Source organism: Wyeomyia smithii, chromosome 2 (genome assembly GCF_029784165.1).
Source record: "Wyeomyia smithii strain HCP4-BCI-WySm-NY-G18 chromosome 2, ASM2978416v1, whole genome shotgun sequence".
In the NCBI taxonomy this organism is placed as follows: Eukaryota; Metazoa; Arthropoda; class Insecta; order Diptera; family Culicidae; genus Wyeomyia; species Wyeomyia smithii.
Window position 1 is genome coordinate 23,299,507 of NC_073695.1, and position 273,049 is coordinate 23,572,555.

At 38.7% G+C, this 273,049-nt stretch overlaps 10 protein-coding genes across 12 annotated transcripts; 4 read left to right on the forward strand and 6 right to left on the reverse strand.

Moving 5' to 3' along the window:
• Positions 1-51,119: 51,119 nt before the first annotated feature.
• LOC129724710 (solute carrier family 28 member 3) lies at positions 51,120-84,897 on the forward strand. Of its 3 annotated transcripts, none has more exons than XM_055679838.1 (9): positions 51,120-52,009; positions 71,333-71,472; positions 71,639-71,689; positions 72,143-72,326; positions 82,888-83,074; positions 83,142-83,295; positions 83,357-83,970; positions 84,030-84,538; positions 84,599-84,897. In XM_055679838.1, the coding sequence occupies exons 2-9, from the start codon at positions 71,434-71,436 to the stop codon at positions 84,679-84,681; spliced, it is 1,821 nt and encodes a 606-aa protein (XP_055535813.1). In that variant the 5' UTR covers positions 51,120-52,009; positions 71,333-71,433; the 3' UTR covers positions 84,682-84,897. The 3 variants fall into 3 exon arrangements, with proteins under 3 accessions (XP_055535813.1, XP_055535812.1, XP_055535811.1); XM_055679837.1 differs by lacking the exon at positions 51,120-52,009 and adding an exon at positions 60,314-60,436; XM_055679836.1 differs by lacking the exon at positions 51,120-52,009 and adding an exon at positions 60,367-60,867 and having other exon boundaries at positions 84,599-84,895.
• LOC129724711 (ceramide-1-phosphate transfer protein) lies at positions 84,764-86,715 on the reverse strand. Its single transcript, XM_055679839.1, has 3 exons — positions 86,383-86,715; positions 86,101-86,315; positions 84,764-85,844 (listed from the first exon to the last, which is right to left on the reverse strand). The coding sequence occupies exons 1-3, from the start codon at positions 86,496-86,498 to the stop codon at positions 85,546-85,548; spliced, it is 630 nt and encodes a 209-aa protein (XP_055535814.1). The 5' UTR covers positions 86,499-86,715; the 3' UTR covers positions 84,764-85,545.
• A 7,329-nt stretch (positions 86,716-94,044) lies between these two features.
• Positions 94,045-96,134, forward strand: LOC129719521 (60S ribosomal protein L14). The gene is made up of 4 exons (XM_055670914.1): positions 94,045-94,131; positions 95,105-95,206; positions 95,403-95,597; positions 95,799-96,134. The coding sequence occupies exons 1-4, from the start codon at positions 94,045-94,047 to the stop codon at positions 96,036-96,038; spliced, it is 624 nt and encodes a 207-aa protein (XP_055526889.1). The 3' UTR covers positions 96,039-96,134.
• A 125-nt stretch (positions 96,135-96,259) lies between these two features.
• LOC129724399 (cytochrome P450 302a1, mitochondrial) lies at positions 96,260-98,697 on the reverse strand. Its single transcript, XM_055679279.1, has 7 exons — positions 98,287-98,697; positions 98,144-98,226; positions 97,843-98,086; positions 97,592-97,779; positions 97,022-97,531; positions 96,640-96,962; positions 96,260-96,582 (listed from the first exon to the last, which is right to left on the reverse strand). The coding sequence occupies exons 1-7, from the start codon at positions 98,382-98,384 to the stop codon at positions 96,466-96,468; spliced, it is 1,563 nt and encodes a 520-aa protein (XP_055535254.1). The 5' UTR covers positions 98,385-98,697; the 3' UTR covers positions 96,260-96,465.
• An 11,797-nt stretch (positions 98,698-110,494) lies between these two features.
• On the reverse strand, positions 110,495-120,616 carry LOC129723852 (mucin-2-like). The gene is made up of 2 exons (XM_055678312.1): positions 112,135-120,616; positions 110,495-112,071 (listed from the first exon to the last, which is right to left on the reverse strand). Exons 1-2 carry the CDS (start codon positions 112,135-112,137, stop codon positions 110,584-110,586), a joined length of 1,491 nt encoding a protein of 496 aa, XP_055534287.1. The 5' UTR covers positions 112,138-120,616; the 3' UTR covers positions 110,495-110,583.
• Positions 120,617-120,791: 175 nt separating this feature from the next.
• Positions 120,792-178,226, reverse strand: LOC129724092 (uncharacterized). Its single transcript, XM_055678715.1, has 4 exons — positions 177,507-178,226; positions 124,816-124,969; positions 124,638-124,759; positions 120,792-124,577 (listed from the first exon to the last, which is right to left on the reverse strand). The coding sequence occupies exons 1-4, from the start codon at positions 177,543-177,545 to the stop codon at positions 123,552-123,554; spliced, it is 1,341 nt and encodes a 446-aa protein (XP_055534690.1). The 5' UTR covers positions 177,546-178,226; the 3' UTR covers positions 120,792-123,551.
• LOC129724093 (uncharacterized) lies at positions 157,879-159,418 on the forward strand. Its single transcript, XM_055678716.1, has 3 exons — positions 157,879-158,826; positions 158,890-159,055; positions 159,120-159,418. The coding sequence occupies exons 1-3, from the start codon at positions 158,410-158,412 to the stop codon at positions 159,365-159,367; spliced, it is 831 nt and encodes a 276-aa protein (XP_055534691.1). The 5' UTR covers positions 157,879-158,409; the 3' UTR covers positions 159,368-159,418.
• A 17,989-nt stretch (positions 178,227-196,215) lies between the features above and the next one.
• Positions 196,216-232,175, reverse strand: LOC129722876 (protein lethal(3)malignant blood neoplasm 1). The gene is made up of 3 exons (XM_055676685.1): positions 231,712-232,175; positions 210,683-210,800; positions 196,216-197,634 (listed from the first exon to the last, which is right to left on the reverse strand). Exons 1-3 carry the CDS (start codon positions 231,727-231,729, stop codon positions 196,517-196,519), a joined length of 1,254 nt encoding a protein of 417 aa, XP_055532660.1. The 5' UTR covers positions 231,730-232,175; the 3' UTR covers positions 196,216-196,516.
• A 21,931-nt stretch (positions 232,176-254,106) lies between these two features.
• On the forward strand, positions 254,107-257,946 carry LOC129719522 (uncharacterized). Its single transcript, XM_055670915.1, has 4 exons — positions 254,107-254,769; positions 254,935-255,606; positions 255,688-256,637; positions 256,824-257,946. The coding sequence occupies exons 1-4, from the start codon at positions 254,107-254,109 to the stop codon at positions 257,944-257,946; spliced, it is 3,408 nt and encodes a 1,135-aa protein (XP_055526890.1).
• A 10,596-nt stretch (positions 257,947-268,542) lies between these two features.
• LOC129722369 (flexible cuticle protein 12-like) lies at positions 268,543-269,783 on the reverse strand. The gene is made up of 2 exons (XM_055675762.1): positions 269,571-269,783; positions 268,543-269,118 (listed from the first exon to the last, which is right to left on the reverse strand). The coding sequence occupies exons 1-2, from the start codon at positions 269,696-269,698 to the stop codon at positions 268,929-268,931; spliced, it is 318 nt and encodes a 105-aa protein (XP_055531737.1). The 5' UTR covers positions 269,699-269,783; the 3' UTR covers positions 268,543-268,928.
• Between the last annotated feature and the right edge of the window lie 3,266 nt (positions 269,784-273,049).

Genomic DNA, 273,049 nt, shown 5'->3' on the forward strand with positions numbered 1-273,049 from the left:
ATATTTTTCACTCATATTATTGCGGGCGCGTTAGGCAATCCAATTTTACCATTTTACTATTTTACGAACCGCTAAGGTAGGATACACGGTATTTGCTGTTCCATATTTTCTGTCAAAATATTATTCGTGAATTGAGATCTGAGACGTCTCGTAAAATGGTTTCTGTTTCGCTCAACCTGTGAATCGTCGATGCTCCGATTTTTCCACTATTTGCCGATAACGTTCGTCGTGGTTGTGGTAGATGCGTGAACGTGTGGATGATCTGTTTAGATGACTTTATGCGATGAATAGTCGTAGAAAAGAACGACACGTCTGTGCAAGCGCTGCAATGTTTTTGTAATAACCTATTTCAATTCATGTTTTCAGCCGCTGAAAGGAGCACAACAACAACCATTGATATGTTATGAATTAATCTAAAAAAGATCAACAATTCTTTTGGAAACACAATATAACGGGCACTCTATGTATGTTTTTCGAATTCGTTTTTATTATTTTTTTGCGTTTTCCACGTTAAAAATTTGAAAATTTCGGCTATGAAAGGCAGTCAACCGAGATCTTCATTGCATACCACTTGTTGTATTTTATAATTCAATTTTATTAATCTCACATTATACATGATCATATTTATAATGTTTGGATGACTTTATGCGGTCAATGGTTGCGCTGCAAGGTCGTTGTAATAACTTATTTCAATAATTGTTTTCAGCCGCCGAAAGCAGAACAATAACTACTATTGGAATGTCTAATATAAGTTCATTTATTGTATTTTAGCACAACATGACGGATAATTAACATAGTTTTTCGAATCTATTTTTTTTTCGAATTTATTTTTTATATATCTTTTGCGTTTTCTGCGTTAAAAATTCAAATATTTCAGCAATTGAAGGCAGCCAACCGAGATCTTTTTTATATGCCATAGTACTTCTTATTGTATTTAAGAATTCATCTTTATTAATCTCACATTATATGTAGGTACATGATCATATCTATATTGTTATATTAATCCAATTAAATTATGGTCATATCACTTATCAAAGTGAATCCTGATCAAAAACCTACCCCACTAACAAAAATTCCTTTCCGTGGTCATTGTAGGGCTGCAGAGGTATACTCGGTCTACATTCTAACATTCCTTCCTTATTATAGGCATAGTCACTGGCACAGCTCAAAATTCCTAGCTCCAAGAGAAACGGGATTGAAAAGTTGGAGTTTAAAATTAACCATCAGCAAGTTCAAATTTCTTTTTTACTATCTTTGGAGCATGTTTTTGATCTGAAATATAAAGACGCATCAGCTTATAACTCAGTTTTTTTTTGTAAATTTTGAACCAAGTCTTTGTGGAATAAAACTCAATCATATTTGGAATCATTTGACTGCAAAATGAAAATATTTTTAATTATGCCGGTGTTGTACGAAACCGACGATATCCCCATCTGACTGTAAGGACTTGGCCGGCGCCGTTGTTGGTCTATAATATATCGGGTCATTGAATGATGCACAGTGAGAAGGAATTACCACTCCCAGTTTTTCTTTCAGTTGATTCATTGTGCATCTTGAGTGGCTAAGACCCATCACGGAGTAGCAACCATTGATATGTACAGTCAGAATTAGGCTAGGCTTGATATGTTTCAAATCTATGACGCGAAATTATTTTCTTGATCGTGTTATAATTGAAACTCGATTATATACTTACTTTACTTACTTTACTTTTTTGGCTAACGGACCGTTCACCGGTCTAGGGCCGAATGAATTAGAGATGTCCAGCTTCTTCTGTCTTGGGCAGCCGTTCTCCAGTCTCCCCGTACACCAGCAGATCGTGCATCTTCTTCCACCGCGCACATCCACCGCGTGCGAGGCCTACCACGGAGTCGTCGGCCTCTTCCTGGTTCTCTACTGAAGATAGTTTTGGCGGCTCTCTCGTCAGGCATCCTGGCTACATGTCCAGCCCACTGAAGCCTGCCCCGCTGTATTATCTTCACTATATCAGCATGTTTGTATACCTGGTACAACTCGTGACTCATGCGTCTGCGTCACACTCCATCTTCCAGTTTACCGCCAAGTATCGATCGCAGAACTTTACGCCCAAAAACTCCGAGCACTCGTCGATCAGCTTCCTTCAGCGTCCATGCTTCATGTCCGTGAAGGGCCACCGGGAATATCAGCGTCCTATACAGCGCTAGTTTTGTGCGAGTTTGCAAACTACGGGACTTTAGCTGGTTACGTAGTCCGTAGAAGGTCCTGTTCGCAGCTGCAACTCGTCGTTTCACTTCACGGCTCATATCGTTGTCACATGTCACAAGCGTACCAAGATAAACGAATTCGTCAACCACTTCAAACGCTCCCTGCCAGCTACCATGTACATCGTTTTGGCAAAGTTAATGACAAGTCCCAATCTCGCTGCTTCTCTCTTAAAAGGTACGGAGGCCTCCTCCACGGCCTTACGGTTGATACCGATGATATCGATGTCGTCCGCAAAGCCAAGAAGCATGTGAGATTTCGTGATGATCGTACCGTTTCTTTCGACGTTTGCTCTTCGTACTGCACCCTCAAGAGCGATGTTAAACAGTAGGTTGGAGAGCGCATCCCCCTGCTTCAGTCCATCCAACGTTACGAACGCGGCTGATGTCGCGCCAGCCATCCGCACGCACGATTTTGATCCCTCCAGTGTCATACGACTCAGCTTTATTAGTTTCGTAGGGAAACCGTGTTCCAGCATGATCTGCCACAGCTCGTTTCTTTTCACTGAGTCGTATGCCGCCCTGAAGTCCACAAACAGATGGTGAGTCGGTAAGTTGTACTCCCGGAACTTATCGAGGATCTGTCGCAGGGTGAAGATTTGATCCGTCGTGGAACGCCCTTGTCGAAAACCAGTCTGGTATTCGCCAACAAAGGATTCCGTTAACGGTCTCAATCTGAAGAACAGGATACGGGAGAGCACTTTATATGCGGAGATGAGCAACGTTATCCCTCGATAGTTGCCACAATCCAATCGATGGCCCCTCTTATAGATAGGGCATATGAGGCCTTCCAACCAGTCGTTCGGCATTTGTTCAACCGCCAAGATTCTTAGTATTATCTAGTGGATCGCATAGTACAGCCGCTCGCTTCCCGCTTTTAGAAGTTCGGCCGGGATACCGTCCTTCCCAGCGGCCTTGCCGTTTTTCAGCTCACTAATCGCCTTTTTCACCTCCTCCTGTGTTAGTGGCTCCACAGCTTGTTCGTCACTCATAATCGTCATCCTGTTCCTGCTCTGCTCATCCGGCTCCTCACCGTTCAATAGCGCCTGAAAATGCTCCTTCCACCTGGCTGCAACCGTCAGTTTATCAGTAAGCAGGATGTCGTCCTTGGCATTACACATGACCGGCACAGGGAAATTCCTGCTTCTGACTCTGTTGACAGTTCTATAGAATCTCCGCACGTCGTTTTGAGCATAGCTGTCCTCTGCGCTGGCGAGCACCTGCTCCTCGTACTCGCGCTTTTTCCGACGGTGGGTTCTATTTTCGGCAGCTCTTGCCACCGTGTACCTCTCTCTGTTCTGACGCATAGCCGCAGTGAGCATGCGGCTCCTGGCACGGTTCTTCTCATCTGTCGCTCTCTGGCACTCGGCATCGAACCAGCCGTTAGGCTGTCTTCCACGCGTCGTACCAACCACCTCTCTCGCAGCCGTTTCGATGGCGCCGTGAATACTGCTCCACAGCCCATTTATGTCTTCGACTCCTTCCTTCTGCTGTTCTGCGATCCGTTGATTCAGCTCTCTGGCGTATTCTGCTGCCACGCCATCAGCTTTTAACCGCTGAATGTTGAAACGCGTCGTCCTCTCTGTGCGAGATTTCAGCACGTTCGACAACCGTGCGCGGATCTTACAAACGACGAGATAATGGTCAGAGTCAATGTTTGGTCCCCGAAAAGACCTAACATCAGTAACATCCGAAAAGTGCCGACCGTCAATCAGTACGTGTTTCCGAATATCCAAACGTGGAAAATAGGAGCTACATATGGCCATTCCTCTGGCCGCGGCAAAGTTTATCAGCCTCAGGCCGTTTTCATTGGTTGACGAGTGGAGGCTATGCCTTTCAGTAACCGGACGGAAGAATTCCTCCCTCCCAACCTGTGCGTTTGCGTCTCCGATGACGACTTTTACGTCGTGTTTTGGGCACTTGTCATAGCCGCCCCTATGGAGATACAGCCGCGTACGACTCGATTATATATCATTTTAAATTCCTCTATTAATAGTTGTGTAGTTTCTGAGATAATAAAGTTTCGTGATTTTTACATTTTGACACATTACACACACATTTACAGTCCGATTACAATGAAATTCAATAGGGTGTTATGAGGTAGCTAGACCTTTCATTTGACACTAATTTTGTGGAAATCGGTTCAACCATCTTTGAGAAAAGTGAGTTAGTAGTCTTCGGAACATTGCTCTTTTCATTGCTGGATTTCCCATTTTTAAACATAACAGGCAAAGTATGAGTCCGATTGCAGTAGTCACCGACAAATCAATAGGGTCTTATGGGGCAACTAGACCTTCCATGTGACACTGATTTTGTGAAAATCGGGGTTCATCATCTCTGAGAAACATGACACACACACATACACACACATACATCACACATCACACACACACCACACACTACACACACACCACACACACACATACACACACATACACATACACACATACACACACATACACATACACACATACACATACACACACATACACATACACACACATACACATACACATACACACACATACACATACACACACATACACATACACACACATACACATACACACATACACACACACACACATACACATACACACACATACACATACACACACATACACACACACATACACACACACACACATACAAAAAATGCTCAGCTCGTCGAACTTAGTCGAGTGATATACGACATTCGGTCCTCTTGAGTACGTTTATACCTTTAGTTTTTGCAGTGATCAGGCCCGGATTCGGGGAGGGCAAAGGGGGCAAATGCCCTGGGCCTCCCGATTCAAGGGGCTTCTAGTCCTGGGGTGACCTTTTTTTTTGCTCGTCACCTTCCAGAAAGTTACCTCTATATGTTTTAAGAAAAGAGGGCCTCACAAACAAATTTACCCCGGGCCCCCCAGCGCCTAAATCCGGCCAAGTGTTTGCTATACCTTTCTAGGAGAAAGTCAAAAATCCCAGGCGTCGGGATGGATGTGATATGAAGGTACAAAATAATAACAGGGCCTCAAAATGAGAGCATTTTCAGGGTACAATTGATTTGGAAAATATCACCAAAAAGTACGCGGACAAAAAAGGTAGAGAACCGCTGCCTTATAGGCATCCCAGTTGGACGTGATTTTAGCCCCGTTGTAAAGGCATCTAACTTATAGACGTTCCATTCCACCAGCGTTCATAATGGCAAACTGTCCGTTTTACTAACGAACAGTTTTAAGTAAAAGCTTCCATGATCCTGTGTTGTAGGTCACTTGCTGCAATGTCCAGTTCAACTATAGTTCATGAAATTTGATAACAAGGTTTTCTCAATTTGACCAAATATTCCTTAGCCCATTATGGACTCCAGATAGATTCTAATTTTTTTCCAACCTGATTTTCATGAAGCGAGCGGGATTTTTTTTCGACATTTCACAACCGAGTTTTTTACTGAGTCCAAGTGCGAAAAAAAATCTTACAGAACATTGATAAATGGCACAAAAACAATGTCATTTGTGAGCTACTAGAATATATTATTATTAATAGTTTCTACTATTTTTTCAACTTTACCAAATAAAAAAAAGTGCGTTTATTACCCCTTCTTACGAGACGGAAGAAGAGTAGTACCCAGTATATTGCCAGCTATCATATACAGAAAACGGAATGTATATTTTATTTCTGTTATACGTCTACTGGGAGGCGCAGAGGGTGCGGAGCGCATCCGGGCACACTGCAGAATGATCCAAGAAAATTAGTTAAAGTTTCTGCCGAACCCTCATATTACTAAGTACATAACCATTCGGCCTATACAATCTGCTTATTTTCTAGGTACACTAACATCCAATCTGCTAACCTTTCCATTGAATACTTCGATTTCTGTTTTAGCGGGTAAATTTTCTTTTTTTCTTACTCTCGCTTAGTCTGAGATTACACAGGAAGAGAATTTTGTCATTAAAACTGGTTTACGTCAAAAATTTACACGGTTTCCTACCGCGCAGTTTAAAGGGTGCAAAGATAACTCTTTTAACCCGCTAGTGCCCAAGTTAATTTTCAGACGGATTTCGAAAAAATCATTATGAAATTATATGACCATTATTTAAGTATTTATTGAAGCTCTTTAGAGGTTCAACTGAAGACCGTCTAAAGGCGGTACTGGGCACTAGAGGGTTAAGGTGTCTCGAAGTCGGCCATTCGTGGCTTTAACACAGTTTCACCTTAATCTATGTGGACAGCATTTTCAGGCGATTATTACGCGATGCGTAAAGTTTTATGGAACTCTTGAAGTAGTGTACGCGTTTTTTGCAGGTTCGACACAACGATTGGAAGTAAGTATTATTCCTAAAATGGTTATCGACTACGCGTTGCAGTAGTCACCGAGCTGTCAAACCATTTCAAGACAATTTCGATGGCATCATTGGAGTTTTACAGCGTAGATCCAACGGGAAATATGAACACGATAAGTACCGCGCAAGTGGTCTTCCATAGTATGTGCCGAAAATCACATTAGATTCAATAGAACTGCTTGATACCCGGCAAAAAAACTCGTACAGTTCCTCGAACGTTGCAGGAGAAAGCACAGGCGATGTGATGTACAAATGTTCGGACAAAATTTCAACAAGAACTCATCGATCGTAGGAAAGGTATAAATCTTGTTCTTGCGAATAAACAATACTTTGAAAAAAATGTTCCAGAGCTGTCGATCTCGTCTGTTGAAAACGAATTAATCAAGACGATCGGTTTTAAAGAAGTTTTTGATAATTTTACTTTAATCAAGGCCCCCAAATTGTCACTGTCATTGATTTGAATAAAGTGGTTTTTTGTATCCTGCATTAATATCAAAATCCTTAGAACATGGTTGATTTTTATTTTGGATAACATAACGGGTGACAACTAAAAAATCTGGAATTTTTTTGAGGCTCTTTCACTCCACAACAAACATGCTCAGAGAGGAATGAGAATATGTATATGAAAGCTCTCTTTAGATCAGTATTTTTGGTTTTGTTTATGCATGCTCAGTTCGGTTTAAAATGGCGTTCAAGCAACGAGTATTCCGCAAGTGCATTGTACAGTTCGCTATGAACTGCACAACAATTTCACAACACAACACAACAAGTTCATGGTAAACCATGTTGAAAGCGAAAATCTTCCGGCTTCTATTATGTATAGCTTCCTGAGAACCTCAACTATAATCCACCAGGATGGTAGTGAAAGATAAGCCAGAGTAGTGGACAGAAAAGGACTTTTTCCTTTTCGTCAAATCATGCTTCCAGCCTAGTGGTTTGGCTCTCAATCAAAATATATACCAGAGCGAATGTTTGAACAACATTATAATTCCATTTCTTCCAAAACACCATACAGATGAAAAGTAGGTATGTGTTTGGCCAGAGAAAATATCATCACAACACGTTAAAAAACACAAACGTGTCTGAACAACCACTCGACTTCATTTGTACCCCAAATACGCAATCCAACAAGTTCACCTCAATGTCGTCCAATCAAAGATTTCTTTGTGATTTTGAGTTCCTTTGATGCGAAAATACCTTTGATGCGAAAATCAACTGCGAACAGTTGATCGGTAGAATCAAGAGATGTATTCGAAAAGCGAACTTGAAGGCCGTACAACACTCTTGTTTTGGCATTTTTTTTTTAAGGGGGGATTTGTTAGTAGCTTAAGTATTTATGATAAATATTAGTAGATAATGAGTATGTGTGTCCAATCACAAATGGTGACTTCTCAACACTGTTAGAAATTTGTAATTTTAATTGTTACGATTTGTTTGCTTTCGCAATTAGGGCTTATCATTCGTAGGGATTTAAACCTAATTGTCAGAAAAGGGGAAGAAAACTTACAACTAACTTAATTGCTAACTTATTGGCTATAAAGAGAGCCTATGTAAGTCTATGTAATTCGAGTGTACCAAACCAAGGAGGACGCTTCAAAATCATTTTCAGAATTTTATTCTGAATCCTTTGGAGCATTTTCTTCCTTGTTGAACAGCAACTTGGCCAGATCGGTACAGCATAAAGCATTGCTGGTCTAAAAATTTGTTTGTAAATCAAAAGTTTGTTCTTTGAAAAAAGTTTAGAATTCCTGTTAATGAGAGGATATAAACATCTCGTATATTTGATGCACTTTGCTTGTATACTCTCAATGTGCTCTTTGAAAATAAGTTTTTTTATCATAAATTAGTCCCAAGTACTTAACCTTGTCAGACCAACGTAAAATAACCCCATTCATCTTGACAACGTGATTATTGTTTGGCTTGAGGAAAGAAGCCCTAGGATTATGCGGAAAAAATTATCATTTGAGTTTTAGAAGCATTGGGAGAGATTTTCCACTTTTGCAAGTAGGAAGAAAAAATATCTAAACTTTTCTGCAATCGACTGCATATGACACGAAGACTTTTTCCTTTTACGGAAATGCTTGTGTCATCGCAGAACAATGACTTTGTGCATCCTGGAGGCAAATCAGGAAGATCTGAAGTGAATATGTTGTACAGGACTGGACCCAAGACTGAACCTTGAGGTACACCTGCTCTGACAGGAAATCTATCAGATTTTGAATTCTGATAGACAACCTGCAGAGTTCGATCAGTAAGATAATTTTTTAAAATTTTGATTAGGAAAATTGGAAAATTAAAAGTTTGCAATTTCGCAATCAAACCTTTATGCCAAACACTGTCGAATGCTTTTTCTATGTCTAAAAGAGCAGCTCCAGTGGAATAACCTTCAGATTTGTTAGCTCGTATCATATTAGTAACTCTGAGCAATTGATGAGTTGTGGAATGCCCATGGCGAAATCCAAACTGTTCATTTGCAAAAATTGAATTTTCGTTGATGTGTGACATCATTCGGTTAAGAATACTTCTCTCAAACAGTTTACTTATTGAAGAAAGCAAACTGATTGGTCGGTAACTTGAAACTTCAGCTGGATTCTTATCCGGCTTTAAAATTGGAGTAATTTTTGCATTTTTCCATAATTTGGGAAAATATGCAATTTTGAAGCAGCAATTGAAAATTTTCACTAAAAAATCCATTGTGCTCTCAGGAAGATGTTTGATTAGTATATTAAAGATTCCATCGTCACCAGGTGCTTTCATATTTTTGAAATTTTTAATAATTGATTTAATCTCATTCAAGTTAGTTTCAATTATTTCTACAGGTAAAAAATTCTGGGAAGAAATTTAATCAAATTGACGTGTGACTTCATTTTCAATTGGACTCACAAAATTCAAATTTGAGTTATGAACACTATCAAACTGCTGAGCAAGTCTTTGAGCCTTTTGTTCATTGGATACAAGAAAACGTTCACCATCTTCTAAAACTGGAATAGGCTTTGAAGGTTTCTTAAGAATCTTCGACAGCTTCCAAAAAGGTTTTGAATATGGTTTCAATTTTTCAACTTTAGTCTCAAAATTTTGATTTCTCAGAAGAGTAAATCTATGTTTAATCTCTTTCTGTAAATCTTTATAAATAGTTTTAAAAACAGGGTCACGAGAACGCTGATATTGACGTCTGCGGACATTTTTTAAACGAATTAGAAGTTGAAGATTTTCGTCAATTATTGATGAATCAAATTTCACTTGAGCCTTTGGAACAGAATGATTCCTGGCATCAACAATTGCACATTTTAATGCTTCCAAAGCGGAATCAATATTCACTTCGTTTTGCAAATCAAGCTCATTATTGAAATTTCTCTCAATATGAGTTTTGAATCTTTCCCAATTAGCCTTGTTATAATTAAAAACAGAGCTCATAGGGTTTAAAACTAATTCATGTGATAAAGAAAAAGTTATTGGAAGATGGTCAGAATCAAACTTTGATCTGTAAGCACCAAATCAATTGTTGAAGGGTTTCTTACAGAAGAAAAGCATGTAAGACTATTCGGAGACAAAATAGAATAGTATCCTGAAGAACAATCATTGAATAAAATTTTGCCATTGGAATTACTTTGAGAATTATTCCATGAACGATGTTTAGCGTTAAAATCGCCGATTATGAAAAATTTCGAACGATTTCTGGTGAGTTTTTGTAAATCACCTTTAAAATAATTTTTGAGCTCGCGTGTGCATTGAAATGGTAAATATGCTGCGGCAATAAATAAAATCTCAAGTTCAGTTTGAACTTCAATTCCCAAAGTTTCAATAACTTTCGTCTCAAGATGGGGAAGAGCACGATGTTTGATTCGGCGATGAATAACAATTGCAACTCCACCGCCGGAACCCTGAATCCTATCATATCTATGAACCACGTAATTGGGATCATATTTTAATTTTATGTTAGGTTTCAAAAATGTTTCAGTAATAATTGCAATATGCACATTATTTACTGTTAAAAAATTAAAAAGCTCATTCTCATTGGCCTTCAATGAGCGAGCATTCCAATTTAATATTTTAATTGTTTTATTTAAAATCATTGCTAAATTTTAAATTAGAAACAATTTTAATAGTAAAATTTGTGCCTATTTGAATGGCTTCAAACATTGATTTTGCATGCAACATGGCGAACATTGCCTGTTGCAAAAAAGAAAGTTTACCTGTTGTAATAGGCCCCAGGCAGTTGACATTAGAAAAAATATTTTCGGCAGCAATATTAGCTGGAGTAATAGGTGTACAATTATTTTCTAGCGTGTTTTGCTTACCCATATTAACGGTCATTTTCGAACTACCAACACTAGGCGGTATAATGTTCGAACTACTTGTAACCTGTGCATAAGTTAAACGGGTATGCAAAGGAGTAGGTAAACTATGCGACACTGGTACGCTTGGAGAATTTTGTTTTGAATTTTGTTTACCTTGCCTTGCCTTAACAATTGCTAAACGGGCTGGGCATTGATAAAAATTCGACATATGGTTGCCGTTACAATTCGCACAGCGAAAATTTTTACCTTCTTTCACAGGACATGTGTCCTTTTTGTGAGAAGAGTCTCCACAAATGAGGCATTTTTGGTCCATGTTACAAAACTTTGAACCATGGCCATAACGTTGGCAAACACGGCATTGGGTGATATGCTTTTCACCTCCGCCAAACTTTCGATATAATTCCCACTTTACACGCACGTTATATAAAGCATGTGCTTTTTCAAAAAAATTTAAGTAATTAACCTCACTGCGGTTAAAATGAATTAAATAATTTACAAGGAAAATTCCAGTTCGCTGACTGTTTTCGCCTCGTGATTTTTGTTTCATCAGAATTACTTGGGTAGGGGCTATACCAAGTAATTCTGTCAAAGTAATTTTGATCTCATCAACGGTTTGATCGTTGGTGAGACCTTTCAATACGACCTTGAACGGCTTGGCGCTCTTCGTATCATATGTAAAAAATTTATACATCTTTTTTTTAGTTAAATACTGAATAAAACGATTCCAAACTTTCAATGTTTGGGCCAGTAAACGGCATTCGCCTCTTCGGCCAATTTGATAGGTAACTTTGACGTCGGAGAGAAACGTAGAAAGTTCTCTTTTAAAAATATTAAATTCAGAAGCAATAGTTACCACAATAGGTGGCACTTTCTCCTTTTTTACAGAAATTTCACTTTGAATAGTTTTACTTTCGAACATTTCAATTTCGCCGGCATCTTGCTCAGGCAGAATATCATATAAATTTTCACTGCATAAGCTAGTTTCAGAAAGAGATGCCTCTCTTTTCCTCCCCGTAGCGATGCGTGGTTTCTTTTTTCTTCCTGCCATTTCAGGTGATACGAAAATAGTTCAAAAATAATATCAAATTGCAAGTATTGAGAAAGAAAGAAATAGGTAGTCTTGAGAAAGACTGATGTAAGTTAACTTCCAGGTAATCTTTAAAAGACACACTGACAAAACACAAACTTTGAAGCTATAGGCAGTCAAAGACCAGTCCACAAGCAACCGAAAATACGTCTGATCTGTCGGGCAGCTCAAGACGCACTGATGTTTTGGCATCATAAGAAAACTTCGTCAGGACCTTTCTCAAATGTTCAATATTTTCTGTTAGTTCACAATGAACGAAACTTCATAAGAAATAAATTAGTTTTTTTTAGATCTTCTACTTTTTTTTTTGACAGCTGTAGAAATTCCAGATTTTTAGTTGTAACCCGTTAGAATTTTGAATCCGTTTCCGGAGGGGCAAGGGTTTTGACTGTTATCCTCTAAAAGAAACAGCCCTGATGTCAAATCTAAGCTGGGTTAATCAGAGACATGCCATGACTATCGAAAAGCTACATGGAGTGAGATCTAAGACCTCTTGTCTAATATTATTCAGGGAAACTGGTTCGTTCCCTACAATGCATACAATTATGTTGTTAAAAGTGTATTCAACAGCAGGTACACACCTCATTTTTTGTTATCCGAACTGCTATTTATTGGATTGTAATGGGCAATTTAAAGATGTTTTTTTTTTCCAAAAACTGAAAGTCGTAAATTCGGGTTTCAAAATGAAGTATGGAGTTGAATCCCGGCCTCTAATGTTTGTCACTTTAGGACTTTTTTCCTGAAACTGGAAGCTACTGTCTAAAAATTAAAAATGGCGTTTAAAATTGATTTCTGGCCTCTGAGTATCATTCCCCTTTCCGCAAATATCTATATTGAATGGTATTTGGTCACTTTTGGCTGTTTGTTGTTCAGAAATTGAATGTCGCTATCTTCGCCATCGAGAAACCCAGATTAGGCAATAATTGGCCATTTAAGAATTTCGGGCAACTAGAAAGAGTCAGCTACATTCAAAATGGTGTTTGAGGTCGGATTCTGGCGTTAGGATTCTACAAATAGAAGGAGTATAGCACAAGCTCACTTTCTCTCATTCCCGGTGACAAAGAAAATCGAATATTGAAGAAAATAGAAACGGACCCACCGAGATGGAATTGTGGTTGCAACTTGTTGCAGTTAAATGTAAGAGCTTAGTTAAACTTTTTGTATTTTTTCTAAATGAAATTAAAGAATTTATCTTTCAGGCAGTATATGAAAAATGTACATCGTTATCACTTAAACTGTTCAGTTATCAGTTTCTCAAAAGTATACCCTTCAACAAATATTTTTTCTCTAACTTTCCATTTCTTCCGATTTATTTCTTAGTTCGCTTCGTCATAACAAAATTAAGATAAGGTATAAATTTAGATTAAAGAACATTAAACATTAATCTTACAGTACAACTACTGGAACTTGTTCTAGCGTCGCTACCACCAGCATAAAACGCGTTTCTCCCAACAACGACTGTAATAGAAGGGACGCCCTAATGCATCCGAGAATCCGCAACAGAACGAGAAAAAAGTCCAGTCACAATCGTTAGAAAAACTTAGCCGTAGAAGCACCTCGTTCGACAAGACGCTGAACCAGTCCGAGACCGGCTGATCGTGGCCTGCCTGTCCTGTGCGGCTCAAGAGACCTCTAGGATTGTGGCTGCGGTCCACACAAGTGCCAACTCTGTCTGGGTCGGCCGGCCGGCAAGCCAGTCTGGGTCTGGGTTATTAATCAACAGCTCTCAGTCTGGTTGTCTGGTCGGTTTATTGAGACGGGTATTACCGTGTGCCAGACAGACAGACCCGGTCGGCCGGCCGGGTGTGTGCGCTGACGGCGGTTCCGCAAGGTTTTGCGACCAGAATGCGCGAGTGGAAACCGTAGATAGAAGGCGGTGGAAAGCAGAAAATAGCTGGGAAGGTGGGATGCCTTCTAGAGCCGAACTTGACACGGCGAGGGAAACTGTGTAGGCATCGCCAGCCAGCGGCGCCGGGTGGGGACGCGAGAAAAGCAAAAACTACTTTACTAATCAATGAACGTACTTAGCCACGGAAAACGAACCACGAACGGAACTGCTGTTGATTTGTTTCTGTTCGCGCCTGAGAACCAATGTCTAGTTGGCGGTGATCCGTTGGTGGATGTTTTGATGAACAGTTTTGCTGGAAACTTATCTCCACTTGATACTAGCTATTCTAAAACGTTGAAATTTAGAAATCGAAGAACGACTATTAATATATCAGTTTTAAAAATATGCCAATTTAAATATATATAAAGATGCTAGAATATTCAGTATTTTTTACCGAACTGCACCAGACTTTAAACCTATCAATAGTCATTTTTGCTAGATCAATTTACCAACTCAACAACAGTGATTCAGCATTATTCAACGAAAACCTGCCAACCGCTGCACCGTGAGGTACAGGACGCTACCATCCAGACGCAGCGTAACAGCTCTCGTGCTCTCTGCCGGAGCGCTAACGAGAGACAGTATTCAGATCGCATGCCCCACGACAGATCGGACGTGTGTTGCGTTTTTGCAACATAATAATAAATATGATTTTATGCGTCTGAAAGTCTGGACGAAAATGAAACACATCGCGCGCCTTCGTTCCCCGCCCGGCCGGCGGATGTTTTCACTCGCGCGGGAGCGAGGTTAGCGCGAATAAGAAAACTTAATGGCTATGTATGGTGTGCCAATGTTATTGCAGTAGCAACTTCAGCAGCAGAACAGATGCACTAACACTCCCCGCGCATTGATTGGGGGGAGGGAAGAAGGAGGCCACGATGAGAATCCAGCATCTAACGCAATCGTGAGGAGGAAGGTGCAGCAGGTTTACCGCAGGAGAGGAAATGCAACAGATGATATAATGTTCGGGACACGTTTCGGACCTCGAGAACTGGAACAGCGTGTGGATAGGAAGGTGAGGACGAGTCATCGCGAAACTCGACCCGAAAAGGAAACAAGGAGAGCCGATTCGGTAGCTGTTTTAAAATGTGAAAATTATAGCTTGTTACCGAAAAGGCAGATTAAATTGCGCTGATAATGAATGACTTATTTTTATTATTACAATTATGTTGACGGCAGAGAAAGGTAGCTGCGAATGAAGATTTGTATGCGTACGAATGTTGGAAGTATGTTATACATGCAAAATTTGTTTGAATCCACCTATACGTGTGATAATGCATTCTGGAGATTCTCTGCATTCGCTTTCAAAATTTGACATTCTGTCCAGCTGCAGAAAACGAAAGCTGCTCCTCAAAGGTCCGTGTCGACTATAATGAAGAACAAGGATAAATTGCTTCAGAAGAAACGATACATGAGGGACCTGTTGAGAAGCAAAGTACTGAAAATATTACATCCTAAGCTAGAGCAGAGCATGGAGGTGTTCGTTAAGGAGTTCAAATCTTCCTGGTGTGTTATTTCAAGAAAAAATTCGTGAATTTACTCCAGAGCTTGGAGTCACAAAGTTTCAGAAAAATTCGGGATGGCTGAACAGGTCTACCAAAGGCCACAAACCTTCTTTCAAGCAGCTTTGCGGGGAACAAAGGAGTGTAGATACAGCGCAGACTGGAAGGAGACTCTATCTGGAACTATTGGAGAATATCTTATCCCCTGTTATTTATAAGGCAAACTCGCGAGCCGTAATGACGTTTTGTTTTTTAAGTGGATTTTGGTCAAACTAGGAAGAAACGTTTTAATGTATGGACTAACTCCGCCTGTGACGGTTCTCTTTAGTTTAGTGTAGCCTGTACGAATAGACTTAAATTATTGAGAACTGGCGCAGAGGGTCCAAAGCCCCTGGAAAGGAGGATGGTTGTAACAGCTCTTCACCATGGCTGTTACGTAAAATAATGGTTAAACCCCTAAGCTAAGGTGTGACGCGACCCGTGCCGAGAGATGAATGGTGGGGGGGGGGGGTTTAATAAATTCCCAGCCGCTAACGGAGCCTGTGGAATACCTGGCGCCCTTCCACAGTAACCTAGCCTTCTGCGTTAGGCTATCGTGACACGCAGATGACCCCTTCTTTCGTGGCAAACTCCTGGGACTAAAAACTGGAGTTAAACAAGTTTTCAAAAAAGGGCCCCGGCAACCTCAACCTGTCGGAACAAATGGAGTCAACACACTCCATGGCGTGCTGCCCCACAAGGCTGCACGCTACAGGCAGAACCGAGGAGATGGTACTGGAGATGGATTTCAACCTCGACAGCGAATCGCTGGACGGAGGACCTTCAGTTTCATCACTAATCCTCGGTTCGCCAAGCGGGAAAGAAGAGAGCCCGACGGACAGTCTTCCCGATCCGGAGACACAGCCGATTGACAAGGGGAAACCAAAGTCACCTCGTGCTGATGTCAAACGGCTCTCCCAATCGCAACGGCGGCGTCTTAAAAGACTGCTAAGCCTGGGTCACTCACGCGAGGAGGCCATAGGCATAGTTCGTCAACCAGTCGACCAAGCTGACCGCTCAGGTCAGGTCGCAACCAAGCGACAGCGGTCGACTGAGACAGCGTCGCCAAACACAAGCGCTAAGGGCCCGAGCAGCAAAAAGCCCCGGGACTTGGCTTGCGCGGAGCCCCCTGCACCGCGACAAACGTCAGGGGTAACATATAGGGAGATGCTGGAGGCCACGAGCCTGTCTATCACAACGATAGACTATCCAGCCTCCCTACTTACCCCTGAACAGTTAAAAACTGTTCGAGATGCCATTCTGGACTGCATTGCGGACCAGGAGTCGCCGGCCATCAGGCCCAAGTTTAGGAGCTGCCGCCTAAAAAACGGTACCCTACAACTTGACTGTGCCGACAACGACACAGTTAGATGGCTGGAGACCACGGCGTCTTCTCTCATACCGTGGGAGGGAGCACACCTTAGTGTTTTTCGCACGAAAAACGTGCCGAAGGTCCTAAAATTTGTAGGGTACTTCCAGGACAGTGTGGACACCACAAATGAAAGAATTCTCCGTCTTCTCCAAAATCAGAACGACGGTTTCTCCACACGTGCATGGCGAGTATGTCATCGCAACGTTACTGGAAAGACTGTCGAATTGATGGTGGAGCTGGACCAACAGTCTGCTAACCTCATAGCTTCACAGAGCTTCCTGCTGAACTACAAGTACGGCAAAGCACGCATGCGGCAGGTTGGCAGGAAGTCCTCAAACACAGGCACAAAAGGTTCTGGTGCGAAGGCAGGAACGGTACGTTCAGAGACTCCCTCAGGGAGTGTACCGCTACCACCTGCTCGACGCACTCCCGCGATAGCGAAGAAGGTTCCGCCGAAAAATCGAAAGAGGAGTAAGCGTGAGCATCTGAACAGTCGCGACCCTCAGAGCCAAATTCCGCCGCAATTCTGTCGCCCACCGTCTGCTGCAACGGGAGCCTGTTGCTGAGGGTATGCAGACTACCCATCCCAGCGTCACCGCTGATGGCAACCGTCCGCCAATCGGATCTCAACTAGATCCGACGAAGGACGCGCTGCCAACAAAATGAGCAGCATACGCTGCGTTCAGGTGAACTTCCATCACGCAAAGGGCGCCTCTGGTGTTCTTTGCCGGAGGTTCACCAAGGATCAGCTATCCGTGGCGCTGATCCAGGAACCATGGGTCCACGACACCATGATCCTTGGCTTAGCCAACACAAACAGTAAGTTGGTCTATTGTAATCAACAGTCAAATCCCAGGACTGCAATTCTGCTGAACAGAAACATTAAATTTGTTCCCATTACAGAGTTCATCCAACGGGATTTGGTTGCCATTGCGGTGGAAGTCCCGACAACCAACGGCACTCAAGAAGTGGTTGTTGCCTCCGCTTACTTCCCGGGAGACGAGGACGATATACCGCCATCCGAAGTCGCAGCACTTGTGCGATACTGCCGAAGCATCAACAAGCCACTCATCGTCGGCTGCGATGCCAACGCGCATCACACAGTCTGGGGCAGCTCGGATGTCAACACTCGAGGTGAGTACCTACTTGAATACCTTACTTCTAACAATGTTAATGTATGCAATGTGGGAAACGAGCCAACTTTCAGTAATGCTATTAGACAAGAGGTCCTAGATCTCACTCTATGTAGCGCCTCGATAACGGAGAAAGTCAAGAACTGGCATGTCTCTGATGAACCCAGTTTATCAGACCATAGACACATCAGATTTGACGTCGAGGCTACTCCTCTGAGAAGAGAACATTTCAGGAATCCCAGGAAAACCAACTGGAACTCTTTTAAGGAACATTTGGTCAATTCGAGAACATCCTGCCACCAAAATATTCGAACTCCAGGTGAACTGGACATCGCAGCAAGTGACCTGCAGCACAGGATCACGGAAGCTTTTATGTCAAACTGTCCGTTAACAAATCGAACAGTCTGCCGTGATGTGTCCTGGTGGAATGAAACTCTCAGCAACCTTCGTCGGGAAGCTAGACGCTTGTTCAACAGGGCTAAAATCACGTCCAACTGGGAAGCCTATAGAGCATCCCTTACAAAATACAACGCTGAGCTACGCAAAGCCAAAAGGAGGTCTAGAATTCGATTCTGTGAAGACATTCAGACTCTACCTGAGGCAACGCGACTGCAAAAAGCGATGTCCAAAGATCACACGAATGGTCTTGGGCAGTTGAAAAAAGAAGATGGTAGTCTGACTGTCACCACCAAGGAAACGCTGGATGTTCTTATGAACATTCACTTTCCTGGATCGACAGCAATCTCCGGTTCGAACGTCGAAGAGTTACAGAGCCTCGAATCCAGACGCATAACGTCACGTGACTCCGCAGCGCTCGCTCGTAGAATCTTCACGGAGACTTCTATCAACTGGGCACTAAGCTCTTTTGAGCCTATGAAGTCACCAGGACCGGATGGCATTCTACCAATCTTTCTACAAAAATCGGACGGAGTCGTTATGTCCGAACTCATCAGCCTCTTTCGAGCCAGCTTTACTATGGGACATATCGCGGTCAACTAGCGGAACGTTAAGGTGGTGTTTATACCAAAGCCGGGCAAAAAAGACAAAACATTGCCCAAAGCTTTCAGACCTATAAGTCTGACGTCAACTCTTCTCAAGTTGATGGAGAAAATTACGGACAACTACATCCGCAGTGAGTTTCTGAAGGAGTTACCCTTACACAAGCATCAATATGCTTATCAACAGGGTTAATCTACTGAAACCGCTTTGCATTGCCTAGTGACGAAGATCGAGAAGTCCTTGAAATATAAAGAGACAGCGGTCTGCGCTTTTCTTGATATTGAGGGAGCTTTCGATAACACGTCCTATGCATCAATTTACACGGCCCTACAAAATAAAAGAGTCGACGATACTACAATGAGCTGGATCCAAGCAATGCTTTCGAGCAGGAAGATCACAGCTGCATTGGGGGATACGTCTGTCACAGTAGGGGCAGTGAAAGGGTGTCCTCAAGGAGGAGTTCCCTCTCCACTGCTATGGTCACTGGTGGTAGACGTTCTCCTAACCAAGCTATCACAGCTGGGCTTCGAAGTCATTGGATATGTTGATGATATAATCCTTATTGTTCGGGGAAAATGTGATGCAACTCTACCTAGTCAAATGCAAACGGCACTTAACACCACCTCTCAGTGGTGCTCAGAAGAAGAGCTAAACATTAACCCCGCTAAAACGGTCATTATACCATTTACCAAGCGAAGAATGCACACAATCATTCCTCCGCTACTGAATGGGGTAAGACTATGTTTCAGTAATGAGACCAAATATCTTGGAATCATTCTGGATAAGAAGCTGAACTGAACTGCTCACCTAGACTACGCTATCAAGAAGGCAACTTCAGCTATCTGGGCTTACAGTACACTGTTTGGCAAGACCTGGGGGCTAAAACCACAATTAGCGCTCTGGTCTTACATCACCATTGCTCGGCCACGTATAACCTACGCAGCCCTCGCATGGTGGCCTAAAGTTAATGGAAAGACAGCTCAGGCGAAACTTACCAAAGTCCAACGATTGGCCTGTCTCTCAGTTACCAGTGCCCTGCGCACAACACCGACAGCAGCCTTGGAGGCCTTGCTTTGCTTACTTCCTCTACATCTCCATGTGAAGAAGGAAGCAGAGCTTGGCGCACTAAGGCTGCAAAGAAATACAACGATGCTCGAAGGTGACCTAACGGGTCACCTAAGCATCCTAAAGGAGTTTAAGCTGACACCTTTAGTAACAACAGTCTCGGACTGGATGGAAGCGAAGCCAAACATGGACGTTCCATATATAGTGATCGACACAGATCGCTCCATTTGGAACAATGGAGGGCCGAGTCTTCCAATCCGGGCACAATCCGCTTCTACACGGATGGCTCAAAAATCGGACCCCAGACTGGTTCAGGGATCTACGGACCAGGTATAAAGGCCACTATCTCAATGGGTAAGTGGCCAACCGTCTTTCAGGCGGAGGTATACGCAATATATATCTGTGCTATAACATGTCTACATCGCAAATATAGACATGCGAAAATCGGAATCTTTTCGGACAGTCAGGCGGCACTAAAGGCATTAAAGTCTGCTACATGTGTCTCCAGACTAGTCTGGGAGTGCATCGCAACACTCAGGGAACTCTCCCGCCTCAACAAAGTTATGCTACTTTGGGTACCCGGTCACTGCGGAATCGAGGGAAATGAACATGCCGACAGCCTCGCAAGACAAGGATCTGCTCAGCAATTCATTGGACCGGAACCGTTTTTGGGTACTTCCACATCCGCCATTAAAGGCGAACTAAGTACATGGGAAAAGCTAAAGATAGCATCTCAATGGCAACATGCGCAGGGTTGCAGGCAAGCTAAACAGTTTATCTACCCTAACCCTACGGTTACCAAACGGCTACTTAGTTTAACTCGTAGTGAACTACGCATCATCACGGGACTTCTCACTGGACACTGTCCTGCTCTTTATCATTTAAAGAAAATCGGCAAAGTCCTAACCGACTATTGTCGCTTTTGCAACGCTGAACCTGAGAGCTCAGCGCATTTGCTTTGCTTTTGCGGGGCTCTTGCTTCATCGAGGTTTAACTTCTTTGGAAGTTACCTCTCAACTCCATACCAGGTATGGAGCACCAATCCCAAAACGGTCACAGGTTTCATCGACCATGTAGTTCCGGATTGGTGCACAGGCTTACAACCAACTAGCTCAACTCCATCAATGAGTTCGAGCATCTTGTAATCTGTGTAAAGAAATCGGGACCAGCCACAAAAGACAAACATTCCTGTCGCAGTGGCGCTTTCTACCCTATGCCCTTCAGGCATACAAAAAAAAAAATGTATGGACTATTCCGAACGTCGGCATTGCAGCCGATGGATTTGACCATAACTAAAATTAGAAATAATATTATCGTAACGCTATGATAAAACAAAAGCTTGAAAATATGAACGACAATCGCATAAGATAATATGATTTTGAATTTTCGTCCAATCTCCTTTCACAATCATTTTCGATGTGCAACTCCTGTTAATCTAACCTTTTGCTAATCAATAGGAAAGCTGGCCACGCCTATGCAGATCAATTGAGGAAGAGCTTTTGGGAATGTTAGCTAGGTATTTATTACTACTAGAGAACGAAGAATCCCCGCATCATCCACGAGTATCAAAGGAAGGAGTTAGTATTAGTGGAACGGAATAGTTCAGGATCCACCGAGGTTGTTGGTGTGGTCTTTATTATACATCCATCCGGCCACCAGGAGACGACTAATATGGTATGTCTATTTTTAAGTACCGGTATATAAGAAGAACATAACGGAAAATTCAATTTAACTAATTACCATCATAATCATAGTTTATCCGTTCCGCGCAAAACAATTCGTTTGATGTTGAAAAAATCATCATTTGCACGTCCACAACGTAGAAAATTTTACGATTTAAGTAAAATAAAACATAATTTGAAACTTAAACCGCCATCACGAGCTGAACTCGAATATAGACCACATCAGAAAGTATGGGCACACTCCAAAATAAATGAATAAAGGATATTTTGATTTCTGAATTCAAATTTTATTATGCAGACATTTTCTCTAACATATTCACTAACAAATACTGTTTTATGCTGTTTCTCATCATTCACCGCATGGCGGAATCATAAAGTTCTGCACAGACGCCACTTTAGTCTAGTCTTTTTTGAATTTTTCCACTGTATCTGCTGCTCTGACATGTTTCCTAAGGTTTCCTCCACTAATGCCCAAATCTTCACAATTGAACGTATTTCTGGGTAATTTGGCGGATTCATGTGCTTTGGCACAAAAATGACCTCGTTGTCTTCAAACCACTTCTGAGTGGCTTTCGCATATTGGCAGGATGCCGAATCAGGCCAAAACACTACTGAGCCTGCATGTTGATGATTCATGGGTAGCAATTTCTTTTGAAAGCATTCTTCAATGTAATGTAATAAAGGGCTGGGAAAATTTACCACAATCACATATTGCTTGCCATACCATAGTCTTTCTCCCAATTTTTTCGATGTAAATAGACGTCTTCTTATTCTTAAAGGTTTCTCCACGTACCGTGTAGAGCTGTGGTCCTGTCAAAGTTTTATAGTCCAGTTTTACGTAGGTCTCATCAACCATCATAATACAGGCATCATTTTGCAAAAGATATTGTCGTACATTTTTCTGGCTCTCCGATGCTGCTTGTTTTGGACTTCTTTTCGGCATACGTTGCTTCTTGTATGTCTTCAGACCAAGTCTCTTCTTAGCACGTACAACTTTCGATACAGATATACCCACCTTTTTCGTCACATCACGTATAGACGCTAAGCTTTTACAATCAAACATTTCCTTGATTTTTTGGTCACTTTCCAGACATACTGAATCACGTTTTCGGCCACTTGTCGGTAAATCTTGTTCTACTCAGCACACTTGCGGAACGCTGCACGAACGGCTTTGACGGTTACTCCTTCATCTTTCACTAACTTTCTCAGCGACAGTCCTGGCACAGTACCCCATTTGTGCACGATTCTTTACGGCGTTCTGGCGAAAGTCCTCGCATTTTGAAACTAGACCGGAAAAAAACACTTTGTTCGCACGGAGATGACTGAACTAATGTAAACAAACGTACGCAGCCAATTCGAAGCACAGAGATCGACTCACGTTTGACACGCACCTTTTTTTTCAGTGTACTCATACTCTCTGGCGTGGTCTTTGACTGTCAATTTTCAGTACACAAATTGTTAAGCGTATACTTTTCGACAATAGAAAACCCTCTCCAGATTCCTTAGGGTATGCATCGTACATAATATACCCTTGTATGTATGTATTAGGGTGGGGAATCGTTATATGAAAAAAACGAAACTTGATAGCAGAAGGCAAGAACCAAGTTTTTTTGGTTCTTTTTGGGGCCCCTAACAATCCTAAATTTATCGGAAGTCGATTGGTTTTGTCTCCGCTTGGCGCATTGCATTTAAAATTTATATGGAGATTTGTTTGGAAAAACCAACTTTTTTGCATTTTCCATTCTGGAGAGCTCAAAATGGCTCAAACCAAAGGTTTCACTACTTCAAATGGTAGGTTTTTTGATGCCTAACAACTTGGCCGAAGACAAATCATATTTCTGCCAACACTGCCAGTGTACCGGCGTCAGTCAGATTTCCATCAGAAGTGACCTCAAAAACACGTTGTAGATTCTACCTACGCCTAGAATGTTGACCTAAATTTGTTTGCTTGATCCAGCTGAGTGTATAAACTCGTTACGACAGGTTACTTCTGATGGGAATCCTGCTGACACCGGTACATTAGTAACGTTGGCAGGAAACAAGATTTTCTGCATTTAAATCGACATACTCAACTTTGAACAGCTATAGCTCTTCTTATGGACATCCTAGCTCTTCCGTGTCTTCGGCAAAATTGTTGGGCATCTAAAATACCATACTTTAACATAATGTGGTGCATTATTAGAGTATTATTGAGCTCTCTAGAAAGGAAGATGCAAAAAAGTAGGTTTTCCCATGTAAATTTCCATACAAATTTGAAATGCAATGCCCCAAGCGGAAACAAAACCAATCGCCTTCTGGTAAGTTTAGGGTTGTTTGGGGCCCTTAAAGGAACCAAAAAAGCTTAGTTCTGGAAAATCGATTATTTTTCCCCACCCTAATATGTATTACCTCAGTTTGTTGATTGTTGTTCATAAGATGAAAATAACAGTATATAACAATACCAATAACAACATTATAATAGGGGTCTTCACATCGACCTCGTATACGAATACCCAGCCGTAAACTGTGTATCTCCCGTTACTCGTCAATGGAGGTTAGTATTTTTACGGCTGAATATTTGTTTACGAGTTCGACATGAATACCCATAATGTTTAATTTCTAAATACGAGAATGAGTATATTTCTATTTTAAATTGAATATTTTCGTCTCTGTGTGACAAGTATTTTTTTATAGTCAAAATTTTCTCAGAAACACAATGCAATTTTCAAGTTTGGAATCAAAATATACTCATTTGCCGAAAAATGTAATTGAATTTTTTAACTGTAAAATAATATATCTGGCAACGTTTCCTGTGAAAATTGTTTTATTTAGATTTCATGACTAATTCAAATCAAATTCAAATTGTTTCCTTTTAAATGTCCATAACGAAAAATCCAGGGATATTAGCAAAATAATAATGGAAAATAATCTTAAAAATGCTGTAACATGAGTTTTGCTCATAATACTACGGGGCGATGAGTGTTTTTTATTCAATTTTACTTTATTTTAACAATTCAAAAATACGATGCAAATATTCAATTTGAAATCAAAGTATAAAAACAAAATATCTGGCAACACTGCCACTTAAAATCGATTTTTTAAATCCTCAACTACCTTTTTTCAAAAACCATGTATCAGTTCATTACTAAACATCATGCTTTTGTTGACACAATTGAAAGAAAATGAGACTTTTTGACGAAAAATGGCAATTTTTCCGAAAAAGGGGAGGATCCCATCAAATATCTTATACCAATATAGTTCACTTACGTGAAATTATGAAGACAAATTGAAAATGACAGAAGCGTTAGTCACCTTTTCGACCGCTAGGTGCGCCACTTCTGATTTTGTTCTACACGGCATGCAAAAAGAGTAACTTTTGACAATAATATTACCCTAATGGGTACACTGAAAAAAATGCACATTTTATTGTGAAGTGGACTCGGCTGAATATTTTATAATAATAAAGTTCGCCTATGTATGAGGCAATCATTGGGTGGTGTTCCACGGTTTGTACGTTTGTCGACCTCAGACAACATTTTGAATTGTAAGATGGCGACTTCCAGTGACTGGTAAAGAGACGAAAATGACTAAACACCACCTAATATGGATGTTTTTTTTAACCAGAATGACGCTCAGAGGCCAGAAATTGTCTCTGAATACCATTTTGAAATCCAAGATGGCGACTTCCGGTTTCTGAGAAACAGCGAGATATGACCAAATATCACGCAATATGGGTATTTCCGAAATCGTGATGATGCACTGAAACCACAAATTGACCTCAGACAACATTTTGAGTTGTAAAACGGCGACTTTTGGTGACTGGAAAACTACCGAAAATGACCCAAAAACAACCAAATATGGATGTTTCTTTAACCAGAATGATGCTAAGAGGCCAGAAATTGTCTCCAAATGCCATTTTGAAATTCAATATGGCGACTTCCGGTTCCTTAACAACAGTGGCAAAAGACCAAATAACACTCATTATGGGTATTTCCGGGATTGTTATGATGCACTGAAGCTACAAAGCGACCTCAGACAACATTATGAATTGTGAGATGACGACTTCCGGTGAATGGGAAACTGCCGAGAATGACCAAATACCACCCAATATGGGTATTTCTTCAACCGATCGATTTCCATCTAATATGAGATGCTTCGATACCAGAATGATACACAGGAGCTAGAATCGACCACAGACACCATTTTTAATTCTAAGATGGTGACGTCCGATTCCTGGAAAACAGCCGAAATGACTCAATAACACCTATTATTGGTATTTCTTAAACCAGAATGACGATCAGGGGGCAGAAATTATCTCCAAATGCCATTTTAAAATCTAGGGTGGGGACTTCCGGTTTTTGGAAAATAGCCTAAAGTGACCAAATACCACCCAATATGAGTGTTTCTTTAACCAGAATGATGCATGAAGCTAAAAATTGACCTCAGACACCATTTTGAATTGTAAGATGGCAACTTCTGGAAAACAGCCGAATACTACTGCATATGAATATTTCCGTGATCGAAATAATGTATAGAAGCCAAGCATTGACCCTGGACACCATCTTGAATTCGAAGATGACCACTTTCAGTTTCTGGAAAACAACGAAAATAACTGAATACCACCCAATATGAGTGTTTTCGGAATAGAGGTGATGTACTAAAGGCAAAAGTCGAGGATGTTGTCATTCCGATAAAACCAATAATTTCAAACGATATAAACAAATCGCAAGAAATCAATAAATTTGGAATGTTGAAATTTATTAAATTAAACACAAAAATAGGCGGGACGAAGTTTGTCGGGTCAGCTAATAAATACATAAATATTCTGGTTAAAGCAAAGCTGCAAGTGATGAATACGAAGATTAGAACTGGAGAGCAAAAAATTCGGAGGGATAAAAAAAACAAAAAAATACTTTCAAAACGAAGAAAACTAAACATTAAATAATAGTTTTTGCATAACAGTTGTTATCACTAATTATGTTTGTTTTGTTGAATATCTTTTGTATATAATATAATAAAGCTTTTAAACCAATTACAACATTATATGTATCCATACTTAAATTGTTAAATTGATAGCTAAAAGTTGCACAACAACCATATACGACTATTGACAACCATTGTGCGGTTTCTTCTTTTATCTTTTCCACGAGGTAATTGAAACATTCATTTAATTGTACACTTCGTTGTCGATTATTGAGCTTGAGCTTGACGACCGCACATTTCGTAGTTGCTTCCCGTTATGGATCTGAGCTAGTGAAGTTACACATGGAACCACGTATATAGCAACTTGGAATTAGTTTAACATTTACACGTCGTGGCCTGATTATTTGAATATTTCTTCTTCGTGCCTCGATAAGCTACATCTATTATATTATCCATATTTAACTCCCGGAATGGTGTTAGTTTTACATACAAACAATATACGGACGGCGTCTGCAACATTTTTTTTTCTGTGAAAGTATAAATTGAGTCAACTAAATCTAAAATTGAGTAAATTCAGTTTCGTGTGTGAGAATGTCAACGCTCACAGAAATTCAACAACAATGCACAGTGGTACAGTAAGGCAATGTAGGCGGACATGAGTTTTTCGATGCGATTTTGTGGTTGTAGAGTAAAATTTTTTTCTAAGAACTTGTTTCTTATATCTAGTCTATTTTTATGTGCAAATGAAAATTAGGGTGGTCCTGAAATTGACTAAATAAAAAAACTAACTTTTTTATTTGCAGAAATAAATGTATACATTCATCGGTACAGTTGTGGATCAACTAATTTTAAGCAACTTTCGGTATTTCTTCACAATATTTAAACAATATTTCTCGCGTAATTTTTCAAAAGGACCTAAGTAACAATGAGAGATTCTCTCCTCTCTCACTTTGTTTCGTTATTTACGTCGTCATTATAAATATTTTCCAAGCTTTCTTCCCTTAATCGAGAGATTGTAATACTGTCTCGCTTACTTTGCATTGAGTGTCATGATATATGGGAAATATAACATAGTTATTGATCAAATAGAAAGTAAACAAAGAGAGTCTCTCAATGTAAGATAGGTCCTTTTAAAAAATTACGCGAGATTTGCTCTTTCAAATGATACCAAAAAATATTATTTATGTTTGCCCTAAACGGAGACATCAATATATCAAAAGGGCCTAAAATAGAAATAGTGAAAACTCTTCATCTGTACAATATATCGACAATGTTTTTTCGTCAAAATTGGCGTATTTTTGATTAAAGTTACCGAAGAAAACTTTGTTTTTATATTTGAATTGAAAAAATAGAGCGAAAAAAAAGTTTTTGGAAACCAAATTTGATGTCTACAAAAGTTTTTTTTACAAAGTTACTTAGAATAAGTTGGTCTACAAGTTTGCCAAAGAATGTTTACAATTATTTATGCAAATAAAAACAAGTTAGTTTGTTTTTATTTCGTTGATTTTAGGACCACCCTAATTTTCATTCGCACATAAATAGAGGACTAGGACTATGTATGAGAAAAAACTTTTTACAAAAACTATGGCTTTAAACCGCAAACCAAAATCGCAACGAAAAGCTTATGTCCGCCTAAATTGCCTTACTGTACCACTGTGCAATGAGTTTAGTTACCTTTTTCACCACAAGAGGGGGTGTTCCCTGTCTGTCTCCACGGGAATATATGGGAAATTCGAGAGTGAACTATATTGTTATTTTAAGATATTTGATCCCATGGAGTAAAGGGTCAAAGGGTGGACCGATCGGCACTAAAATTGGGATTTTCCGTGAAAATATTTTTTCATCGCACTTGTAGGGTGATTCATCACAGATTTATTAATGTCCAAAGAAGGGTCTTTTTTTATTTATTCTAAAACTTTCACGAAAATACCAGGACATACATGTATGTCAACTGCGACTACCTAAGAAGTCGCTGGTATCGCCCGAGTTCGACGTTTCTAATTTGCGAAACTGGGTCACCTTCCAATCTAATATTAAAACGTGCAATTGTGGATAAGCTGAATTTGTTCCTAGGATCAGGCTTTCGAATAAATTGCATTCGTCTGCAGTCGCAATCGTTTCTTGTTTGTTTCTAATTCAAATCAGTGCAAGAGGCGGCCAGACCCCGCGGGCAGCAATCCGTTGTAGATGTGCATGATGTCGCATAAGACATAGGACTTGTTTTGACCAAACTGTCTCGCATAAAGTCTCTTACTATTATCATCATTATCACCGTCTGCTGATTGTATAAAAAAGAGTGTCACCCAGCAGACTGCAGCCGGTTGTAGGTTTCATAAATACTAAATTGTTTTCGCTGGCTGTACCGGGCGACCAGCTTGCTCCGGATCGGATTGCGCTGGCCAGTGGAGCAGCCCGGTCCTTATTTCCTCATAAAATTTCCATCCGAAATGCCTTCTTCGCCGCGCCGGTACTCGCAGCGCCAAAATAGTCTGTCAGACGTTTCTGTTACTTGAACTAGATGGCCGTATTTATCTTATTGCGTAAAAGATAACCTGTAGGTCTTGAGTATCCGCTGGGAACCAGCTCGAACTGAAATTCAAATCGACCGAATGTGTACGCGTCGAATAGCGAAGTAGATTTGAATCTACATAAACTAATGCCTGAAACTATGTGCTTGGACCTTCAAAAGATGAAACTTTTATGAGCTCTTGAAAGTATTATTGTTGTATGATAAAATCGTCCGATCTTGTCCCTGACTAAATATGCAAGCCAAACAGTAGTAAAAACAACCGAAATTTTAATAACATTGTTATTTAAACGACACAAAAAAATCATTTCAAGCTTCCGATGACGTGCCTAGTTATATAATTTATTGGGTCAAGTGGCAGAAATGCACCACCATCATTGAGTGGCAGGATTTTTTTCGCGTCTGGAAATCAAATGCCGCCATAGAGCGCTCAGTGGGTTCGAATTGCGTTGCAGTCACCGAAAGCTCCTTCAGACGTCTTGCTATATATACCGGTCGCGCCGCAAACGCAATCCTCCATCGACGTAAAGAGCATTTTAATTCGCTGCTGCTACTAGATGCGGTAAACTACCCAATGTTAGAACCTAAATCGCTCATCAGTCGTGAATTCTTTTCCAAGTTTTGCAATAAGAATCACCTCAAGTCAGATCGAAGCACATTTTTTTTGAAAAAAAAAACGCAGATTTTAAATCGATTTTGATACCCTAGTCTCGAGATTGCATAATCACAAAGCATTCGTTTAGAATTGTATAATACTAACACACATTTCAGCAGACAGCAAATTGGTTCAAGTCGCTTATGCAGCCGGTGCCTGACGGTGGCGGTGGCGGAGACGGCCACTGAATGCTTCTCAAATGAATAATAAACGGGGATGCATTTTTGCTCGTATCTGGGTCCAGGCATTTCGGGAAGGCAGCTTCCCCATCGTCGATGTTTGTTGTTGTTTTACCACTATCAGTTGGGGACCTGGACGCATCTGTTCCATATCCGGGGGGGTTGGAATGGATCGAACGATTCGTTTCCTATTCGGAGACCTACATATGCAAATCTATTTGCACCGTCTCCGTTGCAGACAGCTGTATGCAAAAACCCGGAACACGGATGCATACGAATGTTATTGTATGAGCATCTGCAATTCTGTTCTTCGATGTCAGGTCGTTTTGCCAGAGCAGTGGACGCCGGGGATGATTCCAGCACAGTGTATATTGTGTATACGGCTGTTGGTTTGTATCGCTACACCTTATCTACGGTTTTCTAAATAACAGACTAACCCCCTTGATGCACGCGACATTCTTCTTGCGTCCGAGACATGACCGGAGATGGGGATAAAGTGCAAACTTTGTTTTGAACACAACACAAAATACACATGACTATATGAAATACTAGCTGTCCCGGCAAACTTCGTTCCGCCCATTTTTTATTTAAATTATTTCAAACACTTTCAACTGATTCCACCTGCATTCAAAGATTTAACTCCCGATTTGTTTATATTCTGCAAATGCATAACAAATCAGGCATTGGATACGTTCTAACTTAAAAGAAGAATCGAAATGATTGGTTTTATCGGAATGAGAACATCCTTGCCTTTCAGCTTTTGTACATCACCTCGATTCTAAAAATACCCATATTGGATGACATTCGGTCATTTACAGCTGATTTCCAGAAAAACTGGTCGTCAACTTGGATTTCAAAATGGCGTGTGGAATCAATTTCTGGCCTCTGGTCATCAATTTGGTACCGTAAATACCCATATTGGATGGTATTCAGTCAATTTTGGCTGTTTTCCAGAAACCAGAAGTCACCATTCTATCTGTCTGTCTGTCTCTCTGATCCTTATAGACGTGAAAACTACTGATCCAATTGGCGTGAAAATTTGTAAGTAGGGGTTTTCGGGGTCGGAAAAGGTGATTAGAACAGTTCGAGACCCCTACCTCTTTTTAAAACGAGGGTTTTAAAGATATAACACAAACAGACATATAACACAAACTTCTTCTTAATTGCTTAGGGGCCATCCACATACCACGTGGACAGCTTTGAGGGGGGAGGGGGGTTGGCTAACGTCCACGGTCCATACAAATTTTTTAGCATTATATGGACAGTTGTCCACGGAGGGGGAGGGGGGGGGTCAAAATCGCTTAAAATCTGTCCACGTGGTATGTGGATGGCCCCTTAACTAAGCAAGCAATTGTGACCAAATTTGACATTGTGAGGTTTTTGGGAGCAAGAAATGTGTCAATGATATCTTGACACCCCTCTCTCTCTCTCTCTCTCTCCTCTGGAAAGGAGGGTTTTCATATAAATGAAACACAGATTTCATTACTAGTTCGAGGGTTAGGTACTAGTGTTTGCATAAAGCTATGAAGTTGTGCTGTTAGCGTCATACATTTTTCAAGCAGCCTAAAAAGTAATTTTTCGTGATTTTCAGATATTTCCTAAGATAACGGAAGAGGGATCGGAAATGACTCTAAATGTGTATACGTGTTTACATACATTTCAAAATACATGATAATTGAGACTTTTTAACATTATCAAAGCAGAAAGAAGAAAAAAAAATCGATTAGTTGAAACAACACTGATGGATTTAGCTATCGTAAATGCAGTTTAGTGCATCCAGTACTTGTTTGAAAAAAAAAATACAAGCTAACGGTACTACTAAAAATTAATCGAGGATGCTGTCTACAACCTTTAAAAGACGAAAGTTTGTATCTTAATTGACAGTGGAACTGCCACTTGTGAAGAATTTGGAGATGGTTGACTTGCAACCCCTGATAATATTAAAATGTGGCAAATAGCTTGTTTATTTTAATACATACCTTCACATCCCGACGATTTACAAACGCCTCCGGCGTTCCTCAAGGGAGTAATCTTGGACTGCTTCCTTCCGTTTTGTTAATAAATGGTGTCACAGCCCGTCATGGAAGAGGATGTAAGCTGTTTTATTTTTATGGTCATTGACAATTTTTTGATTGCCAAAGCTGCAAGCACTGTTGGATATTTTTGAGGTTTGGTGTCAAAAAAAAAAACCTATGACTATTAGTGTCCTGAAATGTGCCGTAATTTCGTTTCATCGACGTAGTCATCCCATAAAAACCACTTATACAACCGGATACACACCTCTTGCTCGTGTCAATAAAATTAACGACCCTGGGGTACTACTTGATGGTAAATTGACTTTTGGGCCGCATCGAGCCAATATTATTGACTGTGCAAGTCGTCAGCTAGGATTTTTTATGAAGGTGTCTAAAGATTACAGTAATGTCCATTGCCTGATATCGTTATATTCGGTGTAAGATCGATTGTGTGGAGAGATAGGATTGAGAGACTGCATTAAGTTTTCTCTGAATGCTCCTGGTCGAATTCAACGGAGATCACTGGATGGAATGTTTTTAACGCCGTTCCATCGCTCTGTCTTCGGATATTTTGAACCAATCTCCAGAATAATCCGTACCTTTAACAAAACTAGTCAACTGTTTGATTTCAGCTCGTAGTCGGCAGCGAGAATAAAAAATTTGCTTTTAGTTATTTAGATACTTTAGAGAGTAAGTGGGAGCTTATGACCACTGCCACCATTAGTTGGATATATTGTGGTATGCACTTTAGAGAGTAAGACACCAGATATAATTGGCGCCGTTAAACATTAATTTGTATTTGTGCCGTATCGAATAAATCATACATGAAGGAACTGTTTGATTTTAATCATTGAAACTTTAACCCGTCAGATGAATTAAGAATAAGAAATAATGATAATAATAATTTTAATAGATAAAACGTAACAATTTTTTTGCAAAAACGTGGCTGATAACTTTGTAGAAGATTTAGAAACTCGAAAAAATGTGGGAAAAAGTTAGAACGAAAATTGTGATTATCAGTGACTTTTGAAAGAAAACCTAATATGGCTCGTAATATGTTAGAGATAGAAACATGAATTCTTCGGCTGAAGACACCATGCGTCGATCTCAATTTAACAAAAAAGTAAATTTTCCATCTAACTTTTAGGTTGATTGATTACCCACTATTCTATATCAATAGATGCGTTGTTTAATAGCTTAAAAATTCTATGAATATACATTATGGCTATAGTAAACATTTGAATCACTATTTAATTAATCGAACGAAAACGCCAAAATAAAACACGGGGAGGATCTCGCATAACGATCCAAAGTTGTAGCGCGTGAAAATTGCTCTTCCATTTTTTAGATTTATTAATGGTTTTCTCTGATAAATATTAAAGAATTTCTCATTAACAAATCGCTTTCTCAAGAACGTCGTAGGTAAAGCTTGAAAAATTGTGAATAATTTATCAATCAAAGTGCAAATTGGCCAAAAAGGCATTGTTTACTCGTGAATGATCCTGGCGGTGTTGAAGAAAATGGCGAGATATTTGTGTTGTGAAAATATATGCGTGCGAGGGAAAAAAATGGGATAGTGTTGTGTTATAATAGCCCTATTTGAACAGCGGTTTACTAATTGGAATGATATTAGAGAGTTTCATAATTGTGCAATAATGAGAAAGTGAATTAACGAAATGGTGTGAGACTACGCCACCAGCCATAGTGGTATGTGTGAATTTTGGTTTTTACTTTGACACGTTAGCACACGTTAGTATAAATGAGCTTCGCATGATCTATTTGAGAGACAGGAGGTTTGATTTAATATCCCGACAGTGCGGTGATTTCCTTTTACGGGAATCACCGTATTGAGCAACCAATTGGCCAGATAAGTACCAAAATTACCAAAAATATATTTGTCATAATATTTCTTTTATTGGTGATTAGTGCTTTCGTGTACATTTGTATTGGCTGCGTGTGGAGCGTGAAGAGAGATGATGGTTTCTTGTGTTGTTCCCGATTGAAGTTTGCTTGTGTATGTGTGTGTGTCGAAACGTGATGAAGTCTATGCGAAGTGTTGCTGTGTTTTCAATAATTTGCTCGGCGGCGGCATGTGTGCTCAGTAGGATTGTTCATTATTTTCAAGATTCATGAACCTGAAACTAAGATTCAATTTATGATTTCGTAGCTTTTGAACGAATAGTGTACTCTCTTGGATGATTATGTTCAATTCGTGTGAGTCGGGCTAACATGAGTCCACACTGACCACACCAACTAATTGTTATTAGTTTAACATTTTGTCAAAAAGCTTTGCTCAGTTCGGTCAAAAATATTCGTACATATGAACTTTTTTGAATAATCAAGTTGGAAACATACAATACGCTGTCCATGATAACCGCATTTCAATTGTGATCAGTTTGGCATTTTGCGAATAAACTTAGAACTTTGCTTTGTTCGCCTTTTTCTAAACTTGTAGTAATTAGTAGTAACGAGCATTGATCTAACATTTGCTTCCTTTAATTGACCGGCAGGTGTCAGTATTGATTAGCATGCAGGCGTGAATAAATTATTAACCGATGTACAATTCCGACTGATTCTGGTCAGTAGATCAAGCTCAAATGCAAGCTATCTGATTCATCTCAAATCTTTACGGGTATTTTATTCGATGGTACGCTCCAATTTTATAATTTCACTAGCTTTTGGACGAATGTCGCAAAACCTGAACAATATTTTTTTAAATCAATTTTGAAAATCTCGTTGGTCGGCATAACAATAGACCATGCGACTGAATGTTGATAGCGATTGTTTTGGCATTTTGTAAATGAACTTCGAACTCTGTTTTGTTTGATATGCATATTGGCATTTTTCTAAGTTTTTTTGCTTTGAAGGCATGCAACTTTGCCAGTTTTTATACTCAGTAGGTATTATAGTTTATAAAAAATTTTACTTAAATTTTTTAAGTTTTTTAAAAATCTATTGAATTACATTAGGCTTTGCGCGCGGTATTTTGACTGCGCTCAGTGTGACTATCCTCATACATCGGTTTCGAAGTTCAATAACCTAACATCGTATAATGCTCGGGTGTGCCTCGTATTGGCTCTTTGGTCAGAGACTTTTTCCCCCTTACTCGCTTTATCGGTTATTTGAGCGCTAATCCATCATGTAACGAAACATCGCGGTATGATATTTTCCAATGGTACCAGTAGTTTGCTTAGTTTGCGTTTGGCGTGCGGTTGTTGCGTTTTACGAAATCCATTCGTTTCAAGGTGAATTTAAAAAGTTCATGGGGGGGAACGCGAAGTTTAGTGTGATACAGACTGTTAACGATTGGTATGTTGCCGAAAATAACTAGAAACTTTAATTCTCCTGTATACCGATGCAGCGATCGTGGCGTGGTTCTATTTATAACGTCTCCAGGTGGCCGGTTGCCCAGAGATTGAGAAGTAACCATATCGTGCGCGAATTCGTGTAGGAAAGATCGCACCATCAACCATCCCTTCCTCTATTGATCTGCATTGGGCGTGGCCAGCTACGTTATTGACCAGTGAAAAGAAAGATCACCAGGAATTGTACACTGAAAATGGCTTGCTACTCCTAGGCACCATTTTGACAGTTCCTTGTGCAATTTCAGCTGACTCTGGTCAATCGCGGGCAACACACGGGCGATCAAATATGCTATGCTATGCTATGCTATGCTATGCTATACTATGCGAAAACGCCAAAATAAAACACTGTGCAATGGTTGTGTTTTCAATGTAAATTATATCCAGAATAATGTTATTCTACACAGAGTTGTGCAGTAATTTGTGTTTCATATGTATGGTACTTTTCTCTTTCTAAACAGGAAGAGGTGTCGAACCATCATGAAAGTATTTTTTGCTCCCAAAAAGCTTCTCATGCCAAATTTGGCTCAATTATCCAGATTAGTTCTTGAGTCATGCAAAAAGCGAGGTGAGGGAGGGTTGTCAAACCACCATAGAAACATTTCTTACCCCCAAAAACTTCCACATGCGAACTTTGGTTCCATTTATTTGATTATTTTAAGAGTTATGCAGAAATTTGTGTTTCACTTGTATGGGAGCCACTCTTTTTAGGAAAAAGACGGGTTTCCACATAAATATTTCTTGCTTACGAAAACCACCACACGTCAAATTTGGTTCTATTTTATAATCAAGATTAAATCTCGAGTTATGCAAATATTTGTGTTTCGTTTGTACTGCCACAGAAATATTTCTTGCTTTTTAATGCATCAACGTACCAAGTTTGGTTTCATTTTCTCGAGTTATGTAAAAATTCCAGAGGAGGGGGGGGTCTCAAACTCAAATTTTCATGTCAATCGGTTCAGTAGTTTTCAAATTTGTATGGATCAGACAGACAGTACTCCATTTTTATGTGTATAGATAGAACAACTGGCCAGAGCGAAATATTTTCTCCTAGACTTTATTCAAAGTAAATATTTTGTTATATTTGTTTGTTGACAAGAATATTTTATTTCTTTGGGTCATGTTTTCTTTTTGGTTCACATTATCACAAATAATCTAGGTTGTTCTGATTGGTTGATTTATTGATTGCAGGCTTTGCTTTGACATGAATCATTCAACCTTGTAACCTAATCAGATGAACAACATACACACACGCACACGCGTACACACGCACACGCATACACACGCACACGCACACACACACGCACAAATACGTATACATACTCACCTGCTCACATAAAATGATTTCAAAATAATCTTTTTTTTTACACAACATTTATTTGACACGGCACAATACAAATTAAAAAATAATCTTTTGAATAATAATCATTTGGTATCCGTGCGAAAGCGTACCATACAAGATATAGTGAATGAATTTGAATAATTTTTTTTATGATTGTTTTGTATTGTCATCATACCACGAAAATAACGAAAATCAACCGAAAAAGATGAAAAATCTTAAAAATCAATTTTCATGCTTTCCCGCCTTTTACTGCAAGACCAACGCCATCAGATTACTATGATTGTAGGTTCTGTGCGGTAGCCAACAAATTCAAACTTTTGTAGCGTCGTTATAAAGGCGGTTGTTGAGCAAACAATCACGTATTCATAACTCCATATATCGTGAACTTCGGTTTTACTACATAGGTACTACACAGAAAAATTGTAGTTCGTGTGTAGTTCGGAAGCCAGAAACGAATAATTCCGATGTAAGAGTGTTATAGCGTTGTACAGTACACACGAGACTTATGGAACGTCGTACAGGCAGCGTGAAATGCTATTCCAGCTTCTACTCGTGAAATCCTGGTGGTAAAAATATCACGAAGATATATGGTTTTACGAAGATATATGGTTTTTTTATATGGTATATGGTTTTTCAAAGCAAAGAAATAAAACTTATTTGAAATGTTATGTATATAAAGTTTGCCAGTGTATTTATTTTTTCCCCACCTTGAAAACATCAACTCACGCAAAAAACTTACGGAATCACCGACACAGAAGAAATTCAGTTGTTTCTCCGTTCCTCTTTAAAAAAACCTAAATTAATCCACCTAGTGGTGCAGAAACCTTTGTTATACTAACTATTACTTTATACATATTTAGCCAGTCACTTACAAATCGTATACCATCATAAGTCCAATTTCAATAATGAATGAAATGAATTTGAAAGATAGTTTTCAGAGAGTTAACCAAAGACGATCATTGAATTAAAGCTTGACGTGGTTTTTGCAAATAATATGAATGTTATCACTGGAGGACATGAGTCTTATTTTTTCGATCACAAACCAATTTTTAAATGCTGGCTAGAAGTAATTGAAGTTTTTTTTTGAGATAATCGAACGTGGGGAAACAGTAATAGATAACAATGATGCTGATTTCACACTAGAATAGCAAACATGTATGTTAGTTTAATCGCAGGACCTAGATTTATGAATCAGCATCAAGTTTTTTTTACGAATTGAAGCAAACTTCTTCAAACCTACTCTCGAAGTTTAGAATTATACAGGAAAAAAATATAGCTATTGATGAAAGTTGTCAATTTAATTCTATCTCCAATGCGTTATCTGAAAATGAAGGTTCTCCACGATCTTTGAGAATTTTGGATTTTCAGAGTGTAGGCGAGAACATTATTGTTTTTGAAGGCCTAGGCTGTATGAAAAAATCAGAAATAAAGACTTTTTTAATCTTGCTGCGATAACGGGAAGTGGAATAACATGGATACTCTGCTTGCACTTAGTCTTAAATTAGAAAGCAATATCTATATCTTAAATGAGCATATTGTATCATTCATAGAGATAAGTGACTTTTCACCTGCGCACACTAGTAAACGTGTATAGCCATGTAGAGTTGCTTCAACACTTTTTCCTAATTTTGCCGATTACGTTCACCAGCTACTTTAGAATCCTGGTCCAAATTTAATACATAAAATAAGTATTCAACTGAAAAACTTTCCAGCTGTTCAAAACGTAGCATTGCAAACAAAACAGCGATTTATTTGTGTTTTTCTCAACGGGTGGCACTAACACATTCGTACGTAAATAGGTATATACATCTTTGGTAAAGCTTTTCAAAATATCTGCATCGCTAATTGTGTTACATGTGCAAACTGTGGGATCAGATTTTGCTACAATGCTTGGCTTCCGAAAGCTGTAAATGTTTCTTACTCTTTGCAAATCTAGGTTCAACGTACAATTTAGTATATATTTAATGAGAAGTGAGGACGGAAGCTTCGGAAGAAAAGGAGCTAAGTAAGCATTGCAGTTTCTTCTAAAATCTGGTTCTAATTTTCAAGAAAAAGCTAAAGGGTAATTTATTTACACCAGTTAAGACACACTACGAAGAGTGTAAAGATTATGAAAAGTTGTCGATGATTGTTGATTTCCTTTGAGAAATAAATAACGATACGAAAAAAGAGGGATAGAGAAGAATAAAGAGCAGTGAGAGAGAAAAATTATCCAGAAAGTAAAATATCCCATGTCTAAAATATACTTTGGTCAAAACTCTACAGTTCAAGCAACCAATAAAAGATCGCACTCAGTATGATTTTCAAAGATCTCTGGGGCTTTCATTTGAGCATGCGAACATCAAAATCGGAATAAGCGTTCTGTAAAGAGAGTTTTTTTTTTTGTTATTTCTCTTTTTTGGGCCGATTTTGATATACTACACATATAAACAACATATTTACACATACATACGTACAGGCACACATACACAAACATACATAAATTGTTCAATTCGTCGATCTGAGTAAATTGGTATACAACACGTGGCTCTCCGTGCCATTAATTTTACCTTAAAAGTTAAATTTTTCTTATATAAAAAATACTCTTTGATCAATATTTTAAAATCTAAGCCACTAATCAAAAATCCACTCGGTAGCATTCTGGGGGAGCACAGTAGCTTTCGTTTGCGTATAACATCATTAAAATCGGATATTGCGTTCTGTGAGAAAGGTGCGTTAGTATTTTGCGGCACATACATACAGACAACATACATTCACACACACACAGATACACACGAACAGACATTGCTCAGTTTGTCGAGCTGAGTCGAATGGTATATACGATTCGGCCCTCCGGATCATGGATCTATTTTGCGTTTTTCGACCGATTTTATTACCTTTGTTTAGTATAACAAAGGTAATAGTATAACAAAGGTAAAAAGTTGTAACTAACTTTTATTCTACTGTCTGTATACCGGAAAAGCTCAGTAGCAAGAGACTCTGTGACTATGGTCCCAGGATCGGCTTACTACTGGGTAATCAGCGGGGCTTCGCGATCAACTGTGCGGACTACCTTCACCTTGCTATTTATTCGGACTATTGTAATATTTTGCTTGTATTTAAAATGCACTAATTGTGTAAAAGAAACTATTTTATTGAAACTATTTTCTTGTGAGTGTGAACGTGTGTGGGTGTGGGTTGGTGATCGGTACGTACCGCTGCTGCTGGTTGACGCTGCTGCCGTGGAGTACTGCTCGGTGTGGGCGACGCTGCTGCCGCTGCTGTGACGCGTGATGCTCTACTTCGTTGACGCTGTGGGTTGGTGCGACTGTGGTTAACGACGGAGGGTGAGCGGGGGTGAATACTCATACGCTGGCTGCTACGAATTCGGTCTGGTCTTCCCTCATTGATGTGAATCGACAGGCCCAGGACGATACCGGAATAACCATGCCGAGAGGGGTAAGTCCTCCTTTACAGCAATGGCTTCGAGCCAGAGGACGATCGCTGGTCCTTTACGTGTCAGACGTAGCGGGCATTCAGGGCTCGCTAGTAGTATACTACGGTCCACTCCAAGTTCCACTTGCCAACAAAGTTCCGGAACAACTCCTGGTGCAACTCAGTACTCGCGCGAAATTATGTTTTTTTTTTCACGATTACGACGTTTAGCACACGACTACCAGATACTTTTCGATGATGGCTGACATTTCGGGCCACCAAGAAGGCTTTTGGCGCTCTTTTTTTAGCAATATTTCTTGATGGATGTGCGATAGTTCGCGCCTTGTTCGATTTAACACCCATCGGTATAATAGATTTCCTCCCCCTCAACCAATCTGTCATACTGGATGGGTGCTGCCCACCACCCACTTGTACCCACTGTGTAACGTATATATTGTGGAAGTGTGTTTACAATTATTTTAATATTTATCTGACTAATCCTACTAATCTATTTTAACAAATAATCTCAACATACATTTATATTTAACTAACCCTACTTATTATAAGCCTAAAATAGAAACGTGCAAGTATGGTTACAACATTAAAGCACAAATAAAAACCATACCAGGTTCTGTAACCGACGGTTACAAAGTGTCTGCATATTGTAATGACGTAACACAACATCATATAACAACTAAAATCAGTGCGCAAATATGGGAAATTAACTGAAACTACAAGCGTATTTATTATTTTCGCCATGACTGTATTAACTTACATGTTATTATTTTTGATTGGATTTATTTATTGATTGAAGTTTTTTTCACGTATTTTTTTCGAATTACGCTGTTTTTGATACGCGGAGTTTTTCAACGCGGTATAATCAATCGCGTAAAAAAAGACCCCAGTGTACGTTTGTTCAGAAAAAAACGAAAAATCGTTGGCCATAAGATGTACTAGTAGAATAGTGGAGATGGAACAATAAGCGATCAGGCGGATCAAAATAGTATTGTCCAACTTACTGATTTAAGACAGAACGGCAATACTGGATTTTTGCACGAATCATTGTCATTGAGCATGACATCGTGCAACCCTCAAGCACTTCCACTATCTCATTTCGAGTAAATCACTAGCCATACATAATAAGACATTGGTTGGGCTGTACGCACTTGTAATGCATTCAAAAATTTGATAAAAATCATAATAATATTAAAATAACAATAATAGTAATAATAATAATAATGTCCGACTCATTATTGTATAGAAGAAGAGAAAAGAGAAAAAAGGATATAATAAATAATGGTACACTAAGGCCTCTGCCAGGCCGAACGCCAACGCGAGCGATCGGGCGAAACTCCCGCCATAGGCCAATGAACAGCTCTACTTACTGTTCATTTACCCACGGCAAGAATCCCGCCCGACCGCCCACGTCGGCATCCAGCATGACAGAGGCCTAATGTCTCCCCTTACGCAGTTTTTCTACGCTTTTTTACGCGGATTTCGGAATTTATGCGTATTTAGGCGCTATCCCCCGCATATAGAATGACTTCAGTGTATATTAATGTCAATATGAAATCAACAAAATATATTTTGAATATTTTTATGAACTCAACAATTCAAAACTCACAGTTTCGAGAAAACCGTTTTTGAAAATCAACGTCGAAAACTTTTTTCATTTCCGTGAGAACTTCAAATTTTAAGACTTCCTATTTCAATTGAACCTGTTCATATCGATAATGAGCAAGTTATGCGAGTTGTAATCTCATTTCTTGGTCTTTTTAGGACATTTTAAGTTTGAGCTATAAAGGCACATTTCCTTAAAACTCTGGATTTTTTGTGAATTTTGAAACGGGTCTTTGTGAGATAAAATTTAATCGTATTTGGCATCGTTTGCCATCAAAAACTCAAAATTGTAAAATTTTAAGCCGCGCCAACACCGAATCTAACCGACGATTTATTTCTAAGGAAAAGTAGAAGAAAAAAAGAAAGACAATATAGAAAGAAAAAAAGAAAGAAAAGAAAAGAAAAATAAGAAAGAAAAAAAAGCGAAACCAAAAACAACAAAACGGTGGTTTGGTCCACGTGTGAGATCCATTCTTCAAAACTAGCCTTTTGTAAAATTAGAGCATATTTTAATAAGTTGAAGAATTCTCCCACATAGGAGATAGCCAAGAGAAGTCATAATAGGAAAAAGGAAAAGTAACAGATGGCCAACTCTCTTCATCTCCCACTCCCATCCGCCACCCGGGAGTACGCGCCCTATAGGCTAACCACCAAGCCCAGGGGCCATAAGATGTTGCAATAATTTTCATAATTTGTAATAGTTAATGATAACCATTAAAACATCCATTTGGTTTACTACACGCAACCGCCGCTTTAGTTGAGTAACAGATTATTAGGGTTAGGTTCAACTGATATTCGTTTAATAATAGCTTTATAAGCTGTAAATAAACAAAATTTTTTGCAGGCCAATTTAAAGAAAGAAAAAAACCTTCATGCTGAAATAGTTAAGCCAACCATACGACGCGTTCAGGAGGATGTTTCACAAAACTGGTGATCTAGCGTTCTATAAAAGGTAAAAAATGGCTCCTTCACAACATCACGTGCAGAATAACAGTTACCGGGCCATTTGAAACGTTCAAATAGCTTTAATTCGGCGAGAACGCCGCTGATGAATGGAGACTTCTAAAGCGCATCAACGCAGCACGTATTTATTAGTATCGCTGGTAATCTCATGCAAACGTTTCAATAATTTTTGTTAATCTAGAGTTCAACTGTTGGACAAAAACATGAACAAAAAATGCTGCAACGTTTGTACAACAGATAAATTCAACGTTTCGATTATTCTGCTCCTACACTGCGTTTTTCCCTTTTACTTTTACAAAGGCTTTCGCTCTGCATAAGCTGCCAAAGTTGAAATCGGTTAATCCATTATAAAAATATTGAAACCATATAAAATATCAATATATACATTTAATTGTAAAGAAATACAAATCACAACGTTTCGTTCTGTCAATATAGCAATATTGCCACTTCGAAAGCCACAGCTTTCATTTAAAAGTTTGAAAGAACTTATACCCTACCCTTTACGTTGTTTATTGTCGAAAATCCTGAAACAGATTCGTTGGAAAAAAATTTGGTGATAAAAATCAATTTGCCTGCTTGACGATCGTCACACGACTTGCTTCTGAATAGCGCCTTAACAGCATATATAGAATAACAGAAATGAGTGTAACGCAACGAATCGCCCGTAAGATATGCAACAGTATAGCCAGAAATATTCACCTACCTTGTTAGTGGACTGTCCAATATTATTTTTTTTCATATTTCGTGTATTCAATTATTTTATATAAACCTTCAATATCATGCGCCTCTTATTTGAAGGGGCCAATACTTACAAATTTTTGATAAAACCTCTACTTGACAAACGAATGTACTACAGGTCGGACTCGATTACCGGAGTTTTAAAAAACATTTCGCTCCGGATAATCGAATCCTCCGGATAATCGAGCCATTTTTTATTTTTTAATTTTCAATATCTCTCATTTAGAACGGTGAGTTTTCTATTGTAGTGTGTTGTACACAATACATGTGCTGACGAAAGAAATTAAAAATTGTTTCTAGACTGTTTGTCAGCGTTTGTTAATCATATATACGGAATAATAAGTTATGTTATATTAATTATCTCGAAGATATTAAAACCAACCAAAAAATCAAAACTACCATTAGAGAGACAGCTTTTGCTTCGAGAGATTGAATGGAATTTGATTTGATTTAGGTATTTATTTGGTTTATTATCTTAAATATTAAGAAGAATTGAGGTGTTACATATACAGACCCTGTTCGATTTTGACAACACTCATGATTTTTTTTCTAGTTTCTAAGTGACCTATAACGACCTAGACGCTCGATATGGCCACTAATGGGCTACTTTGCGGATTTTAAATTGTTATTGATATCGCTTGATGAGTTTTGGTTCAATAATCCAGGAGTATCCGGAACTCCACCGAAACAGGCCAGCTTGTGGTTCTAAGCACTGCATTGATCATGGCCATTATATTACAGAAATATGTTCCGGCCATAAATTCGAAACCGGTTGACCAATAGTGGTTGTCCTCATAGGCAACTAAAAACCATAATACTTTGCTTTTGGAGGTTGTTGAGTAAGAATTGGTTGAAGGAACGACGAGAAAACTGCTTAAAACTAACTACCTAAACAGAACGGGGTATTGTTGTTACAATTTTAAACAACCCCGAAACTCCCAATGACCCGGAAGACAAAAGTACATTATAGAAATACATAAGAAAAAAAATACTCCGGATAATCGAGCCCCGGATAATCGGGCCCCCGGATAATCGAGTCCGACCTGTATTTTCCTAATCCATGTGCACTTATGAAGTGGCCAGTAGCTCTGCTTCATAGTACTTTTATACTTTGACATTCCGGTTCAGATTGTTGTCGTGTGGTTTCCGGCAGAAAAAAACTGGTATAGAAGAAGTACATACATTCAACATTGCGTGTTATCAGATCGATCTAATCAGTTGAGTGGGGTCACTTTTTTATTATGAACTACATATCTAAGCCTCTACCAATGCTTTATCACATTATCCACCTTGATTGAAGTGAATAAAAAAAACAGCCGAGCTGCATTCGTTATCGATACGGATACTAACCTTATCGACCGATTGCCCGTCAATCAAAGCTGGCTTTTGGTAAGCTGCGCGTACCGTAATCTACAGGATTATTATCCAGCATTGAAGGAAGGTGTATGTGTAGTCACTGATTTCATCGGACAATTATCAACACTTTCAATTTGATATTGCGATATAAGTTGTACTTTTATGGGACTCTGGTTAATATAAATACCAACTAGTTCACAACTTTTACCGGACGCGAAAGTGGTGTTGGACAATTCTGCTCCGGAGTATCGCATTCCTTAGAAAGTACTGTTCTTGCTTTTATAATAAATATGCAATAATCGATAATTAAGTCGGACCAGTAAAGACAATCGACTTTATACTGTCCCAAAAGAGGTAACAATAAGTGAAACAGTCTTCATTTAACTAATTTATCTCAATCCATATGAGTACCACTCGAAGTGCGCTCAACAGGCTTAATAATAGAAAAAAAAATCCAAAGTTCAAGTACAACATCTGAAGACTTCTATGTATATAATCTAAGTTTTCATTCATCTGATTACAACCGTCATTAGCTTATCTCTAATTTAGCTCTAAAAGCAGGGTAGGGAAATGTACTGGAACGCTACAGTATTCACACGACAGCAGCAAGATTTTTGTGATTACCTCTGTGGAATGAAACACTACGCGACAGTAGCCACTACCGAAGTTTCATACGATCTGCTTTATCTCTTGCTTTTTGTCACGAATTCAATATGAACAACAATTCTCTCGCTCACTTCTTTTTATATTGTTGTCATTGTATAGATCGTGTGTTATTGACTGTAGCTGTCTGTAGTATTTATTGCATTTATTACGAATTGAAGTGGAATCAATTTTTTTAGCGTCAATTTTTATTTGGGCACGAGAACGTTAATTGAATTTGTAAGAGTCATGCTTTTATTGTCCTGTTTATGATTAAATATGCAAAATTTGGATGAGACTTTCGCTACAGCGAACTATTTTCGAATGAAAAGGTTTAGAAGTTGAGATTCAAATTTTCCGGTGTACACGATTGATGATATTTTTCGGCAGCACATACATAGTAATTACTAACTTTCCATCTTTTTTTTTTTTTGTGTGTGGACCCCACTGCGACCAGTAGTTGTTTGATCTATTGTGGCATTGTTCGGACGTTTTTGCTGTTTGCACATTTCTGTTTTTTTTTTTACCATTTTGCAGTGCTACTTATTGAGAAGTAACCCGCTCCGTGTTATAGTGCTTTTTGTCTTCTCCTTCAGACTTAGTAACCTACTACCTTCCTTATCGACCTTATCATATCCTCCTGCAGGCTATCACTCTAAAAGCATATAACGTGCTATAGTCTATTATATTAATAACTATATAATAACTTTCCATCTTATTACTGTGCTAAACTGTCGCATGATTGCCAATTATTGTCATTCGCACAATGCAACAGTCGAGATATCGAAGCGGCTGGAGATCGGCACAAAAGAGAATCGTTAACCGTCCGTGTTGGCTTTAAGTCACACGATTCTCTCAAATAGAGAAGCGTACAGTTGAACGCTGCTGTCGCAGTCTGCAAGAGAGGCAACAGTATTTTTCGATACGGTGTCATGCAAAAATGTCAACTGTTCGACACACTGTCTAAAAGTATAGATGGTTAGCTCTAGAATGCATCCATTTACAATTTCTACAGATAAGCTTTCACGTTAGCAGGTCAACAACACTTTTGTTTAGTTATTCAAAAACTAGTAGTATTTTTTTAATGTATTGATGTATTTGTTCAAATTATTCATCAATTGTCTTATCGACCAGTGTTCCTCTTCTCTGTAGTGCACTCCGTCAGCTTTTTTGAATTTGAATACTAAGAGAAGCTGCTATCACGGTCATCATATGTGTTTTTTACGTGCAATATTTGTAAACATTGAACCAACGACAACGTATTTAGATGAACAGCATAGGGTATAACTGCCTTTAATGGACCACTTAGTAGCGTAGCTGCAAATTTTGCAAGAAAAAGTGTAAAGATCTAAACTGAATTAAGTATTTCATTATGTGTAAACATGAAGTAACATGTTTATCATCTTTTCTGCATGAAAAACAACTAGATAATACCTCTATTTTCTTATAATAAAAGAAATAAATCATCGTTTCAGTTTCCTTTAATGGGCCACCGTTTCCTTATTTGGACCACAACAATCCTCATTTGGGCCAGGTCTAAATAATACATCTCTTTTACCGTAGCTGCCGCTGATGAAACTAACTTTGGCTTACGCACTGAGAGTTCTGGATCTGGATCAACTGTAGACTGCACCCGTTCCTTTACGTGCCATCCGAGTTATCCAGCCAACAATTGAATCCTCTTCCGCGGCAGTCAATGCAGTTTGTTTACCTTTTCGTGGTTTTCCTGACCACTTGCTGCTTGCACGGAACATTACGGTGGATCGTGGAACATTGGAGCGCCTGCAAGCTTCTCTAGTCGAAACACCACTTTTTATTGCTTGAAGACACTCAGTAACAGCTGCTTCAGTATATTTTTCACCAATTTCCGGCGTTTTAGCAGCAATTTTATACAATAACACGATGATTATAAATTTATGGTAACTATGGTTACTATGATTCGCGAAATGAAGCATGCCGGAATAAGGAGAACAGTATTATTTTCACCCTTAATTGGGCCACTTTTTTTATATTTCAAGTGTTTTTCTAGTAAAATTTATTGCTTATCTTTTAAAGACACTATTATTCTACCCGTTCATCGAAAATCTGATTATTTTCGCTCGGAAAGTGTGATGTCAGTACAGTTTTTGTTAAAGCCATTTCCTAAGAAAACGTTAACGAACCATGGCAAACCAGGTAGCTGTTTTTAAAAGACATTTTTTGCAGCTTTGATGAAGTATATTATAGTAAACGTCTGTTGCGACATTTCTAATGAAGAACATTATTACAATTGTCAAAGCATGAATCAAAACTAATATATTTATAATGTGTCACTGGTGTAAGAAGTTCAGGTGGTCCACTAAAGGAAGTGGTCTATATTAAGCAGATCTACCCTACCATTTGTTGTAAGTTGAACAGATGAATGGTAGAACAACATTCTGCACCTACTGAGAATGGCTCGTCAATGCAGCGTGTTACGTGACAATGCCGGTGTCTTAAAACAGCAACGATTTATTAAAATTGGAAGAGTCATCCTATTGAAGATAACTAGGATGATATCTAGATTTATATACAATTTTTTCTTGTGTTTTGTTTATTTTGTAATTAGGATTCAACAGTGTTGTTGATTTGTTATAAAATATTAGGTTATTTTTCCTGTCAGGCTTTGCATAACATCTTAACCGATATCCTAGGCTTAATGGATAAATGCAATACTTTTTGAATTTTTATCTAAGCCCAAAATTTCTCAATGGGATTGTCAGGGTTAAATTGCTTTTCTATAAATCGATGCCAAATATTTTAAAATAAGAATGAAGTTATCGTTTGTATCATCATTATGACGCAACTAGTCGGATAAGACACTGTGACTAAAATAAAACAGACTAGCAAATGGGTATTCTCATTCTTTGACCATTCAAGAGTCCTCTACTAAAACAGAACTATATCAGTTTCATGTTCAAGAAATTTTTAGTAAAACGAACTTGAGAATGAAATGAGAATTCAGGCATTCACAGGATACCTTGCCAAAATTGCCCTTCAGTTTACATTGGACAAACTCGCCGTAAGGTTAAAGTGCGCTTGAAAGAACACAAAGCTGCCGTTGATAACGGAAAAATAAGCGAATTAAGTGTAGCCGCCCATGCAATCAGTTGTGACCACGTGATCAATTGGAAAGAAGCGAAATTAATTAAAAACGTTAGAAAAGCATCTCAATTGAATGCATGGGAGTCGTACTTCATTAGCAATTCACAGGAACGATTAATGAATGAAGACGATCCCCCTGTTACATCCTGCTTATTCGGACTGACGAAACTGAGAGTGCAGTAAATCTCTTCTCTCTTCGAACGCCCACAGCGTACGGAGAGAAAAAACAACTAGTCTGGACATAGTCCCGAAAATGGGCGGTAGCAGCCCGAAACCGGTCGACTAAAGGTAATTTTTAATGCGTTTTTTATGTTGTAAGAACAATAAGTGTTGTTTGTCTGGTCTCGCGTCGCGTCGCATAATGTGAAAACGAACTTTAACAAAATCAGTTTATTTTCATTGAAAATTTCAAAAGCACTGGCTAGTGAAGAATCTTAACAGCATGTGGAGTGGCACACTAGCACTAATTTACTGTAGTTGGTTCATGCTCAATTTGTGTATAAATAAAAAAATATCTAAGCAAAAATTGTAGATCTTCAGAGTACCACACTTTGCAGTGAAATTTCTTATAGTTATCTCGTCTTTTTTTTCTCTCAAACTAGGGTACGGAACGGCTTAATTGGTGGCGCTTATTTTGATCCGTCGAAGAAAACCGGCCTCAAGCTCTTGAATTTTGATCAATATTCAAAATTTAAATGACGGAAACGAAAACATTACTACTTACACATCTTTTCATCCTACTTCGGGTTAGACAGACCGGTGTTCAGATAACCGGGAAGATCCGGGCAGATCCTTAATTGCATTACATCGTAAACCGCTGCTTTCATCCACATTCCAGTTCCAGCATATCACTTGAAGCTCACCGTAGCACTTAAGAGAAAATTGTAACTTGGTCTGCGATAAACTGTTAACAAACTAAAGCAACACTGCAAAGCAGTAAAAAGCCAAGATCATACTACTGAAATATCGCTTGAACGGGGAATAACCAAAATCCGCTAAATATGATTGACGTGATTCATTACAGATGAGCTTGCGATGTTTAATGACATCTTGGCGTCAAATTGTGAACTACCAGACTAAAACTGAACCTTCCGAAACATCAATTTTATTTTGACAACGTGATAGGAGAAGAAAAAAATTCAATGATTTTCACTCAGTCTAAAAGGTCGTCTGTTTTCTTGACGATTGTAGTTACCTATTTGCTTACGAAAACTGCTGCCGAGATTTGGAGTTCAGTGAAGCGATTGTCGAGTAAGAAATTCCATTGATATCTCTTTCAACGATGATCAGAAACAACGAAAAACAAAAAATAGTTGTAATAATAACATTTTTGCGATAGTTTTTTATCTTTTAATAGGCTGTAACTTGAGAATTTTATCCAAGTTTTTAGTCAATTAGTTTCCTGTTACTAACCGCTCTTGATCTTATTAGACATATATGAATAAGTTCAAATTTAAAGACGACTGTAACATGAAATTTCAAGGGAAATACGGCTTTTTCAGTCTTAGGGGTGTATCAAAACGCTACTAGGTTTCATGTCCGTCGTTTCGGCCTTTGAACTTGGCCTTCCTCAGGGGATATAAAGTTGTACCGTTTTTCGTTCAGCGTACAAAGCTTTACGATAGGTTGTCATAGCTGTCTATAGGATCTCTTTCAAAGTACCACATCACAAAGCACGATGCGTTGGTGGATTTAATTTCTTTTTCTCGGGCTTTTTATCGCACCTCTGGTAACACCAAAATGGACTCTCACTCATACAGTAGGATCGTAGCGCTAGCCCCGCCATTGTCCTGTACACTAAACAGTCGGCTGCGAAGTCTGTGTATAGTAAAAAAGAAGGTCGAATTCCGATACGGAATGTAGCACCAAGGCTTTGCTTTGCTTGAGAATGAGCTTTAGAAGCTCTTGAAAAACTTGAAAAACCACATTGATACACGACATCGGTAGTTTTGTAATGTTATCACCTTCACCCTCGCATTCCATTAACAGTTGCAGATCGACTGCTATTTTGCAATTACTCGGGACTGCATGTGCTGTGTTAGCTATTATCCTCTCCACGATAAGTCTACATGTAACCTATTAACATTCATTATTTGTAAACCCAAGCTCTTCGCTCTTATTCAAATCATTTCACACTTCCAATCGAACATGAGTCTTAGTCATAAATTCCTTACAACATTTTCCAGACTTACAACATCTTTCCATACCACATTATCCACATCTCATAAATAACATGCACCGTGAGAAGCATGAGTCGATGCAACTCTTAAGCCGAACGTAAACATTGAGCAGGCCAAGAAGTGCAACGTCTCGCATTTCACATATCGTTACTAACCTATTCTTACAAGCAGCACTCACCACGCTCAGGAACTCAAGCGCTCCGCGTAGCGCGCAACTATATCTTTCTCAAATACAAATATATCTTTCTCTTTCCCTTAAGTAGACTAATTATAATCGATTCCTATCGGAACGAAAGCTTAAGCGCAATTAGAATAGAACCGATGTATGTTTAAGAAGATAAAGGAAAACCAACTGAAGGTTTCATTATTGTAAACTTAAAATGAAATAAACAGAATTGTTACAACCATCATTGGAGTTGAACTGATTCTCACAAATGCCGAAACCCATCATATGGCGACCGTGACAGTCTAAGTCAGTTTTAGGACTTAGAAAAATGTACTAGTGAAACAACAGTCCAAGGTAAGGACTTAGGAGTGCAAGTGCAAACCAATTTAATCAAAACATGTGCGCGAAAAGTACTCTGTGCAAAAATGACACACACCTGGCAAGAACTTAAAGAGCAAGTGCAAGCTCAAGTGGACGCAATCCAGTTTATGGACAAAGTGGGTAAAGAAATTTACCACCGAGTGAATAACACGCGTTTCCGAAACTTAAGAAATTTACGGTACGTGCCCCTCAACGGAGTGAGTATCGAGAGCTGCTGGGCATGTGCGGATGCTCAGATCGAGTGCGAAAAGAAAAAATCTGAACAAACAGTGAAACAGTGACATGGTACAACATGAGTAAATCGCAATCAAAGAACACGAACCAAAACGGCGATCCCCAGGTAACAGTTATCCAAAATCAAGAGCAACATAGCTCTGAGCATGGTATGCAAACTTTGCTACTGTGTTTAATTTTAGTTACTGATGTACTCCAGCTCGCTATTACGCTATACAAAACATATAAAAAGCGAGAAAAGAAAGTGGCATTAAAAGCTGCACGATCGATCGCAGCACTTAATGTGTAGAACAAATTGATGAACTAAAGAACTAAATAGCGATGATAAGTAGTGTCGTGAAAGATTGATGAACTAAAGAACTAAATAGTGATGATAAGTAGTGTCGTGAAAGATTGATGAATGAACTGTACCAGAAACAACCGGAACCAGGAATCGTGATCCCGCAGACACCCGTTTGCATCGGAAATATCATGATTGAGTCACCGATGACAAATGCCCGGGGCAAACAGCTCGGCGAGGCCAACCGTTTCCAACAACTGTGAGATGAGCTACCGGAACAAGAGGAACGCGAAAGGATGTTTTTGTGTGAGTACACAAATTTAGCTTAGATTATTAAAACTAAATGATTTATGTTCTATGTTCTAAATGAGGCAAAAATACGCGGAACTTAAAAAAATTTATAGTGATTTAAAACTAAAATTAAAAGTAAGATCATCTAATAGGATATTGACTAAGCAAATAAAACTAGCAACTAAATTGCTAAGCCAACTTAAAGAGATTGCTAAGATTGAAAATACTGCGGAAAACCAAATAATTTTAGATAAAGCCAGAGAATACTACCAAGCCATAGAACAGCTGGTAGAAGCGAAAAGAACAGCGGAAGTAATTTCATTCAAAGCAACTGCGACAGCAGTTATTTTTGCCAAGCGTTTGGAAAAAAGTGTAAAAATGGCACAAGTTTTAGAAATCGTAAAAACCATCCCTATACTAGTTCCGTCATACAATGGTGAAGGGGAAAAATTGAATAGCACAATAGCCGCTCTTAATGCGTGCAAATTGCTAATTAAAGAAGAAAACAGAGTAATTGCCATTCAGGTTATTCTTTCTCGCCTGGGTGGCAAAGCGAGATCAGCCGTGGGTGATAATCCTCAAAATGTGGACGAGATTATCCAAAAACTTAGCGATAAATGCAAAGTTACAATTGCGCCCGAAACAGTGGTTGCAAAGCTAAACGCCACGAAACAGACTGGCGAAATTGGAAAGTTCACCGAACAGATTGAAAAGCTTACGCTAGAGCTAGAAAGTGCGTACATTAATGAAGATGTTCCACTTGAGACAGCATCAAGAATGGCTGTCAAAGCAGGAGTGAAAGCTCTTGCCAATGGCGTAAAGAATAACGAAACCAGACTTTTGCTGAAGGCTGGACAGTTTTCTACTGTTTCATCGGCGGTAGAAAAACTGACTGAAAACGAACCAGCGAGCAACGGTTCAAATAGTGTACTACATTACCGTACACAAAATTCTAGGAATAATTATCACAATAACAGCCGGTTCTCAAATAATTACAACAGGAACCGAGGAAACGGAAATCGTCAAAATAATTACGGTCGAAACGAAAGATACCAGAGACAGTATCAAAATTCAAATTCAAATTACAAAAGAAATTATTCAAATAATTCTAATCGTTACCCTAGAAACGAGCAAAGGGGCTCAGGTTCCCGTGTCTATGTGGCACAATCGCGAAACCTGCCAGCCCCCCAACAAATAGTAGTTGGGGGTCAAAGACAAAATCAAGGCCAAAACCAAAATCAAACCCAGGAACAGGTCAGACCGCAACAGCAAGCGCAAGGCCAAGCGATGCACTATATACAAAGACACCAATAACTGAACGTTGTATGCAAGTTAATCCATCTTGCAGTAATTTTATTTATTTAAATTTAGAATTCTCATCACCTCCGTCTACCTTGTTAGTTGACTCCGGTGCTGAAATTTCTATTTTTAAAATAAACACAATCAAACCCACACAGGAGATAAACATAGCAGATAAATGTCGAATAACAGGTATTAATGACTTACACTTAGAAACCATTGGAACGTCATCAACAAAAATCATGCTTCTAAATGGGAAATCTATTGAACACAAGTTCCAACTCGTTGATAAAAATTTCCAAATTCCTACTGATGGAATTCTTGGAAGAGATTTCCTCACAAAATTTCATTGTTCAATTAGCTACGATACATGGTTCTAAACAGTAATTAGTATAGCGAAATATCTGAAATACCCATCGAAGATAATTTGAACGGAGAATTTAGTCTACCTCCAAGATGTGAAGTTTTCAAACAAATTTTTACAGAAGCATAATGATTTTAAATTTTTACAGAAGATAATGATTACGTTTTATTATCACAAGAAATCAAACCAGGATAGTTCTGCTCCAATACAATGATTAACTCTAAACATCATGTAATAAAATTAATCAATACAAACAGTGAACCCGTTCGAATAAACAAAAATTTTAAAAGAAGATACGTATCTCTTCAAGATTACGATATTTTCAAATTCGATAAAACCAACAAAAATAACCGAAACGAAAAACTTTTCAATGAATTAAATTTAGACAATACCCCGGAAATGCATAAACAAAAACTTTTGAGTTTATGTGCAAAATTTAATGACGTATTTTCGTTAGAAGGAGACAAGTTATCGAGCAACAATTTTTACAAGCAAAATATTTATTTATCTGACAACACACCAGTCTCTATTAAAAACTATCGCTCACCAGAAATTCACCGACAAGAAATTAATAGTCAAGTTGAAAAATTACTTAACGAAAAAAATATACAACCCTCTGTATCGCCCTATAACGCTCCAATACTATTAGTTCCAAAGAAGTCCACGACAGACATTAAAAAATGGCGTCTAGTCGTTGATTTCAGGCAATTGAATAAAAAGATAGTTGCCGATAAATTCCCTTTACCTAGGATAGACGATATCCTCGATCAACTAGGTAGAGCAAAATACTTTTCAACGTTAGACTTGATATCGGGTTTCCACCAAATCGAACTCGACGAGAAATCTAAACAATATACTGCCTTCTCCACACCAACAGGTCATTTTGAATTCAACCGATTACCGTTTGGTCTGAATATATCGCCAAACAGTTTTCAGAGAATGATGACCATTGCTTTGAGCGGATTGCCTCCAGAGAGTGCATTCCGATACATAGATGATTTAAATTATAGTTGGATGCTCAATTAATCATCATTTGTAAAACCTCGAAAAAGTTTTCGAGAAGTTACGAAAATTTAACTTGAAATTGAACCCTGCAAAATGTAATTTCTTTTGTGCTGATGTAACCTATTTAGGACATCATATTTCCGAACAGGGTATTCAACCAGATAAAAGCAAATATTCTTCTATATTGAATTATCCCGAGCCAAAATCAGCAGATGAAGTAAGAAGATTTGTCGCGTTTTGTAATTATTACAGACGGTTCATCCCTTATTTCGCTGATATTGCAGCTCCTCTAAATGCATTGTTGCGAAAAAATGCAAAATTCGTTTGGTGCGAAAATTGTAAACAAGCTTTCAAAACACTCAAAAATAAGCTTCTATCTCCTCAGATTTTGAAATTTCCAGATTTCAACAAAACATTTATTCTCAGCACAGACGCATCCAAAATAGCATGCGGTGTTGTATTGTCACAAAGGTATGGTGATATAGACTTACCAGTCGCATATGCCAGCCGATCGTTTACCAAAGGAGAAAGTAACAAGTCTACAATTGAGCAGGAACTTACTGCTATCCACTGGGCTATTATGTATTTTAGACCATACTTGTATGGTAGACAATTCGTGGTTAGAACTGACCACCGCCCACTGGTTTACCTATTCTCAATGACCAACCCCTCTTCGAAACTGACTCGAATGAGAGTAGATTTAGAAGAATTCACTTTCAATGTTGAATACGTGAAAGGAAAAGAAAATGTCGGGCCTGGCGCTTTATGACGTATCAATATAGACTCTGTAAAACTTAAAAATCTGCAAGTATTACCAGTACAAACCAGAGATATGACTAAAACACTCCAACAAACGACGAATAGAACTCAAACTGGTGATGAGATTGATCACCTCATGGCATATGATTCTATAAACAACATTGACGCATTTAATCTGCCGAAACTTATTTTTTCAGTCCAACAAAACGACCTATATGCGACAATTTATACCAAAAATGTGAAAAAGGTAATTGTTCAAGCACAATTTCCTTATGCATTGAAACAAATGAACATCAAAAGGTACCTTAACATTATAAATGATATGGCCAATGAATCACGAATTAAGCAAATAGCAATTGCAAAACAAGATATGATATTCTCATTAATTGATGCGCAACATTTTAAGAAAATATGCAATGAAGTGCTAACGAACGTTCAAATTATAATATACCAACCAGCACAAATAATTAAAGATGAGAATGAAATTTCAAGGATTATTGAAGAAAACCATGTGACACCCTTAGGAGGACACGTCGGTATAAATAAATTAATCCAAAGATTGAGAAGAAATTTTTATTGGACAAACATGAAGTCCATAATTTCCAAATTCGTAAAATCATGTGTATTCTGTAAGCAGAATAAACACACGATCAAGACCAAAGAACAATTTACCCATACATTTACACCAGAAAGAACATTTCAGACAATTTCAATGGATACAATCGGTCCATTTACTAGATCTATGAGAGGTAATCGATATGCATTGACGATTCAATGTGAATTATCTAAATACGTCATAGTAGCTCCAATAGTCGATAAACAGGCGAATACTCTAGCTAAAGCATTCGTCGAAAATTTAATCTTAAAATATGGTTGCCCTTCCACTATCAAAACGGATATGGAAACCGAATATAAAAACGAAGTATTTCAGCATATGTGCAATTTACTTCAAATAAAGCAAAGTTTTTCAACGGCATACCATCCCGAAACGATAGGTAGTTTAGAACGAAACCACAGATGCCGTAACGAATACTTGAGACATTTTATAAACGAACAACATGATGATTGGGATTCATGGTTGTCTTATTACACATTTTATTATAACACAACCCCACATTCGGAACATAAATATTCACCGTTTGAACTAGTTTACGGAAGACAGTTTCAATTTCCTACAAAAATTACAGATAGAATTGATCCTATATATAATACAGATTCATATATTACAAAATTAAAATATAGAATTCAAACAGCATGTGCAAAAGCAAAAACTTTATTGGACAAATCAAAAATAAGAAGAACAGAAAATCAATCGCAAACATTAAATCCTTTAAAAACAAAAAAAGGAGACATAGTTTGGTTAAAAATCGAAAATCGAAGAAAACTTGATCCCGTATATTCAGGACCATATAAAATCATAAATGTAGAACAACCAAATGTAACAATCGAACATATAATCTCAAAAGATCAACAAAAAGTACATAAGAATAGGCTAATAAAGTTAAAAAAAATATATACAATTAGATACTATATACATAAAAATAATAAGAATATACTAAATACTATTTTTTTAACCTAATATATACATTATTGAAGAACGGTTAACTACGTACACCATTCTTTCCAAAAGGGGGTAGGTGTGCTGTGTTAGCTATTATCCTTTCCCACGATAAGTCTACATGTAACCTATTAACATTCATTATTTGTAAACCCGAGCTCTTCGCTCTTATTCAAATCATTTCACACTTCCAATCGAACATGAGTCTGAATATATCGCCAAACAGTTTTCAGAGAATGATGACCATTGCTTTGAGCGGATTGCCTCCAGAGAGTGCATTCCTATACATAGATGATTTAAATTATAGTTGGATGCTCAATTAATCATCATTTGTCAAACCTCGAAAAAGTTTTCGAGAAGTTACGAAAATTTAACTTGAAATTGAACCCTGCAAAATGTAATTTCTTTTGTGCCTTAGTCATAAATTCCTTACAACATTTTCCAGACTTACAACATCTTTCCATACCATATTATCCACATCTCATAAATAACATGCACCGTGAGAAGCATGAGTCGATGCAACTCTTAAGCCGAACGTAAACATTGAGCAGGCCAAGAAGTGCAACGTCTCGCATTTCACATATCGTTACTAACCTATTCTTACAAGCAGCACTCACCACGCTCAGGAACTCAAGCGCTCCGCGTAGCGCGCAACTATATCTTTCTCAAATACAAATATATCTTTCTCTTTCCCTTAAGTAGACTAATTATAATCGATTCCTATTGGAACGAAAGCTTAAGCGCAATTAGAATAGAACCGATGTATGTTTAAGAAGATAAAGGAAAACCAACTGAAGGTTTCATTACTGTAAACTCAAAATGAAATAAACAGAATTGTTACAACCATCATTGGAGTTAGGCTGATTCTCACAAATGCCGAAACCCATCATACTGCATGACCGGCGGGGTAGAATCTTTAAACTTGTATTAGTGTTAGCGACGCAACATCCTGCAAGTCCTGCTTACTAATGGCTTTGGAGCAAAGCAAATGAAGCATATAAACACCCAAAATTAATGCGCTTCAAACAGACACCTAAAATCATGTTTAATATTTCATATACCACCAAGAGTTTCACTGTAGTGATATTTGAGAATGAACTCTGTAAGTTCACGACCGTTGGTATTGAAGGTCCGGTAACAAGGTGGACTAGATATTGAATCACATATCGAATCTCCATGCTTACTGTGATAGTCTGACAGTTATACTTGCTGCTAAGAGAAAAAATATCGAATCGCGATGATATTTTCATTTTCTTTATATTCATTAGGGGTCTTCACATCGAGTGATGTGGGTATACGAATACCCAGCCGTAAACTGTGTATCTTCCATTACTCGTCAATGGAGGTGAGTATTTTTACGGCTGGGTATTTGTTTACGAGCTCGACATGAATACCCATATTATTTTGCCTTCAATAAATCAAGTCATTGTCTTTTTCACATAACAGTGCAACGACATAACCAAAAACAGCTCTTTCATTGTAAAACAAATTACCAATACTCATATGTAATTGTTTTGAAGTAGAATACTTCTCTCAGGAAGTTCGGCTACATAGGGATGTGAAATGAAAATCTAAAACCGAAAAAAGTGAAAAATATGTCCAATTTCAAATGTTAATAAATCGGTTAGTATTCGATGGATTTCCTTCGTTCTTGCAGCAATAGATTGGAAAATCTTCTAAGATTCTTCCCAAAATAAGATAATTGTTATTTTATTTTCACACTATTGTACTATTGAAAATAGTCAAGCCTTGTCAAAACGAAAAATTCGACCTCTGATTGGTCGTTATATGCTTGCTTCCCAAGCACGGTCGACAGAATCATGTATCTTGCCATTTAAAACATGCTATTTAGGCTATACAAGAGCCTGTTTCAGACGAAGCGACTCATTATAGTTCTAGACAGCGACAACAGCAGTCGTCCTCCCTTGGCAGCAGCACTAGCAGTGCAATGGATACCAGCGATGGCGGAAAGAGGCCACAGCTGTAGCGTAGCAAAGGATAGTGCACTAGTTGCAGTGGATTCCAGCAACGATAGCAGCTGAAGTAGGGATAGTGGATACCAATGGCAGCGTATAGCGGCCACAACTGTAGCATGGCTACGGATAGCGTAGCAGTTGCAGCGGGTATCAGCATCGATAGCAGCTGATGCAGTGAGGCATTTCAGTGAAATACAGTCTCTGTGCGATAGCGGGTACTAGTAAATGCATTCAATGAAAAGTTAACTCATTTTGACAACACGTGAGCCGTCTAGTTTTGAGTGAGCTTTTCACTGTTTATTTTATCACAAGGAATACTTTATTCGCACTGTCATTGATAACGCAAAGATGTGATCGGCATCTTATCCGATATTAAAATGAACAACAAATTGTCCTTTTCAGGATGAAATAAAAACTTGATTGAAGAGTTAATATTTTCTAATAAGTTAATTCACGTTTTTAAATTTGTAAAAGTTATAAATTTTACTTCATCTCCGTATCTCAAAACGTACTGAATTATCTTTTCCTTCAGTCATGAGCACGACATCCGAAAAAATTTCATCTCAAAATTTTAAAATTGTCAAGCCCCAATCATGACAAGCAACTTACTATATTATTGAAAATGGTCAATCCTTGTTGAAGCGCAAAATTCGATTGATCTGATTAGTCAACGTTTATTTACTAGAAAAAATGACTGACACGCAAGCAGCCGGGTTATCTTTCCTGTAAAAGTATTCTACTTCAACCTTGCGGTCGTGGCTTTGCACACAACCCTCCTGTTATTTTTAATAAAAAATACAATACCGTTCAAATACCATAGTTTTCTTTATCTACTAGAGAAAGTGCGGTGATACAAATCAAGCTTTCAATCAAACCATTGTTAGGTCCCCATTCGTCCTAGATCCATTACCATGATTTACGACGCAAGCAAAAACTGTCCGAAATCAGCAGAACTTATTATCAATGCACCGGTATTTATATGCACAATGTACCCATTAATCTTCGTCAAAATGGCATTTTGTAATAAGTCAGTATTCTTCGTCATAATAAAGTAATAATACTGCAATTTAAAAATTACGGTTATTACTGCAAAAATAAGTTTTTCTTCCAACAAGGTACAAATAATTGTGAGTTATTGTTACTCCGAAGAGGTAAAGGCTACTGTAGTAAAACCTTTCGAATACTGTTTTCTTACTCTAGTTTTACGATTTGCACCTTTCGCAAACACAGCTCAAATCTGACGCTAGCGGTAAATTTCGGCTAGATTGGAAGCCATTAGTGTATGGACGGAATAGACATATTAGACAGCCTATCATTAACCTACACATCCACACACAGTCGCATCGATGCCCACTTACCGAGTTAGTTAGGTACATATCGCGGCTATCAACCGGCAGTATAATGCCACTTGTCAACGACGACGAAGCCACCAGTTGTTAACGCGACAGCCGCACATTCGATAGCAGCGGCTTTTACACCAGGTAAATAAGGCAACCTTTTTCACGCAGGGTCTGTTTTTATTTTTTGCCAAGGACTATCAAAGTGCATCGGCGGGGTAATAACAAAAAACACCGGCCAGTTTGCGTGGTTTTGTGTGACTCACCGATGTTTACGATCGTCTGTTACTCGCGTCGCATCGATCAGTGTAGCAGTGAAGATCATCGAGTGATTTCTATGCGGGGATCAGCTAGTGCCTGTGGATTATTTGTGGAATAAGCTTGTAGACTTAAAGAAAAATACTAATCTATTGAGAAAGTGGATAAGTGAGAAACGAGTTTTAACTGTGAGTGCAATTTCAATGCACCCTACGCAATTTAAAAGGTGGATTACAAACTAGATTGGCTGGTTATCCGGTTCCTTAGTGGATTTTGAGAGAGCAACATTATCCAATACCAAACAAGTATAACAGTTGGTAAGTGGAACTAATTTTAAGTCGTGAATTCAAACCAAAAGCCATGAAAGGTATGCGTCAACCTCCACGTGACACGAAGTCCTTATCGAATCATTCAAGAGTGAGTTCCAAAACTGAAACGTTCCTACCACTTCGAAGTACTCAGTAGTGATCAGTCTAAGTACCAATCTCTAGTATAATCATACGTCTGAGAACATTTCGTTATCGAAACTTGAATCTTATCGAAGCCTTTTTGACAGTCAATGAGGGATATTTTTTTAGTAATAAATCACATTGAATAATGGGCAATTGTTTCCAGTGCTGTAGCACGCTAGCAATTTTTAATTATTATCGCTAGTAAACGATAAAGTGCTTACGAATCATGGAGACGGTCCTAATCAAAGTGAGAAGTTCATTGTCGCTCTGGACCCATAGTGGAACGCAAAGGCCAGTCAATCTTTCCTACCTAGGGCAATACGACGAAGCGAATATGTTCAATGTTCAAAGAGTTTATTTCATAATTATGCACTTAGGAGATCACAACACAAGTTAGCCCTAGAGCTCAAACTGGAAAAAAATGAAAAATTATAGCGTTGTAAGCATTCCTGTGAATTTTGGTGCCGCTATCAAAGATAGCTTTTTTAGAGACTCAAATGAGTTCTCCCGTAAACAAACTTAGAAACGACGAACCCGGCGAGCAGTTACTGTGCGGTTTTTTGACGCACTTCGGCATACACTAAAGGCACCAACATTCACAGGAATGGCTGAAAAGTTATAATCTTTCAAGGTCAAATTCTTTGAGCTCCAGGACAACGATTTTTTTTCGCATTAGTCAACCAGTGTAATCTACGGTTTTAGTTTTAATTTTGACAGATACACTTTCACCACAGTTTTCTGAAACGTGCTCGCCTGTGTCTAACCGGAGAATATGGAATTTAAGACTGTGTTAAAAAGAAAGTTTCAATATGCACAGAGGAAGACGATAGTAAAATTTCATTGAGTACATAATATTCATGTTTACAGTCTATGGTTGTATACTAATGCAACTGTAGTTAATGATGCTTTGGAATACACACTTGCGACACGTAGAAATGTTAATATGGTCGAATTTTAATTGGTAAAATGATGAACAAGGCGTCAAAAGATAAAAATGTGTATTGATTTGGCCGTGCTGCAAAAACTTTCGATATTTTTGGTTTACACTGATTCTACTTACCATGTGGATAAACTGCGTTTTGTTCAACAACTGTTCGAAAGTTTTTCATACGCCTGACTGGGTAATATCTGTGCAAATCAACATTCGAAATATTAATCATGTTTTTGAAACTACGTATGATGAACGATTACAGATGTATTTTAAGAAAAGCAAGAGGTATCCGAAATAACTTGAAATTATGATATATATATATATATATCTTTAAATCAATTCAAGATTCTTTGAGCAACCCAGAACTTGAAAAACTCGAGATATCATTTATATAAAATACTTTTGGTGAAACTGGCAAGCGTCGTGCCGAAAAATTACAATGTTTTATGAGGGCAGTTTTGAATGAAAAGAAGAATAACTAGAAGCCACTTGTCACGTCCTGTCCTAGACCTATCTCTGTGTCTGTTTTGAATTGCTAGAAATCATTGCAAAATCGGATGCTTTTCTGATTTCAGTGGGCTTCGGTTGTATCTATATTGAAGAAAGTTGGCTGTAAAAAATAGTTGAATCATTGCTACAAGTAGTTACTTGGGCCCTCTTTAATTTACAACGACGTAATTATATACCTTGGAGATGGTTGTTGTTTTGTTTATGACGACGATTTGAAGTTGTGCATCACTTTTAAAAGTTGTGAAGTTTTTCTCAAAATTGTGTATAGTATATCGGAGTGTTGTATCCAGGCTTGTAAATGGATACGACAGAACAATTTATTCACTGCGATAATTTTCTTCTATTTATCTTTTTTCAAGGCCCACTGTATAAATTTATTTTTGAACAAACATGTCAACCGAGTACCGTGCTGGATCGAAACCCGTACAGTATCGAAATCCATACACCTTGACGTTTTTCTTCAATTTTAAGCATTATAAAAATAAAAATTCATATGATAGTTACATGTACATGTCCGTTGAGCTGTTGGCCTTCTGTTAAATTAAACTATGCGTCAGTAGGCCATGAAATAAAAATAATAAAAATTAAAAATCAATCGTGTATCGGTTTCAGTTGTCATTTCGCTGTATCGTTAGAAAATTTATTAAGAAAACGTTCTTCAGATGAAAACATTTTTCAAGTGGGATATACGTGTTTTACTCTGTGAATCTTTTTGAAATTGATGTAAAAGGTAAGTCTTCGTCATTTTCGAGCTGTATATTGTCTGGTGAATAGTGTGAATTGTATTTATTCAACAAAAACTGTGCCGTACGGATTTTGATCCCTGTTAATTGCTTGAATCGAAATCCGTACAGCGTGTGTATCATGCATATATTGTTGAACTTTCTTCTTGTTTTCAGCATATAATGGAAGAAAACAAGTATAAATATACGGCAAACAATTTCGAAGGAGCTGTGACTGAGGTGCGCTAGGGAAAGTCGTACCGGGAAGCTTCGAAAGGTTCCGGCGTTCCGGTTGCTACAATAAGGTGTGCCGAAACGAAACACTACGAAAAATTGCACTATTTCAGCTGCTATAAAAATTAGAAAACCGTGTGAAACTTTAGGAACAAATTGATCCTCAAAATATATTTATTCGTAAATTTAAAGATAAATTATAAATAAAAGATGTTCATTTATGTACTCTAATACTCTAATGGACTCTAATCCAGTCTATATCGCGTGTGTGCGGATTTCGATTCAAAAGTGTACGGGTTTTGATTCAGACAAAAAACTGTGTACGGATTTCGATTCAAAACATGTTCTATTAAAACATGATTTTTTCGAGTTTCAGAGTGATTTTAATCATCTTGCTTGAAAATAGTGATAAAATATAAGTAGACTTGTAAGTAAACATGTCAGTTTAAAGCAATATGTGATTTCTTGATTTTATATTGACCGTCGAAGATTATCATGTGCTTAGGTGTACTGATTTCGGTCCAGCACGGTATTTGTCACAGTGATGTTTTTTTCTCTAAACGTGACGATTGTCTTACGAGTGAAAGCCTACTTCGACGCAAGTGTTGACCGTTTACAAGCCTGGTTGTATGATTACCCGCAAAAGTTAAAACCTCAATCAAGCAATGTGTTTTCTCGATCCGCACAACATTTGTGCTGATTTCACACAAATAATGTGTAATATGCATAGCGCAAAATTTGTACAATGAATACATTGACATAGATCGTAATCAGAATATATATCATACACAAAAAATCGTGATGTTCCGGTGAACTTTGGTATCGTACGAACGATCAGGTTTTAGGCGTTCAAAAAAATTCGTAGTTCCTTCCCATAAGCTGGTTTGTATACACGATTAGCCCATCCCTAAAAAACGGGCTGCAGTCAAAACAGTCATTAGAGATGTTTTTGCTATCGAATTAACTGACGCTGGTGCCAAAAATGTAGAACTGAATGCTTATGAGTAAAACCAGAGCCATAGTTAGATGCAAAATGTGAGCAACACACACCTCAGACGTCAATTTCCAGCTGAAAACCTTGACGATATCAACGAGGGGCGCAACGTTGCACAAGCCCTCAAGGAGATATGCAGGGTGGAAGTGACGACTGAGTCAATCCGTTTACGAAAGGGTCCAGCGGGTATCCAGGCAGATGCGAACCTTGCCCTGAAGACAATCAAACTTGAACATACTCCAACAAACGGACGTGTGATTCAGAAGCTTTGAGAGATGACATAAGTCCTGGGCCTGTAAGGGACCCGGCAGGAGCCAATTATGCAGGTGCTGCGGTGGTGCAAGTCATAAAACGAAAGACTGTGAGGAACCTCCCAAGTTCTTGACATGTTCCGGGAAATGAGACGCCAAGCACATTATGAGAGGCTGGAGGTGCCGGTAAATCAGCTACTAAGACACGGGCGTAAGGGTGTTAAAATAAATCAAATAAATCTGAACCACTGCCACACGCCCCAGCAGCTGGTATACCAAGTAGCCTCTTGGACACACATCCCTGTCGCGAACCTCATCCCCACAAATTTCGCTTGAGGCCGTTTTCTCTGGCTCTCTGGCTCGATTATACGTCAAAAGGCTGTCAGTGCTTGCGAAACAGCCGATTAAGCACCGTCCATGCGAGATCAACTTTTGCTGCAAGTGGTGTGAAGAAATGCAGAAAGCGAAAATCGACTGTTTTGTTTTGAACGTTTTATGGATTTTGTGCAGGACCTAAATGGTCACGTTCAAACATGTTTCAACACGTTTCGGATAGCCCTACATTCAATATAGTTAGAAGCACGCAAAAAATCCGTGTACAATACATGCGGCACAATGAACGGAGCTTATGACCATATTTCCAACAGTAGCGCCATCATCATCGGCGGTGGCTTCAGGAAACTGTTACCTTGACATCGGTCTGCTCGGACATTGCCATCGTGTCGGACACATCTGAGTACTTAGACCCATCATTATTGAGTATGGTTTTCTGGCCGATCCGCCATTTTGGCGCGTTGCACCTTCCTGACGCTTCCCGCCAGGGTTGCCCGCAGCCTCCACCTCGGCCGGTTTCCCGGCGGACCTTGAACCAGTTGGTGTGCTATCCCACGGGAGTATCACAACCAACCGTTTCATGGTGTTCCCGGGGCCGCTTCCTCTCGGCCGCCTCCACTCGAGCTACGAGTTCGTCGTGCTGTTTTCTGGCTTTATCGATGGTATTCCGAAACAGGAGGAGGCTCTGCTTCAAGTCGCTAGCGATATTGCTATTTGCCGAGAACTCGATTATGACGTCGAGTTGTTCGGACAGCGCCGCCACTCTCGGCCGCGTGTCCATACGCTTTTCGACGGCCTATACTAGCAAGGGACCGTTTACCGATATGTCCGGTGTGAACACCTCCGGACTTCGCCGCATCCGTTTCCGCCTTCTTCTGCGGAGTCCGCTGGATACCACCTTGCGCGAAGGGATTTGGTAATCCCTCCGCATCCGTTACTGGTTTTTTACTGGGATTAATCTTTGTTTAAAAGGTCCCCCTTCCAGTCGCTATTTTTCTCCAGGAAAAAGTACTTGGTCGCAGATAGGTCCAGTATGGTGGCCATATGGACGACGATCAGGTTCCCGGTTCAGTAGGTTGTGTTCTATTGCAGTTGCATCGCTCCGCCACGTTGGTCTATCGAAAGTTTCGTACGGATGGTCGACCTCGCAGCTTCATGGATGCCCAGGACTGATCACGAACTGGTGGGTAGACAATGGCTACACTAGCAGCGACCACCAGTTTGCTATAGTGTAGATTACAACGTAAGGTGGCAAGCAACAGGTAGAGCCAACACTCCAACCGTCCGCGAGCAGGAGACATCGCATTTCTATGCCGAGGTATTTGAGGAGGCAAAAAAAAAAGAGCTCGAGGAAGCCAATTAGCTCCACTCGAGTGCTGACCAACTAGTTGCCACACTATCTCGGGCGTGCGACGCCACCATGCCTATAGCTCGCCAACCGGAACGGAAAGCTACCGGTTTACTGGTGGACTTAGGGTAGAGCGCTTGGCAGCAATCCGGTCTGCAAGATCGGCGCTAAAGTACACGATTGAGGCGACCAAAAGGGCTTGTGCAGGCAGAGCTGCTTGCCACCGCGGGTCGACGTGTGGCGATCGTCGAGGGCATACAGTGCATATGTAAACACTGATAGAACCCAACAGTAACGGACCAGCAGCAGGAGGTCGCCTACAGGTGTTGAAGGTCAAACATGGGACAGTCGACTCCTCGCAAAAGCCACAAGTATCCGGACGCTCCCAGGGCTGCTCCCATCACCCAAATGCACTAATCCGCCCATTGGGACTGATGCCAGTAAGGTCCGAATTTTGGCAACTGGTAGCGTAGTAAATGGATATGTGTAGGATTTCGTAATGGTACCACGTCCTCGGGCTGACACCTGCATCGAGCTCCCTTAGTAAAATCGTGTGACAACGGCTTGCAACGGCGAGGTGGTACTCGGTGCAGGGGTCTCCGGTCCATAAAATAATCAAATTGTTCAGCGGTACGGCACGGTACGGTAGCCTGCGGAAACTCATTGCCACTATTGTTTTGTCCATATCAAGGTATGGAGGGCCAATGTGGTTCAAAGCGCTAGGTAATAATAATTATCGTTGTAAACTTGAAAGTACCTACAGGCTCTTGCGCCTGAGGGTTGCATGTACGTATCGCACAGTGTCGTGTGACGCAATCTGCGTCTTGTCTGGCATGGTGCCTTTCAGCATCGCCATTGGGTAGAATGTATAGTGCTTCTATCAACGTGACACAAAGGGCATACGAGGTACCAGAAGGTCATTCTCGATAATCACTTCCCCCTGAGGTATCCGGAAGGGTCGAAGGCGCCATGGAGAAGTAAATTTCCACCTGACAAAGATCCTGTCAGGTCATGGTTACTTCAGGTAGTATCTCCACAGGTTCGGGCATGCGGAGTCCCCCATCTGTCCCGAGTGCGTGGATGTTGAGGAGACGGTGCATGTCTTCTTCGTATGCCCTCGTTTGCGCTTGCGAGGAACGACAGGATGGTATTGAGCGAGCCACACACTACTCTGTACAACTTAGCGGGACCCGGACACCTGAAGTGCGGTTTGTGCGGCCGCCTCTCAGAGAACGCTGGAGCTACAACGTGTGTGGCGGGTCAGCCATCAACACGCCAGTGGTAGCTAACTGAAAAAAAAAAAACAATGGAAACGCCTAACGAATCTAACTCCCGGAATACACGGTAAATGAAAACTACTCCTTCAAATGTAAGTTTTAGCACAACAATGATTATTTTTACTCATTTATAGCTAAATATTTGACGCACCATTTTGCCGTAAAATAGTGATTTCTCAACGTGAATAGTGACTTTTTAGTAATAAGGCTCAAAATAGTGTTTAAGTCACCAGAAAGTGACTTAATACTAGCCTCAAAAATGCTTACTTACTTTACTTTAAAGGCGACAGGTTATTATTGACCCACTGATCCAGAATACGTCTCCACATGACACCCGCCGATCGGGCATCCTCGTCCACATTACACATACAACATGTACGACGGAGTTGCAATATTATCTTCGCTGCGGAATCTTAGCTGGCTACGTAAACCGTAAAAGGTTCTGTTTGCAGCTGCTATGCGTTTCTTCACTACACGGCTAACATCGTTATCACACGTCACTAGAATACCAAGGCACACATATTCATCGACTACTTCGTAAAGACCCACATCTCTCACAATCTCAATACGCGACGAACTTCCACGCTCTACTAACCACCATTTAGAGTAAGAAACGCCTAAAGCAGTGGCGTCTTTTTTATTCAGTCGAAGAAAATGGACCTCAAACTCCTGAATTTTTATCAATATCGACAATTTTAATGACAAGAACGAATACTGTGATTAACTAGCTTTCTTTCAAATATTTTAAAACCGGTTCAACACAAAAAAATCTTTGAATAAACTTCAATAAAAAAATCAATCATAATTGCAGCTATTTATACGCCTGCAAACTGCCTAAAAGAAGTTCGGGGAGATTGGAATATAGACCATCGCTTGGGAACTTTAATTGATTATTGTTGAAGTTTGCTAAATCCGTTTTACAATCTGAAAACAAGTGCGGAAAGAGAAAAAGATAGTGAACATTTTGATAAACTCATGTGAGTATTTAACCGTGCACATTTCAAGTATTTCGTCTCAATACACAGATGATTCTCTAAGCTGCTCAAAATAGGTTCCCTGGCACAATCTGCCATAAATAATTCATTGCGTTCAACTGAATCGTATGCAAGTTCATTTCCCTGACTTTAGTCTATAAAACTGAAGAGTGTTGCCTTGATAACCCGTGCGTACCTGACCCTTCCAGAGCTGAGAAAATGAAAATTCTTTTACCTGCCATTCCGCATGATCTAAACCGAACTTGATCAAACCTTTTTCAAAACCGATCGCCAATAGTGTTTTTTTTTTGTAGAAACCTATGTCGCAAGCAAGGTTTTGCCACCGTTTTTAATCTAGTCTGTATCTCTGGAAGGGTACTTACCTTACGGTTCCCCTCAATAAAAACGAAACAACAAAAAGTTTCGAAATGGCTGTCTCAAAAACTATGATAAATTTGTGATCTTTTGAAAAAGGTTAGATCAAATTCTGTTAAGATCTTAAGCAGGCATTAGACGAAGCAAATATTTGCTATTTTTTAATACAGATTTTATTTTGTGCAAATAAAAATCGTACCAAAAATAATCAACACACAAACATCAATTTTTATAACAATTTCCAATTAACTAGCTTCATGTATATTTTTCCCGGAATAGTATAATTTTAAAACAAGTACTGGTATGTGCTCCAGTAAACCTCTATCCTCTGGTGAAATTTCTATCGTCTACTTCATGAAATAAATTCGACAATTCTATAAGGTACTGTGAGGTAAATTAGGGTGAAATTGATCACCATTGAAATCCATTCATTATTTTTGCAATGTGCTTTTTTTCGATATGCTAAAGATAAATGATGATTTCTGTACTGAAAAATATCATTTACAGCTAGTTTGGAAACAAAAATAACAATATTTCAGGTTAAAATTTGTTTATTTTGGCTCACGAGCTGCTTGTTGCTAAATTTGCTCTTCTTTGATCGTCGTTAGACCGATTTCAATTCGGTTTGTTGCAAAAGCTCAAAAACTAGCTCTGAAATTAACATCTTTGTGGTTTCCTGCGAATTCATCAGTATTTCTTTAAAGGTATGGAATGATCATTGTTGAAAATTACATTTTTTGAGCTTTTATCAAACTTTACTCATTTCTCCACATTTGATGTAAATAACCCTCAACTAAGATTACTTCAAGTGAATTCAATACTTTTTTTTGTTATTTGGAAACTTGTTCGATCAAATTTGATTGAGTTTTGACTGAGTTAGAAGAATTTTTCGAACATATGAAAAATCGCACCGGGCATGCAAGGTGTGTGAATCATGCAAAAGTTGCGTTTATGGACACGTTAACATTACCTAGCGTTGTAAGAGCAATATCTTTTGATTAGTATTTTTTATCACGAATTTTCAGGTGATCAATTTCACCCCACTGATCAATTTCACCCCATTCCACGGTACGCAAGTGTTAATTGCTACAATCTAGTCGGTGGCCCTTTTTATAGAAATGTTTGACTACTTTGCTGCCGTTCTACGCATATTTGTCCCATGTTCCAAATCATGCAAACGAGAAAAACGATTTAACATTTTTACAATGTTTTTACGCATTGCGCCAATGTGACAAATACAGTCATAGGTTTTTAAACAGTTTTACCTTGCAATAGACTGTTTTCAATAAACCTAGTTGAATGTTTTGCGGTTTAACATTCTTTTCCATAACAATACCCACTGGGACAATAATGCCGAGAAATTTTCCTTCCAATAGGTAATTTCTACGCATATCAGCCCCACCACGTGCATTCGATGTTTTCCAATACAAAGTTCGTTTTGGGGATACAAGGCTGTTCAATTTTTCACGAAAATGATCACGCCAATCGTGTTGTCTTTATAAGTAGGTAGTCGAGATATAAGATTAGTTAATTGAATGAGTATCAGATGACTTACAATTACAAAGGGGAATTGTTTTCTCAGATTGTCCATATTTGAGCGTTGTTAGGCTTTCACCATTTTGGCTACCCACAAAAGACAGTTCTTATAACTTTCAATTAGTATGAATCTCATGCGTTTATCTTCTTATGCTCGAAAAGGAAAGGTATTCAGATTACAAACCGCATTTAAATAATCAAGCAAAGTGATTTTCGGTACCGAATTTCAGACACCCGTAATGTAGGCAAACGTTGTAAGGAGAAGTTTTTATTGCTCTGTAGCACTTCCTAAATTGTTAATATGGCAAATTAGTGATTAGTGGGATCGATTAGAATAGAAAAAATATAGTGGGACAAATATGTGTAGAAAATCATCGATGGGACAAATAGATTTGGTATGGTTTTTCAAGACTCCCGGAACAAACAATGTTATTTTTGAAAGTTTTTCAAAAATATACATGAAAATAGACTCATTGGTGATAAAAACCGAAAATCGACCAAAAGTAACATGGGACAACTATGCGTAGAACGGCAGTTTGACTTTGCTAGAGTAGAAAGACAATGGTTGGTTGTTTCGTAGATTTAGACTGTTTTTATTCAGGATTTGCTTGAAGAGCGATTGGTTTTCTTCTCATAGCAAAAGTTCTGATTGAAATCACTAAGATAAAAGCTCCTAAAACCTGACCACTTTTTCGGTGGTTTCATTTTTAGACTTTCATAAAATAAAAGCAAGATCACAATAGTAGAAAATCCTCCCCAGTCAAGGTTCGTCGCAATGACCGATATCCGAAGACAACATCGGTAACCTTCTACTAATAATATTTGTTTTCTACCCCCCTTTCCAGTTATGGCGCGGGTGTGCTGAAATACAAGCGATGCTAATTTGCAAACACAACGGGTGATGTTTTAAAGATAACACTGATCTTGATAGCATAGCGAATTCAGAATGAGTGGGGTGCAGAATGAAGGATATGAACACGATAAGGTGAGGAAGTCAATTTGCTAAGACTTAAGCTTGAGCTGTACGTTATTGGAAGAGCTCCACTCGGGCTTACTACGGAGTGGTTCGGAGTAATTATTTCTCACACCGACCGGCACTCTTTTATTGTGTTTTCTAATCTTATCATTTATCGTGTTTTATTTTATCTCAGAACGGCATGCAGATATCTCATCGCAAAAGCGGGGCATCCATTAATAACGAGGTAAGTCGAAAGCTTGTCTTACAACTCAGTGCTAGTAATAATTTCACTCTATAATCCAGATCGTAACTTTTGTACTTGGAAAAACCCCACCTATAAAGCATTACTCACATTCAGTTGCTAATCTTGAGATTCTATACGATGACACAAGAGACTGTGCTAACCAACCGACTAACCGACGACTAACCAGACCATCGCATCATTAGTTCGCAATTTCGTGACAATTTTGTCGAGTATGCCTCTGCATACAACAAGGCTAAACCCGCATTGATTGATAACGAAACTCACTCTCGTGCATTCATTCACGAAAGACTGCGTCAATATTATTGTTTATTTACCGCTTTTTACATACATAAGATACTTGAACCCATCACTCAGCATTTGCAGTGCGACAGTGCCTTACACAATGAGACCTATTTCGGTATCCTTCGTGAATTAACCAATTCTGTTCTGCAGGCACCTGAATTCGCTTCACCGCTCACCACAACGGAGGTCCAGCCAAACGATGGAGACGCGAGCAGCAAATGGAGAGGACTATTGGACAAGTACAAGACACACATACGGATAGCGTGGAGTGTGGCACTCAATGCCGGGGTCATCATATTTTTCGGTTTCGCCACCAATTACTACCTCGAGAAAGGTGGGTACGCTAACACGCTGGATATCTCTCATACGGGAATGGAACTGATAACACTATCTACAATGTGGGACTACCGATTGATACTATTGAAGCTTCTCACCTGTAATAAATTATTACTGAGGGTGTCAATAGTAGTGGGTTTATCATAATACCAGTTGTAGTCTCGCTTCAGATAACATTTAGGGTTGCTATGTATTTGTGTGTACCTACACTTTTTTGAACAGCTAACATTGTTAATGAAACCGTGATTTTACTAATCTCGCTGATATGATTGATACGTAGTATACAAGGTTGAATACTGTCAATGAATGCATACTGATAAGTTTACGTGTATAACATTATGTGGATAACACAAAAAAAGGCCCCGTTACCTACGAGAAAATTTCTTTCTCGTGATTTTACATTTATGTTTGTTTGACCATAACAGTTAACAAAGGTTTTGCCGTAGAGCTCAAAGTAAAAAATAAAAAAAAAAATAGTTGAAGGGGTTGTTTATAAGACACGACCGCAGAGTTAACGTAGAACACGACAGCCTGTCTTATGTCGATGTATTTTTTGGAATAGGTTTGGGTATACACTCAACTGGAGTTAATTAATTTAATAGTCTCTTTGCTCCAGATGACGTTTACCTCTGTAGCCGGCACCGCGGTTTCACTTGCTGCCGTATCCAAAACAAGAATGAAATTGAATTGTTTTTAGGCTATCTTTTGTATCAAGTTGCACTAAGATATCTTAATTTAGACAGTGGCTACGAAGAGGCTATAGACAAGGGCAAATAGTGCATTCCCTATCTATAGTATAACAGTTCAAATGACAATTTTCTGCATTTGACGATAGCGTCGATGATTTTACAACTAATTGCTGCAATTAGTAAGACTTGCGCGAAAAATTATGGCTCACTAGCTCAGAAATGCTTCAGATAAATTTTGAGGTTAATTGTGTTTGTCAATGCCATTTATTGACAACTGAATAATTTTATTTCAACATGGCAAATCTTTTATTTAGTTTTGAATTATTTACAGTGATAATTAAATTCTACATGAGGTGATTTATTAGCAATTATATATGAAAATTTCAATCGCCAAACTGCTAGCCACACACGCTATATAGCAAGCCACACATACTATAAACATGCACGGACACGCTAGACATGCACACGCTATAGCAAACCACGCACGCCATTTAGCAAGCCACACATGATATAAACATGCACACACGCGCTACAGATATGCATACACGCTATAAACATACACACTTGCTATACAGCTAGCCACACACGCTATATAGCAAGCCACACACCTTATATAGTTAGGGACACACGCTACAGATATTCACACACGTTATGTGCACACACCCTATATATACATACGCTGGATGATGGTGTCTTCTCAAACCAACTGGCGGTGCGAGTCTTATTCAGTTTCGGGTTGTATTCACCCAACGATATCTGAATCAAAAGTCGACATTGGCGTTCAATCAGATTACAATTTCTGCATTTGGACAGATTACAAATTTCTAAATTCTACTTCAGATTACAAATTTCTGCATTTGGACGGGTGCTTAAAAGATTTTCCAATCGATTGCTGCAAAAATGACAGAAATCGGTTGGAAACTGACTGGGTTTAAAACGATTGAAATTGGACAATTTTTGTGACGCTCTAGATGTTTTCGTTTATGAAATTGGGTCCCTGTAATTGTTGCCGTAAGACGTATTCTACGTCAACAAAAGATTATAGCTTCGGGATTTCATTTGCGTGATGTCCCGGCTTATGTCCAATCACTATAGATTTGACGCGCATCTCCGTCGTGTTGGGCTCGGGGAAAGTGGTATCTGTGCCTGTGGTGAGGGTTATCACGACATAGAGCATGTGGTTTGGTCATGCCCTGTACACCGTGACGCCAGGTCTAAATTAATAGCTTCCCTGCAAGCCGAAAGTAGGCAGCCGGCTGTTCCTGTTCGTGATGTCTTGGCGAGCCGTGACCTATCCTACATGTCCCTTATATACGTTTTCCTGAAATCCATCCACGCCTCAACCAAACGACAAGAACACGTTAAGACCCCGGATCCGGAAACAGTAACTAGACCCGCACGATACTCTCAGGTCCCGAGGGAGACAACCCAATATGCCAGTCCGTAATATCTTGGCCCAGCAGCGGAACATATTCAATATGCTGCTTACCTATGGCGATGGAAAACCATCAAACAACAAATCAGTGCTTTTAATGCAAAACATTCTAGCTTTAAGTTAGATTTAGTTTCAGCTCGTAGTCGGCAGCGAGGATAAAAAATTTGCTTTTAGTTATTAAGATACTTTGACAAGTAAGCTACCAGATATAATTGGCGCCGTTAAACATTAAATTGTATTTGTGCCGTGTCAAATAAATTATAGATGAAGAAAAAAAAATTGCTTTCTAACCATTCCTGAGAATTTTGGTGCTCCTAATGAAACAACGATACTTTCATGCCGTCAGTTTTAAACTACTTTTCGAATATATCTCAGTGGAAATGAAGTTTTTTTTTTGGATTCAACTAGCATGAGGTGAACACCAGAAACGAATTACCGATGGTTGGTTACTGTACCAGAATGACATCCGATTTCAAATGTATACTGGTGTGGGTTTAAATGGCAACTTTTTTGATCAAATAGTTCAAAAACTAAAGAAGTGTGACAATTATGCGGTTGTTTACGCAATGTGACAAAACAACTTGGTATTTTTTACAACTTTTTCGAACAAAAGTGAACATATTTTTGCAGATATGAAAAGAACATACTATTCCAAGCATTTTCCCCTAAAAAAAAAAACAAGAAATACATAAAATGTCGAAAGTTACAGTTATGCGATCATAGACAGTTCAAGGCAACTATGTTGAGCTTTAGGGCGTTTTTTGTACCGCTTTTGTCGACCAGTCATTAAAGAAGAGATGCTTGTTTCGATTTTATCACTTGCGATCACTCTCGAATTCTACAATGCATTTATTATAACAAAAAGCTCTATGTAGCTCTACGCCAACCTTGCGGCCGTGGCTTTTTCCTGTATGGACTTCCTCACTGCGACCAGAATCGTTGATTTATCGTGAGATATGCTCGGGTGTCTGCTGTATCCCACACTTCTATTATTAGCAATACCGCTATGAAAAAGTGGCATACTTATAATCTATCCTCTCAAGCTTGGAGGAGTAGAAATTCCATTCAGTGAAAAGGTTAAATACTTAGGAGTTATCCTTGATCTAAACTGGAATGCACATCTTGACTATGCAATCAACAGGGCGGTCAGTGCATTATGGTTGTGCTCCAAAACCGTTAGGAGAAAGTTGGGCTTGAGACCGAAAATGGTGATGTGGATATTCACATCTATTATACGTCCAAAACTGACCTACGCTGCGTTAGTGTGGTGGCCAAAAACCAAAGAGTCCACCGCTAGAACAAAGCTAGATAAAGTTCAACGACTTGCGTGCATTGCAATGAAAAGCACCCCGTCAAAAGCTCTTGGTGAAATTCTTCATCTGCTGCCGTTGTACGAATACATGCAGCTAGAAGCAGAAAAGAGTGCCTTGAAGCTAAAAAGAACAAAAACTATCTTGTCAGGTGATCTTGTGGGTCACCTGACAATACTGGACTTTTTTAAAAGAGGGCCAGTGATGAGTATAAATGGAGACTGGATGGCACCTCAGGATAACCATGATATTCCCTACAAGGTATGCGAAACGTCGCGTGCAGACTGGGAAGTCGGAGTTCCTGATGTTTGTCCCGGTTCAACGATATTTTACACAGATGGCTCAAAAATAGGTACCAAAACTGGTGCAGGAATCTTCGGCCCTGGAATTATTATTTCAGTGGCAATGGGACACTGGCCAACAGTGTTTCAAGCAGAGATTTTTGCAATCCTTGAATGTGCGAATGTATGTCTGACTAGTAAATACACACATGCAAATATTTGTATTTTCTCTGACAGTCAAGCAGCACTGAAAGCACTTGATGCTTATAAATGTACATCCAAGATTGTCTGGGAATGTATTCTCACATTGCGACAGCTATGTCAAACAAACTCAGTAAATTTGGGTAAATTGGGTTCCAGGACATTGTGGCATTGGTGGGAATGAAAAGGCAGACGAACTTGCAAAACAAGGATCTAACTCACAGTTTATCGGCCCAGAACCTTTCTGCGGTATATCAAACTGTGCAGTGAAAATGGAGCTTAAACGCTGGGAGGAACAAAAGGTGATAACCAATTGGTTTGATGTCAAAAAGTGTTCCCAATCTAAAAGATTTATCACACCAAACGAGAATCATTCGAAAAAGCTCCTAGAGCTCAACAAAAGAGCTCTTTGTACATACGTCGACCTAGTAACGGGGCACTGTCCGAGTAGATATCATTTAAAGAACATTGGCCGGGTTCAGGATGTTATCTGTCGCTTTTGTAATATGGAAAGCGAGACATCGGAACATCTGCTGTGCAGTTGTGGTGCATTATTTAAACCCAGATCAAGGTTTCTTGGCAGTGGCTGTTTACAGCCCAAAGAGATTTGGTCTTTGAATCCTGGGAAGGTGATTGGCTTCATAAACCATATTTCACCTGACTGGGAGCGTGTCGGTGCAGGTACCTGATCACTCAACAATAGTGGTCATTGTATTTTTCAAGGGGACACGTATAGCAATTGACTGGGATATATATTACAAAAGTTCACATCAATGGACAACGTAATTCTTATTCCCTAACACAAAAAAAAAATCTATCCTCGCTTGTGAGTAGTGATTTTTACGCTTCCTTTTACATGCTCACTGCTCTACTACACCGAGCTTCGTTCCTCTTGACAAATATCGCCGCCTGTAATTCCTCGGGGATGTTTCGTTGGGCGGCCTTCTAGCCTGTTTTATTATATAGACCGTTCCGATAATTATAAATACACTTACGATCAACCGTCATTTCAAATAAAAGAAACAGATGCTGTCATTTTTTCTAACATTTAGTGCAAAATTTTTAAAATGCGTGGCCTTTCTCGTGAGCAAAGAAAGCGAATTGTGCACAAATGGGGCACCGTGAGTGGTCTTTCTAAAAAAAAATTAGCCAGAGAAGAAGGTATAAGTGTCGGAGCAGTTCAAACCGCATTGCGGAAGTATTGTGAAGAGTGCACATTTACTGATGTCCCAAGACGTGGTAGAAAACCCGGGCCTGTTGATCCCACAATGGACAAAAAGGTTAAGGAATACTACAAGCGGCATCCTTCAGTATCAGTACGAGATGTGGCGAAAAAGCTTGGAACCTCGGCGAGTAACGTTCTGCATGCCATGGGAAGAATGGGTCTGCAGACCCGTCGGAAGCAGAAGCAGCCAAAACGAAATCCAAAACAAGCCTATTCTGTGAAACCGAGAGCTCGGAAGCTTTATGACAAACTTCTGACCAAAAAAATGGGGTGTGTTATCATGGATGACGAAACCTTCATAAAACTGAATGAATAGTAATGAATAATGAATAGTAAAATTTACGTGAAAGAGTGTTTGCAGAAAAGGTTGTTACCCATGGTTAAGCAGCATAACAACCCTCCAACCTTTTGGCCTGATCTTGCTTCCTGTCATTACTCTAAGGATGCACTAGGGTGGTATAAAACAAATAATGTCACATGTGTCCCAAAGGAGATGAATCCTCCAAACTGCCCTGAAATTCGCCCTATTGAAACTTTTTGGGCTTTGACCAAGGCAAAGCTGAGGAAATATGTCAAACCAGCGGACAATGTTGAAAAATTTAAAAAAGATTGGCTTAAAGTGGTAAAAATGGTCGGAGAACACACTGTGCAAAAGCTTATGAGTAGTTTTACGAGAAAAGTTAGAGAACTCGCGTATCCTACGAAAAATAATCCCAACTTGAATTGAAACTGGAAAGAAAACACTTATTATCTATATTTCAGAATAAAATGACCCGAAAAATCCTGCATTTTTTGTTTTATTCAAGAAAGAAGATGTATTTATAATTTTCGGAACAGTCTATAAATGAAAAAGACATTATTTTAACCCGTTCCACAGTGGGGAATCACTGGCCATCAGCCAAAAAAAAATTTTCGTTAGCTGTTTCATAATATTTTTCCTTTATTGCTATAACATTCAAGTGTCTAAATCCAAAATTTGGACGCAATATCATTAAATCTGAATTTTTTATGACTTTTCAAAGCTTGGCGAACTGACGGGTTTTGTTATTCTTGAAAAAAAGTACATTACTTTGAAACGCTCTGTAGCTTCAATGATAGCTTGGATTTTTTTGACGTCAAAGGAAAAGTTGTTGTAAATATTGTGCAAAACAAATCCTTTTCATTTGATATTGTAAAATTTGGTCATAGTAGGCCTGGCAATAGAAAAAATTAAAAAAACGTGATTTTTTGTAGAAAAGTAGCTTAAAAGTTTAGTTGCCGCAGTTTGCCACGGTTGTGACTACATTCAAAATTTAGGTGAAAACGTAAGCTTTCAAATGCATACTGTCCGCTGCTGCGCAAAACTGCGCAAATTGTCACTTTAGTGAAAAAAGCGATAGCAGATTTTTTTAGTTTTTATTTTTGAAGTTGAAATTTCATCCAGGATTAATTTTAATCATAACCATGATACCCCATTAATGAAAGTTTATGATATCGTACTCAATCCGTAAGGATAAAATATAAATTTGCGCAAAAATCACAAAATTTATCAATGAAAAGTTATAAAATAAGTGTTAAACAAGAAAACAGTAAACAAATCTGAGATTTTAATTATCTCAAACTTTATCACTTTCTGCAAATTTAAAGCAATATCAAAAACATTCAGCCCTTTTCAATTTATGATCATGACATTCGCTAAATACTAGCAGCAAATTCATACCATCAAACTCCGGCTAACAATAGCCCGTTTGAAGATTGCTTTTGCTTCGCACTCGTTTGCATACAAAAGTAAAGCACACATTTTGCTTTATGAGAAAAAAAAACAAAGAACAGTCGTCGCCCTCCGCATCTTTTTGTATTCATTTAGAACGTTGTGTCATTCCAGTGTCTTAGTTTTCAAATTCATAAATTCGTTGAATTTTATAATGGAGCCTTCAACTTCAGCGGCACCACCTAATTCAATGTCTAGTAAGTTGTCAATTCATGGTGTTATACATGTATTTAAATGTCCTCTTTCAACCATAGAAACCGGATTAGGAAGATAACATATATATGAAACAATGAAACATCGAAAATAACTAGAAGAAATGAAAATTGCAGCGAAAGACATTTTTCCTGCTGATAAGTATAATGAACTTCAAATTTTCTGGAAACAATTCAACACGAGATTTAAGCGATGACAGCGAAAGATGATTTTTTCAATTTGTAATTAGTTTGTATTACTTATGTTGTTTTAGTTTATTTAAAAAAAATATATATTTAGTCAAAATTTGTTTAGTTCGAGGGGTCGTCCAAAAATTACGTTTTTTTGTCATTGGGAAGGACGCCTGGTGGCACTACTTGTGGTCAAAGATCATATAATTCTATAAAAAAGGAAAAAAGGGCCAAAAAAATATTAAAATTTGCTTTCGTGCTTTATGGACGGCCCCAAACAAAAAATGGATGCCAAATTCGTGTTCAGCGCCCCAAAATTATGTAAATACCAAGTTTTTGTCGCATTTATCGGCACTTGTTTTGCTTGGACAGCCTTTGTATGGAGTCGCCCCACTGTGCGTTCCTTTTGTCAAATACTGCCACTCATAAATTTCCTTGAGAAGTTTCGTCGTGCGTTCTTCAGGCCAGTTATATTCATAAGAGAGTCTTATATTTTCTTGTTGAAAGGAACTCACGACAAGGTATTACAGAATTCAGCTTAAAGGAAAGGTAAGAGGTTGAAGAGCCTGAGGATAAACCCATGCTTAAGACTTTTTTGACATCAAATGGCCTGGTTCTACTAAAAATCGAGCCCATGACCATCCGCTTGACAAAGCGGACTCTGTAACCTTGCGGCTTCGCAGCTCCCTTGCGGTCGTGGCTTTGTACACAAACCATCTCATTTTTTCATCATTGAGGCCGTTACAAATTTTATTTTCATTTCATGTAAACCCCCCCCCCCCCACCCTTCCAAAATCTTGAATATTGGAAGGGGAAGAAAAAAAAAGCTCAAACCGTTTTGTTCATTTTATTGGTTTTCCGACAGCATAAATGCTTTATTTAGCAACAAACAAGTCCAGTGACAGCGAGAGTGTCGTCAAAAGGCAAACGAAATAAATAATAATAATAATAAAGTGTTATTTTCCAACATTTATTTGAGTGCAAGTTACAAACGTCATAACTTGCACACATACTTTAATCAAAGATATTTCTTTTTTTTTCGTCTCGGTGTTATTTATTTTTTGCCACCCTCTTTGCTAACTTTGATAACCTTGGACATAAAAAGAATTCGAGATTTGTATCAGCCTAATTTTTTACTTACAAACAACAAAAATCGCTTTTATGTATTGAGCACAATCGTGCCAAATGACCTGGCAATAGGCAAAAAAATATTCAATCATTTTTTATTCGACACCCTAATTTTTGATAGTTTTTCAATGAGCGCTTTATCATAAGTAACATCTTTGGAGAAGATAAAGTTTCTCTAAAATATTGCTAAGGGGCCATCCACATACCAAGTGGACAGATTTTAAACGATTTTGACCCCCCCGTGGACAACTGCTCATATAAATTCTAGAAAATTTGTATTGACCGTGGACATTACAAACAGCGGCTGTTGACGGAAAACAGAAAAAGGCTGACCGCAAGGATGACTTGAGGGGTGCGGGACTCGTCAGAGGTACAAATAAGCAGCAGTTTACCAGCAACTGTCATCGTTCTTGCAAGGTCGAGCACATGCAGAAGAACTGTCGTTCTAAGAAACAAGAAGAAAATCGCGGTGTTCCCACAGACCATTATTATAAAAAAATACACCTGAGTACACCATTCGATTCGTTATGACGCCCTGAATCTCTGGTCAAAATTTCAAAATCGTCGTACGGTACATTTTTCAGTAATGCCCTTTTGGAGGTCGTAATGTACAAAAAAGTTATATAAAAACGACGAAATACTTATTGTAAAGCACGTTTTTCAAGCACCATTTTATGAAACAACTTCCATAATATTTTGTATCGTACGATCATTTAGGAGTTTTGAGATTCAGGACGTCATAACGTATCAAATGGTGTACTACTCAGATTGTTTGGTGCATTTTTTTTTATAATAAAAGTCTGTGGGAGCACCGTGAAATCCTATAGCTGCAGTCGATAAGAAGGCAGTAGACCAGAAAAAAATCTTATACTGAGAAGATTCAGTTCTATCTAGACACAGGATGTAGATCATTTCGTGAAGGCTGCAAGTCATCTGTGGTCAATGCGGAAAATGGTCAAGAATGCTGTGACGCTGGTCGGAAAATACGATGGAGTAATTCATCGTATGTCTAACAAAGGATTATTTTCGGGAAACTTGTTCCTGGTCGAGAGTGTAAGAGTTTTTTGACCAAGAACAAAGTTCCCGTTGATAATACAAGATGGTATTGAAGTACTATTCACTGCTCGCGATCGGTGTAGTGTACCTTCGAGGCAATATATAGGTGCTGACTTTGGATATCCTTTCTTTTGGGCAAGCCAATATCAGCGTGACCGGGATAAAAAAGTTGTGGCATCGTCGTATAGGTGCCTTTCGCGGATTGATCGTCCGCCAGCTTCGCCTTCGCGTTAGTCCGCCCCTGGTGACAGTAAACATACATCCATCAATTTTCTCTTAAGCTTGAGCTTGAGCTGCCACACATTTTATAGTTGCTCCTCCACCGATTTGAGATTAATTTATAATCTTCGATCGATAAAGGCGCTAGCTACGTCCTTACAGCCGGTTGGGCTAAGAAAGATGGAAGTGAAGTGTTATAGTCGTTGTTTTCAGCGACTGAGTTTACCACTGCATCTCTAACGACAGTAACGGAAAGGAAGGTTACTTTGTCACCATGGTCAGTGACGTATTCATACTTTTACCCTTCCCTTTACACGTCTACACATAGACTCTACTGCATTTCTTTACCGAGCCTCGTCAGGTACCCTGCCAAGTATCGGCAATTATAACTATCTAGCAGACATTTCAGAATCCTGAATGAATTCATTCAATTGTGTGTGACTGTTTTTCTGGAATTAAGCGTGAGAAAAGGGTTAAAAGTAGCGGAATAGCACGGAGCCTCAGAATAATTTTCAGATGTTCAGCACTACAACAATAACTGTTTCTGATTTTACTGAGATTCTAACTCATGGCCATTCGCTTGTCAAACTCTCTCTAACCTTGAGGCTCCCCTACGTCCATCGAATCTTTCTCAAATATTGATAGAGTATCAGTTCTTTTATCGTCAGGCTTATCCTATTATTGTCAGGGGGTAAATGTCCTAGAGTTTTTATTTTTTTGCTGACGATAATAAGACGAAGCTGACGATAACAGAACGGATACCTTATTTTAATTTACACCTTAGGTTTCGGAATGTTTTGTTGGATCTATTCCATATTTCATTCTTTATTCAAAATACAAAACTTGCGTGATAATAATTCATTCCTAATATTTTTTTTACAGAGGAAACATGTCGCACAGACTGCGGAATGCAGTGGTGCGACGGCTACGGTATGCTCGTACTTCTCTTGGGTTTCCTGTATCTTGGATTGGTGTACTTCCTGGTTCTAAAACCACTAATTGGCAAGGCGTTCAAACAAAACATATCCAAGCCACTGTCCAGATTCCTACGGGAAACGTTCACCAGTTTGTAAGTAGCAATTACAAAAGCCTTAGAGTAAATAACTGAGTAAATTATGTCTCATTATTATCCATAGATACGCTAAGTTAGCAGTCGTTGCGGTGGTACTGGTAGGATTTGCCTTATTCTGTTTCTTTGAAACCCGAGACGATCCGGAAAGGTTGATGTCGCTGGTCGGCATGGTTGTTCTGTTCATGATTGCCTTCCTGTGCTGCAAACATCCGACAAAGGTAAGAACTAAGAAATTCTTAGTAACTTTGTAGTCGAAACTTTTAAAACGTTTATTTTCAGATCAATTACCGGCCGGTCGTGTTGGGCGTAATCTTTCAGTTCCTACTCGGTCTGTTCTGTATCCGATGGGAGGTCGGCCGAAGCATATTCAGCTGTATCGGAGATAAAGTGGCTACCTTCCTAAACTATTCGGCTGACGGTGCTGTTTTTGTCTACGGAGAATTCATAGTGCGCGAAGCGGCCGTTTTCGCCTTTGCCGTATTATCTGTGATATACTTCTTCAGTTTTTGCATCTCGATTCTGTACTATCTGGGAGCGATGCAGTGGATCGTGCTGAAACTCGGCTGGGTCCTGCAGTCCATACTGGGGACGACGGTGTGCGAAAGTATCATCTCGGCGGCAAACATTTTCCTGGGGATGGGCGAATCGCCTCTGCTGATTCGGCCGTACATCAAAGATCTAACGTACTCTGAAATACACGCCATTATGTCCTCCGGGTTCGCTACGGTCTCAGGCACCGTACTAGCGGCTTACATCTCTTTTGGCGCGGAACCGGCTCACCTCATCACGGCCAGCGTGATGGCCGCTCCGGCTGCTCTCTGTTTTGCTAAGTTGATATATCCGGAAACGGAGGAAAGCAAGACGCGCTCGGACAACATTCAAATGGAGAAATCGTAAGTTTGTATTGTTGCCATTTTTTTAAGTTCAAATCTGATAGTTCACAATTTTCTAGCACCGATTCTTCCGTCTTGGATGCGGCTTCCAATGGTGCAAGCATTGCTACCGCTCTAGTCTTGGGCATAATTGCCAACCTGATAGCGTTTGTGTCCTTCATTGCCTTCCTTAACGGAATATTGGCGTGGCTTGGTACGCTGATAGGTCTGGAGGACGTTTCATTGGAGAACATTTTCGGTGCCATCTTCCGCCCATTAGCCTTCGTCATGGGTGTCCCCTGGGATGAAAGTTACTACGTTGGCAAACTGATTGGAACGAAAACGATCATCAACGAGTTCGTCGCTTACCAGCGATTGGGAGAGTTCATCAAGAACAACCTGCTGTCGCCACGGTCTTCAGCAATCGCAACGTATGCCATTTGTGGTTTCGCCAACCCTAGTTCGCTAGGCATTTTGATCGGAGCGCTGAGCGCAATGGTGCCCGAAAAACGCAGCGTTTTTACGGCGGTTGCCTTCCGAGCATTCATCACGGGGTCGATCGTTTGCTTCATGACGGCCAGTATAGCAGGTCCGCTGGGATTTGACACTATTATTGAAAGTCAATTATTAACGATTCGTTTGTTTGTAGGTTTACTAATGGATGCGAACATCTTCAACAATTTCGGAAAATCCCTCGCTGAAGGAGCACTCATTAACTCGACCGTTGTCTGAAGTCTGTTTAAAAGCATTTACTGTAGGTTTAATGTGAGTGTGAATCGAGAAAAATAAAAAAAAGTAAATGAATCACCGAACATAGTTTGAACTATTGTCAATGTCGTTTTTATTCACTTCAAGCGTAAGCGTTTTTTTTTTACATAGACACAGTGTGTTTTTTTATATGTATTCTTTTGTAGTACCCTTGTGTGATTGCCGTTTGCTCCACAATAAAAAATATTTGTTACATTGAAATTACATTGTCAATAAAATGATAATCTAAAGCAGGTATTAGACGAAGCAAATATTTGCTATTTTTGGTACGGATTTTATTTTGTGCAAATAAAATTCGTACCAAAAACAGCAAATGTTTGCTTCGTCTAATACCTGCTTAAGTGTCTTTTAAGTGAATGTCTTTTTCTAACATTACTTAGCTATTTGTGATTCGTGAAAAGAAGGGACCGAACATTTTATAATTTGAAAAAAGTTAAAAAACAAACTTCTAAAACTACGCCGTGATACTAGAAATTTAAGTAATTCTATACTTATATTATGGTCTCTTTGTTTACTTTTTTTGGGATAAAATTTTATTAAAATATGTTCAGTAAGTTGGATAGTCTATGAAGTAGAAAAATTGTAGCAAAGACTTTTCTGAGCGACACAATTTTAGATTGAGCAGCATCCAATGCAATTCTTTAATCAAAAGAACATAAAAATTAAAATACAATTCACACTAATTGCTTAAAAACTTTACAGGAAATCAATTTACAACAGAGAAAAGAAAAATACTAGAACTATCACAAATGTTTCTACAATTTGAACCTAAAACACCAATAATCCCACGTCCCTTGGTAAAACGCCACAGAGTATCAACCAGTATCATTACGGCAGTCCGTGCATATCGAACTTGGTGTACAGAGCCTGGGTTCGATCGTACACCTGCCGGCCGACGGCTAGCATCTCGGGCAGTAGGGCAATCGCTCCACTCGCATCCACGCATACCTTCTCCAGCAGTTGATCCCTCGTTGGCAGTGCGTACATGGCAACGACGGCCCCTTTCCGAATGAGCCACGGGTGGAACTGGGCTAGCGTTTCATTGTAAGATGTCTGGCAGATAGTGTTCGTCTTGGCGTCCCCTTCGGTCAGCTCGCCTAGCCGCTTCAGGAAGACGTAGATGAAGTCTGCAACAAGCGCAAAATTTGTACTCATAGCCTAAAATCTAATCGTTACTTAACAAGCACAATAGATTGTAGATATTGATTTTCAATGTCATAAATGTATAACATGACCCCGCATGGCAGTGCACCACAATTAACGATAAGATAAACCTAATCTGTACCGATGAAATAAATTCACAATCGATGAACCTTAAACTCCACGTCTGGATCTGATTGATTATCCGACCCCGTGGATACAAAAACAAGCACTGCTCCTCACCTAGTCCACGATGTAACCGCAGCAACGTTCGACTGCCCGAAACGTAGTCTTTTTTGTCCAACAGGTTCGCATCCCGTTCGAACTCCATCATGGTCTGGATGGTTTCAAATTTTTCCGGATTTTCCTTTTGCGTTCGCAACTTTTGCAATATTTCGACCTTCTCCTTCACGTCACTACTGACGAAACCAAAAACGGTGCCCATCAGCGAGAAGAACCTGAAGTTGGGAAACACGTTGATTACTATACCCATTCATAAAGAGCCAATGCACGCAATGCACTTACTTGTACAGTTCTCTGAAGGCCTCGAGATAAGCGTCGATAGACACGTCGATCTCTCCTACCAAACATTGTCGAAAGCTTCGATGCACTTTTTGTAAATCGAACTTTTCGCTAGACATGATTAGCACCAAAACACTTTATTTTTGATTTAGGATACAAAAAAATTGCTACACAACACTTAGATACAAGAAAAACAACTTTATTGTGGGACGATATCTTACTTTTAATGCTTAGCACTAGCACTAAGGTTTTTTTGCAGCTAATTGGTCGATGAGAACATCTAACGTCAGCTGGTTCTGAGATCAGTTTTCACAAAAAAGGTACACATAAAAATGTTGTCATTCGCAAAACGTCAAACAACACTAGAATAAATGGAAAGAAAAGGTAAAAGTAAAATGTCAAAAAACGGAAGTTGAATGAAAAGGTTTAGCAAGGGGCGCTCAGTTTTGATGCGTGTACACGCAGTAAATTAATTACCAAACATCAAGTTAATCACTACTCATCGTACGTGAAAACTCAGTTAGTTTGAATAGACCATTTTACGAACTGGCAGGTGTCACGGATCCTGCTGATATTGATGTTGCTTTTACGTGCGTTGTTTCAGTGGTTTCGAGCTTTCTGTCAAAATTTCATTCATGAATTGAGTTTATAAACGTCTCGTAAAATGGTCTATAGATAAGTTTTTTATGTATAGCGACTTTTACGCCAAATTAGACTACCCCGAAATACACGATTATCACAGTCGAATCTCGCACACGATTTCGCAGTTTGGGTGATGGGTATCGATACTAGCGTTATCGAAACGCTTGACAGAAATATTTTATTATATAGACAACAAAATCTCTATCATGACTGCTACCTTGGTAGGTTAATAAAAAATCACTCCAGCAATGGTCAGTGCTTGATATCTATATATATAAATAAAGTATACTTGAGACCGTGAGGTCTGGTATCGATACAATGACAGTTGAGAAAGTATCGATACTCAGCATCACCCAATCAATGATGTAACACTTAACTTTGTTTTGATATTCAACCTAATTTTCAACTGAAGCTGCTCAAAAATATATACTTAATGTTGCAAATGAAAAACAAAACAAACAATGAACCCAAAAAAACTGCCACTGCGCTACTGAGGTGTCAATTTGATAGAGCGAAATAAGAAATTGGGCAATGAATGATTATCACATAAGTCCAAATAGTAAGGCAAGGGGCAATAAAAATCTCTCGAATTTCACGTGTTCATCAGGTACATTCAAAACATATTTTATGTTACATTCACGTAAAATAAACTACACTTTTTCTGTCCCGGACAGCCCCTGGAAACACCAACAACAAAACCTAATACTGTTATAGGCCAAGAAAAAATGACAGCTGAACGTAACTTTATTTGACTGTTTGTTTTCGAGCTGCAGGACTCGTTTTAATGGTTCAGTAATTTTTATTACGGTCATGTTCAGTAAATTTGAAAAAATACTGATCATTTTGTAATTTCCTCAAAAATAACTGATGTCGGTTAAAGTGTTTACCGAATTACCGTTACACAAAAGGCGCTTGACGAGCTCAGCAAAAAACATTACTGAATTTTTCTGTAAACTAAAGTATGTCTGCACTTTCATAAAGTTCAGTAAATATTTGACGATCTGTCAGCACCTACCTAGGTGTTGCTGAAACCCCTTCAATTGTTTAACTGAACTCTTTTTGTTTTTTACTATACTGTTTGGCAATTTTTCTGCATCTGTCAAAACGAAACATCAAGTGTCCGCCATTTTCAAATATTCAAAGAGTTTCGAATTACCTTACCATTACTAAACAGTGGCCTTTGCTGTAGGTCAGAGTCGTCTCCATTCCACTCGGTCCATGGCTGCAGTTCGCCAGCTCTGCAGTCTGCGTAGGGTCCGCAGGTCGTCTTCCACCTGGTCGATCAACCTTACCCGCTGTGCACGTTTTTGTCTCGTCCCTGACGGACTGGTTTCAAGAACCATCTCTACCGTGCTGTCGTTCGACATCCTTACAACATGTCCAGCCCACCGTGACCTTCCTATCTTATCGATGAGGACGATAGATGGCTCCCCAAGCAGCTCCTGCAGTTCGTGGTTCATTTACCTTCTTCGCACTCCTGCAGTCCACCGAAGATGGTACCACATAGTACGCAACACCTTCCGCTCGAAGACCGCAAGGGCGCGTTGGTTCTCAACAAGCATAGTCCATGTAGGGCGGGGGCCTAGCGTGGTTGGTAATGTCTCCACCAACCACGCTCGACGCCTGGGTTCAAATCCCAACGCCGGCATAGGTGTCGATGGTTGTGGGGTGGCGTGATTCAATCACAACCAACCAAACTGGTCTAGATTCAATTCTAGCCGACACCGGGAGATTTTCTGAGGCGTAACATCTCTAGGATCATGCCTTCCATCGCATGAGGAAGTAAAACCGTTGGCGTCGGTCCGTTAATCAACGGGTCGTAAGTTAGGGTCCTGGGTGGAGTCGCCTCCTGGGCGTTGGTGATTGGCACAACAACAGTGGCGGAACTAGACCGACGGAAAATAAGCGAGAATAAAACAAGTATAGTCCATGTGTTATGCCCGTACCGAACTACCGGTCTGATCACCGTCTTGTAGATGGTTAATTACTCGATCGGAGCGTCCTCTGGGGACCAAAGTATGCACGTCTTACTGCCATAATGCGCCGTTGAATTTCTCTGCTGGTATCGTCGGCAGTTACCAGTGAGCCCAGATACACGAACTTATCGACCACCTCGATTTCATCACCACCAACTTGAACTCGGGGTGGGAAGTTAGCACTGTCTTCTCGTTAACCCCTTCCTTTCATGTACTTCGTCTTCGATGCATTGATGACCAGTTCAATCCGTTTGGCTTCAGCCTATAGTCCGATGAACGTATCCGCCATCTCCACAAAGGTCCGAGCCACTGTGTCGATATCGTCGGCGAAACCAAATAGTTGAACCGACTTTTGGAATATCGTGCCACTCGTGTTGATCCCCGCTTTTCTAATGACACCTTCCAGGGCAATGTTAAACAGTAGGCACGAGAGACCATCACCTTGCCTTAGACCTCTTCGGGTTTCGAAGGGGCTCGAGAACGCCCCCGATACTCGAGCTACACACATAACTCGATCCATCGTCGCTTTGACTGAACTGTCTGTCCGGAAATCCGTAGTCGTGCATAATTTGCCATAGCTGGTCCCGATCGATTATGTCGTACGCCGATTTAAAATCGATGAACAAACGATGTGTGGGTGAATCGTCAGCTTTGTAATTTTTTTAGAACGCTCGGTAATTCGTGACAAATAGTCAGCTTTATAAATACCGACTCATGCAGCAGCTTCTGTTGAACGCTTCGTAAATTTTTACTGAGCTATCTTCTATGAATGAATGAGAAAGAAAAATTACCGAGCACTCGTCAAGCAAATAAATTACTGAACAGATTGCTGTTAGCTTAGCTGTTGAGAATTCGTTAAAAAGATTGCTGAGTTCGGTAAAAGAAACTAAGTTAGCACGGGTCTATACAAATGGTCTTCACATCGAGATTATCAGAAAAACATATACTCTATATAAATACTCAGCCGTAAACTGTGTATCTTCCACTCGTCAATGGAGGCGAGTATTTTTACGGCTGGGTATTTGTATACGAGCTCGACATAAAGTAGTCACATGAAGTGAAATAGTATTTATAACTGAAGCGCGCAATACATTGGTGATAATCCATGAGACATGAAGTGAAAAGTATTTATAATTGAACAAGATATTGGCGATTATTTCTTGGTACACATGGCTATTAGGGTGGGGAAAAGTGATTGATTTTCCAGAACCAAGTTTTTTTGGTTCCTATTGGGGCCCCAAACAATCCTAAACTTACCGGTTTTGTCTCCACTTGGCGCATTGCATTTCAAATTTGTATGAAAATTTATATGGGAAAACCTATTTTTTTTGTATTTACCTTTCTAGAGAGCTCACTAATGCTCTAATAATGCACTACATTATGTTAAAGTATAGTATTTTAGATGCCCAACAACTTTGCAGAGGACACTGAAGAGCTAGAATGTCCCTGATAAGGGCTATAGCTGTTCAAAGTTGAGTATGTCGATTTAAATGCAGAAAATCTTGTTTTCTGCCAACATAACCAATGTACCGGCGTCAACAGGATTCCCATCAGAAATAACCTGTCGTAACGAGTTTATACACTCAGCTGGATCAAGCAAACACATTTAGGTCAATTTTCTAGGCGTAGAAAGAATCTACAACGTTTTTCAGAGGTTACTTCTGATGGAAATCTGACTGAAGCCGGTACACTGGCAGTGTTGGCAGAAAAAATGATTTGCAACATAAATGACGACATACTCAACTTTGAACAGCTCTAGTATTTTTTTGGGACACCCTAGCTCTTGAGTGTCTTCGGCCAAGTTGTTAGGCATCAAAAAACCTACCATTTGAAGTTATGAAACCTATGGTTTGAGCCATTTTGAGCTCTTTAGAATGGAAACTTCATAAAAGTTGGTTTTTCCATACAAATCTTCATATAAATTTGAAATGCAATGCGCCAAACCAAGACAAAACCAATCGACTTCTGATAAATTTAGGGTTGTTTGGGGCCCCAAATAAAACAAAAAAAACTTGGTTCCGTTTGGGGCCCCAGACAACCCTGATGCAGCCAGAGATAAAGTAGCATTACAGGTGGGAAATAGGAATCACGAGCAAATTTTCTCACTGGCTCATCAGTCACTCATCAGTCGAGCTCTTGCTGAGAAGATCGCAAATATTAATAAAGCTCGAAAATTTGCTTCACTTCGGAATGCTTCTGCTTCTACTGCATCCAAAAGTCAGTAATTGAACAATACCATGCTTCAAATTTGATAGTTGTTATTGATTTTATATTATAATAGCTGAAGGGGTTGTTTATAACACACGACCGCAGAGTTAACGTAGAATACGACAGCCGTTATGTGATTCAGGCTCACTAGCTCAGAAATTCTTCAAATGAACTTTGAGGTTAATTATGTTTATCACGCTACATAGCAAGCCACTCACTCTAGCCACACGCTATATAGAAAGCCACACACGCTATGTAGCAAGCCACACACGCTATATAGCAAGTCACACACGCTATATAGCTAGCCACGCACGCTATATAGCAAGCCACACAAGCTATAGACATGCACAGACACGCTAGACATGCACACGCTATATAGCAAACCACGCACGCTATTTAGCAAGCCACACACGCTATAGACATGCACACACGCTATACAGCTAGCCACACACGCTATATAGCAAGCCACACACCTATATAAGGTGGGACACACGCTACAGATAGTCACACACGTTATGTGCACACACCATATACATACGCTGGATGATGGTGGCTTCTCAAACCACCTGGAGGTGCGAGTATCTTTCAGTTTCGAGTTGTATTCAACCAACGATATCTGAATTGGATTACCGCTGGTGGGGTCCAACTCAGATCGAAGGGAAGCCGAACTGAAAGAGGTAGGAACTGCAGCTAACCACTACCATCGCCGCTGTTGCCCGCTGCTGATCCACTTCACCTACTGCCATCGGTGCTGATGTCCGCTGTTGCTGCCTGCTGCTAGTAAACTGATTTGATTGAGGCGAAACAGTCTCTTATATAGCATAAAGAGTGCATTCCCGGCTAATTAGGTACTCCATTCTGTCGACCTTTTTAGGGAAAGGCAGCAAGCGACCAATCAAAAGTCGATATTTGCGTTTCGACAATGTTCAACAATTTTCAATATTACAATAGTTTAAACAATCAGATTACAATTTTCTGCATTTGGACGGGTGCTTAAATGATTTTCCAATCAATTGCTGCAAAAATGACAAAAATCGGTTGGAAACTGACTGGGTTTAAAACGTTTGAAATTGGACAATTTTCGTGATGCTATCGATGTTTTCGGTTTTGAAATTGGATCCCTGTATTGAAATTGGGTCCCTGTAATTGTTGCCGTAAGACGTATTCTACGTCAAAACCTTGTTATATCTTTGTTTTTGTTAAACCTTTGTTTTTGTTGCTAATTCTAACACTTGTTGTAGAGCATGGAACAAATTTTTAGTTAGCTCTGTATTATATTACAACTTTATTATTAGTTCCAACTACTATTAATAGGCAATGTCAAAATTAATAAACATTTTAATAAATTATATTATTGTTTAATGTTTTGTGAACAAAATATAAAGCCTAAGAAAACAACAATATAAATACAACATGGTGTAGTCGTTTAACAACAATAATTAGCTTATCGGAAAAACTATTACTTCGCCATAATTATTATTGTTGCTTTGGTGTATTATTGACAGTGATTCTACAATCGAATTTTTCGTTTCCAGATTCAAAATGTATGGACAGCAGCCGCAAAAAGTTACTGTTAAGATACATAACAACACCCCTTTTTTATTGTAGAAGTCGCAAATACAATGTTTTTTACTGTTTTTGACCAAAATTTTCAATGTACGATTGTTGTACATCCAACAATAAAAAATTGCGTTGAACTGTTGTAAATTTAAATACTGTTAAGGTAGTTTTGAATGTTATTTTAATGTTATTTTTTTTTCGGGAAGAAAAAGTAAAAAAAGTCTCAATTTTAATATGTTTTGTAATGTATTGAAGATATATTTTGTGAAAGGGCTATCAGTTACCTTAGAAAATAGAGGAAACTCACGAGACATTATTTCTTCAAGCTGCTTGATATATGTATGACACTAACAGCACAACTTCACAGCTGTATGCAAACACTAGTACCTAACCCTCGAACTAGTAATGAAATTTGTGTTTCACTTATATGAGAGTCTCCCTTCCAGATGAGGGAGGGGTGTCGAGTTACCATTGACATATTTCTTACTCCTAAAAACCTCACCATGTCAAATTGGGTTCCATCTGCTTGATCAGTTTTCAAGTTACGCAGAAGTTTGTGTTATATTTGTATGGGAGCCCTCCCTTTAAGAAGAGGGAGGGGTCTCGAGCTACTCTAATAACCTTTTCCGGTCTCAAAAACCCCTACATACAAATTTTTACACCGATTGGTACAGTAGTTTCCACGTCTAAAGGATCAGAGAGACAGACAGACAGATAGAAATGCTTTTTCATATGATTAGATTTTTTGTAGTAATTTGAATTGCTGATTTTACGTATTAAATTATTGGTTTACCATCTTTCATAACAATATATTAATAAAAAAAAATTCTCGATTTTATCACTTTCCCTAATTTATCACCCCAAGGGGGTGATATAATCAGGTGATCACTGTATAGCACCCGCCATGATGGTGCGTAAAAAGCTGGATAGAGCTAAAACTATTTAGCTTTGAACTTTTGAATTTCGAAAGTTTGACTGCTTGCCTATCCAGCTTGCCACGAGCGGCAACGGCGGCCAGTGCACGAAGCCCATTTTGACGTTTTCTGTAGGTTGGGTAATGTTCAATCGCAGTAATTACATATAATTTTGCAACGTAACATAGCAACTTAAACAAATAGTTTCGTTTATTATAACCCGCGCATGTGCATGACCAAATTTAAATAACATAACGCCCATTGTTTGTTGAAGTTGCTATGCTACGTTACGACGTTGTTATGTTTTCTACTCCGATTACTGCGATTGAAAATTCCTTGACCTATCCACCTTTATTCGAGCCATAATGGCGGGTGTTCTGATGCGTGTTCGTAATTTTTTGCTTGCGAAATACATGAAGAGTCAAACTGACGTAAGCAAAGTTTTTAAAAGGGTAGGTAACATATTACGAATTTTTCATTATAGCGTCGGCCATTATAGCGCGTAAAAAACTGGAAATGGCTCCAACATGCAATACCTTGTTACCATGTTGTTATTAATATTAATTGGCATGCATTTCCAAGTAAATTAGTGAAAAAGTGAGGGAAGACTGCTTTGTGCAACGATCATTTCTAATCAGTTAGTCACAGACAGACGTTCAAGCAAAAAGAATATTGATCGGAAATTTCGCGTAAATTTTCCGAATAATTGCGTCATAAATCATTTGTACACTTACGCTGTATGGTGACCTTATTGCCACAATATTTTTTTATTTTTCACTATTGTACGAGGCGTCACTATTAGCGCTACCTGGTTACAAGTTGCTACTGAAAACTTTACTTGGAACTAAGCTTGGACGTCTGTCAGCGAGTTAGTGTTCGTATGTAGTGCAAACAAATTTTGGCTGCTTGGTGTTTGAGTAGATTTTCACAAAAGTACATTAATAATTGGTAGCGTGTAACCAAAAAGCCTGTTCACCTGTCATCGTTGTAAGGTTCTCGATTTTTGTTTTTTGGTTGGTAAGGTTGGCAATACAAAACTTGACTGTCTTTCTTTCCGGTCCAAAATGGTATGCAGTACAGTTTCATCTGAGTTTCGCTCGTCGCAATTTTGTGCCGAAATTCGTACGGAATCGGTTAACAAATTTCGGAAAATGTGAACGATGTGGGGAAGCAACGCTGGCGTTTAAATTTACGTGAAAAAGTTATCGAGTTTCATGTGATATTTGTCTAAATAGCGCTCTATTTTGCGGCCTTAGCTGTTGTATCTATGGTTTGACAGATTGGATGTCCAATGTGCCACATGCGTTGGCTTTCCAGTTGCTTCCTCACTTCGTTCACTCATGCAAGAATTGCGATTAAATCAAATAGTTTATTGCCAGAACGGGAAACGAAGTTTATTGAATGTGTTTTGCTATTTGATTGCAGACCTTCACACGTTTTGTGGAGACTGGCCGTGTGGCCAAATGCGCCGTTGGAAAATACAAGGGACGTCTTGTAGCTATCGTCAATGTGATCGATCAAAATCGGGTGAGTTTCTTCATATTTTAGGATGGCCTTTAAACTTGCGTGATGAAGTTATCCCAAAGAGGAAACTAGAAGAATATAGGAAGGGCCGACTGATCCATGTATGAAGCTATATCTTCCAAATCTGAAATGGAAAATAAAAAACAGCTAAGCTAAGTCTAGTGTCGCATTTGTCTAATCAGGGTTTTGTTTCTCATAGGTACTTATCGATGGCCCGATCACTGGAGTGCCCCGGCAGCAATACCCGGTTAACCATCTGCATCTCACCAAGTTCCGTGTCAAGTTCCCTTTCACAGCTTCGACCAAGGTAGTGCGTAAAGCTTTAACAGCCTTCAACCTTAAGGAGAAGTTTGCCAGCACCAGATGGCAAGAGCGCGCACGTGCTAAGACCAAGGTAAGCATGTCTAAAGATGGTACACGAAGAATGTTCCGACATTGTTGTTCATGATGAACCTTTTACAATAAATTCATTGATAGGAATGGCCGACTGATTCACATATGAAGCTAGTAAATTCTGACTTTGTTTTGCAGCTAATAGTTTGAGCTAGAGTTTTGAATATCAATTTCTAACGCTGCGTTTTTCTTTCATTTTCAGCGTTGCAACATGACGGACTTCGATCGGTTCAAGCTGCGATTGGCCCGTGCCGAGCGTAACCGTTTGGTCAACACTCAGTACAAGAAGATGAAGAAGGAAGTCGTGAACAACGGTATGCTGTTCGGTAAGCCGGTCAAGGGAACGAAATCGTTGCCCAAGCGACGCAATCCGATTCCGAAGAAGGAAGGCAAAAAGAAGCGCGTAAGGAAAAACAAGAGGACCCCCGCTGCCAAGAAGTAAAACCAGGAGCGACGGTTTTGTTTGAAATTTTGTGCGAGTGTGTGTACACAACAGTGAGAAGGAAGGAGAATATAATTAAATTTAAAACCTGACAAAGATGGGTTGCATCCTCTATGAGAACTGACCTACATTTTCCTGATTAATTTTGGTTTTAGGTAAACAGTCTTCAGGAGTTTAGGGCAAGATAGATTCCAATTGTTTTTAATGAACGTATATTTTTACAAATTCAACATCTTCGAGGTTAAATTGCTCCACGCTTGGGAAATATTCAGTAATTCTTATCACGAACATTTTTAAACCTATCTTGGTAACGTTTATTTTGCTTGTAAAAATGAGATTTATTCAACATTGATAATTTGAACTGCGTAGAATATCGAAAAAGTACTCCGGAAAACATTAAAATGTAGACATCATTCCTATCCTATCGCTATCGCGGTCGTGCTCGAAACCTTATTTTGATCGGCTGGTCCGGTTGATTAATTAGTTTCGTCTGGATGTCCATCGGTACACTGCCAGCCCATTCCAGCTCGAATGATCGTATCAACTACGAGAGAAAATTCAAATAGAAAATTACCAAAAGAAGTAAAAATCTGTACCCTACCCGCAATAATAGCACCAGCATGTTTTGCTCCGCCATTCGTCGCGCTATGCACGACCGCATCCCATGGCCAAAAGGAAGTACCAGGTGAGGATGCACCGGTTCCTTGGTCGCTCGCATCCAGCGATCTGGTGAAAAGCGGGTTGGATTGTTAAAGTAACGCTCCAGTCGACAGGAGACCAAATTTTGTGTCACCACCACGGTACTCTTGGGTACGTGGAACCCTCCAAGTATGGCATCCTTATTCAAAATTCGGCCTACGCCGATTGAGATGGGATTCAGTCTGAGAGATTCCTTTAGCACCGCACGACAGTAGGTAGCTTCTGCTGAAAAAGTTTACAAGGTTAATGAAAAAAAAATCAATCGAATGCAAAATGTTTCTCACAATTTAATGCTGCTATTTCTATACTGTTTGTCCAGGGATCGGGCAGCAACTTTTCCGCTTCCTGGAACAGTTTGGTCTGAGCGTTTGGGTTCAAACACAAATGGTACAACGCGAAAGCAGTGGTGTAAGCTGTTGTATGAACCCCTGCGAGCAGAAGATCAGCTGCCATTCCTATGATATCGTTAAGCTCAAGATTCGGATTCCTAAGATATTCCGTGAGCAGGGATTTATGTTGGCCAGAAGCCAGCTTTTGATGATCTCCATTGTAGTATAGTAATTTCTGTGAGACTAATTCAACGGCAGTTTTTTCCATGAATTGCTGAGCTTTTCTAAGTTTCCTGTAGGACGGGGTTTCAAACAGTTTCCATAACTGAAAACCTTGGTCCGTTGGTAGAATATTCTGATTGGTCACCTCAGCTGCTTCCATTAGACGTGAGGATAACGAATTTGGAAGCAGTTGCTCATTCGAAAAACTATCTAATCGAATGTCAAAAGCCATGAGACAGATCACTGAAAGAAACACTGTTTTTCAAACTTTTTTTTTTTTATATATAACAAATAAATACTAACACTCAAGATTAAGCCGGGAAATGGCCGGCATGAAATCAGTAACATCATCCTCTCCTTCGGTCGGTTTGATGCCGGCCACAAATTCTTTAGTGACTTGATCGGTCAGCGGTAAGAAATTGCGAACACTTTGAGGCGAGCTCAGCCCTTTTTGCAATTCTGATCGTATTTTCCACCACTCGATGCCGTTCCTGTAACGAATCAGTCCAAATCAAGCGTGTTTGAATCTCCAATTAGGCTCATTTACATCTTACGAGGCCAACAGTCCGGCTGTGCGGTACACGTTGGGCCGATCGCGTCGATACTTGGCCAACGCTAGATGGCTGCGTCGCGCAGGATAGATTCCTGGCGTTTTGTCGTTCAGCACGGTAGCAATGTCGTCCGGGTCGTACAGCCAAACTATGTCCTGTCCGGGGACCATAGTTTCGCGGACAATTGAACCGTACTTTTCATATTTGTCCTGGCCGGATTGGTGAAGTGCGTCGAAGCTATATTTACCTTGAAAATGTAAGAACTAAAATTTTTTTACTGCGAATAGTTTACTAAAACACATACCGATACCAGGGATATATTGGAATAAATTTCCAAAGCCCAGTGGTCCTCTTGGTCCAGGAATAGCATCGAACGATTTGGGCAAACTGGAAAACAACTTTGTTATTAAAATTCCTAATTTTAATTGATAAAGCAATTTTACTTACACTGCTGTCTTATCGACTGAAAACTTCCTGAATACGATCGAGCAAATTGTAGGCGATTTGTGAGCTAAAACTGGAGCCGTGGCTGATAAAGTATTCATTTTGAGAGTGCGTATCCTGTTCGTATTTATCAGGATAATGTCATTCTTTCAAATCCAGTCGAAAACTGACTAATCGGTCGATCAACCAATGCAACCACCGGCGATCATTTCGCTCCGTTACTGTCTCCAGCGATCACAAATACGTTCAAACAAATTTGAATGGAAGGGTGAGTGTACGCATTCTAGCTTGAATTATGGAGTAGGAAAAGGAGCAAACAGTAAGAAAAAATGACGAAGCGTCTACCTTATTTCTTGCTGCTTTTCTTATTCACAGCTTCTGTCTTGATCGTGTTAGGATCATTCTAATTGGATAACCAAACTAACATGAATGCATGATTAAAACAGATTGCGTTGCTTATTAGAAATTAGCAAAAGTTTGTATTAGCCGTTTTAGCATTCTTTATCACAATCATTTATCTGAAGTAAAAACAACTATTTTTTGCTGTTAACTCAGCAAAATGGTAAAATGAAAACAATATGTGGTCCCCGTGGCTCTGTGATTAGCGATGTCGGTCGGCTAGCTCTCCCACACGGTTGTGATATCGGGTTCGATTCCCGATCGAGTCGAGGATCTTTTCGAGCTGGAAGTTTTCTCGACTCAGCACTGGGGCACGGTGTATCGTTGTACTTATTCTACACATACAAAATGTGCCAAAAACAATATCGATAACGAATTCTCTCAACTAAAATCTAGTTGATCGAGACCGCTTTTAGCCCCCAGGCTAAGCGTGCGATATTGTTATGTGGCATATTTGGCACCTTGACTTACCGTATTTGAAGTTAACAGTTTCGAGGAACACCAATAAAAGCAATATTTGAAATTTTATCGTAGCTCTTCAGTACTATATTGAATTGGGGTACATTTAGTTGAAATTTAAATAACCACGTCTTTATACGCGATCATTAGCGTGTGAACCATCTTTTGGCGGTAGAGGAAATGCTTCGCTAATCCGAGCGTCTGTTCACCAAGATGGTGCGACTCAAAACAGTGTCTTATCTCCATGCTAGAATCGTGTTAGTAGTAAGCTATGAATTTGATTTTTTGATAAACCTCACTTCACTCTAATAGTTGCTACAAACTAGACGTGTTTCTAGCAGATTATGGGCACGATTATGGGCGTAGCAACTGAAGTAACAAGAGCGAAATTTTTTTTCTAACACGCTGTGAGAAGTTGAAGAAACTCAAGATAATTTTCAAAAATTTCGCTGAATGGAAATGAAGATGATGTTGGTAATAACAGAAATGCTAACCGAGGACATTACAGAGGAAGGTCTGGTTCCAGGTTTCCTGCGGCGGGTGGAATTACGTTACCAGCGACGGAACGTCTTCGTGGACGGGAAAATTACACCTCGTGGGCGTTTGCAACCAAGATGCTCCTGATTCGAGAAGGAACTTGGGACGCTGTTACACGGGATGGAGACGATCCGGCGGATGGTAGTTCCCTTCGAGCACTTGCCACCATCTGCCTCAGCATCGAGCCAGTAAACTACAGTCTGGTTCAAACTGCAGAAACGGCAAAAGTGGCATGGAAGAATTTGAAAAACGCATTCCAGTATGACGGGATGACGTACGGGAGGAGTACGTAAGTCAGCTGATGTCGACCAGTCATAAGCTCTCTGAAGTTGGCTTCAAGGTCGACGATACGTGGTTGGCGAGTCTTCTTCTGATGGGCCTACCGGATATGTACGAGCCTATGATTATGGGCCTCGAGGCGTCTGGGATCAAGATTACCGCGGATGCAGTTAAGGCTAAAATCCTCCAGGATGTGAAGATGAGTAGTGTAACAAAGTCAAGTTCCGGTGACGGTGCATTCTACAGTCATCCTAAGACAAAGCAGAAAGAGAAAGCCGCAATAAAGTGCTTCAAATGTAAGCGTTTGGGGCATTTTGCGTCGGAGTGTCAGAAGCGAGAGGCCAATGACAAAAAGGAGAAGAAATCATCAGGCAAGCATGTTTTATTCAGTGCCCGTGAAGCGTCGTCTGGCGCGAACGAGGAATGGATTTTTGACTCGGGGGCAACGTCTCACGTGTGCCACAACAAGGCCATTTTGAATTGTGCCAAAGAGGTGGTGCAGCATATCAACTTAGCGAACAATGCGGAATCTTTGGTGGTTGGAACCGGAACAGTGAACCTCGTAGCAGCTGTGCAAGGTTGTTCGTGCGATTTGATGATGGCTAATGTCCTATGCATTCCAGACTTAGCGCTCAATTTAATGTCGGTGAGCAAAATTTGTAACAGCGGATATCGTGTAGTCTTCATGAAGGGCGCTTGTGAAGTTCGATCGAAATTCAACGAACTAGTCGCTGTTGGCAGGGAGGAAGGTGGCCTCTACAAGTTGTGCTTGGCCAATCAGCAAGTTTCGTGTGCGGCAAAGGAAGCAGACGACATGGTTCTTTGGCACCGGCGAATGGGTCATCTGCACCAACAGAGCCTAAAGCAGCTACGTGAAATGGCTAGTGGCATTCGATTCCGGGATGCAGTTATTCCCACGTGTACTGTATGTCTACAAGGGAAGCAGAATCGTAAGCCATTTACGAATAAGGGTACTAGAGCAAGTGAAATCCTTGAATTAGTGCATTCGGATTTATGTGGGCCGATGGAGAACGTATCGATAGGCGGAAGCAGATATTTTTTGACGTTCATCGACGATGCTAGTGTCGTGAACCGGAGGCAAGGGCCTCACAAATTGTCCAGTTTCCTGCTGTTCCGAGCTCTCTTTCGGCTGCGCGATTACCCTTGGTCCTCGCCGCTTCAGGCGGTCTATCGCCATCGCAATGTAATCCCGCTTTTGCTGCTCACCGTCCATACTGCTGTCCTGTTTTCCGCTTCGTCCTTCTGCTGCTGCCTGATGATGTGTCTCCATTGAAGTGTGTCACAAGAAAGCCCGCGTGAGTGAAGAGAGCTTCTATTTATACCCAGCGAAATCAACTTCCCCACCTTCAGTCAATTGGTAATTTCCCCTTCGGAAATAAGTTCACACAGTAGGCTGAATGTTCGGAACGCATGAAATACGGGACAAGGTGATTTCAAGTAGGTATTGATATATTTATTATTATCATTTCATTTATTTTATTAACATAAAGTCTGCTGTACGCTACAGCTAGTAGGAAGGTGTTTGTCTACTTCCTCAAGTCAAAGAAGCAGGTGCTGGATTGTTTTAAGGATTTCAAAGCTTATGCTGAGAATCAAACCGAAAAACATATCAAGCGACTACGGACGGACAACGGCTTAGAATACGTGAACCAAGAAATGGAACGGTTTTTGCGAAATTCAGGAATTCATCACGAAATGACAACAACCCAGAGCAAAACGGTCTCGCTGAGCGAATGAATCGGACCGTGGTTGAAAAAGCGCGATGCCTGCTATTCGATGCTAAGATGGACAAAGTTTTTTGAGCGGAAGCTGTTGCGACTGCTGTATTTTTGATCAACCGATCTCCGACGAAGGGGTTAACTGTGACTCCAGAAGAAGCATTCGGTGGCAAGCAACCAGATCTTTCTGAGCTGCGAGTATTTGGCGCAAAGGTAATGTGTCATGTGCCTAAAGTCAAAAGGCAGAAATGGGATGTAAAATCCGAATCAGGGAAATTTTTTCTGAGTGAGGTAGCAGAAACACCGATTCTGAACGAATCAGCCGAGTTGGTTGAGGATTGGATACAGTTAGAGAGCTGTGGTCCAGTCGATCAAAAAGTAATTGATCCTCCGTCCGATACACCAACCACGGAACCGACGACGAGTCGGATGTCGACAGCACGTTTGGTGATACCGAATGTGAAACCGACTATGGCAGCGCAAGCGATACTGTGGTAACGATGTCTTCTCCAGCACCAGCGCTCCCTCCGCAAAAAGAGGATCCACACAATGTGGTCAGGCGCAGTGGCAGGGAGCGCACACTTACAGGCAAGTATACCGATTATGAGATGACTTGCAGTATTCTTCCTCAGAACACTCCGTGCCCACAGGAAATCGACGAGCCCCAGTCATTTAAAGAGGCAATAGGCTGCGGCAATGGACAGTCGTGGCAGAAAGCGATGGTAGAAGAGTTCGAGTCCTTGAAGAGCAACAAAACCTGGGAGCTAACTAAACTTCCTCCAGGACGAAAGGCGCTGAAATGCAAATGGGTTTACAAGTTAAAGACAAATGCCGACGGATCGGTGCAGCGCTATAAAGCTCGGCTTGTAATTAAGGGTTTCTCTCAGATAAAGGGTGTCGACTACAATGAGACGTATTCTCCAGTCGTCAGATATGCTAGTATTCGCTATCTGCTGGCCCTAGCTGCACAAATGAACCTTAGCATCTACCGAATGGATGCAGTGACGGCTTTTCTTCAGGGCAACTTGAGAGAGGAGGAAATTTATATGGAACAACCCGAAGGTTTTGTGGACAAAAAGGATTCCAAAAAGGTTTGTCGTTTACGAAAGGCGCTTCACGGTCTAAAGCAGGCCAGTCGGGTCTGGAATGCCAAGCTTGATGCGAAATTGCAGCGAATAGGCTTGAAACGCTCGAGTTTCGATCCGTGCGTGTACTACAAAGTTGGTGATGATGGCATTATTATTGTTGCTGTTTACGTTGACGATTTTCTGGTGTTCTCCAACCAGCCGAGATGGGTAGAATTCGTGAAAAGACAATTGATGGCGAAGTTTCACATGAAGGGTCTCGGGGAAGCGAAACAAATTTTGGGCATGCGGATCACACGTGCTGAAGATGCAGTAATGCTGGATCAACAGCGTTACATTGATGAACTACTCAAGCGTTTGAAAATGATTGACTACAACCCAGTGGAGACGCCCGTGGACGGCAATCAACGATTGTCGAAGGAAATGAGCCCGAAGGACGAATGTGAGAAGCAGCGTATGGCATTGGTTCCGTTCCGTGAATTAGTGGGTGGTCTGCAGTTCCTGGCACAGTGCACTCGGCCCGACATCGCTTATGCTGTGAACTCCTCGAGTAGCTTTAGCAGTAATCCGGGGGAAGCGCACTGGACGGCAGCAAAGAGAATCTTGCGTTATCTGAAAGGAACGAAGCTGATGAAACTGGTTTACGTGAAGCAAAATGACAGAGAATTCGAAGGGTTCAGCGATGCGGATTGGGGCAACGACCCTGAATCAAGACGATCGATCACTGGTTATGTATTCCAGTTCGCTGGTGGATCGGTGTCGTGGAGCTGTCGCGAACAACCAACCGTTGCGCTCTCTACGACTGAAGCAGAATATATGGCCATGTCTGCTGCAGCACAAGAAGCGTTGTGGTGGCGAGGATTCCGGAGCGAAATATCCGGAGTTCATCAACCAGTTCGAATAAACTGCGACAATCGCAGTGCAATATGCCTAGCTGAAAAGGAAATTGGGTATTCACCCCGCAGCAAACACATCGACTTGCGACACCATTTTGTAAGGGAACAGGTCGAGTTAAAAACTATTAAGCTGCTGCACGTACAATCGAAGCAACAGAAGGCTGATGTTCTGACAAAACCGATGACTGGACACAAGTTTCTGGATACCATGAAAGCTTTAGGAGTTACTAAAATTCATACTTAAGGGGGAATGTTAGTAGTAAGCTATGAATTTGATTTTTTAATAAGCCTCACTTCACTCTAATAGTTGCTACAAACTAGACGTGTTTCTATCAAATCGGCTGATCAACTTCCTGGTGCCAGCGTGAGATTCTGAGTCTGTCAACAGAGTCAGAACTGTCAACAGAGCCAGAAGCAGGAGTTCCCTGTACCGGTCATGTGTAATGACAAGGACGGCAACCTGCTTACTGATAAACCAACGGATGCAACCAGGTGGAAGGAGCATCATCAGGCGCTATTGAACGGTGAGGAGCCGGATGAGCAGAGCAGGAACAGGATGACGATTATGAGTGACGAACAAGCTGTGGAACCAGCAACACAGAAGGAGGTGAAAATGGCGATTAGTGAGTAGAAATACGGCAAGGCCGCTGAGAAGGACGGTATCCCGGCCGAATTTCTAAAAGAAATCATCCATTAATGATGTCACGCGCTTAGGGGGAGGAAGGGGTTTAGATTTTTGTGACATTTTGTGACATATGGGGGTGAGGGGGTTAGCTTGAGTGTGACATTACATTTCAACTCAAAAAAAAAAAAAAAAAGAAAAAGGCATAGCCATACCACAGAGTTCAACTCAGAACTATTTATGATGATCGCATCATTCATTCATATTGTCGCTGCAGCACTACTCTGCAATTCGCTGGTGAGTCCAGTGACGCAAAGATTTCTAACGACGTCATTTTGTATGATTATTTTTTGTATGATTATTTCTCGCACAGTACAATGCAGTTTTAATTAGAGATCCTCAGAGGGAGAGATAAGCGATGAAAAAAACCGCTGATTTGGCAACTAGGTTTCACATATTAGAGGTGCCAGATCTCTTCTCAATGCGCAATGTTCACTAACTTTTTCATTCGGCTCGTATAACTGATGGTGACGGTGGAAGTCCTGGAGAATAATAAAGTGCATCACAAAAACCGTGAAGGTGGTAAATTTTATGTTAATGTTTAATTTTATATACCTTCATCATTATTCTGTAGACTATACAAAGGGTTTGTGAACCACCAGTTAAAAATCACTGTGATGAAGCAACTTTGGAGCATTCTCAATTCATTGTTTAAAAGTAGAACATGAAAAACGTGTAAAAATAAATATATTCTTTATTGACCTTTATTGCAATACCTTTCAATGTGTTACCTTTCTTGTTCGTTTGGCTCGAATTTTGACATGTTCGTTTGGCTCACAACTCTCTCTTCGCATATCTCTCCCTCTGAGTATTGCTAGTTTTAATGTTCTTTGATTAAATTGACATAGTTTTGCGACTAGAAAACAATCAAAACTATTAGAAAATATTACAGTCGCATATTTCGGGACATTTTATGTTGAATCAAAGACTACATTATATTAAAATACTACGAAATTTGCTGGGAAATCCTTGTCAGGCGAGCGACCCGTCTCTTCCGGTTCTTCTCTGCATGCACAATAGTTTTACGATCACTTTTTTGCTGAACGTTCGCTTGAGATAAAATGAAATAATTTTTTTCAAAGTTTAGAAAACATAATGTTCATTAGTTCTATTTTGTCGTGCATGTTTGTTTATGAATGACAGCGCAATTCAATGCATTTTTAGTAAATTGTGATTGATTGGTTATTGTACAATGTGGAGAAAATTTGGATTGCGAATTGTTTTAGGAAGAGGAACTAAACATGGACCATCCATTTAGGAATCAGCAATGATATTGCAGTTAGTTATGCGACTCCATCAACAAAATGCTGGGACCAAGGATTTAGCGCCTTTTCTAGTTAATTTTTATAATCTTCTTTTTCTTTCAGTTTTTATTTTAGTAAAATCGTTCCAAATTAGGAAAAATAAATTTTTACAAATTTCTTAATTTTTAATCAATTATAACCAAGCAAGGGTGGGGGATATAAAAACGTGACGTTACTGAGGGGTGGGGGTCAAAAAAGTTGTGACAGTTTGCGACAAGGGGGAGGGGGGGAGTTAATTTTTGCTAAATTTTGCGTGACATCATTAATGGATGGTCCCAAAGCAGGAAGCGAGCGGCTGTACTATGCGATCCACCAGATAATACTAAGGAAGGATCTGGGTGGATGAACAAATACCGAACGACTGGTTGGAAGGCCTTATATGCCCTATCTATGAAAAGGGTCGTCGACTGGATTGTTGCAAATATCGAGGCATTACGTTGTTAAACTCCGCATATAAAGTGATCTCCCGTAGCCTGTTCAGATTGAGACCGTTAACGGAATCCTTTGTTGGCAAATACCAGGCTGGTTTTCGACAGGGGCGTTCCACGACGGATCAAATCTTTACCCTGCGACAGATCCTCAATAAGTTCCGGGAGTATAACCTGCAGACGCACAATCTGTTTGTGGATTTCAAGGCGGCATACGACTCAGTGAAAAAAAAAGCTGTAGCAGATCATGCTGGAACACGGTTTTCAGACGAAACTAATTAAGCTGAGTCGTATGACGCTGAAGGGATCGAAATCACGCGTGCGGATAGCTGGCGAGACACCAGCCGCGTTCGTAACGTTGGATGGACTGAAGTAGGGAGATGCGCTCTCTATAACTTACTGTTCAACATCGCCCTTGAAGTTGAAGGTGCAGTACGAAGAGCAAACGTGCAAAGAAACGATCATCGGTATCGACCGTAGGTCCATGGAGGTCTCCGCCTCTTTTAAGAAGGAAGCAGCGAGATTGGGACTTGTCAATACATCTGCCAAAACGAAGTACATGGTAGCTGACAGGGAGCGTGGGAGTTTCCGTGGTGTTGGTGCTGAGATCGAGATAGATGGAAAACGATTTGAAGTGGTTGACGAATTCGTTTATCTTGGTACGCTTGTAACATGACATGTGACAGCGGTATGAGCCGTGAAGTGAAACGATGAGTTGTAGCTGCGAACGGGGCCTTCTACGGACTTCGTAACCAGCTAAGGTCCCGTAGTTTGCAAACTCGCACAAAACTCGCCCTGTATAGGACGATGATACTCCTGGTGGCCCTTTACGGACATGAAGCATGGACGCTGAAGGAAGCCGATCGACGAGTGCTCAGATTTTTTGAGCGTAAAGTTCTGCGATCGAGACTTGGCGGTAAACTGGAAGATGGAGTGTGGCGCAGACGCATGAATCACGAGTTGTACCAGGTATACAAACATGCTGATATAGTGAAGGTAATACAGCGGGGCAGGTTTCAGTGGACTGGAAATGTAGCCAGAATGCCTGACGAGAGAGCCGCCAAAACTATCTTCAGTTGAGAACCAGGAAGAGGCCGTCGACTCCGTGGTAGGCCTCGCACGTAATGGATGTGCGCGGTGGCAGAAGATGCACGATCTGCTGGTGTACGAGAAGACTGGAGAACGGCTGCCCAAGACAGAAGAAGCTGGACATCTCTTATTCGTTCGGCCCTACACACCAAATTTTCATTGCTGGAAATCAGCAAAATTTTGCTGATTTTTGGTGTGCTGTGTTTCCAGCAATCTGTTCAGCAAAATGAAATTTGCTGATCATTCAGTAATGCTCAATTGCCTAAAAATGACAGATCGTTTGCTGCATGTTCAGTAAAACAAAATACAAATTGCTGATTGTCAGCTATGACAATTTGCTGTACATTCAGCAAAGCATAAGTCAATTTACTGGTTAACCAGTTAGTTCAAGGGAACCATGTTTCCCTCAGGCACCAGCTTCCATCCGCCCATCGGATCATAGCCAAATTACTGTTGAACTAGAGATGTATGATTATCATTTCAACCTTTAAGTTCATCTAGCCCAACAGTGACTTAGCTATGGTCCCATATCCGCTATCAGGAGCTTAGAGATGATCCCGTACCAGCTGCACAGCGATTTGGCGCGTTTTACTAATGTCAGCTTGACGTAAAATATTTGACATATCAATTCTTTCGCTGGATTCCAGCAAACATTCATTTACTGTGTTCTGTTCAGCAAATAGATTTGCTGTATTTTTGCGAATCACTGAATCGATTACTGGTTTTCAGTAAATTTATCAATGAAATACTGGTTTACAGTAAAAATAAAATTACTGAATAAAATTCAGTAAACTGTAGAACTGAATTACAGTAAACTTTTGAAAAAAATGCTGTGATTCAGTAAACAAGTGATTTGCTGATACACTTTCAGCAATGTACTTTGCTGAACCATAGAGAGAATTTTTGGTGTGTAGACCGGTGAAAGGTCCGTTAGCAAACAAAGTAAAAGTAAGTAAGTATTCAACCAATATTCGCGGTGAATATTACAATATTCACCGCGAATATTGACTGAATATTGCACTGAATATGCGCTTTCACACTTTAGGTTTAGGAGTTAGAGCATTGCACTACTCGACAAACTTGTAGTACTACTTAGGGACTACAAGTTTGTCATACATTGTTTCTTAAAATTGTACTTGTGGAGCGAGCTATCGGCACGCGGTGAAAAAGTACCCAAAATTGAATATGCAACCCTGCATGCCGCGATGCCAGATTGGAAGACATGTCTTCAAATCGGAGACATTTACCCTGCGGTGAAAACATCCTTGTTCGTAAAGGCAAATGGAAGACATTGACTCGGGTTGGAAGACATGTGAAGACATTTGGAAAAATATCCTGGCATCCAGTCAGAGCTGATTGCCAGTTAGTAAAAATTTAAAAACATGGGAGTTGACTTGACATGGGCGTGTCGCAAAACAAAAAATCGCAAACTAGAAAATGAAACATTTTCGATTGCTGCACCGCTCGAGGTTGAAGAATGAACAGATAGAAAAGCAAGAACTCAATTTACACTTTTGTGTGTAGTTCATATAAGGATTTTGGCAAGTGATAGAAAAATATATTTATTTCTTCAATTATGATTTGGAGCATTTGAAAAAAAAATTGTTTTTTTTCATAATAGTGACAATGACAAGTTTGTTTGGTTTAGCATCATTTTGGATTGCCATTTACCATTGGAATAAGAAGATTCTAGCTCTTGTTGCTCTCCGCACACCCTGCACATTAGGGTGGTCCAAAAAATAAATGTGAGCTCCCATGCACTTTTCGTGTTCCTTATGGGTCCCATAACAACTGTGTAACTTTCCAGATCGATCGGTAAAACGCCCGATTTGCGCCCGATTTTTAAAGTTTCCATACGATTTTATATGGGAAAATCCACTTTTTTAATACTTATTCTCTAGAGATGTCCAGTTGGCTGTTAAAAATATAGCAATACATGATATTAGTAGGAAATTTTCCTGGGAAAAACTCTTCTGAAGACCGTAAGGCTCTACGATGCTTGTAGAAACAGCTATTCACCCCAAACTGATTGAATGTCTGACGGACGGCTCACCATTGAAATTTTCCAGCAACACTGCTACAGCATACTGCTATTGAAAACTTGCTTAAGTATGAGAAAGAATTTCGCGTGGAAATAATTTTCAAAGTGTGATTTATGCTCATAGTATCTTCGGGGAAGCCTCCAAGATAAATTTAAGCGATATCATTTCTCATCACATGGTTGAATTTGCAACAGCAGCATGCTGCAGCAGTATTGCTAGTAAAATTCAATGGTGAGCCGTTCGTCAGATATTCATTCAGTCTGGGATGAATATCTTTTTTCACAAGCAAGGTAGCGCCTTGCGGTCTTCAGAAGAGTTTTTCCCAGGAAAATTTCCTATAAGTATCATGTATTGATATATTTTTAACAGCCAACTGGACATCTCTATAGAAAAAGCTTTGAAAAAGTGGTTTTTCTTATATAAAATTGTATGGAAGCTTTCAAAATCGGGCGTTTCACCGATCGATCTGAAAAGTTACACAGTTGTTATAGGACCCATAAGGAACACGAAAAGTGCATGAGAGGGAAAAAATAACACCATCGTTTTTTTCCCATATAACCGTGTCCCAGTCTACTGCACATGTAATGCAAAATGCAAGCAAACAAAACACAATAATGAACACTCTCAGATGAACACTACCGCTGAAGGCAAACGCGACGCGACAAAAAGCATAACATGTTCGATATCGGAAAATATTTTTTGATGCCAAATGTCTTAAGCAGGTATTAGACGAAGCAAATATTTGCTATTTTTGGTACGATTTTTATTTGCACAAAATTGAATCTGTATTAAAAAATAGCAAATATTTGCTTCGTCTAATACCTGCTTTAGAAATGCATGAATCGTTGAAATCTGGTGCTGCTTTTTATTGATTTGAAGTCGACTTTCTGGTAGTCATTAGGAAGACTCTTCCAAGAAGTCGATTTTTTAAATTTTTTTCTGAAGTATAAAAAAAGTAATTTTCGATTTCGACAATTTCATGGACTTATTAAAAAGCAGAAGACACAATATGTCGACTCCATTAACTAAACAGCGCATGGAATTATTTTCTTCCTTTAGCTCCGGATGTAAGCTGGTGGACCTAAGCAACGCCCATTGTATGAATCGACGAATAACGTTTTCCTTGTTGCTGCGATTCTCACGACTCACCTTGCGAATAGTTTTCTCATGTGTTATGTCTGTTGCCTATTATGTATGCTAGGTCAATCACATTCAGTCGATAATCTTCAAACTTTAAACTTAAATTTATCTGACGAAAAAAAGAACTTCCAACACAATGGTAATAAATTATATTATTGTACATATCATCATCTTTCATGATTTATTATCATCGAAAGAAACATTTCACAGTCACTGAATAATCAATACGCTGGTTCGTACTGTTCTGCGGGAACCGCTGGCCTGTTCGGTTGGTTCCAGCTTGCTCCAATCTGATTGAAGTCAACGAAGTTATTGGGACCTTCTGCGGTCGGTACGTTGAGTCCTGCCGGATACGGAGCGGACAGATCGGTTTCTGCCGGTACGACAGGCTGAACTCCTACGTTTTGTTGTGCTGTTGGGTCTTCCACTCTGGCTGATGGCGAAGATGGCATATCGATTACTGTTTGCCACCTAAGATTTCCTTCGTTCGCAGGACCAGATGTTGACAGATTGGGGTCTTCTCCAGCAGGCACGTTAGGTCCGGCTGGATACGAACCGGACTGATCGGTTTCTGTCGGTCCGGCGGGTTGACCTGTTTGCCACCAAAGATTTCCCCCGTTCGTAGGATCAGATGTTGAAAGACTGGGGTCTTCTGACGCTGGCCCATTAGGTCCGGCTGGATACGAACCGGAAAGACCGGTTCCTGTAGGCCCGGCGGGTTGAACGGCTCCATTTTGTTGACCTGTTTGCCACCAAAGATTTCCTTGGTTCGCAGGATCATATGTTGAATGACTGGGGTCTTCCGACGCTGGCACGTTAGGTCCAGCTGGATACGAACCAGACTGATCGGTTTCTGTCGGTCCGGCGGGTTGAGCTGTTTGCCGCCATAGATTCCCCTGGTTCGCTGGATCAGATGTTGAAAGGCTGGGGTCTTCTACGGCAGGCCGGTTAGGACCGACTGGATATGAACTGGGAAGACCGGTTCCCGTCGAACCGGCGGGTTGAACAACTACATCTTGTTGAGCTGTAGGGTCTTGCACTCCGGTTGATGGCGAAGATGGCGTATCGATTACTGTTTGCCACCAAAGATTTTCCTGGTTTGCAGGATCAGTGTTCGGTTGGACGGCAGGATATACAACTAGCGAGCTGGTTGGGTTTTGACCATAGGTGTTTTTCAAATTGTACAGATTGTCTTGTAGCACCGTCAAGGGACAATCCTCGGGATTGTGGGGCGGTTCCTGGGTAGGTTCAACATACGCCGTTTGTGGTTCAGTAACAGCCGGTTGGGGTGGTCCGTACACAGCATGAGGTGGGCCATAGGTTGGCGGAGGTTCGTAGACAGTTGTTAACGGCGGTGGTACCGGGGTGGTCGTCACAGGTGGAAGGGGGGTAGTTGTTGGTGGTGGTGGCGGCGGAGGAGGAAGAGTTGTAGTCGGTGGCGGAGGAGGAAGTGTTGTCGAAGGCTGGCCATAATGACTTGGGGGTACGTTTGCTGGCGGATATGGTCTCAATGGTGGTGGGGGTGCAACGTGAAACTTAAATACAACCGGAACGGCACTTTCCAAGGGTTTTGCTTTAAGCGCGTGTGCTTTGACTGCGTGTGCTTTAAGTGCGTGTGCTTTCAACGCCAAACCTGTGCTCAGTAGATGAAGCAAAGCTCCGTCTGTTAGAGAGAAAATGGCCACGACTACGAACAACACAAACGGTTTCTGAAATGTATATTGAAAATGGAATTATTAAGCTGTTGAAACGATATTAACGTTAGTTCTTACCATTGCGGTGATCTTCAGTCGAGCGACATAGGACGAATGTGATAAGAACTCGCTTAGAACCTTAAATATATTCGGCTTTGACCCCACAGGGCATGCCGCGGTTTATTCCATTCTTATTAGAACAGGATTTTCGAAGTCAATTAAAGAAGAGACACGTGAAACTTGTTTTTTTTTGTTGTAATTTGTCGGACATGGCGCTCTGTTTTGTGTTGTAAAGTATTTGAATCATCTTTCTGCGTCTATGTACATTCATTGTCTAGTGGTTCTTCTACATTGCGACTTACATATTAGTGTTATAAATAGCGCTTAGCTTAGCATGGGTCTCTTTTGAAAAACCGAATTCGAACGAATTCTCATCAGAATTCTCTGTAACGGAGATCCATTTGGGCGTTTAGTACGGATGAACAGTGCAAATTGGTGCAAATCAAATGGACATCTATTAGCAGAGAATTGTTGAACTCTTGGTAGAATCGTTTTCGTCAAAAAAGATTCATTCCTATACATATGGCAATTAGTTTGTGTCATGTATAGACCGTCGTTCGTCAGTTTTTTTTGTTACATATGAATTGTTTAGCAGGCGAGTTGGAGATAGTTTTAGTACGTTTTTGCTTACCTCCCGGAACTTGTGGCATACACACTGGGACTGGAAAAGGCTTAAAAATATGGCATTTTTGAGAAGCGGCAGCATTATTCTAAACTAGTTCGAACTTGTACATAGCTGAGGGTGGTAGAGCTGTCGAAGTGCTTTAAACTGATCGAACAACCTTTATATGCAACTATGTGAATTGCAGCCGGAATTATTCGGAAGGCAACCGACGGCAACATTAAAAAAACTCCACGTAGAAAATGTTTGTAAAACCGCTGAGTGTAAAATTAAAGTACTGTAAAACTCTTCTTTCAATCATCCAATTGCGACATAAATTAAGTTATTTTGAAGCATAATTGACCAATCAACAAGAGATTGAAAAAAAAGAAATTTTAAACTAACAATAACAAACCTTAGAAAATATTAATTCGAGTGAGACAGAAATAAATTGAATCTGACTTGTGTCGATTGGATCAAAAAATTATTATAGATGAGATGAGAGAATTAAAATAATGCGATTGGACTAGGAATCAATGTAGATGTCACTATGCAAGTTTTAAAAACTTTTTTTTACACAGAAGAAATATATTAACCATTATTTACTACCTAAGGTAGATAATTTGTGTCGCAGTTCTCCTTGTAAAAAATTGGGAGTCTGAGTTTACCTCAATTTTTATCTCAATTTACATTTCCTCATATTACTGCTGAGCTATATTTTAAGTTTGGATCGGTTCTTCTCGACATGTTGCTCAATTTTCAATACATTTGCAAAATGTTATTATGAGCTGGAGCTGTAAAAAGCAGTAAAAATAAGAAATAAGAAAAATGATTCAAACGAATTTTTTGGCACTCTTATAGTATGATCAAAATTAAATTTTGGTCAGTGTGTGGACTTTGAGCAGTGTGCCTAAGCTACACTGCACGTTTGGTGAAGCATACAATCATGGTTTATCTGATATTTTTAATGAAAAAAAAAAAAAACAAAACTCGATCAAAATTTGTGCGAATTGGAAGATTGAGACTCAAGCTTTTGCATAAAGTTAACATACGCACTTAAAACTGGTTCTCGAGCTCGGCAAATTCCAATTTTACTGATATATCAGTGCAAAAAAGTCATTTACCGACAATCATCAAATCATTCCACTTAGATCTCGATTTTGCCGAATTTATAGTGAAACATAATTTGTCCGGAGAACAGTAAAAACATTTCTGAAATCTTGGTGTAAATTGCCGAGCCTCGGCAACACTGTTGTTAACAGTGTAAACGTGCCTGCCGCCATTTGTTTTCTATTTTGAGCAAACAAGCAACATAGTTTGTTTCTAAATCGTACGAAATTTAAGATCAGAACGAAAAGAACTTTTTGAAGACTGATCCTCTTCATGATGTGTTTCGATGGGTTTATTAAGTTAAATATTTGTTGTTGAAATATCGAATTTACTTGTCTGTCAGAAGTGAAGCTATTACTGTTCTCCGAATAAACGAATTTCTTTGAATTTCAATTTAGAAGAAACACACTGCAATTATGGCAAATTATTAGCTGATAGTGACGAGAATTTGCTGAAAAACCAGTTCCTCATTATGCCGAAGTGTCCAACCGGTCGTTAAATTGTTTTACTGACTAAGTTCTATCATAGACTAAAGAAACATAGATATCCGAGTTGGACTTCGCTGTATATAATCTAAATGAAACACTATAAAACTTTCTACCTGTAGGTCGTTGGGTGAACTAAAGCATATCCACTCGGAAAAATATCATGGTACTTCTTATTATTTCAGTGGAGAGATTAGCCCAGATTAGCACACCCAGAAAAATATCATGGTACTTTTAATCATCTTAGGGGTTACTTCAACCAAAATTTTTACGGTGATTCCCCCCAATCGGTAATACAATAATCCGATCCGATTTAGCGGTGCAATGAAATTCTTTTGATTGCATTACCTCGTGAGTGTCACGATAACGTATCGCAAACCGAAAACTCAGAGAGAAAAAACTGCAAGCAACAACAACTAAATGACGGCAAAAACCAGGGATAACAGATTTACAGATTCGTCTGTAAAATGCGGATTTTTTCCGATTTGTGAATATTTGTTGTTATTTCGAAATTTTTTTTTTATTTTCTTTGTATTCGTGCTAATTTTCGCATTTTGTGCATAAGCTTTTGCCCGTTTAATCACATTTTTTTTACATCGGCCAACATACAATGATAAATTAAATTTCGTTCGAAATTAAAGACCGATGAACAAAAGTACGTATGTCATTTTATGACGAAAGCAAGCTACATTTTGGAAAAAGATGAACAGGGGTGGCTCAGCAAGATGGGTCATAAATGTTCAAGTGATCGCAAACGCCTCTCACTTCTCGCTTCTTATAATAATCGTCTCGTGGTCAGTGTTCAGCGAATTTTCTGAACTGCAAAATAAAAATGATACAACAGCAATTTTATTATCACTCTTTTCAAACTGATATTGACCGTGATAATTCTCAGTGAAATCAAAATTATTTGATCTGAGCTAAACCATTAGGGGAGGACTTTGATATAAAAATGTGAATTTTGAGAGTGATGAGAATAGAGGCAGGTTATGAGACAGGGAGTAACCTAAATTAATTACTATTATGTTACAAAACGGCATTAGATAAACAGTAGTTTGGCGCACTCACATCACTCATTCTCAATAACCTGCTTTGAAGCAGAGAAATGAAGGCAAGAGAACATTGAAGACGGAGAATAGGAGTGAACAAATTATGAGATGAAGTGTTCTACTGCTATCATTAACGATACCGCATACCGTGCAATGCACGTGCTTTTCAAATTATTCGTTGCGTAGTTTAATCAACAATCTTTTCAAAAACAACATTCAAAACAACTTGAAATTTTTGTTTTCTCCAAAAAAGTTAAGCCAAAATTTTGCATAGAGACAAGTCTCTTCGAAAAAAGACTCAGAGCTAAATTGAATTAGTAGGTCGAGCTCAAATGCTCTGAGGGGGAGGGTTGAAACCTTGAAGCCCCCCCCCCTCTTCTTGGCTACGTCACTGCATTGCATAAAGCCGATAAAGTAGATAAGCATCTACATCTTCTACCGCATGAATATCACTGAAGTAACACAGCATGTGCGAAATTACAGTAACCCTGCCAATCAGCATTATCACTGTCCCTTGAGCTGACAATTATTTTCATTTTCAGCACGTTTATGTTAACCCTCTAGTTCCCAAGTTAATTTCTAGACGGGCTTTGGTAAAATCACTATGAATTATTATAAACACTTTTTAAGTATTTAATGAAGCTTTTCAGAACTTCGACTGAAGCCCGCCAAATGGCGGCATTGGGCCCTAGAGGGTTCAAACTGATATTCGCGGTTTTCAGTAGCAAGTATTTTTGTAGAACAGCATTGAATTCGAATAGAAAATACTGAATTTCACTGTTTTACTAAGTCCACAGTTTCAACAGATTTACGGGAGGGTGTTTTTCACCGCAATAATATCGAATCAGCAAATATAGTTTGTTGCTGCCATATAATTTTTTTTAAAGAAAACTAAAAATTATTGTAACCGCGTTATTTTAAAAATCAGTGTAAATACGCATCGTTATTTCGAAAATTGTCGTAAAACACCTTATTGTAACATGTAGCTGTCTTATACAGTAAAATAATGTTTTACACCAAAAAAAAACTAGGCAAAAACGAAACCTGCAAAAACGCATCTTTTAAAATATCATCGTAAAAAATGAGTAATTAAAAAAAAAACGCCGACCGTTGTAAAACCACAGCGTTATTTAAGAAATCGCCGTAGAAAGATTCATTGGTAATTGTTTACAAAAACACCCTAAACATTGAAAAGTTCAGAGCAAAAATATTTCATACCTAGGAGCAAGACACTATTGGTATAATGTGAAAGTTTTCCAATACAGGTCGGACTCGATTATCCGGAACATCGAAAATTTTTTCATTCCAGATAATCGAGTTTTTCGGATAATCAAATCACACAAAAACTACTGAAATTTTGCGATTAACGAACATAAAATAAATATTTCTTTTCTTTATTTTACTTGTATGATGCAGTGGCGTAACCAAATGTTATTTCTGAGGCGAAAAGGGGTAAAATCTTGAGAAGCAAAATAAATAAATTGGACATTGATTATTTTCATTTAATTCAAACATGTCCCAAACATGCCGGAAGTGACTTAAATGGTAACAAATATGCCAGAAGGGATGGTAAAGGCAAAATTACGAAATAAAAATTGAAAACGGACAAAAAAAAAAATCCGGGTAATCGAGTCTAAAATTCCGGATAATCGAGTTTCCGGATAACCGAGTCTCCGGACAATCGAATCCGACCTGTATTAAAGATTACAAAGTTTTTATCGTTGAATTTTTAAGCCCCCCTCTCTCTATATCATAGCTCTATGACGTTTCATCACGTTACATTATCGTTGGATGGATGTCAATGTGACAGATAAACGATAAATATCAAAATATATCAACCAATATCGTGTGATATTATCGAAATATATTTCATGAAAATAAAGTTGTCTAGCCCCTCACTTTTCTGACAGTTAGTGGTAACTTTGTTTACATTTTGAGCTTTTTCTGGTAGAACAATCGTCTGCGGGGTGGACATGCTGCTCGATTTATAATAGTTCTAAGAATCTTAGTGTAATGGCACCTCACGCTCGACATTTAAAGGGCATTTCGTCACAATTGGAATGATCTGCTATCTAGCTTTTTACGCGCCATAATGGCGGACGCTATAATAAAAAATTCGTAACATGTTACCCACCCTTTTGACAACCCGGACGAACACATACGATTCGCATAGATTCTCTAGGATTCCTCACATTGGATTCGTGAGTGTCCTTGAAAAGGATTCCTGAAAAAAGATCCTCAGGATTCTTGAATAAGAATTGTGAGTGGGAATCCACCGGATCGTGTTTGCGATTCCTTTCACGATTCCGTCACCGTGTTAATCGGTATCCTAGGGATTCTTACTCAGGATTCTCTGCGTGTTAGTAAGGGAACTCTGCCTATGTCAGTTTGACTCGTCATGTATTTCGCAAGGAAAACAATAAATCTGGAAACATAAGTGTTGCCAAAACTCCAGAAATCATGAAACTGACGTAGGCTGAGAGGTTTGCAAATTACGTACACACATTATAGCACCCACCATTGTGGTGCGTAAAAAACTGGATAGTTGCGTACCGAACTGCATCGCCTGGAGGTAAACAAAGTTACCAATAGCTGTCAAACTCAGTTGCGATGTTTTATTGTGGCATCATATACTTTTAGTAGGGTGTTTCTCATAAGTCCTTTTACAACTGTGTAAATTCCCAGATCGATTCGTGTAATAGCATTTTCGTGCCCAATTTTTTAGGTTTTCATACGATTTTATATCCAGCTTTCCACGCACCATAATGGCGGGTGCTATAATGCGTGTTTGTAATTTGCGAAACTATCTGCTTACGTCAGTTTAGTGATTTCTGGAGTTTTGGCAACACTTATGTTCCCAAATTTATTGTTTTCCTTGCAAAATACATGAAAAGTCAAACTGATGTAAGCAGAGTTGTCAAAAGGGTAGGTAACATGTTACGACTACAAACGGTGTTTTAAACAGATACGTAAAGAGTGAGGTCGAAAACTCCAAGTGAACCGTCAAATCGAGGCTCCAAGTGTGCAAAGTAAACAAACTCATGCGTGTTACTTTTCGTGCAGAATGTGTGTTGCAATCAGTATAAATTCTGTGAGTGCAATTAGGGTTCCAACATAAAATGTGTTCGTCATGCTCATATTATGAGTGATGCATTGAAAATTAAATAACTATATGAACAAGCATTGAAACTCAGTAATATATCCTTACAATGTTTCGAAATTTCATTACACTTTCTAGTGCGTATATGCAAAGTCATGCGAAAATAATTGTAGTTGCCAGAACTGTTTAAAATAGAATATTAGCAAAGGGTTGCCATTTTTGCTGCTTTTCTCTTTGCGTATCTCTTTATAACACAGTCTCTAGTTACGACTTTTTCATTATAGTGTCCGCCATTATGGCGCGTAAAAAGCTGGATAGCAGATCATTCCAAGTGTGACCAAATGCTCTTTAAATGTTGAGCGTGAGGTGCCATTACACTTTTTGTGTTCTCCAGAGATGTCCAGTTGATTCCTAGAACTATATCGATGCATGATATTTGTATAGGCTGACCAGTTTTTCGCGGGATAAAAACGGGACAAATGGGTTCAAAAAACGGGACACATGATAAAATTGTTCTTTGAAAAATTTTTCCAACCAAAGCATGCAAACAATTATTCATTGCTTCGATGAACCTACCTGATCCTGCACGATGCTTAGCGTTCGATGAAATTTAGCGTAGTAGATCATAGAAGAGTGCAAAAGAGTTTTGATTTTTATTTTCTCGCTTATTTTCCGTCGGTCTAGTTCCGCCTCTGTTGTGGCCAATCACCGACGCCCAGGGAGGCGACTCCACACCCAGGACCCTAACTCACGACCCGTTTATTAACGGACCGGCGCCAACGGCTTTACTTCCTCATGCGATGGAAGGCGTGATCCCAGAGATTTTTCGCCTCAGAAAATCTCCCGGTGTCGGCTAGGATTGAATCTAGACCAGTTTGGTTGGTTGTGAGTGGATCACGCCACCTCACAACCATCGACACCTATGTCGGCGGTGGGATTCGAACCCAGGCGTCGAGCGTGGTTGGCGGAGACGTTACCAACCACACTAGGCCCCCGCTCTTAAGAGTTTTGATTTTTGCAATGAGTTTCTGAAATTTGTCACATGGATGATCGAGATTTTGACTAACAATTATTATGGTCTTAACTTTCTATCGCGACTTTTTCTATCAGTTCACGATAGCAGATATCCTTTTCAGCGGTGCGGTACTGTCAGGAATGCACAACACGTACTCAGTAATATTAGAAAAATCCTGGCTGCTTGGAAACTTATTTTCCATTTAGGAAAATTTCGATGCAAAGCCTTTTTCAATAATTTTTCAAGGAGTCTCCGAAAACGGTACAAAATGGCAAAATGACGGGAGGGTTAAAAATAGTCGAAAAAACGGTACTGTCCCGTTCAAAATGGTACGTCCGGTCAGCCTATATTTGTAGGAAATGGCGCTGCGATGTTTATGGAAAAAGTCATTTAGGGGTAAGCGGGGTAAGACCGCCCCCTTAAGCAATTCTGTTTATAGAAAAAAAAGTTGCGGCTGCAATTTCATTTTTTCTTCGCTAAGAGGTTCTTCTATTCAATACTCACATTTAAAAAATAAGAACTGGAATATTTTTGTTTATTTTCCAGATTTTTTTTAAATTTTTAAAATTCATTGAAAATGTGCAGATTTTTTTCATGCGGGGTAAGCCCGCCCACCATTTTTTGAGGATAAACAATATTTTTAGGGCCGAAACGGTTGATTTTACCGGTATAGTGTCTCTGACAAAGTTGTAGATGGTATTTTTTTTTTCTTTTTAAATGAAATATACACTGTGAAAAATCCGAAAAAAATTTTTTTTTCTAAGTTTTAACTTATTTGGTTTTCTGATTATTCAAGTTCAAATCAATGTTTAGGCAACTTTTTTGGTTTTCAAAATAAATAGATTTTTCAGAATTGGGGTTTTTCAAGATATTGAATTCATAATATACCTATCTTTAAGCTAAAAATTAAAACTCATTAAACCTGTCTGTATGATTTTTTTGAAGACTTACTTTGTATAGAAAAATACTAATAATTATTATTTCTTTTATTTATATTTTCAATTTTCTATGCTCTTTTTTTTGAAGAACAAAATTACCAACGACTCTATACACCAAACAAACCGTCCAAAAAAAAATTCTTCACAAAATTTGAGCTATTATTATTTCTATAACTCCATGATCCAACAACCATCAAATTTTAGGTTTCCTTTTGTAGATTTTACGGGCAAAAAACATGTTTTTTTAAATAAATTTGAAATATATATATATATATATATATATATATATATATATATATATATATATATATATATATATATATATATATATATATATATATATATATATATTTTAATTCTATTTTAATTCTATTTTTATATCTTTTCTTTAAATTTTTTTAGAGTGTGTACTTTTTTCGGAAGTAAAAAACTACTATTTTCAATTCTGCCGGAGACGTCATACCAATCAAACAAACCGTCCTGGCTCTGAAATTATTTTGGTTCATTAACACCATTTTCAAACAGGTTTACTTTTTTCAAAAATAAGTCTTGTTAAAATTTATTACTAGAAAAGCTTCAACCAAATCGAAAATGGTCGGTTAACATCGATGTCTTATGTGGCTTGAAGTTGCTTTACTGATCCTGTAAATATTCCCTTTGTAGTGTCGAGGCATTTGGGTCTTGAAGTAAAACAACAAGCAGTTGCATACGTGGCGGTTTTACCCCTTGTATAGTGGGCGACTTTACCCCCAGTGGAACATTTTCATATTTGACCGAAAAAGTAGTCAAAATTACAAGATTACTCACGGCCTTCGATATTTCCGAAAGAAGATAGATTCAGGCAAGCGATTAAACGTATTTTCACGAACAAAACAGTTGATTTTTAGACTCAAAAACCTTAAGTCCCGTTGCCGAAAAACAATAGCGCATTGACTGGTTGCCAGCTGAAAGGTTGTTTTTATTTATTTCTGCGACCGTTCGCGCACTATCAAAACAGAAAAACGTGCAAAATGCTATGTAATTGTACTGTAATAGACACGTTAAAGAAATTTTTCAATTATTTTATAACTTGGTAGTAAAACTACGGTGGGCGGTCTTACCCCGCAGGGCGGTCTTACCCTGTTTACCCCTACTTCAAATTGATTGAATATCAGAACGGCTTAACATTGAGTGTTTCCAGCAACACTGCCACAGCATTCTGTTGTTGCAAACTTATCTACGTGACTTTTGGCTCGTAGTATCTTCGGAAAAGCTTTCAAACTATTTTTCACGCGTAATTGATTCTTATTACGTGGGTGAGTTTGTAACAGTAGCATACTGCAGCAGTAGTATTTTGTTCCCAGGAATATTTCCAGCAAATATCATCTAACGATTGATTTTTAAAGGCAACTGGACATCTCACGAGAATAACTTGAACTTGAAAAATCAGGCACAAAAATGAGGTTCCACCGATCGATCTGAAAAGTCACACAGTTGTTGTAGGACCCATAAGGAACACGAAAAGAAAAAAAAGTGACTGAAGCGCATCGAGAGACAATTTCTTTTTCGAAATACTGCTCTAGATGAAAAAACGTGCCGTAATTGGGTCCATTGCTTTGAAGGCGGTAGTCTCCATTGTTGACGACTGTTCGTGTGAAGAAAGGTCAAAACCTTCGAAGACGCTGAGTCGGAGGAGTTGCTCGATGAGAACCCATGCCAAACGCAAGAACAGCTTGTTCTGGTATTAGGACCATTAGGAGTTACTCTAGTTAGTTGAGTTCCTTACTATGTAAAGCAACCCAAAGCCTGGTCATGCTGAATATTACTTGGTCCTTTCGATGGCACATGGCCTTGCTGATCAGCATTTCATCGAAAAATGGCTTGATTTGTGGATAACCACGATAAACGAGTACGCTTAGAATAATATTTTAAAAAAATGCTCACAGAGTTGTTTGGAAATCAAAAATAGATTCAGATTTTGTTTAAATGTGACATAAGCTGTTAAAGAAGCATCAGAAATTAATATATTCCTTATTTTGCCAAATTTGATATACGAAACTGAGATTTAAGGGATAATTATTTATACACAAAAAATTTTTCCTTTTAAACATAATGTGGATCCCCATCGCAAATAAAAATGTATAGAAATGAATAACATATTTTGGGATTAAAGACATAAATTTCAAAAAAACTTTTGTCCGTTAAAAATTTTTCAACCGCAGACTGCAGTAAAAAATCAATTTTTCAACAATAAACCTACTGAATACCTCTCAAATTATGGAATAAAGTGTACAATCCATTAAAAACAGGTTCAAGGGAGCTGAATAACAATAACGCAGATTGTACAAAATGAATTTCACCTAAAATTTAAGTAGCCTTGTAATTAGCTCGAAGGTCACCGCATAGTGGTGACGGTGACTAGAGCGCGCGTATGTTTGTTTAAATTCAATTTGCAACCATTGCATACGAGTTTCAAGTCATTCCTCTCTGTCGAGCGTGGCTGCTGATCTGCACCCTCAATTATAATTTTTTTTCGGCGGTGCCGTACCGGATGAAGTGCACTTATTAAATCGCTCCATATTGTCGGTGTAAACCGGCTTTGATGGAAGTAAGCGTTCCCCGAAAGCCTTGAGCAGAGCAGTCGGCAGCAAAAAGGCGCCAGCAATCGTGTAAAAGTGTGACTAAATCTCGCTTCTGGCTAGTTGTAGTTGCGTACGCACGGTGCTGCCCAAACCGCTTTCGCTCCTTAGTTTTGTTCTGTCTGAATGACGACGGCACTGACGACAGCTCTCCAACCATCAACTCGCGTGCGTGTTCTGCTGGAGGTCAACAAAGACGGGGACAAACTTTTTTTTCTTCCAAAGCCCTGCTCTACTTCGACCGAGGGGGGTGGGGCAGAGCAAACACTTAACTTCAAATGAGGTCGCCCCCGCGCACCTTCGGTGCAGAGAGTTGACCGCCACCGTAACACACACACGTCATTACAAGTTCCAATCAAACTGAAATCGTTCTTCATCTAAATCTACTATCGCGAATGCCCACTCGGTTTCGTCGTAGGCAGAACTAGTGCTAATAAATAAGTTAATGGAAGCGTAAAAACTTGGCGATTGAAAGGTGGCAGCGGGCGATTTGCAGTGGGCTTTCTTGCCGCCCACTTCTTACAGCGGTCGTGGGTCGTACGGAGTGGCGTTGAAACCCACAAAGCGGTTATTCTTCCGATGCACGAATCCTTTCTCGGGTCCCGTGTTGTAGTACACAACCCTTCGAATACCGAACGGATCGATATAGCCGAAGCTACCTTCCCGGGACGAACTTCCGGAGTTGGTTTCCTCGTGATACTGACGGGGAAGATAATAGCGAAAACCATCATTCGTTACTGATACTCCGTCGTACACGTGATCCTCTCGGCGAGTAGGTTGATAGCTTTGGTAGTTCGGTGGCGGTTCCAGGAGATCCCGATTGAAGGTTGGTTGATATTCGAGATTGTTATCGGATATTGGGATAACCAGTGGTTTTGGGGATGGTGTCGCGCTTTCAATGAAGGGTGCTGCTGAGGTAATGGAAATGGGTTCCACATATGGAGGCCGTCTTCGTTCCTGCTGGAATCGACGTCTGTGCGGGAAGGCAGTTGATACTGGGAATAGCCGGATGAAGTGTTGCTTGGGGGGTAGTAAATCGTTACTTGGTTTGTAATTAAGCGAATAGTCGGGTCTAGGGGTCAGATTTTCGTATTCATTCGGTCGTCTTGAGTCGCTGTTGTAGATTACTAGTTGCGGCAGATGAGCTTCAGAACCGTCGCTTAGCGGGGATGGCGTGGAAGCTGTAGCGTAAATAGCAATCGGCGTGGAAGAAATTTCGTTTCCTGCAAGCGGAGAGTACGGCGTACTGGATGGTAGAAAAGCATTAGGCCTTGGCGTACTCGAAGCGTAATGTCTGCTAGGCGGCAAATATTGATCGTTTGCAATGTTTGCAGGCAGATAGTTTGTGTGAACTGGCTGCGAGTGGGGCCTAACGTAAACGGTCTTAAGACCCGTTTTGTATACTGGTGGTGCTATCGGAGCCGGTGGTGTGGGTGAAACACCGACCGGTTGAGGACGTGGTACTTGCGGACGCGGGTAAGCTGGACTCTGGGCAACTAAAACTCCAGAGTTAGCCGGCCGATTCTTGACGGATTTCATGGCGTCCTAGAGTGGGAATAAAGTTTAACGTGGATAACCGTAATACATTTTGGATAGAATTGTTACCTGAATCGGCATATCGCTGCCAACATATACCGTTTTGGATTTCAATATCCGATAGCCCTTGTCATCAGCGATGTAATCTTTCTGGCGAAGATACCCGGAGGCATCAATCCAGGCATCAGTTCCTAACATTGTAAAATATATACTTTAACATTTCGAGAAAAGTCAAGGTTAGTGTTACCAATAACTGTGCCATCCTGGAGACGCTTTTCCTTCCTATACTGGCCATTGTCAGTTTGGTATTTAAAATACCGCTCAGGTCCTTCGTCTGTTTGGATGTGATACTGGTTGCTAGTTGGTGTGCCCCAGGACGCGTGAACTCTGTCCAGATGGATCTGAAAACAAAACAAAAAAACACACAATTTGGAAAGTTATAGTCAGAGATTAACTAAATTTGCATATTTCTGAGTGTAAAGAAAACGGAACATGTTCTCAGCGTAGGTAGAATTTACAGTTAGGAATCAAGTTTCGATTAGCCGAGAGACATTGTTCGGAATTCTTCGAATGATTGCACATGAGCTTAAGCCTTTTCTAGCGGTGGGCGTATGATGAAAAATATATTCGATTCTTGAAATATTCTGAGCTCTGCTGTTGAGTGGGTTTCGAGTTGGACTCGATCCGTCACGCGGTGGAATATTGCCACTCGATGGGGCTGCCCAAGCGGAAAGAAATGATTTACAGCTGCCATGGAATGGAACAGATTTATTTTGCGAAACAGCCCGCTGACGCTGGCCGTGTATGGAAGCTTGTTCCTCCCGACGGCAACCGACAGCCAGCTGACGGGGACAAGATATTCTGCGCGCGCACTTGAAGGAAAAACGAGAAATTGAATACACTTTAAGTCGCGCCTCGTCGTCGTCGTCGTCGTCGTCGTCTCGGTGCACGCGCAATTTTAATAAAATATGGGTCCACTTCATGCTGTTCAAATGGGTTGGTGTTGTTTGCCAAGTTTGTGCCGTTTCCATTAATGTGCCAGTTGCTGCGTTTGCAGGGGAGGGAGGTTCTAGCGTGATTGAAATTCTAGCTTTTGTGGGTGATCTGGTTCTTCAGTATTGAGCATAGAGTAAAATCGTTCAACTGAATTTAAGTAAATCCGGGTTCATGAATATATTGTATAACTTTTGTGTGGGGGAATCTTGAGGGGGTTGGCTAATGTCCACGGTTCATACATTTTTTTTAGAATTTATATGGACAGTTGTCCACGTTAAAAATCTGTCCACGTGGTATGTGGATGGCCCCTTACAACAAATGAAAATACCAAACCAATATATTCTACAAAAAAAAACGAGGTTTAGAAGAATGAACAAAATCTTAGAACATCTTGAATTGTTTCGACGATTACAGAAAAAGTTATGGACAAAAAACTCATTTTGATAAAACTAGAAACAGTTGAACTTCTTTTGACAAACTTTCAAATGCATACAGTCTGGTTAGCTACTATCTGCAACCTTCGGAGAAATATGGACTCAAACTATGACTATTTTCAGCAAAAAACTAGAAATATCTTTACAACAAATAAAAATACCAAACCAATATATTCTACAAAAATGCGAGGTTTGGAAGAATAAACAAAATCTTAGAACATCTTGAATTGTCGATTACAGAAAAAGTTATGGACGAAAAACTAATTTTGAGGAGTATTCCTCGTAGAACTCTATTTCGTCATAACAGACGTACAGATAGTAGTTTATAGTGTTTAGCAATTCTTTCTCTTATAGATTTTTCCACAACTTTGCTAAAGAAAGCAATCTGGTATCTTGAAAATTAGAAATAATAGTTCTTACATGTAACTACTAGGGGAAATGATAAAAAAACCGAAAACGCCAAAAAAAAGGCCATGTTATATGGAAAAATACTTGCTGAAGACACTGGGTACATAAAATCAATATTTCACAGTCAAATCTAAAACGATCACGATTTTTCGAGTTTAGACCACTGTGCACTGATCAGAAAACCGAATTTTGCGTTCGAAACAAGGCTTGACAATTTTCAATAGTACAATCAGCGTTGCCACTAAGTTTTGAATAAAATCTGGCAAACCGGAAATAAAAAGTCTGGCAAAAATCTGTCACTCATTTTTGGATAAAATTCCTGGCAGAATTGAAAGTGATGACCTTTTTTTTGCTCTTGCCTGGTGTAAGTAGGTTAAGGCCAGGCAGGCCTTTTTGCGAGACGACGCGGATGAAATTTGGCAAATATCTGGCAGTTTCTGAGGTTTATCTGTTTGTCTTGCGCGCAAACAGAAATCTTGCAAAATCCAGATTTATATGGCACAATGGCAACGCTGAGTACAATGGTTTGAATAATCAAATTGAAATATTCTGTATTTGAGACTTCGCTGTAATACTAATTCTTGGTTTACCTATCGGGAAAAAGGCAAGCCCGACGGACAGTCCGGAGCCGAATGACAAGGGGAAATCTATGTCACCTTGTGCCAATGAGCTATATAAAAGTGAGGAATAAGAAGACGCTTGTCTGTATTAGTGGAGAAAAATGGGCAAAAACCACGTGCTTTTGGGTTGTGACGTAGCTCTCCAAAAACAATATATAGGGGAACTGCTCCATTATTCATCTCAGTGCATATATTCATCTCACACAACATGAAAACACAATTGAAAACAGGAAAAAACGCATATTTTCTACTTAAACCAATTTGCTTATCCATGGAATGGATTCTTCTTAGTTCACTTTTCGCGCACAATGAACGAATAACATACGAGCATTCCTAGCACATACAATATGAAAAATTGCCAGATTCTCTCCGTTACAACAGGTCAAATAATGTTTGTTTCCACTGTTGACTAATTTTAGATTAGAAATAGCAGGGTGAGCATGTATAAAACGGCCTTGAGGCATAACGCCCCAGTGCATTTATTCGGAAACACTAAAAAACAGATATGAGACTATTGGGAATCCGTTGCGGGTCGTGGGACCAACCTTCTGTGCAAGTTTGATAATTGTCTCTAGCAGTAAAGAAAAAAAACAAAAATAAATTTGATTGCAGCTGCTTCAGATCTAATTTCTTGTAGTGTTCTCGTAACGTTTTTCCGCTAGTGTATAAAGTTTATTACCTGGTATTGGCCTTTATATATCTCAAATAAACCTATAAGCAGCTGTTTCTACACAGTTAGAAAAAAGTGCCCAATTTTATATCGAGTAACATATAAAGAATTGCCTCCATCGCTTATGATTAAATATTCCATAATATTCCACGCAAGTTTTATTGATATTGCGCATAATTTTCAAACAAAATCGTGGTTTACGTCAGAAGCAACTGAAATTTAAATGAGAAAATAATGTACGTGACGTGTAATATTCGGGATTTTTTACTGTGTAATGAATTATACTTGCTTATTTAGGGTGGCCAGCCAAGCGGCGATTGATTAATGGGAAAACTGTAGTCCCAATTTCCTCCAAATATTCTGAGTAGCGATTAATTAGTGGTAATTCGAGTTTCCATTTTTCGTAGTGCTTTGAATATGCCCATTATATTACCGGAAAATTTTCCTGCGGTTTGTGCGCGTTTTTATCGCCACGTAATATCTTCATTACTAGTGTGTTTTGCGAGAAAATAAATTGTTAAATCAACTAAAATTACTAGTGTTGGTGTTTCAAATAACAGGACTATCGGAATATGCAGCCTTAGGAGGATTTCGTGCGAGATAAGTGATATTATTTATTTAGATTTTTTTGTTTGAGTTGTTTGCGTTGGCATACTATATGCTCAACTACAATTGTTTTTTGACATGTAGGCGGCGTTGTATTTTTTTTCTTTGATCATTGACGTGTAGAGGTAGAATAATACAGATCTGTTTCGTATGTATTTTTGATTTAATTAGTTACTAAAATGTTTGTAAATAAACAGGAGATGTCTTGTTCATACGAATGCGTTACTTAGCACATATTTTTAGGGTTTCGGGTTCATGTTTCGGAGAACATTGGACTTTGTTCGCGTAAGTCTTATTTGACAATGTTCAACTAAGAGGTGAAGCCCTTTTAGGCTGGCTGACTAAAGATTTGCTACTAATGAAAGTTACGTTAAACTGGTGGATAAAAATAAGGGTATAACTAAATTATTAAGAGTCTAAAGATAAGTGTAAAAGCAATAAAAGGATGCCCGCAAGGAGGAGTGATATCTCTTCTATTGTGGTCGTTAACAGTTGATGATCTTCTTAAAAAAATGATAGATGAAGGGTTTGAAATAGTTGGGTTCGCTGATGATATAGTCATAATTGTTCGTGGCAAGTATGACGATATCATCGCTAACCGAATGCAAACTGCCCTAAACATTGTTTCCTCGTGGTGCGATAAGGAAGGTCTAAATGTAAATCCTTCAAAAACTACTATCGTTCCATTTACACGAAGGAGAAAAGTTATGCTAAATAATATAAGCTTGAAAGATGAGCTCTTGAAACTCTCAGACAACGTCAAATATCTCGGGGTACTCCTTGACAAAAAACTTAACTGGAATACACATCTAGAGCAAGTTATAGGCAAAGCCACAAATACTCTATGGATATGTAATAAAACTTTTGGTAAACAATGGGGACTAAAACCGAAAATGATCCATTGGATTAATTCGGCTATTATGAGACCCAGAATTACCTACGCTTCACTGGTCTGGTGGCCAAAAACAAAAGAAAGAGGTGCTCAAGATAAGTTGGAAAAACTTCAACGGCTCAATAACGGGTGCAATGAGAAGTACACCAACCAAGGCATTGGAAGCTTTACTCTTTATGCTTCCACTGCATCAGTTTATACAATTAGAAGCAGAGAAGAGTGCTTTAAGGATTAAAAGACTCTTAAAACTCTTTGAAGGTGACCTAGCAGGTCATCTAAATATTCTAAAAACTATTCGTATCAATCCCCTAGTAACCAACAATGAAGACTGGATGGAGAAAAGATACAACTTTGAAAGAAGATATCAAACAGTTAAACCTGAGCGCGATGTTTGGGAACGCGGGAGTCCCGATCTCCTTCCGGAATCAATTGTTTTTTACACAGATGGTTAAAAAATGAACGATCGAGTGGGAGCAGGAGTAACAGGCCCAGGAGTAGATCTATCAATTCCGATGGGTCGATGGCCAACCGTTTTCCAAGCCGAAGTCCAAGCTATACTAGAATGTTCTGTTATATGCCTACGCAGGAAATACAGACACTCAAACATTTGCATCATGTCCGACAGTCAAGCAGCTTTAAATGCTCTGAAGTCTGCAACATGCACATCAAAACTTGTTTGGGAGTGTTCTCAATCACTTCAAACACTGGGTTGCAATAATCAAGTAAATTTATATTGGGTTCCTGGTCACTGTGGAATCTATGGGAACGAAAAAGCCGATGAACTTGAAAGACTTGGATCGTCTCACCAGTACATAGGACCAGAACCTTTCTGTGGCTTATCCGCTTCTTCACTTAAAATGGAGCTGAAAGCATGGAAAATTTCGAAGGTGGAGTCCAACTGGACAAATACTTCCATTGGTAGGCAGTCAAAGAGGTTTATAACACCGAACGGTCCTATGACTCGCAAAATACTGGAGCTTTCAAAGAAAGATCTAAGCACATATACTGGTCTAATAACAGGGCATTGTCCGAGCCGTTATCACTTGAAGCTTATGAAAAAACTTCAAGATGATACGTGTCGCTTATGTGGCATGGAAAAAGAAGACTCGGAACACCTGTTATGCCGACGTCCGGCAAATATTAATAAAAGACATAAGTTCTTCAATAGGGGGCTGTTAGAACCCTCTGAAATCTGGAGAACAACTCCCAGTACGGTTATTCGCTTCATGCGAAGTGTAATACCAGACTGGACTAATGCTATTGGTCATATCATGACGGCCACTTCCAATAGTGGTACGTTATCCTGACTTAGCAAAATTGAAAAGGGCATATGTCACAAAAGATCAAAAAATTGGTCGCAGTGATAAAATCCCCAACACGGAGAAAAAAAAAAGAGTCTAAAGTCTACGTATTCATTCACCCACAACCACAAAACATAAAACAGTAAAACTGCTATATAAATTCTAAAAATTTAACTGATAAAATGCAAATTGAACTAAAAAGTCGGTAAATCACAATAGCTTCAGCTCTTCGTAGCCCTCAAAATTCATGCCTATAATATAATCAATCATCGACCCGCAACATCTAACAGATGTATCCCAGGGTCTCCCTTTCCTACTAAAATTTCCCATCTCACGTAACATTTGTTGGACTAACATTCCTTTTCCGTTCCCCAACAGTTGCAAGGACGTGGCTAGGGCAGTAACAATTCTCTGGAGACATCTGACCTTTGTTTAGCAACATTTAATTAGATCCCAAATTTCATGTTGCTGCTCATGAACCAGGGTAATTTGTTCTCGTAAACAGAGTATTGTTGCTGACACCACCATTAGGCTGGGACAAAAAATAAATATTAGCTCCCATGCACATTTCGTGTTCCTTATGGGTCCTGTAACAATTGTGTAACTTTTCAGATCGATTGGTGGAACGCCTGATTTGCGCCCGATTTTTAAAGTTTCCATACGATTTTATATGGGAAAATCCACTTTTTCAAAACTTATCCTCTAGAAATTTCCAGTTGGCTCCTAAAAATATACCATACACGATATTTGTAGGAAATTTTCCTGGGAATAATTCTTCTGAAGACTGTAAGGCGCTACAAAATTTGTAGAAAAAGTTATTCACCTTAAACTGATCGAATGTCTGGCGAACGGCTCAACATTGAATTTTTCCAGCAACACTGCTGCAGCATGCTGCTGTTGCAAACTCAACTACGTGATGAGAAACAGTTTCGCGTAGAATTAAGCTTGAAAGCGTGATTTTTTGCTCATAGTGTCTTCGGAGAAAATGCTTAGAATATCAATCCCTATATTTTGATAGTATTCGTTGTGTGATTTACACCCCTAAAAGTGAGAAATCAGCTTTCTAAACACCCCTACGTAGTGAAAAACATTTTCGTGTAGGATTAAGCTAGAAGGTATGATATTTTGCTCACGTTATCTTCATTATCGGAGGGCTTGCTTAAAATATTAACTATCATGTTTTAATGTAAACTGATTACTCCCCCTAAAAGAGGGAAATAAGCTTTCTAAACACCCACGTCGTGTGACAACTTGCCAATTTAATAGATCATACCCAGGTGTCTTTCAGAAAGGAGTTTGGTAGATACATAGCTACAATTTGCGCAGATACATGGCCAACAGGTCACTACGAACCAATGAGGTATACACAGGTGAGGAAGAAGAAGACATTTGTCTGTTCTAGTAGCGAAAAAAGGTAAACAGAAGCAGGTGTTTGGATTGTGACGTAGATCTCGGCCAACAAGCAAATGCCATTTGAAACCAGGCACGTCCAAACCCACCACACCACTGCGTGTGTGTTTCAAGCGATGCCACGGAGGGTGTTTTCATTGCCCTTCAGTGCTTATACAAAACGGAAACCCACAGTGTTTTTGATAAAACAGCCCTTCAGTAGCTTCGGCAAACAAAGTCCCGAGTATTCCCGACTTCGTGAGCCCTCGGGAGCCCGCTGGATAACACGTGTTTTCTCAAACGCTTCATTTTTACAAAAGTAAATATGAAAAAAAATGCAGGTGGTTGTATGCGATGACTACCGTCAAGCTATTCATTATTATATCATTGTCGATCCCCGTGTTCCCCGAAACTGCAAGCCCTCGATTGCTTCATGTGCCGAAGTTAAAAAAGTTAAAAAACGAATGGCTCTCCGGTGTTTTGTCTTTAGCTAGCGACGGAGGGTAATACGAATAGCCCTGCGTGGTGTGTTTGTTAGCAGAATTATTAGTAATAAAAATTAAGTTTGAGCCAAAGATGTTTACATTTTCAACACACAGCGGTTTGCAGTCAACACGGAGAGCTAAAGAAAAACTTCGAAAACATACCCTTTTCCAGTTGTTTCGGATCTTTCGGCGGCCCACCTTGATGTCCGCTCAACCAACATCCCGTCCAAAGATCAATACTCTTTCTCTTTTTCAATAGACTTCATTTACGGTGGTTCGTACTGACCTGCTGGCCATGTATCTGCACAAATTGTAGCTATGTATCTACCAAACTCCTTTCTGAAAGATACCAGGGTATGATCTATTAAATTGGCACCAGAACCCAAATTGTCCTCCGACGTGGGTGTTTAGAAAGCTTATTTCCCTCTTTTAGGGGGAGTAATCAATCTACATTAAAACTTGTTAGTTAATATTTTAAGCAAGCCCTCCGATAATGAAGATAACGTGAGCAAAATATCATACCTTCTAGCTTAATCCTACACGAAAATGTTTTTCACTACGTAGGGGTGTTTAGAAAGCTGATTTCTCACTTTTAGGGGTATAAATCACACAACGAATAACATCAAAATATAGGGATTGATATTCCAAGCATTTTCTCCGAAAATACTATAAGCAAATAATCACGCTTTCAAGCTTAATTCTACGCGAAACTGTTTCTCATCACGTTGTTGAGTTTGCAACAGCGGCATGCTGCAGCAGTGTTGCTGGAAAAATTCAACGTTGAGCCGTTCGTCAGACATTCGATCAGTTTAAGGTGAATAACTTTTTCTACAAATTTTGTAGCGCCTTATAGTCTTCAGAAGAATTATTCCCAGGAAAATTTCCTACAAATATCATGATTTGGTATATTTTTAGGAGCCAACTGGAAATTTCTAGAGGATAAGTTTTGAAAAAGTGGATTTTCCCATATAAAATCGTATGGAAACTTTGAAAATCAGGCGCAAATCAGGGGTTCCACCGATCGATCTGAAAACTTACACAGTTGTTACAGGACCCATAAGGAACACGAAAAGTGCATGGGAGCGAAAAAAATACACCAACGCTTTTTTCCCATACAACTGTGTCCCAGTCTAACCACCATGCTATATTACCGGATAATTTTCCTGCCATATATCCGGATTCGTTTGACCGAATATCGATCCTCATCGGTAACACAAAGAATCGAAATGTTTTTCGATGTGCCAAAACCGAGCTGTATAATAATAATTTCAAATCGAAAAAACTTTGATGATCACCATTCTAAATGCATCCGTTTTCGACATATTTCGAAGTTCAAGTCTGAAAATTTTAGTCTATGCAAATAGGCTTGTTACCCGACCCGAACCTGAAGAAATATTTATTTTTTTCAAATTTCCGTACCCGACCCGGACCCGAAAATTTAGTTTCAATAAATTTTCTCAACAATTTCCTCCATAGTTTAACACTACAACTATGAGTCGATAGCGCACATTAACTGAGCCACTAATGGTTAATACAGAAAATAAGAAGAAGTACTCAAATATAGTATCTTTCGTAGTTTTCATGAGCATTTCCGAAAGCAGTTTTTGGGGGTAAATGGATACGTGTGGGTAAAATGAACATATGGAGGTGGTAATATGGATACCTTGGGCGTAAACATTAATTATCCCTTCACAGATAGTGGAATGTTGTTCCATAGCACGTGATACACTTATGCATTCACCAATAGCTCAATTTTCACCGTTTGTCGTAGAATTAATAACAATATATGACCTTATCCGCAAGAAACTGAGAAATGGCAGAACCTTTTTTTACGGACATTCCGCATTCAACGGTACGATTAGCCGCGGTCATCCGTTCATCGGTCCTAGTTTACCTTTGCGTTTTTCTGATATAAACACGAAGCATCTAGATTTTTCAATGGAAATTAACACCATTTTTTCCCCATAACCATGGGTTGTCCATTTTACCCGCACATACATATTATTGAAAATACACTGGGGCCTTTTTTTACGCGGGTTTTTTTTATGCGGTTTTTTTATACACGACTTTTTTCACGCGATTTTTTACAATTACGTGGATTATTTTTACGCGATTTTTTTTATTAACGCGGATTATTTTTACACGATTTGATAGATTATTTTTACGCGGTATTAAATAAGTTTAGTATAAGTAAATACAATAAAGTAAAAATCAATCATATGGTTCATCAAATTTAGAAAATCTATACCGAGCGTCTTAGCAGAGTGATTGAGAAATCAAAGAAATAGTTATCGGTTTCCGTTATACTCTACTAGAAAATTTTTTAGAAATAAATATTGAAATTCAGTCCGCGCAAATATATATTTCGACTGTGACATACAGTCTTCCTTAGTGCTTATGTGGACTGGTAAAGAGCAAAGCGTAAATCCTGTTTTTTTTTGTAGTAGGTAAAAATGAAAATTTAGCACTCTTAATTGGAGTTAGGTAGGGAATTATGCGGTCGATTGTTTACCGTACCATGTCTGGGGTTTTTAGGAAGCAGATTGAATAGCCATGAGGGGTGATTACCTGCGTCTTTGTTGAGAAGCGTGCATGAGTGTTGTTTATAAATTTCTAAACTTTCAGCTACGTCTAATTTCCATAAATTATTAACGGGGCGGAGGAGGTGAATGATATCCGAAGTTAGTGGATGTTCCTCGTTAAAAATATGTTCAGCCACTTTTGATTTAAAAAGATGTGGTAGAGCATTTTTTGAAACTTTCCTTGCTTTTGTCACTTCTGCGAAACGTTCTTTGAAATGTATCCCTAGGTTACGTTTAGTTTGTCCAATGTAAACCACGTCACAGTGACTGCATGCAATTTTATAAATTCCAGTTTTGTATCAATAGGGTCTTTGGTAGACCCCAATTTTGTTTTGAGTTGGGTATTTCTACTAGTGTAGACAATATCCATCCCAAATTTCCTAAATTTTGAACGAAGTGGGCGTGTCAAGTTAACGTCATATTCAACGGCTACCCTTTTCAGATCTTCTGTTATTGGGGTGAGTGTTGTAAAAGATTTCCGAATTTGAGCACGCTTCTTTTTATCCACAATGGCTTGAATGATACTTTCATTTTCATTCAACACTTCAAACCATCCCTTCCAGCATAAAATGGCATCCTTCCATCATATGATCCACCGCATGGAAACTTTACCTCTAAGTGAAGTAGCCAAGCAAAAGGAACTGGAATATATTTTCGAAATTGCTAAACTTAATGGCTACAATGAAAGTATCATTCAAGCCATTGTTGATAAAAAGAAGCGTGCTCAAATTCGGAAATCTTTTACAACACTCACCCCAATAACAGAAGATCTGAAAAGGGTAGCCGTTGAATATGACGTTAACTTGACACACCCACTTCGTTCAAAATTTAGGAAATTTGGGATGGATATTGTCTACACTAGTAGAAATAAGCAAAGCCTCGGTGCAACATTCCAATTCGGAGCTCGACCTTCTGTTTGTTATACACAGACTTCGCAGCCAACTGTTAAGTGTACAGGACAATTGCGGGGCTAGCGCAACGATCCTACTGACATAAACAGTCTCTTCCGAGCCGAGACTCGAACATACGACGACTGACTTCAGTGCAGTGTTAATAGCCAAACTGCTCTGTGGAGAAATCGACTCACCGAAGCTTTTGTCTCTTGTGAACTTTCGAGCTTCACAACGCGCTTTGCGTTCAATTGGATTTCTGCAGACCCCATACCATCGTACATCGTTTGGATATAATGAGCCCATCACCGCCTGTATTAGAACTTTCACTCGTGTTGAACATCTATTCGACTTCAATGAATCCTCGGATAAATTCGTGCAGAAAGTTAAAAGAACGAACATTTTATCAACTTGACACTCAAACATTGTTATATTTATTAAGACTCGGGTCAGATAAATTATACAAATAAATAAATATTTTAAATATATTTGCTGTTATTATAAAAAAGGCAATTTCCGTTGATTCGGTAAGAAAGAACAAAAATACATTAATAATTGTGCAACGATACGAGTCAGGGTCGTTGCGATTTACTTCCTTTTAAGAAACGAAAGCTTAAACATGTAGCAAAATTATCATAAAAAAGTTATTGTCATGTTCTTCAATGAATTTTCATTTTAGAATCACTAAAACTTATTTTGTGAGTTTCGTTACCATTTTTATATCATTTTTCATGTTTATATTTACTTACGTGCCATTATTTTTAATCGGATCTTATTATTGAATGGAGTTTTTTACGCGATTTTTTAAAATTACGCGGTTTTTTATACGCGGATTTTTTCAACGCGGTACAACCAACCGCGTAAAAAAGACCCCAGTGCACCTAAATATATCGAGAAAATCATTTAAACAATTACTAACCTTTGATGATTTCTGCTGGTTAGTAGTCTGAGTACAGATAGTAGCAGAAAAATCGTTATAAAATACTGTTTTACACTAGAAAAAACCTTATTTTTTGTAGGCCAAAAATAACACCACCACCACGACTGTTCGACCACTGTTTGACTGCATCATGTCACATACTATGTCTCAAATTGCTTCTAGTGCCTCTAAGATAAGGTGCCAATAAGTTTGTACCATTTTTCAACGTAATAGTCGAGATTTAAACGGGTGTCCATTTTACCACCCCTGTTCATTTTACCCACAATTCCCCTACATATTTTGTCTTCCTGCTCACTAAACAATAATCACGTTAGCAAAAAGAATCGGATTAATTCAAAATTGGTCTGACAAGGTTGAGTATATGGGACTAATGTATGCCTCAAAGGATTAAATTAATCCTTTGAATAAAATTCTGAAACTGATTTTTAAGCGTCCACCGAATTATATTGACTTACTGGAGTTGAAAATTAGAAGCTACGCCAAAAAAAATTATTGCCAATTTTCGAAAAAAAAACCGTTGCTCTCTTTATTGCCTATAACTTATTTTGTCTTGTTTTCTTACTCTTTATTCCGGACTTGGACACGACGCAATACGTGGGCAATCAAATCCGCCGACCCTTAAAGTAAGATCTCACGACTTGATCGTGCTTGTTTTTTTTTTTATTTCTGCAAAATAGTTACGCTTCGTCGTGTCTCCCCCCCCCCCCCCAAAGGCACATATAAAGTATGACTCACAACCGCACAAATGAAACTAATTCCATGATGTCACAAATAACAGTCATCACCTTTTAATCTAGAAATTATTATAGTGATATAAATACATATGTAGTGCAGTAGTGACACATGTCAATAACTAACCTTGAGGAGCTTTAGTTACCAGAAGCTCCACCAGTGCAAGGTGAAGCATTAAAAATTCACCATGCCCTCCACGATGCTTCTTGATCTTCACTATTGACTTTGACTTCATCGAACCTTTCACGGTTGAGGAACCAGCAGCTACTGGTGTTGAGAACCGGATTAGATATCATCGCATTTTTTCGACGGCGTTATTGCTACTAATCTAATCTAATCAGTTGATTGTTAGCGGTGATGTGTGAAGAATTTAATTTGAAAGATTTATCACTCAATTAACTCCCAACAGCATTGATTTATTATCATTCCATTGATCATTGAACTACTATACTTGCTCACACTGTCTCCTTCACTTCAAATTCAATATCAGGGCAAGTTTTGATCCAGTTTCGGTACTGACTGACATTTCCGTTGCAGTTTTTCATATAGGAGGAGAAGCTTGTAGACAAACCGGCTTTAAAATGCAGTGATAATATTGTCTATCGTCGGTGTTTCCACGAGGGTACACGATGAGATAACAAACCTGAAGTTGCTTTGGTTCGCCCATGCTCTTTCGGAACCTGCATCGCTTCCGCAGATGCATGTTTGCATGCACCTCAACTGCATGAAGCCACAGCTGTGAACCCTGTTCGATGGATGGCGGCGTGGCACGGCTGGTCCTTGGTTCCGCATGCAGATTCTACTTTCACTGTCAACCTGTACGACCAGGCAGCCAATACCATATGGGATGAATTTTTTCCCCACACAAGGTCCCACCAGCATTAAGCGTGGGTTTTATTCCGAAACTAAGGGGGCTACAACTTAGCCCAAGTTGGATATGACAGCATGATCGCACGATCGTCATGCAACATGATCATGAGTACTGCGCATCGTAGATGAAAGAAAAAATGTATCCACGAAGGACTACTAGAGGTCATAATTTTATTTTCACTTTCCTGTTACATAGATTAACACAGGTTGGATTTATATGTTTATATGTCAACACGCTGCAATTAGCTCTTCAGATCAAGTCGTGCATAAATTGAGAGTATTATTTTTCATTATTTGCAACACGTAGAAGCAAATGATTTATAACTTTTAAAGGCCAAATTACAAAGAGTGTGGTATTGTTAGTTTCTACCACAGCCATTGATGAGAATAAAATAAGATATTCATGCAATAGCTAATAAAACTTAAGATCGTTGTTGTGTCGTAATAAAACAAGTTATGGTGTTAGTTGTTAGCTTGCCTGAAAGGCTATGTTTTTTCTTTGCAAATATTTATTTACATCTAAGATATTAAACCATTACTTGAGGCAGAGCTTATAATAATAATAGTTCCGAATTTATTTCCAAATAACTATTCTTCAAACAGATTTCGATCGACTTACAAAACACAATAACTTACCTAGCTCTATAGTAGCAGATTCTGAGTAAAATGATGATAACTTAAGTTACTTTTGCCATTAAAGTAGTAACCAAATAGTAGAAAGTGTATTTCGAGATTAAACTGTATAAACCGTAGTAGCGAATGAACAATTTGTTCGTCAGACAAAACTCAAAAGCATAATAACAATGCCAGTGAATGCTAAGCAATTCGAACATAGTTACCGTCTGATTCACGAGATTGGTGTACCTACCCTGGTTTCGCGCATTACGGAATCACCAATTCTCCAGCACGTGCTAACCGCAATTATGTTAATAAATATGAGCGCTGGCTGTAGTTCTGAGTCAAATATGTGCAGCGAGAGCCCGCAAATCAAGAACTATAAATTAGTCTGAACCGGCAAGTCATGCGACAGTCGAGCATATATCTCTTGATTGATCGCGTTTGTTTATTAGCGTCCTTACTGATTGAACCCCAGGAATGTGTCACTTCAATTAGCTCCAATCATGTTCAGGCGTTTCACCTAATCGTAGACACGATTTAATGTTGCAATCATCAAGGTTCAAACCGCCTATAAAATGAGCCTTCGCTAAACGATGACTTGCTGAAGTGGATTACGCAAGTGGTTTTGACCTTATTCCGAGCATAATATCAATTCATGCAAAAATACTAACGTGGGTGGGTAACGAACAACAATGTGTTTCCCCCTTGATGCGGAAAGACAAAGCCTCCTCACTCGACACACGACAATGACAGTCGGCTGCGGGATTTTCTGGCTAAGCACGTAACTAAATACGCCACCACTGACGGAGCGACGGTGATGCTGAGCCGGCTGGGAAACCGGAATCGCCACCGGTTAGTAGCGGTTGTAATTTGTCGTACCCGCCTCTGGCTGTAATTAAACAAAACTGTTCAGTTATGGGCAAAGTTAATCCAAACGACGCTGCAATTTGTTGGTTACATATTTTCAATAGAAAACGATTTGACATCTTTTTAAACAAACTTCTTCTAATCGTGCTTTCAGTTAAACAATACTCCCTGTAGAAGTTACATAACGAGCAGTAATCGACCTAATTTGTGATCTTAGCAAAATGCCCCTTCAACATATTCAATCAATTCTTGTAAAGCAATTGTGTTTAACGATCAGCTAGATGGACGTTGCACAGTATGATTAAACGAGCCTTTCCTTTCACCCCAGTCTCTGTTCATTGGAGGTCTAATTAAGTTACGCGATGTTTAAAACTAACGATCACTCATTTTATGTAGCAAATCTCGTGTAACCCTAGGGCTTGAACTTCAGTTTGATCGGTCGTTTCGAAATTTAACACATTTACTCAAAGGAAGTTCCTTGGCTGCGGACACAAGTTCTATGCATTTTCGAAGCAATCATACCAGTGACTACGGTCGTGGTCAACCCCCCGGGGTGAGATTCATATTGCACAGATTGATGGCCAATTTGCGGCATCTGAAGCAGAAAAAAGAGATCAAAACAAAATTCATCAATAAAGTCTGGTTCGGCTCGATCAGCCTAGACTTTCAATTTCATTCACTACCAGACTTGCGGTTCCTCGGGGTTAGGGGCTGCGTATTGCAATCTCCGCCATCATAACCGCACAGAAAGGCTGAAACCGGTTTAATGCAATTTTTCGTTACGAAATAGGCATCCCAGCGAGAGCAACCGTAGCCGCACCAACTGTTAACCGAGATGGAAAACTAGTTCTTATCTTAAAGAGCAGCTCTGTTGACCACTAAGGTGATGCACTTCCCAAAGCTTACTCTCGGTAGGTAGGTAGGCATAGTCACGTGCAAACATCGGATGGCAGGCACAGTTTTCCGGCAATCCATTCTGTGAAATGAGTAATGCGTACTTATCTGATTTTACTGACTATACTGAGTTTAAGTGGTTCCGCATCTGAGTAATGAAAAAACTGTGATGGTTCGTTTTTTATTTCTGTTGACTGACATAATCTACGGAAGAAATTAAACCTCGTTTGATTGGTGCGAATGAATATCAGTTGCCTCGGATGCTGTATTATTGCTTCTCTCTAGCAGGTAAAGTCGGTTAACTGATGGTGATTAATGTTTATGATTTACACTTCCGAATTATTTTCGAATAGAAAAAAGCCAATAATATGGAATCAGATTTTAATTTCTCCTTTACAATTACTGCTTAACAAAAGGCATTATATTATGGTACATTTTAAAACATTAACTTTAACAGTTGAATAATGAATATGTAATATCTGATAGATGCAGTCATAAATTTGCACTTAAGATCAAATTGATTAAATTCGTCAACTTTTTTCCCATGAACCTGTTTCATATCTTGTCAAATAAGTTGCAATGAGATCGAACGGAAAGTCACAGATAAACAACAAAAAATGTTTGCGTAAAAGTTTTCCAATATCAACTGTTGTTCAAAACTCGTTTGACATTATTTAATGAGCGAACACTTTTATAAAAAAAACATTGAAAGTCGTTAGTCGTTGTTAAAGCATTGGCAGACTTTTTTAAAAAAACGCAATGGTAGGTTACCCTACATCGAACAGAAACCGAGGAAAATCTAGCAAAATTCAATCGAACGATCTTTTAATAACCCCGCTCCCTGGTAGTTAACACTAAAGTTCAAACCTGTGCAAGAGAGGGCGATAGACACTCGCTCGGGACAGTTCAATTTTTTGCTATGTCTTCTTCTTACTATTTTTTTGCCAAAAATTATTGAACAATCATTTCAATCAATCATGTGCGCCGCCGCTTCCGACACTTTCGCATATGCCGCCGAGGAAAACTTTAGCACGCCGACAATGATTGTGCATGCCGATTTTTTTTATTTCAGTTGATTTTCCGCCGATATCTTTATCGACACTATTGTGCTGCACCCAGAAGCTCCAACTAAGATCCAAATAATAAATGATTCATCGATTTACGGATGGGCGTCAATAGGTTATCATCTTAGAACATCTCATAGAATTTTTTTTAGGAATCCGAAAAACCTTTTTTATGAGTTTAGAGCGATAGCTGTTCTTCCTGTACAGATTTCTAAATTGCAGAAAAAAAGGCGGGTTGAGTGTGAATCCATCCAAAACAACTATTGTTCCTTTCACTCGAAAAAGGAAATACATTATTCCTAAATTGCGATTGGAAGGCACTGATATAATGCTTTCCACTGAAGTCAAATATTTGGGAATCATTCTTGACCAGAAACTAAACTGGATCACTCAAATAGAACAAACAATTACCAAGGCCACAAACGCCCTATGGGTATGCAGCAGAGCCATTGGAAAAAGCTGGGGTCTCAAACCCAGCATGATACACTGGATATATAAAACAATAATCATACCCAGAATAACCTACGCCTCGTTAGTTTGGTGGCCCAAAACCACTGAAACATCCACTCAAGCTAAGCTAGCTAAAATCCAAAGATTGGCCTGTGCATCGATTTGTGGAGCTATGAGAAGCACTCCATCAAAAGCCCTAGATGCAATACTTCACCTTCTTCCACTTCATCAGGTGGTTCAACTAGAAGCGGAAAAAAGTGCTCTAAGGCTAAATCGACAGTGCAACCTAAAAGAAGGAGATCTAACAGGACACCTGAGAATACTGAAAGATTTCCAAACAAATAATCTAATAAAAAGTAAGGAGGATTGGCTGGAGAGGAAACCAAATTTCGGAATTCCTTACAGAACAGTAGAGATAGAACGAGAAAGTTGGCAAAAAGGTGGACCCACAATTCGGGATGGTTCACTTTGCTTCTACACAGACGGTTCTAAAATGAATGGTTCTGCGGGTGCGGGATTCACAGGACCAGGAATTAATAAATTTTTTCCCATGGTACACTGGCCAACAGTATTCCAGGCGGAAATATACGCGATAATAGAATGCACGAATACGTGTCTGGAAAGAAATTATCGACACGCAAATATATGCATTTTCTGTGAGAGTCAGGCAGCACTTAAAGCCCTGAATTCTCCTTTCTGCCACTCTAAACTAGTGTGGGAATGCATCCTGTCGTTCCGAAAGTTAGCTATGAAAAACCAGGTGAACTTATACTGGGTTCCTGGTCATTGTGGAATCGAAGGAAACGAGAAGGCCGATTTACTAGCTAGACAAGGGTCATCTACTAACTTTGTTGGCTCAGAACCTTTCTGTGGAATCTCCCCGAGCGCTCTAAAAGCTGAACTAGGTGAATGGGAAAAAGCGACCATCAAAGCAAACTGGGATGTCATAAGTGGATTACGACAATCGAAAAGATTCATAGAGCCAAATCGCGAGAAGAGCCTCGTGCTGCTCAGATTAAATAAGAAAGACTTGTGGACATTCACAGGTCTTATTACAGGGCACTGTCCGAGTAAGTATCATCTCAAGAAGATAGGCAAACTTGATGATGATGAATGTCGCATGTGTGGCATCGAAAGCGAAACTTCAGAACATCTACTCTGCGAATGCCGAGTATTAATACAACGCAGATTGCGTATCTTCGGTAAGGGACACATAGAACCTACCAAAATTTGGAGGGAAAGTCCTGGTGAGGTAATAAACTTCATACGAAGTGCGTTGCCCAACTGGGATAAATGTGCAATGTAGCAAGGACATCAACTCGCCAAATAGTGATGTACCTGCTCGTACGCACTTAGAGTGAGGTGAAGTGTCGATTTTATCAGGGTTCGTTTTTCCACGTTTCGTTTATGCAAAGCGTTTTGGTTTTATCACATCTGCGAGATATATATAAAACATTATATAAAACACGACTGAATTCACCTAGCGGTGCGATTTAGTAACGAAAAATTGACAAAACTCTAGTAGCTTCATGCCGTGTTCGAATGTAATTGGGGCTCATGAATCTTCGTTATTGCTTATTGGAAGATCGAAAAAGTCTAAATGCTCGAAAAATATAATGATTCCGGTGCATTCTTGTTTTTTAGCTGCCAACGTGGAATGTGGATGGCTTCCACTACAATTACATAGTTTTGCAAGCGAACAGATGTGGCTCCTTTGGCAGTACTGTTCGCGTTTCCGAAGCCCAAACCACCAATATTTGTACCAGAAATGAAGGAAGAACGAATTAGCCATATACAATTTTCTTACAGTCAAAACGTCTATGTTGTCAAAAAAAAAAAAAGATCAACATCACATGACGACCTGGAAAAATACGGTCTTCAGCAAATTTGTTCAAAAGGGCCTCTGGTTGATGAACAGTTCAGTGCGGAATTTAGTCGCTACGTGGCGTTAGTGTAAACGTAATTCTTCATATTGTGACCTTAAGGGGCTATATACCTTTTTAGTTTTCAAAAAACTGAAAATTTTTTCATTGTATTATCTTCAAATACAACATCTTGAGAATATTTTCACAAATTTTCATAAAGATTTGAGCAATAGGAAGAAAGTTAGAGCGATTTGCAGCGGGCCTCGCCACGGCCGCATAAGCTAAACTTGAAACTTTACACGCGGTTATCTCGGAATAGTGTTTTCCGAAAAATGACTGCCGTGATCCTGATTGCGGGAAAACTACTAAACTGATTTCCTTCATCTTTTTTTTTTTAAATTTTCGTTATTAAATTCGCCAGTCCTTGAACGATCGCTTAACTGTATGTTACAGTTGCATTTTGCCACAAAAAAAGTTTTAACGCAATTTTTAGCGCACAAAACGTGTACTTTTTGGGAAAAACGTTCCCATTTGCACTGAAAACAAAATACTTATAAAAGCGATCGTTCAAGGACCCGGCACACTTCTAAACTAATGAAATAATATGAGTTTTTTGATTTCGGTTGACCCGCTAAGTCTCTATCAGGATCACCGCAAACCTCTGCAAAAAATAGCGTTTCGGGGAAACGGCCATTACTCCAGTAATAATTTGTATATCTCAATGTCGAACGTATTTGTTTGTTGTTGATAAACTGTACTTTCAGAGAAATACCCCTTTGATGCAATGAAAATGGTGCTATGCACATAAAAATAGATTCAAATTTTCCTCATTTTTCTCGACCAAAAAGGTATATAACCCCTTAACTTATCCCGTGGTTCTTACCCTTTAGAAAGCTGCGGTCTTCAGCAAAATTGTTGAGAAGATCAAGAACTTCTGGTTGGTGAAAATTCAAGCTCGGAATTCCACCACTATGTGTGACCTCGATTTACCTATACTACGATTTAATCCTCCTAGAAAGCTATGGTCTGCAGCAAAGTTTCTCGCATGACAGAAGGTTCTCGCATGAGAACAAGTTTCCGGAAGAATGCAGCTTTTAATGTATAATATTTCAACATAGTTTTCCCCGAAATTAACTTTCAAATTGAAAATACTCATAACTATAAGCACACTAGCATGACAGAAGGCTCTCGCATGAGAGCAAGTTTCCTGAAGAATGCAGCTTTTAATGTACAATATTTCAATATATTTTTCCTCGATATTAACTTTCAAATTCAAAATACTCATAGCTTTAAGCACACTAGCGCCACGTACTGGCCTAAGTCAATACAAAACTGTATAACAACAAGAAACCATTACCCTTCTTAACAGTTTAACAGAATTCCTCAAATTTTCAATTGTTTGGATTTACTGTTTGGAGATAAGTAATGTTAGAAATTCCCGAAACTACAAAACAAGCAAACAAGATCATCGAAGCATCGATCGATTTGAAAGAAAAAACAACTTTGTACCAATTAAAACCTCTTGACCCCCTGAACAACTTTGCTGGAGACGATAACTTTTTTAATAATCAGATTCACGAGGTGAATAAAGTTCAAAATAGTCAAAACTATATGCATATTAACGCCATATTTTAAAACAAACTGTACATAAAAAAAACTTCAAAACTTCCTAAACAATTTTCTAAGAGATCACAACAACGTTGTCGAGTTAGAGTTATATTAGCCTGCCCATATGAGGAAGGTGCTGCAATATTCAAACTGGATGTTGCTATACTCAGTGGAGTGATTCCAAACTTATGGCGAGTATATGTCATATGTTATTAACGAAACGTACGTGTACAAGTCACGACATCAATAGTTCATTCAATTTATTATTGATTTATTATATGTTGTATTAGGCTTCAATTAGTTGAGTTGAGTTGAGTTGATAAACAGTTGAGAATATACATGTTGAACGAAAATGTGGTTTTAATCGATTATACAGAAGAAACATGCATTGAAAAAATAAATAAAAGAAAATACATTTTTTACCGAAAAGTGATAGCATTTAGTAGCTATTTTTCATATAAATGCAGTCAATCGAAAAAAAAAAATGATCAGTATATATTGAGCTGTTTACTTTAAACCTTTAACGTCAACGTGTTTTTTAGAGAGGGGCTCTGGCAGTACGGCTATCGTCAGCTTATTGTCTGCTTAGTAAAAATTTACATTTCAAGTGTTTTTTCATGAATAGTTTTTGCTGAAACTAGTGTGTTTGGTGTGATTGGCTGCTGCAGGATATAGTGGCACTCGAATATGCAACAATTTCAATGGATTCAGTAAGATAAGTACAAATTATTGTTTCTATTTTGTTATGTGTTGATATTCGAGCTCATACCCAGTAAAAAAATATTTGATGCCCTATCTTACGCACCACTGGAAGTGCAGGAAAATCTCGCGTGTGTGGATTGCATTATCGGGTTTTTTTCCTGCTGTTTTTTTAATCTTCATCATACTTTCTTTATGCGTTTGCCCTTGAAGATAAGTGACTTTTCCCGTACATACACTGGCAAACGTGTATAGACCGTTTTACAAACTGACAGGGTGGGATACACGGTGTGTTGATGTTGCTTTTACGTGCGTTATGCCAGAAGATCCATGTTTTTCAATTTTATTCATAAATTGAGTTCTAAAACGTCTCGTAAAATGATCGTGAAGTGTCGTTTCTGTTGCGCTTGACCGATCGTCGTATCTCGGTGCTCTGATTTCTCCAGTTTTTGTCGATAACGTTCGTGATTGTGGTAAATGCGTGAAAAATGCGTGGATAATCTGTTTGGATGACTTTATGCGGTGATTTGTTGTAGAGAGGATGATGATGATGATGATGATGATGGTCCCGCCACATACCCCTACAAAGGTTTGAGCTGGACGATTTATCTATAGATAATTAATGTAGTCACATTTAAATCAGTTATACAAAAAAAAAAACGAACTGATTTTACCTCCAGATATAAATTTCTTCAAAAACTGATTACTTGATTCACATCGGTAAGAATGTGAAGAGCTATAGAGCTACACAAAACTAGCACAGGGTTTTCATGACCTTCAGCCAGACTAACCACAACTACTTCATGATTTTTCTCTAAGCATTGTTAAAGAATCCATTTATATCTGAATTCCGCGCGCGAGGCTCAAACTTATGTAGTCACTTTCTATTATTTTTTAAAGCTACAACAACATAAAGGAAAAAATCCATCATCACCACCGTGACGAACACAGTAGTTTTTGTTATTACATTACATATTAAAAAAGATCTAATATAAAATATGAATAAAATTTTACAACACAATCAGATCCGTTCGTAAAAACTTCGTCAGTTACATTCTTCAATAGAACAATAAATAAATAGATAGGTTCCAAAAATAAATAGTTCATCCAAAATAAATCCGTTATTTAAACTTCGTCAGATAAACTCTCGTCATTTTATAAAAGTTTTAATTTTCGTTCTGTACAACAGAAACTTTCAAGTGTGAAATACATTGTCTCTTGAACTCCGCAAGCGTTGGTGCACGTTTAACATGTCTTGGCATCGAATTGAAAAAAATTATACCTTTATAAAACAATGAATTTTGTGAAGCTCTTGTTAGAAAGAAAGGTGTTCTTAGTTCATCCGCGTTTCTAGTGTTATATCTATGAAAATCTCTTCCTCTTTCAATTCGATCACACAAATATTGAGGTAGCAAACCATTAATTATTTTGAAAATGAACACCATAGACAAATAAACAATTCGTTGCTTCACGGATAACCATTGCAAAGCGTCCAACATAAAGGTAGAGGAAGTTAATCTATCACAATTTAAAATCAAACGCATTATTCTATTCTGCAAACGCTGTAACCTCAATAATTGTGTGTTATTGGCCAAAAACAAAAAGGTAGGGCAAAAATCCAAATGTGGAGAGATGATTGACTTGTATAGCTGTATTTTACTACTAATCGTTAATTCGTTTTTCAAACGGCATAGAATTCCATACTTTTTGGCAATTTTCTTGATGACATTGTCAATGTGAGCGTTGAACTTTAGGTTGTCATCAATAATCACGCCAAGATATTTAATCTCCCGAACGCGACCAATTGCCTCATCATCAATCAAAACAGAGACATCGTCATTTACAACGGTGCGCGAGAAAATCATATATTTAGTTTTATCTATATTTAATTTCAATTGCTTATACTTCAACCATCTGTTTAGAGATCGTAAATCTTCGTTCAAGTGTGAAACGGCTTCTTCTACATTCTTAGCTGCAATGAATAATACGGTGTCGTCGGCAAAAAGATTGATATCACAAAAACGTAAAACTCGTCGCATGTCATTTATATACATAATGAACAAAAGGGGCCCTAATACACTTCCCTGTGGAACTCCAAGATCATTCTCCACGGGACTAGATACCGAATCATTAAAAACAGTCCGTTGAGTTCTGTCAGACAAATAGCTCTCAAACCATCTGAATGCAGTACTCGAAATTCCAAAGCGCTTGATTGTGTTCAACAATAAGGGCCTAGAAATTGTCTCAAAAGCGCGTTTTAGATCCAAAAAAACAGCAAATATTGTGTCTCTATTCTCTAAGTTGTCTTTCCATTTTGCTAGTACTAAGTTCAACGAATGGCCTTCCCGGTAGCCAGATTGTTCCGGAATTAATAACGAGTTACTATTTAAATATTCTAACAGCTGACCTTTAACAACAAGTTCTAATATCTTTTCTAACGTGTGTAACATGTTGATGGGACGAAACTCTTCGGCTTTAATCGTTCCAGCAACCTTTTGAATCGGAACAACCAACGATTCTTTCCACACTTTAGGCACGTACCCAGTTAGCAATGATTTATTAATAAGGTTCAGCAGAGTGTGACCAATAACATTGAAGCAATCTTGAATGACCCTAGCATTTACATTGTCTACTCCAGCCGTTTTACCTAATGAAAAACAAATATTTTTAAGGTCATCCATTGTGATTGGGTGAAAACCATCAAATCTACTATTAACGTTAGTCGGCTGTTTTATTTCATCCGGTTCATCGACCAGTTCAATTGATTGATTGATCAATGAAACACTATTGATGAAATAATCATTGAACTTACTAGCAATTACTTGTTCTGTTTGTTCTAATGTGCCATCAAAAGTTATGGACCGCGGTTTATTATTACTAGGTTTTAATAAAGATTTCAAAATTTTCCATAACTCTTTGCTGTTGTATTGATGCTGAATAATCTTCCTCTGTATATATTCACAACGCGTCTTTTTTAACGTTTGTGAATACTTATTACGCGCGATCGTGTACTCCTTCCAATGATTCTGCCTGTTAGACCTACAAAACTTTTTGTACAATTTATCCCTCTTGCGTTTAAGGCGCAAAAGATCAAAATTGTACCAGCTGTTCGAGTTTTTCAGAGAAACTAATTTGTGTTCAACTAATTGATTCGTACACGTTTTCAAGATGTTTGTAAGAACAGCTGCCGAATCATCTAAATTACGGCCCGCGATTGGAAAATCCAAGCTTCTTTCAACAAGATTCGAAACAGCCTGTTTCGAATATTTTCTCCAGCATTTCAATTTTATTAAATCATTATAATCATTCATTATATCTAATACATTAATCATCAATGTCTCATGATCGGTTATTTTCAAGTCGGAATTCGTAACTGAACGAATAGAATCAAAATTGGAATAAACATGATCAATCAAAGTTCTACTTCGCTGAGAAATGCGCGTATATTCGTCAACACTTTGTTTTAAATTGAAAGATTCAACTAAGCGCTTCAAATGATTCGAATTTGCATCATCACGCCAGTTAATATTGAAATCACCAGCCAATATGTTCAATTTACTAAAATCAAGAAATTCCTCAAGCCAGTTTTCCAATATTTCAAGGAAACGCTGGTCACTGGTATTAGGAGAATGATATAAAACACCAAAATTACCCAACTTCATGCCACGAATTACTGTAATGCCCAAGAACCAGTTACCATCCTTAGCTTCGTTTCGGCAAAGCTCGAACTGAACCGATTCTCTGACATAAATAGCAACACCGCCAGTTTGTCTAGAGTGTGATAAACAAGCAGCAACGTTATATCCCGGAATACTATATTGATCAAATGCTTCAATATCGACAATATGTGTCTCTGATAAGAACACTAAAAGTGGACGTTTATCTTCAACAACCTGACGTAATGCAACGTAGTTTGTTGTCAACCCTGCAATATTAAAATACAGAAAATCAATGTGATTCACACGTTTGTGCAAGCGCCGCAATGTTGTTGTAATAACTTATTTACGTTCATGTTCTCAGCCGCAGAAAGGAACACAACAACAACTATTGATATGCCATGAATTAATCTCAAATAAGTTCATCACTTCTTTTGAGATCACAATTTAACGGACACTTTCCATATGTTTTTCGAATCTATTTTTATTTTTTGCGTTTTCTGAGTTGAAAATTCGACAATTTCAGCAATGGAAGGCAATCAACCGAGATATTCTTTACATGCCCAAATATTTCGGTCTTCGAAAAAAAATCGGACTGGTCTTCGATTGTAGATAATAATTTTGTCTTTCCGAAAAAAAAATTGCATGGGAACTATGACGTAGAATTACGTTTTAAACGAATACATCGAGAGCGTCACAAAAATTGGCCACTTTTAAATGCTTAAAACCTCAACTTTTTTCAACGAATTTCCTTGATTTTTATAGCAATCAGCTGAACATCGAAAGGAGAAAAATTGTGATTTTGTAATCGTACTATTGAAAAATGTAGAGCCTTGTTTAAAATGCAAATTTCAACCAATTAGAGCTGGAAACAAGGAGAAATATCATCCAACATAAATATTTTTAGTACAGGCATGATATAAAGAACTCGGAAATCGACCCTAGATGCCATTTACAATTTTCACATGGTAACTTCTGGTTTCAGGAACAAAAATGCCTGATAGCACCTAATATGTATATTTTCAGAATAGATATAATGCTCAGAGATCGAAAATCAACTATGGACGCCATTTAAAGGATGGTTACTTCCGGTTCCTTGAAAACAGCATTTAATGAATGAATACCTCTTACACGAATATTTGCGGAATCGAGATAATGCCCACGGCCCTAAATAAACTCCAGACGCTAGTATCCATTGTTGCTACTTTTGGTTTTTGGAAGTCTGCATAAAATAACGAAATATACCAATACTGATATTCTCAGAATCAGGAATGTAAAGATGAGAAATCAGCGGTCAAATATTTTTATAAATATGGCCCTGTACGTCCTAAGGCATGACCTGCATAATCATGGCTGCCCGCCTCCACTACAGCGGGCACCCCTTACTTGCTTCAACTGGTCTAACCACCTTGCGAAGGAGAGGTGAGAACTAATTTTGCAGGATAGTTGTTGTTTGTCGTTCTCGCGACGTGTCCTGCCCAAGGTATCCTTCCAGATTTAAGCACTTTCTGGATGTAGGGTTCACCGCGAGGTAATGGTTTATTCTCCGTCTCTACAGTCCGTTCTTCAGCACACTGCCAAAGATGGTTCGCAGGTCCTCTTCAAGCATTGTGTACGTCTCATCTGCCACCGGCTCAAATGTTCTGCTGACAGTGTCCACGTCATCCGCAAAGCAGATTAATTAGCCGGATTTTATAAAAATCGGGCCCCGCGTGTCTATTCCCGCTCGTCTCACAACACCTTCTAACGCAACATTGAACAGCAGGCTGGAAAGATCACCTCTGCGCAGTCCTCTGCGGGATCCAACTATGTCGGATAGACCACTCGAGATCCTCACACTGCACTGCACATCCTCCATTGTAGCCTTTATCAGTCTGGTAAGCTTCCCGGGAAAGCCGTTCTCGTCGAATATTCTCCATAGCTCTTCACGGTTAACCGTGTCATAAGCGGTTTTGAAGTCGATGAAGAGATGATGCGTAGGGACTCTGTATTCGTGGCATATTTGGAGGATCTGCCGCAGAATGAAGATCTGGTCCGTTATGGATCGACCCCCCTCATGAAGTCGGCCTGGTAGCTCCTACAAATATGTTGGTTAGTAGCAACGGTCGCTGTAAAATTATTAGGGATATCTTTTTGTAGTTTTCTGGATAGTGATCGCTCGGTAGTTTTCACAATCTAGTTTTCTTCTCTTTTGTTGATGAGGCAAATAACCCCATCCTTCCACTCCTCCGGTAGGTATTCCGCTTCCCAAATCTTGACAATCAGCCGACGCAGACAACTGGCCAACTTTGCCGGGCCCATCTTGAGAAGCTTTACTCCGATCCTTGTTGTTCTTAAGTAGCCGGATAGCATCATGATTTCGTTTATGGATGGGCACATCTCCGTCGCATGCTACGACGGGGTCTCCTGCCTATACGCCATTCAAATGTTCATCGAAGTGCAGTCTCCACCCTTAGATCACTTCACGAACATCTGCCAAGATACTCCTATCCTTATCCCTGCACATTTCAGCTTGTGTAACAAAACCTCTGCGGGATGCGATTTTGATAGAGCTTGCGTGTTTCATGAGAGCGGTTGTAGTTCTCCGCACTCCTCCGCGCTGCGTTATTTTCATCTAATATCTGCCGACATTCCTCGTCAAACCATTCGTCACATCGACTCGGTACTTTGCGACCTAAGACGTTCTCCGCTGCAATGCTGATGGCTGATTTGACGGTATTCGGGCAGACCTCTAGGGGGGCTTCTTCCAGCTCGTCCTCTTCCTGCAGTGCAGCTTTGAGCGAAAGCGTGTAGTTTTCGGGTTCGGGTTCGAGACTTCGGGTTGCTTCAGCCGCGTAAGATTATACCTTGACGGGCTACAGTACCGTATGTTATTTACAGCGGATAGCTTTTGGCGTATTTTCACTATCACTAGGTAGTGGTCCGAGTCGCTGTTAGCGCCCCGACGTGTTTTGACGTCGATAATGTCTGAAAAGTCCCGATTTTCTATCAAGACGTGGTCGATTTGAGTTTCTGTTTGGTCAAGTGATCTCCAGGTGTAGCGATGCTAGAGGCTCTGCTGGAAAAAGGTGCTACGTATATGGCCCTGTTCTTGGAGGTGGCGAAGTCGATTAGTCTTAGGCCATTTTCGTTCGACTGCCGGGGTGCGCTGAATCGTCCAATTACTGGTCTAATTTCCTTCTCCTGACCGACCTGAGTGTTTTTACCCTCGATAACAACCTTGACATCATGTTTTGAGTAGCGGTCGTAATCACGTTTCAACTGCGCGTAGAATTCGGTCTCGTTGTCATCAGTACTTCCGAAGTGAGGGCTGCGTACGTTTAAAATGCTAATGTTAAAGAACCGGCCTTTAATTCTTAACCTGCACATTCTGGAGTTGACCGGCCACCTCCCGATTACCCGCTTCTGCATCTCATCCATCACTATAAAAGCTGTGCTCAACTCATGTGTGTCACCGCAACTCTGGTAGATGTTGTTTCCTTCCATAAAGCACGAAATCCAATTTTTAATATTTTTTGGCACCTTTTTTCACTTTTTCATAGAATTATATGATCTTTGACCACAAATAGTGCCACCGGGCGTCTTCCTCATTGAAAAAATACGTAATTTATGGACGACCCCTCGAACTAAACAAAATTTTGCCTAATTAATATATATATATATATATATATATATATATATATATATATATATATATATATATATATATATATATATATATATATATATATATATATATATATATATATATATATAAACTAATTACAAATTGAAAAAATCATCATCAGCATCATCATCTTCCGCTGTGATCGCTTAAAGCTCGTGTTGAATTGTTTCGAGAAAATTTGAAGTTCATTATACTTATCAGCAGGAAAAATGTCTTTCGCTGCAATTTTCATTTCTTCTAGTAATTTTCGATGTTTCATTGTTTCATATATATGTTATCTTCCTAATCCGGTTCTTATGGTTGAAAGAGGATATTTAAATACATGTATAACACCGTGAATTGACATCTTACTAGACAGTGAATTAGGTGGTGCCGCTGAAGTTGAAGGCTCCAAAATAAAATTCAACGAATTTATGAATTTGAAAACCAAGACACTGGAATGACATAACGTTCTAAATGAATACGAAAAGATGCGGAGGGCTGTTCTTTGTTTTTTTTTCTCATAAAGCAAAATGTATGCTTTACTTTTGTATGCCAACGAGTGCGAAGCAAAAGCAATCTTCAAACGGGCTATTGTAAGCCGGAGTTTGATGGTACAAATTTGCTGCTAGTATTTAACACTTCAATCAGTTTAGCGAATTTCATGATCATAAATTGAAAAGGGCTGAATGTTTTTCATATTGTTTTAAAGTTGCAGAAAGTGATAAAGTTTGACATAATTAAAAGTTTCATAAAGATTTGTTTACTATTTTCTTATTTAACACTTATTTTATAACTTTTAATTGACAAATTTTGTAATTTTTGCCCAAATTTTTATTTTAGTCTTACGGATTGAGTTCGTTATCATAAATTTCCATTAATGGGGTATCATGGTTATGATTAAAATAAATCCTGGATGAAATTTCAACCTCAAAATAAGAAAAAGAAAAAATCTGCTATCGCTTTTTTCACTCAAGTGACAATTTGTGCAGTTTTGCGCAGCAGCGGACAGTATGCATTTGAAAGCTCACGTTTTTCCCTAAATTTTGAATGAAGTCACAACCGTGGCAAACTGCGGCAACTAAACTTTTAAGCTACTTTTCTACAAAAAATCACGTTATTTTAAATTTTTTCTAGTGTCAGGCCTATCATGACCAAATTTTACAATAGTGAAAAGGGTTTGTTTTGCACAATATTTACAACAACTTTTTCTTTGACGTCAAAAAAATCCAAGCTATCATTGAAGCTACAGAGCGTTTCAAAATAACGTACTTTTTTTAAAAAAAAAAAGACAAAAATGGTCAGTTCGCCGAGTTTTGAAAAGTCATAAAAAAATCAGATTTCATGATATTGCGCCCAAATTTTGGATTTAGACACTTGAATGTTATAGCAATAAAGGAAAAATATTATGAAACAGCTAACGAAAAAAAAATTTTTTTGGCTGATGGCCAGCGATTCCCCACTGTGCATCGTTCCTTTCCAGCATACCTCCTGCAGCGCTATGATGTTTTGAGGTTTTTCAATTCTTCGGAAAGTACACGGGTACTTCCTTGTACCAGGCTTGCAAGACCCACGACCAATCCCACTTTCTCGCAGGAGGACAGATGTTGTGCCACTAATTTGAGTCCCGAACGTAACCAGGGCTTGGACATAATGTTTGTGGTGGCGCTACATACCCAGGAAACTTCCTTCCCAGGAAGAAAACCCGCTTTCCCTGTCAGCATGCGATCGGTCGTCCCACGCGGATCTTCTTACTAATTATTCGCATCTCGGTTGGAACTAACGAGGAGGTAGGGATTCGCTAGCTGGAAGGCTAACGGTTCGCAGTGATTTGGTCCAGTGATTCTCTAATCCAAACTTTCATATGTCGATGATTTTTTTCTATGGAACCGACTTCCGATCATTTTAGTTATAGGACAAACAAAGTAATAAAAACTGTGTGTTATCTTCCTTTTTCCATATAAAAAGGTTATGATTCAATCAATATAACTAAAATTATTCTTAATAATTTTGGACGAACTTGTCATGATTGGCAGTTTTATACTCTGTCACTACTTGAAAAAATCCCAGATGGTGAATGAAATTTTGATTCAAGATTTTTTTTTTATATTATGATATGGATTTATGATTCCCTGGGTTCGTGGTTTATACGTTTGTTGAGAAAACGTTATTTCCAGCTTAGCTAGAATCAATAAACATAACAGGAACGGTTGAAAAGCTATAATCATTATTATTTTCCAGTATCCAATTAATTAATTTATGAAGTTATAAATTTCTGGATTTGTGCAATTTACGTTATTAAAAAAATCTAGATCAATTGTTGATACATGATTTTCTTGATTTCGGGTGTATTTGAAAATATTTGGATTGATGAATTTCTGAACGGATTTACTGATACATGCAATTATGCATCAATATTACTAGTTCATAGTATTTAGCATTTGGAGACTAAAATTAATAGAAATTTATTTACAGTTTTATGGATTTGTTATTTCAACGATTAATGGATTATTAACCTTCTGAAGTAACGAATTTCTAGTATTATGAATTTTTCGATTTAAGAGTTTCTAGATTCTTGATTCTCTAGAGTTGGGAGTGTATAACTAATTGCATTTAAATTTCGGGAATAATGACAATTTAAATTTAATAGATATCTGTAATTAAAAAATTCCAGATTTTGATTTCTCCGATTTTCGTATTTCTGAATTAATGGATCTATGTGTTTAGAAATTTCCTAAGTAACACATATATGTGTTCCTGTATTTTTGTTTTTATTGATCATATATGGATATGTGAGTCTTTCAATGTCTTTTTCTACATTTAGAATTCTTCGTTTAATGGCTTTAAATTTAGCCGTACGGAGCACCTTCCGTTGTTGTGTCGCACTTGCAGCAAGCACGACGCAGACTGGCTTTGGTCTCGATCACACAGATCTATAAGAGTTATCGGCATCAGTTGACTCTTCTGTGTGTGATGAGATATTCCTTTCAGTCTATAAATAACGCTTGCACAGCAGTGTGTGTAGTTGGGGATGAGCAATAGAATAACTCGGTAGTGGAATGTGATACGATATAGATTGTGGAACAATACCACCGTACCCCGTAGTTTAATTGGTCAAAACACCATGCCGGAGTCAGGGAGATTGCGGGTTCAAGTCCCGTCGGGATGCGGTGTATTCTTCCAAATCTGTATCATATTTCCAGTTCGCTTATTTTTCGCTCTCCCTACTTCACATACTGTCTGCTTAATGAACTTGCATGTTAAAGGGTAAAAGCCGTTGTTAAAAATAGAAATTTAGTCAGTGTAACCGAATTGCAGAAAAGCTCACTGTGAAACATCTTTACAAATTGCAACCCACTTTTTGACTTGTCGTCAGTGAACGACTAGTTTGCAAAATAATTTATTTTGAAAGTATGAAATAAAAAAATCCTTTGTTTGAAGCAATGAATATCAATTATTATTTTAAGAAAAAGGATGTAGTAAATTTGAAAATGCAAGCCTATTGCTCGAAATCTTAAAACACCCAAACTTTCACATAGGTTCGCAACCCACAACGTCAAAACATTGTCCCGCCCTGACGCCATCAAACCCTTTTTAGAGTTACATAATTAAAACCAATATTTCGCGGATACTGGCAGCTCTCGATTAAGTGCTAAACTATTCACATGTTGCATTCTGCAGATGCATAATTTATGTAAAACGGTACCCCCCGCTAATCGAGAATGCATTTCAATAAACAGCTTTGAATGGAATCGCAATATCAATTGAATATTCATGAACTGCTCATTTTGTCCCAACTATCATTAGACGGAAAAGTGTGGATCTCCTAGCAGAAAATGTACGTTTTCTTAATATTGTGTTCTAGATTGCTTTGATTTGAAAATAACAACATTAAAACATTTCGGTCACAAGCAATTAGCATCGAATATTGAAGTGAAACTTAGATTCAAATGTTATGTACAGTACAATACCTAATCTTCTATTCGCTGCTACTAGCAGTTGACGTTCGCATTCGCACGCGCCCAAAAGCGGCAAATTAAGCGCTTGTTGTTTGTTGTTTGTCCATGGTGTGGCGATGGTGATGTGGCGCTTCGGCTCAGCTGTTTAGTCGATGCAGTTGTGCTACTGCCGCCAGTAACAACCACACCGCCAATAGTTTGCTGTCGGGTCGAAGAATCGCCGTATCACCCGCCCATCCCATTTGATTACCATTTCAAGCTGTTCCGCTTTCCAGCAAATTTTGCGCGAGGGCGTCCTATACACGAGGTGATGTCGGTCGGTGCAATTGGCGTGACTTTAGTAGGTTCCACCGTCCGTCCATATATGGCCACTGTGTACAGTTTTTGACCTTGCTGCGACGAGGTTGAAACGAACTGAAGTTCAACACGGAGTGACATAACGAAGGTGCTTTTCTGTTATTCCTCTATTAATTTTCATTTCTATAAGTAACGTTGGAATTGAACCGACCATTCGTTACCAACAAAACAATTTAGTCCCGGGGAAGGGGCGGAAGGCGAATGTTACCATGGAAGTTCGCGCGGGTCGATGTCATGGTTACGTGGGCAACGACGGTTGATTGTGTTCCGTCGTTTGTTGTATTGATCGACTGAATGCCATTGTCACAGTTTCAAACGTTTTGAGCTAAATTAAGTGCGAAAAATGGCTGCAGCGTCCGGAAGAGTTTCCAAGAAAAAACCTCTCCCTTATTTCATGCAACGATCAGAGGATGCGGTTCTGCCATCGTTTCAAAACCGCCGAACCTTGGCGGACCACGTGAAGGACAACATGCTGTGTGCGGGCCGAAAATCGTACTTCCAACGGATTGTTTACGTCGGTCGACATCCGAAGGTTTCGGCCATGACAATTCGTGATCGGTTCTTGAAGGTAATCAAAGAGATGCAGGAAAAAACTTTCAACGAAGTTAAGCTGTTCGGTTTGATGATTAATTTCGACGAATACTCGATGCATATGATCGAGAGCGCGGAGGAGACCATCGGCGAATATATGCGGTATTTGGCGGACAGTGACCTCTTTGAGTGCAGCCGGGTGGTACTCGTATATAATAACATCAATCAGGTGAGCCGACTCGTTTTGTAATGAGAACGATGGATTTAATTGGAAAATTGCACTCGATTGTAGAGATTTTTCCGCAAATTGGTGTGGCGATTTGCTGATTATTTGAACGGTTTACCGCCTGCCGTTATCGATGCGAAGGATCCAAATGTGGTTCAGAATACGATTAATGCTTTTATGGTGAAAGTGTACACTCTGTGTAAAATGGTTCGTTCTGAGGAACTGGATGAAAGTACGATAGAATTTAATTTGTTTTTCTAGAACAATTTGTTGATTAATGATATTTATTTCTACAGGATCTGCTTTCAAATCGCTTTATCTAGACGAGAATTATGAAGAACACACTCCTGATGCTGTCGTTTTGGAGTATATACTCGGTCTAAATTGCCTTTTCAACATACAAGAGTATGGCCAGTTCTACGGCGTCCTTCCGGACGTTACTACCTTCAGGGACAAAGTGTGGCCCATTCCGGACGATATGACTCCCTACGATGTGTTTGATTCGGGAAAATATCAAGTTAATCTCACTTTTGGAGACGTCTGAACATGAGATCTCATAAATGCATCCTCAAAAAAAGTAGAAAATAAATGAATTTAAGGGATAAGAAGGTTTTTAAAATTTTATTTGCTAAACATTTTTTTAAGTTGTGAGAAATCGCAGTTTCAAATTTCAATGACAAGTCTTGTCACGTGCGATACAGTGATCCACGTTGATATACCTCTCATAATAAAATTTCACGTTATTGTTAACGTGAAATTTTATTATGAGAGGTATATCAACGTGGATGCACTGAACCACCTTTCCACCTTTCTTTCCATCATCGTACAGACACAATCTGTTCCACTGCTTTAGTTCCCATGCGGCTGGTTTCAATAAATTTGTGCATTTCCTGCTGCGCAAGTCGTACATCTCGTTAGCCCGTGTGCAATACATGTGTCTTACATTGTATTACGCAACAACCGGGAGCTGACGCAGATTTTTAAACCAACCTATTGTGGCCAACCAACGAACGAACGCCCCGCAGTGCAGTGCAGTTATGAGGTGTGCAGACAGACCCGGTGAAATTTCGACCCGAACGTGCCCAGGCGAACTGAATGATATTTGCGTATAAGTTGCACATTTCGCCAACCCACCGCGGGCTGACTTGAAAGCTTTTTTTTATTGCCAAAAGCTGTTTTGATTGTATATATTGTACTACACCAGGCTTACAATTGTTGAACATTACTGTTGAATGCTGCACAATCGTAAAGTGGTAGCTATTCGTTAGTATAATTGAATCCCCAAGCGGCACCAGCGTCAACCGCAGTGGGTAGGGCAGCTGAAGGCGGTGAAAAAGTGAATGCATGGTTTCGAAATTTAGCAACGATTTAATATTACTGTTATTTTGGATCCTCCGCAAGGTCTACCGCGGCGCTCCGTTGCACTTTACGGGATGTTGATAGAGCCATAAATCTATGCTAAGTGACCTTGATATTGGTATCACTCGGGTGGCACCGCTGGCAGCGATCCGTGAAACAATTAGCGTCAATGTGAACAAGCCGTGAAATGAGACGGCGAGAAGCACGCCTCCAAATTGGTTTCGGTTGGTCTACTGATTTATTGAGGGTTGCAATAAAAAGGAACAAAAAGCTACTGCATTTTGGCAGTGTTTCTTGATTTTTAATTAATTGATTTATAGCTTGAGCTGTATAAAGGAACTGTTGGATTCACTTTAAATTTATTCTCAATACTTTCAGTCGGCTAATCAATCATAACGATTCATTGAACTGGAGGATACTGATCGCTGAGAGCATTCGTTCATTGAACTGCTCGTAAAGATTTCAATTATGTGTTATTATAGATCTGTTAATCTTCCATTAAGGGAATTAAAAAACCTAAAGGAGTCCACGTAAATCAACGCTTTGCTGTCATGATGAAAGGAAAATCAAAAGTACAGTTTCTAACTCATCAAAGTTGTTGGCGGAAATCGAGGAGACTTTGAATTTCAACGTTTTTCGGGAGACAATTATTCAGGAGCTGGTCAAAAATTTATACATAAAATGAGCTGAAAAGATGAGAGCTTCTAATCTTAAATATAAGTTTAAATAACAAGTTTACTCGTTAAAACTCATTTTCTTACGAACAAAAGTTTCGAAATAAGGTAAACCTAGATGGTTCAATGGATACTGGCATGATCTGAGAAATATTATTTTCCACATAGAAGTTAGTTTTGATAACTCAAAATTCCTACGACCGACGTAAAATTCCGTACGTGAAATTTCGGTTTTCGAAATTTTATTTTAATGCCAAACGACTTATTCATGCATTAATCGTCGAGAATTGGTGTCATCTGAAGAAATTTTTTTTTTGCAAAAATCTACTCTTTGGGAGTCGTTTTTTCAATTGTGGAAGGCGGAGTTCAAAATGTTTAGAATTTATCTTTTGAAATTGATCACTAGTCTCTCTAAATAGCTTGTAAAACGATATACACTATAACTAGCATCGAATACATTATGTTTCATTAGGGTGATTCATATATTCAGCATAGGGTGGTTCATAATATTGTGAAAAGTGAGTATAAAGTAAAAAAAAAAACACTTCGATTCGTTTGATTGGTGTGACGTCGTCGACAAAGTTGTAGATAATAATTCTGTCTTTCCGAAAAAATTACACTTAAAAAATTATTTATTCAAAAAATATGAAACATGATATTTTTTTTTTTGGAAGGACAAAATATTGTCTACAACTTTGCCGAAGACACTAAATTTTCAGATGACACCAATTCTCGACGTTTTTAGGTCATTTGGAACAAAAAAAAATCGAAAACCGAAATTTCAAGTACGTTCTATTTCCGTACCTAGATGCACCCCTCATTTGATAAATACTTAAGAGACACACAATAAAAGCACTGCAGTGTTTTCTGCTGTGTAGTTATTGAGCGTAATGTCTTTTCGTTTAAGAAAGAACACACCAGTTCATAATCTCTCTGGGGAGCTATTTTATGTCAAATAAGTTTTCGCGGTCTAGCTATACTCGGACTACACTTTTTTCCATGTAACTGTTGTTTTTTCCCTTCTGGACTACACTTTTTCTGTCTCGGACTACACTTTTCGTATCCCAGACTTCACTCGAAAAGGTAGGGTGTAGTTTGAAAGAAATCAACACATTCCCACGAATGTGTGTGTGTGTGTGTGTGTGTGTGTGTGTGTGTGTGTGTGTGTGTGTGTGTGTGTGTGTGGAACCTTTCTAGCAGTAATATAATGGATAAATAAAAAAATCTTACATTTCTGCAACTAGTTTTGAGATCTTGAAGAAGTTAGCTCCACTGACCTTCCAAAGTCCCTTTACAGAATGACTGAATACTTGCTGTACATTTCGAAGTAGTTTTCCATTCAGTAAGCCCTGCTTCAAAATAATATTAGAATCTTAGAGATATTATTATTATGTTCAAACTTTCATTTATATAAAAAATTGACCCGTATTTAATAGCATGTTATATTTTTTGACTAGAGGAGTGCCAAATAGTAGAAAGAATAAATCTTACCATACATTCGTGCCACATATAACCTATGTATGTACCAAAATATTTCCTAATATTTGATGAAAAATTGTTAAACTTGTAATAAATAATGTGTCAATCGATCGCTTCCGCAAATGAAACACTAAGAAAATTAAACTAAAAACATTTATGGTAAAATAAAAAATATAAGCAACATAAAAGACATTTATTTGCAATGCATTTGCTCCATATACAGTGGAAATAGCAGCACTGTCTGTCCAGCATCGTTTTAGTGTTCACTTCCACTATCACACGTGATTCCGTAGTCCCAATTACACCACCAAAACTAGTTTTCTTACGACCCGATGCAGGATTGGTTCCGCACTTTTAAAGGCAGTGTTGCGGACTCCACACTTACACATTCCTACGATTCCATTGCGGTGTTTTTTGAAAGCTACTCAGATACACACGATTCGCTGCCATTTAAAAAAAAAGTAGGAGGGTGGTATTCAAGACACGACCGCATGACGTTGACTACCGTATTCTTATAAAAAAAAAAAAATATTCCATTGAAGCAAATAGTAGAGGGAATTGCAACGCTTCTTTTACAAAACTTCTGTAACAAAATTTCGAGGCACCAAAAGGTACCAGTTGCCGATTATTCTCGTTTACTGGTTAGTCCGTCCAGAATTCCAGCCATTTTAGTATTTTGCAGTAGCCATTTATTACTAACAGCCACCAGCATAACGGGTGAAACCGGCACGAGATGACCGGTACTATTTTGTCTTCATCTTTTCAGCTGCTAACACCTAGCGCTGTCGTGAAATTAACATCAACACAAACATGCATTTTTGCAAGGTTTTTTTCCGCTAGCAGCAGCATTTTGTAAAACAGAAAATTCAACTAACCGCTTCTATTATAAAACTGCGAGGCACCAAAAGGTACCAGTTGTCGATTATTCTCGTCTACTGGTAGTCCGTCCAGAATTCCAGCCATTTTAGTATTTTGCAGTAGCTATTTATTACTAACAGCCACCAGCATCACGGGTGAAACCGGCACGAGATGACCGGTACAATTTTGTTTTTCCTCCTTTTAGCTGCTAACACCGAGCGTCCGTATGTATCCGGTACGGTTTAATAATGAAACTGATGGGGTGGAATGTTCGAACGATACGTTTTATACCAAGGCTTCGTTAGATAATTAGAAAGAAGGAGGGGCTACATAGATAATGGAATTGTAGAGACAAATGTTTCTTGAAAGCTGCGCTGGCCGCTGTCGTAATATTAACACCAACACAAACATGCATTTTTGCAAGGTTTTTTCCGCTAGCAGCAGCATTTGGTAAAACAGAAAATTCAATTAGCCGCTTCTGTACCAAAATTTCGAGGCACCAAAAGGTGCCAGTTGCCGATTATATTGTTGGGTTTTGGTTAGTCCGTCCAGAATTCCAGCCATTTTAGTGTTTTGCAGTAGCCATTTACTACTAAAGCCACCAGCATTACGGGTGAAATCGGCACGAGATGACCGGTACTATTTTGTATTTCCTCCTTTCAGCTGCTATCACCTAGCGTCCGCATGTCACTGGTGCGGTTTTGGAATCAGAATGATGGGGCGCCGGCCGCTGTCGTAAAATTAACACCAACAAAAAGATGCATATTTGCAAGGTTTTTTTCCGCTAGCAGCAGCATGAACATCGGAAATAGAAAGTGACAACAACAATAACAACAAAGTCAGATCGATTGTATCCGTTAGTGTCGACTGTGCTTGGGAAGAGAGGTAGTGATTGGCTGCGCGGTATGATTTAGACCATCGATATTAATTACCAATTTTTCAATAGTGTATCTCAAACAATAGTTTGTTTTTGTTACATAAATTTAACCGTAAAAGAATTTCTGATCGATTGATGCCAAAACCTCGAAAACCTGATTATAGATGACTGCAAAATAAGCGCTCAAAACCTGACCACTTTTCTCCGGTTGAATTACTAGATTTTCAAATTCAGGGGCCTAGCTTCGATATAGACGTTAGTCAACGTCAAAAAAACGAAACGGAAGATTCAGAGCTGAAATGTGTCAAGTCCGATCCTAGCCTAGCATCCAGAATATGGTTAGAAGATAAGTACCATACCGCGCGGAATATCCTGGCTTGAGAAGGCTACAGGTATAACAGTGCCAGTATCCAAATCGACGCTTGAATTTAGTGACCAAGAAGCATCCTATTTATTTGTATGTCGTCCATCAGACGGCGAAACGAAACAGGTTAATAACGACGAAATCGTCACAATCGCCAAAATGAAAACCTCAAAATTGTCCGAAGTTTCGACCCATTGACAAATTTCAAATAATTATAAACAATGATTTTGTCGGAGAAACATGCTGATTTTGTAGCATTTTCAACTGTGCAGGGTATGATGATACTTTCAAGAAGAAAGTTCGAGATTTCGTCAAAACCTGAGAGCCTTTTTACGCGGGGATACGTGCCGCGTAGAAGAAAACTGCGTAAATTCCGGAATCCGCGTATGAAAACACGTAAATTTACGCAGCCCCGTAAAAAAAACCCGTATATATAGCCGCGTAAAAAGCGACCCTAGTGTACTATGAAACTTTAGGCTGAATGAATAAACTGCAATCCAGTAATATTTGTTTTCTGAGGATGCGTCCAGATTGATGTTTAGCCTGTCTTTAATAATAGTAATATTTTTGAACATCTATGCTTTCCAGCTAGTCTCGAGGTACGACGCTGGTCTAACGAGCCAGCTGTCGTATGTTAAAATCCTCAAAATCAGATTGATTATGAAAAAATATTCAATTTAAATTTATCGAAGAGTCAACATTATTTGAGTATTGACAAAAAATTACCCTTGAGCGAGGATTGAAATTTGAAAAAACTATGATTACGAAAAATTTAGAAAAAATATTCAAAGTCACTTAGTGACATGACAAAGTTTTCAATATAATCGTTTGTTCACGAAAAATGCAGGAATAACCAAATACATCTAACCACAGTAAGTGTAAGTTGGCGTTAAAATTTAACTGTCAACTCTCATGATCGAATTTGAAATCAATAAATTCGTAAAAAAATATGTTAGTGAGAAAGCGCTGCCTGGAATAATGTGGGCAGATCTTTTTCTGTGTGTAATTTTTATCATGATCAGTTCCACTGTCGCAATCAAGCACCAAATTTTGACAAATCACCGAAAGCGTTAACATTTTTTTATTCCGTACTCATGTTGAATTAATCAACCGAAATGTAAATAGAAAATTCGAGGAAATTCATCCAATATTATGTTAAACCAAACAAAAATTACAACGCTCCTGTTTTCGTCTCATCGCTCAAATCACTGCTTCAATTATTATCGTACTGTCAATGCTTCAATATCCATTCTACTATTTTTGTTTCAAACAAAAAAATAAAAATAAGATATTCACCACACTAATACAACTGCATTCACTACAACTTCTGAATGGTACAGAACGACAATTTAGACGGAAATGAGGATTTTGATACAATTTGAGAATTCTATGAAAAGTTGATTATAAATATTTTTTTATACATTTTTTAAAATGAAATGAAAATTATAGTGGTCCTAAAGGCATGAAAATGACCTCTTTCCGGAAATCGGAAAAATGTTATACTATTTTCACGAAGTTGTAGATCTCTTGATTTAAAACAAATTTGAAGATGAGTTCTTGAATTGAATGAGTTAGAGCAATTTTGATTAGGACGCGATTTTTTGTTCTACATTTTTTTATTTGAATTTCAAATGACTTTAGGATGTGTGAATTTTAAATTCATACTTTTTAACTACTGCCTACCTACGTACTTCACGGAACATTTTACCAAATTTACCGAGTTTTTGTGTTTTTAAGGTTCTTGCTTTGTGAGAAACAAAGGATATGTAGATTTTGTTAGAGAATACAATCAGGTTTTTTTTACGCGAGGGATGCATTTTTCGTAGAAAACGTTAAAAATCCGCGTAAAAACCGTGTTAATTAAAAAATTAGCGTAAAGCAAACTACTTAGAAAGAATTTATATAAAACCCAAGACGCTCTACGACCTGTATTTAATTTTCCCACAAGTGAATAAGTTGATGGCAAGGACTAATAACATTAGTATAGAAATTATGTATTGCAAACTAAAGCTAATAAGAAAATTCAAGTACAAAAGTAAATCAAACCACAAATCTGTAAATCAATTTTCCGAACCCGCTAATTTAAGCATCGTTCGCGGTCCGTCAGCCCCGTCATCGCTGAAATACGGTGAGAAAATTGGCGCGAAAACCGCGTCACCCGTTAAACGATTGCGTAACGATAATTATTTTCACGCTCGTGACAATCAACCACAGAGTGCTGAACTGACCGGTAAAGATATACCTACATGTAACAAGCGCCTCGCATGGTTCCATTTCTTTGGAAGGGGAAAAATTTGCCCTACATCGCCGTGCAGTCGGTATTGGGCTGCAGCATCCAATGGCGCTCGCGGCGACCGTCCAGAAGCGAAAGGGATAATAAAATTTGATTCGAATTTGTCGTGCTCCATTCCGTTAATGGACGATGCAAAAAAAGAAAACAAGAAATCGTCCACTTATTTTTTTACAACGCTTTTTATAACACAGGCGATAATTGACGTTTAATAATTTCATAAAGTGTGCAACAAAGAGTGCAATAGCCGCGAAGAAACGAACCTGCAAATTTCGCCGATTTAACCATAACAAAGAAGCGCTCCAGCTCGTGACTTTGAGAATGTGTGACACACCAAATTCAATGACTAAACCATATCTCGTGGCAGATCGGTTTCCGTGTATCGTTAGGAAGCGAACAAAGACCAATTGGCGCCACGATTCGTGTTATGATACACGCGTACCTACCAGATGCCAGATGCTGGCTCGAGATTGCCGATCGGTCACGACGATGTCCTACTTGTGGTATATGCTGCTCAATTTTCTTTAATCGTTTGATGAATTTAATCAAATTTGAACTTGACTGTAATTTATCGTAAAGCCGAAATCACTTTCGTTCCATAACCCCTACCTACAATTGGATCTGATAAGTAACGATAGCACGCAAATTCATCTCGCTGATTTTTTATTATCTTGCCCACTTTCGTTGAAACTCGCGTAAGCAAAAACAATAAAATACCGCTCCGTTTCCTACGATGCAACATTGCATAAGCGGCCCGTCTCCCTCTCTGTGCTCTCTAGGGAGAACTTGAATTGGGTTCGTTTCTTGTGATACGTTGAACTCCCACCGATCGGTAGCAAAGCAAAGCAAAGCAGAGCGCAGCCGCTGTCTTTGAGCATTGCGACGCTAAATTTCGATAAAAAGTCATAGACATTTCTTTCGTTTCGGCATATTTTGCATTCACTGAGCATCGTTTGCTAGAGAGAAGACGAGAAAAAAACAATCTCAAATAAATTCCGTTGATTGAAATTGGATGGAACTGGCCCGCGCTCTTAGTGAACTGGTAGAGCACCCGGCAGAGGAGAGATACCGGGAGGCAGCTACTGATTTTCAACAATTGCATCACATTGTAATGAATCTGAAGTAGATGCGGTCTATACTTTTGGGCGGTGGGTTATCTGGTAAGTGTGGATAATTTATCAGCCAAAATAGGCCCGCAATGCAAAGCAGCAGGAAGCTGAATGGGGACGTGATTTCTTTGATTGATCACCTGTTCAAGAGGTTTTTGATGGGGGCGCAAAGTAGCAGCGCGGTAACGAGGTTATTTGACTAAGTACCAACAACTGCTCAGTCGAATAGCAATGATGAACATTTGAATACGTATTATTTAGATGCTCGTGGTTGAATGTTTGGATTTCCACTGTGACAGATTCCGGCAGTGCACAAGATTGTTGTTCGGGAGCTCTGTGTATTCATTACTCTGAAGATTTTTTGAGAATTTTTAAATTGAACACAAATCTGTTTTATAATATGTGAAAAAGATTGTTATAAAATAGAAAGTTTTAGGTTTCATTTATCTTCTTCGTATTTTTTCTGTTTATGTTTCCAGTTTAAAATAATTTTTTTCTCAAATTCCAACAACTTTTAGGTTTTCTGCGGAAAGCATAATCATGGTTAGCTGATTATCAAACTCTGAAGGATCTTTTTGTTGCAAAATGTATAATAGCATCCCCTATATTCGAGTTAGATGTCAATAGAAATGCGAAAACTACTAAACTAATAAATACACAAATATTTTGCATGTAGAATATTGATATATAGTAAGAGCATCTGAGATGCAGATTTAAGCCAGAAATAATGAATATTAATAATAATAATAACGATTGAATTCACAGTTTCCATAGAAACTATATTTCAAAACCTTGGAATTAAAATGTTATGATAATTGATAGAGATGTAACAATCGATGGTACACCAAATTTCTTTACTATCAAGTATTTCAATTTCAATTTCAATTCAAGGTGCAAACTTGTATGTTTGAGTACATTAAAGCAGACAGTGTATGTAATTAGTGAAGCGAAAATGAGCGAACTGAAAAATATGTAAGTTTACTTTAAATGTTGTATATCTGTTTGTCCCCAAAACATGTCACAAGACTGGGCAATTTGTTTTTTCAGGACAAGGAAATTCTAATCGTTAGTTTTTAAAGCATAGAGAACGATAAAAAAACGATGATAAATTCTATCTTAAAATATGGGAAATTCCATACAATATTATAGACGTCACCGGCATCAATCATTACTTGACTTGAACGCCTAAAATGATTACTCGGAATCAATAAACATACTCGCATTTTGAGCTTGCCACCAGTGAAGGGTGCTATTAGGGTTATGCATGAACATCAAAGATTCAGATTTACTGACGCACAATATGTATAGCTCAGTTCTTGAACTATAATTAAGGGGTGTATCCAACACTAAGACGTCATTTGAGCAATTCCAAGCAAAATTTATTGTTTATTTGTTTTATTTTACGATTAATCATCGGACCAATTTCGGTCTCCATGAATGAAATGATACAATTTCGATATTTTTTTTAGGCTAAAGACGTCATTTTGTGCTTTTAGTTTTTTATTACTACTAATTTAAAAAAAAGGGTTGTGACAAATTTTGCGACAACTCGACTGAGAGGCTGGCAGCACCCTCACAGATTAAAAATCGTGTCCAACACTATTTAAGTTGATTTTTTTTTTGAATTTTTTTTCCTTAAGAGTATTTTCAGCCGGGATGAAATTGTGCCAGATGGGGTGAGATTGTGCCATCCAACCCGTGACTTGTCGGCCATCTCTTCCGGGACAGAAGACTAGGCTTCTTTGGTTAAGTATTCGAGGAAACTTATTCAAGAAAGATTGGTCTGGTAATCGCCATGAGATGGCTGACATGCAATGATTTTGTATGGCATAATCTCACCCCGATTTACGGAACCCGTTTTAAAATGTTCAGAAGATTTTTAAGCAAATAAATTGCCAATCTAAAAATCTAATTCAAGATGACCCTTGATTTTTAAATTGATCTCCCTAATACAAAGAAGAGAGCAAGGACACCTATTAAAATCAGCTGAAAGATGGGAATTTACGGTGAAAAAGAGAGGACGACCTGTGAAAACATGGAATGACACGATTAGGGAAAATAAAAACAAACTAATGGAAACTTTAGAAACAGAATGATACGAACTAGCGAAAAACCAAACAGAATTTAAGAAAAACGTTGAAGAAATTTACGATACTGTAGGAAGTGAAGAAGGATCCCGCTCCGAAATCGAATAATTAATATGAACAATTAATATCACAAGACGGCCAAAAATAAGGAAAAAATAAAATAGATTACAATATACAGACAAACATGAATGTGTAAAAAAGTATTAAAAAGAAATTTGAATACATATTTTTATGTATGTGTGTATGTATACAACTTAAATACCTCATAAAATCGTTAGATATTGAACGCAGTAGAATGATGTAGAAACGCCAGTCGTTATTAATTTATGTAATTAGTTTTTTACTTATTCAAAGATATTCTCTCGCGTTTCCACTTCCATTTCAATAATAAAACATTATATGATTATTAAATACAGGTCAATTATTTTGATATTGATATGTCAAATGAAATGAAAGTCTGAGAATAACAATAGAATCTATTTAATTCTAATATTAGTTTGAGTCGAGGCTTACCGAATGGAAAATCATTCCGGAATGTGCTGCAAGAACTCAGTCATTCTGTAAAGGGTCTTAGGAAAGTCCGTAGAGCTAACACCTTCTAGATTCCGAAGGTTTAGAACTAATTTCTATTTTTAAAACGACTTTTTACCCGTCAACATTAAAGTTCATAAAAGGCAGATAGTGTGTGCAGCTGGGGAAGCGAAAAATAAGCGAACTGAAAATATGATACAGACTTGGAAAAATACATCGCATCCAGACGGGACTTGAACCCGCAATCTCCTTGCCTCGGGCATGATGTTTTGACCAACTAAACTACTGGGACGGTGGTACTGTTCCAGTATCTACAATAATTTGTATCACATTCCACTGCCGATTCATCCATTGCTCACCCCGAACAATTCGACACACTGCTATGCAGGCGTTATTTTTGCAACTGAAAGGAATGTCTCATCACAGCCAGTTGTTGCTGATAATTGATCGCTGATCACCCGTCAACAGTTTTATTTGTTACTTTGAAAGCAATAACGAAAAATTCTCCCTTTTGTAACAAATTTGTTACCTAAAAATTAATAACATTCATTTCCAGTCAACCCATAATATATATCTTGCACATGTTACTAGTTTCTTTCATCTGTAATTTATCCGGTGTACGTCTATTAGTTCGTCGTATAAATACGGTCCAGAACAAAAGTGTGACATGACTAGCCTAGTACATTTTTTGACGTAGAGTACGTCTTATTTTAACAGGGTACTATTTCGAGAGATCGAAAATAGAATGAAACGGCAGAACGGATGATTTCAAATGCTTAGAGCTCTATTTCCACTAAACGGATTCTAGTCATTGATATCTCGTAGTATGAAGAACAAAGCACGAACACACGCTCATTTGATTACAGCATTCTATAGCAGACGGCGCCCTGTTTTTAGGTGCAGCAAAATTATTCAATTGAAGTAGTTATTATTCTTCTGCCACTCGTTCGAACGTTGCTAATAGTGATGAAAACATTGAAATCTCGCATTTTTCCCAGTGTTCATTTTGTGACCGCAGACGGCAAAAGCAACGATAGAAAATGTTTTTGTTCCTCCACCTTTCCTCATCTTAATCTTTATGCAGCTTTTTACGCGCCATAATAGCAAACGCTATAAAGAAAAACTCGTAATATGTTACCTACCCTTTTGACAACTCTGCTTACGTCAGTTTGACTCTTCGTACCTAAAACAAAAATTTGGCAACATTAATGTTGCCAAAACAGCAGAAATCACAAATCTGACGTAAGCAGAGAGGTTCACAAATTATGAACGCGCATTATAGCATCCGCCATTATGGTGCGTAAAAAGCTGGATACTGTTTATATTGTTTTTATATTGGGTAGTTGCATTAATCTAGCTGTTTAACTTGTATTACACATACTAGACGACTCAGTAACAACAATAAATCACAAATTTCAGACATAATTCAAACTACCTCGATGGTTGAAATATGATGGCATCCAGTAAAAAATAATTTTAGCGTCACTTTTTATTCGATTGAAATGAATTAAAACTGCATAATACACTAGGATCCCAATGGAATGTATGGGTTCAACTGTTCAAATGATTTCATTCTTTAATGGAACAAAGATCAGTTTGCACATCCACTGGTGCTAATAACTCAATTTTTAGGAAAATGGCGCTTGGCTCGGTCTGGTCGCACGCCGACCATTCGATCTTCAAGTTTTGTTTAGCGCTAGGCACTGGCGTAGCGGGGGGCGGTCCGCCCCGGGTGCCCATGAGGATATCCGTGAGATTAACTATAGTTAGGTGGAGGTGAAACCCTCGAAAATTACATAAATTTGCTCCTAAGATTATAATCTCAACCAGTTTTTCAGAAATGGGTGGATTAAGTGCAAATGAAAACAATCGTGCTAACTCTCACAATTTTTGATAACAAAATGATTTCACCTGGTGACACTCAAATTTTCCGCCCCGGGTGTCACCCGGTCACGCTACGCCACTGGCGCTAGGACTCCTAATTTTCGTCTTTTCAAAAGAATTCCCTATGCAAAATTTCAGCCCAATCGGACTTTGGAAAGTCGTGTTTCATAGCGATTAAAATTGATTTACATGGCACCCCGGTGAGCACATATTGGACCATAGTTCAGTAAAACGAACAGATATTTTCAACCAAGTAACGCGCACTTTTTGTTGCTTATAAAATATTGAAATATGGTTCTAAAATAATGTTATTTAGTAGCTACTAGAATTTATCAATAATAAGAGTTTGAACAATTTTTTTAGTTGAAAAAAAAAATATATATATATTGGAAAATTCTGTTTTGAACACATTCGCGCGAAACGCTCCCTTCCATACGGGATTAGAGGGAAGGAGTGCCCAGCATAACATTTTCGTACCCACCATACCCAAATATGTTTATCTCATCTCAGTTATTGGTAAAAAAATTCTTAAGTATTTTTTTTTCTTTCTATTATAATACCGTGTGCGTGGCCTTACACACTTGTCGCGTTAGTTCTCTCATACCTGCGGACAAAGACAATAGCACTGATTTATAATGACGTTCGCGCGAATCGAGTGTATAATTTAAAATCGGCTCCAGTTAACATTTACTCTTCGTGTTTCTTTTGATTATGTTTTATTATGAGGGTGGTAAAAGTAGAAGAAGACGCACAGCCAGTTCTAAGGCTGTTAACGTCACGGCGAATACCTGTAGATTATGCGGATTGATACAGGAGTACCTGTCGATCTGGTGACTGCAATGTACCCTGTTTTGGAAGCGTTGGAATTGGCAGTGAATGCAGCTAGAGATAATGGAGCAAAAATTATCCTGAAAGCGGCGATTCACAATGACAAGAAACTGAACTAGATACTATCCGGCGGCACTAATTGCCCAGGGAAATAATTTTCCAAACATCGAAGCTGTTCTACCTTCGAAGAAAGCAGGGAAAAGAGGCATTATTCAATCGATTCCCTGCTTTGTAGAAAATCAACTCAATCTTTTTAAGGACGTTCACTTGCTTTCAATTGTAGCAGTTAATAAATTTTTCACTACTATGAAGTACAAGTGAGTCTACTATCAATAGCAAATTCCTGAATTAGCCATACTCTAAAATTTCGATTTAAAGCATCGTAAATACCTACCTATGAGGCACAAGAAATATGCAGCCTGCGATCAATTTTTTCTATCAGCTTCTCGTGCGAACTACAGACTACAACTGAATTTTTATAGATTGCTAGCCTCATCAATTATATGAGACATGTATTCGTGATGTTTGTTTGCAAATGGGCTGTTGAGTAATTCACATTGATTCAGTTTCGTTGTTTAACGACTTCGAGTTGCATAAATCAAAATCAGAAGTTTTTTGATTTGGACAAATAATAGTAGACGTTATGAATCATGAATGAGATACTTTTAAAAATGTATTTGTTAAATGAAAGCAGCTTTATAAGCTATAAATAAAAAAAAATTGCTTGTTGGCAAGTGTGCGTATTCTACGTTAGTTGTGTCGTGTCGTGTCTTGGATACAACCTGCATCGAGTATGAAGCACATGTTGATGATTTCAAAGCATTCATATGCTTGTTGAAAGCTCATCACGATTTGTAAACTCTATGGGTTAAAGGAGAACACTAACAGATGCATTTTTGCGAACGGATGCAAGCCATATTGAGAACGCAGACTCCATCGCTTTATAAAACCAAACGGATTTGAAGTTCCTCATATAATTTTTTTCCTTCTCTTGAAAACGATTCATTTAGACTTGTTTGATAGTGCAAAACCCGTGCCAATCATCTCCGATATTTCTGGTCGCAATGTAAAACCATTCATTTTCAAGCGGTAAGCAGTAAAGTGAGCTAACAAACAAAACAGTAGGATTTTACATTATGGCATTTGAGGTAGGGGTGCTACGGGAGAGCTTTCGAATATGTGTGAACAGGTTTGTAAATGGTCAGGGTAGAACAATTATTCACTCCGATTATCGTCTTCTTCTGCTTCTGACATTGGCAAGGCTCGCTGTCTAAATGCATTCTTGAACAAATATGTCAAACGAGTACTTACCACCACGGCGTGTTTTTTCCTAAACGTTTTTTGACCTGTTTCTCTAGAAATGAGAACTACGTCTGTTGTGTGAAGAGATTTTGGAAATTATTAACATCATTGGGCTTGTAATGATATTTTTCAACAGAAACAGAATTGAGTACACAGTACCAAAAAATAAAATTTACAACTAATACAAATGAAAGCACATAACGGTTTCTATGACATAAAGTGAAAAACATATGTAATTTTACACCGTTAATAAAGCACAATAAAGAATCGTTTTAAACCATGTAAATTTGTACGTTAAGTGATTAAAACTTAAAGCTTTGAATATGAATATGCATGCTAATTTACAATATAGTCACTTACATTGCAAGTAAATATAATGCCAGACGGAATATTACATGGTTTCCAATGCTCCATTTATGTGCATTTAAAGAAATGTATTTTTTTTACTGTGTAGACAGGAGTAAACAAAATCGCGATTTCGATCTGTTTCTCAAATTCAGAATCATTCAAAACAGAATATCCTGAATCCTTAAAATACTCTACAAAACTCCTAAAAAGGAAAGGATAGAATATGATCCTAAATTGGGCTCAGAGTCATCGCTCCTGAATTTAAAGAAGGATAAAATGTTCTAAAAGTCAGCCCAGCTTTGCCGAAATACGCTTCTGGTGTTTCAAAATGATCACAAATAAAACTAATATTTATTGAAAAACGCTTCTATAACCCAAAAAAGGACCAAACAGAAAATAATCTAATTAAGCCCAGAATTGCCAAAGTAGTTTTCTAAAGACCTGAATAATATTCCGAATTATGTTCAGAATTACTGAAACACGCAACTAAAAACTAGAAAAGGACATAATAGAATATATTTCCTATTTGAGCCCGCAATCGCTGGTACCTATACACTTTTTAAGCACAGTATAAAGCGACGTAAGAAAATTTTCTTAGTTAAATTCAGAATGGTCGAAAAACGTCTTAAAGTGGGCAGTTGGCAGATTAGAAAATAATCCGAAACTAAGCTCAAAATCGTTGGGGGATTGAAAAGACAAAAAAAAAACTGAGCTCAGAGCTGTTGAAATATGCTTCTAAAGGTAAAAAAAGAATGGAACAGAAAATTAGGGTCTTAAAAAGTCGGGAAACAATTGTGCGTTGTATGAAAAGAAGAGCCTCAGAAGTGTAGACTATTTACTTTTATTTTCAACTTTAATTCGAATGGATTGAGTATTCAATGCAATAAGCCCAAGCTAGTAATGATCGTGGTTTAAAGATAAGAATAATATTAGTCAGTGGAGAAGTTTGTCAACAAAATTTATTACTAGTAGGTACTGTTGAACTCTCTACATTATGGAACTTCTTCCCAAAAGGCTGTTTTTTCAAATTCATTTTTATTTTCAAGTTACTAACAGGAGTTTTATTTCACCACCATCATAAGCGATTATAGGTTGGAATATGTTTTAATATGTAACTAAACTTTTAAATACGACATTTTTTTTCGTTCAGTAGCAAGACGGAAAGAAATCTACTGCATAAAAGTAAAAAAATTGTTTATTCGAGAAAACAACAGAACAATCAACTCAATATTGTTAGCATGCATTAAAGGCATGAACAAATCATCGTGTCACTACAGCGTTTTTCTAAATAAATTCTAATCCTAAGCTGAGACTTACTAGTTTTAAAGTAAGTTTTATACTCTCTCATCACACAATCAAAATTAGGGAAAGCATAAAAACATTGAACAAGAATGAATATTCTCTTCCTCCTTAGAATGTTAGAAACCTCATAAATTCGAACAACCTAGTAGCTTCTTTCTTGTAGATATTAGAAATATTAATGTTTGATGTTACTTAATACCTAAAACGTTTTTCTAAGCTCATGCGCAGTTCAATGTTCAATGTTTATTCGAAGCAATATTCTACGCTATCGAATTTTCACATTTTCGGGTAATTTACTTACAACACATAGAAAAAATCTTCGGCAATTTCTACAGTATAGATCCAAATTTAAATACAGTTAATTTTTTTTTTACACGGTTTTTTTTACGACGGTCTTCCGAATAACGCGATTCTATCACTTCGTTTTCTCATATAACGCGGTTTTTTACACGGTTTTATTTTGCACGATTTTTCGTCTTCGCGTGAAATTGTTACAGTAAGTAACAGTAACAGTTATAGTAGGTTGTTTTTTACACAGTTTCATTTTTACACGGATTTTTTACACGATTTTTTATGACATTTTTCCAAATAACGCGATTTTTCACGACGTTTTTCCAAATAACGTGGTTTTTTACACGGTTTTTTTTGCACGGTACGTAGAATCGTGTAAAAAAGAACTTTACTGTATAGGTATGAAAGTTTTATAATTTTTTGAGAAGAATTGAATCTAAAGGAAGTGATCGCTAGCTCGAAATCTAACAATATTATTTTGTTCATTTCACTATTGTTTCGTCAAAGTTTCACCCATGTTTTTGTTAGTATTGTGTTTTTTTTTTAAATTAAGTTTGTGTATATTTGTTTACTACACTGAATTCTTTTTTCACGCGATTGTTTTCAACGTGGTTTTATTTTACACGATTTTTTTACACGTAGCGGAAGATTTTATCAAAACGACGCCATCTTTTTTACCGGATTTGTTTAAAATTACGCAATTTGCATCAATCGCGTAAAAAAAAAAGAATCCAGTGTCATTATTTAATTTGTTGTGTCGCTTCAGTATTGTGGTAATAATATCGATCAAAGTCAAGTTCAAGCGTTTGCGTAAAAAAAAAATCAGCTGTTTTTTGGAGCACACTTCCGCTTTACGAAAAAACAAACAAACACAATTCAACGAAGAACACCCTTTCCCAAGTTCAACGCTCGATAAATGGCCCATATCATCCGGCTGGAACGCGGAAAAGATTCCCATCCATTTTACTCGTGCATTTTAGCCATCGTCACTTATCAATTTGTAATTTCACACTAAATTAACAACTTTCCCTCGCACTCCGGTGCAGCGAAGCCTGCGCCCGCGTTCACTTCGTAGAAGTCACAGAAAAGGGGGTACTTACCAGGCAAAACCCCAACAGCAGCATGAAAATGTTTCCCATTTTTTTGTTGTTGTGCTGATTAAATCAAACAATCCAAGTGCAAATATTTTCATGCGGTTCCGTCTGGCGGGTGTGCTGGCGAGTATACACGGACGGCTTTTCGGAAGAAAAATCGAAGAAAATGGTGATGTAGACGGCGACAGCGGTGTCGATAGTAGTCAAAATCAGACCGTGGCTCTGTTGGCACTGGTGAATCACAGACTACAGCAAACGTGCAACGACGGAACTAGAAGAATTGAAGGAATGCTCGCATAGTCGATAAAATCTAAGCCTCGAGTTCGTTTCACTTCGATACGAAAAATTATTCAGAAGTGCATAAATTATCACACTGCTTGTGGCTTTAAATCACTGACTTTATTTTCCTTCGCAGCCTTACACTACTCTTTACCGATCGATTATAGCCGTAGTTATAATGAAGAACACACTAAGCACACTATTATTTTCAATTAACTTTTCTTAACAATAATTCACGATCTACACAATTTTCAAAAATCTTCCTCATGTGTAAAATCGCCACCTCAATGAGAGTAATCCAGATCCGCTTGTTTGGCACTGTTTGTTGCACTTGACAAACTTTGCACTCACTTGCACAACTTCCCCCTGCAAGGGGTTCGCATCCAGACGACGGGAGGAAAACTGCGTTCGAATGGTTTGCAGGCCGAAGCGCCACTGAACGGGCTGCCCTGTCCGGTGGCGCAATTTTCTTCTCCGTGCAAAACTTGGCAAACGCGTACTTACGGGTCTGCCTGTTACTCAGCGTGGTGAGTGTGTGCCGAGAGACCTGCAGCAGCAAAGCTAGCAAAATCAGAGCGAGTCCGCAGCCCACTCGGCTCTCAAGCTTAGCGTGGGGTTGAGAAAACTGATTCAGCACTGTACCAGCGAGCCTCCAGCTTCATGGAGCCGTTAACAGCACGAGAAAGGAGGTTTTCGGTTTTGTTTTGATTCCATCTTCGCCTTTTAGTGCAACACCGCAACCGGCATGGGGCCTACGGGGTTTACTCACACAATGAGGATACTCACGAACTCCGCGAAAATTGTGGGTGGTTACAGTCATAGCGGAGTGGCTTTTATGTATTGTTCCGCCGAGGCGGAATCGTTTCGCAGGTTATTCCCATGCGAGCATTATATTTCGGTGGCTAAGCAAATTGCTGACTTATTATAAACTGCTTGGTGAGTTGGTGATATGCAGATGTTGATAAAATGGGTGTCGGATTATTATGATAGATTTTTATATTTGTGTTATGATTTTATACAATGGTAATATTTTGAATATTTTAAATCTGTTCGCATTTTAATTCAATTTTCCACTTCCCAAGAGCTAAAAATGCGTGGGAGTTGAACTCATTTAACGGGCATGTTTTACAATTTTATCTTGTTGTCCCATCTTCCTAGGCGGAACAATGCTGGTTCCGTTCGTTGGTTCGATCAATACGGGAAACATCAAAGCCTCATTCGGTAGCGCTTTGAACACTAGTTTATGAGATTGAGAAATCTCTCACAGAGCTGTTGCTAGCTTCTTCGAAAGCCACTTCAGTTGAGTTCTGTTGTGTTGTGTGCTTCGAATTGACAGTGCCGCAGTTGCGCATCCAATTGCACGCATGACGACACCGCTTGGTGCCGCTTTGGCATGTGTCGATACAATATGCATGTACCTACCGTGAAGCGAAGTGTAATTACTCTTTTTTTTTATTCAGTAGATGTTAAATTTAATTTTATTGGTCTGTCTTTTTAATTTATGTTTCAATATTCAGTAACTTCGTTATTAGTGTTGTCAAACAATTGGAGCAACCCTCACTACACTGTACGGTATACCACAATAAAATTATTGTTAGGACCATAGGTATCCACTGCAGTTTTGTGTACTGCTTACCATGTGGTTTACCATGTAGCTTCTGTCGCAAAGCATACGAGTGCTGAAGGACCATCTTCGTTCGCATGAAGTTCAAGTCCAAAGACAGTATCTGGCGGCTTCGCTGCTCTTGATGTCAAGAGTGTAGTTTAATTAAAAATGCAAACATTTTCAATCGCTTGTTGCCCCTTGCACAAATAGTTCGTACCGAATGAAAGAGTAACTTTTAGAAAATGCGTGTCACTGAGAAAAAAGTATCCATATTATTTAAATCACTTTGAGATGGAACGCGAGTAACAGTATTTATCGAATATTTGTTTTGTTTGATTTTTAGACTGAGAAAATCATTTCAAATGCCTTGAAATTGTTTTCGGAATTGGTTATATTTTTGTGTAAAAAAAATTATAAAATGACTGTTTACAACAATTTAATACTTTGAGAAGTACATCTCATAAGAGCAGTAGATAATGGTTCATAATACTTTTCATGAAAGCAAACTGCAAAATCTATCGTTTTTATATTTATATGCGGCATGATGATCTGGCTAAAAACCAACTCCTGCGCATAATAATCTACTTTGTATGCTATTTAGACTTCGTTGATTTATATATTTATGATAATAATTATCGTCATTGTGTCGGAAGAGTTTTTACGTTATTCGGAGGACGATTCGAGTTAATTTGGTGTGGAAGCAAAAGGGTTTCGTTTTGAGTCCAATTTGTTGGTCTTTTTCTTGCCGTAAAGTAATTTCAGCCATTTGGAACTCAACTCGTGAACATTTTGTTGTTGTTCAGGCCTTCATAGTTTTTACCGTTCTGAGATCAATTTAAAATTATTTCCTTCAGTACCTTTGAAGCATTTTTCAACCGTTCTAACCACAATTTAAAAACATTTTTGCATTTTTTTCGGGTCTTCAGAAACAATTTGTTCACTATTTTGAACTTTTTTGTTCACTCAAGAAACAATTTGTTCACTATTTTGAAATGAGGATAGTTGTTATTTGAGATTATTTTTGAGATTATTTAGATTATTTTTGAGATTATTTTATTCTCAGGCATTTTTGGGCCTTTGTGAGGGAGCACAATTCGAAATGAAATTGTGTGGTGACAAAAGTGTTTCTTTAGAAACTTTGAGTTCAATTAATTGGTAAACATTCTGTCGTTCATCTGGTCTTTATTTTACCATACCAGAGCATTTTGGCCATTCTTTTAGCTCAACAAATCATTTTTTCACCATCCTAAGTTTAATTGGCATGTTTAATTAGATGCCCTCTTATCGTTTTGACAAGCGTTTCTTCTCCTTTCTGAACATAAGAAAGGATCATATCCTTTTCTGGTCTTTTCTTGTATTTGAAGGTATTATTCGCCATTCTGTGTTGAATTTTCGATCATTTTCTTTTTTCGTCTTGGGCGTTTTGGGCTCAATTTGAAACTGTTTTCCCCATGATCTCTGGAAGTGTTTGTGCCCCATTTTGAACTCAATTGAAAATTGTGTTTCATATTCAACCTTTTTTGGCTTTAAGAAACCGTGTTTTGCTATTTTGAACTCTTCTCTTTTTTTTGGTTTTTCTGGCTCTTGCATTGTGTGAGTTTTTCTGGTCTTGAGAAACGTCAGTAAGGCACTAAGCTCCACTTGAAATCATTTTTATCCGTTGCTCTGGTCTTCATAATAATTTTCACCTCATGCTGAGTACGTGGAAGCGTTTCTTTTTAGCATCCAGTGTTGAACTGTTTCCGTTTTTGGTCTCTTTTTGTCTCCAGAATTACGATTAATATTTCATCTTGCTCTCAGTTTTTTCACTATTTCAAGCTCAATTGGGGAACTTTTTATTTTTAACCTTTTCTGGCTTCAAGAAACGTTTTTGTTGTACTAAGTTGGGGAACTGCTCCATTATTCATCTCAGCCCATATATCCATCTCATACAACATGAAAACACAGTTGAAAACAGGAAAAAACGCATATTTTCTTCTTAAACCAATCTACTTATCCATGGAATGGATTCTTCTTAGTTTACTTTAGATTCCTCATAAAGTATAATCCTCAAAAACTCACTTAAAAGCCTTCAAAAAAAAGTCGGGCATCTGCACTCGAAAACTCATTTAATTCAATCACCTACCTCTGAAAATAAAATCCGCGCATTGTACTATACGGCTACAACGGGACCCGTTCAGCAGCTAACCAAAGTTTTTTTCATCACTAGCTGACCACTTTTTATTTTAATTACTAAACAAAATCACTTACTACACTAAGAATACTTTAATCTTTGAAATGTTTACCTCAAATTTCCAAAAACAAGCTTGAATTAGCAGAAATATATGAGATGAATTTCTACAATTCCTAAATTTCAACTGTATGTATTTTCATCTATTTTCACTGCGTTTAAGAAAATCAAAAGTTGCCAAATCAGTTTCTGTTAAAACGAAAAAATCATACTGAAAATGTTGAATTATTCCGACATAATTGACATAAATCTACAGCACTGTAGTGGTTACCTAGGTTACCAATTTTGCAATTAAACAACTGCAGCGGGTATCTAGGTAACCTACTACGACGGGCTGCGGCTACGTTCATTCATGATAATGTGATTCATTCATGATTAACAGTGTGATGAATATGTTTTCGTGAAAATTTGGTGTTTAATCCGTGCATTCTTTGCGAATATCGGCTTAATGAGATGAATAATGGAATTAAGTTTTTTCATTTTTCTGGCCTCTAGAAACGTTTTGGCCATTCTAAAAGCTTAATTTGATATCCTTTTTTTAGCTGCTTCTCATTTTCCTGGTGAAACATCCCTCAGGAGTTCACCTGCGTCACGATGGTCACAATGTTACGCCAGCAAACTGGGTCCATGGCAGCTTGTCTCCAGTTTCTTGAGCGTGCAACACTTCCAAGATCTTGCTCCACTTTTTTAAACCGCCTAGTTCATTCAGCGCCCCTACGTATTGTACCGGCCGGATTCGAGACGAAAACATTCTCACAACATGTTCTGCCTATTGTACCCTTCCAGCTTCAGTGACTTTCTGGATACTGAGCTCGCCGTAGAGTTGCGCCAGCTTATGGTTCATTCTTTGTTTCCATACTCCTTCGTCACACCTAACCCGCCGAAAATAGTCCTAAGCACACGTCGTTCGACACCGGCCAGCGTTGCAAGTCCTCCTCGAGCGTTGTCCATGTTTGGTTCACGTAGAGGACTACCAGTCTTACAAGCGTCTTGTACATGGTGCAATTGGTACAGGGGTTTCACCAGACCACAAGGTCTTGTGGAGTTCGTAGTAGGTACGGTTTCCAGCTACAATACGTCTGTAGAATTCTCTGCTGTAGTTGTTGTCTGACGTTACCAATGATCCAAGGTAGACAATATTGTCAACTAGCTCGCACTCAGTTGAAGGCCGCATGCTTCATAACACCTTCCAGAGCGTCGCCTTTCTTAAGCCCCTTGCCTGCTTCAAATGGACTTGATAACGCACCCGAAATTTTCACTGATCAGCCAGATCAGATCAATCTAATCAGTCTTGTTAGGTTCGTAGAAAAACCATTTTCGTTCCTATTTTTTTCATAGCACTACACGGTCAATAGTGTCGTAAGGGACCTTAAAATCGGTGAATAGCCGCGAGAGATGGCGAAGGATAATATGGAAGAGCTGCGTTGAGAATCGTGATCTCTTACATTTCAATTTGTCACCCTTCTTGTATATTGGACATATTACTCCCTCCTTTTTCTACTCCGGTAACTGTTCTCTTTCCCAGATCTTTACCATCAACTGGTGCAGGAAGGTAGTCGCAAGGTTACAGAGTTCGCTTCGACAAGCGGGTCGTCGTGGCTTCGAATTTTAGTAGAATTCGCGCCATTCGATATCAACGGACTTCAAGCATAGGTTTATTCTCAGGCTCCCCATCAAACCTTCCTTAACGTAGAACCTCGAGCCAATAACTCTAGAGTAAAATAAATCCCCCTCGCAATAAAACTGGTCAGAGGGTCAGTTGAAATCTCTGCAGGGAACCGTAATTGGCGGTAAAATTGGCCGGAGGCAGCGAGGCGAATAGTAGGGGTACTGGGGGTAAGCCCGGCACTGAGGGTAAGACCGTCACCCCTAGGATTTTACTAGAAAACGCTAATTAACTGTGTTTTGGAATATGTGAAGTGTTGGTATTTAATATTTTAGACATTTTAAGACACATCGAAGCCACCGTGAAACGTCAAACGTCAAAATAATAGACAAAACATACGCTACTGCAGCAGATGCGTAAACGGATGTAATTTTTCGTGAGTAGAACTTAAGCTTTTATTCATTTGAAAAGACTAAAATAATTTTTCGTTGCTCTACAATTTATTGCCTGTATTGTTAGCAATCACAGGAATTCGATCTGAGGTAAATTGAAGCGCTAAATTTGTAGAAATACTCTTTTTAATAAAATGTGTGCTGTCGGGGTAACACCGTCACCCAGTGAGTGGGGTAAGCCCGACATGGTCTGAGGCTAGTTGGATGTTACTGACACATATTTCTCATCTATTACCGATGTCTCGCTAATAAATAAATTAAATAATCGACTTAAAATCACGCACTCAAGCTCTTCTGTGATTTATGAGTGATTCCAAGGGTTATTAGAGGTGCCAAATGTACTGAATCAAGTCACAAAACTAACCGCTTTCCCGGTGGTATTTGAAATATGCTCCCGTGTGGTCAATGTGATACTGACTTCAATGAAACTAGTTAATAATATGATTTAAAGTGCCATATGATAGGCTTGCCGAGTATCAAATTGTTTCATTGTTTATACATAATGTTCACCGGAACTTGTTCCGGCAATCTGCCCAGAACCAGCTAACCGACAACAACCAAATTCAACAGTAACATACATAAATGTAAGATTTCCCATTCGGCGGTTACTGAATTCAAATTGGTTCAGTTAATTCGAGTTAATTCATGAACAAACTTAGGTGCCGGTGTTACCCCCAAGGGGTGCCGGTTTCACCCGCACTGATTGCTAAACGTCATTTTTATCTTAGTTTCAAAACTTCACTATTCCTTGTAAAATAACAGTTTGAAAGCACTGAAAACCTTCATATCTTGTAGAAAACAATTTGGGCAATGATTCTGTGAAAGAAAAATAACAATATTCGCCATCAAGTGCTGCTAAAGAATCATTTTCCTTAGGGGGCCGGGCTTACCCCCAGTACCCCTACACGTAGAAAAGAAGAGCAAACACACAAGCACAAATTATCGATAGTGATATTGTTAATAATAGAAGCGCGGAACCCAGCAAACTCCCAGGCTATATCACAAAAAATCAGTGTTTCTGGTTGTAGTCATCCAGTCCATACAGGAATATATTACCGGGGATGCACTCTTTGGGCTAAAAAACTTTGCTCATACTGATTACATTCTTTTGGTAGACGTTGGGTGGGGGTAGGGGAGGGGGGGGGTATGGACAGACGGTCCCATATTAGCAGTAGCGTTCTGGATTGTGGTAGTAGTAGCAGCAGCGAGTTCGTCAGTATCAGCTGGCTTTCCGAATTTGCTTTCGGCTTAAACAAACCACTTTCCGGTTGGAAACATATTCCAGCAACAGCGCGGTAGAAGCAAACGTTTCCATTTGCAGGTTGACTGCTTCGGCTTTCTTCCCCACGATGAAACTTTATCTTGTTTTGAAAACAACTCGAGCAAGCATTCTTTGCTGGATCCTGACAATTAAAATCCGCCGAGGCCGTCCAATTTTCTCAATATGAAAACAGTTTTTCTAGTGTGAGTTGTTAGGGTGACTTATTACTCGGGGGAGCACAGAACAGCAAACTGCCTTTTTTGGTACGACTAAACAAATAATTGAAGATTAATAATATTTTTTTCGAAAGGTCTCAAGCGCTAGACTTGGGAAGTACATGCTTTCTAATTCTGTTCAGTCAGTGATATTGTATTTTTATGTGCGAATTTAAAGCTGATAGCAATCCAATGGCAATTGATAAGTACGGGGACGCTATTGTAAAAATTTGGGAAATTGCTCAGTTGAAATAGGTTGATAGATATTGAATTTCTCCAATCACATGAAGGTTCCTGATCACAGCCATATATTTCATACTCCAGCACGGCACAATCGTGCAAAGCATTGTATTAACCTCATACAGTAGGCTCCTAGTGTTTATTCAATGATTTTTTTGCGGTATAAAAATGGATTTTTTTCGAATGCTGGTAAAAATAACTAAGACAGAGATTGAGTTTGATAAATTTCTTATGGAAGGTAATTATGTTAGCTTACTTGCAAACAAATTCGATGCTTCTACGCGCGGCCTTCCGGCAGTTAACTGGAACATTCACCATGGCGGACAAAAACATGCATGTAGGCAGGTTTTTGAGTTCTTATTTCATTTATTTAATCAATTCCTACTCAATTTTTGCGGCAAAACTGGTGGAGTAGATCTTACGCTTTTGGTTTGTCCAGAAATTCTCGATGAGACACAACTTAGAGTCTTTGGGCGGGCTGACCAGATCGGGTCAATACACCGTGTCTTTGGCCTTATGGTATTTTTTTAATGAACGTCGCAACTTTCGGCAAGCACTTCATACCATGAATTTCCCCGTTCACCGCCAGTCCGGAGCCAAAAGGTAGCTTTAACATCCCCTACTTGCTGATTGTCAGCCACAGCAGCACCTTCCTTGGGAACTTGATGTGTGAAATAAATTTAGCCTCGAAGCTCACATCGTTCGTGGGAGAAGTAAAATACGAAGTGCCCTGCCAGTCGTTGCCATCCAGGGTGAGACAGGTCTTGTCGTCTATCACCACCGCCACATCGCGATGTAAATTCGCCTGAATATCCGGGAATATCGACTTGACCATCTTATTTAGTCGCAAGCGCTGCATCATTGCCTGCAGCTCCGAGACCAGTGGACGGGACTGCCGCTGCTCGACATATATGTCCATATTCGCAAGATATTTTTTCACTGTTTGTCCGGTTGCAGCGACCTCCCAGCCAACCGCACGCAGTGATGTAGCCACTTATTCCTCGGTCTTTCTCTTCAGCATTCTTTGGAGCTTCTTGTCGCTCAGGGATTGTTGTCCAATAGTGCTAAGATGTTGTAGATGCCGGAACGGGTGTATCCGGTGTCCACGAACTGCCACACGATGTCCGTTTTCGACGCGATGGACATTTTGAATAGCAAAATGGCGACTTCCGGTTTCGGAAATGAATCAAAATTGGCCGAATGCTATCGAATATAGGTATTTCTGGGATCAGGATTAGACCTAGAAACCCGAAATTAATTCAGACGCATTTTGAAAATCAAGATAACGACTTCCGGTTTTTAGAAAACAGTTGAAATTGACCAAACATCTTCCATATGAGAAGTTACGGAATCAAAATGATGTACAGAGACCACAAAACAACCCCAGAGGCCATTTTGAATTCAAAAAATACCAACTTCCGGTTTCTTGAAATGAACCAAAATCTCGTTTTGGGGTCTCTTGGTAGCATCCCGATTACGAAAATATCCATCTTGGGTGTTGTTCAGCCATATTTCAATCGTTTCCAGGAACCATAAGTCGCCATTTTATGATATTCAAAATGGCCGCTAGGGTCGTTGTCAGCTCTGAACATCATTTCGATTCCAAAAGTACTCATAAAAATTTGGTCAATCTTATCTATTTTCCAAAAGCCAGAACCGGACCACCTGAAATTTCAAAATGGCGCCTGGAGTTGATTTCCGATGTCTGGGCATCATCTCGATTCGGGACAAGTCCCATATCCGATAGCATTCGGTCAATATTGGTTCTTTTCCAGAAACCAGAAGTCGCCACTTTGGAAATAAAAAAGGCCTCTGTGGTCGTCCTTAGGTCTTCGGACATCGTTCTAATTTTGAAAGTACTCGTCTGAGGTAGTTTCCGGTCAATTTTTATCTATTTTCCGGCAACTGGAGGTCAATATTGGTTCTTTTCCAGAAACCAGAAGTCGCCACTTTGGAAATAAAAAAGGCCTCTGTGGTCGTCCTTAGGTCTTCGGACATCGTTCTAATTTTGAAAGTACTCGTCTGAGGTAGTTTCCGGTCAATTTTTATCTATTTTCCGGCAACTGGAGGTCGCCACCTCATATTTCAAAATGGCGGCTGGAGTTGATTTATGGTCTCTAGGCATCATCCCGATTCCGGAAATATCCATGTTCGATGGTATTCGGTCAATTCTGGTTCTCTTCCAGATACCGGAAGTCGCCATTTTAGCATCCAAAATGGCGTCGAGTGTCGTTTTACGGTCTCTAGATATCATCCCGGTTTTGAAAACACCCATATTGGATGGTATATGAATCTGTTCCGGAAGGACCATTTTGAGGGTACATCACTATAACACTCAAAACCATAAAAATGCTCTGTGGACGTAATTTTATGGACTTTGGACCAATATTTGTAGGATTCTGTTGTAATATTGATGAAATTCCTTAGTTCTGAAATACATCCTCGAAAACCTGGATCTCCGGCAATGAGAAGCTCTGAATGCAAAGTAGATAAGTTACTGAATCTTTTGGTGCTAAAAGTATCGAAATCGGATAAAAATTGTCAAAGTTCCAAAAATTACAATTTATGGGTAACCGGGTACCCCGTCGGGCATTTAAAGGGTAAACAAATTCAACTCCACCCCATTGACCCCCCCCCCCCCTTGTAACTATATAAAAACTAATGTTATAAAAAGTTGCCTTTGATTTGTCCAAAAGACCATGAAAGACCACGGGAGGTACGGGGGGTATGAAAAGTGATCAAAACATGACCACGTGGCTTAGGAACGGCCCCTTTGTTGATGGTGTGCGAAGTTCTACATCGGTTTTGCGGTTGTGTCGTGGATACAGCCTCCTACTTTTTTGTCATTTTGTGCTCGGTTTAAGATCAATATCTTTTTCTTCGTCTTCTTTCTTGGTTTCTAGCAGCGTTTTTTTGCGAATTCTGAGCATGGTTGTTTTATATTTTGGAAGCGTTTTTCGCCATTCTGAGCTCTATTTGGAATTGATTTCAGATTTGAGATTTTTTCTTTTGTTTTTAGAAACGTTCTTGCCAGTTTTAGCCGAATTTTGAGACATATTCTTTTTTGGCCTCGGGAAGTTTTTTTTGCTTACATTTGGGACCAACGGTTTTGCGATCTTGCCTTTTCCGCCATTCCAAGGTAAATTTGGGATCTCGTTGTTATTGACCTTTTCTGACAATAAGGAACGTTCTCTCATGGTCTGAGCTTAATTTGGGTTTTATCTGAAATTTAGATACTTTCTTTAGTCTGAGATGTAAGTTTGAGTTTTCAGTTTATTGTGGCCTTTTCTTGCTTTTAGAAACCTATTTTCGCAATATTGAACCCTATCAGAATTTTTTTTTCTGCTTGTATATGTTTTTTTTTTTGAATGCAGTCTTTAAATTCAAACGTAGAATTTTCATTATTTCCACGTCTCTATATTCAAAGTCTATATGAGCTCAGATGAATACCTGAATTATAGGTTAAATTTTGACAGCACTCGTATTTAGTATAAAACTTTTCCAATTTTAAACTTCTTTTTACTCGAAGCTGAATTTTCAGAAACCACATATATATATTTTATAATTTGACTTTACTACTTTATATGTCTTATGATTATTTATCAGTCAATTGGGCATAATGTATTAGTTTTAGTACTGTCTTTTTCTATACTAGGCAATGAATTCTAAAGAAATCGCTAAGTCTTAAATGTTGTTTTATTTCTGGAAACTTCTTTTTCGAACTTTTACTTAATTTTTTTATTGATTTTGCCTGTTTTAAGCAAGTGTTCGGATGTTTTTGATTAACAGCTTTTAATTGTGAGCGTTCTATGAATCCAGCTTGTTTCTGAGGCTCTTTACTTGGTCCAAACAACGAAGCCATTTTTCATGCTACAATCGTTTTTTGGTATACATAAAAAGAAAAATAAGGTTGAGAATAAATTTAGTAGCTACGCATGTTTTGATTAGGTGTATGCCCTAGTTTTACCACACAGACTGGACCAGATTGCACAACCACATCCTGTGTCTGATATAATTCTCCGTTTTTGCGTATGAGCTGCCGGGCTGCTGTTACCTCACGTAGAAATCAGCGGTGACTGGAGAAAAGGTGATCGCTATTAGCTACACTTGGCACTAGTTTTGCATGGAAAGATCCATGCAAAAAGAGTAGACACGTTTTTTCTTCGACATAGTGCAACCACTAATCTCTCGATTCCATGCGGTAGCCAAGCCCAACTGTACGAGGCAGGTTCCCAAAAAAAAAAAACTCATGCAAATTCTGCCGGCCAGTGTGCAGGCATTCACTAATTGCTGATAGATGTATGTGAAGGGGCTTGGGTAATGTTGAGTGTTTTTATTTTGGCATCGCTTCGCTTACGATATTAGGAACATGTGTCCGAAAGTGTGCTTCCTAAAAGAGTTGAGCGGGAAAGTGATTTGTTTGTGTTTTTTTGAAGGTTAACAGCATGTTAAGGTCGACGGAATGCAGGCGCTTCCGTTCAACAATGTTTTTTTTTTGTTTCATTATACGAGGTTAAGGCTCATTTATCAAAATGACTCAATTAAAGCATTTATCAAATCGCTATTGATGATGTCATTGATCTAACTGACAATAAATGAGGGGTGAACTGCACGACTCATTTGCTCGCACTGTTCAATAAATTATACTTTGTGGTGACATTCAGCTGTCAGTCGGTAAATGTTTCGAGCATTGAATCGCGGACACCATCGTACACTTCCGAACCGGAATGGTAGCTTGACTAACCCACATCTTCGCGTAGTGATTTCAACAAAAACCGATCCCCTTCAGGGCGAAGAGAAGGCGTCTTCACGCAAATAAAAGTGACAGTGCGCAAAAACGTTAGTCTATAATTCTGTTTTCCATTTTTATTAATCTCGTGAGCGTGTTGCGCATGCTAATGTCGTTTAAAACAGTCGGAGGGAAAAACGTGAATTTACCGCACTGCTGCTGTTGTGATGAGAGACTCATCACCATTAGTGCGAGGACACACACACGCGAAGTAATTAACGATTCCACATCGAGCGCGCTTTAAAACGCCGACACCGGAGGCATTCCAATCAGCTGGTGCAGGGTGAGATTACGGTAGCACAAGGGTTTTCATGACTGACTGGACTATAATAGCCAGTTCCTGTTGCCTGTCCACATGTCACACTTAGCACCTCAAGCACAGATCCGACCAGAAGCGTACAGATCTGCTAATCGTATCACGTTCGTGGTTCACCCTGTGACAGACATGACCACAGGTGAATCATATCATCATACCTACGACACTTCCAAGTGGAAACAGTTTTCTACGCATTGGTTTTCAGCGCAGCTGAGCAGGGCGATGCAATTTGTTGCATAAATTTTGCTCATTTTCTCACACGTGTCCGCGAAAGAAATCCGGGTAGCTGAATGAAAGAGCCGTACAGCTCCAGATGAAATCGAAATTCGTGGTGAAGTAGTTATTCATAATTTCATATAAATAGAAATATAAATTCTAAATTGTTTATTTTAATTTTTTTTCTTTTGGTGAAATGTGAGAGAAATAAAATTCGGCTGTCAATTCATTGGAGTCCAGTTTCCATTACAGGAAGGAACGTTCACTTCCCACTCTGACATATATCCGCGTACTTGCTGCAACTATTGATGTCAACCAGGGAGGGTGGAATCTGTGTCTGCAAGAATCGAGCCGCCTCGCTGGTGTCAACAGCCAGACACAGCCAGATTTGTGAGTGAGATTGTTCGCACTAGCCACTGGCTCCGCAGATCCGATGGGATTGGCTTGGCGCTGCCAAATGTCCGCTCGAGTATTACGCGTGGGCTGCGTTGCTACACTCTGGATGGTTGACCCGGGAATTCTGTTTTGCGCAGGCGAAGAAAAGTAGCGGTTGTTCCTGAGTCATGTGCGATTTAGCATTTCGAATCTGTGCAGACCGTATTCGGGTTGATTCGATGTAAGCAGGGCACGTTCGGAAGTTGTAAATTTTACGGCTTGATGGAAGTGGTTGACATTTTTTTTTATAAAATTGCATATAACAGAAGAACGAAATGATTGATCATGCAATAAAACCAAAATTTTTGAACGATTAATTTAAATTATTTACCATTAATTTCATCCGGTTCAAAACCACCTACATTGTGTCATACTTTACAATTCTATTTGTTGTTCCTTCCTAGCAGACTCAAGTGCCAGTTATACAGCAAGCACTACTTTAGCCTCGCATGAATGTAGTAAACCTATATGCGAATCGACCACGCGGTATTTGCCTATTTACTGAACGGTTAACGTCTGAATTTTCTTACCTTCTTGCAGATCATTCATTCATTATTAACCCGGAATGTTTCAATGTGGGCCGATCCCTATATGGGTCGGCGACAAAGAACGGCACTAATTAATTTTTAGCAGTGATCTGTCGTTATAAAACGAACAAAGCGCGACTCAAGTCCAACACGACGACCCTAATTCCAGCAACTGACATTGACGGGATCTGCGCTGAATATTGGCGGGGTAATGACCTTGGTGTGAGTTGCGGATTAAAATAATTGATTTGTTCAACCAAGCCACAACGGCCGGATACCAGTTTTTCATCAACTGAGAAGTCCAGTTAAAAATTAATAGCAGATTATAAAACCATATTTCACTTACTAGACAGAGTATACAATTTAAAAAGGTTATGCATTTACAGCTATGCCAGACTTTACAAACTAATCAAATTTAACAAATTTTACTGATTTTACAAAATCAGCTAAAAGCTCAAAACTAAAAGCTACAAGGTAAAAGCTAAAAGTTAAAAGCCAACAGCTAAAAGCTAAAAGCTAAAAGGTAAAAGCTGAAAGTTAAAAGCCAAAAGCTAAAAGCTAAAAGCTAAAAGCTAAAAGCTAAAAGCTAAAAGCTAAAAGCTAAAAGCTAAAAGCTAAAAGCTAAAAGCTAAAAGCTAAAAGCTAAAAGCTAAAAGCTAAAAGCTAAGAGCTAAGAGCTAAAAGCTAATAGCTAAAAGCTAAAAGCTAAAAGCTAAAAGCTAAAAGCTAAAAGCTAAAAGCTAAAAGCTTAAAGCTAAAAGCTAAAAGCTAAAAGCTAAAAGCTAAAAGCCAAAAGCTAAAAGCTAAAAGCTAAAAGCTAAAAGCTGAAAGCTAAAAGCTAAAACCTAAAAGCTAAAAGCTAAAAGGTAAAAGCTAAAAGCTAAAAGCTAAAAGCTAAAAGCTAAAAGCTAAAAGCTAAAAGCTAAAAGCTAAAAGCTAAAAACTAAAAACTAAAAACTAAAAACTAAAAGCTAAAAGCTAAAAGCTAAAACCTTCAAAGTTAAAAGCAAAAAGCTAAAAGCTAAAAGCTAAAATCTGAGAGCTGAAAGTTAAAGGCTAAATGCTAAAATCTAAAAACTTAAAGTTAAAAGCTAAAAGTTTAAGTTAAAAACTGAAAGCTACAAGCTAAAAGCAAAAAACTAAAGGCTAGAAGTTTAAATCTAACAGCTAAAAGCCAAAGGTTAAAAGCTTAAAGGTTGAAGCTAAAAGCCACAAGCTAAAAGCTGAAAGCTCAAAGCTCAAAGCTAAAAGTTAAAAGCTAAAAGCTAAAAGCTAAAAGCTAAAAGCTAAAAGCTAAAAGCTAAAAGCTAAAAGACTAAAAGCTAAAAGCTAAAAGCTAAATGCTAAAAGCTAAAAGCTAAAAGCTAAAAGCTAAAAGCTAAAAGCTAAAAGCTTAAAGCTAAAAGCTTAAAGCTTAAAGCTAAAAGCTGAAAGGTAAAAGCTAAAAGGTAAAAGCTAAAAGCTAAAAACTAAAAACTAAAAGCTAAAAGCTAAAACCTTAAAAGTTAAAAGCAAAAAGCTAAAAGCTAAAATTTAAAGGCTAAATGCTAAAAACTTAAAGTTCAAAGCTGATAGCTAGAAGCTAAAAGCTTAAGGCTAGAGGTTTAAATCTAATTGCTAAAAGACAAAAGTTATAAGCTTAAAGGTTAAAGCTAAAAGTTACAAGCTTAAAGCTGAAAGCTACAAGCTAGAAGCTAAAAGCTAACAGTAAAAAGCCATAAGCCAAAAGCTTAAAGCTAACAGCAAAAGACTAAAAGACAAGAGCTAAAAGCTATCAGCTACAAGCTAAAAACTATAAGCTAAAAGCTGTAAGCTAAAAGGTAAAAGCTAAGAGCGTAAGCTAGAAGCGAAAAGCCAGAAGACTAAAAAAACTAAAAGACCAAAAGACTAAAAGACTAAAAGACTAAAAGACTAAAAGACTAAAAGACTAAAAGACTAAAAGACTAAAAGACTAAAAGACTAAAAGACTAAAAGACTAAAAGACTAAAAGACTAAAAGACTAAAAGACTAAAAGACTAAAAGACTAAAAGACTAAAAGACTAAAAGACTAAAAGACTAAAAGACTAAAAGACTAAAAGACTAAAAGACTAAAAGACTAAAAGACTAAAAGACTAAAAGACTAAAAGACTAAAAGACTAAAAGACTAAAAGACTAAAAGACTAAAAGACTAAAAGACTAAAAGACTAAAAGACTAAAAGACTAAAAGACTAAAAGACTAAAAGACTAAAAGACTAAAAGACTAAAAGACTAAAAGACTAAAAGACTAAAAGACTAAAAGACTGAAAGACTAAAAGACTAAAAGACTAAAAGACTAAAAGACTAAAAGACTAAAAGACTAAAAGACTAAAAGACTAAAAGACTAAAAGACTAAAAGACTAAAAGACTAAAAGACTAAAAGACTAAAAGACTAAAAGACTAAAAGACTAAAAGACTAAAAGACTAAAAGACTAAAAGACTAAAAGACTAAAAGACTAAAAGACTAAAAGACTAAAAGACTAAAAGACTAAAAGACTAAAAGACTAAAAGACTAAAAGACTAAAAGCCTCAAAGACTAAAAGACTAAAAGACTAAAAGACTAAAAGACTAAAAGACTAAAACACTGAAAGACTAAAAGACTAAAAGACTAAAAGACTAAAAGACTAAAAGACTAAAAGACTAAAAGACTAAAAGACTAAAAGACTAAAAGACTAAAAGACTAAAAGACTAAAAGACTAAAAGACTAAAAGACTAAAAGACTAAAAGACTAAAAGACTAAAAGACTAAAAGACTAAAAGACTAAAAGACTAAAAGACTAAAAGACTAAAAGACTAAAAGACTAAAAGACTAAAAGACTAAAAGACTAAAAGATTAAAAGACTAAAAGACTAAAAGACTAAAAGACTAAAAGACTAAAAGACTAAAAGACTGAAAGACTTAAAGACTAAAAGACTAAAAGACTAAAAGACTAAAAGACTTAAAGACTAAAAGACTAAAAGACTAAAAGACTAAAAGACTAAAAGACTAAAAGACTAAAAGACTAAAAGACTAAAAGACTAAAAGACTAAAAGACTAAAAGACTAGAAGACTAAAAGACTAAAAGACTAAAAGACTAAAAGACTAAAAGACTAAAAGACTAAAAGACTAAAAGACTAAGAGACTAAAAGACTAAAAGACTAAAAGACTAAAAGACTAAAAGAGACTAAAAGACTAAAAGACTAAAAGACTAAAAGACTAAAAGACTAAAAGACTAAAAGACTAAAAGACTAAAAGACTAAAAGACTAATAGACTAAAAGACTAAAAGACTAAAAGACTAAAAGACTAAAAGACTAAAAGACTAAAAGACTAAAAGACTAAAAGACTAAAAGACTAAAAGACTAAAAGACTAAAAGACTAAAAGACTAAAAGACTAAAAGACTAAAAGACTAAAAGACTAAAACACTGAAAGACTAAAAAACTAAAAGACTAAAAGACTAAAAGACTAAAAGACTAAAAGACTAAAAGACTAAAAGACTAAAAGACTAAAAGACTAAAAGACTAAAAGACTAAAAGACTAAAAGACTAAAAGACTAAAAGACTAAAAGACTAAAAGACTAAAAGACTAAAAGACTAAAAGACTAAAAGACTAAAAGACTAAAAGACTAAAAGACTAAAAGACTAAAAGACTAAAAGACTAAAAGACTAAAAGACTAAAAGACTAAAAGACTAAAAGACTAAAAGACTAAAAGACTAAAAGACTAAAAGACTAAAAGACTAAAAGACTAAAAGACTAAAAGACTAAAAGACTTAAAGACTAAAAGACTAAAAGACTAAAAGACTAAAAGACTTAAAGACTAAAAGACTAAAAGACTAAAAGACTAAAAGACTAAAAGACTAAAAGACTAAAAGACTAAAAGACTAAAAGACTAAAAGACTAAAAGACTAAAAGACTAAAAGACTAAAAGACTAAAAGACTAAAAGACTAAAAGACTAAAAGACTAAAAGACTAAAAGACTAAAAGACTAAAAGACTAAAAGACTAAAAGACTAAAAGACTAAAAGACTAAAAGACTAAAAGACTAAAAGACTAAAAGACTAAAAGACTAAAGAAAGACTAAAAGACTAAAAGACTAAAAGACTAAAAGACTAAAAGACTAAAAGACTAAAAGACTAAAAGACTAAAAGACTAAAAGACTAAAAAGACTAAAAGACTAAAAGACTAAAAGACTAAAAGACTAAAAGACTAAAAGACTAAAAGACTAAAAGACTAAAAGACTAAAAGACTAAAAGACTAAAAGACTAAAAGACTAAAAGACTAAAAGACTAAAAGACTAAAAGACTAAAAGACTAAAAGACTAAAAGACTAAAAGACTAAAAGACTAAAAGAGCTAAAAGACTAAAAGACTAAAAGACTAAAAGACTAAAAGACTAAAAGACTAAAAGACTAAAAGACTAAAAGACTAAAAGACTAAAAGACTAAAAGACTTAAAGCCTAAAAGACTAAAAAAAAAAACTAAATAGACAAGAATAAAATTTGGAAATCAGTTTCAATAAATTTACATCGTCGATAATGCTAAGATAGAGATTTTATTGAATTTAAAAATTTATTCTTGTATTTATTTCAAGTATTGATTACAGTCCTTAAATAATGCGTGAACTGAGAAAGATGTTTCAGAGTATAACAAAATAATTTAGACCTAGCTGCAGCTGTTACTTTAATTGATTCTCTAAGTAATATTCGTCCGTTCGCTGGTCTGGTAGACTTCACTGATGAACACTTTCTACTAATATTTACACATAAATTGGAACGAATTGAGTATTTTGCTCTTCAGCTTACGTACAACGCTAATCTACCTGCAATCATTCACGTGCTTAGATCTCACTTTCTCCTCATGACTCGCCCCAGAACCACTTAAAATCGAACCCTTTCAGTCCGGCCTGTTTTTCCGTTTCCTCACGGGGCGTTTCCTCGGGGCTGACCTTCTCGAAAGTGATGTGTGGCTGGAAGCCGAATTCGTTCGCCTTGTAGGAAACACCACGCCGGATACCATCCCGACCGATCGTGTAGTAGCCACCCTCTTTGTTACCCTTGCGGTCACCCTGCTCGTGGTGACCGTGGTAGCCAACGGTGTAGTTAAACCGGTACAGTAATCCATTTAGAATGTGTTGGATCATCATGTTGGCAGTGTTCAACCGGTCGAGCTTCGTCGCCGGGGAGGAGCTTTTTTGAGATCCACCTGACGGCGTCGACGATTGATTCGACGATGGTTTCGTGTTAGTTGTTGATTTTTTCTCATCATCACGGCGGTAATCATCGCCAGCGGCGATGTTTGACGATGTCGATGTTCGTGTTTGCTGCTGTTGTTGTTGCTGTTGCTGCTGCTGTTGCTGGGATTGCGCAGGGGATGGTCTGCTACGAGTTTGCATATTGTCGGGGGTTTCAGACGATTTTGTCGACTCTTTAGAATTGAAAGATTTCGTGTTTTGTTGCTTCTCTACAAGCTTTTGTGGAGTTTCTGCAGGGTCGGATTTCGATGGGTTGCTAGAAAGTGTGGCAGTGGTTGTTGTAACCGATCGTGATGTACTGGCTGTTGTTGTAGTTATACTTTCTATGTCGTTCTTGTTCACAATCCTGAAAGGAGGAGCAATCTGAGTACTGCTTTCAGGTGGAGGATCTTCTGTTGGGATCGGTTTCGAGGTGGTAGTCGTTGTTGCGGGTATTTTGCACCCTCCACAAGCGACAAACCCGGATGGCTGGGCAGTCGTTAGTGGTCTGGCAGTGGTTATTATTCTAAATGGTTGCGGAGTTGTCGAGGTTGTCGCACCGATGGATCTGATCGGTGTCCGCGGAGCAGGACCAAATGTAGGTGCGGCAGTGGGTCCTATTTTATAGTTCTTCATACTGATTATTTTGAAATTACCATTTTCGTCGGTGGCATACACTGTCACGTGGTATACGTTGTCGGCTGTGATGAATCCGAACTCGCCCATGATAATGCCGTTTTCATCTGGAAGTGGATGAAGTTGTTTTAGTTTTTTGATTATTTTTTGCTGCTTGTATTTCAGAAGTCATATAAGAATTGGATTACACTGGTCAACATAGGTGCACTCCAAAAGCTCAAACCGGAAAAAATGAAAGATTATAGCTATTCAACCATTTCTGTGAGTTTTGGTTTCCCTAACCCGTAACTTTTTTTTAGAGACTTAAGTGAGCTTAAACATAACGTTGAAGCGACGGAGTCGGCGAGCAATTACCATGTGAACTCTCACGTCAGTGGACGCGTTTTGGTAATGGCAAGAAGTACAAAAATTTTTAGGAATGGTTGACTAGCTATAATGCTAGACCCCGTGGCTTTGTGGTTAGCGATGTCGGTCGGCTAGCTCTCCCACACGATTGTGATATCGGGTTCTATTCCCAATCGAGTCGAGGATCTTTTCGAGCTGAAAATTTTCTCGACTCAACACTGGGTCACGGTGTATCGTTGTACTTATCCTACACATACAAAATGTGCCAAAAACAATATCGATAACGAATTCTCTCAACTAATCTAGTTGATCGAGACCGCTATTAGCCCCAAGGCTAAGCGTGCGATATTGTTTTTGTTTTGAACAGCTATAATTTTTCATTTATTCCGATTTGAGATTAGTCATCAGTGTAATATTCGATGGAATTCAAGTAATTTTGAAGTAGAATACTTCTCTCAGTAAGTTCGGCTACATAGGGATGTGAAATGAAAATCTACTACCGAAAAGAGTGAAAAATATGTCCAATTTCAAATGCTAATAAATCGGTTAGTATTCGATGGATTTCTTTCGTTCTTGCAGCAATAGATTGGAAAATTTTCTAAGATTCTTCCAAAATGAAGATAATTGTAATTTTATTATTCAAACTATTGTACTATTGAAAATAGTTAAGCCTTGTCAAAACGGAAAATTAGACCTCTGATTGGTCGTTATAAGATTGCTTCCCAAGCACGGTCGACATAATCATATACCTTGCAGTTTAGAATATGCTATTTGACCTATATAAGAGCCTGTTTCAGCCGAAGCCGCTCGTGAAAGTTCTAGAGAGCGACAACAGTAGTCGTCCATCCTTAGCAGCAGCACTAGCAGTGCAGTGGATACCAGCGACAGTGGATAGCGGCCAAAGCTGTGGCATAGCACAGTGGGGCGACTCCATACAAAGGCTGGCAAAGCAAAAAAAGTTTCGATAAATGCGACAAAAACTTGGTATTTACATAATTTTGGGGCGCTGAACACGAATTTGGCATCCATTTTTTGTTTGGGGCCGTCCATAAAGCACGAAACCCAATTTTTAATATTTTTTGGCACTTTCTTCCTTTTTATAGAATTATATGATCTTTGACCACAAGTAGTGCCACCGGGCGTCTTCCCCATTGAAAAAAAAACGTTATTTATGGACGACCCATCGAACTAAATAAATTTTAAATATATATTTTTTTAAATAAACTGAAACAACATAAGTAATACAAACTAATTACAAATTGAAAAAGTCATCATCATCTTCCGCTGTGATCGCTTGAATCTTGTGTTGAATTGTTTCCAGTAAATTTGAAATTCATTATACTTATCAGCAAGAAAAATGTCTTTCGCTGCAATTTTCATTTCTTATAGTGATTTTCGATGTTTCATTGTTTCATATATATGTTATCTTCCTAATCAGGGTTCTATGGTTGAAAGAGGACATTTAAATACATGTATAACACCATGACTTGACAACTTACTAGACAGTGAATTAGGTGGTGCCGCTGAAATTGAAGGCTCCATAATAAATTTCAACAAATTTATGAATTTGAAAACCAAGGCACTGGAATGACACAACGTTCTAAATGAATACGAAAAGATGCGGAGTGCGACGACTGTTCTTTGTTTTACCTAAATTTTGAATGTAGTCACAACCGTGGCAAACTGCGGCAACTAAACTTTTAAGCTACTTTTCTACCAAAAATCAGGTTTTTTAAAATTTTTTTTTAGTGTCAGGCCTACTATAATTTTTTTTTTATTCTCGCTTATTTTCCGTCGGTCTATTTCCGCCACTGTTGTGGCCAATCACCGACGCCCAGGGAGGCGACTCCACACCCAGGACCCTAACTCACGACCCGTTTATTAACGGACTGGCGCCAACGGCTTTACCTTCTCATGCGATGGAAGGCGTGATCCCAGAGATTTTTCGCCTCAGAAAATCTCCCGGTGTCGGCTAGGATTGAATCCAGACCAGTTGGGTTGGTTGTGAGTGGATCACGCCACCTCACAACCTTCGACACCTATGTCGGCGGTGGGATACGAACCCAGGCGTCGAGCGTGGTTGGCGGAGACGTTACCAACCACACTAGGCCCCCGCTGTATGGAAAGGGTTTGTTTTGCACAATATTTACAACAACTTTTCCTTTGACGTCAAAAAATCCAAGCTATCCTTGAAGCTACAGAGCGTTTCAAAGTAATGTACTTTTTACAAAAAAAAAAAAAAAGACAAAAAACGTCAGTTCGCCAAGCTTTGAAAAGTCATAAAAAATTCAGATTTCATGATGTTGCGCCCAAATTTTGGAATTAGACACTTGAATGATATAGCAATAAAGGAAAAATATTATGAAACAGCTAACGAAAAAAAAAATTTTTTTTGGCTGATGGCCAGCGATTCTCCACTGTGCATAGCAATGGATAGCGCACCAGTTGCAGCGGATCTCAGCAACGATAGCAGCTAGGCCAGCTGATGCAGGGGCAGCGGATACCAATGGTAGCGTATAGCGGCCACAACTGTGGCATGGCTATGGATAGCGTAGTAGTTGCAGCTGGTATATCTGACCATGAAGCATTTATGCAATAGTTGAATGAAAGTTGCAATTGCAGCAATCGACCTTTTTCAAGGCTACTAATTGTATTTGGAAGAGCATATTATCTGGTTATTAATAAACTGCAACTGAGGTTTAATGCTGCTGCAAATGCACAGCAGTATGATGTTTATTACGATTTGTTGATACTGTGCTTAACAAGCGGTATATACGAAACGAATCCGATTTAGAAATGACTGATACGCAAGCAGCCGGGTTATCTTTCTTGTAAATGTATTCTACTTCAACCTTGCGGTCGTGGCTTTGCACACAACCCTCCTGTGATTTTTTTTTATTTAATATTCATATTATTTTGATAGTGGGTTATTCAAACTCTCTCAAATATATGCTTCTGATCTCATAGTTGGAAATGAATTGGATATAAAGAAAACCGATTAAATGATATGCCACAATGACAGAGTCGCGCTCACCAAAATTTCAACATTTGACTGGTAGAAACTGAAATCAAACAAGAGAACTGTGAGTGTGAACAATCTCTAAAGTACACACTGAATGAGAAAATTTATATAAGACAATTTCTTAATTAAAAATTGAGTCTCGTTGCTTTTTTTTGACGTGGGACTACGTCTTTGTTTACTATACTGCATTCTGTAAAATTGGAAATGAAACTGGCAAATGTTGCGTCAGATTTCAAACGTTAATAACAGCATAACCACATGATGGATAACAATAACCAATATGTTGTTGGATAGATAAAATGGGTAACAATTTTATAACACGCTAGTTATCATTATTACTGCACTGCTCAACGGTGAAAATTGATAAAAAGTTACAGGGAAATTTACGCGAACAATGAACCAATTACATGCGAGTTTTCCTAGCACAGACGACGTGAATGGACACCATCTGCTCCCCGTGATATTATTTGTATCAATATCGATTTAAAAATTGACAAAATCTCCCCGTCCCAATAGGTCAATTTATTTTTGCTTCTATGAGCTTAGACTAATATGATTTCTCGAAGGTAAAAGTTTTCCGAAAAGTTTGAAACAATCCCCATTCTTGAACGATTTCTAAACCTGCTTTCAGAACCTAATAAAAACTGATGTCTTGAAAGAAAACATGCCGGTAGAAGCAGTACCAGTACCAGTGAAGTAAAGAACCGCAGGACTCTCGTCGTCTATGATTGCAGCGGTAATCTTCTATTCGTACATTTCAGCGATACACTTCTATTCATACTGCAGCGGTACTATTCGTTTTGCAGTGGTACACTTTTGTTCGTACATTTCTATTCGTGTGCAATCGAGGAAAAACTGAAATGCTGCTGTTGATGGTGATTGAAAGTTTATCTCATAAATATGATTACCAGAAATTATTCAACAAAAATTTGAATTTTGTGCAACGGATATTTATTTAATTTTATCTTCGATGTTCACTAAATAATCGTGACCGGATAGTATCGAAAGAGTATATCTATACCTATAAAAATGCAGTCCAGTCTGTCTGTCTGTCTGTCGGTCTGATCCATATAGGCTCGGAAACTACCGAACCGATCGACGTGAAAATTTGTATGTAGGAGTTTCAGGGGCCGAGAAAGGTTCCTATGATAGTTTGAGACTCCTCCCTCTCCTGTAAGGGAGGGGTCCCATACAAACGAAATACAAATTTCTGCACATCTTAACAACTAACCAAGCAAATGGAACCAAATTTGGCATGTGGATGTTTTTAGGAGTAACAAATATGTCCATATTGGTTCGACACCCCTCCCTCTTCTGTAAGGGGGGGAAGGTTCCATACAAATGAAACACAAATTCCCCTACATCTCGAGAACTAACCAAGCAAATAAAACCAAATTTGGTAGGTGGATGTTTTTAGAGGTTACAAATATGTCCATAATGGTTTGACACCCATCCCTTTTCTGAAAAGGGGGGGGGGGGGTCCCAAACAAATGAAACTCAAATTTCGCACAGCTCGAGAACCAATCAAGCAAATATAACCAAATTTGGCAAGTGAATGTTTTTAGGTGTAACAAACATGTCCATAATGTTTCGACACCCTTCCTTCTGCTGGCATATCTCCAAATACCATTTCGAAATCTAAGATGGCGACTTCCGGTTTCTAAAAAACAGCGGCAAATGACCAAATACCTCCCAATATAAGTATTTACGGAATTGTTATGATGCACTGAAGCCACAAATCGACCTATCAACCCCAGACAACATTTTGAATTGTAAGATGGCGGCTTCCGGTGTCTGGAAAACAACCGAAAATGACCAAATACCACCCAATATAATTGTTTCTTCAACCAGATTGACGCTCAGAGGCCAAAAATTGTCTACTAATGCCATTTCATTTTGAAATTCAAGATGGCGACTTCCGGGTTCTGAAAAACAGCGGCAAATGACCGAATAGACTAAAACTAAAGACTAAAGACTAAAAGACTAAAAGACTAAAAGACTAAAAGACTAAAAGACTAAAAGACTAAAAGACTAAAAGACTAAAAGACTAAAAGACTAAAAGACTAAAAGACTGAAAGACTAAAAGACTAAAAGACTAAAAGACTAAAAGACTAAAAGACTAAAAGACTAAAAGACTAAAAGACTAAAAGACTAAAAGACTAAAAGACTAAAAGACTAAAAGACTAAAAGACTAAAAGACTAAAAGACTAAAAGACTAAAAGACTAAAAGACTAAAAGACTAAAAGACTAAAAGACTAAAAGACTAAAAGACTAAAAGACTAAAAGACTGAAAGACTAAAAGACTAAAAGACTAAAAGACTAAAAGACTAAAAGACTAAAAGACTAAAAGACTAAAAGACTAAAAGACTAAAAGACTAAAAGACTAAAAGACTAAAAGACTAAAAGACTAAAAGACTAAAAGACTAAAAGACTAAAAGACTAAAAGACTAAAAGACTAAAAGACTAAAAGACTAAAAGACTAAAAGACTAAAAGACTAAAAGACTAAAAGACTAAAAGACTAAAAGACTAAAAGACTAAAAGACTAAAAGACTAAAAGACTAAAAGACTAAAAGACTAAAAGACTAAAAGACTAAAAGACTAAAAGACTAAAAGACTAAAAGACTAAAAGACTAAAAGACTAAAAGACTAAAAGACTAAAAGACTAAAAGACTAAAAGACTAAAAGACTAAAAGACTAAAAGACTAAAAGACTAAAAGACTAAAAGACTAAAAGACTAAAAGACTAAAAGACTAAAAGACTAAAAGACTAAAAGACTAAAAGACTAAAAGACTAAAAGACTAAAAGACTAAAAGACTAAAAGACTAAAAGACTAAAAGACTAAAAGACTAAAAGACTAAAAGACTAAAAGACTAAAAGACTAAAAGACTAAAAGACTAAAAGACTAAAAGACTAAAAGACTAAAAGACTAAAAGACTAAAAGACTAAAAGACTAAAAGACTAAAAGACTAAAAGACTAAAAGACTAAAAGACTAAAAGACTAAAAGACTAAAAGACTAAAAGACTAAAAGACTAAAAGACTAAAAGACTAAAAGACTAAAAGACTAAAAGACTAAAAGACTAAAAGACTAAAAGACTAAAAGACTAAAAGACTAAAAGACTAAAAGACTAAAAGACTAAAAGACTAAAAGACTAAAAGACTAAAAGACTAAAAGACTAAAAGACTAAAAGACTAAAAGACTAAAAGACTAAAAGACTAAAAGACTAAAAGACTAAAAGACTAAAAGACTAAAAGACTAAAAGACTAAAAGACTAAAAGACTAAAAGACTAAAAGACTAAAAGACTAAAAGACTAAAAGACTAAAAGACTAAAAGACTAAAAGACTAAAAGACTAAAAGACTAAAAGACTAAAAGACTAAAAGACTAAAAGACTAAAAGACTAAAAGACTAAAAGACTAAAAGACTAAAAGACTAAAAGACTAAAAGACTAAAAGACTAAAAGACTAAAAGACTAAAAGACTAAAAGACTAAAAGACTAAAAGACTAAAAGACTAAAAGACTAAAAGACTAAAAGACTAAAAGACTAAAAGACTAAAAGACTAAAAGACTAAAAGACTAAAAGACTAAAAGACTAAAAGACTAAAAGACTAAAAGACTAAAAGACTAAAAGACTAAAAGACTAAAAGACTAAAAGACTAAAAGACTAAAAGACTAAAAGACTAAAAGACTAAAAGACTAAAAGACTAAAAGACTAAAAGACTAAAAGACTAAAAGACTAAAAGACTAAAAGACTAAAAGACTAAAAGACTAAAAGACTAAAAGACTAAAAGACTAAAAGACTAAAAGACTAAAAGACTAAAAGACTAAAAGACTAAAAGACTAAAAGACTAAAAGACTAAAAGACTAAAAGACTAAAAGACTAAAAGACTAAAAGACTAAAAGACTAAAAGACTAAAAGACTAAAAGACTAAAAGACTAAAAGACTAAAAGACTAAAAGACTGAAAGACTAAAAAACTAAAAGACTAAAAGACTAAAAAACTAAAAGACTAAAAGACTAAAAGACTAAAAGACCACCCAATAGGGCTATTTCCGGGATTGTTATGATGCACTGAAGCCACAAATCGACCAAAGACAACATTTTGAATTATAAGATGGCGACTTCCGGTGTCTGGAAAACAGCCAAAAATGACAAAATACCACCCAACATGAGTGTTTCTTTAACCAGAATGACGCTCAGGGGTCAGAAATCGTCTCCAAATACCATTTTAAAATCCAAGATGGCGACTTACGATATCTGAAAAATAGCCTGAAGTGACCAAATACCACCCAATATGTGTATCGTCGGATCCAGAATGATGCAAGGAGCTAAAAATTGACCTCAGACACCAGTTTGAATTGTAAAATAACAACTTCTGGGAAACAGCTGAAAATAACCGAATACTACTACATATGGATATTTCCATAATCGAAATGATGTATAAAGGCCAAGCATTGACCCTGAACACCATTTTGAATTCGAAGTTGACCACTTTTAGTTTCTAAATAAAAACGAAAATAATTGAAATGCATTCAATATATTTCCGGAATAGAGGTGATGTACAAAAACCAAAAGTCGAGGATGTTGTCATTCCGATAAAACCAATCATTTCAAATGATATAAACAAATCGCAAGGAATCAATGAATTTGAAATGTTTAAAATTATTAAATTGAACACTAGAATAGGCGAGACGAAGTTTGCCGGGTCAGCTAGTTCCACATATACACATTTTCTAGTAGAGTGAGAGCCTGCGAATGCTTGTGAATTTTTGGTTTATTCACTAAGACTCATCAGGATCTCTTTTTACATTTCAAACTGTTAGATGATATATTATTATTCAAAGCTTTACCATAATAAACGTATGTATATTAGCAGTCTTCGTAATACAGCGAATGTAGTTGTAGGCAAATGAAAAAAATTGTCAGGCAAAAAACAAAAATGGAATTGTTGATTGTTGGGGTTTTTTGGCTGGAACTTGTTAATAATTTTGTTAGAAATACCCAAGCAGCGCACATTGTTGCAATACAGCAAATTCAACTCTCAATGCAGCATTCAAAGATTGTAATATTTCGCATCCGTTACTTTTATTCAACTTGTAAATAACCCAAAAAGCGCAAGAGGTGCAGGATCCTATATGCAACTAACAGTGCCGTGTGAAATCATCATCGGCATCGATAACCGCTGCAGCATAGGAAGAAAAGAGAGGAGAAATAAAATTTATTTTGTTTACTTTTACTCTCATTACTCTTCGGTGATGGTGTCGCTAAGCTTCATATAACAACATTGTAAAAAGCCTCAAATATATCGAAATTTTTCTCTACTTGTACTTCTGATAGGTATGTTATTCTACCTGCGCTTGAAAATTTACCGTGCAAAAAATGTTTTTACTTCTTTATTATTCACGCGCCTCTTATGAAGTGTTGTAAAAGAAATTTCATGAATCAAACTCACCAAATTATAAACAATGTTTTGGGAAAAGATAGTTCAGAAAACCTTGCTCAGTGGATATGCAGTGGTAATCATGCGAAATATGGATAACAAAACCGCATTTCCAACATAATCATTTATCATTTATTTATATTAAAGATGACTGTTTACTGTGGGGTAATTTTAGCAAATCTATGGTTCAACAAGATGTTGCTATACATTTTCATCACTAGGCTGCTTTCTTTAAAAGAAAACATTTGTGAAACAACAATATGCAATATAATGAGACATTATCGTTATTTGAAAGCATCATAAAACATGCAGTTGGTACTAGATTTCAGAAAACTATTAAGCAATTTCTAGTGTTCAATTACGAGAATGGTATACGTAAATAACATAATGTTGCTCAATTCTTTCAAATTTCTTCAGAGTAACCGGAAAAGTTTCTTGCACCGTTAAAAAAGTTTTAAAAGAACAAGTGTTGAGTAGTCTCATTTCAAAACATGTTGCAGGTGCTGCTTGGGTATCTTCTTATGTTTGCCAATTATTGAACCTTTGCAAGGGCTTCTATATTATTTTGAAAGTAAGATCCATATTATAGAATTGATTTAATCAGAGTTAAATAAGACAAAACCATTTATTTTAGTAACGTAAGTATTATTGGATTTGGTTTTCGAGGGCATAGAGTTAATTCTGATTTTGACGCATTACGAGAAATTCTTGGTGCTTTTTCAACAAGAATGATATGCTTGTGCCTTGTCAAATACATGTACATTTTGTGCAATACATTGCACAAAATACTAGCGGCATAAAATCGCCAAATATAAACGATATTCTTTTGAGTGTTGTTGAATATATTTCAAAAACTTGTTTTTCAGGGGAGGCTGAAAATAAAAATACGTACAAGCGCTGAGCAAACACCTTGATTCTGTCTACAGGTTCTGTGTATTTTGTAACAAAAAATCCCCTAATTACAGTGTTTAGTCCCTCGTCACCATTTCATACAACCCTAGGGCTGTATACCTTGTAGTACCATTTTCAAATTCAAAATAGTGACTTTTGGAATTAATCTAGATGATTCGAGATTTTTATTGCTTGTTTCGCAAAAAGTCATCACTTCAAAATTTGCAACAATACGTACTAGGCAGTCTGATAAGTATCTGAAAAATGGAACACGGAGACGTTTTTTGGCCAAAGACGGTTTTATTTTTCAACATATTCTTTTTTAGGTCGATACAAGGAGTCTAACGATTTTGTAACTTTTTGATACCGTCGACCGGAAGGACTCTAAAATACGCCTTAGTTTCAGCTATGAGCTCCTCATTCTAGTAAAAACGCTTACCGGTGAGCTATCTTCTGGTTAGGGAACAAGTAATAATCACTGGGGGATGCGATCTTTTTCAAGCTAGTCCACGAATATAATGCCATGTGCATCCCAAAACACGGAGGCCATTACTTTGCCGCCCCATTGTTGCGTTTTGGATTCTTCGGAGCACTTTGACTCGGTAAAACTCACTGTTTTGCCTATTGTATTGACTTAGGAGTGAAGTAATGGACCCAGGTCAGCGTTGCAAGGCGAGCGAGAAGCAAAACCTTTCCCCTTCCTTCTGCTTGAGAACAAGACATATGCTACGCATCTCAAGTCTTTTGCACACACGCTTTCAAGATACTTTTTCTTCTTCATTCATTCCGCTAAGTAGCAGTAAGCACGCACCGATAAACACCAAAAATTTTATGTATTGCTTCTCAGCGACTGTAAAAGAGTACACAAGTGCCTGCTAGCGAGTAAAAGTACTCGATTAAAATTGCTCGGCTAGGAGGAACTGTGCTCGAATACGAAAATGCTTTCTTCATCTACCCAGGTTAGCTTCGTGCACTGACAACCGAACGTGAGGGAAGAATCTGTAAAGTATCTCATACTGGAACGTGTAGGGTATCGAACTGCTTTGGTAAGTTTTTTATAGCAGTCTAATGCAAAACTAGCCGAAGCAAACCGGTACCGAAGTAGTCCGTTACCCTGTTTGAAATATTTTGTTTCTGTAACTATCGTAATGCATCTTGAAACAATTGTACTCGGCTGGTTGTGCTCGCGAGAAGAGGACTACACGCGAGCAAAAGAGTAGGCGTGCGTGTGTGCGAGGACAGCGAGGAAGAATGAGAAATAGCATGAAAGGAGAAAACTCCAGTGTGTTATATAGGCAGCTACGAGGTCCTCACTTGAGGTGTTGCATGCTGTTTATGAGTGAGACTAACAACACTGATCCAGGTTTCATCCATGATTATGAATCGGCGCAAAAACTCGGTCAGCTTACGCAAAAATAATACCAAATGCTGCTGGTAAATCGTCACATGAATTTATTTTTGGTCCATTGTGAGCAAACGCGGCACCTACACCCGCAGAGCTCCTTCATGCCCAAAACTGAATACACGATATTGCCCACACGTTCCAATGACATGCCTACAGCACCAGCTACCTCTCTCAATTTCACTTTGATATCATTCAACAACATATCATGGATTTTGTTAGTGATCGCATCAGCATCAACTGTGCTCGTGCGGCCATATCGTTTTTTGCGTAGATAGTAGTGTTGATAGTAGTGTAGATTTTTCCATATTATGCAACAAAAATCGGAGGTTAGTCGCTTCTCAGTGCTGCAACTTGTAAATGCGTAAACATACATGGTTGGTATTTTGACAGGCGTCATTTGAAGGGTCAAGCTCGACAAAAATGGTTCACATTAGTAAATACTAATGCCATATCTTAGAATTTCGAAAAACTGCTCTTTTGCCAAACAAAATGAATGCCAGATTTGTTCATTACTTCTCCCAGATGTCGACGTAATTGGTCTGGCAACGCTAACTGTGAAAAGCGAGAAAAGGACTGAACAATGTAAAAGAAGGTGTGTTTTTCTGCTATCGTTGGCTGTACAAAAAAAAAAACTGTTGCGTAGTTTAGCCTATAATTAACTAGAGAACAACATTCGAACAACATGCCATGAGAAAACGACTTTTCGACATTTCGTTTTGTCTTCCCGAAAAAAGTCTCCATGCAAAATCCAGCTCGTGCAGCAGTAACAACAACCTCTTTTCCACAACAACAGCCAGACTTCGATGCAAACATCTGTTGCATAATTCGAAATAGTGTATTTTTCCGACATACCTTCACTGGAATAAAGTGTTGATACTAGACACCTTGTTTCCTGTGAGAGAAACAATGACGACCGTAGCGAAATAAGTGGGAAATAAACGAAAAGGATAGCGATCGAATTCTCGTTTCTCGGTGACTGTAGGTGATGGGGCAAAGTGAAGCTAAAAAAGGACAGGAAGTAGAAGCAATAAAAGGAGAAGAACTCTCCGCCCACATAAATGTTACGTGAAATGGGAAATGTTAGTGAGAAAGGAGGAACCTGGGATACATCTGTTAGATATTGCAGATCGATATTTGATTATATTATAGATTTAAATTTTGAGAGCTGGAAAGAACTGAATCTGTTGTGATATACCGAAAAAATTTGAAAAAAAAATTGTTCAAATATCTGTTTCATTTGTATTGGATTTCCTCTTACCCTATCAGAGTATGGGTGGTAAACCATCAAAGGAATATTTCATGTTCCCCAATACCTTCACATGCCAAATTTGGTTTCATTAGCCTGATTATTGGCATAGTGCTAACTATCCAAAGTTGACACTTAGCAGAATAAAACCACTTTTAATTTTATTTTGGGTATAACGTAGGAACTAACGAATATTTACAACAGAAAGATCCATTGCTTATAGTTCTTATAATAACCCTAATTGTTGTATCCTGTGTCATAAACAGCAATTATTTGCTGCGTTGTTTTTCACATCCCTCAAGATGAAGTTTGTCTTGTGAGATCGTGTCTACAAGTTTTCTCATTGGATGGCAATAGCTCAGGATAATGATAATGAAGATGATTGTTTTTCGTTAGTTTGTTTCGTTATGTCTTCAATAGTCGGTATTTAAATGCAAATCCATAAAAACACCTTCTCTTCCCCTGAAGCGTCATACAAAACTGCATCATATTTTACCTTATTTTAATAGCCCGTATACCATATAAGAATATACAAAATAGAAACGGATCTTAAATGGATAACTACATAGTAAAATGCATTTAATCGGTTGCATAAACTTAACCATGAAAATATCGAATCTTGCAATCGCTCCCTATAATCCCGAAGTCGAATAAATTTTCATATTAATTTTGAGAAAAAAAAACCGCAAAACCTGAAATATGCGCCTTTGTATGACATCATCCAGGGAGCGCCTGGGGGCCGGAGTTCACCATTAAACATCCCGGTGGGGGATTCACATGACAAAGCTCGGCCTCGCGCCACGCTTACCTTTCGATTCTTTCCGATGCTGGTGACCTTCGATGTTGAAGCCAAACTCGTACGGCCGAATCGGGCCGTCATAATATTTGGACGCCGCCTTCACCAGGGACAGCAAAACCACAACAATCTGCGAATGAACACAACGGAAATGGGCGTTAGTAGACGGCGAGTCTCGTATTTTTTTTTCTACGAAATACGAATGAAACAAGATTCCGCTTCTCACATCCCTAGAGACGGCCAAAGTGACAAAATGTTGTGGCTGGCAAGTGATCTACGGGCTTCGATAGCTTTAATTTGAATTTTAAAATTTTATTAACATTTTCGTTTACGTTTTGTTGCGTAGTAAACGCTTTGTTGTTTCAGGAGACAGGAATGGATGAATATTGATGCAATCTTTCGTCATCTAAACTGGAGAACACTCCCAGGTCAGTGTTAGGGTAAAATTTGACATTCATGGTGTGAATGCAATGAATCAGAAATTGGACGTTGATGTGAATAAATTTTTAGTGATATTCTCAAACGTATATTTACACATTCTCTCATTAGTTTGAATTTGCAAAAAAAAAAGAATGAACATTTATCGAACTATAAAAATTTATCTAAAACAAACAAATCCGAAGTTTGCTCCATCATAGTTGATAAAAAAAAATTTCAATAGAGATATAATGATCTAAGTCTCTAATCTTTTTATGTCCACATTAATAGTTTGGATTACTTTTATTGGCGGATCAATCGCCCATTGAAGATTTGCATAACAAATCAGATCGGTTTAGTTCGATTTCACGATAAAACTCACGCGTAGGTGAATCTTAGCGGCAAGTTGTGTTTATCCCACCGGAGAAGCGTTTCATCGATCACAGCATGATACTTGATCATCAATTAAGACGTTGCGTTTAAACGACCGGCTTCGATGGAAGACAAAACGTATCTAAATGAAGTGATAATGTCGACAGTTAGACACTCTAAGCCTATTGGCTTTTTCCCCTGAGCCGCCGGAAGCCTTCTGCAACGCAGATCTTGACATGCGGTTCATTGAGAGATAGAATCTTGCACTACGGATGCAGTTTACAGCTGACGGCTATCGGTGAGTATAGAACTTAGTGACGCTCAGTTGAGATTGACGCTTTTTTGCCTATACATGAACAGCTTGGAGTAATTAAGGCTACATAAATAGCGTTAACCCTTGACAGTGAGAGAAACATGACAGATGTTGAGTAATGAGACACTAATGACACTAAACGCAGTGCAGTATCCTTTGTTTACTGTACTGTAGAGATGCACCGAATAATAGGGCTGGGAAAAAGTTATTTTTGAAAATTACCGAATATTCAGATTATCGAATAATGATTAAAACTAGACCTTGTCAAGGGTAATCCACTTTAATTCATGAGTAATTTGGTTTTTAATTTTTCTCATTTAATCATCATGTTCTGTCGAACAGACCGACCGAATATTCAACGAAACATGATGATAAGATAAGAAAAATTAAAAACCAAATTATTCTTGACTAATTGTGACTTACCCTAGACGAGCTCAAGTTAAAACCATTATTCTGTATACTGAAAATTCGGTACTTTTCACAAAAAAATTGTTTTCCCAGCCCTATTATTCGGTGCAACGCTAATAATTATTCTAGGTGGATGGATCGCTTTGGCTTAATTTTGATTGTGATCTCATTTGGCTCCCCCGGCGATTTAAGATCAATACAAATGAATGAAAGCGCAACCTTCAGTCTTTAAGCTGCGGTATAAGCCACATTGAGTTGACCGAGTCTAATCCGGGTGAGTCATCTTTTGCTATAAATTAAATTAATTTGGCATGGTATATTTGACCGCATCATCGATTAGCTAGTCAAATAACATCCGCGAAATTATAAGTCACAACAAAGCGGTTAAATTACAGAATAAAAAGGCAGCTGGATTGTCTAATTTATTGCGAATTCGTTTGGGTCGCTATTCTAATTTATTGCCTCTAATCTAGAGAGAAAAAGCTTAAGATATCTATTTCAGGATTTCCGTTTTGGAAATCATGTTAGAACTCACTGCTGTGAATTGCAACTTGCCAATCCAGTTTATGGAGGTTTTTATTATGGAAACTCTTTCATTGCATTTTCATTTCATTATTTTAATTTTACAAGTCAATCAGTTTGTTTGCCATATTTCTCTAGAAGCTTGCGCAACTCTTTTATGAGTGGTAATCTGTTTTTAAATTCATGTCAACAATCTGTTTCCTAAAGATAATTACGTTCTCGATGAATATAAGAACATGCTATCCAGCCACAATTAAGATATATTATTTTTAATTATCAATAGCGGTCGATTGTTTACAAGTGCTCAACTATTAACGATCTGTTATTCCGAGTTGTTAGTTTTTTATTCAATTATTAGTGGTTTGTTAAACTGTACAAATTTTTGGTACAGAAAATATGAGTGCTATGAAAGTTTTACACAGATTTACAACGATACACTGTGCCCCAATTCTGAGTCGAGAAAATTTCCAGCTCGACCTGATCGGGATTCGAACCGAAATCACAACCGTGTGAGTGAGCTAGCCGACCGACATTGCTAACCACAGAACCACGGGGACCACATCAGCACATCAGCACCCCGAAAAATATATGAATTGATCGAAGTAAACCATCAACGCGAACGGACGTGATTTTTGTGTCAGTTTGGTTTTTGAACATTTTTCCAGATAAAATAGTGATAAATGCCATCTGCATTAGTGGACTGTTCTACCGAAAGCCGGAAACATCGATTAGGAAAAGTGATCATAATCTAGAAAATTCGCTTAGACATGGTTTTAGCTTGCCCTACAGGCACGAGAGTCGTGTCTAATCAAGATGAAGTGCAACAGTGATTATGATGGTTTGTTCAGGCTGGAAGATTTTGAATATTATAACGAGAGAAACAAAGTTTGGTGCGGTTAATTTTGTTTCTCCGATTAGAGATTTTCTTTCGGTGGCGAAGCGAGTTTCTTCGCTAGTGCTTACCATAAATCGTGTGAGTGAGCTCAAGGTAGAATTAAATAAGCAAGAGAAGTACGATTGTTGCTCGCTCGTGCGATGCTACTCGCACCAACATTATGAGGAGAGACATCAGAGGAGAGACGGGAATCAAAAGATAAGTACACTAAGGTCGCTATTTACGCGGGTTTTTTATGCGGCTTTTTTACGCGGATTCCGGAATTTACGCGGTTTTTTTCGCGGATTCCAGAATTTACGCGGTTTCCGGAATTTACGCGGTATTTTTTTTTGCCCGGATTTCGGTTCCCCTTCACTCGGAATGCAAAATTAACGATGTTTTTTTTACGCGGATTCCGGAATTTACGCGGTTTTTTTTACGCGGATTCCGGAATTTACGCGGTGTTTTTTACGCGGATTCCGGAATTTTTTTTTACGGGGTTTTATTACGCGGCACGTATCCCCCGCGTAAAAAGCGACTTTAGTGTATTAGCGTTGGTGATTTTTTTTTTATCATTCTCTCTAACTTTTGGCAATTTCTTTTGTGTTTGTGACTGCATCTTCGTAGGTTTTAAGATTCTCTCGCTCAACCGCTTGCAGAGAGTGTACTGAAAATTTAGGGGCGCAGACTGGAAAATCATCGGGAACTTGTGATTCTTTCTATTTTCGTTTCTCTTTCCCTTTGGAATCGTATGATTTGCTGTCTAAATGTGCGGTAATGCCTTGTCAAGCGCATTGCGTGACTGTTTTCCTGTACTGGAACAGAGAGAAATGTACTGTTTGTGGAGCGTGCCATAAATCTTTGAACACTTTAACTATCGCAAGACAAAATTGGCCCAAACCACTGAGTTAAATATTCCGCTTATCTTTTGTATAGTTTTACAATATAGTTTGAAATTTATCATTCGTGCGTGAGAAAACGAATATCTTATAACTATCCTTACGGACATTTTACTAGGTTCCACACTCTTACCCTATGATTTTCCAACCTTTTGGACCAATATTGCTACACATAAATAATTTTTGATTTAAATATGTGTAAATCTTGTTGGTCGGCGTGGAGACCTATAAGACAATGGTCTGATGATAGTAAAAACAATAAATAAATGATTGAATTTTGACTGCGATTATTTTGGCGTTTTTGAAATTTAATTTTTTCTGTTCGATATGCTTTTTTGCATTTATCTAAGTTTTTGGGCTATGAATTCATGGACCTTTGCCAGTTTTTGTACTCAATAAGCGAAACGTCCAGTCCCTGCGCATCTGCGTAGGCAGTAGGGAATACAGCGATCGTGCGTAATGTTCCGGTGTAAACTCGTCTTCGGCCCGGGTGAGTTTTCCCTCATGTAAGGGTTTACGGAGTACGGTGACTTCGCGAAGTGTACTAAGAGATTTATTCATGTCTTACGGTGACCGTTTAGCCAGAGACTAATATATCTTGATTTGTTATGTTTAAGCACGTTATAAACCGGAGTTGATTTCGTTCGGTAGATGAATAATTGCGTCTACAGAAGTGCGTTTGTCTCCGCGCGCTATCTTTGTTAGATTCCGTCACTTACTACGGTGACACAACCCTTCCTTTTCGTCGCAGTCGTGGAGATGCAGCGGTAAACTCGGTCTTCGACATAAACGACTGTTAAACATTCTTCCATACAATCTCCTTCTTTACTCTAACGACCCTAAAAACGTAGCCGTCGCTGCACATATAGTGACACACACATCCACGACCATACCCTCCCCATCACACACACACACAAACACACACACACACACACACACACAAACACACTGTTACACACCGTTACACACACATTGACACGCACATACACGGAGATAGAGAAATAGAAAGGGAGAGAGAAAGAGATAGATAGAGACAGAGATAGAGACAGAGATAGAGACAGAGATGGAGATAGAGATAGAGATAGAGATAGAGATAGAGATAGAGATAGAGATAGAGATAGAGATAGAGATAGAGATAGAGATAGAGATAGAGATAGAGATAGAGATAGAGATAGAGATAGAGATAGAGATAGAGATAGAGATAGAGATAGAGATAGAGATAGAGATAGAGATAGAGATAGAGATAGAGATAGAGATAGAGATAGAGATAGAGATCGAGATCGAGATAGAGATAGAGATCGAGATCGAGATAGTGATAGAGATATAGAGATATAGAGATATAGAGATATAGAGATATAGAGATATAGAGATATAGAGATATAGAGATATAGAGATATAGAGATATAGAGATATAGAGATATAGAGATATAGAGATATAGAGATATAGAGATATAGAGATATAGAGATATAGAGATATAGAGATATAGAGATATAGAGATATAGCGATATAGAGATATAGAGATATAGAGATATAGAGATATAGAGATATAGAGATATAGAGATATAGAGATATAGAGATATAGAGATATAGAGATAGAGATAGAGATAGAAAGAGAGGAAGCTTTTGTATAGTTTTACAATATAGTTTGAAATTAATCATTCGTGCGTGAGATTAGCTTTTTGCTTATATCTATCTTTACGGTAGCAATGGGCGATATTGTATCGGTATCGGAAATATCGATACTTTTGAGACGATATTTCGATTTATTGGACCGATACACAAGCGTCCGATACTCGACCGTATCGATACTGAAAACCGCGATATTTGTATCGATATTCTTTTATGCATACGGACCAGCAAGCTGACATGTTACAAGGGCTAACATCTCAATGTGTACACGAGTTCACCGCCACTTTTGATACGCTATGTTATGCTGTCTGTCAGCGTCAGTGGAGCCCACACATCGTAGAACCGCTGCGATGTTGGCTGCGATAAAGCAAAGCAAATCGGATGGAAATGCCAGCTAGTTGATACGAGCCGGAACCACTGAAAAGCTGCCACTGTCAGTATAAGTATCGCACAAGTCTATTTGCACTAGCAAAACTTAATCCTGTATTACACTCTTTGACCAAGCGTCAAATATTTGGCACTTTTTGACAGATAAAAATTTGGTCGAAGATAATTATTTGTCACTCTCCAATTTTAACATGAGGCAAACACGGGCAAACAACAACCATGATGTCAAATAAATTTGACCATTATGTCAGAAGGTCAAAAATTTGACCATTAGACAAAGAGTGTACTACAGGCTTTAGATGGAGAAATAGATAGAGAGAATGTTGTGAGCCAAACGAACTGTCAAAATCTGAGCCAAACGCAGCATAGGGCCAAATTCGAAATTTGTTTTACTTAAGCCACACATTTAAAGCCAAAAAGGAGTGCTCAATAATAACGTGTTCTCAAATACTTTCAAAAATAGGCATAGCTCTACGTTGCATTATTAAGGCACAAAACTTATATTGTTTCTCTGACAATTGATTAAAATATTGTTTGTTTACATTTATACTCAGCTTCATTTGTTGAAGTAGAATACTTCTCTCAGGAAGTTCGGCTACATAGGGATGTGAAATGAAAATCTAAAACTGAAAAAAGTGAGAAATATGTCCAATTTCAAATGCTAATAAATCGGTTAGTTTTCGATGGATTTCCTTCGTTTTTGTAGCAATCGATTAGATAATCTTCTAAGATTCCTACCAAATACATGAAATTGCAATTTTATCATTCGAACTATTGTACTATTGAAAATTCTTAAGCCTTGTCAAAACACAAAATTCGACCTCTGATTGGTCGTTATACGATTGCTTTCCCAAGCACGGTTGGCAGAGTAATGGACCTAATAAATTGGGAATGCATCATTTGGCCTGTATAAGAGCTTCATCAGATAATAAACAGACATTTCATCGGAACAACTGAAATTTGAAGAACATAAATGAATATTTGAAGAGTTAATATTTTCTCGTTTTGCGCTTTAATCCAAAGTTTTTCTACATGCATACTCTGACTATTAATACGTGTTTGCGTCGCTTAGTGTTTGGGTACGGTTATGCAGAACGCAAATAACGGCACGATGCGATTCGGCAAGACGAAATGTGTTGAAATGTATAGCTCTACTTCGCCTTAAAAAGAGCTGTACATTTCACCACGGTAAGGCGAATCGCATCGCGCCGTCATTCGCGTTCTGCATAACCGTAGCCTTTGTTCCGTTCCCGTTTAATGATGTCGTATTAAATGTGCATATTACAATTCGGCAGCACTTCAACTTCTCATTTGCACAAAATTCAAAAATATTAAATGAACTTCATTCAAAATATCAAACAAAAAGAAATTACAATACTGCCAATGAACGGTCAACGTTTATTTACTAGAAAAAATGACGGACACGCAAGCAGCCGGGTTATTTTTCTTGTAAAAGTATTCTACTTCAACCTTGCGGTCGTGGCTTTGCCTACAACCTTCCTGTGATTTTTTTATTTGAATTAATTCTACTTTATGCGTTAAAATGCATCCACAAACCCCTCAAACGAAATTCAACGTTATCAGAAATGATGTTTGGCTTCGATTTAGTTGGGCTATAACCCAACGAGCGGGAGCCCAACTAAAACGTAGCCCAACTAAACATAGCCCAACGAGCGAAATTTGACTGTATTTTAAAAACAAATATAAGTTTTCTGGTTACACTGTTCAGATCGAATATTTGCAAGCGGAACCTAACTCATGCTCTCCGTCGACACAAGTTAGATTACAAGTGAAAAAAAAAATTGCAATATTTATTAGTTAGAAAAATTCAGCGGTAGACTTCACTATCTTATTTTCGCTGACATATCTAACTTTTTTATGTCATCAACTTCCTCATCAATTAATATGGAAGTGTGTCAATAATTTATACAAATAAGACGGGAGCTTCACAGCCCATTGGGCCAGTGAATACAAATCTTGAAGATATAAGTTGTTTAATTCATTTGTTTGCCAAAGCTTAGAATTTCTGCATTAACTGTATGTATTTGTTTGTGAAGTCATTTGATTCATGCTGCTCTATAGAATGCGGATAGATACCAGAAAAACAACAAAAAGTCGGCACATCAAATTTTCATTGCTGGAAACCACCAAAATTTTGCTGATTTTTGGTGTGCTGTGCTTCCAGCAATCTGTTCAGCCAAATGAAATTTGCTAATTATTCAGTAATGCTCAATTGCATAAAAGTGACAGGTCGTTTGCTGCATGTTCGGTACAACTTGCTGGTTGTCAGCTGTGACAATTTGCTGTTCATTCAGCAAAGCATAAATCAATTTGCTGGTTAACCAGTTAATTCAAGGGAACCATGTTTCCGTCAGGCACCAGATTCCATCCACCCATCGGATCATAGGCAAATTACTATTGAACTAGAGATATATGATTATCATTTCAACTTTTAAGTTCATCTAGACAAGGACTTAGCTATGGTCCCATATTCGCTATCAGGAGCTTAGCGATGATCCCGTACCAGCTGCACAGCGATTTGGCGCGTTTTACTAATGACAGCTTGACGTAAATTTTTTGACATATCAATTCTTTTGCTGGATTCCAGCAACCATTCATTTACTGTTTTCTGTTCAGCAAATAGTTTTGCTGTATTTTCGCGAATCACTGAATTGAATACTGGTTTTCAGTAAATTCAGGGTGGCCACTCAATATCAATTTTCAATTTCCCGGTTTTTTCCCGGTTTTCCCGATGATATTTAGTGAAATTTCCCGGTGTTTTATTTTTAAAACATATGAGAAAAATAATCAATTTTCACATGCTTATTTGTACCTTGCAAAAATAGTGTTACAAAACTATGAAAAACATTCCTCCTTCATCGTGTTTAGCTGTTTGTCGACTTTAGCAAGTACCTTCATGGTGATCTGCTGCACAATTTTTCGCCCTCTTTATCTCCAAATCGTTGACAATCTTTGCCTTCTCGCGCTTTTTTGCTTCCTTCTGCATCTTTCTCTGTCAACCTTCTCTCGAGCTTGCAGTGCTTCTGTATCAGGATGCCAATGAAATGCGTGGGATAAATTCAAGAGTTGGGGCATAGAGTTTTTGTCTTCTAGAAAAATGTCCTCAGGCAAAACTTTAAGCGGACTTTGGGAAGAAGAGCCTCAGAGTGACCAATGAAAAAAATGCACATGAAACTGTCTAGATGCATTATGCAAAATGCATGAAACGTTGAGATCTGTTATTTCAAAACAATTTTGGTTTTTTCGAAAAACTTCGATCCTGGGACTTTAAAACTTTCGAGGTGGGGTCAATGTAATGTATAAGAAATTTTCTCATGGTCCGTAAAATAAATTCAACTGACACTCTGAATAAACAATTTGAAAAAAAAAATAATTTAGCTACTGTTTGTTTTTGATATAGGAAAAATCTGAGAAATCTTTAACAAATAGCTCTTCAAGGTGGCGTCTTTCCCCAACAAAATCAAGTAGTCAAAAGGTCCAACACAGAATGAAAAAATTTTTTTTTGCTGCTTTTTGCTGCTTGTGGTTAAAATCATACCAAAAATCGGGAAGTACAAACCGGGTAGCTCCGTTCCGGTCCGTTTCGAAATAAAATCGAGACTCGAAGTTTCCGGTCCTATTTGACTTTTGACCGGATTCTCCCCGATGCGATGTCGAACACTATTCACAAGAAGTTTCAATACGCCTCCCGCGACGCTGATAACTTTTTGACTTCTTTAAAATCTGACAATATATGTTACGGAACAGTAAATTTATCCACCTGATCAAGCCTGATTTTATTTGACGCAGATCTTGCTGCGAAGCCGCTGTCGACATTAACTGAAACCAACAACCAGCTTTCCCCTATCCGGCAGAATCATGCCAGTTAGGTAAACATAAAAAAACAGGGTCTCATGTTGACATTTCCTCAGAAACTGTTGAACAAATAAAGCGGCAGACATGAAGGAGGATGATTTTCCCGGCGTGAAGCCTAATTTCCCGGTTTTCCCGTATTTTTTCCCGGTGATTTAAAATTTCCGGCTTGTTCCCGCTTTTCCCGTTTTTCCGGTAAAGTGGCCACCCTGAGTAAATGTATTTATCAAAAATTCAAAAAATGATCTCAGCTATAGTATCGATACTTCTGGTATCGATACTTTTTGACCGATATTTCGAGTATCTCGATACTTTTGGTTCTTCGGGTATCGATACTGAAGTATCGATACTCTCCGTCGTATCGCCCAATGCTACTTTACGGACATTTTACTGGGTTTAACGCTCTTATTCAACGATTTTTCTAGCTTTTGGACTAATGTTGCTACACATAAACTATTACTTTTTATTTATGTTGAAATTTTGTTGGTCGGTGTGACAATAGGCCATGATAATTAAACTTTGATAGTGATTGTTCTGGCAGTTTGTTAAAAAAACTTGGAACTTTCTTTGTTTGATATGCATTTTTGCACGTTGCAAACCGGAAAAGGTTTCATTCAGTCGATAAATATCGTGATTAAATTAATGGCTACGCATTTTCCTTTAAAAACCGGTCTAGGATAATAGATATTTAATAAATACTTAAATGTCTTGGGTGGTAAATGATTTTTGCACGCAATATCCACATAGGATCGCAATGTTTGACAAGAAAGATTCTCATCATTCGACCGTTAGTTTTCGTAATGAGCGAGCGTCACATGCAACATCGTTCGATTCAATCGATTACCACGAAGTCATGAAAACAAGAATCTTCCTTTCCGCCGCAGTCGTGGAAATTCAGAAATAAATTCGGTTTCGGTCTGAACAAAGATTGATCACCCATTACCTTTATTATTATTTCAATGACTACAATTTTTTGATTAGTTATAGAAAAATACTTAAACACGTGGAAGCTTCGAGCAGTGGATGATTTTCGCGTAAAGAGTTGACATCGCGTGCAACATTGTTCGATTCCATCACTCACCAGTCACCATAGTAACACAGCTTTTCCTTTCCGTCGCAGTCGTGGAGATGCAGAGATAAATTCGGCCTCCAACAACAACGAGCTTCTTTCTTACAATCTTTTTTTTACCCTAACAACTGTAAGAATTTAACCGGTGCAGTTATCGTCTTATACAAAGCGGAAGCTACTGAATTGTTGTACGGTAAGTTGGCCCGAAATTGCATGATGTCTGGAATCGTGAAGACTCATCCTTTAAACAAGAGCCTCTGGTATCAGAAATAATCTCTAATAGGGCGAAAACTTTGGAAAATGTTGTTTAGTTCGATTTTTGATAAAAGTCAGACCTTTAACGATTATTTTTAAATTCCTGCACAAATCTTATTAAAATTTTATGTCCTGAAATTTTCAACGGATTTTTTAGAGTTTGATCTGTTTGTTACAATTATAATTTTTTGAATAATCGAAAAAGTTGACTTGTTTTCAACATTTAGGCATTTAACCGTTTGAAGTGGATACCGAACATTGCGCCCCAAAAAGTTCAATACCGTTAAAAGATGGGAAAATTTATTGGAAATAACTTCGTCAAAGACAAAATGTAGCTATCTCTAATCCCAACAAAGTTATTTGTATCTTATTGCGACCAAAAAATGTGCATTTTTCTATTTTTACAAAATATATGTGTAATAACCAATAGTAATAAACAAATCAATTTTAATCATAAAGTTTGAATTAAAGTAATCAAAATCGATTTTTTCGGCATCTTGCGGTTGTTTGCAACCATTAGTAGTCTGCTGCTTTGAGTGCTCGTTCCGTTGGGTCGTTTATCACCTTCAAGAACTACATTTTTTCTTGACTTCATTATAATCCATTCGTGAATTCCAGTTCGCAGGATCTTCGTTTAAAAAACCGCACTTTAGCCGCAAAATTTGAAAAACAAAATCATTGAATTATAAGACCATTTTTGGTAGAGTACTTCTCAATCTTGGTTAGAATACTTCCACTACTCCGCTTTTTAAAATTTTTTTTTGTTTGATCATCTACTTGACCACTAAAGAAGGAAAGACTTACATTGAACTTTTTCAAATACCAAAGGTGCTGCTCAAATTTCCTGTACGTTTTGTGGCTTGGTTCTTCATCGTCAAAGTTTCGCAATGACTGCGAAAAACGGAGTAATGCACAGCTTATTGTACATTGGAGATGGCCCAAGTAGCCATATACGTGGTTTTCTCTGCTATTTCACTTAGATCCATCACGGAGGATGGTCGTTAAGCTCCAGTTCGTTCCCAAAGCATGCAATCGCTTGGAAATGGATTAGCGGGCTGTTACTGCGTATGGATTCTCAACGAGCTATTTCTACAATACAGCACCAAATCTCGGCACATTGTTTCGCTCAGATCCGAAGTATTGTAAAAGTAGTATTACCCTAAAAACATTCTTATTGTTGGATGGTTTAACGGCTCATGGTAACATGAAATTATAATCACTTTGGATACCTCGCAATTACCCCGCACATATTTGTTTGTGGCCCCAACAGTCTTCCTGTGATAAGTTGGTTCAAATCGGGTTCACATCGTGCAGCCTGTTGGTCTCTAATCAAGCTTAATCCTGATTCAATGAACACTTACATACTAACGAAAATCCTCCAAACACGGTCTCCAAACAGTAAAAGTCAGGCTAATATCCTTCCCTCTTACCACCTGCGGCCGGCGCGATTATTATTCCTTAAAAAAAAACAAGTACGACGAGAACGGTCCAAAGCACCTTAGATGTCGAAATTAAAATGGCATGACAGTATTTGTTATTACTTGAGGGTTTTCCTCAGCACTGGCTTCAAAAAAGGTGAAGGTGAAAAATAAGTACTCAACATGTCATATACCTACGAGAAGTATGTCTGAGACACAGATAAGAGCGACGAAAGGGCAAAATACAAACTAGCAGATAGTTTCGATAATTTTGTTCAAATTTCTTCGTCAATTGAACCTTATTCCATGGATAACAATCTCGACATTGGACATAACAGTTCACTAATTCCACAAAGTACATAGTACTATCGAGACTCTAAATATTGTGCAGTCGCGCGTGCTGAATTAGTTAGCATTTACCTTTGGGAAAAGTTCGTGAAATTACTACAAAACGAAGTATACAATAGTATAGTAACTGTACTAAACAATTCGTGTTGCATAGTTATCACAGCACATCAGATTTAAACTGAAATTTAATAATGTGTAACAAAAATCATATATTTTTATATATTTTAGGTTGTGCCAAATTCACAGCAATTTATTTTTTAAACTATGACAAAACTGAACGTCCTCTACATGGCGACCGTGACTACATTTAATTTATTTTTTTAGCTAGTTATTCTTCAAAGAGGTCTTGAGGAGAAGAAAACAAAGTTTGAGACCAAACGTAAATATTGTAATTGATGGTAAGACGATTGGTCTCGTGAATGATATAAAGTATCTTGGAGTAATTATTGATGACAAATTAAAATCTGAGTTTAACGTCATCAAGATATATTTTGTATCCGATAACGAATCATCCTTACAAAGTATTCACCGTCATACAGTTACCACATGCATAATTTGTTTTCGAGTTCACCTATATGCAAAACTGTTTACCCACCATACAATAGCAACCTGCCTTGAATGGCATTTATGTCCGAATCGGTCGCGGTGCTCGATGGTAGTAGAAATCATTAACGCCTTATTCGCGAGACTAGAAATATCCACGCCTTATCACGAGAGTGCCTCCTCCTTAGCATATCTTGATCAAACGATCACGACCGGCTAACTGTGCAAGCGCGGTGTAATCTTTGCGCTCTGGGAAACCGCGCACATGTCGCGACAGCACGGGTGACATTTTGAACCTTGTGCTGGCCGCTGCTGCTGTTACTGCCGTTTAACATCAATATGATGGCCCTGTTGTTGCGGGAAAAAAAGATCGATAGTGCACTTGGCACGAACATGGAGATTTATGTACAACGGAATAGAAGAAGAGAGATTCTAGCAGCTTAGCTGCTGATCGTTTCTGATGTGAAGGTAACAAACGATTTGCTGCTTTCGTAATCTATCCGGATAGATGAATCGATGTATGTCGTTGATATGTTCAAACCTAAGCCGTGGCTAGCGGCCAAAGTCGGTTATTGATGATATCGTATTTATATAATTTTTGGTCATTGCGAGAAGGTTGCAGTGGAAACAATATTGTAGCATGGATTGCGTGCCGAATAAGCAATGATTTAACTTTGGAAACAGATCAAATTTTTCTTTAATGTGCATCCACATATCTTATCAATTAAACTGGCACATTATAAATCAACAGTATTCATTTCAACGCTTCTCGACAAGTTAGCCTCCGGCCCACCGCTGTGTAAGTGTCATATACTAAAAACGGTCATATACTGTCGTATTGACAATAAATCCTGAATAGTTGAAAGAAAATGAATTATTCAATGGCTTCATTAATTTGAACATTTGTATCTATTTATGCCTTTTAGCTTGGCAGATTAATCATCGAGGTGCCGACATTATTGCAGATCGGAATACACATCAAGCTGATGTCCTTTATCGTTGAATTAAACGTCTTCATTTGGTTGTTTGATTTGATAAACTGAGTCCAGAGAGCTCTATGATCACTTAATGCAATATCCTAATTGAACGAACGTAAAATAATAAACAGTAAAATCAACACTCTCGTAGAGCTGCGATCATTATTGATGATCTTCATTGCTCAGAGCACAGAACGTAATTCGTTTAACAATATGCTAATGGTATGATCCTACATGTTTGAATAACAGCCGGTATGTGCAATGTACGTTCATCGCTGCAGTACGCTTCCCACTTCGCTCAGCCTCGTCATATCCGTTCAAATGGGTCGTGCTACTGCCGAGGCTACTGTTTGCCTATTTGTTCCATATTCAACAGATTGTTATGAAATTTTTTTTTCAGCATTATTTTGGGTTTTTATCAACCAAAAAAATTGTCAAACATTTGCGCTAGAGTGGGCCACCGGTTTAGAACTTTGGCCTACAGGTTGCTCAGCAGCATCCCGGATGTTATTGGCGACTGAACACGGGTACTCCATGTTCGCGGTATGTTTGAATTCGCACACCCCGGAGAGTCAATTGCATGTTGACATCACTCAGCTGAAATACAGGTGCGAATTTTACATTTTGCTAGATTAGCTTCTGCAGGATGCTATGGCAGCTAGCGCTTTAGACAGAATTGTTCTTGTACTGATTTTTATAATAATATTCAGTGGAAGGAACGGGAATTGCCGACTGAAAACTGGTTAGCTAACCAAATTACGTCTTTGTCTGAAATACAAGACGGGCTTTTCATCATTTTGATAATACGTGACACTTAATCTTGGTGACGTTGTTTTGAACGTCGTTTAGTCTTCCAAACAATATTAGATGAGCGATAATTTAACATACAACGTTCTTGATTTATTGATCATAGCTGTGACTTGTGATTTATTTCCTTTAAGTTGATCCGATTCGATTAACATACACACACGTGTTTTATTAAAATAAATGTTTGATTTAATTCCATAACACTTGTGATACCATTTCAATTGAAATACGGTTTTTTTAGTCTTAAGGGTGTATCAAAACGCTGCTATGTTTCATGTCCTACGTTTCGGTCTCCTGAGGAAGGCCAGTCCAAAGGCCGAAACATCGAACATAAAACATAGTAGCGTTTTGATACACCCTTAAGATTCAAGAAGCCGTATTTCCCTTGAAATTTCTTGTTTCAGTCGTCTTTGAATTTAAACTTGTGATACAATTCATCCATAAATTACATTATGAATGAACCAGGGACAAACCCTGAGAAATATAACTGAAGGCCAAAAATTGAGGTTTACAGACCAGAACTTGATATTCGAAGCCTTTTTTAAATCCAATATGGCGACCTTTGGTTTCTAGAATGCTTCTTAGAACTGTGGAAAAAGTTACCAAAATCTCCAATAAAGGTAATGCAGGTCGGACTCGATTATATACTTCAATTTGTTTTCACTGTATATAATCTAATAAGATTTTTTTTGTGTAAATAAGAAGATTTTTTTCATGATTAAACCTTCAAAATCAGAAATCATATTTCTCTAAAAATGTATTTGAATCTAATAGTTATTTTTGATGTAATTACAGTGCTTTTTCGATTTTATCAACAGTCGTTTTTATCACCACTCGCCAAACTCACGCTCGATTATCTCATGCTTTATTTTCGTTTATAATACGTTTTTTCAAAATAACTAAAATACTGAATCATAAATGATGTACTTTCAGCTGTAGAAAGTGTATTTGAAACAACGTTTTAACTCAATGAACTCATTTTTTTGTTTACTGTTTGTATCTTGAATTTATACTCTATTGAACTATGACAGTGCGTCATTTCACTGAAAATATCATAAATTTCAAGTAAATCCAACAGAAAAATTCCAATTTTCATTATTTCGCAAAATTCATAAACTATAAAATAAACTGATTTGTTGACTATGTTGCGCGGATGCTTTTGACTATCCCGCTTTTTGTATAGATCCTCAAAATTTTCCGTATGCGTCGCAACGCTTTACCAGACAGCCCTCTCTTTCCCTCAAAACATAACATATTTTATGGACTAGCTCTAGCTTGAGCTCTAGCTCTAACTCTAGCTCTAGATCTAGCCCGAGCTCTAGCTCTAGCTGTAGCTCTAGCTCTAGCTCTAGCTTTAGCCCTATCTCTAGCTCTAGCTCTAACCCTAGTTCTAGCTCTAATTCTAGCTCTAGCTCTAGCTCCAGCTCTAGCTCTAGCTCTAGCTCTAGCTCTAGCTCTAGCTCTAGCACTAGCTCTAGCTTTAGCTCTAGCTTTAGCTCTAGCTTTAGCTCTAGCTCTAGCTCTAGCTCTAGCTCTAGCTCTAGATCTAGCTTTAGCTCTAGCTCTAGCTCTAGCTCTAGTCCTAGCTCTAGCTCTAGCACTAGCCCTAGCTCTAGCTCCAGCTCTAGCTCCAGCTCTAGCTCTAGCTCTAGCTCTAGCTCTAGCTCTAGCTCTAGCTCCAGCTCGAGTTCTAGCTCTAGCTCTATCTCTAGCTCTAGCTCTAGCTCTAGCTCTAGCTCTAGCTCTAGCTTTAGCTCTAGCTCTAGCTCTAGCTCTAGCTCTAGCTCTAGCTCTAGCTCTAGCTCTAGCTCTAGCTCTAGCTCTAGCTCTAGCTCTAGCTCTAGCTCTAGCTCTAGCTCTAGCTCTAGCTCTAGCTCTAGCTCTAGCTCTTGCTCTAGCTCTAGCTCTAGCTCTAGCTCTAGCTCTAGCTCTTGCTCTTGCTCTAGCTCTAGCTCTAGCTCTAGCTCTAGCTCTAACTCTATATATAGCTCTGGTTCTAGCCATTATTTCGAAAAAAAAGGTTTCAAAGCGGCTTGTAAAGTTATAAGGCGTCGTACACAAATTACATAACACTAAAAATCGAGATTTTAGACCCCTCCCCCCACTATGTAACAGTAAGTAATGTTCGATATGACTCCCGCCATAAAATTACGTAACGCTGAACAACCTGACCCCTCTCCAAATTTTTAATTTTGAGCAAGCTTTACAGTTACGTAAATGTTTTAGCTACCCCCTCCCCCTATGTAACAATAAGTAACGCAGACTCAACCCCCTCCCCCTTCCCTCTTCATGAGTTACGTAATTTGTGTACGAGGCCCAAGATAAGACCGTAAAAATATATTGAATTCTGAGAGGGTGCTGCCAATATCTGGTCAAGTTGGCGCGAAATGCGTCTCATGTTTCGTATATTCGTATTTCATACGGAAGATAATTTCTTCGCATCTTTGCGAAACTAGGGAAATGACATAACAGGAAAATAAGGCGGAGCCACTTACAGCACATCCCAAAGAGAGATTATGTTATGGTGCATTAAACATAAAACAAGACAAGTATATAGAAAAGTAAACGTGCGTGACGGCGGCTGGATTTTTTTTTAGTTTTGAGAGGCAAAGAAAACAACGATAGAGATAGAGATATAATTTCCTAGGTGCTCTCTTTTTTTTCAATTATGCTTAAGAGACACACAGTAAAAGCACTGCAGTGAGCTCTGTTGTGTAGTTTTTGAGCGTAACGTCCTTTCCTGTGAGAGAGCTCACATTAGTTTCTCTCTGGAGAGATATTTCGTAACCCATCGTGGTGTTTTCTTGCATGCTCCCCAGATGCACACGGATCGCTGCTCTCTTAAAGTAAGAGCGTCGCTTTGCACACCAGTGTGAGAATAGTTGTTTTTGCAGAGGAAATTTTTCGCCTACACGCTAGTACAGCGGTTCTCAACCTTTTTGTGTCAGTGTACCCTTTGGTGATATTTTCCAAATCAATTGTACCCTCTGAAATGTTCTCGCAGAGTAGGAAAGAGCAGTGGAAGATCATCCTTTGGTAGTCTAGTTTAGGCTTCAAATTGAATTATGATTTGTTCGATTGCTACAGTCATGTTTTAAAGGCAAGTTTGAACAATAAATGCAGTATTATAAAGAAAATCTTCCTTTGTCCCCCATTACTGATTTTTCTTTCGCGTACCCCTGAAGGTTTTTGGGGTACGCGTACACCAGGTTGAGAACCGCTGCGCTAGTGAAACGACAACTCAAGTAACACACGTTGGTATAGACTAGTTGACGTTACCTATTCCTTGACATCAATATCACCAGAAAAGCGCAAAACATGAAGGCTAGTAGAACAAGTACTGATAACTGCATGAAAGCAAGCCAACTTGATATAATTAAGTGGCAAAATACATCTCGAGTACTAATACGGCAATGCGCAAATCTGTTGCTATGACAACTGTTAACCAGCGCATGCGCAAATGTGTTGTGTCTGCGCAGTGCAACTAGATCGACAATTGCGTTTATCAGTGGCAGTTTTAATTGATTATAAAATGATGACAAAAATAATATTCAACCTTTCAAAAAGAGTTTTTTTTCCCTTGAATATTGAAATTGTTTTCGTATAGTTTCAACGTTATCTGGATATAAAATCTAACAAAACTAGAAAACGTTGTTAGATATACAATAACAAAAAACTGAAGTGATATTGGTTGCACTGCAAGCGTTTTGTTTATCTTTTGATGGCGCGTTTTGACCCGCTTCGAATAAATATAGAAATCGTTCATATAATTTAAATATTAATTTGATCAAGTAATTTTAAGTTAGGTGTTGAATGCTACGACTATTGTACTAAGGAAAAGCATTTTGCAGGTACGTAGTGTAGTTATTAGACGGTGTAATGTCTTACGAAAAGATCAAGTGATAGTGATTGTCATTCTTGAACTCATGTTATTCAAAACATCTCCAAAACCAGAAAAACGAGCTTGTTTTCGAAATGCGGTTGTATTACTGATGGAAAACAACTTCAAACACAATATAATAACACAAGTTTTCAACTGCGCTTGTAGTACACCTATATGACTACTTTCGTTGTGACTTATTTTCTAACATGTTTTGTGTGTTACTTGGGAAGCCTGCTGTGCATAAACAGTATATACGAAAACTAAATCGATTTCAAGCAAAAGTTCGGCGTGTTCTGTTGAAAATGCTGAATACGGTCTAAAAAATTGAATTGCACTTCATTCCAGAAGTTGGAACGTCTTAAGGAAGACGGATTAGTCAACTTAACAGCAGTATTTTGAACTCCATTCTTATATCTGCCACCACTCAACGTCAGCATGAACAGAATTCTCCTGTAATCCAGCCGTACAGTCGTAATATGCAACACACAACAGCGTAATAAACTGTTGCGTAGATAAGAGTGCAGCATCTTCTGCTATCCATCCGATACGAGAAAAATTTGATTGTTTTCCTTTCAAGCTACAACAGGATACATCGTGTTATTTTGTTGCGTGGCTGAAAACTTCATCCATCAGTTTTGGCAATACAAAGTAAGATTCATGTTTCGTACATTCGTAAAACACATGACATAAAATCTATTTATGTCTTGCGAACCTGAAATGCCAAACTTGAAAAAAGGCGTAGCCACTTGCAACATGAATCTATTTCGGCATGCAGTAGTAGTAAGTACACGTCACGCTAGCATACTCCTTACATTAAAATTGTAGAGTATTTTATGCAATAATTGTTTGAAGATGGCTAAATACACTCAACCGAAACGTAGGACAGTAGACAAACTTTCGTTTTAATTTCACAAAAAAGACTGCATGCCGAAATACCATTTTAATTATTATACCATAATTTTGAGGAAAAGTTCAACTATTGATGAAGACATTTGTGTTCATTTTGAATACACTTTCCACAGCATGTCAGCCTCGTAAAGTACGACGTCAAAAGCGACGTTTTCTTCAAACTTATCACTTTCGATCATTCTCGAATGCAACAATGCAAGTAGTGTACTAAATAGATCTATGTGGCTCTACGTCAACTTTAGGGTCCTGGCTTTGCACACAACCCTTCTGATTGTTTTAAACAGGGTGACACTCATCGAGTGGAAAGAATTTGATGAGAGTGATGCAGACAAATTTTATACATCATTTTTGCCATGAGCTTTTCTAAAAATTTCTGTATAGAAAATCTCTTATTGGCTTTGATTAGTTTTTTAATCGATTAAGACAATCGTTGTTCTTTCAACCGACTTATAAAACAGCTTGGTTTTTTCGTAAACAAAATCATCATCTTAAAATATGTTGACTAGTTTTTGGAAATTTTCTTTGAGCTTTAAATGTTATGGAAAGCATTTTTTCGAGGATTGTTTGAAATATCTTTGATGCGATTTTACTACCGACAAAGAGCTGTTTGCTATTCTAGTTCCATTTGCTTTTGAAATATACGCTGGCCTTGACAGTTTTTTTCAACAGATGAAAGCCCTATCTAATAATAATAAACTCAAAGGGCAATTTTTTTCCCTAGAAATCTGTTCTCATGATTAGATGGCAACACTTCTTTTTGATAAAAAAAAACTAAAAAGTGAAAAGCAACTAAGATGCTGGTTTGAATAAAAACACGAAAATGCTGCCAGAAGTCGAAGAAACATTTGCTGTGTATTTTAACGTCAATCACTTAAGTTGCATGTATATGTGCGTTACAAGTTAGATCACTGTCATTATGTTTTAAATCTTGTTGAGCCGGTTTGCTCATACTATAGTCTCATACTATTGTCTTATACACAATCTCATACTATAGTGTACAGATAAACATCGCACTGATCAACTAGCATTTTTGGACATATGACGTGTAAAGATCTAGCAAAATAAATTGATATAATAAATGAAGTAGTAAAATAATAAAGACAAAGATATTATATCAGTCAATTTGACCTCACTTACCAATATTTTTATACTCATTTTTCAGTATTGTTAATCTCTCAGCAAATTAATGGTTCAGCAATTATATGTACAAAACACTATTCTTCTTTATTTATACTCCAAAATATCACCAGCGTTGATATCCTTCTTATAAAAAGCGAACTTCACCGAAGGTATCATTAGTATCACCATCGATACATTCACTGAGCATCGCCAAATCTTTTTTTCAGGTCACATTGTTGGTTCCATTTATCGCTAAGAACATTTCACTTTCGACAAAAATAAAAGCACAAGTACCCAATAAACGCTAGAACGTCAGAACCGTCCCGTACCACTATTGACACCGCGCATTAACGACTCGTCGAAATCCCGCACGGGGCAGAGAGTGTGTTTTCTACTTTTCCTCTCGACGGCCCGCAAAAGAATACTCAGCGGTGGCACTGGGAAAACGATCGCCATCATCATCCAGCATCAATCGGACTATGATTGTGCGCCTCCGATATCTTCCGCAGACAGCCGAGCCGGAGGGGTTGTTCTCGCCTGTCTGCGCTCATCCCCAATAATGTCTGAAAGCCTCGAGAAGCGAAGTTCTCGAGAGACACGGAAGAAACCGCACGATGGAAAACATATTCGACCGAAGCCGATATTTTCCCCCCGTGTCATACAGAGTCGCGCGCATCAGTGAATCTATCAACAATCAACCTTAAACAGTGAGCGGCACGGCGATGTAGAATTTTGGCAACCGACTGGCTGTGTGTTCATGTACTTGAATTCCTCCTCACTTCAATGTTGAGAGACCTGCCTACACCTCTGAGTAGCGTGTGCTGATCTAGCAGCGATAGTATGCAGTTTTCGCATATTGATGATATTTTATGTGATTCGCTTTATTGAATCGGTGGTGGCCGTTTTATTGGCACAGCATGCAGATCGGTAAATTTTGTGTCTCTCACCCCCACGTTGAACGCATCTATAGTGCTCGGTGGACCACGGGGAAGTCAAGTGCAGCAATGTTCTATGGTGGTACTGCTGAGATCAGCAACATGCACTGCGTTCAGCTCATCCACTTGCTCGGATGTAAATGTTGTCCTGCAAATCAATTTTCGAGTTGTTGAACCTGGTAGAGCTAGTGCGTTGACATTTACATTATTTTTATTTTTGTTTTTACATACTAGGAAGCATCGTTGGAGCTTGGATTTCATTACTTTGGAAAGCTGGTTGTTAGCTTGTTATTAGCCCAATTGAAGATTGTTGAAATATAAAACAAATTAGCAATGACGTCTCTAAAATATTTGAATTTGAAAGTTACCTTCAATTTGTTTGGTTTTTCAGCTGATTTTTGGCATTCTAGTTTTGGTATTTCATGGACTTCAGATTTTTCGCTTTTTACAGATCTCATATACCTCTAGCTTTCAACTGGGGTTTTTGGAATACACATATTTGAATGCAAGATTGGATGCACTTTTTTGGATTCACTATCTAAATTTTCGCTTATTAATTAAAACTTTTTTTTTTTTAATTCTCGCTTATTTTCCGTCGGTCTAGTTCCGCCACTGTTGTGGCCAATCACCGACGCCCAGGGAGGCGACTCCACACCCAGGACCCTAACTCACGACCCGTTTATCAACGGACCGGTGCCAACGGCTTTACTTCCTCATGCGATGGAAGGCGTGATCCCAGAGATTTTGTCACTACCCTCCAAGTAGGGTAGCTTCCCGACAAACTTCAGCAGCACGAGACCTGGACTTAGTCACAAGGCCGGCGCGCTACTTGGCAAACTGGAGGGATTTCGCGATACTAAATTTCACTGAAACGCTCAACTTCTTTAAAAAGTGTTTTATTGAACGGTGTGGTGTGTGCTTCGACGGGTGTCACGACAGGTACGTACCGCTACTTCTCTCGACTCTCCTGGCTCGATGTGCGGCGTCCCGCGTCGAACGATGATTTTCCGCCGGTCAGCGACAGGGCGGCTGCAACTGCGTGGGTGGTGTGTAGGCGACCTGGAAAGGCGTTCCAGGCAAGGGTCTTCTCAGGCGCTTCCTTCGTTGGCGTGGATCGGTTGGCGACGGACGATACCGACTTCTGCCAAACCGAGAAGGGAATCCTCTCCTTTACGGTTAGGGCCGTTGCCCGAGAGCTCGTTGGTCTTTTACGGTTAGACGTAGGCAACTTAATGCTGCCTAGGCCGAAGCGGGTGCCGAGTGCTATCGCGATCGCCAATCGCAAATTAATTAAATGCAACAAAAAGGTCCTGATGATTCTTAGGATTGTCCTCTTTTACTCCTCGGTTTCTCCGGTTCAACAATCATTTACCACCAATTACCTCTTTTTTTTAAAAACTCGCACCTCTTTATCACTCGCTCGCCTGAATTCAAATGCGCTGTTGGCGCGTACTCGATAGCCGCCAATGCTCGTAGTTCAAATTTGGTATGGCGGCTAGTCGACTCATTTCGCCCCGTATGCGACAGCCCATCGATTTTGTGTAAGAGTTGAACTGTGGAAGCTTAGTACGTTACATGAAAAATAGGTGAGCGTTTACTAGGTACATTTCATACAATTAAAAAAACATTTAATTTTACTGTAACGATCGGTTACAATTTTTCGCCTCAGAAAATCTCCCGGTGTCGGCTAGGATTGAATCTAGACCAGTTGGGTTGGTTGTGAGTGGATCACGCCACCTCACAACCATCGACACCTATGTCGGCGGTGGGATTCGAACCCAGGCGTCGAGCGTGGTTGGCGGAGACGTTACCAACAACACTAGGCCCCCGCTCAATTAAAACTTTTGCATACATCATATTTTACTTATGACTCTTTAATTTTCACTCTCCACTTTAAACTTTTCATTTTTCACTTTGACTATTTACTTTACACTTTTGTAATTTGACACTTGTCATTTGACACTTGACATCAGACACTAGACATTGAACACTAGACACTAGACACTAGACACTAGACACTAGACACTAGACACTAGACACTAGACACTAGACACTTCACACTTGACACTTGACACTTGATTCTTGACACTTGACCCTTGACACTTGACCCTTGACACTTGACCCTTGACACTTGACCCTTGACACTTGACCCTTGACACTTGACACTTGACCCTTGACACTTGACCCTTGACATTTGACCCTTGACACTTGACCCTTGACACTTGACCCTTGACACTTGACACTTGACACTTAAAGCTTTTTACTTTTCATTTTTTGGTGAGCACAAAAACTTAACCCGTTAGTTAACAGCAAAATTGAATTTTTTGGTCATTGTTTATTTCTTCGAATTATGTTGATTTGACTTGATTTGACGTCAGGCTAATAGATTCTGTTAACTAGGATATTTTTGACTTTTAGATTCTATGCTCCTAAGTTTTGAGCACATGTTCTTCTTTACTCTAAACATTTTTATGTTACTGTTACATGACATCTCCCAGCTGGTCTCGAGGTACGATGCTGGCCTAACAAGCCAGTCGTCGTAGGTTCGAGTCTCGGCTCGGGAGGGACTGTGTTTGAGTCAGTAGGATCGTAGCGCTAGCCTCGCAATTGTCCTGTACACTCAACAGTTGGCTGCGAAGTCTGTGTATAATAAACAGAAGGTCGAGTTCCGATACGGAATGTAGCACCAAGGCTTTGCTTTGCTTTTTGTTACATGACATCACAGTATTTATTTCATCCACTTTTTATTGCATATACACACTTCTATATTAGCTTGGGCGATTGGCCAATTGCCTTTTTCATAGATGGGGCATTCAACTACCTATTCTCTCAAAAACAGTTAAGTGCCGCTGTCAGTGCCTCTTAACCGTGTTTTTCAAACTCTGCTGGTAGTCTGTCTTTACCTGCGGCTCTGTTGCTCTTAAGTGACCCAATTTCCCGCTCGATCTCCAGGACATCGGGAACTGGGACACTACTGTCGTATGTAGGCACTCCAAGGATAACTTCCCTTCTGCCTCCTACCGTTGCTCCGCTATTGAGGTGCTCATCGAAAAACTGCTGCCATCTATCAACTACCTCGCGCTCGCTTGTGATCAGGTTCCCCCGTGGCTATGCATATCTGGACTCGGTGTGTAGCCCTTACGGAATTGGTTTACCTTCTCGTAGAACTTGCGGGTGTCATTAATCCGAAATAGTTGCTCCAGCTCTTCGTGATTTCTGTCCTCCTGCTCTTCTTTTTCTTCGAAACGTCATCGACTCATTTCGGGCTTCGTGTGGATCTCAGATAGCTTTTTCAACCAATGACAGTTTTGTCGTGTGTGAAATATCATAGATAGTCAGATGGTGCTGGGTGGTGGTCTGAATCTATATCCGCACTCCGAAGAGAGCGTATGTTTGTGATTTTCGAGAAAAACCGACCATCAATGAGAACGTGGTCAATTTCATTCATTGTTCGGTGGTCAGGCTATCTCCCGGTGGCTTTGTGAATATCTTCGCGCGGAAAAAAGGGGTTTTAAAGCTGTCTCGGGATGCTACATTGTTGAAGTTGCATTGTTGGCCGTCGTCGTTCGTGCCGGTGTATATGTTAAAAGGTACTAATACCGGCACATCACTTTCCCACCAACCAAAGTGTTCATAACAATCTTTCCGATAACAATCTTGATGTCCCGTGGCGAGCAGCTGTCATATGTTGCCTTCTACTGCGCGTAGAATGATATCTTTTCGTCGTCAGGACTATCTTCATGTGGGCAGTGCACGTTGACACTGTAGTTGAACAAACGACCTTTATTCCATAACAAACACAGCTGATCACGCGATCCTGCGTTCTGCCCAGCACACAAAAACCCGTTTCCAGCTCGTTGGTTGCTCCACAATTCTGGTAGAACTGGGTCTTGCCAGGGCCGGCGTCGCATTATTTTCCCGTGTGGGTAGTTGTAGAGAAGGCTCATGGGTGACAAAGGCGTAGCCGAGGGCTTCTGGTTTGACTCTGGATGGGACCCAGCTGGGGAATGTTGGGTGGGTTGGCCGACTTGGGTGCCGCATCGATTTTCAGCCGCTTCATCTCCTCCAACGATTGCACCGAGTAGTTGACTCCAGATCCGACCAGAGCACCACATCTTCGTCCCTATGGTATTTTTTAATGAACGACGCAACTTCCGGCAGGCACTTCGTACTATAAACTTCCCCGTTCACGGCTGATTGTCAGCCACGGCAGCACCTTCTGTGGGAATTTGGTGTGTGAAATTAATTTTACCCCAGAGCTCACTTCCTTCGGGGGGAAGTAAAATAAGGAGTACCCTGCCAGTCGTTGTCATCCAGGGTGAGATAGGTCTCGGCGTCGACCACCACTATCAAGTCGCGATTCGCCGGAAAATCGACTCGATCATCTTATTCAGCCGCTGACACTGTGTCATCACCTGCAGCTTCGAGACCAATGGACGAGACTGCCGCTTTCTGATGTCCATGTTCGCCAAGTACTTTTCCACTGCTTGGACGGTTGCACCGACCTCCCGATCAAGCGTACGCAGCGATGTAGCCACTTTTCTCTCGGTCTTTCTCTTCAGCATTCTTTGGAGCTTCTTGTCGCTCAGGGCCGTCGGCCGTACGGAACCGGTATTTCTTTCGATACTCTGATTGTAGTCCAACATTGCCAAGATGTTGTAGATACCGGAACAAGCGTAACCGGCGTCTCTTTTCCGTACGATGTCCGTTTTTGACGTGGCGGGGCACAGTGGTCTGAAATTGCATAAAGTCGGAAAAAAGTAAATTTTTCAACCTAATGCATCGAGCAAGCCGTCTTCGGGAATCATTTCAGCTGGTTTTAGGCTAGTGAAAAATCATCAGAATGTTCGGATAATTAATGTTGTCATACATTTAACTGAATTGAGAAAGTAGGCTTCTTCTGCACTCACGACTTCTCCATTTTCACGTTGTTTACCCAGGTGATTTATTACAGAATGCAGAAGAAGTCATGAATGTTACAATAATGTCGAAATGATTATATGGCCTTACTCTAGTATTCTAACAACTTCAGATATCCTTTTTATAGTTGTTTCATGGAAATAATCTCTCCACAAAATAAGTATAATAAAATACTTGTCACTCCAACTTTATGTAGATTTTTAAATGGTATCCCCGCCTTTACCCGCGCTCATTCAAAAACTAGAATGTTGCCTCGTGTTCATAGAGACAGGAACAACAAAGTTTTCTGGGCAATTTACGCCGAAACGTTCACAATATCAAAAACAAAAACGACCGTGCGACGCACAAGCGGCCATTTTTTAGCAAGCAAAATTGGCTTGGGGCGCCACTCATAAAATTGAAACTTAAACTTTCTACAGATTAATAGCAGTTACACATACCTAAACTTTGTTAGATTTATCTGGCTCGTAAAAATCGAGATTTTTCGGGGTTTTCTTCTTCGACATGCTATAGGTAGCCGTAAATCATGTTTTTTTAGGATTAATTGCTAAATTTCTCAAAAAATACATCATGTACCAATTTCATATCCAAGGAAGATTTTCTCAAAATACTATTCTCTACAAACTTCCTTTAGACATTATCCTTCTATTTTACTTCCATGAGAAATTAGCGACAGCGCCGCCCTAGCGGTGGAATTTTGAACTACCTAGCCATTATCAAAAGTTGGCCAAAAGTTTCAGGATCAATATTCGAGAAGACATCGTTAATCTAGGAGGCAACCCTTAGTAGTTATTAATTTCGCCCTGATTTCAGTACTTTCCGACCACTGTGCGGGGTACCGTTCTTTGATCGCGCACACTTTTGAACGGAGTAACTTCACTGTTTTTGCGATTACGGTTAGAGTTCGAGTCAATTTTTTTTCTGCTGACTCACGGGTGACTATGATTGATGCTGCATGGGTGGTGGTCAGTGCGTGTAAAGGTAAACCCATGAAAAATCGGCATTTTGAGCATTTTTTCAATGCAAGTTTGAGCTTAATCGGACTTCTGAGGTTTTACTTACAGTCGTGAAAGTCTGACATTTTTGACCAACCTAAAAATGCACAAGAGTAGTTTTTGAAGTTTCCGAAATCGATTTTTTAATAGCAAATCTCTTAGAAATGCATGAGAGCAAGATCGCGCCAAATCACCGATGGTCGAATATCGACCATTTTTGATTTGAATGAAACTTTGCACACGTATTTGGCTCAGCAAACTGAGCATTTTCCACAAATGGAGCGATTTTTTACACCCATGAGTTACATTCTAAAAGGGCGTATGCCTTTTGGCATAGGTTTTATTCGAAGGATTGTAGCCCAGAAACCGTTGGTTGTATAGAAAAACTGTCTGAGAATGAGTTGTAGGGAATTATAAATGCACCATAAAAAAATATATACTGTAAAAAAAATTTTTTTTGACCAAAAAAAATTAAAAATAAACATTAAATTTCAATTTAAAAAAAAAAAGTTGAATTTTTTTCTTATTTTTTTTTAAAGAAACTTGACGTTAATACGCAATTTAAAAAAAAAAGTCCAGGATGGAAATAATTTTTTTATGGTAGATTATTTTTTTATAAAAATTCTAATTCAAACATTTTTCAAAATATTTGTATTCTGATGATTTGAAAAGATGCAGAGAGTCATTTTGAATCAAAAATCTCTTGGTAGTAAACATTCTGAACGCATTGGTTTTCGAGTTATTTTAAATTTAAGCTCGATAAATTAATTATATTTCGGAAAATACACGTTTTTCTCAATTTGTCCATGGTTCTCCAGCAAAAACCTTTCGTTCATTGGAATGCTTGATCAAAAATATGCAATTCATTCTTTGACAACAAAACGATTGGATTAATAACTCAAGCGCTAAAACTTAGCCTACCTACACATTCCCCCTTGCCGAATATTTTATAAAAAAAAATTGTTTGTCGTGCAACACTACCTACTTGTTTACTAATACTAACTGTTTTTAAAGTACGCAACCAATAACTACTGGGTTACTTATAATATCTGTTCCGTATATAAATACGATTGCACTACTCCAGATGTGTTAGTAACAGTTTGCATTTTGTGAAGATGAATAAAGTGAAAATGGAATACACCAAGCCCAAATGCTGTAAACCCTTTCCTGGTCATCGGTGCTCATCAAGCTTACGCAAATTAAACGAAAACGTTATTGCAAAATTAGAAACATTGAACAGTCAAGCTCATTTTAATACGTCTTTATCAATTTGTGATTCGTTTAGTTTTTTGAATGATAGTCAAGCCACCATTCATCCCTTCGTTGTTTACTATTCAGAATCTGGAACACTTAAGAATACCAGCTTCGTCATAATATCGGAAGTACTCCATCATGATACTGTTGCGGTTCAGGTGTTCATTGCCAAATTAATGAGTTTTTTGAAAACAACAATAGAGTTGAAAAAAAGCGATATTAATGTCTGATGGAGCTGCCTCACAATATAAAAAAAGAAAAACTTTGCAAGTTCAAAACAAAATATAACGTCGATGCAGGGTGGTATTTTTTTGCGACTTCTCATGTTAAAGGCCCATGCGATGCAATTGGTGGCATATTAAAACGAATGGCAGGAAATGCAAGTTTAGCTAAAGAACATGAACATCCCATAACAAGCGCAAAAGAATTGTATGATTGGTCTAATCAGAAAAGTAATAAAAATTCATCAAAAATGTCATTTAGTTGGGTATAATATGAAGAATATGAACAAGGAGTAACAGAATGGAGCAATATTTTCAAAAAATCTATAATAATAGCTGCCACACAAAAGTATTACTCTTTTGTTTCGATTTCAGAAAATAAGATACAAACGTAGCTGTTTTCAAAAGATGACGAATCATTTACTTATGATGTATATGAAATATAAGGTGAAACTAGTTCTGTAAAGTATCTATGTCATGAAAAAATATGTTCTTAAGATAATAAAACTCGAAAATAAATATTTGATTCTTATATATATTTATATCACTTAAAACATTTAACTCTTTTCTTGAGAACCGTTCGCCCAATTGTTTTGTTGTCAAAGAATGAATTGTATATTTTTGATCAAGCATTCCAATGAACGTATGGTTTTTGCTGGAGAACCAAGGACAAATTAAGAAAAACGTGTATTTTCCCAAATAATTATAATTTTTCGAGCTTAAATTAGAAATAACTCGAAAACCAATGCCTTTAGAATGTTAACTACCAAGAGCTTTTTAATTTAAAATGACTCTCTGCATCTTTTCAAATCATCAGAATACAAATATTTTGAAAAATGTTTAAATTAGAATTTTCATAAAAAAATTAATCTACCATAAAAAAAATATTTTTCATTTCTCCATCCTGGACTTTTTTTTAAAGTTGCGTATTAACGTCAAGTTTCTTTAAAAAAAATTAGAAAAAAATTCAACTCTTTTTTTTAAATTGAAATTTAACGTTTATTTTTAATTTTTTTTGGTCATAAAAATTTTTTTTGGTCAAAAAAATTTTTTTTGTACGGTGTATTTTTTTATGGTGCATTTTTAATTCCCTACAACTCATTCTCAAACAGTTTTTCTATACAACCAACGGTTTCTGGGCTACAATGCTTCGAATAAAACCTATGCCAAAAGGCATAAGCCCTTTTAGAATGTAACTCATGGGTGTAAAAAATCTCTGCACCTGTGAAAAATGCTCAGTTTGCTAAGCCAAATACGTGTGCAAAGTTTCATTCAAATCAAAAATGGTCGATTAAATTTTCGCGTATTTCCAGGCGATTTGAAATGATTCTGCTCATGAAATATCGAGCTCTGATGTTATTTCATAAAAATTTGTTTAAAAAAAAAATTAATTTCAGGGACATGGAAACTTTTGCGTTGGGAGACTCGAACTACACCAGAACACACAAGAGACACTCCCAGCTCGAACATTTGTTTCATCGATCAAAAAACTGTAACTTTGACCGCATTGAGGCTCTGCTTCTCGAATTCCGATTGAGCTCAAATTTGGCATGGGAAATTTTCACGAGAAAACAAAATTTTAGAACTCTATCGTAAATGAAATTTAGAACTCTATCTTAAATGAAATTCTCTATCGTAAATGAAACAATTGAAAAAATAATCCTTTTTTTAGAAAGTTTACAACTGTACATAAATCTGTAGATTTATAACCTCTCGCTCAACGATATCGATCAAAAAATCTGTCGCTCGCAACAGTACTTTTTTTTGGTTTTGTCCGATAGTTCCGTGTGGGTAAGTACCCACATGGATATTTTCCGAGTGGGTACTACTACCCATACTATCCACATGAAACGCCGGCCCTGGGTCTTGCCATGGACCTTACATACTTTCTCATTTTGCGACAAATCTCCTGCAGAGCCACGATGTCGTACTTGCAGGGTTCTAACTGCTCAAGCAGGACCCGCGCTAGCTCTTTTTACAAAGACATTGACCTTTGAATAGGTTTTCCAATCAATTTCATAGATTCGTGAGATGATTTCTTATGTCCCAGCTAATTTTTTTTCGGGCAATCCAAGGCACACTCACAATAAACTTTCATATGTTTTTACTTAATTCTGAGCTGAGCTTTCTCCTTCTTCGTTAGGTTCTGCGTAAGTGGAAGATCAATCTCTTTTCCATTGCTATTATTGATGGTTGGTACTGCATTTTACTAAACCGTCTGTTGACGACCAGATTCAGTAAACACTTCGTACGGATCTGAACCGTAATTCCTAAGCATGTCGTTTGGAAACTCATGCTCCCAACAGAAAAACAACGAATCAACTGTAGCGTGGCAACCAACATGGCCTCCTCTTGAACGTCAGGAATGCAGCACACCACAAAAAAATGGATTCACAACGTCATCTTACAACAAAGAGGGAATCGAGAGCGACAGGGCTCGCATAGGCAGTAGCGTAGCAATCGACGAAGACAAGTTCGAGGTGGTGGACGTTTTTGTGTACCTATCATTACCAGACAACAACTGCAGCAGAGAAATCAGCAGACGTACTATAGCTGGAAGTCGTGTATACACAAACTTTGCAAGGCCCTATACCAAGTGCACCATGTACAAGGCTGGTACTCTACGAACACGATACATGGAAGCACGGGCCGTTTTTGGTGGTGTATGTGAGAATGACGTATGGAGACAAAAGATAAATCACTAGTTGGTGCAACTCCACGTTGAACCCTGTATCCAAAAACTCGCTAAAGCTGGAAAATTACAATGGGCTGGACATATTATAAGAGTGCCAGACAACAAAATGGTGTTAGTCTCGAATTCGGCCGGTATAAGACGCAGTGACATCTAGCGAATTAGGTGGGTGGACCTAGTGGAACGAGATTTTGGAAGTGCGAGTCTTTTTTTACACGAATTTTCGAATTAACGCGGGTTGGAAACTAAAAACTTTTATTGAGTAAAAGACTTAATAAAAAAGAAAAAATAAAACATTCCGCTCTTCGAAAGATCCGGACAGGACAATTTTAAATTTTTGATTTTTCCTGAAGCTTTTCTTGGTGGTTTACTGTACGCGGATTTTTTAATTACGGCGTTTTTTACGAGATATGTATCCCCCGCCAGCTCTCCCAGCTGGTCAGAGGTACGATACTGGCCTAACAAGCCAGTCGTCGTAGGTTCGAGTCTCGGCTCGGGAGAAGACTGTTAGTGTCAGTAGGATCGTAGCGCTAGCCCCGCAATTGTCCTGTACACTAAACAGTTGGCTGCAAAGTCTGTGTATTATTAAACAGAAGGTCGAGTTTCGAATCAAAATGTAGCACCAAGGCTTTGCTTTGCTTTGCTTATGTATCCCCCGCGTAAAAAACTTGACTGTATAGAAAACCTTCAATAAAACATAAGGAAATTCATTTGCATATCGAAATTATGCTTTAAATGCATAAGATTTACAACGCTACGATGATATCTAGCTTCCTTTTTTTAATTTTTAATTTTTTAGTGTTTACTAAGACAAATTGCAAAATAACTTCATATTCACTAGCGGTCGTAAATTAGTTTGATCTCTTGTTGCAAAATAATATATACCTACTCCACATGTTAACTCATTTTTCGCAACGGATGTGAAACCCCCTGAAATTATTGTTCAGCTTGCAAAGTTATTTTATTTAAAAATATAAACTAATCGGCTTGAAGGTTTGGATGATCGCACACAATTTTGTGTCTGAGACTAATATGTAAAAAAAAATCAACTGAGCTAATCCCGTCCCGTCACGGTAGAACGTGTCAATATTGCAGAAATGTCATGTTTACAAACCAATAAACAATGTACTGACGCATGCCAAGAACGAGCTGCGCGAAGGCAAATAGTTTTTCTAATAAAAAAGTGCTTTTTTCTATCTTCGACAGTAGGTAAATATGATTTACAAGCGGAACACTCCTCCGGAAAGCCTCTTCAGTGCTTGTGGGTTGGGTAGCTGAAGGACAAATAATTCGCCTATTGATAAGTCAATGAATCATACCTCCGAAAATATCACCTTTGCGCAGGCCAAGCGTCATTAAAGACCGCTGGGTGGCGTACCTCGGCGGGTCATCCATCACACTTGCACCTATGCAACGCGCGCATACAATAATGAAACTCGGCTCGGCTCGGTGTGACTGTTTTCGCACTTTTAAGAGGCTCTTCTCCTAACGGTAGATCTTGTAATCCCTTCGATGTTGGAGATAAAATATGGTTACATTCTTCAGTGAGAACGGCCAGTTTGATTGTATGAGAACAGGTGTTAAAATTTATGAGCGGGATGTGAATAGTAATAGATTGCACAAACGTTTCGATCATTCAAGGTGGTTACGGCAATTCATTGTTGCCGTTTGGGATGTTTATGATTGATACCTGCAGCAAGGCCGTGTACTGATGGGGTGTCAAAAATGATTTGAACTTCTGAATCGCATAATAGATGTGGGGAACCATCTTTTGATGAGTATTGCATGAATGTTGACGTTAATCGTTTTGATCATGAAAATAAATTTTTTTGCCCGAAGATGCCTTGAATTCCATTCGCTAATAGTGTCGATCTGATATCTGATAAATTTTAATATAAGATGAATGAAGAAGGATCTTAGGAAGGATACGATCTGCTCATGTTTTCAAATAATTTGGTACTTGATTATTTTATTCGGATTAACATTTTTTAATGTTTTTCCGAAAAAAATGCCTAAAAAAATTATGTTTGTGAAAATTCTAAATAAAATAATTTCAAAAAGGGTGTATGCCCCTGGCTAACCGAATTGGCGTGAACCCATCAATATTCAATTGCCGCTGCCAAACGAACACCGGAGTGGCTGTAAGATTAGGGATTATTGGCGGCGCGTCAAATCGATATTCGAATTATGGAACAGTAGTTTCTGTAGCGAACTGTGGTCACGATTGAGATTTATTGCTTTGGTGTATTTGATGTATTGTTACCGGTTTTGCTAGGCTCTATCCGTATAATAGAGATATATCTAGATTCGATGAAGCTTAATGATGACATAAATTATTATTGCGCTCATTAGTGGATCCAGCCGTCATTTAATTAATACCTTAGGACTGAAATTCAACTATATATCATGCACCAATTGATGTCGGAAACGTCAGCTTTTTTCAGTTTTTTCACAGTATTAAGAATTAAGATTCCCTAGAGAAGTAGGCCGTGATCAAGATTGGCCAGCTGGTTCCTGCTTTGAAATCATCATTATATTTGGTGATTTTCGGTTATTTTACACTTAAAGAATTGTTAAACATACATACAGGTGTTCTATTGCAATGTGCTGAGTGCGAAAAGTGTGAAGTTTCACAAAAAAAAGTGAATTTAATTGTGAAAATTGAATATCATTGCGTTGCTTTTTAGATTCACCGAAGTGTTTATTTTTTCTTGTTTTTTTTTTCTATCGCTGTCTTGGCGACGGTTTGAAAGTGTGGAGTGTGTGGTGTTATTGCATACAATAATGTCGAATTCGTTTTTACGGCAGGACTATCCCGTCCCGGACTACGCTTTGCAGCTTAAAAAAACACTTTGCGAGCAGTTGCAATGGTGTGCGTATAATACCAGAGGTAGCTGTCATTGTCTTTTATCGCGTTTTTGCTGCTGTACGAAAATTTGCCAATTTACTGAAAAATTACAAACTAACAAAATAAAATAAATAAAATTCAACCTGATGTTAGACACGCGAAGAACGATAATCAAAGCAAACCGATTTTGACACATTTTTTTTTTATTTTGACACATACGTGTGAATGTGTTGGTGTCTTCAAAACTGCACTCTGTTTTCTTGCGCGGACTGTCCGGGACAGAAAAAGGGTAGTCCGGGATAGTCCGGAAAATGTAAAAAAAAACAGTGATAGGACAAAGTCCGCGGGGTAGCTACACCGCAAAAACGAAAACGACATAAGAATAGTGTTTTTCGAGCAGCTACTCCACATAGTTTTATAGTGACTGAATGCTCATTAGGAATTTATCCGTTGGCATAGTGCAAATTATATTTGGCCTGTATCTAATTAAACTTGAATTGAAAATTTGCCAATAAGATCAAAACCACGCATCGCCGTTTACAGTGTTTATGTGCTATCTCTTTTCAACGAATTAAATGTTCTATGAATTAAACGAGTGTGTGAAGGCATACATGCATGTTGCCACTGTTCTGCCATTTAAAGAAAAGTCCAAAAACGATGAAAACAACTGGAAAATGAAGATATGAAAGCTAAGTATACATTTTGTCTTGTCTGTATTGTAAAGTGATATTTTGGTGCTTGTTTCTAGTTTTACTTTTTGTGAGAAAACAGATACAGAGAGATTTTGATTTCATCATTGAAATTTTGTGCGCGGTATATTTCTCGCAGGGTTTCAGTAACAAGTTTTGTTTTTGTCCACAAAGTGTTAGTGTGGTTTGTGGAGTTTGGAGTATGTGTTTCTCCGGAATCATTTGCTTTGATTTTTTGATTGTTCTAGCTTTTGACCAGTTGTTTTACATAATATGTTATATTTATGACTAGTTCGGCACTTTGTCAACAAATTTAAAAATATATTCTGGCTAATATGTATATTTGCATTTTTTAAATTGTTGAGGCTTTGGATGCATGAAACTTTGCCAATTTTCATATTTATTAGGCAACTCGTACGTCGGTAAGAGATAATCGACGTAAACGCCGAGTTCCTGCGCGTCCGTGTCGGCCGGCGGGATTAAAACGGTTGTTCGTAACGCTTCGGTGTGAACGCGTATTCAGCCCGGGCGGGTTTTGCTTATATATGGACTTCCGGCGTCAGGTGATTTCGCGAAGTCAACCCAGGTATTTCATCATATCTTCCTGATCTTCATCAACGTTGAGCCGGAGACTGCTCGCGCGTTGCATCTAAATTAATACATCGCAAATCGAAGTAGATTTCGTTCAATCGCTAAATATCATTTCAACCTACGCGTCGATACCTTCCATGAGGTCGTATTATCTACAGATAGATCAACAACGCGCAATAGTTTTAGGTATGAAGAGGATCACCCTACGAGGAGATATACGGTAATTTTAAGTGGTCTCGGTTTAGTCAAAGGTCCTGTATCCTCGCGTACGTTTTATTGTTCCGGTGTTACATTATCGAACTAAATAAGTTCGGATCACATTATGAATATCGTGGCGGATGTAATAAACTTGTAGGTGCGGCACTTGTTCTGAAGAACCCGACATTCGAATATAGCGCATCGTTTACCAAAACGAACCCTGCTGTATGCCTTTCCCTTTCTCCAACATCCCAGTGATTTCTCGTGGAAGTGCAGAGGTGTTCTCGGCTTCCAATAAAGCGAGTATCACATCAACATATTCCTATACAAACTCCTTCTTTGACCTGCATTCGGATGCGGCCGGCGCTGGTATTGCCTAATATAAAGAATTAGGTCACCTGTTTTTACACATTGAGGATGCATGTTGGTCCCAAACATCATCTGTTGGTTCTTTGTGTAATTACAGCTGATCTGGCAATAACGGAGTAGCAACCGCGGGCGGTCAATCATGCTCATGCTCATGCTCAGTATTAAGAATTAAGATTCCCTAGTTCTATCCATAATGGATCAAAGCAAAAACACACGAAAATTTTCAACCAGCAGTAGTAACCGGCAACAAGCAACATTTATCGATTTTATAACCACAGACAACTTCACATAATTTTCAGCGAAATATCAGCTATAAAATTTTCTATACTATACCACACGCATTCATGAATCGTAGTTCTGCTATGATTCACACGATAAACCTGCTTTTCGAACGGTGCGAAGAACTTCTGCTGGCAGTAGTAGATATCCTGTTTCTGCCACAAGTTTGAATGAACACTAGACATGGTGCCTATTCCCAAAATTGTGGCTGCAGTCCAATCAAGTTATGAAATCCGGCTTCACGCACTTCGATGTCTCTTGAGAATTTATCAGTATTACAATGTATTTTCATCGACAGTCAACAAACTGAATGGTTAGAAATCTGAAAATCACATGAATAATAATTCAATTAATCAAACGCAGCTTTTTAGTAGTGACACCGTAGTTCTGCCTTGCGTTCACCCTTCTGCAATGGTTAATCCACCTGTCAACCACTTCGCTTCTGAATGACCTCATCAACGCGCTTGAAACTGGAATTCTGTGAACCAAGTCATGGAACGGGTGAATAGAATGCAGAATTTTCCTGTTTCTTTTCGACATCGATTCTACACTTTATTTTGCATTGCGGAATAAACAAATCGATAAATAAATGTAATTATGGGCTGGCGAGTAGCGTTCGTTTGGGCTGGGATCATGACCCCTCGGTGGATGGATTTATCGTTTTATGATAATGCCTATCTTGTTGCGTGTCATGATGAAACTGTCGGCCGACCTACGACGACGACGCTATACAATGGGTGGGCCTGAGGAACAGAACGTTCGAAACCAAAAAACCGGTAATCACATTACATACGCAGTAGAGATGAGATTTTCCGCAAAAGACCGACAATCGACGGCCAGGCCGCCCTAGGGTCACCATTCAATGAACGAAGCGTTACGAGTAATGATCGTTCGAATCGTCTTCCGGGTGTTCGGGATCGTATGATGATCTTTTCCATCAAATTGATGAATGGAGTAGACCAACAACTGAGGTTTTAGACAAAAAGTTTGCAAGATACAACTACCCGATCCGTGATCTTATTGGAATGCCTACGAAAAATGAGTGTTATAGTGATTTGAATCAAGGCCGATATTTAATTATTTTACGATGCCTTCGTTGTTTGATTTCCTAGTTTATCCTCATTTCCAATACTGATTTGTATTTTGCCAGCCATAATTTACCTTCAAGACCAGTAAATGCTTCTTCGCATGTTCTCGATTCGGGTGGCTGCTTGTAGATCACTTTCGAGCACTTGTGGCTCTTCCAGGTAGCGGTGGCTCAGGAACTTCTTCTATACTGTTCCGTGTCCTGCTCAACGAACGTGGAATCCACTTCTGACAAATCAATGATTGAAATAATCTTTAATGTCCTCTTCTTCTATTGTCTTGTTCGTCTGGTGTTTGCTGAACTCGAACTCGGCAACAGGAGGATATGAAATCAGGTTCTTGGTATCATCAGCTTCCATGAAACGAACTTTCTTGCTGATCATCACTTTGTATCAAGATGCATAAATTTGTACGCCTTGGTACTATACGGAAATCTAACGAAAATCTTACGGCTTTCAGTTATAGCTTTGTGCGTTTTTGATCTGAAGCATAAATGTATGTAGGACTTCTGTTTGTGTCTTTTGTACCGTTCTCAAAGGGAGAAGGATCCGTAGGTAAACTGCGGTGTTAACTGCTTCCGCCCAATAACAGTAACTGAGTATTTTCAACCAAGCTCCGATTTTCCTTTCAGCAGCATCATTCTGATGTGGATGTTAGGTGTATGCGGCGGTATACTGTGGTATAATTCCCTCGTTAGAATCGTCCAAGTGCTCTTGACTTGACGTATGATTGACAGATTTTCTATCAAACATTATGGGTATTCATATCGATCCCGTATATCCAACCGTAACAATACAGTCAAACCTGTTTTTGTGCGAGGGATAGGGATTGTACAATATAAATCGCATAAAAAATAGTTTGAAACTTTACGTGCAGCTATAAAACAATGTTTCCACAAGATTATTGAAAAAATCTTTATTTATGCGGTGGATAGGGACCGCATAAAAAAAATCACAGTTAAAAATAACTCAAAAGTTGATGATTTTGATTTAGAATACCTATGAGAACGATTTTAAAACATCTGATTGATAAACGTAGCTTTTTTAAACATACTAATCTATCCAACCGCTATCCTTCGTAGGCTAGCAATACGTGTTTTTTCCTTCGTAAAACTGGCTTATTTTTGGCGCAACACTTATGTAATGCATTGAAATTCATTCCAAGGATCGGAAAAACTAAATGGCTGGAAGTCTTTTCGGAAGTCGCACCAAAAAAGTCGTACAAATGAAATAACCGCAAAAATAGTCGCACAAAAAAAATTTGCACAAAAAATGTCGCACAAAAATAGGTTTGACTGTACTCATCTCCATTGACAAGTAATGGAAGATAAACAGTTTACGGCTGAGTCCATCTAGTCTACCAGTCTTTCTCTGATTAGATTCATATTCAATTCCTTACGAATTTATTTATATTCCAACGCAACTCCCAGGTTGGCGTACAATTCGAACATGCTTCGTAATACCATTGCGGTTTTGACCGGCAACTCGTACTCTGCAGCTCCAGATCGTCACCCTCCGAATACTGAATGTTGATCACTCGGTGTAATATGTATGCCCAGCACCGACGCTAATGCCTGATTGACTTCTGGTTATTGGTTTGTTCGGACGTGTAGCGCTATGGTATCCAGGCCTTCTGAAAAACTCTCGTTTAAGCATCAGTTAGTGAATTAGGGGTAGAGTCTTTCACGTATTTCCAGAGGGAATCGCAGACCGGTAGCACTGAACACTGAAATTCTAGCTCTAGAAGTTATCGTTATTCAGCATTTCAATAGTAATTTCAATTTTCCTTTATTGACTACTCATAAACATTTTTGGTGAGTATGACTAATTATCGTCTGAGGAAATTCCATAAATCCTGTACTCGAAAAAAAAAACGCACCAGACAAAAGTGTTTGCCAAAAATTTATGTTAAGCCGGATTTTCTTGAAACTTTTAGGGAATGAACTAATGCATATAGATCATGTTTTGGCATAATTCTCTGGTGAATTGAGGGGGTTGGCGGTTTTGACGTATGACTACGTCTATCTGGAAGTTAGGTGCCTGGTTTCGAAAATCAAGATGGTCAGGGTTTCAGCGCTTTTATTCCAGTCATTTTTTCATCAGACTATGGAGGTTTTGGCATCAATCGTACAATTTCACAGAAATTTATTATATAGAGTGAAAAATAAATCGTTATATTTCACAAATAAATCCCACAGAAATTATCAAGGTGCATTTTTTATCTAATAATTGAAGGTTTCATGTAAATCTATTCAAACAAATAATAAGTTCGAAAGAGAAAGGCTGGGTCCCACCGCTAGGTGGATTAACTTTGGGTTTTTACCTATTGTTCATTTTTCGATCGCGGCCGGTGTAGCTTTTCAAATTGTTTTACTTTTCTTGCCATTTCCTATTCTGCTACGCCCCACCCTCTTCCCAAGTAACTGACGAAACCTTGATATTCGAACATTTTACCATCATTTTCATTCCAAAATCGTACCGATATCATACAAAACCTAGGTGCTGATCGTGAAAAAGAAGAAAAGGCAAAACAGTACCGGACATGCCAGGTTTCACCTTTTGGTGCCCCTAAATTATGTAATTGAAGTAGTTAGTTGTTTTTTTTTTCTCTTACAAAACGTTGCTGATAGAGCTGAATTGCCTCCTTTTTCTCAGTGTTAATTATTCGAGCGCGGCCAGTGCAGTTTTCAAAAATATTTACTTTCTTTGCCATTTCCTATTCTGTTGCGCTCCGCCCTCTTTCCAAGTAACTGACGAAACCTTGATATAAAGGCACCATCCTAACAATTAACCAACACTTTCATTTCAGTGACATTTGGATGCCAGATTTTCGTTTTACAATGATAGCAGTTTGCAAAGCGCATTCATTTCATTTAGTAAATAAACGAATATATAGAGAATTTGTACGAACATTTCAATCTTCGCAATGTCTCGTCATATAAATATGATGTACGAGCGCAATTCCCAGAAGCGTGCGAAGGATCGACAGAAGACGATTTCTCCGAAGCATATGGAAAAAACACCGTAGTCCTATGCCATGTGGTCCCTCCTTGGATACCACTCTCTTATTAAGAAGCTGTTCTGGCCACACTGGTTATGTTTCAGCCGCGTCGCTGCATGCTTGAATACCAAGAAATGTCAGTGGGTTAAGGCGTAGAAATGACAGAAAGAAAAGTGTTGGAGCATAGAAGCATAGAAAAATTGTAAACAAACAGATACTGTAAAAGCAGGAAGGTAAAAAGAGATTCTGGCGTGGTTAAAGATAGAATTTACGGGAGATTAGTAGAAAATTTGATAGTAAAAGTGAAGTTCGGAAAGATAGATCAGTTGGAAGTGAAAGATAGTGTTGCAGTAAGCGAATAAAGATGCGAGAAGTGATACCGATACCTAATTGTATTTTAATTACAATCGTTGGTAATAATTCAGGCAGTTTAAGGTTGGGGAAATCGCATGCAAGGAAAAACTAGATTTGTAAGCTAAATTTATTTGTTACAATTCACCGATTAAATAAAACTAATTCTAGTTGAAGCTGTTTAAAGTGAAACAGCTGTTCGAAACTGTTTTTACTTGTCTTGGTCGAAAACGTGAAACCCAACAAACTTCAAAAATCTAATTCGGAAAACATAACCTGTGAGAATGCGCTCATCACTTTCCAAAGACGAGAGGTGTCTGTTTTGCCGGAAAACGGAGGATGAATCTGTCGATATCGACTGGGTCCAATGTCCGGAGTGCAGAAAATGGGCACATTTTTCTTGCGCAGGTGTGGATCAGGAGGTAGCCAATACGGATTGGTACTGTCCGCGATGCGATAGATCTGCTGATCAACCATTGAAGGTACCGGAGGCAGGTAAGAAGCGTGCTAAGAAATCTGGCTCGAAGAGCGATGCAGGATCCGAGCAAGGGGCTGGTTTCGTCATAGGTTCGACTGAGCAGCAGTCGGAAGAGGAACAGCGAATGAGGCAGGATTTGCGAAGCAGATTGAGGTCCGGAAGATACAGCTCGCTAGAAAAAAGGCTTTTTGCGAAGAACAAATGCAGCAAGAACGGGAAATGCGTGAACAGGAGCTTCAATTCCAACGAGAAATGGAAGAGCAGCAGTTAGAGCACGAGCAAAAAATGTTGGAATGTCAACTGGCTGCGGAACGAAATTTCGTTAAAAGGCGGGATACGATTCGGAAGCAGTTAGAATGTAGTATTCAGCGAGTCAACGCTTTGAAAAAGCAAGAGGACGCGGTTGAGAGAAAAAGCGATGGTGCTCTGGATGCAAAATCGAAGTCGAAGGTAAACGATTGGTTGCAAGAGCAAAGAAAATTTGGTGCGGGATCGGTAGCAAAAGACTATCGCGGTGCTATACCGAAAGGCGAATCACGACGAAGTGAAACGGAGACGCAGCGATCGAATACATCCGGAATCGGAGGTGGCGAAATTGAGGACAGCGGAGATGCAGAGAGCATTGACAGTGACGTTTTCGAGGAGCCTAAAAACAGCGTTTACGACAGTGTGCGCAGTAAGGCAGTCGAAAATGGGCCGGGGTGCTGTGTTAACAGGATTTCGAGAGACCAGTTGGCAGCTCGAAAAGCGGTATCTCATAATCTGCCAAAGTTCAGGGGAGAACCGGAAGTGTGGCCGCTTTTTATAAGCAGTTTCGAGTACACGACGACGGCTTGCGGATTCTCGAATTTGGAAAATTTGAAGAGATTGCAGGATTGTTTGATGGGAGACGCGCTTGAAGCTGTAAGGAGTCGGCTAGTGATACCGGATGTGATCCAAGATCTTAGGAACCTTTTTGGGAAACCAGAGAAGCTGCTCAAGACCCTGTTGGCGAAGGTAAGGAATGCACCGGCACCGAGAGCGGATCGCTTGGAAACATTTATCAACTTCGGGATTACTGTAAAGCAGCTGTGCGATCATCTCGAGGCTGCTCGCTTGATTGAACACCTTAACAACCCGATGCTGGTATCGGAGTTAGTCGATAAGCTGCCGCCAAGTTACAAGCTGGATTGGGTCCGGTATAAGCGGAACAAGGTAGACAGTCCACTTCGTATGTTCACGAACTTTACGAACGAGATCGTGTCTGACGTGTCCGAGGTTACGGAGTTTGCCATGCTGTCGGTGAACGATCATGCGTGGTCTAATAGAGGTAATCCAAAGATGAAGGAGTTTGTGCACATGCACGATTCAGAGGAGCGTAATGACGGTTATAAGAATGACATAGTAGGAAAGGCATGTTGGATCTGTAAACGGCCAGATCAACCGTTACGAGAACAGGTCCAGGAGGGTGGAATTAATGATATTCGCGAAAGGCTCGAAGAAGAAGTTCCCGTTGTTCAATACTAGGATGGTTTCGGAGTTGCAGTTGCCAAATCAAAACGTACGGCTTGCGGAAGTGGCGAAACGGTATCAGCATTTGGCTGAAGTACCAACTAAGGATTATCCGTCGGAGCTGCCCAAGATTCTTATAGGTTTAGACAACCTATATCTATTCGCGCCATTGGAGTCGCGCATCGGTAAACCAAGTGAACCTATCGCAGTACGGTCGAGGCTCGGCTGGACGATTTATGGGTCGGAAAAACGTAAGACCAGTGTCCACACATATCTGAATCTGCATTCAGTGGCACGAGTGAGCAACCAAGAGCTGCACGACCTTATTCGGAAGCAATATGAGATGGATGAGACAGCGGTTACACCGTTCACCGCGCCGGAACCGGTCGACGAGAAACGTGCTCGAGAAATTCTCGAAACGACAACGAGGAGAGTGGGCGATCGTTTCGAAACAGGGTTACTATGGCGAAAAGATGAGCGATGGTTTCCTGACAGCTATCCGATGGCTGTGCGGAGAATGAGGGCACTCGAACGAAAACTGGAGAAGGATCCAGCGTTGAAACAGAGCGTCTGCCAGCAGATTGTGGACTACCAAAAGAAGGGCTACGCTCATAAAATAACTGCAGAAGAGATCGTAGAAACTCCTAGCTCGACGGTGTGGTACCTACCGATGAACGTGGTGATGTTGTCACAAAATATCAAAAATTGGTCGCAGTGACGAAAATACCCAACACGGAAAAAAAAAAACGTGGTGATAAATCCGCGGAAACCTGGTAAAGTACGCCTGGTTTGGGATGCAGCTGCGTCAGTTGGAGGTGTTTCGCTGAACTCAGCGTTACTGAAGGGACCGGATATGCTGGTACCACTTCCCAAAGTCGTTTGCGGGTTCCGACAAGGTCCAGTGGCTTTCGGAGGGGACATCCAGGAGATGTATCACCAGTTAAAAATCCGGACTGAAGATAAGCAAGCGCTGCGTTTCATGTTTGACAGTGACTCAACTGGAGCACCGCAAGTATATGTGATGGACGTGGCAACTTTCGGTGCAACGTGTTCGCCATGTTCAGCGCAGTTCGTTAAAAATCTAAATGCAAAACAGTTCGAAAAAGAGTTCCCGGAAGCAGCGGTAGCTATAATAGAGAAGCACTACGTGGATGACTACTACGACAGTGTAGATACCGTCGAGGAGGCAGTCGAACGGGCAAGGCAAGTGCAATATATTCACTCGAAGGGAGGATTTCACTTACGAAACAGGGTGTCGAATTCGGAGGAGTTTCTGCAGAGAATCGGCGAACGTAGTGCAGACACAGCAGTGCATTTCAGTCGAGACAAAGGCACGGAGTACGAGCGTGTTCTAGGGATCGTTTGGGAACCGGTGGATGATAGTTTTTGTTTCGCTACCGCTTCAAAGACGGATTTCCTCAGAATCCTCAATGGCGTGGAACATGCGACGAAGCGGGCGGTTCTCAGCTTTGTGATGGCTCAATTTGATCCCATGGGATTCCTCACACCGATTACCGTATGTGAAAAAATGTTGGTCCAGGATCTTTGGAGAAATGGCTGTTAATGGGATGCTAGGATCGATGAAGTATCGTTCCAGAAATGGCTGCGCTGGATACAGATGATGCGAAACGTTGGGTCGTTCAAGCTGCCAAGGAGTTATTTTGGAGGTGCAAAGTCTAACGAAATAACGAATCTGCAGTTGCACGTATTCGCTGATGCTAGCGAGACAGCGTACGGGTGTGTAGCGTATTTCAGGGCGATCGTGCAAGGAGAAGTAAGGTGTGCGTTGGTTATGAGTCGATCTAAGGTGGCACCATTGAAGCAGATCTCGATCCCACGACTAGAGCTTCTGGCTGCTGTTTTGGGAGCACGGTTGTCGCGGGCTGTGCTCGAGAACCACAACATCGTTATTGGGAAAATTGTTTACTGGATCGACGCGAGCGTAGTGATATCGTGGATTCGATCCGATCAGCGAAGGTACAGACAGTTCGTGGGGTTCCAGATTGGCGAGATTCTTACTCTGACGAGGTTAACCGATTGGCGCTGGGTACCGACCAGAGTTAACGTTGCAGACCAGCTTACGAAGTGGGGCAAGGATCCGGATATGCATCCTAACAGTTCGTGGGTTCGCGGACCAGCGTTTTTGTACCAAAGTGAAGAAGGGTGGCTGAAAAGAGAACTGCCGCCGGCAAACACGACAGAGGAACTGAGAATCCATCTATTGCTGCATGAGGTGAAAGGATCGGATGTTCTCGTGGATCCTGGCCGCTTCTCTAAATGGACGGTGTTAGTACGAACTATGGCGTGCGTACTTCGTTTCGTATCGAATTGTAAAAGAAATGTTGCCGGGTTGCCGATTGAGGTACTGCGTGCAACGAACAAGCAGGCGAAGGTACTGAAGTTAAGAAAAGGCCCGTCGATCAGGCGGCCGCTTCAGCAAAGCGAGTACCAACAAGCGGAACTATTTTTGTTGAAAATGGCGCAGGTGGAAAACTTTATAGATGAACTGACGGTACTGAAACGAAACAGGGATCGTCCGACTGATCAGTGAATAACCATCGAAAGGTCTAGTCCGTTGTACAAACTGACGCCGTTGCTCGATGAGAGTGGCTTGATCCGCATGGAGGGACGAGTTGAGCGAGCAGACTTTCTTCCGTTTGATTTACGTTTTCCAGCGATTCTGCCGAACAATCATAGAATTACGTGGTTGATTGTTCAACATTAACACGAGAGGAGTGGATATGGATACCACCAGGCGGTGAAAAACGAGCTGAGGCAATTGTATTACATTCCACACGTGGATGCGGTGGTTCGAGTTCCGCGTATAGCTCCGCTGCCGGTACAGAGACTCACGCCAAACCTTCGTCCGTTCAGCTTCGTTGGAGTCGATTATTTGGGACCGTTTGATGTTACTGTTGGGCGCCGAACAGAGAAACGGTGGATCGCGCAGTTTACCTGTCTGGTAACACGCGCGGTGCATTTGGAAGTGGCACACGGGTTGACTACTCAGTCGTGCCTAATGGCAGTATATCGGTTCGTGGGCCGTCGTGGTTGGCCGTGCGAATTCTTTTCCGATAACGGAACCTATCTGCGAGGAGCTAGCAAAGAAGTGCTAGAAGTTGTTCGGGGAATAGGAGACGACTGCACCGATCAAATTACAAACGCTCGGACAAAGTGGACGTTTAATCCGCCAGCAACACCCCATATGGGAGGCGTATGGGAGCGTCTTGTACGTTCAGTGAAGGAGATGCTGACGGCTCTTGACGACGGTAGGCGTGTAACGGATGAGATTCTGCAAACAACTATTGTCGAGGCGGAGGACATAATAAATTCTCGTCCGCTCACCTACGTTTCACAGCAGACAGAGGAAGCTATAGCACTCACCCCGAACCACTTTTTGAGGGGTACCTCACCGAACCAGCCTTGCGCAGGTTCACCAGTTGTACACACAGCAAAAGCACTTCGGGACGCGTTTCAGCGTTCACAGCAGTTAGCCAACGTGATGTGGGAGAGATGGATAAAGGAGTATGTTCCCTCGCTAAATCAGAGGACAAAATGGTTCGGCGAGACTAGACCGTTGAAATCTGGAGATTTGGTGTACGTCGTGGAAGGTAACAGCCGAAAGTGCTGGACTCGAGGAGTGGTGGAGGAACCCATCGTGTCAGGTGACGGACGGGTTCGACAGGCATGGGTGCGAACGAAAAGCGGAAGGTTCAAGCGAGCGACAGCGAAACTAGCAGTGATGGAGATTCAAGAAGGTAACTCTGAGCCGGATAGCACCCCCGGGACAGGGTTACGGGCCGGGGAATGTTCTGGCCACACTGGTTATGTTTCAGCCGCGTCGCTGCATGCTTGAATACCAAGAAATGTCAGTGGGTTAAGGCGTAGAAATGACAGAAAGACACACACGCTATATCTAGAGAAACATTTCGAAAGGTCCTATCTGCTTTGATCGACTTTTTGATCGATCACTTTCATTCATCACCACAACTTACTAAACACGTTTTATACCACGTTATTCGCACGAGTTGATAGTGGAGGGATCACCCTAGCCTTCTGAACGGAAACCACGCTCGGGAAAGTTACTAAAGCTGAACCATTACCAAAACAAAAAGACGCTCCGGAAGAACGATAAAAGCAGATAGGACCTTTTAAAATGTTTATCTAGATATAGCACACACCCTATATATACATACACTGAATGATGGTGGCTCCTCAAACCACCTGGCAGGGCGAGTCTGTTTCAATTTCGGGTTGTATTCACCTAACGATATCTGAATTGAATTTCCGCTGGTGGGTCCAACTCAGATCGAAGGGAAGCCGAACTGAAAGAGGTAGGAACTGCAGCTAACCACTACCACCGACGCTGTTGCCCGCTGCTGATCCACGCTGCCTTCGCCTACTGCCATCGGTGTTGATGTCTGTTGCTACTGCCTGCTGCTAGTAAACTGATTTGCTTGAGGAGAAACAAGCTCTTATATAGCCCAAAGAGTGCATTCCCGGCTAACTAGGTACTCCATTCCGTCGTCCTTTTTAGGGAAAGGCAGCAAGCGACCAATCTAAACTCGACATTTGTAATTCGACAATTTTCAATAGTACAATAGTTTGAACAATCGGATTACAATTTGCTGCATTTGAACGGGTGCTCGAATGATTTTCCAATCGATTGCTGCAAAAATGACAGAAATGAGTTTAAAACGTTTGAAATTGGACAATTTTCGTGACGCTCTCGATGTTTTCGGTTTTGAAATTGGATCCCTGTATTGAAGTTGGGTCCCTGTATATGTTGCCGTAAGACGTATTCTACGTCAAAAAATTTTTTTAGAGTGTACAGTCATCTCAGCATTATGGGCCAATACACTTTGTATTGGTTTCTGACGTATGTCAACAACTTGTAATAGTTAAATTTAAGTTTGGTGAACGTTGTTCACGTTCACTAAACCTGAATTCGACTATTAAAAGTTATTGAAATATGTTGGAAACCAATACAAAGTGTAGACTGGCCCATAATGCTGGGATGACACTATATTTTTTTCGGAAAGACAAAATTATTATCTACAACTTTGCCCAAGATGTCACACCGATCAAACAAACCGTTTGTGCCCCAAAAATATTTGTAAACATCAAGACCTTCCCAAAATAGAATTTTCCAATAGTTGTTCAAAAATGAGTCGTGTTCCAAAAATTAAACCAATAGCACAAAATAGCATCTTTTGCTTATAGAACGGTCTAGTTTCATCCAAATAAAAAATGGTCGAATAAACTTGTTACTCGTTTTTTTGTGGAATTAATCAGTACAGGCCTTATAAAACGGGCAATTATTTCAATCGACCATTTTGGATCTGGCTGAAACTCTGCACCAATGTTTCTATGGGCTAAGAGAAAAAAAAATTGTGTTATTAATTTTTTTAAAGTAGGTGATTTGATGTTTGAAAAGTGTTTACATAAAATAGGCACTCATGATTACAAATATTTTAAGAGGCAGAACGGCTTGTTTGATATCTCCGGCAAAGTTGTAGACAATTAGTGTGTTTTTCCAAACAGTACATCGTAAAAATATTTTTTGAAGAAAAAAATTGAAATTAATTATCTTAAAAAGATTATCCAGCAAGAACGAATATGCCGGACGTCTTGACGTCTTCTGGTGGTCAGATAATTACCGTTTTACTAGTTTTATATTTTAGTAAATGTACACTACATACAATGTTTCAAGAGAGTTGTTACTTAAAATGTTTACAATGTTTTTTTATGTGGTTAGCATTATTTCTAATATCTTTCATACAGTTTTAAAAGTTTGAATTGAAAGTGTACTATTTGTTTGCGATTTTTTTGGTATGAGACGTCAATCCAATTTTTCGCAGTTTGAAGAATAATAATGATATATCGATCAGTTAATTGCTTAATTGAAGTGAGTGTAGAGGGCTTCTACGTGCTCACCATTATCCATTTCGTTTAAAATAAAAGATACAAATTTCAAAATATTCAAGGTTACACTTTACACTTTTTATTAACTTTCAATATTTAATTATATCACTTTTCACTTGCATATACGTATTTCAACACTTACATAGTGCCTTCGTCAGTGCTTATTTGGACTGTGGAGGAAATAGCGAAACCGCAAGAATTTTATACCTAAGTAGGTAAACGAATGGGGCAAATTTTAACTCAGAGAACGTAAACAACTTGAGTTAGGTAGAGAAATGTGCGGCCTGGTGATCCATGGCTTGTCGGGGAGTTTTCGGTAGAAATTTAAAAAGCCAAGAGAAATGATTACCCTGATCTCTGTTGAGGAGGGTAGCTGGGTTTTGTTTGAAAATTTCTAAACTTTCTGCGCCATCTAATTTCCAAGGGGATGTTACTGATCGAACTAGACTAACGTTGTCGGTAGTCATAGCGTGATTTTCATGAAATATATGTTCGGCTATTTTGGATCTGAAATGGTGAGTTATTCCTTTTTCTGAGTCTTTTTTAGCCTTTACAAGTTCTGAAGTATGTTCCTTAAACCGGATATCTAAATTTCTTTTAGTTTGGCCAATATAAACCTTATCACAATGTGGACATGCAACTTTATAAACACCCGCCCTATGTAATTTGTCAATAGTGTCTTTAGTAGACCCCAACTTTGTTTTAATTTGATTATTTCTACTACTGTACTGTACTGTACTATAATATCGATACCAAATTTTTCTAAATTTTTTTCGAAGTTGACGTGTAAAATTGACGTCATATTCAACCACTACTCTTTTCCGATCTTCTGTTAGCGGAGTGAGTGTTGTGTGAGATTTCCTATGTTGGATTCGTTCCTTTTTATCATAAATGGCTTGTATGGTTCTTCTATTATATCCATTCTGCTCACCAATATCAAACATATATTCCATTTAGTATTTCTTACCTTCATTACTGGGAGGCAAAGATTCCATACGGTGGATCATATGGTAGAAAGAAGCCATTTTATGTTGGGAGGAGTGGTTAGAAGTGTTAGGTATTATCCGCTTAGTATTTGTGGGTTTCCTGAAGATTTCGAATTCAAAGTGGTTGGAGTTTTTAACAACGACTACATCTAAAAATGGAAGCCTGTTGTTTTGTTCAATTTCCAAAGTGAACTGGATATTTCTATGAACACTATTCAAAATTCCCAAAAAAACTTTCCAAGTCCCCCTGTTGTAAAATACAAAAAATATCATCAACATACCTCCACCAACGATCTGGTAAGCAGTCTTTTTCATTTAGTTTATTTTTCAAATGTGCCATAAAAAGCTCACATAAGAAAGGTGAAAGGGGATTCGCCATCGGTGCTCCTTTTGTTTGTTTGTAAAATTTCCCACGAAATGAAAAATAATTGTCTTCCATGCAAAGGCGAGTTAACTTCAAGTAACTGCGTACTTTAGTTTTTCAAGGGTTGTCACATTGTTGGGAGAGAAGCCAATCTTCCAAAAGATTTATAGGTCTCTAAACTTGTAACTCCTTTGAATCAACTGATTTCCTCAAGTGAAACTGAAATCATGATTAGTGTGTTTTTTCGAGTAGGATTAATGTTGCACTTTTTAATATTAAGATCCAGTAGACTTTTGGCACACCAATTGAAGAAAACGTTAATTTCATCCTGAAAATGTTGCAGATCTACGTTGTTACGTATCTCCATGTACAATTTCATGTCGTCTGCATAGATGAGTACTTTGGCGCGATTCAGTACAAGATTGACATCGTCGACAAACATAATAAATAATAATGGACCCAAGTGGGAACCCTGTGGAACACCAGAAGTGACTTTAATTGCTATCGAGGTTTTACCCTTAAAACGAACAAACTGCGTTCTATTCGTCAAGTACGATTCGATCCATGCTAGAAGTGTGGCTCTCAATCCCATACGTTTAAGCTTGAAAAGTAGTAGCGGAATATTACTTCTATCGAACTCCTTACTTAAGTCAATGTATAGAGTTTCAATGAAGTTATTCCTGTCCATCGCCCCCAAAGCAAAGTTCACAAATTCTAATAGGTTTGTAGTGGTAGATCTACCTTTAAATAACCCATGTTGGTTATTGGAAATACTATTTTTGACTTGACTGAACATTTTTTGATTTACGATTGCCTCAAACATCTTGGGGATCGACGAGATGATTGCAATTCCTCGATAGTTCTTGATATCTGACCGCTTACCAGACTTAAATATAGGGATCAGAAATGATTCTTTCCATGCTAGCGGAAAAACGCCTGACTTGAGAGACAGGTTGAAGAGCCAGAAAGGGGGTTTAACAAATGAAGTTGCAATTTTTTAAGTAAAGATGGCGGTATCTGATCGGGACCCGGTCCTTTATTGGCATCAATGCCTTCAAGCGACATTAAGATTTCTTGTACAGTAATATTGTCAACTGATATGTCATTTTCTTTTTCTTATAGGTAAGAAAAATAGTTTATGTCTGGAGTATCCCCTGATGTTTTATAATTATTTTGAAAAAATCGCGCAAACTGGTTACAAATATCACCACTATTAGTTCCATCACCACTATTAGTTCCATCAGTTCCATCAAATCTTCAAATTGCATGCGGGATGAATAATTAGAAGTTTTCATTTTTTCGTTGACGAAGCTAAAAAACGCTTTCGGATCGGATTTTATGTTGGCTTCTACTTTTGCATTAAAACTCTCATATGCTAAGGAAATTTCTACGTCAAGTGCCCTGCAAATTTCTATATAGTTATTCAAATTCTGAGAACTTTTGTCTTTCTTATAAGCTTTATGTGCCTTTTGTTTTCTGTTTTAGAGATTTCTAATTTCTCGTGTGTACCATATCGGATATTTATAGCTTGCCTGTATCCTTTTCTTTCTCTTGGGCACGAGTTCATCTATCAATGAGTAAAGGCTGTTACTAAATATACCGACAGCTTTGTTTATATCTTTTTCATTTTTCAATAAATTTTGCCAGTTTACATCATTAAGTCTCCTATCACATTCTTTATAATTTAGGTTTTGAAAATTGTGAACAAGCTCAAAGTCGGTATCGCCGGGACGCTGTCTATGAGAATCAGTGAACAGTGAATACTCGACGGCAGTATGACATTTTTCGTTTCTCCATAATGGATCTACGGCGGCATCAATACGAAAATCTTCAGTGCAGTTGGTGAATAAAAGTGTTCTAATGGAACTGTAAGTTCTTTAGAAAGACATGGATGCAATTTCGTCAGGTCCGGCCCCTTTTGTTGCGTCTAAGTTTTTGAGTGTCAAGGCTGCGTGTTGACAAAGTTGATTGACTGTCATGGTTGAAGATTCCTAAAAGAAATTCGCAAAAATATTAAAAAAGTCGGATTAGTGGAAATGCATTCGTAACGAGAAATTGAAACTTTTCGATCCAAAAATGGTCATTTTGAGGACAAATCGCCAAACCAAATAAAAATTGGCTCGCTGTAGTAAATGCATTCGCTACGGTTTTATTTATTTGTTTCTATGGACATAAGAAGCCCCAGTGGAACTTGTGGCTAAAGCCCATTTATTACCTAAAACCCTAAAAATAGCCTCTTGAAGTAATTTTATGTACTTCGAACCAATAATTATGAGATCTTGTTCAAATATTTAAAGGATTCCTCAATTTAGGAACATATCCCTGAAAAAAACAAGTTTCCGAGAATGAGGAAAATCTTTTTTGACACAACTAACGCTTAGTTATGTTGCCGAATCTTTTGTTGCTAAAGTTATCGAAATTGAATTAGAATTGCTAAAGTAACAAGAATTTTATTTGTGGATATCCGAACTAATTCCTTTTTTTTTGTCTTATGATTTCAGTTTAATGTTACTAAAGCGGGTAATGTATGGAGTTTTAGGAGGATAGGAAAATGAGCTAGAACAGAAGGTGTGATTTAGAGCTGAACATTTTGTTTCTCATTCAAACGAAAACACTCGAATCCGCAATCTTCGATGTCTTAGGCATAGTGTTTTTGCCAATATAACTTCTGGGAACTTACAAGACCAATATCGAATCACTTTCTACTATTGTGTCCCGCTCCGAGCATGCCACGATTAACCCGCACATTGCCTTGTGGGAATTATTTTTGTAGCTAAGCGAATGTGTCTCTTCACACTTATTCGTTCGCTATGAACGACTTACCTTATCTATGGCTTGTGTCTAGTCGACACGCTCAATTAGTGGCGAACCCCCACCGAAAGCGTTTCACGGAAAACCTCCGTTGTGCTGAGATTACTAATTAATTCCATTTTTTTGTCTCATGAATACAAATCCAACTAACATGTTCTGTTTTTGCTTATTTTTAGCATTTTCGTAAAGTTTTAGACAATGCCCATTTCACTAAACGATAAATTATTGTTTTTTCATCCAATTCCTTCAATTTATGGACGAATTCAATTTAATTTTTCTTGCACGAGGTTTTTTTGCAGAATGGTTAGTAGAATCTCTTAGGTCAGTACATTAACAATGCGTACTGCCATCAGTGGTGATTTGGTGAAACTGGGGAGTCGAACTAAGAACATTTAAAGTGCGAACTAGGAAAAAAAATAATTTTGTATTATTAAAATAACCAACAATCGAAGAGTTTTCTCAATAATAAAACGTACTGGTAAAATATAGATGAATCGATGCTTTTGCTGTAAAAATGTGCAAACTCACTTCTTCGGTGTACTGCCCCTGTTTACATAGTTGACGTAACAACCAACACCGTCATTGCGAGAAAAACACGTTTTTGTTATTTTAAACCAAATCATTATATTGAGATACAATTTCAACAAAATAGTCTGTCAATTTTATGAAGATTGATGTTTGAATAGAGGCCCCCTGAATTATACGAGTTTGCCCGTGGTAATTGATCCAGAAAAACCCCGCTACGCCAGTTTATGCGAATAAACATGCATTTTTCTCGCAGATTGTTCGCATAGCTTGGCGTAAAAACTCGAATACTTCCTACTCTGCCTCGCAGTTGAATCAGTTTTATCAATCATGTTTCGGTCAAACGTCAGTTTTTGTCCATCGGCAGTTTCAATTAGACAAACACGCACAAACACACATACAAACATACACACATACACAAACAAACACATTCACAAAGTCTCACATTCAGGCTAAGGTGGGTAATCGTTACATGGAAAATAGGCAAACTTTACTTGAGCCAGGACAAACATTTTTTTTTGTTCAATTTAGGCCCCTAGACAATGCTAAACCTGCCGGATATGGACTACTCGTGCCTCTGATTGGTGCATTACATATGCATGTACATAAATTTGTATGAAAATTAGCATAGGAAAACTTTTTCGCATGTTTCTTCCTAGAAAGTGTTTGTAAAAATATTAATATACAATACAAGAATTCAGTCCCCCCTTTCCCTTTTCCCCTTTCCATGGAATATTTGTCGAATTAAACGACTTAACTTAGACAAACAGACAGTAGTTAGACAGTCGAATAAAACGACTTGACATAGACAATTTCACATTGTATGGAGTGACGCCAGTTTTTGCAACCAATTGGCAGTTACGCCAAAACGTTTTTTCAATATTTCTCAAAAGTTTCAAAACAAAATAGTTTTCTTTTCGTTTGTAGTGTATGTATCTTAGGGAAAGGAAGCTGAATCAACGAAAAAGTGCATTTTGGTCATTTTGGCTCTTACGTCAACTATGTAAACAGGGGCAGTGTAGGCATTGTCATGTGAATTTACATATTTTATTAGCTCAACTAACTCAAGCAAAGCTAACTGAAGTAGTTTCCATAAAAAAAAATAAAAAAATAGAAAATAATATTTATCGGTAAAAAAAAAAACATAAGTATCTTTAAAAATGATTTCAATTTAAAGTGTCTGAGTATTCAATAGTTTATCAATAATTAGGTTGATAGCTCGAGCCAGAATCAGTTTTTGAATAGTGCTCTAACCACGATCAATCATCCCAAGTCTTGCACATCCACAAAGCTTCATTAAATTCGGAGAGAGTGCGACCAGCCCTCTTTGTCGAGTGGGCGCGAAATCCGTCCATAGCTTTTTTTGTATGTGTACAAATTGAGCTGGTTTGGCTCTGTATTTTTAAGTCTGCCTTAACTTTTATAGCAACTCCTGGAGCTTTGAAGTTTTGAAGGTGTCAAAGCGGGCTTAAGCTTAACCTAACTAAAGTCGATTTCCGTTGCGCCTGGAAATATTTACTTATACGCTTTGTCGACAAATGAAATTTTACGGAAGCTTTCTGGTATGAATATAATCGAAGCTTTTAGTGATTTTTATATGCTGTGTTTAACTTTTAAGATTGGCATTACGATTTGCTTTAGGATCTAGTTCCTGGCATTTGTTTTAGAAACAACGTTCGGACATCTATAAAAAAAAGTTATATTTATCTAAACTCGTACGAAGTTATCATCAAAAGTCTTGTTGCAAAGTGAAGGCTCAGGTAACAAACACAGACCGCAATTAATTATATTTCATCATTTCTTGAATGTCAGGCAGGCGATTGATCTGTAAAAATTTTAAATTAATTGAACCATTCACCATGCTTGCTACCACGGAAGGAGTTCTGTAATATTTGATAGCACATTTAACTTTAGGTTTTAGCAAAAAATAGTAGGAGGGTGGTATCCAAGACACGACCGCATAGTTGACGTAGGACTACAATAATTTTATATTTTTATTTTGAAGCTATGTTTGATTTTAAGCTCGTTTTACTTTTGTAGTTTGCTTGATTTATTTTAATCAATTTAAGCTCAACATCTTCCAAAAGGAAGGTATTTTTGGTTCGGGTGGTAATATCAAGTATCTAGGTCGTCAGTCCAAACTCATCAAGAGACACCTCAAACGCCTTGGAACTAAAACTAGTTTATTGTTGACCATTTCTACGGTTAAGGTAGTCTTTCCCATTCAAATAGTCAAAAAAGTCATGAAAAAAGAACCGTTTATTATTGACATGGTTCGATCTTGGCAACAGAAAAAATTCTGGCGTGTTGCCAAAATCTAACGGGGTCTGTATTTTGATTATTTCTTTACAGCACTCTATCTTAGAAGAAAAAATATTCTGTTTAACATTCATAATGGTCCAGAAACCAAATTTCGGGGGAAATTTGGGTCTAGAGCTCTAAAGCAATGTTTTAGAGAAAAATTTTTTTTTACAAAGTTGCCTAAAATTATTGGAGCTATAAAATTGTAGAACAGGGATTTCTATCTACAAAAATAAAAAAGTTAGATAGTTGATAGCATCAAAAATTTTGGTCACCCTAATTTTTGATACTTTTTCAATTAGTGCTTTATCATATGTAAAAACTTTGTAAAAGAAAGTTTTTCTCTAAAATATTGCTATAGAGCTCTAGATCCAAATTTTCCCCCTAAATTTGGTTTCTTTTGGAAGAAGAAGAAGAAGAAGAAGACAATTCAAACGGCAATTCGATTGTGTTCCACGCCCTACTGTGTGTCAACAGCAGCAATGTAGTTTTCAATTGGCTTGACTGCACAAAAATGAATTTCGAGTTTTTCTGCACTGCTAGACGACAAGTAACCAGCGCTCTGTTCGTCATAGCTCGGCGCAGTACTGTTGCCTGTGCCATCATATTCTCCTTCAAGACATCAGTTTTATTATCATTAACATATTTATTAACAGCAAAACGTAATACTGTCTGATAGTGGAGGTGGTTACGAACTTTCCCAAAAAGCTTCACCTTCAAGACATCAAAATAGTCTAGGCTCATGGAAGCTAACATTAATTGACCTATTGAGACGGGGAGATTCTGTCAAATTTTTTTTTTGCCACTGCTATACAGGATATCACAGCAGGCAGTTGGTGTCTATTCATGAAGTCTGTGCCAGGCGTGCTCGCATATGATTGGTACATTGTTGGTGAAAATTCGACCTTGAAACTTTTATTCAATTTTCACTGTTTAACAATGAAGTGATAATGAAAATTGAAGAATCACAAAATTGTCCATCATTTTATCAATCCAACGACATATTGATTATTGTGATCCATCATGTGGTTACATCAGTATTAACGTTTGAAATCTTTCATTCCGACGTTACACCTTGGGTTTTATTTTTCGCAGAATGCATCTAGATATAGTGCGGTTAGACGTAGTCCTACGTCAAAAAGTGAGTTGTATAGCCATTCTATGAAACCAACGATTCCTGAACTACAATACTTTAGCTAAAGCGGATCATATTCTGATTCGTTAACTAAATAAAGGATTCATTTGAATAAAGAAGTTCGATAAACATTTTTCGACTTTTTTCTCAAGTTAACTAGAAACGTTCTATTGCAAAATAAATATTTCTTAATAATCAAATATTTTTCTGCAGTCTTAATGGAATTATTAGTTCTGGCAACGTTAACCTGTTTGAATGAATATTGATGAATCAGTTTCGTTCCTATCACATTTGCAACGTTTCGGAAAAGCTTGCATTATATAATCGAATACCGTAAATTGAAATGGTAATTAAAAGATATGCAGAGGGAAAGGCGAAAAAGTTTTTTTAACCAAAAAAAGACAATTTATGTGTTCACGGTACACTTAGGGGTTTTTTTATTCGACGTAAAAATATGGCAGTCGGCGTTCGTACAAAGATTGCTTTCTTGTAGTTTTTTTGTTTTCTTTATAGTGGCACGGCATATCTCGCTGCGAGTATGGTAACCTGAGGTAATTCAAGTATGGTTCAAAACCGTCTTGAAGCGGATATAAACCAAAGGTTCTATTTACAAAAATTAAAAAATCTTTAATCTGTACACTTTACAAGCATGAAACTTAGATTCATTTGAGTATTTTCAGTTGCTTCTCTGGTGGAGGTTATTCTTCTTAGCGTCGTAGCATCCTATCATCGACGAAACTGTTGCTGGTGTGCGACTTTAGAGCGGCTTGTTGATTGTTGCTATCAGAGTCTTAAGCCTTCGGCAGATGAGCGCCTTCCGGTTGGAATCCGTTTTCGTCGGCGATGTAGTTCACGGTGTAAACCTGTCCATCATCGCCGGTGTACGAGTACGATCCACGAACGACCAGGGCTGCGACTTCATCAGAAAATTTCTTCAGCTCTCCCTGCTCCTGGTGGGCCTTACCGTCACTGGTCTCAAAGCTGTAATGTACAGTGGGGGAGAAAGAGGGACGAACGATCGTAAATGTTCACTCAAGTTGCAGAGAACGTGATGAACGAGGATTTTTTTCTTTAAAAGTACCAATTAGATGGATAAATAGTAGCCCGGAGCTAAATGAAGATCAAACAGCAATTAACATAATTTATGTGTAAAGAAACGCCTTCAAAGCTACACGCGATTACTCAATTAAAAATAGTACGTAAAAAATGTCACGAAGAACTCTGGTTTAAATCCACACGCAAAACTTGTTTGACAATCGTTTCGGTTCGCTATGAGAAAACCTTCAGCACTCAAGATAAAAGTTCGTCGCCAAGGTAAGCATTTAAATCAGTGTGGCCGAATCAAACAATTTCATCACTGCGGGTTCATCACTTTCGAACAATATGCGTTTTTCTAACGGCTCAATTCACGTGTCCAGTGGGAAAGTACTCACGCCCATTTGTATCCATCAACTCCAATGTTATCGTTCTCGTATCGCAGGATTTGAGCGGTTTTGGAGTCATCCAACGGAGCGGCCAGGGCCAGAGCGACTACGACGGCAAACACAATTAGGGTCTTCATTTTGATTTTGAAAGATTTTCAGTAGTTTCTGTTAGAATGTCTAGGCGGTTTGAATACCGAATCTTGTAGAAGCAAAAAACACACTGAAGAGATAATGAGCGATCGGCTCTTTTATATGGTTCCATTATGGCTCAGCCGCGTCTTCGCGGTGTGTTCCATACAAAGAACCGATGCAGCATCCGCAGGTGGTCAAAAGGTTGAAGATCATCATCGCGGACCACCGCCCTCTTTCTTCTACAAACCCCGTTCCGTATATAGTAGTATGTATATACGCCGATGATTTGAAGATTAATATATCAGTCCACATAATGAATGCAGAATAGTGTCTGGTGGCTAGTGTTCTCTTCTTTGCATGATAATGAAGACGAATTAGGAGTTTTCTAATATGACCATTCATTTCATCATAAAATTAAAGGTTGACGTGATTATTCTTCAAGCGAGTTAAGCATAGCCCAAGTAAAACTGGTAACTAAGTATGAAAAGAAAGTGTTTGTGCGTAAAAATGCTAGATGTTTAACTTCACTATCGGAATTTGAACATTTGTTTATGAAACACTGGCTCTGTCTTTTTGAAGTTCTCCATTCCGATTTTCACTGACCGGTGCACAGTTATTTCGAAAGAGATATATTTTTATGATGAAAGATGTTTTTTTGTGAAGGATTGTTTTTACGGAAAATAAAAAAATATATACACAAAAATAAGGTGGTTCATTTAAATCACCAAGTTGCAGATGATAGAAATTTCATGTAAGTTTATGGTCCTTTTTTGAAATGGGGACTTGCTTTTCACATGCCATTTCCTGTCTTAGAAAAATTATAAATTGCAAGTTAATTCGCATAAAATCTCAAAAAAAAAAGTCATTACGTCAAAGATTCCAACATTCAAAAAAGTGGAAAAAAAGGTGCCAACTAGTCAAAAAGTCAAAACGACGAAAAAATAAAACATTCAAAAAATCATAAATTCAAAGTAAAAAAATAAAAAAAATAATACGTCAAAAAGTAACAAGATGACATGAATAAAAAGTCAAGCAGTCGAATATTGAAGAAAACTAGAAATCGAAAAATCAAAGGCCGAAAAGTCATAAAATAAGGAAAACAGAAAAAAGTTAAAATCCAGACAGTAAAAAACGGTTAAGAAACTTACTTACTTTACTTTACTTTACTTTTTTTGGCTAACGGACCGTTCACCGGTCTAGGGCCGAACGAATTAGAGATGTCCAGCTTCTTCTGTCTTGGGCAGCCGTTCTCCAGTCTCCCCGTACACCAGCAGATCGTGCATCTTCTTCCACCGCGCACATCCACCGCGTGCGAGGCCTACCACGGAGTCGACGGCCTCTTCCTGGTTCTCTACTGAGGATAGTTTTGGCGGCTCTCTCGTCAGGCATCCTGGCTACGTGTCCAGCCCACTGAAGCCTGCCCCGCTGTATTACCTTCACTATATCAGCATGTTTGTATACCTGGTACAACTCGTGATTCATGCGTCTGCGCCACACTCCACTTTACAATTTACCGCCAAGTATCGATCGCAGAACTTTACGCTCAAAAACTCCGAGCACTCGTCGATCAGCTTCCTTCAGCGTCCATGGTTCATGTCCGTAAAGGGCCACCGGGAGTATCAGCGTCCTATACAGCGCTAGTTTTGTGCGAGTTTGAAAACTACGGGACCCTAGCTGGTTACGCAGTCCGTAGCAAGCCCTGTTCGCAGCTGCAACTCGTCGTTTCACTTCACGGCTCATATCGTTGTCACATGTCACAAGCGTACCAAGATAAACGAATTCGTCAACCACTTCAAATCGTTCCCCATCTATCTTCACCTCAGCACCAACACCACGGGGACTCCCACGCTCTCTGCCAGCTACCATGTACTTCGTTTTGGCAGAGTTAATGACAAGTCTTAATCTCGCTGCTTCTCTCTTAAAAGGTACGAAGGCCTCCTTCACGGCCTTACGGTTGATACCGATGATATCGATGTCGTCTGCAAAGCCAAGAAGCATGTGAGATTTCGTGATGATCGTACCGTTTCTTTCGAGGTTTGCTCTTCGTACTGCACCCTCAAGAGCGATGTTAAACAGTAGGTTGGAGAGCGCATCCCCTTGCTTCAGTCCATCCAACGTTACGAAAGCGGCTGATGTCTCGCCAGCTATCCGCACGCACGATTTTGATCCCTCCAGTGTCATACGACTCAGCTTTATTAGTTTCGTAGGGAAACCGTGTTCCAGCATGATCTGCCACAGCTCGTTTTTTTTCACTGAGTTGTATGCCGCCCTGAAGTCCACAAACAGATGGTGAGTCGATAAGTTGTACTCCCGGAACTTATCGAGGATCTGTCGCAGGGTGAAAATTTGATCCGTCGTGGAACGCCCTTGTCGAAAACCAGCCTGGTATTCGCCAACAAAGGATTCCGTTACGGGCTCAATCTGAAGAACAGGATACGGGAGAGCACTTTATATGCGGAGTTGAGCAACGTTATCCCTCGATAGTTGCCACAATCCAATCGATGGCTCTTCTTACAGATAGGGCATATGAGGCCTTTCAACCAGTCGTTCGGCATTTGTTCGTCCTCCCAGATTCTTAGTATTATCTGGTGGACCGCATAGTACGGCCGCTCGCTTCCTGCTTTTAGAAGTTCGGCCGGGATACCGTCCTTCCCAGCGGCGTTGCCGTTTTTCAGCTCACTAATCGCCTTTTTCACCTCCTCCTGTGTCGGTGGCTCCACAGCTTGTTCGTCACTCATAATCGTCATCCTGTTCCTGCTCTGCTCATCCGGCTACTCACCGTTCAATAGCGCCTGAAAATGCTCCTTCCACCTGGCTGCAACCATCGGTTTATCAGTAAGCAGGTTGCCGTCCTTGTCATTACACATGACTGGCACAGGGAAATTCCTGCTTCTGACTCTGTTGACAGTTCTATAGAATCTCCGCACGTCGTTTTCAGCATAGCTGTCCTCTGCGCTGGCGAGCACCTGCTCCTCGTACTCGCGCTTCTTCCGACGGTGAGTTCTATTTTCGGCAGCTCTCGCCACCCTGTACCTCTCTCTGTTCTGACGCTGTTCTGAGAAGAAAAGAAGCAACGGTTAAGAAAAGGAAAATTAAAAAAGAGTTTAAAAAATAAAAATCTCAGAAAGTAAAACTAAGAGACGAAAATATAAAAAGGTTTTTTGAAAAGTTAGGAAAAATTTCAATAGTTACATAATAAAAATTGAAAAAACTCAAAAAGTCAATCATTGAAAAGTCAGAAGGTAAAACAGAAAGATGAAAATTCAACAGGTTAAGATATTAAAAAAATCTAAATGTCAAAATCTCAAACAGTAAAAATATTTTAAAAGTTAAGGGTTAAAACAGTTATAAATTCA

Bases quoted from the DNA above. Each gene is read 5' to 3' on its own strand.
- LOC129724710 (XM_055679838.1), top strand. From the start codon at position 71,434: ATGAGTGGGGTGCAGAATGAAGGATATGAACACGATAAG. The intron at 72,327-82,887 runs GTGGGTACGCTA...TTTTTTTTACAG, and splicing joins CAATTACTACCTCGAGAAAG to AGGAAACATGTCGCACAGAC. The intron at 84,539-84,598 runs GTCCGCTGGGAT...GTTTGTTTGTAG, and splicing joins CATGACGGCCAGTATAGCAG to GTTTACTAATGGATGCGAAC.
- LOC129724711 (XM_055679839.1), bottom strand. From the start codon at position 86,498: ATGTCTAGCGAAAAGTTCGATTTACAAAAAGTGCATCGAAGCTTTCGA. The intron at 86,316-86,382 runs GTAAGTGCATTG...TCCCAACTTCAG, and splicing joins GCCTTCAGAGAACTGTACAA to GTTCTTCTCGCTGATGGGCA. The intron at 85,845-86,100 runs GTGAGGAGCAGT...CGCTTGTTGCAG, and splicing joins GCGGTTACATCGTGGACTAG to ACTTCATCTACGTCTTCCTG.
- LOC129719521 (XM_055670914.1), top strand. From the start codon at position 94,045: ATGGCGGGTGTTCTGATGCGTGTTCGTAATTTTTTGCTTGCGAAATAC. The intron at 94,132-95,104 runs GTAGGTAACATA...ATTTGATTGCAG, and splicing joins TAAGCAAAGTTTTTAAAAGG to ACCTTCACACGTTTTGTGGA. The intron at 95,207-95,402 runs GTGAGTTTCTTC...TGTTTCTCATAG, and splicing joins ATGTGATCGATCAAAATCGG to GTACTTATCGATGGCCCGAT.
- LOC129724399 (XM_055679279.1), bottom strand. From the start codon at position 98,384: ATGAATACTTTATCAGCCACGGCTCCAGTTTTAGCTCACAAATCGCCT. The intron at 98,227-98,286 runs GTAAGTAAAATT...GTTGTTTTCCAG, and splicing joins TCAGTCGATAAGACAGCAGT to TTTGCCCAAATCGTTCGATG. The intron at 96,963-97,021 runs GTGAGAAACATT...AAACTTTTTCAG, and splicing joins AGAAATAGCAGCATTAAATT to CAGAAGCTACCTACTGTCGT.
- LOC129724093 (XM_055678716.1), top strand. From the start codon at position 158,410: ATGGCTGCAGCGTCCGGAAGAGTTTCCAAGAAAAAACCTCTCCCTTAT. The intron at 158,827-158,889 runs GTGAGCCGACTC...ACTCGATTGTAG, and splicing joins TATATAATAACATCAATCAG to AGATTTTTCCGCAAATTGGT. The intron at 159,056-159,119 runs GTACGATAGAAT...TTATTTCTACAG, and splicing joins TTCTGAGGAACTGGATGAAA to GATCTGCTTTCAAATCGCTT.
- LOC129724092 (XM_055678715.1), bottom strand. From the start codon at position 177,545: ATGGGAAACATTTTCATGCTGCTGTTGGGGTTTTGCCTG. The intron at 124,970-177,506 runs GTAAGTACCCCC...TTTTGTTTTCAG, and splicing joins TGCTGTTGGGGTTTTGCCTG to ATCCATCTGGACAGAGTTCA. The intron at 124,760-124,815 runs GTAACACTAACC...TTACAATGTTAG, and splicing joins CCAGGATGGCACAGTTATTG to GAACTGATGCCTGGATTGAT.
- LOC129722876 (XM_055676685.1), bottom strand. The intron at 197,635-210,682 runs GTAAGCGTGGCG...ATCCACTTCCAG, and splicing joins GCATCGGAAAGAATCGAAAG to ATGAAAACGGCATTATCATG.
- LOC129719522 (XM_055670915.1), top strand. From the start codon at position 254,107: ATGGTTTCGGAGTTGCAGTTGCCAAATCAAAACGTACGGCTTGCGGAA. The intron at 255,607-255,687 runs GTATGTGAAAAA...GTATCGTTCCAG, and splicing joins GATTCCTCACACCGATTACC to AAATGGCTGCGCTGGATACA. The intron at 256,638-256,823 runs GTGAATAACCAT...TTAACACGAGAG, and splicing joins AGGGATCGTCCGACTGATCA to GAGTGGATATGGATACCACC.
- LOC129722369 (XM_055675762.1), bottom strand. From the start codon at position 269,698: ATGAAGACCCTAATTGTGTTTGCCGTCGTAGTCGCTCTGGCCCTGGCC. The intron at 269,119-269,570 runs GTGAGTACTTTC...TGTACATTACAG, and splicing joins GTTGATGGATACAAATGGGC to CTTTGAGACCAGTGACGGTA.